Here is a 275769-nt window from a genome sequence, read left to right on the forward strand (position 1 = left end):
AGTGTTTGGTGCTGTAAGAGTAATTCTTGACAATAGGCATTGACATTTTGTCTTGCAAAGAAAAGCTATGCAGCTCTTTTAACTAAAGAAGGTCATGCTTTTTCTGTGCCCCAACTATACCTGTAAGTTTACTACATAGATTGTACTACTGAAAGTCATCTTTTGAATACAGAAACTGCACTAAACTCAGTCTGCTGCAGAGAAATCTTATTTCAGACCTGACCTAGTTACAGGCAGCTCTTCAGAAGACTGATTGTAGAATTCTTCCTTTGCATGGTAAATAAATACTGTGAGATTTGAGATCTTGAACACAGCTTTTGACCTGGATTTCTCTTCCACTGAAATAAATGTCTTGAGTCATCCCCTCATGAATAAGGTATACAGTGTGAACACAAGCATTAAGTTTAATTATGTTCTGATACTGCAGAAAAGCAAAATCTTTTACCTTCAAAACTATGCAAAATTTGTGTGTAGTGGCATCTGATGCAAAGACAAGGATTCTTAAATTTCTGTGAACCTGGTTTTGGGCCATGGATGAACAGTGTTTCTCCGAGTAGCAGTGGTGTGGTTCAGGTATGTTAAGTGTGGTTTAAATGTAGCATACTGACCAGCCTAAGCTGATTGTAACCTTGCTTCAAAATGTGTCTTTGCTATTTTACTATGAGACAAGTATTTTCATATAAAGACTGCATTTGATCAGTTTGTGTTTCTCTTTGAAGGACTCTGGATTCTCAATCGCTTGTTGCTTGCTTACATGTGTGCTGTCTGTTGCTGTATGAAGCCTCTTAAATTTGAGTGATAACCTATCAGTGTAAATGTTCCTTGGGCGTGTAAGGTATACTTCTTACGAAGCATGAGAGCCTACAAGTGATGGCTTCAACCTATGCACCATTAAAGTTGTTCTTGCTTTTGAACTAGGAGCTGGTTTAATTGCCTGGTGCCACAATAGTTAACTATCATGAAAGGCTTACTGTTTGACTTTCTCCTCTTGTGTACGTGTGTATATAGACATTGAAGCCTCTGACCAGTCTGAAAGTTTAAATGAAAACTGTTTTAATCAGTGTCCATCACTGGATAAGCGCTAATTTAATTCGTGATTGTTTACAAATTGGGAAAGAATAAACAAAAGGGAATATCCTGTTTGGGTTGGGGCTCTGAAGAGCCTGAGCATTATTTTTGTAAAGGGAAAAACAGCATTCTTTGTGCCATTTCATGTGCCTGTAAAGTAATTTTTTTATATTGTATTAACATCCTGGGAATGAGTGGGCTGACTTTGTTTTCTAGTCAAGTTTTCAAGCATTTTCCTCAATATCGGCATCTGAAAGTGAGACCTGCCTAAAAGACTGCCTTTTGGGACCAGTGAAAGCATTCTTGCATAGTTGTTAATTTGTGTTAAATGAAAGTATGTTTTGGGACAAGGATACAATTATTGCAGTGGGAAAGGTGGCCTTGTATTTCAGACAGTCTTCACTGTGTAAACTTTAAAACACAATATGTAATTTAAAGACCATGATCTTCAGGCAATAATATTAAGTGTAAGCTTTTAAAGTTTATTTTGGGGATCATAGCTTGTTTTATTTTTTTGTGCTATAAGATTAACAGTATTAAATGAATTATATTCTTAGAATATATGGAGTGTCTTTTCTTAAGATTAGTGCCTTTTTAATTTCTTACTCCACTTACTTCATAGAACTGGTCCCAACATCAAGCCACTGTTTGGTTTTTTTTTTTTTTTCCCAGTGCCCTGTTTGTACAGTCTAAATAAAACTTGGCTCAACTTAACAGTATTATTTGTTGTCTTTAGTCTTAAAATCTTGACAATATTAGCAAAGCATTTAAGTCCTTACTCTGTCATTATGATGCCCTGTTTTGTGGGTGAATGAGAGTGCCCACCCAAGTTTTCCAGAATCAAGGGAAGAACTGAGCAGGAGAAACTGCTGCTGCCAGGCTGAATGATACTGTCCTTTTCCGTCTTCCTGCCTCTTCTCAGGCTGTGCTGCTGTGCTCTGGAGGCTCACCTGAAAAAGATGCATCTCTGGTTATACAGATTATCACTGTCTCCTCCACCCCCACACCCAGCACTTCAGTGCTCTTCCTGTCACTGTATTTAACGCTGCTCTTTTGCCGAGGCTTTTAAAGGTCTCTGTAGAAACCGTGCCGCCCTTTTACTGTGATACCCTTGACTGTGCTTGTAAGAATGGCTGGTTTATGCATACAGTTTGAATTTAGCTTGGTACTCTTTGAGTGAATAAGGCGTAACCTGTGCAGGTACTGGAGAGTGGAATGGCTGGCATTCTAGCTGCTGTTAAAGGCGTCAGCATAACACGTCATAAAGATCTGCTTTTGCAAGTCAAAAACCAGGAGGTTGTCTTTTGCCTTTTTACAGTCAATCCAGGTCAAGACCAGCACTAACCAGAACTTAACGTTTTTTTAAATATTTGGGATCATTCAGTTAAATCGTTAAAAGTATGTTGAAAGTTGGGATGATCTTACGTAAGAGAAGAACTTCAGCGGAATGTCAGACTCGACTGCTGCAACGGAGAAGTCTAAAAAGCTTGCGTTGTTTCCCTGGACTCTTTGTTGGTATGTTCACAGCCTAGTGTTTGTCTTCTCTGGAGTACAGATTTCCATGCGATGTTAATAAACATTCATAGCCAACTCTGCATAGTGTCTTATCATCAAATATTCACATTTCAGAGAAAAAAACATTAGTATTTCAAATACACAAGCAAGAACAGGTAAGGTGTGTGCAGTAGGTGCCACAACCCTGTTTCAAACTATTCTGTAAGCCCTTAGCTTTCAAGCAGAAGCTGGAAGTGCTAGGTGGTTACCACAGCTGCTTCTTGTGACATCTCATGACTATTTATGTAGCAAAACCAAGTGTCCCCTGCTCTACCAGCAGTCTGCTTCCTGCAAACCGAATTACGACCATGGGTGCTGCAGCAGCCTCACTATTCCTGTCTGTGGTGAGGTGTGTACAATGAGAACGAACGTAGGGGCTGTGCATCCTTTCCAATGCAAGGGCAGGCCACAAACAGGGACTGCGTGAGACAGGGGCCTGGGCTTGGTTTTCTGGTAGCATCCAGGCTTCTCTGACACTAAACTGCAGCATCTACGTGTGCTTTTGTTAAGTGCCTTCATAGCCAGGGGCTTGGGGACATCTGAAATACAGTTCTGTACAGGACAAACTTCATTTGTGCCTCAAAATGCATCAGGTGGTGTCACCAAGTATAAATCTGCACTGCTTTGTGTTGATGTGAGGCCACAGCAAGGTCCATTCCCTTATTTCATTATGTATTTAGAAAGAACTCCTTTCTGCCACTTGAAATAGGAGTGGGGATGCTGGGTTGCTTTACTGTGGCACATTTCAATTATCAGAAGGGACAAATTCCATGGGCTGCAAGGGACTTTTCCAGCTGGGGACCACTGCTCTTAACGTTCAGCTTCTCCACAGGCTGGCACGGCTCTCCCCTTGCTGCAGTCAGGACGCGGGTTTTGTACCAGGAGTACCCAGCACAGCAGCAACCTAAAGCTCCAGCAACAGCCAACAGCCAAGTTTACTCAGCAAAAAGTCAAAGGTGGTGAGAAACACGCAGTAACTCAAGCTGGGTTTATTTCTGGCTTACCTGCATACAGACTTTCACTAAACTAGTTCAAACTTAAGTTAGTTAGGTCAGGCCAACAACAGACAGTATCAGCCTTAAGTTTTAGATGCAAGCTAGCTGGGATGAGTTGGGCTTACCAGTTTGTCACCCTCATTTAATGAAAAGGTTTTATTTCTAAACCAGTACAATAGGAAACAGCCTGTTAGATTCAACCAGATGTGTGCCTGCTTGAGCTTACACCAGTAGGAACTGTGCCTAAATACACTCATATAAAATGCTGTCACAGCAAATTAACACATTGCCTTGTAATTTTTTTTCCCATAATTTACAGTAGTGTGGATTATGCACGTAGGAAAGCTCTTGAGGTTTGTATTCACCAGCATCGGATTGCTCACCTTAGAGCAGCTGTAGCAGTTTCTGTCCCTTACACTGTCCCCTCTGCCTTTTTTTAGAGGGCAGATCAGCTGCTCTCGTAGCAGCTGTTGAACCACAAGTCACAGCTCAGTGTTGTAAGGTAAAGCAGTTCCAATTTCAGGTTACCTTAATAACCCGTGCTGCAAACTGTGGCAGTCACTGTGCAAACAGCTGAGCCCTCCTGCAGCAGGACTGGGAGTCCAAGAGGGACAGGCAGGTGGCAGAGAAAGAAACCATCACAGCTGTCCCAAAGCGAGCCTCCTGCTCCGAAATCTGAGCTCTAGGAGCTTGCCTACAGCCAAAGTTGCACCAATTATCATAACTCATTAACACAGACTGTTGTGTGCCCACCTTGAGCCAGGTTATCAGCGCACTGCTCCAGCTGGACCACCCTCCATGGGAGCCGCTGGGGAAACCCAGCGCCCACCTGTGATGGAGCCATCTTCGCTTCGCGGCGGCTCCAGCTCCACACCAGCACAACCTTTGGGAGCTAAACCAGCCGAGCTACCGCCGCGTTCAGCGGTGTGATGGCTGCTCACCGGGGGGACCCAGCAGCCCCTCGTGTGCTAGACACAGCCTCACCTGCGGAAGATGCCATCCTCGCTGCTTCCGAGGCGGGGGAATTAACACAGCGCTCTCCTCAGATAACCTTCCCAGCACCTGCTCGCTTCGTTCCAGGCACTTTGTAACTAGAACCCTCCCTGCACGAGTTATTAGTCTAACCCGCCGCTGGCGCACCAGACAATCGGGATCAGAGCTAAATCTGGGGGATCCGCAGGGAACCGGCTCCTGCTTTGTAAGTCCTGGCTGGTCCAACAAGGGCAGCTGAAAGTCAGTGCTGAAAAATCCTCCACTTGTAATCTTGCCTTTGGTCTAGAAATTAAGCTCTAAAGCACAATAGGAAGCGTGGATCCCTGGGACTGTTAACACCCCGCCACTGTACTGTGTTTCCTGCTCTGAGCTATCTAATGAATCCTCTCCAGACCCTGGGGCAGCAAGAGCTCTCGCTCGCTCTCACTTGCATGTCAAGAGGGCAGCGGGGGCAGAAAGGCCGTGCTGGACGTGCCGCTCTGCCGTCCCCATCTGCCCCTTCGGACTTCCCCAGCAGCCGAGATTCGGCTGACTGAGGGGGAGCGGTGAGTCACAGGAGAGGATGCTATTTTGAAAAGACAGAAGGGACTGACATAAGTGAACAACAGGAGCTGGTTTGAAACTCTTGGCACTCAACTCCCGTTCAGCCCACCACCGCTCGGCAGCCAAGCTGGGCAACGAGACCCTCAGGGATGCTCCTGACAGAAGTGACAAACGCAGCCAGGTCTCAGAGCACGGTGTCACTATCCTTAACTTGTTAATAAAAACATTGGAAAAAAAAAATCAAACGTGCACATTTTTTCATTACTGTGACGTACCCCAGGTAATTCACAGACTTACAGGGGCCCCATGTGTTTCTAGACTCTAATCCATGGGGTTTTTAAATGTATTTTATATTACTTTACTAATTTGATCTGGATTATGAGGTAGTTCAGGGGACTCTCACTGGGACTTCTACATGCTGAATCCATTTCTGTAATCTTGGACTGCTTCCTTTTTGCCCTCATCTTGTGACCAGTGATGTCATTAATCCACTGACCTTGAAGAGAAACAGCTTTTCTCTTTCCAGGTATTGCAGCTGGTGATCTGGCTCTGAGTCTGCAGTGACAACGGATACACACACAGCACTGGGCTGGCTTCCTGCTGAGCGTGCAGCCTAACCCACTGCATGGCACGAAGGAAATGTAATTCATCATCAGACTTGGACCTTTTAATGTAAGAAAGCCCAAATGCCTCCCACTGCCCCTGACTACCTGGAATAAATGTGGCTACTCAGCGCTTTGGAAAAGTAGATGTAAAATTAACAAAGACAATTTCTCTGCAAGAAATAGCACCTTGGCCTGGACATGGGACACATCAGGGGGAGTGTGAAATGGAAAGGCTAAAAGTGGCTCCCGTCTGGGATTCTGCTGAATGGGCTAACACAGGTCTGACCAACACATGCAGGATATCGGCACTACTGGAAACCTCTGGCTGAGATCATCCCAAACTGCAGGGCGCGCCCCAGGAGCAATACAAAGGTTACTTCCAGGACTCAGTAGCAGCTCCCACCTGTATGGGGCTGAGTGACCCACCTTCGCTGTCACTAGTGACCATCTGCTCGAGGCAGAGGTAGGTGATGGGATGGAAACAGCTCTCCAACTGGTGGGGCAAGGTGCTGGGTAACTGGCAAGGGTTTGTGCTGTACAGCAATGGTAGCCCACAGACCTCCACAGCAGTGTTTGTGGTATCAATGCTGGCCTCAATTTGAGTAAGACAAAAATAAAGACACGTTAGAGAGCAGCCTAGGAACAGAAAGCGTGCACAGTCCTTGACGGGGCAGTAAAGATGTAGGTAGAGATGTAGGACTTTCATCCGCCAAGCATGCAGGGCTCATGCCTCCCTTGCTGCAGTGCCCTGATTTCAGCCACACGTTGCAGTCCCACAGCCCAGCAGCAGCAGCGCATTGAAACAGCTATGGAAAAGAGGGGAGTGGAGAGAGGAGACGACGTACCTGGAGAAGGAGAGGCTGATTTAACACCCCTCCCTGCTGCCAAATGCTCTGTGGGCTCTGTAGTCATCACCCAAAATAGCCATCGTCTGTGCCTCCTCCAAGAGACAGTCCCTGCTGGAAACATGTTAGGGCATTGCTGGGGCAGTGATTTACAGCACAGGGAGCCACCTCAGGAGCTGCTGACACCGCACCCCACTGTACCTGGCTCCTTTCCCTTCCCCCCACCACTCAAGCTGCCTGTTGATGCTTGCTATAGCCTGGGAGCCTGACACAGGGCTCAACCCAGCGAGGAATGTAGGCAGGGTTTGGGCAGAAAGGAGGAAAGGTCCCACATTAACCTTGGGGTGCAAGTCAGAAAGCCACCGCACATGGCTGTCGTCTAATGCCCAAGACACCTTGACACAAGGGGTCCCTCCCAGTCCAGCCCCAGCCTGGCAGAGGCCGAGAGCTCCGAGGCAGCCCCTGCGGCAGCCTGGTCTCTCCAGAACTGGCCGTGCTGCCCTGGCAGCCCGCCTGCGCTTCCCGGCGCAGAGACACATCCTCCCCATGGAGAGCAGCTCATCCTGGGTAACCACCTCCTCCTTCACTTGTTTTGCTGCCAGGGTTCCTCCCAAAACGTGAGTTGCTTCAGCCTCAACTTGCCCTAGACTCAGCCTCCAGCAGCGCCTGAACAAGACCAGTCACGCGAAACCCCCGCTCCAGACACGCCGTGACAGCACGGGAGCTTCGCCCCTTGCGCGCTTTAATCACAAAGCAGCAATGCAGCTGGTTTCTTGGGTTCCCCCATATTCTCCGTCACCTTGGCACACCCTCGCTGGGGCTTCCAGGCCTCAAAACCTTTGCAGCAAACCCACTGCGGGCCGCCCCAGCTGTCCCCTGGCAGGTCACAGGCAGTCACTGGGTGGCACTGTGCCCCTGCCTGTGCAGCCGCCCGGCTCCGTCCCTGCCCTCCGCTCGGGCTGGCCGGGAGGAGCCCCCCGCTAGGGCGAGGGGCCAAGGCTCTCCTCGCCAAAGCGCACCCACGCGTGGCAGCCAGCCCTGCTCGGCCGCAGCCGCGCTGGAAGCAGATGGGGAACCCCCGGGAGCCCGCAGGGAGGTGACCCCCAGCTCCCAAACCACGGGCTCCCGCCGCCTTCCTACCAGGATTTCTTTCCCCACTACGGTTACATTTTCACTACCATGGTAAAAGGAGATCAACTCCATCTTTACAATATCCCCCTCCATAAAGCTAATAGGCCAGGCAATTGGTACGGCCCTGTGAAGTACTTTATAGTCTGGACTCGAGGACTCAGCGCCACAGCTCACGGGCCGTCCCAACCCCAAATCCCAGGAATCACAGCGTTATTTCTCCTCGCCGTCCCCCCTTTTGGGCTGGGAGCAGCGTGAGGATGAGCACGATGCCCCACCACCTGCCCACCTTCACTTGCACCTGGCTCCCGCCACCCGGAGCCCCACTCAACTCCAGCGGCACAAGGCTGCTAGGAGCATCCGTAGGGATCAGGCTTTCTTCTCTGCAGGGCACCGTGACACACTCTGCCCCGATTCCAGGAGCTTCTACACCATCAGGGTGAGTCAAAGGCCAAGATGATGGACCCAGCTCTGGGCCAGAGCAGAGGCCAGGGAGGTTTCTTTGTAAACCCTTTGCCGTTTGCTTCATTTGCAATTGAAAACCAGAGTCCAGGCTCACCCTCGGGAGGAGCAGACATCCCTTCTTGACATGACGATGGCAAAACCCGCTCAGCTCTGTAAAAGTCCCTCCCTCCACGCTGACAGCCCTGTGTTTGTTTGGGAAGTTGGAGGTGGCACATTTGGTGTAACCTGGAGCCCCATTTCAGAAGGTACCTGGCAGGTTTTGAGGGACTGGTTTTGCTTCGCACATCGCTGGGACCCAGCAGATCTCAGTGGTGCACTCCAAACGTACGTCAGCCTGAAACTGGTCCTGGCTCCAGCAGTGGCTGCAAGTACGACCTTGGGGAAAGCGATAACCAAACGGAGCAGTGGTTGCCTACCTTGCTTCTTCTTGATGCATAAAAGCAGCCTGAGAAAAGTTTCCTTTAATCACTTCCCCTACATTAGACCTTCCAGGGAAAATTAGCACAAATGCAACATCAGTGGCACCGAGGGAACGGATCCTGAACAACTCGGAAGGGGGTTAATTACTTTGTTGAAATCCTTCTCTCTTTAGTTGCCACCTATAGCTCCAAGACCTGACAAACAGTTGGGAAAAAGGATCTCTGCTGAAAATCAATGCTCGTTAGACTTAAGAGCTAAAGATCCTCCACGGAGTATACTGTTGGGAAATAAAGTGGAGGAGACTGTTCCTCTGTTATTAGGGTAGAAGACAAATGGGAGATGGGAAAGCAAAAGGTTTCCAGGTCTCCATAAAAGTCAGAGAGGAGACAAAGAGCCCATTTCTCCCTTCTGTGGCTTACTGTCTTTAATCTCTCTTTGCCTTAGTGTCCCCACCTACCCCGCAGGACAGAGTCACGTTTAGACGTGCTGAAAAGCTTAACTAGCATTTGCAAAAATGACTCAAGATCCCCAGATACCGACTGCCAGAGACATACAAAGCGTTACTGCTCGTCCCTTAGGAGGACGATCTGCTCCTCAGCGCTGGAGCTGCCGGCAGACAGGCTCTTCGCTCCCAGACGCGCCGAGCAGGTAACACGAGCGTGCTAGGTGGAGGGAACAACATCAGAAATCCCCACAGCTCCTTACAAACAGTTTCCCCCTTAGATTAACTTAGCATTAGACTGCATTTGCTCCAGAGAATTTTGTAAAACAACTCCCAGCCCACGTCTGCTACCTCCACCACCATTTTAGCGTTGTACCAGGGTGGGAGGGTTAAAACACAACGCTGCAGCTGAGTGACCGCCACGGGCAGCACTTTGCGACTAAAATTTCCTCGAGTACCTGGTTTTAAAGTTGGGACTAACTTAATTCAGACTCCACATCAGAACTCTGTGCTGCCCTGTGGGGGACAGAAGGGAACACAGCTCCAGCTCTGTAACCAAAAGTCTCCTCCTTTAATCCAAGGACAAGATTTCTTTGCTAGGCACATGATGAGCTGCCCTCCCTACCTTCTATACTGTCTGCTGACGTTTGTATTTCAAACTAATTGCCACTGCATCATCTGATCCTGCCCAGCTGTCTGAAAAAAACCCAACACCCTACGTACCGCTGGGACCTCTTTGTCAGAGGCTGTGAACTCATCTCCATCCAGCACCAGGAGGGATTGAACAAACTGAAGCGGTATTTTATTGCTGAAGCATAAAACATGGGAATAAACAAGCACCGAAGTGCTACTGATCATTAAAACCAGATGGGAGCCCATTTACTGCCTCCAACAGCGAGGTGCCACTGCTGCTCCGCTGAGGCCCCATTGAAATAGGAAACCCATCGCACCATCTGGGAGGTGCTGGACGGCAGCGGCTACACGCAGCTCCTGCAATTCAGGCCTGGATTTATCTGTACCGTCCTCTCACCACCACGCCAGGGATAACCAAGGAGTGACAGAGCTTTTAGTCCTGGCTCCAGAAATACAGTTGCTCCTGTAAGGTTGTGCCGACATGAAAATGCTCTAGTGGGGACACGCAGCCTGTCCAGGGCCAGTCCCACTGTCCAGGGGAGGTGGGATGGGAAGAATCACAGGCCAAATTGTCCACACACAAAGCAGGGACTCGGTTGCATTTCAACAGTATTTGTTCAAATATATGTCAGAGAACCATCACAGGTTCTGGTCACCCCTGCGCAGTTCAGCTCCTGCATGGTGGATTATCCAGGTCTGACCTGATTTCCTTACTGACCAGTGCTGTCTGACATGAGAAGCAAAGTACCACGGTGGGAAGAAGCCAGGGGCTATTTCCTCTCCTTCCTAATCAAGGCATCCACTGCAGATAAATGTGCAGTGAGAGCATTCCCAAAGTCTAGAGTACTGGAAACTGGCTTTCAGAAATAGCTTCATCCTGAGCACCCTGAGCTGCAAGCTGAGCTCAACCCCCTGCCTAGACTGAAGCTTTGCACCTTTGTCTTCAAGTCCCATCTTCCCGTGGCAGGGAGCCTTCTCAGCAGCCCGAAATCGGAGCACTGCATGGGGCCAGGGGTGGATTCCCTGGGCTGCCCCTGCAAGCCGGAGAGGAGATGCAAATGGAGCAGGAGACTGCTGGAGAAGCAGAGCCAGACAGATGCTTTTACACTTCAAAGGAAACAGGGCCCTGTAAGGCTTTCAGGAATACGCACAAATCGATAGACTCCTTTTAAACACCAAGCACATTTGCTCAAGTGTGAGGCAATTAGTCCCTGGGGATGGAGGCAGGACAGGGCCATTAACAGACATACGGACAGGATGAAGCAAGGGATGAGAAACATGCGGCATGGCTCCATGTGAGACTGCCAGCCCAGCCTGATGAGTTGGAAACCTTGCTGTCCTGGCCTAGCATTCTCGTCGTGATTTTCAAAATGCTCGTGTCCCCAGGGGCTCTACAGGGAGCACATTAGTACCATTTAGCCTGTATCAGTGCAATGTTCAGCACATCCCTTTGGTGAACAGGGAGGTTTTGATCATATCCCTTCCACTGCTCAATTGTTCACTGCTTTTATCCCTGGAGAATGATGACCAGGCATGCCCCGAAGGATGTGGAGGGCTGACTTGCACTTACTGGATCTGCAGCAATTCTCATTTCCCTCTCACCTGAATGCTGCTGCTGCTGCTGCTGGGTGCTGCCCAAGCTGCTCTGGACAGCTCTGTCTCCACAGAGTCCCTTCTAGATGGTAAAGCAGAGCCAAAACCAGACTGTGGGCGAGCAGAGGGCTGGCTGCTCAGCACGAACAGAGCCAGCGTGGGGATGGACCCCGCGGTGCAACAGAAATCAGGGCTGACTCATCCTCTTCTACTCTGCACCAGCATTTCCACGCAGATCTGCCCTTAACCCACTGACTCCCAGGTGCCGGTGCTTTGCAACCCCACAGACGGGAGCTGGAGGAGTGACGGTGCCAGCATGCAGGAAGTCTCTCCTGTGAACAGCTGCTGTGTTTTACATGTACAGCCTTATTTTTCAATGAGAGACAGAGATACCAAAACTGAGCAATGTTTTATGCCTGGCTGCGTGACTGACGGTGCGCCTGTCCTGTATTGCTAGCTATCCACTCCTGCTCCTGCTCTCCTTTATGGAGGTGCAAAATTTTCCCTCTTCAGTAAAAATAGGAGAGGAAGAAATAAGAATCTCAGCATGTCCCCAAAGAACTGTAGGAGATGGAAATTAAATCCATCCATTGCACTCACCAAGCAGGGCGCTGTCTGGGCAGGAACACTGTAGTTGTACACCTGCACATTCAAAGAAAAAAATGGAGTATTACAGAAGTGTCAGAGGCAATCCAGCACCCTACAGCAAAGTACTTCATGCCATAAAACAAGCTCACATGACTTGGAAAAACAAAAAAGGAACAACACTAAATCAAGCTGAGCAGCACTACTGTTCATCACGGCTGCAGCACCTCTCCTCACCTCCGCACTGAAGGGTTGTTTCACCCTTGGTTAAAATTTTGTCTGATGCTGCTGCTCAGGCCCAGGTCTTGAGAATGCCTCAGCATTTGTTCTGGGCAGCGCACACTGCGTGCTGCAGGGAGCATGGGCTGCAGAGGAGAAATGCTTTCACCACTTGCTTCACTTTGTCCTGTGAGCCTGGGTTTCTCCTGCTCAGATTTGCTGTGATGTCTAGAAGCCGCATTTAAACTTTACTACGTCTCTGCAAAGCACGGCAGTGAAACCAGCTTACCTGGAGTTGCCGTGAGCCAGGCCAGGAGCACGCCTGCTTCTCGCAGCTGGGGGAACTGAGAGTCGAGCCCTAGAGAAATAGGCAGAAACAGCCACCCCATACAGCCACAAAAGAACAGCAGCAAAGTTGTGCCTCCGAGCACTGCAGGAGACCAGCCTGGGTGGGCTTTGGGGCAGGCATCACTCAGGGCAGAGGGGGAAAGCATGACAGACCACCGCCTCCCCACGCTTTGGGGAAAACCCTTTGTCCTCCCTTCTTAGCTGGCCCTGGACAGTTTTACCCCTCTCTCTTTGCTCTTGGCCATTTACAACGTAAATTCAGGCTGAGGGCAGGGAAGCAGGTAAGTGAAGACACCTGCATCCCACACATTTGGCCACTGATGAGCAGGGAGAGGGGGGCTGGCAGCTGCCTGCCGCTCCCGGGCAGGAGATATTTGGCTTTGTGCCGGTCCAGCCCCGCACGGCGGGTGACGGCTGCTGTTTGTTGTTGTCAGCCAAATGCTGCATCTCCCCTGCTAAGAGGCTCCGTATGGGATCCCAACCGGGGGCTTGCGAATTAAGTGCCTTTTAAGCTCTGCAATAAAATACCATTTGACTTGAAGAATGTTATTATTCCTGGAAGGGGGTTTGCACTGCTTGCTTGGATTTGCTTAAGGTGACATAGTATATGTACTGTGACTAAGGAAATGCACTGCAGGAGTCTCCTGGGAGGCTCACCAAGGACCAAACAACAGACACCCCCATGCTGGGTAGTCAGGTCAACCCAGAAGGAAGCAAGGAGTCCGGCTCAGCCTGGTTGGCTGGCTACAAGGTGATTCAAGTGCCCCAGCCCACCTGGGCATGCAAACTCCACTCCCTAAGATGTCCCCATGCCTCTCCGCAGGCAAGGAGACTCACTGGCCCCCACTGAGCCCCTGTGGGGACAGGCAAACCCTGCCCCACACCGTGCACATGAGGACTCGCTGCTGACGCCAGGCACTGCAGAAGGTGCCGGCGAGCAGCGCTCTCTCCAGGCTCAGCCAGGCCAAGGAGGCAGATCTGATGGCACCAGACGGCAAGTTTGGTTTTCACCAGCTGAGCAAATCTCTTTCCCTCCAGCTCCTGGAAATCAGATAAGCTCCTACTGAAACCAGCTAGTAGCTTCTTCTGCAGAGCCAAAGTGGTGACCGAGTGGGTATAAGTGCAGAGACCACATCCTGGACCAGGCAACAGGGGACCCTGTACCCCTAGGAGGACTCGCCGTACCTTTTGCGAGGCGTGGGCACTTTGCTGTGCTGCAGGGAAGCACCGTCACAGGTGCCTCTCCTGAGCCTGCAGCCGCTCACCAGCATGCGGCTGCCTGTGGAAGAACTGCAGCGTTGGCAAGAAAGCATTTTTCTGCCATTCCCATCTGCAACTGAAGCAGTGTCAGACAAGGCTTAAGGCTGCAAAAACCAGTAGGAGAAACCAAAATAAATTAGGAGCTTTATTTCCCACAGGAAATTTACCTAGATCCCATTTATAGTCCATTTGCCCTCATCCTTATGTAACTCCTCCGCAGGAGAGGAGCAGAAAACCCAGAGAAAATAAACAATTTGCTGCAAAGAATTAGTGCAAGAGACTGAGTCACATCTAGCGATGCAAGCAGATAATCTGGGGCTCACTGAATACGCTGTGCAGAACAATGAACACCGAGATCAACAGCATGTGTCATGCATGTACAAACTGGCCCCAGGTAATATGACTAAAGTGGAGCCACTGGTGTGCCTGAAAGAGATGCACAAAAACCACACTTCAGAGTTTATTTTATTGCTCTTAATGGCCTGCCTTCCGCACGTCTCGTTTCCTTTTATTGAAGCTGTCAGAGAGGCATTACATTATCTCACATGCGTGCAAAAACAGCGTTTCAGTTGAACTCGTACAGAGTTTTAAATGCCACAGCTGAAGAAAACAAGACAGTGGGAACTGCAAAGGGAGGAGGCGGCAGCAGAGTCCAGAGCACACACCTACGGGCAAAGGCTTCACAAACCAGCCAAGCTGCAGCCTCTGGCCAGAGACAGGCGAGCGAGGAAAGTAAAGGTACTTTTCTAATAAGCTGGATGATTCACTGAAGAAGGGCAAGGAGTCCTGTTGCAACAGAAGGCTGATGCATAATTAATGGCTTGTCCTAGGCACAAGGCTGAGTCTTTTACCCCGGTGCAGAGCCGCCTGCCAAACAAGCTCTACCAACGAGCCCATGGGGCAGCAGCACTTGCAAAGCTATTCTGAAGGTTTGAAAAAAAGAACATCACACCCGTATTTGCACAGGGGTTTCCCTCTGCTGCCCAGTTCTCCATACTCACCGCAGCACGGTTTTCATCCTCATTAGCACCCTGTGACAGAGGGAAATACAACCCAACTTCAAAGATAAAGAAACGGATCTAACCAAGTAGCCTGTGGGGGGGTGCATTACTTTCTCTTTTCTTGTTAGCATGGCCCTGGCAGCAATCACGGCAGGGTACCAGGAGGACTGCCTCTGCTGCAGAGACTGTGCAGAAAGTACCACCCCCAGGGTACCTGCACACGGCGCTCAAGGCACCAAACTCTCTAGCCAGCTTTCTCATCTGATTTCCAAGATGTGGAAAACAGTGGTGGCAAAATCAACTACTAATGGTCAGAGACAGAATATTTTTCTCACCCACAGAGGACAGCTGACCTGCCTTCACACAGACGGCATTTGGACAACAGGAAATCACTGTATTCTGGGGTTAAAAACAATCTCCTCTACATTTTTTTTCCCCAACCAGATTTCTTTTTAGTGAGTTACTCACATCCGCATGCGTGTCATTCACAGCAGGTATAAATCGCTACTGGCCAGGATGCTATCAGAGGAGAGGCTAATAGCTATGTATTATGTACATACACTGTGGTGGAGTCTGACCTTTATTTAAACGCTGCACATCTCACATCTGTCCCGTGAAGCCGAGGGTACTTGGCTGCTCTGTACGTATCCTAATTGTGGTACAAAAGCAGTTAGCAATATACTATTTAAATAAGGAAGTAGTCATTGTAGTTGAGTTTCACAAATGTGTAGCGCTACTTTTCAAAGTAATTTTAACAATAATAAACACGGCTCAACACCTCTATGCTATGCACACGCACAGTGCTGACCTGGTACCCAAACAGACCAGCGCAAAGCCTTTCCCGGTGTACCTGCACACCGGTCCTGATGCACTGGTGGTCACAAACCCGCCCAGGTCTGCTCATAGACAACATCTTGCTACACATGCACGCATGCACGCACACACAGAGAAAACCATCTGGCATACACGCTAAATGACACACCTCATTGCCTACTGATGGCTACAGGCCACACAGCAGTTTATTTAAAGTGTTACAACAAAACATTCCCTAAATAACACCTAAGAACGTGTCTATACTCCCTGAGAAGCAAAGAGCCTGTCTCAAACAAGACCCCATTGCCAGGGCCATTCCACCACTTGGGCAATCAGGGATGCTTCCCCCTTCTAACACAAAGATAAAAAGAAATCCTCTTTGCAAGGCAGCACGCAGGCTGCTCACTGGCAGAACAGCTCCTCCCCACGATGGGACCACAGAGGTAAGGGAGGTGAAACTGCTCTGATAACTAAACATGGAAGCAGACCCCTACAGACTCCCAAACAGTGGCAAGATGACTTCGCCGACCAGCCTGGGAGGTGCTGAGCTCACCAGCATTGCAGCATGCAGCTCAGGGCCTACAGGGTATTAATTAAAGCATATGCCTGATGAGCAATGCCAGGCTGGTGAGAACCGTCTATTGACAAAGCTTGCTCAGAGTGTTGCACAGTAACCACTATAAATTATATTCTCCAGGGGTGGCGGGCGGTGGAAGAAGGAAGAAGTTCACAGTGAAAGATTTCCTTTCCCTTGAAAGGAAGAGGTTGGAGTGACGCAGACAGCACTGCTGTTTGTGGTCCTATTTCTGACAACCACAGGCCTTTGGAAACCCCCAGAGCAGCCCCTCACATTCTGTGAACAACCTTCCTCCACCACCAGCAGAAAGAAGAATGCTTCACTAACCTTGAATCTAGGGGTGACAGAAGAAGGGGGACATGCAGACAGAACACACAGCCTTGCTGCCACTTCTCCTGCATGGGACAGACTCTTCCCTGCCTGCATGACCCACCGCTGCAGCCCAGACATGCAGGCGTTGCTGCGTATTTTACTCTCATATGCTGCTGGAAGAAAGGCAAGACTCTAGCTTTAATTTGACTATACTAAGTGAGGAAACTGCTCAAGGGGGCACCAGTATTGCTTGCTTTGCTCATATTTGCAATAATTCTCAACAGTTTCTTGGCCACCTGGATGGCTTACTGAAACTCCTCAGCCCCTATCTCCTTGCATGCACGTCCTGGGAGGAAAGGATTTTGGAAACTGCCAAATGCGAGATGCAAACAGCCTGGGACTGAGAGTTCAGCAGCTCTTCAAATACTCCTCTTGCAGCTCCTGCAGTTTCCTACTCCTGCTGGGAAAAAAATCCACTACAGAACACATTGATTCAGCCAGACTCACACTGACATGGCTGGCACAGCCACCAGTGTAGCCACTGCTTGTGAAATACAGTGAGGGGGGTTGTGCAAGGAGACAAGGAAGCGAAGGTGTCCCATGCTACCGCTTGCAGCAATGCCTCTTTGCCTAGTGGTGACAAGGCTTCAAGATCAACACTCCAAGCAAATATTATCTCATTTACAATTTTCTTTCAGTCTTTTCACTGGGAAGGGTCTCCCCTGTTCACCAGCAGGCATATGGGAACAGAGGGTACTGGCTCCACTCTGCCATGGTCCCGTGGGCATGTCCTGGAGCCCCCTGTGTATTGTACTCTGTGGAGAAGGCCGAGTAGCTCATTGCCCTGTACTGGCTGTGGGAAGGCACCATCCACTGGCCAAGGCCTTGCTCGGTGCTATATGGACTGTACATGGGCGCTCGGGCCCCGGGTTTCCCAACAGAGTCTAGAGCCATGTTCACCACTCCTGTGTAGTCCTGGGGAGGAGGCAGAGGCGGGGGGAGCGGAGGCAGGTTGGTGAAACCCTCTGGGAGCTGTTTGGCGTCATGCTCAGGCACCGTGGCGAGGTCCAAGGGGTGGCACCTTGCCCGGAAATCATTCGAGGTTGCAGCATCACGCGTGGGAAGCTGCTGGCTGTCCCCAGCTTCGTGGAACCTGAGCCCCGAGGGCAGAGAGAAGAATGAGTCAAACCTACCACAGCGGAAAACCACTGAAAACCCACACAGACCCCCTGGGGGAAGACAGGGCAAGCTCTTAGCATGCCCTCTTCCCCTTGCCTACTGCTTCATCTTACTGTTAGTGTGGATTTTAGTCCAAGCTTCGCTGTCACTCATACAGAAAAACTAAATGCCTGAGAATGTAAACCCAGATTACTCTAGTTCTGGCTCAGTTCTAGTCTGGGCTCACTATAACTGATTCCTGAAATTGCAATGATAAGAATAAAGGCGGGGTGGGGTGTTGGAATCACTGGAGTTCTGCCACTCCTCCAACATGCTTCCTTCAAAGGACAGGCAAGCTCTGGGGTACACAGAGCTCGCTGGAAGAGCATTTCAAGACAGGGAAATAAACAGCACTACTAAGACATGAGTATGCTCAGAATCAGTGGGTTTGAAATAACACAGAAAGGCTTTGTTGTGGAGATATCTCCATGGTAATCTAGCACCTATCACCCAGGTGTGCTGTCCAAGAGAAAGGCATCCTTCCTCACTCCCACTGGCTGTTTTTCTTAGGAAATACCCAGGAGAAGAGGAGGAAACCCATCAGTTAAAGGGTGGCTTTAGACACGAGCACCGGGAGGTGGGACTCACCGATATGTCTGGTAGGACGGTGTAGGCACTTGCTGCTCTCTGGCCAGACCCTCCCTCTGGTCAGCTGGCACCGGCGATGCTGCAGGAAAGGCATGGCTGCCATTCTGCTCCGAGACCCAAAAGGGGTATCCACTGCTGACCACGATGGGGTTACTCTCTTCCTTCACATCTGCATTCTCATCTTTCTCAAAATCTGACTCACAGCGGGGAAAAGAGAGAATGGGAAAAAATGAGAAGTGGGAAGAGAGAGACAGAGCTCACAATGGTCTATTGACAGCTGGATCAATTGCAGGATGGTGGAAGGAAACACACTGATACCTCTTCTGTAGTCATACTGCCTTAAGGGACTAGCCCGTTGCAGCTTTTTTCTGCCCTTACACTGTGGTGTTCAGTCCTGCCCTGTCCTCTCTCCTTAGCTGTGCTACTGCAAGCAGCACTGTGAACTGGAGCAAGAAATGATCAAGTTTAAAAACAACCTAACAGAAAGAGTAAAGTTGTTTGGTTTTTTTTTTAATGGTATCAGTTGCCCCATCTCTACCACAACCCAGCTGCACAAACAGCATTGCTGGCACAACTGCACTGACGAGAACCAATAAGAAAGCAACGGGTGATAGTGCAAACTCGTATCACTATTGAAAAGAAAAGATTATGAAAGCATAGCCTACGATCACACGCGGTCACAAAGCACAGCTAGGCTGGGAGGCTGGCGAGAGAGCTGATGAGTAGTCAGTAACAAGTGACTTGTGAGCAGGCTCCTGTGTATCATCACCAGAAAGAGTGTTCTGGTTTTGGCTGGGTTAATTTTCTTCCTAGTAGCAGGCACAGTGCTGTGTTTTGGATTTAGTAGGAGAAGAATGTTGATAACACACTGATGTTTTAGTTGTTGCTAAGTACTGCTTATGCTAGTCAAGGACTTTTCAGCTTCCCATGCTCTGCCAGGTGCACAAGAAGCTGGGAGGGGGCACAGCCAGAATAGTTGATCCAAACTGACCAAAGGGCTATTCCATACCATATGACGTCATGCTCAGTATATAAACTGGGGGGAGTTGGCCGGGGGGCAGCGATCGCTGCTTGGGAATTAGAATCATAGAATCGTCTAGGTTGGAAAAGACCTTTAAGATCATCCAGTCCAACCCAATTGGCTGGGTATCGGTCAGCGGGTGGTGAGCAATTGCATTGTGCATCACTTGCTTTGTATATTATTATTACTATCATTATTATATTGTTATTACTACTACTACTATTTTACTTTTTTTTATTTCAATTATTAAACTGCTCTTATCTCAACGCAGGAGTGTTTCTCACTCTTACTCTTGCAATTCTCTCCCCCATCCCACTGGGGCAGGGGGAGTGAGCGAGCGGCTGCAAGGTGCTTAGTTGCTGGCTGGGGCTAAAGCACGACAAAGCGTCAGAGACTCAAAGCTATCAGAGCGAGAGCACCCTTTAGGGACTCCACCCAGGCCACTCTCCCCAGGCAGGAGACACAGGAGAGCTATGTCACCGTTTCTTTTCCTTCCTGTGGCCTGGGCACTGTTTGGAAATCATTCTCTGGGTTTGTTGTGATCAATTATTACCACGTTCCTCAGCACCAGACTCTTTTTCCTCAGGCAGCTTCCTCTTCTGGCCCTTGGCTGGACTAGGCTTCTGGCATTTGGCTCGTCCTTCCCTGGGAAAAAAACAAGACACGGTGATAGCTTGTATGTGAGTTTTTTGCCTAGATAAATACACAAGGGATGCTGGACAAGCCCTGGAAGACAAAAAGATGGGATGAACCTCTCTGACGTTCTGTGACTTACACCTTTCCTAGCAAGGCACCCCGACGGGCCCTTGGGGAATACTCTTGCCATAGTCAAATTACAGGGCTAGCCATGCTGCCTGCCATCTGCGTGCGCTTCCAGTGAGAGACCTCGCCCCACACAATACCAGGGATAAATCAGTAAAGGGACTGCCTGCTTCACGTTTGTACAAAAGGCACAATCAACACGGAAACTCAGCACTGGAGGTTTTGGCACTGAGTTTGTAAGTGTAGTCTGATGTTGGATATACATACTATACACACAGGTATGTGTATAGTAGGGTGGGTCTTTCACTTAAAAGCAGCTTTCTTCCTAAATGGAAAATGAGTCTATGCTTAGTCAGAAATGATCCTATTAGGAGGGGAAAGAAAATCTATTACATTTTCAAAGTTTAAGTAAAAAAGAGTCAGTTTTGGCCTTTTTCATCAGGAAATGAGATTTTTTTTTCAGGCATAAAATAACACAAAACAAAATCTCAGATATTTTCATAACATTTTCTACTTGGAAAAAAACCATTTTTTCCTTGTCTATTGACAATCTGTGGTTGCATTTAAGGTTTTTTTTTTCCCCCACCATCCACTGACTGCCCTCAGACCAGACAGAAGATCTCACACACATGGTATTGGTATCCATCTTCCCTCTTGCAGATAAAATCTCCTGTTGGAAGAGATGCTTTGCCGCACACAGGGAAAGGAGATGAGGGAGCCTCCAAAGTCAGAATCTAGCTGATCTCAAAGAGACACAGTGATCTACTGTGGACTCCTGTTATCACTGCTGTTCACATGTCAGACTCCAGTCTAGCTACAACTTGCAAGGGAATGCAGGTCTCAAATTTGTCACATCTCTCACATTTCTGTAGGAAATCCTGTATCTCCTCCCACTCCCCAAGTCTCTTGGGAGGAGGCTGCACAGGGGTACATCATTCCCAGATACAGGCAAATGCAGTTTGCACAACACAGTGGCTCTGTAGAGCTAGCTGGCATAGTTTTGCGCAATGGCCTTGGGTAAAATTCCCAAGTGAACTCCAGTTATAAATAAAGATGAAAAAACAGTTTACCTTCGAGTGTTCTTCCCATGCTCACGGAAACCTTTAGCAAATGGATTGTTGTCAATCTTGAGCTTTGTAATCTTGAAATAAAAAGAACAAGATTCAGTATCATGGTGACTGGTTGGGTTCTTTACTGTTTCAAGACCTTCACCTCAGTATTTATCACAACAGCTTGTCTGCGGGTTTTGGGCATGCCCTCGCCACAGTATCTGAGCACTCCCAGCAGCTCCTGTTATTGATTAGGAACTGACACACAGAAAGAAGTGACTTTGCCAGGGTCAGCAGGAATTTGTGTGGGATTCATCTGACTAGAGAAATACGCAGGGTAAGTATCTATATCTGGACTTTTGCCCATACTTTTTACTACGTTAAGGGTTCCTGTTAATCACTGACAGCACATTTAATACAATTAAGGTTCATGATTCATATCATCCGAGAGTAGAAGTTTTCCACAGGAACCATAATGTGCCTATTTCTTTCCACTGTCCGTCACAGGCACCCAGGGTGATTAGCTTGGAAGGAGACACCTTCCTCTACAAGATTTCTAAAGACAAACGTGTCCAAGGGCAGTACTTGCACACTGTACCTGCTCATTCTGGTAGGCAGTAACAGAAGTGAAGACAGTCTCAGGGAAGCTGAAGACTTGGAATATGCTCCAGCGGACACTAAAGAGGTCATCTGCCTGCACAATGTGGAAGCGGGGCTTGTAACGGTGCATGGAGTGGAGGATGATCTGGCACAGGGACAGACAAAGGAGAAAGTTTCTTATGTGCAACCACTGCAAACACACTGCGCAAAGTCTCCTCTGGAGACTCCCAGGACACCCATTTCAAACCAGGGATGCCTGCCTGGGACGGGTGTCTCCACCATGCCTCTGTAGTGGCAGTACAGAGTAAAGCCTTCCCTCACAGGTAGTTAAGAGAGCACCAGGGCTGGGCTGAGGAAGGAAGAGAGGGCACTTGGATACATTTTAATTTCCACATGATCTAATTTCTTACAGATCTCACTTACTTCCCTTAACATCCATCTGCAATGAATTCCATGAGAGCACAGCACAAAGGCCAGCTACAACCTACATGCCCATGTTGATCCAGAGTGTTGTTGGTGAGCTTCAGTTTTTGGAAGGAGACGGGTTCTTTCATCCAGTGGCTGCCAGGAGCTGGGGAATCTGGGTGGACATAGGTGCGACAAGGGAGCTGGGGCTCTGCTTTTCCAGCAACTTCCCACTGATCTTTATTCCACTGTGAAGGGAAAGACGGAAATCTAGAGCTTAAAATAATTACTTTCATTATAGCAAAACCCCAGCAACTTTGCTTCACTGTTGATTTAGTGGACCCTCTGAAGCACAGTCCTGACAAGAAGCAGATTCTCTCTTATAAGCCATGACCATGTTACCAAAACAGCTCCAAGTTTAGGCGTCATTTTTCCTCCCTTTCTCCCAATGGCTGTCAGAGAAGTCTGACATTAATCATGATTAAGACTGTACCACTTACAATGAAAATTAGTTACCTTTCCAGCTGCTCCCCAAGCAAAACTGACAAATAACTTCAGAGAGGCATAAAATCCACCAATCACTTCTGAACTTTGTCCAAAGACAAATTATTTATCAGCCTGGCCAGTGAAGCACAAAGATTAATCCATTTCAAATGAAGATGGAAGGACAGCATAACTTACTATTATTTAAAGTACCTACCTTGTACCTGAAGTTGTCCATTGGCACAAAATCTACCAGCATGAGGTACTTGGCATATGGGATTAAGCCGGAGACTTTGATTTTGCATTGTGGAAACATTCGTCTGAAGGAGAAATGAAATATACAGTATAAGGATTTCTCTATAAAGTGGATATTGTCTAATGATCAAGCAGCAGGTCATGTTTACTCACTATTTTGCAAAGTTCTGGTAGCAGTATTTCTAGAGGTCAGCTATTGAACATTTTTACCATTTTATTGATGTATTGTCTAATCCTATGGGTTTAGGTGGAATAGGCACTAACAGAGCAGCAGCAGTCACTGATGGCCTGACATTGTTACTGCTTTTGTTCTTCTGATTCCTGTAACACAACAGTAGGAAACTTAAAATATCTGGAATTTGCACATAGTTCCTAGCCTTCTGCAGCTGTCACAGACCTGAGGATAGATCAGAGCATTTTCTAGTGCAGATAGAAAACGTGCTCTCATCTAAGAGCACATCTAGCTTTCCGTTCCAGTACTCCCTGCCACCACTTTCATTTTCTGATTCTGCAAAAAAGCTCCGACACCTACCTCCCTACCCAAAGGGATTATTTCAGCTCACAGCAGCTTTGACATAATATATTACAAATTCACAATTTCGTATTCTTTCACTGCAAGCTCCACAATGCATGACTCATTTCAACTTTAGAGTAGTCTGCATGCACAGATCATTACTATTCTACGCCATGTTCTTCTCTGCAAATGGCAGACTCAAAACCAGGTATTTACTGCTCAACTGCTGCTGCCTATGACCGAGGCAAAGGGAACCCAGGGCACCTTCCAGAGCAACCTCGCAGCGACAGGAAGAACATCAGTGTTAAGTGCTGAGATAAGAGCCCAGAAGTTTTCTCAGCACATCAGCCCCACAGTGACCTTTTGCACTTCACAGTTCGGACTTCAACATCCTGAAAGTGCAATTCTTCTGCCAGGGGCAGAGAGATGTGCATAATCAGCCACAAAACTAGTTTAAGAGCCACCATTCAAAAAATGAGCACTCGGAGATTTTGCTAACAGCTTGGAGGGGTGTGGTGTGGGCGGCTGCCCTGCTCCCCTCACCTGCCGGATTTGGTGATGATCATCTCAGTTCCTATCTGATGAAACTTCATCCAGAGACCCATGTCCTCGAGGGTGACCACAATGGAGCTCTGCGGGTAGGGCTCCAGGCTGGGGGAAGGAAGTGCCTCACACGGCGCTTTCACGTCTACAGGGAGAGGGAGAAAACGGTAATTCAGACAGGCAGGAGGGCAGCTGGCATGAAGCAGCCCCTCCTGCTCAGAGACAGCGCCCTGAGATGCAGCACCCATGTCAGCCCTCCCAGTATCCTCCAGCGCCAGCTCCCTCCAGTACAGGGAGCTACCAAATTTCACACGCTGTTGTAACAGACAGGGTCCGTACATCTGGCCAGGGTACGTCTCAGCCCCAAACCACCGCGCAGTGCACAGCGCTGGTTCACCTCAGGGAGCTGAATGCCATGATTGCACCCATGAACGTCCCAGGTGCTGCCAAGAACTAGGAAGTCTGTGCCACAATAAACCTCTTAAAGAAAATCCGTTATTTTTCTTCAAAGGCTTTTTGTTACTTAGCAGGCTCAGTAGGCAGAAAGGCTTTTCCAACAGGTTTGTTTTTAGTTGATAAGTTCTTTTGTAAAGATTTGTGTGTTGTAAAAATTCAACCTGACTTCCTTTATTCCAAAACTCAGACTGGCAGGTAGCCACAATACACTTTTATTCCTGTTCTGGCATGATCAGGATTACACAAAACACTTTACCAAGAGAATAAAATGAAAGCTGAAAGGATTGGAAAGATTTTAAGTGTACCAGTGGGTAATGGGAGAAAACGACAGATAGGTGGTAGCAGAGGTGAAAAAACTCTCCACAGGACAAAGAAGGGACAGACAGCAGACCCAAATGTAAGTGAAGGCAAGAAAGGGAGGTGACAGAGCCAGACCATGGAATGTTCTGAAAAGAAGACAGCTGGTCTGAACCGGACTTGGAGATGGAGACCACCGAGGAGTGTGTGACAGCGGGGGAAGGTGCCTCTTCAGTAACACGCCATGGCACATCCGAGGAGCTGCCCGCAATATGCCTGCACTTTCTGTTACAGGCAGAGGACTAACTATGGTCCTGTGGAAGAGGAAAGGTGAAGTACTGGAGAAGCTGTCTCTGGTGTTGATGGTACCCACCTCCTCTGTAAAGCCGTTTAGATTAAAAACCTCCTTTAGGTGCTCTTAACTATACTGTAACACACGCAAGATTGCTGTTGCCATACTGAAAAGCCCAGGCCAAAAACCCCAACCAGATCCATTTTAGGACAAAACTTGACCTGGTATAGCTACTGGTGGACTGATTTCATACCCAATGAGGCTTTACTGATGCTGCCCTGCGGTCTGAATGAGGTATTGATAGGCCTGCTCAACTCGGGGGGCACTCACAGCAGCAGTGTGCCACTTCTGCTGGGTGACGCATTATCAGCCATGCACAGCTATTCATTTAAAAAGGAGATTTTTCTGCCTCTCAGCCTGATCAGATCGTATTCAGAGCAGATCAGAAATAAGGGAATTTTCGCCTTGTTGCAGCTCTCCTGAGTAATGTCTTCAAAAGAATAAGTATGAAAAGCAGACAACTATTTCTAGAGAAATCGGCTTTTCTCAGAAAGCAACATCTTTCCACAAAAACAACCCAATGCGAGTCTAAGGGGTTCTTCCCACAGTATTAGGAAGTAAAAACCATTTAAACGTAATTTTGTCAGTTTGTAAAGGTCTTTAGGCATTTTAAAAAAATATCCTCTACCCTTTTTTCTTCTTTGATCCAACATTAATGAACTGGCTAAGAAGTGACACCTAGTTTGCTCACTAAGATTAGCCTGTTAACATCTTCTTACTAAAGCTTCCCCCATATCCTCTTGCAAAGACATGAAAGCTGCCATGGGACGACGCATTCGGTAGCTCAGTGCAGCGCACGTATCAAAAGGAGTTACAATAAAATTGGGCTGATTTCCCACAGGAGTCATCCAGTCACAAATACATGCAAACAGATTTTGATTAGCCAGACAGATGCTCGCTCCTTCCCCAAATGAATTTTACAATTAACATTTTTGTAAGCAAATTCCAGTGCCATTAAATGAGACTACACAAGGCAGATCTCGGGAGTCGTTACTGAGGGGAGACTTCCAATGAAATCAAGACGAATTTAAGTGAAAGGAGTTCAGTACTGAATTAAAAATGAAAGGCAGATGTTATAACCTGTTTTTCACCAAAAAGAGTCCACAATGCACCTGTATGAGCGAGATGCTAGAGGAGACAAAGAGCTGCACACACAATAAACATCGCAGCAAAGATTTTTAAATGGAGTTACTGTCTTTCACCCTGCAGGTTTTTTTGTGCGCAGTCTGAAGCCGAGAAACAGGACATTAACAGTCTGCATGGGGATCCGGACTCCAGCAATGGTGTGAGCTTGCTAAGGGATCCACACAGCTGACTACACAGTCCTATGCAATCGGCTTCAGCGGGATTCTGCAGCGCTGGATCGGTCTGTAGGATCTGCTTCAGATTTTCTTTGCAGAGCCAAAGGCTGGCTTGCAAGGCACTCCAAATTCACTCCTGGTTTGTGCCTACATAACTAATGCCAAGACTCACACACACGTCCCCCACAAAGATGCCTGCGTGTTGGAACTACAGCACGAAGAGTTTTGTAGCAGGGTGTCCAAGCACTGAACTGAACATGTTAGATCTGTACTTCTATTGTTTCCTCTTCCATGTAACTTATTTTTTTATTTTAAGTATTATTTGAAAGAGATTTAAACATTTTCCAAGACTTTTAGTTCTAAGCTATTTTAAAAGTATTCATTATCATCATCATTGTGGTGGTAACACTGCATGTGGCACACTTTAAAACATATTCCTTATGCCAAGATTAGGTTGAAAAGGAAGATAGCTGCTGTGATAAAGGCACTGAAAATTAAGAGATCTCCAATCTATTTCATGCTTGATTTTAAAGTCCTTATCCAAATAAGAGCAGTTTGTCCTTCAAGTTTCTGCATCTAGAATAGGCTGTACATATCCCTTTTCCCATCTTGGAAAGGAGAGAAAGAGAAATGAGAGTCAATTCAGTAACACTTGGGGGGGGTGGGTTTAAGATCTTTGGATAGAAGATGCTAGAGTATAATCCACTCACCTAAAGCAGTCCCTCAATGAATTTAATTGTCAATTACTGAGACAATATTATGATGTCAGAAAATCTGTTGCAGACTTCCCACAAAGTATGGGATAGGGTTTGCAATACCGGGAAAACTCCAAGATAAAAGGATGCTTCTTACCTTCACTATAACCAGTTACATTTGTTGCTGTTAACTTCTCAATGAAGAAGTCCAACACTAACAGCTATCCAGTGTCCACAGGGAGGAAATGCACATCGATATATAAAGCTATCTGAGAAATTAAACTTGCCAACAACCAAAAAACCCGCATGTTCTCTGATCTTATAAATGTCAGTAGAAACACCCTAACCTTCTGGAGGGAACCTCATTTCTCAGAACCAGAAAGCTTTTTGGCAGTAATGAAAGTATGGTGTTTCTACAAATGAAATGGCTTCACCTCTCAAACGCACCCAGTCATGACCTTGAATATTTCTGCTGTGTGGGGTCATGCACCAGAAACAACTCAATAAGAAAATGAGGTGACTTCTGCAATAGTTAGAATCTTTAATGTGATAAAATATCGTAATACAGTCTGTGATTTTTTTGTTGTTGCTCTTTTGCTTTTAAAGTCAACATTCTCTTGAAGTGGCAGAAATCAGTATGAATCAGATCAACACAGTATGGACTGCTTTATAAAAAACCCAAAACAACAGCGAAGGTGGAAATTATCTGAGGCACTGCACATGTATTTTGGTTATGAATGAAACAAGACATTGCAGAGGTAGAGAAAGGAAGCTGAGAATACCCAGCCATCTGTAACATGTGTGTGAACTGCATACCTGAACTAGGTAAATAGTTGTTTCCTTCTGACACAGAGTAAAACCCAAGACTAGATTTGGGTTTCAGTTACTGACATGCAGTACCTCTGGACTGGCCCTTAGTTTCCCAATGCATATCCGTCATTGGGCCCAATCCAATCATGCCCCATGCAGAAGAGGTTAACAACATGCTGTAAGACAGACTGATGAAGAAAAACATAAATAAAACCCTAGGGAAATCACAAAAATCCTGTGTTTGGGCATGAACCTGGTAGAGGTGGGGTATGCCTGCTTGGGGTTTATACTTTCAAAGGGCAGAGAAAAAACAAAAGAAAAAACAGACAGTTTGTATCAGAACTATTATTAGCAATATAACAAATATTTCCAAAACTTCCGTGGCCTTCAACCTGGAGGAACTCAGGGTACTTTGCAGACGATATACAAATAACACTGCACAAGGTGATATGGATAAGGGAGTTTTGGGCACAATTGTGAGTAAACTTTTGCTACATTACAAAAGATCTTCCAAGGCTCACAAAGAACACTCAGAACCACAATTTCTCATCTATTCCTACCAAAAAAAAAAAATTTTTAGAAATCCTCTCCAGCTACACACACGCTACTATAAATGTGGTAACCCTTCAGGAGTACTTGTTCTCTTTCTAAAATGATTGTATGCTCTTCGCATAGGTCTAGCATCTTTCCGCGCAATAAGGAAAAGGAGGGAGTCCTTTACCTACCTGGTAAAGCTTGCATTTTTCCATGTACTGTGGAGTCTAGGAGGTCGCGCGGCTGAGAGAGCCACCAGAGTTCTTACAAGGGGAGCCAAAATAGTCCAGTTCAAAAGCAGGTCTGATTTCCTGGAGCAAGCAAAAGCCCTTCCTTCTGAGATCCAGTGTCAAGAGTGAGTGGGATGAGGATGGGACTCCAAGCACAGCTAGCCAAGGTGAGTTCCTGTTTTATGGAGGCTAATGAGCGGGGAGGAGCTTCTCACCAGGGCTGTCCCCTTGCAATCCTTTGATGTCCAAAGGGACAAAGAGAGGAAGGATCTGCCGCAATGGCTGGGGCTAAGGGAAGAAAATCAAAGAGAATTAACATGGCTTTGACATACAGGAAACCCTACAGGGGAAATGCACCTTGATTTACTGCTAACGCACTTTTAAACAAATAGAGACAAGACCAAAAACATCAGTCGAAGACCTACCTACAAAATAAAAAAAATCATTTAAACAGCAAGCAGGAAAATTTTCCTTCTGGCTACTCTAAGGACTTGATATAATTTTCATCTCCAGAGTACAGAATCATTTTACTCTTGATTTCTGGTATCAGAATCGGGACTGTATCAAGCTTGTTCCTTCCCAAGCGGGTGATTAACAGTCTGTGGTAAAGTTTGCTCTCACAACTGGGATGCTGCAGCAACACATTCATTCACCAACAGACGTCTTCTCCACTAACAGAAACACATTTGATGATGTAACGTTACTTACCTACCTGATCTCTCCGTTCACAGCCTTTAACCACATAGCTTATTTTCCTATTGCGCTGTTTTTCTGCAGCAGGGTCCTCACCATCGCATCAGATCTGTTCTGAAGCTCAGGACTGAGCCTGCTCTACAGGTAGTATCTTTTCAGCTGAGCTTCATGAGTAAAAGTTGCAATTGTTTAATGACACAGCCATGCTAGCATATAATTTTACTGGCACCAAACTTCTTCAGCTGGCACCTTCCAGGGTTAGTGCAAGTGATCGAAGAGTCTCGTGGTGGATCAGGCACTGGTTTTAGGCCTTGTTCGAGGCACTGCTCTTACTGAATGGAAAGGCTGAGCAGAAACTGAAGGACTTGAGCATTTTCCCTTAATTAGTTTATTCTGCAAGTGTGACCATTAGCTTTTGTACTTACAAGTGCTTACAAGTGCTAAGAGACAGCAATCAAGTCTCACGCTTCAGGGCACAAAACAGCCAGTACACCTCGGTGAAGAAGGGAGTTCTATGCATTCATGTACAGAAATTGCTATACTAACATTTAAAGGTCAAAGATGTTCAAAAAGAGGAGGTCAAAAGTAGGATATCAGTCTCAATGGGCCAGCGTTGGATCCTGCACAGCAAATTCAGGAGCTCTGTTCATTTCAAAGAGCATTGCTATTAGGCTGCAGCTGATCCATGGTCTAGTTTTGCTCCCAATAAAATAAACGTTTATTTTTTTATTTTGCTAGTGGTGTTATTGGGACATCTGATTTTTAGTCTGACATGCAAAACATATTCCGAATTTAGTCAGTTTCTATAACTGATCAACATCCTGTTAGTTCTGCTTTTACTGCCTTTTGGAGCAGGCAATGCAAGGACAAGCAAAGAGGACAAAGGAGGTTAACCAGAGGAGGGACAGGCTCTTTTTCAATAGTATATTGAATTTTAGGCATCCCATTACTAGGCAGGGAGAGAAAGGCCAATGCTTAGTGTGGCAAGGAAGAATGTTTAAAAGAAAGGGGTTGGAGAGTTTGAGAAGTCCCGAGGAGGATTTTATAGCAGGAGATGGTCCGTTGGATCCTGCCACCTTTGAAGGACCACATCCAGCCTTCCTGACATCCCCTTAAAACTACGGGGTAATACAGAAGACCACAGGCTCTTCTCCTTCAGCTGAGGATACCCAGAACTGGGGAGTCTCAGTACCACTGAGGAGAAGACTATCACGTGATGGAGCAACATCAACTTGTAGCTCAACTGGAGGTTATTTATTACATACATGGAAAAATAAATCAGAAGGGAAAAGATCAGCTGAAAATGGTATCAAGGTCAAATCTCCTCTGCTTGTACTTGCACAGCCACTACCAGACACAAACAAAACAGGATGCAGAAATGCTTTTCTGCTCTGCCACAAAAGGAAAGCCAGCATCAAACCTGCCCCCTCCATGTCCCGCTTTTCTAATGCTAGTATTTTAATTGTAGAAAGAGGAAGACAACCATAATCAGAATCTGAAAAGGAAAAATAGAACAAAAATTGGGTCAGATTCAAGCTAGCAGCGACATGGATCAACATCCCACACAGTATGAAACTGCACAACAGCAGCAGCAGCACTGGGAATTTCAGACTCTTCACCTGACAAGAGCGTGGGATGTGTATCATGACTTGCTGCTTCTTCCACGAAAGGGTATGAGATGGTCTCCTGCTGCCACTTCATTTGCACACTGCATATCAGCATGTCTAGAGAACACACATTTGCTACAAGTACTCAAATCCTTTTGTCTTTTCTCAGCTGATTGATGGGGAAGGTGGAGTCATTAATTACCCTTGACTAGTTAACAACTAGCTTTCTCCCAGCCATTCTAGTTGCACTGGAAAGGTTTTGAAGGTGGAGGGGGGGGGAAGTGAATTTGTACTATTGCTGGAAAGCGTGGCTAACAGGAGCAATCCCCATGAAATTCATCACCAGCAAAGGGGGAATTTAGCACATTACCCTCTTGTCTGTCTGTCCATGGAGCGCCCTCAGGCAGTTTGCTGGGAAGTCAGAGGTGAATGTGCTGGTGTCTAACAATTCACTGGCAAATTGAAGGCTGGGGGTGTGGAAAGGGATGGGAGAGATAGTGGGTCTGACATGTGTAAGTCAGTGACATACACAGCTCTGCTCCAAGCTCATTTACAGCAGCAGGTAAAAATCCTGCTGTGCCTAGCTCTAACAGTAGGCTCTCCTGCTATGCTGAAGGGGACGAGGTAGGGCAGCACAGAAGGGAGGGGATGTGTGATGACAAAAGCAGAGGCCAAGAGCTTTTGCTTTGCATCTCTTTGAGGAGGTGATTAGAAAGAAACATTCTCCTCTGGGTTTTGTAGTAAGGCAAATGTTTTCTGGCACTTCTCCTGCCTGAAGTGAAGCTTTAACCCTTAACACTCAACAGGACCCTGTAGGGAACTGGTTTGCACATATACCCTCCCCCATTCCTACCTTCTGAACTGGGAGCTCTCCCAGACAGGGTGATCATCTTGCCATCTCTGACTGGTGTCTGGGGCTCTCAGACCGCAGGAGAACAGACAACGCATGTCAGCTAGCAGGAGGCTTTGGCTGGCAGGATCTGAGCCTGCAAGTGGCTGTGCGGGATACACCACCTCAGTCTAGGCAGAACTTCCAGGACAGCATTCTGCCCTGAGAGCAAGCTCAAGTACGAGGCATGAAGTTACTGTCCAGGAGACTGCTGGAAAGCAACAGAAATCCAGATTAGTAATAATGATCTCTTGAAAGAGCCAGTCTTGGATCATTGCTCATCTGTATCAGCACTCGGGTGCAGTAGCCAGCAATCCAACCCCTGCAGATTTCCCTCTGCGTGCACAGTTGTGAGAAAGCGTTATCATATTAGCTTTAATAACACTGGGCTTAAGTGAAGCAGTGTTGTCTGCCTGAGTTTACACAAGTGAGAAAAAATAACATGGAGAAGTGCAAACTGCATTTAAGAGATACTCCCCTCTGAAACATGAAGATCGCCTTACTGGCATTTAAGAGATTCCCACCTGGCACACGCAGGCCACAGTCCCAGAGCATCTTGGCAACTCATTATGAAGGATACTCTGCCATCTGCACGGGATGAATACTGAAAACGTGGGAAGACAGCATGTCATTAACTGGACCCAAAATAAAATAAGTAGATAGCCCTACACTGACAGTTACTTAGCTTCATACTTAATTAAAAACATGAAGTGGCCTCAGACTCTCCAGACGGCTTCAGAATCCACGAACCTGCCCCTTAAACACAGGCTCAGCTCGCTGCCGAGCAAACAGGGCCTGATTATGCACACAGGGCCATGGGGAAAAGCTGTGTTTTTCCAGAGAAAAAGCCTGATGAAACTATTGCTCCTATGGCTGTGCCAGCCTCGAAACATGTGACTCCTTGTCCTTGTTAGTGACCGACATCTCATACAGAAAAAAAGGCAATACAAGTGCAATTCCTCAGACAGCACTGAGTTGACTGAGTGAACGGAGCAGGGTCGGTCACGACAGAGCGGCTGAGCTCTGATGGCATGGGCACAGTCTGAATTTGGGCAGCTTTATGAGCAAGTCTCTGTGGGCAGCTACAGGAATGGTAAAAGCTTGCAAAGTGTTTTGAGATCCTCTGAAGAAGTAGTATGTATAATTTCCTATCATGGGGTAGCCTAAGGAACAATTCCTACCCAGTTCCTTACAGCAGCTCACGTAACACAGCATTTTCTTCTGATGGTAGGACATGGCACCTTTCTCCCCATTTTTACAGCTGGGTTTGATTGCTTTTCCTGGGAAAAGTCTGGTGTCTTCAGGCATGTTAGATGTACATTGCCATGCAGCTGTTTTACCCTGGGACCTGTGCAAGGGGCCCCGCAGAAGGCAGACCTCTGTAGGGCTGAAAACCCCATGCTGAGCCCCAAATAGTATCACCCCCAAATCTTCCCTGTGCTCTCAGAAAGCAAAAATCACATTTGGCAAAACAAAACAGTTGGTTGGAGAGGGCCTGTTGGTAACAGCTCAATGCTAATTCACAACAGGCTCTCTGGACCGAGGTGCAGTGTGCTGGGGGGACTGGCCACATGCCTGTGCCCACCCTGACGGAGGCTGTGTTTCAGCAGTGACGGGGAACTGTTTTGGAAGGGAACGTGTGAAAGTGGCTCATGTAAATGAAAAGTTGTACATTATAAGTTTAACGCAAGGCTTTTCCTCTTGCAGGTTTGTGGATTGAGGTATCTGGCCACAAAGCTGTGCTCCTGAACTGAAGAAAAGAGGATGCTCTTCTGTCTCCCCTTTATCATATCCGCCTTCCCCAGCCCTCCTGGAATATGCACCCTTCTCCCAGCAGTTAGTTAGCATTGAGACAAGAAGGGAAATACTTAGCAGCCACTTAACACTCAAGGCTGAGCTTGGCCTCAAAGGCTGCAGTCCAGAGTCAAATGCAAAATATTTCTGTCTAGAGCTCTTTCAAGTTTTCACAGACTCCTGATGTTAGGTGCACTGTTTTCCTGTCAACCCATTGTGTTTCCCAGACACAGCTCAGCACTCTGTCCCACTCAAATCCACAAAAAGTACATACTGAAAGGACTTTACAGCAGCAGGAACAGCTTTGCAACACAGCACAGGAAAGGGCCACCAAGCACCGTGCTGCAAGCGCTGCCCTTCCTCTCCTGCATTGGGGAAGGCTCTCTTCCTCCCCGCACCTGGGGACACAGCAACCCTGCCAGAACCCACCGGTCTCCATCAGGAGCCATAAAGGATCAGCCTTAGAAAACAGGCAGCAAACAGCTCTGGCTTAAGATCCATACATAAATACTTTTATATTTATACACATGTGCACACACTCATATGCAGAGAGAAGCATTATGCAGAGCTTAAAAATTGCTGGCAGTTTACTTAACCCTGAACTGAGACCAGAAAAAAATCCTGAGCAAAACAGATTTTGCTGAATGAAAGCCCAGCTGACAATGCTGCAGCAATCTCAGTTAAAAAGCTGACTTTTTCAGGAAAAAGCAGCAGCCCAAACCCAGAAGCTTGTATCTAAACTTTTTGGACTTTCGAGACTGCAGATACACTGTCATGCTACTTTGGTTTCTGCAACAGATTATTTTTGTTGGTGGCAAGCATTTGTAAAGCCATGAAACCAACAGATAAGAAGCCAGACTTCAATCATGCAAGCTTGCAAGTTACTTTGTTTTGCCAACACAAATTTATTCTATCAGTTTCATAAAGAAGTTTCCATATACTGTTCATCACAGTAAGGTTCTAATCAAAACAGGAGATCAAGAAACTGTAATTGCCAATCAAAGGAGCTATTTTCAAAGAGCAAATGAAAATTGTTAAGATTTAAAGGTTTGGGAATTTTTAAATAAAAACTGTTGTGAGCTCTACAGAGCTGAGCAGAGCTCAGCTCCTCCAACATCACTGTTGACTCTAAAGAACTTTTTGAGGGAGATCATTAACATTACCAGAAAGCATGAGAGAAGAGAACAATTATACCATACGCAATAGATTTTGATTCAGAGCATTTTACGATACATCATGTTTCATTTTACTAAAATTTGATTACTGCTCTTTTTTCCCCTTTTAGAGTACTATTTATAATTTCTTTTAAAAGAACTATAAAAGAATTATATAGCCATAGGATACATACGACTGCATATACATCTCACAGGAAGAAGGGAACCGAACCCACAAGATGTCTAACTAACCTTTAGAGCCCGAGCTGAGCTATTTATAGGATCTCCCATAAAAAAAATGAATGCTAAGACAGATTCATGCAGTACAACCCACAAAACAGTTTCTGAAAGCTGACATAGAGCATTATGATGGGACATAAATAATCTGTAGGAAAGTTTGAAGTCAGTAACAAAGAGCAGGAAATATGTATTCGTTTTAAGCAGAAAGTCATTGGATAAACTCTGAGCTGTACTTTTCCTCACCCAACTTGTTCATCACCTTGTAGCAAAATGATACTGGTGTCCACAGTAACAATATTCAGGTAAGAATCCTTTGACATCACCAATAATAGAAAAAAAGCACCTGTCAGAGTTCATGGACTCCTCCAGTCTGCAGTGGGATGAGGCTGTCATAAACATACATGAATTGACACAATCAATCACAGCTACCACCTTTCCTGCAATCCCTAATCTGTCTAGATTTTTTCCTCCCTTTTCTCATATTGGCAAAGTCCTCATACTGTGTCGCAGTCATGGGCCAGGGTACAAACTCCAGGCAGGATCACAGACCCACAGCTCCCTCCCCCTACCCAGCAGATTGTGAAATGTTTATGACCGGGCTCTTATGGCTCTAGAGGTGCTGAATGGCCTTTTCCCCCCTCCAAGTCTCAGCTCCTGATGGGCAGCTACAGACCAACTTTTAGCCGGTTTGGTCCGTAGTTGTGGATTTTATTGCCCAGTTTGTCTCTTCAGCTCACATTTGTAAGCTCCAGAGTAGATTTTTCCCTGGGTAACACTCTGCAGCTCAAAGAACTCTTCTTGTTTTTATTACATCCTTAGTGATTAAAGGGATATTTAAACCTCACAATGCTCCCTGCTGTGAATATAAAAGCCTAGCATCATTTTGGATAGACGCGTTTAGAAAAATAAATTAAAAATTAGCCCTACTACAGTGGACAAATGCTTCTAAGTTGTTAAGAACACCAGGCACTTGAATTATTTAAATGTATTGGTTACAATTCCTTGAGAAACCAAGGGACGACCCATGGCTTTGAGCTATCTGAACAGTTATACACACAAATTCTACTTGGACAGAGGACAACAGAGGTGTGCAGTGACTGCATTATACTGAAAATACTGCATTTCATCTACTTAGGCATAAATTACTTGGATTTCTTCTCCTCTCTAACCCAGCGATCACTAACACACACATAATAGGTACCATTCTTAAAAACACAATCTTTGCTTTTGTGATGGCAAAACTGTTTTCAAATGACTGGCACTTTACAGCCTAATCTATGCCTGCCAACCAAATGCAGATACAAACAACAATATAATGTAAATTCAACAGAAATATTTAAATTCTGCTAAGAAGAGTGCTGGCAAGTGTGCAGGAGGAAATCGAAGTCACATTTGAGAGCAAGCATTACTTCTAAGCACAGATCAGATGGTTATCAATAATGATGTCACTGGTTTTGCACTCCCTAATAGTGCAGTTACTGGTTTAAGCTTCTGCAGGGAGCTACTGATGGGGTCAGATTCGGTGAGAGCTAAGTCTGCCTGCAATGCAGGTTTGGACTCACCGCCAAGGAGCTCATAGCACTCCTCCTCCTCACTGCCAGCTCGCGTTACTGCTCGGTGCTGCTCAGTTTCTTCCTCCTAATACAAAGTAAAAAACCAAACCAGCCAGATCATCACAGAGTGCAAAGAATACTCACACTTGGGCCATTACTACGACACGCACCTTGTAGCCCACCCTGAGACTCGACTGATGCTCTTCTCATGACTGTGGCATTTAAAAAGGAGCTTTCCTGTTTGGATTCTTGGTTGTCTACTATTATGTTAACTCACATTGCAGGCGTTGCCTCAGACAGAGCATTTTCAAGAAACCCACAGGACCTAACTTATCTGTGTGACTTCTACACTTCGGCCAAGTTGGGCTGAAACCAGGAGACTGGGTTAAAAAAATTATTAGGAGGGAAAAACAGGCAGCAAGATCAAGCAAGTCTTTAGATATGTTTCACATGCACTTGTGAAGGACTGGTTATGACAGGACAATTCAGCGTTTAATTTTCCTGCCTCTCCACAATGTTCCTGCCACATGAATTCTGGGTGATCAAGAGCTAACCTGAAGCAATCTCAGAAGAAGAAATGTTGAGAATACTCGGGCACTCTGGGGAATATCCCACTGCAATGGTCTGATGTTTCAAAGGCTACTACTGGACAAAGCTGTGGCAAAATTCCATTGCAGGATTCTAGGGGTTTTTATTATGTCTAGAGTAGGAAAAATTATCAGTTATACTAACTGTATACTGTATAACTACTCTACTTTAAATTAACTTCAATTGTATATACTCTAACTTAACAGCATTAGAGTCCAAAACTTCTGCCCGTCTCTCTCTCCCTTCTTATGCACATTTTGCATTGAGAGATGTTCCTTTATCACAGGCAAAGTCAAAGATGGATGGAGTGAAAAAAAGATGAAAATGGTCACCTTGGAATTGTGATAGGCTGTCACGGTCATAAAAATATTTTCTAGGAATGTAAAGGCAGCTATCACGCTCCAGGGTAACGTGTAGGTATCCATGCTGGTCAGCACCACAAGGAACCTGGGCTGGTATTTGTGCATTAAGTGCAAAATAATCTTGAGCCAAAGACAACATAAGCAATCAGGAGGACTGGACAATGGCATCAAACCTCCTTGCGTCCCTGCAGGCAGCTGTGGTTTTGGAAAAGTTGCTAGTGTTCTACCTCAGTTTTAAATAACTGCTTATGGACCAGAGGGAGCCTACCAGATTTAAAGAGCACTTGTGCTCTACAGGACAGAGTGGAGAAGTTATGACAGTTTGGGAGGACTGGTTTAGATTATCAGATACCTGAGGCAAAAATTTGAAATCTAAGCCCATTAGTGGTCCCCCATTATGTCTTTCTGACCTCTTTGTCTTGTATTTCCTCTCCAGGATGGAACTACTCCTTCTCCTCCCTTCACATCATATTGTCAAGGAGTTGTTCAAGGGAGGAACTGCTGACTTCTGCAGTTCCTCCCCCCCGCCTCCAGATTTTCCCCTAAGAGTTGCTTAGTATCACTTAAACATTTCATTTGAAGACAGTGATGTTCAGCCATATCCACCTATAAAAAAAGCCCACAATAATATTAAGGAGGCTACAATAGAGAGATAGTTTATATAGTTTTCTGCAGTAAGTGTGATGCTTTTGTTCCCAACAAGGAAACAAAAGCAGCCAAATATAACCACAGGATGCATATGTGAAAATAGCATATAGTTGAGCAGGGAAGTGTCAGGGCTTCTTTCTGTTAGTCTGCTGTAAAACGAACTGGTAAAACTACATGTAATTCTTATCACCTCATTATCAAAGCTACCGGGGAACTGGAGGGAGACTGGATGAACTGAACATCAGAAAACATCAGAAGAGCTGGTAAGTAAAACTTCATTGACTGATGGTTCTGTGCACAAAGATGAAATGAACATGTCTGCAGGGTATAAACATACAGATGACAGAGGAATTAATAATGCTACAAAGGGATATAATTATCTTCATTAGTAGGGATGAAAATGAGAGAGAAGCAATTTGAGTATCCAGGAAAAAACATATCAGCTGTGCAAGGGCAGCCTGTTCACAGAGTAATAGGCAAAGCCATTATTGTACTAGACTTTTAAATTATTTTTGCACAAACCAGTGGTATTGCAGAGAACAATCCTGCCTTCATATGATCAGCAAAGAAGGCTCTGAGATACCTGCTCATCTCTTATTCCTACGATTCTTTGAATGAATACTAAATGAATTCTGGGACCATGAAGAAGAATGTGTGTTCTACCGGCATATAAACAGACTGCTTCCCAGTGCAAGGTAACCCAGGTTTACTTATGGATTGTGGATTACAGCACTACACATCTGACATGGATTCAAGCAGAGGGGAGCGTCCAGGCTTCTCTTACAATGATCACACTGCTTCAGAGCTTTATTGGTAATCTTAATTCTCTGGAAGGAGACTGGTTCTTTCTTCCAGTGACTCCTAAGAGCTGCAGAATCTGGACGGAGTGTCTGGTGAAAGGGGGATCAGCCTTCTCAACAGCTTCTCACTTGTAGCAGGCATCGTCCAAAGGTATGATGTTCATCAGCATCAGGGAGACAGAGCAAGGGTCCGGGCATGAAGCCAGTAGTTGCAAGGAGAGAACATGTGCGTGCACAGCGGGAGAGAGCAGAACTGAGTGTTGTCACTTCAAGGTTGATACTAGAACTTAGCTTGTGCTCCACTAGAAGCAAAAAAGTGCAACTACCAACAGAACATGCCAGAAAGCTAAGACAACACATAAAGCCTTCCTCTTTACCCACTTCCTTCATCCTCATTTGTCTCATGGGACGGTAACTGCCCCTCCTCTGAGATAATTTGCTCACACCCTACACTGATACATTTCAAAGCTGCCCAAGTTTTTTAAGAGGGCTCCAGATCTAACAGGGTTAGATTAGGTTAATGCTAGGTTAATAGTTGGACTGGATGATCTTAAACGTCTTTTCCAACATAAACGATTCTATGATCTGAAACACTAATCATCCAGAAAGGAGTCAGAGCACAATTCAAGTGAATTTCAAAAAGGAAGAATCTTTCATGCTGAAGTTTGAACCTCAGCAACAACCCTGAACAGTGGTTAGGCCTGTCTTTTGTTCAGAATCTTGACAAGGGAGCCCTACTGTCAATTAACAGGAAATAAACTATGGCAATCATGCTGAATTTTCCCCACAGCGTTTTCTACTAGATGTTTAGGTCTCACAGTATATATACAACTACTTTACTACAGTCTGAGGTGACAAAAACGCGAGCATATTAGGTGACTCAGATGATGGACCACTTTCTCCTGCCTGGCATTGTCACTGGTGTTATTTGCCGTTGACTCCCAATGGAGGTGTGACTGCAATCTAAATGTCGCTGAGCCTGGTAGAGCACTCCTCTTCCCCACTCCTAGGCCCAGGCCAGAGTGATGGGAAAGGTGACAAATTATTGAGCTACTGGGTTTAATTTCCCAAGAAGTGCCTTTGAGTGACAGTGGAGATACATAAAGCCATCAGCCGGTCTTTTAGGGCTGACAAAAAATTGATCCATGGATGAAAGAAGCAGTTTCTCTGCAATTCTGAAGCACAAAGTTTACTAGCTGTTTTCCTCTCTGCTTTCAGGGAGCTTCAAACAGCCCTCAAGGGAGAAAAAGGACTTTAGTTTACACAAACCATATCCGCTTAGTATATTTAACTCATGCACAGCGTTGATGATTTACCAAGTAATTTTCCATGTCCTGACAAACTCCTGCCATGGGTAGCTCCTCCCATCACAACTTTCTTTTCTACCCGCTGTTACCCAAGAGCAGTCCAGAAACAGAACATCCTCTGTGCCAAAAAGTCTTCTCCTTTGAAGACTCCAAGCCAGGGCTGTACTTGCGACAAACAACTGGGATGGACAATACCTCCCTCTCTTCTGTTTCAGCTGTAATGTTCATGAAAGCGCCAGATTCAGCTTTGCAAACTCAAGTCCTTTTTTCCACAACTGCTTTAGCTCTGGTAGAGGCAGTGGGAGTGTCACATTGATTCTGGAGAGGGCTATGTCTGCCTTTGCCCAGTACCTGAGGTCAGTCAGTGAGACTGATCTCCCACCTTTCAGTACTGGGTTATAGTCTCTGACCAGTAAAAATGCAGCAGACCCATTGACTCACTGTTTAAAGGTGACTGCAGAGAATTGAAAGTCCCTAACAAGGGGTATTTAGGAAGGGAACTTGTCAGATAAAAAGTTCTGGTTTAGCACTTACGACCTGAATTTTTTCTTGCCTGAAGACAGATGAAAATACACTTGAAGAAATACAGGTTCTTTTTTCCATTTGCAACCAGGATCAGGAAGCTCATAATAAAGGAAATTTCATTACTGTTACCTGCATGTCCTAACTGACCAGCTCTGGCTTCTGTAGTGCAGCCATTGTCAATGGTTTTGTGACACAAGGAATTAAGAACAGTTTCTGTGCAACATCCACGTTAGTTATTTCTCTCTTACATTAGGTGAGGCAGTGACAATGAGCCTACAGTGGGATTATCACAGTTCAAAAGTTATCCGACTAGACTGGCCTCATGATGTATTTGCCATCCTCAAAACCAAAACTTGCATCTTACCAACATTTTACTCAGCAACATACCAAAAGTATTTAAGCCCCAGTCTATTTCTGGTTGCAGAGATGAAAGTTATGCTAATGGCTGAAGCTAGTGTGGGAGACAATTATTCTCCAGTAAACCTTCCCTTGGCTGAAGAATCCTGGGTTTCCTGAAGGCAGTTCTGCCCCAGCTTTTCCAGAAGGTCGTCTTCAGAAATGGAATTAAGCCATTAAAGGGACCTGTCATTTAAATGTATTTGCCAATAAGAGGTCATCTTAAATAAACCTCAACGTACTTGCGCTCTCGTTCCGTGTTTAGCCAAACAATGTCATAGATTTTCTTCAGCAAATAAACCAGAATTCAGCAAATATAAAAGCAGCAAAATCAACCTTTTTTTTTTTTTTTTTAACATCATCCTTCACCAGGCAAAATACTAAATCTACATCAGTATTTTGGCAGTAAGGAAATACTCTCAAAACAACAGTATTGCAGCAGTAACATCTTCTGCTTTGGAAATGTGTTACCTTGATGTTTATATAGCCACAGGAGACCATTCAACAATGGCAATGTGTTAATTCCATTGACATTATCGCTCAAATTCAGTCACAAGGGTTGGCGATTTCTTTTTTTACATGGCTCTTTCATCTAAAAGAGAATAAGGCAGGACATAATGGATGGTTAGTAACATACTGTTAAATGGCTACAAGACACAGGAAATTTCAACTGCGGAATGGGAAAAACGAAAAATCCAAGTAAGTCTTGATTAGAAAAAAAGACTTGGTTTTGCTGCACTGAATTATCCCAATTTCTCAGCAATCACAGCTAAGGACTCTCCAAAAAACTGAGCATCTTCTACACTTACATGAGCAGACACTTGTTAGTCTTCTCCAGAATTCAGTTCATGGGAAGCTCTGTGTTATTCACCATGACAAAAACTCAGGTGACTTTCTGTATTGCTCTTGTTTAACTCAACTATGGGAGCGGTTCCTAGTGGATATTAATATTCATTCATTCAAAATGAAAAAGCCATAGTTTTAACTTAAATTGGTTAGAAGATAAAATTATAAACAATTTAAGATATATAAAAATGTCCTAGCTTCAAATTCAGTGGCCATTTGGGGTGGGGTGGGGTTTTGTTTTTTTTTTTTTTCTTGGACAAGTAGTTTCCATTTTATGGAGACAGAAAATGGAAGATAAATGGTTAAGTGAAAAACTCATCAGCTAGTGGGAAAGCTCTGATGCACAATTCAGTTCTTTTGACTCCTGTGATTTAACCAATAAACCAATGGTGGTGTTATGAAATAGATGTGCAAAGTGAGCACTGACAGAGCTCAGACAGAGCACATACCAAGAATGAGCCAGTTTCTAGTCCATCACATTCAGTAAATATCACCAGCTCTGCTGCTGCTGTTCTGAAAGCCACCAGGATTTCTTTGCTGGAATAGTATCAACCACTGAGGATGGGGGAGAAAAGCTGTTAAAGAAAATTATATTCCTAATAAACACCCTGTCCCAGGGATCACATAAAGACAGGCACCACTAAATGGAACTTCATTTTATCATCTCCCTTCCTGGAACTTATGTAGATAACGTCAATTGCTCTCCAAAGTTCATCTATATGCCATGGCCATCATAATTTCAGGGAGAATGAAGTGGGGAATTTTGACTTCCCTACTGCTGCTCTCAAATTAATGTAGCACAATTTTAAAACTATAGTTTGTTCCTGTTTACTCCGATTGATTTGTTATCTAAACCTCACGTTACATTGTCATTTTATTTGCACACTCTACCATATCCAAGCCTATTCTTTATAGTCACTCAGTTTCCCACAAATTTCATTTGGGCTGAGACTTTTACCTGCAGAGATACTTCCACCTTTCTTTGGCCTTTTGTATTTTTCAGTGGTTAACTGTGAACTCTTGAGTTTGCAAGTCCTAAGGAAGTTAAGTTTATTTTAAAGCACCTGTTTCCAACTGAAATTGTAGTTGTAGAAATACTTTAGGTCACCGAAGAAATTGTATACGATGTAAACCTACGGTGAAATATAAGCTGATGATGCCCTTTGCTATCTTCATTGAAACCTACAGCAGTCATTTATATTTATATTTAGGTACCTTGTTGAATCAGCCCATACTTTAGAAGAAACATTGTCCTACTCCTCTCTCCCTCTTCCCCAGCAGACTCTGTACACTTGGAAGTAACATTTCCATATTTTCATATTCTTTACTGCTACTTTTCCATTTGTCTTCATAGTACCAGATAACATGACAGTTGCTGCACTGTGCTGTCTTTGTATCCGAATTCTCATTACTGAAACGTGACCATACACAGAACCTGGGCATTGTAACGGTAATGTAAATATTTCTGAGTTTCACTGAAATTGCAAGAAGCTCATCTTATTAAAAAAGCAAAAGCAGCAGGAGTGCATATAAGCACATACTATTTACTCTCTCTTATATTTTAATTCGATTATCAATTGTCTAAAAGTGAACTCAATTTAGATGGTAACATCTCCAGAGCAGTCATCTGAATTATGTGCAGTTGTTAAAGGACCTCGTGTCCGCCTCTTACCAGCTGCCAATACACACGTCCGAGGGGCTCAGCCCGGGGAGTTGTTCTGCTCCGGCCGCGGGAGGGGTACAGCGCTCAGAGCAGGCTGAGCACCTGCCATCCCAGCTCAGCAGGGACATATTTGTGGCCGAGAGGGAGGCAGGGGAAGACATCAAGGGATTAAGATGACCCTGAGGCTGCAGGCTTTCTAGCAATCGTGCGCTGCTTTCTCTTTTTTTTTTTTTTCTTACATTGAGAAAACCCGCTATATTAACAACTTTCAAAGAAAAGTACAGGCCTGGTAAAACTTGCCATTGTAGGAGAATCTTTGCTGAGTTCATTGGAAGATTGATTTTAGAGACAATTAAAAGCATCATGGTGTATCCAAGCGTGTACCAGTAAATGTACTCGGCTTGTTTGGCTTCTATAGAAAGACCCACCCACATCTCTGCCTTCTCACAATTAAAATGTGAACAGTCTGACACCACTGCCTAGATGCCAATGGCTAGTTCTAAATGCACTGGCAGAATTTAAAGGATTCTTCATGCTAGCAAAGCAAGGGGATCAACGGACCCAGGTTATCAACAAGAAACGCCTGCACTTCTTTTTGCAGCAATACTTTACAGTGTGCAATCCTGAGCTGTTACTATGTTCAAGAAAGCCAAACTGAAAAATCATCTTGTACCACCACTACTTGCTGAGAGACAACCCGTCAGACTCTTTATTTTGCTCCCAGGAAAGCCCATTTACTTATTAAGTATAGGAAGCGTTTCCAGCAGTGCTGTCTATTGAGAAGTCATAGCAGCACTGTTATTTTTTTGAACTTGCATTGATTACTCGAGGGCATAGCATTGCAAATTGATGTTGTAAGCTTGGTAACTTCCACTGTGAATTTCTAAACCTTAATTTTTTTTCCTAACCCACTCTAACTTAATGGAAATCTAATATACAGTCTAGACATTCCTAAGTGACAAATTACCATATTCAAACTACTGCTTTCTGACATTCATATAGCATGGTGGTTTTATATGTTGGCTCAATTAACAAGTTAATCTATTCTTTGAGAATACATCTAGTGCCATCTCTTAAGGGGAAAAGAAAATGATCATTGCAGTCTTATTGAAGGAGTTACATTTTATATATACTCATACATTTACAAGAGAAATATGTGACTCCATGCATTTTAGTGTGTAACTTAAGGAAATTAAGTCTCTGGTGTGACTTACATCACAAGGAATCAAAGAACATTTCTAACTTATGAAGCTTTTCTGCTCATACAACATTCTTTACTAATTATTACTGAACAGTATGTGTTCAGTGCTATATTAGATAATAGTTCATGCAATGGATGTTTGCAAATAAAACTCAGTTGCATATTATTTCTTGTGAGCAGCCCTCTGTATCTGTCAAAAACCTCAGAGAAGTAAGAAGAAGAGAATATGAATATAGACAGGTTCTTAAGCTAAATGTAGTTATACATAATAATTAAGCATTCACACAGGAAACACTATGTCTAAAATGCCTCTGGCCAGCTACATGGCCTTTCACTTGTAGTTAGAATAATATCACTCTAACTAAATATAAATGAATACCATTCCAATGTGGTTCTCATATTCTTATACCATATATGAACTTTGTTTATATTCCATTTATACTGGAATTCACTGTTGTTTGCAGGGTCTCTGAAAGAGAAAGGAGAGAAAAAAATAGGCTGAGAAATAAAAATTGAGGGGGGGATATCAGTGTATAATCTGAGAGCAAACACTACTTTTTACCATATATGTTGACTTGGTTTTAGATGGGCAGTTTCCTTCAACAAGACAATGTACTTAGAGAGACACTGCGAAGTGTTCCTCCCACTGGGATTATATAATTGAATGCTTTTGTACCAAGCTATATACACAATCATTTAACTGCGCAGATAAATCTTAAATGCAGGCAGAAGTGTGATTTTACGTTCCCCCTTGGTAGAAGTGACTTAGTTTTTCTGATTCTGCAGTCAGTTTGTGGCCTCAGCTCCACCTCACTATCCCATTTCATGTGCATTTCTGCAAGATGGCCACAGTACTTGATGTTAGCTTCTGGCTACTTTAGATAACACAGACTGTTATATAAGACTTTTTCCAAGCCTGAAAGCTACATATTTCTTCCATCATTTTCATACATTTTTGTCCTTAATTGGAATTTTACTTTAATGAATCTATCTCAAAACACTTTACAGATCCATGAGTTGCACGTTTATCACCTGCTCTTGTGCTCAGTTACACTGGTACAAACCCCATGCCACTGCAATGGACTAGGACTGAATTAATCAGGATTTACACTGATGAAGCTGGAAGCATTATTTGAGTTCTTTTGCACAAGATTAACTGTCAAAAGATACTCTTTCTCTCCCCCATTATAATATGCTGCACATTAAGAAAATGGAAAACACCTAGCAGGCTTTTTATAGGGGAATTAAAAAAAAAAAAAAGGAAGAATGTAGTTACGCGGCAAACAGATTTCATGTGAAAAGCAAGTATATAGTGGATCTGTTTTCCTGCTAAGTTGCAATATTAATGGTAACAAAGTGAGCTGGTTTTGTTTTGTTTTTTTTTTTTTTTTCTGTGGCCAGGAACACGGGACAGAATCCAGTAAACAGACTATGAGGATTCTCATTCCCTCTGCTTTGAATCAGACTATATATTATGAAAAGGACATACGGTACAGTAGCAGAATGCCCTTAGAAGTAAGTGAGGTCAAAACCAGCAATCTAATTTAGCCTTTCAGAAATTTAAAGATAGATCCTGGTCATCCATTTTAGGGTTTGGGATGGGAGTTGGGTTTTTTTCCTTCCCTCCCCCCCCCTTTTTTTTCCCTTTTTCTTCTCTGTCCTAGGGCCCCCTCTAGCGCTACCAGAGCAGACAGTGTAGCTCCCAAATGACACGGGATGAACTTTGGGCACATGGCTATACAGAGACGCACTCACAGCCTTGAGATTGCACTCCAGCCAGACCTGCCACCTACCTTGTTCTTATTCATACATGACATTTTGTTAGGGATAAATGCATCCATAGGATAGAAAATATTTTTGAGATAATATACAGAAAAGCCCCTTGTCATCCATAGCTACTGTGCTGTTACATCTGAGCACTGAAAGGTTGCAATCGGAGCCTGCATCAGAGCCACTGCAAGCATTCAACTCCTAAAGACACAGCAAACAGCTCATGTCCTTGGTATAGATGGCTTGTGGGTAGTATGGGCGGGGGGGAATCAACAAACATGCATGTTCCATATGTAGTCTCTAAGGCCCCAACTCTTTTTTAAGGGTCAGCTGTGGCCAAAAGAAATCCACAGGCAGCAAGATACTCACATTACGTGAACAAAGCTGCACAGAGGTCAGTGAGCTCTAAGACAGCTTTGAAGACTGTGGAACGGGTTCTGGATTTGGCTAACAAGCGCTCACTGATGGGGTGTCATCCTTATACATGCATTAGACAAACAGCAGCAGGAACAAGGAGAGATGAGTCTTTAAATCTCTGGTGAGATTTGCCTGGAGTCTCTAAGTATTAATGTGAGCCATTCAAGTGAAGATAGGTCGTCCTCCAAAAGCCAACAAACCTCACATGTTGGTCTGTTACCCTTCACAATGCTACCTGTTGCACTGTGCCCTGCAACAACAACAGCCGAGTCGCCCACAGGGAGGTTCTCACAAAGGCATAACTTGGGCTTGTACAGCCTCTGGCACAGTACCCCAAGGTTACTCCCAAAATCCTGACACGTGCTTCAAAGCTTAGCATCAGTGGATCCCTAGTCATCAGCCAGAAAAAAAGGAATGATGGCAATTATCACTCCACACCTACCCTGAAGTTCTTACCATCACCTTCGACTGTGAGAACAAAGCTTCTTCATCCTAGCTTTACATGACTAAGTAACAGATCATAAGATTTATGCCTGCTGCTTTTAATTCTGAGCATCCCAATTCATCTACCCTGCCACCTTTTTCCTTAAAAGAATATGACAAGCACCTGCAGGAGCAGAAATGAGCTTTGTGCAGTGTGCAACACTGCACATACAAGCTACATATGCTGTACGCAAAAGCTATGTACATGATGGATTTTTCAGCTTCACTGAAGTATCAACACCACTGCCAAAACCAGAATGTTGAATTTAACAACGGTGTGATCCCACCCTGGCTGGTAAGACTTAGTCTGTTCTCACCTGGCCCCTCTGTTTCCATTCAGTCCATTCTGTCTCATCAGCTTCAGCTGCCATGCCTTCCTCATCTTTTCCTGGTCCCTTTCTCCCTGACCATATGGTGTTTATTTTGGCTGCAAAAGACATTAATTTCATTATTCATGAGGAAATCTCATTCTAATTAAAAAAACAACCCAAAACAAGACAGCAACTGACAACCCCTAGTCCATGATAAAATTAAGGAAGATACTCGGTATCTTCCTTGATTCAATATTTTGGTTGTGGAGTGAAACATTATTAGCTTTTAAAGAACAGCATTTCTGAGACAGTGGGCAGAAGCCACTAATGACAGCTGTGCCCAACAAAATTAATTCTCGGTAAAACACTAGTTCTTGCCTCAGAGAGAGAAAATTCTCAGTGGTCTTAACTACACACAGATTACATAATCCTTGTACCAAGAAATCAAATTGCATTAAACACAGCCAAATCCCTGTACTATACATCTTAACAATGGTAATCAGTGAAAGGTATCTTAACCACATCTAAAAACAATGCCCAATAACAGCACAGGAAGTGTATTGACTATCCACAAATTACTCTCAAAATCCGATTCAAAATAATTTCTTTTCCCATTTGCTTTGGAACAAAAATGTTTTTGCTATTTGCCTGTAAATCTTAACAGTTTGGCTTTTCAGTAGCCAAAAAGGATTTGCTTTTTAATCAATTACGGGGCGGGGGGGAAGGAAGTAAAAGCCTCCTCCCCCACCCCACTTGGTCACAGACCTTACCCTTTAAGTTTACTTTAGGCACCAGACAATGCTGTCCCTATAGCTTTACAGGGAAAAACCAAAACAATACAGAAGCAATATACTTCAGTAGCTACCATTTATTTGGCCGACACATGGGAACACTGAGATTTCAGAAGCAACGGTTACCCAACAAATCCTGAAGATAGATGTTGTGTTTACATTTGATACGCAACTCTGAAAGGGGCGAGTTCATAAGTTTGACCTTGCCTATACTCAGATTTCAAGCTATTACAACTAGGATTGGACTGCAATCAAAGAAATTACTTAAACTAATAGCTAACTGCAGTTTTACCACAATCTTGTTTTCTTCAAAATTCCACAAAATTGTATTGCCAGGCTTCAGAAGATGCCACATTAAGTGAATACTTCTGTTCATAAGGATTTGAAGTTCTTGCTCCAAGTGCCTTTAGGGATGGTGATTCAGACAAACATTATATGTAAATGCATCCAGTGATCTTGGCATCTTCACTCCAGAATATGGTTCCTTGAACTGAAGAACTACATAAACTGTACTTACAGAGAGATGATTTCCCACATATAGAAGAATGGCTCCTTTAGCGTAAATCAGCAGTAATACCATTGTGGAAGATGGCCCACAGCTGAGCAACACACTTTTTAGTCATTAGCAGAAGGGCAGGATTTGAAGGAGGTAGCCTGTGTAGTTCAGTCTCAGTAACTTCTTGAGCTTGAGAAAAAGTCCTTGAGTTACCCGAAAGCACAATGTGAATAAAAGATCACAGATTTTAAAAAAAAAAAAAAAAAAAAAAAAAAAGGAAAACCAGGTAAGAGATTTGAATATAGGATAAAACAAGTTGCACAGCTGTGTAGTTTAAGATTAAAATTAGTTTAGAGCAGATCAGCAAAGTTCAGCTCTCTTTACTGATAGGAACAGTTTCACTTACTGTTCTAGCTTTCCTTAATCAGCAAAAAATTAAATCCTTCTCAAAAAGCAGGACTAGAAGTCAAAAGAAAGCTCCAGATCAGGCATTTTAGCAAGCTGTGGAGAAAGAAAAAAAAGCAAAATGCCTAATGCCAAGGAATCCTTAAGAATAATAAAGAAAAACAACCATTTTCAGTGACCAAATTCAATTAAGAAAATAAAATGCTCTGTCTTCATACATCAAACCCATGCTAGAAGCGCGGGCCTAAGAATTTAAACGTGATCTTAAAGTTAGTCATACATTTAAGAAGATACATTAGCCAAAAAGCCTATGTAGTCTACTCTATTTGGGTGAAAGAGCCCTATTTAGAACTACATCCTCTGAGTTGTGTTCCATTTCTCATAAGAAGCTGATTTCTTTTTTCCTGTGCTATCTTCTAAAAGAATAAAGATCATGCCTGATTATCTAAAGCTACCTTAGCCTATTACTAGTCAATGACTATATAGTATGCTATACACTGTATTTATAACTTACACCAAATTAAAGAGCAAACATTGAAAATATATTACTATTGAAAATATATTACTATTGAAAATATATTACTATTGAAAATACCCATTTGCTTTTACTGTTCAGTTACCTGATCTTTTCCACATCAGTTGCATCCAGCTCAGCTATCACTAGTAGTAAGCACACAGGTTACATGAACAGCTGCTAATACGCCCAAGATGGACATGCTCACTTGCTTACAAATTACATTTTGTTCAAAACAAATAACCCAGAATATGAGAACAAACTTGCAATACAAAGTTTGATGCCGCTTCTTTTTATCCAAGGTCCATTCACCATTCTTACAGTGAATGAGAGCAATCACTAATAGTGGATTAAATGCTAATTTGTACAGCCAAATATTCTATGTGATCCTGTTCACCATGTGTTGTCTTCCCTCTTACGATGTTCATCAGCATTCAAAGATACTCAGGTGATAAAGAATTCAGATCATGTCTCAGTGGGAAAGTGAACCTGTTGCAGGCAATCTTGGCAACACTGGCTGACCCGGGTTCTGGGTCACACAAGACCAAACCCATCTGAAGAGCTCTGGCAGTCTTCAGGAAAGGAAGAGGCTTTCCCCCACCCCCTTCCTCCACTACCTTCTTACCCAAGAAATAAAAGGAAGGGCGGAGTAGTACTTTTTCCAGAACCACGGCACCTTGCCCTCTCAGACAAACAGAGACAACAATACGTTTCAACTTTATTAGAAAAAACCAGAAGTTTATACAAAGCTCTGCACTTTACAGAAAACCACCTCCCCCAAACACAAAAGAAATCTGACATGGCAAGCTGTATGCATTTTCTTTTTTCATATACATACATATATATATGTACATACACATATATATACGTGTGTGGGTGCACGCGTGTGTATATATAGTGTGACAAGGGTTTTTTTTGCATGGTTTGCATTCATTATTTTACAAAGTTAACATTTAGTAGAAAAAAAAAAGGATCTTTGTTACCATTATTTTCTCATATAAATAACTGTGAGCAGTCCCTCTGCAGATAGATAAAAAACACCTTTTCGTGTCATTCTGTAAAAAACAGACATTACTGAAATGGTATTGAAATCTTTCAAGTTTTTTCAATACCACCATAAAAATATCATCTAGCCCCCAATTCAAAATGCTTGTCCAAGGCATTAGAAGAGAAAGGACTGTAAGACAATTCCGGAAAGATCAGTTCTGTAAGCCAACATTCAGGTAGATCTTTTTTGCTGGACCTCATACATTGGTGTGAAATGAGCACAAACAAGAGGCCAACCTCTCTGTCTGCCTGGAAAAGCTGGTTCTTTGCCTATTGTCACTGAGTCAAATTCCAGCAAAGCACCCAGCAGTGCTGAGGAGCTGACAGACTCTCAGCTCACCCTTCCTGCCCCACAACAAAGCCACAGAATTTCCTGATGAAATTAAAACCGCTCAGCAAATTTCTCCTACACCATTTACCTGAAAAAGAGCTGTTGGACTAAATCATGGCGTGGCATGGCTAGACAGACATTAGGTTGTTGACTTATTGGGAGAAAAACTTAACTAGTGGGGAAAATGCAAAAAGACAACTCAAAGGAAGAAAATGTTATAGAAAAGAGCTACTGGAGTGACTCCCAAGGCTCTGGTTTGAAGAAGCAGGAACAGTAGAGATGTGAATTGCAGCTCAAAAAATCCTTGCATTTACTGCAGTTAAAGGTGACAGCGTGGTCCAAATTAAATAACTGCCTGGTAAACAACTATTCTTTCCGTCAAGCACCATGATGGGGAGAATGGCAAAGATTTTGAAGGCAATACAAGTGGTAGTTGTGATAACAAAGGTAATGAAAGTGAAGAACACAATGATGCAGATTAAATGGAGAGTAATGCCAACGAAGATGTTTCAACTGCCAGAGATTCTGGCAACAAGAAGAATGGTTATATGGTTGGTGTTGATGATGACCAGAATTCATTCATATGTCCATGTAGTCATCATCTTCATCAGTATCACTTTCCAGTGAGGACTCCTGGCTTGAGGTCTCTAAGATTTCCAAAGCTGGCTGACAAAGGCTCTCCTTCTTTACATTCGCTGCAGACTGAGCAGACAAAATAGCAGACTGATCCCAAAAAGAGAGAGAGAGAATATATTGCTAAATAGTCAGGATAAACCCATGATCACAGGGATAAAAGCCAACTGGTTGCTATTCCTTCACATTCAATGGCTCTCTTACTTCTATAAAAGTTAATGGCAACCTAATGTGAAACATCATAACATTTACCAGTAGGCTTCCCCACAGTTAATATTCTGCTAGCTTCCACTAACCTAAGAATTGCAATGGCTGCACTAACTCCCTCACCCATTTCTGTAATTCTTTCTAATTCCTCAGAAAAGGGGTAAAGACTAGAATAGCTATGATTTCACCCATGGCCAGTATTTCACCAGTCCTTTAAAACTAGCTCCTGCTGATAACAGCTAGCATTTTCTTCCACTACTTATTCTATCTCTGGTTATGAACTGGGGACAGAAACTGTCGCTCCTTTCATACAAGTATTTTATTGAGGGGAGAATTCAGATAAAAACAATAATCTAAAAAATTACTGTTTCCCTTTTATTACCTTTAATTTTTGCTTGGTCTCTTCTGAAATGCTGCCCTTTGGAGAAAGGAGGGTGGGAGTGGGTGGAGTGACAGTGATCTCAGGTGGAAATTTGGTGACAGATGAAGGTATGAAAAGCTTTGGCATGTTGGGCAGAACGCGAGTTTTTACTCGGGTGCCATCTGTCTTGTTCTGCTGACTTCCCAAAGTCTGTGAACTGGAGCTGAGTTCAGGCTTGGAACTGGAGGCTAGACAGAAAATAATAAGAAAAAACATGTTAGGAAGCTATGTAGAATTTCAGATGTCAAAGAAGAGGGAACAGTGCGTTGTTAGACATACAGCTGGCTCAAAAGGCCTTTGTTCAAGCCTTGCTTTAATTAAGGCTCAGAAACAGAAGAAGAAAGTGCCTCAAGATTCTATAATGACAACTGGAAACCAGTAACAATTTAAAAAAACCTCGCACTGGACAGCAGAAACTCAGTCTGACCAAGCATGACAAGTGGTAGGGCAGCACTGACCCATTTACATCTAGTTAAAAGGCTACTACAAACACTATTTTCCCACTTGTTGTTTCAGATGCAATCATCTTATCTTTGCATCCTCTGCCTCTCCATTCTGTAATGCAACAAATAAAGCTACTTAGCTTCACTTATGAGTCTTAATTTCCTCCACCATAACATTGCCTCTTTAATTACTGAGATAGCAACTTCTCAACAATTTAAGAAAAATATATGGTAACACCCGTCAAAATTTCCTCATTACTCTCTTCAAATCCTGCCATAAAAACCTCCTAGTCTGCCACACTAGTTTCCACATACTTCCCAAGCGTCTCAGCTTGTGGTCCTTACGATGCAAACTTGCTCAGACAGGGCTCATCTCATGAAGTGAAGAGGGATCTGGGATAAAGCCCTTCCTTAGGCATTATCACATTACAAAATTATATATATACAACAATAACCAGTAGAAGACAATGCTTTCACATTAAAAACTAAGAATTTGTTAAAAGAGATTTCTTGGTTTATTATTAATAATGCTGCCTCATATGGAGTCAAAACTATTTTTTTTTAGTAAGTTATATGAATGAAAACACCAGTCTATCTCAGACGGATAACAATGACAGGTGTTCATATCCAGTTTTACAGATTCAGTCTTGTCAAATCCATCTCTTACAGATTTCTGGAACTGACATGGCCACTTAAATACAGCAAAATAAAATGCCAGCTTCCTGATGCTATCCTGAAAACAACCAGCAGCAGAACTAGCTACTAAGGGATGTAAAATTGAATTGTATGTTCTCAACTGTACACAAGAATGTAAGAACTGCCACAACAGATGAGGCATGGCTTTCCATCAAGGTCAGTGACCCATCTCCATGGGCAGCCAATCATTTCAGAGTAGAGTACCAGAAATGTTGCAGTAATCAGATACAGGATAATCTGCCTCTCACAAATAAGGAAAAACAAGATATCCCAACCATGAATTATGCCTGCCTGAAATACCAAGTTTTAAATTTTTTCAATTAAAACACCAACTCCTACTTCTCTTGGGAAGGAGGCAGAGGAGGGATAGAAAGCATTAAATGCTGTAATGCTGTTTTTTGTTTACTCAGACCGAGTGAGTCAGGTTTTGTGAAAAATGACTTCCTTTTGCTAAATACTCCAATAGTGTAATCCAAAGAATTGTCATATTGCCCCATATAAGATTTCAATTAAAAGAAAAATTCTACTTTAAAGGATGCACAAACTACATAGTATGATAGCCTGGTACTGGGAGGTTTTTTATTTGGCTTTGCTGTCATGATATTTAGCATATGAGTCATGCACCAAAAAGAATAACCATTAAGGGACGACAAGGCACTTTCCCAGGAAGCTGGGACATTGCCAGGAATGCCTCTAAACTTTGGAATACTTGACTGGAAGGCAGGCAGAGAAACTGAGGAATACACATCACAACTATCCAATCAATCAATCCCTACAGACTGATCTGCAGCTAACTACCCATTTTCAGAATTCTCTGAAGCACAGAAAGCTCCTACCTTGGGTACAAACATGTCCCGAATTTGTGCTCGTCACCGATTCCACTTGCCAGCAAACAGGCTCTGGCGATGGTGCAACAGTAGCCATTTTCATCTGCTGACAAAGCCGCGACTCCTGTTGCTGAAATCCAAGCCCCTCCAAAGGCACTTCAAGCTCTTCTTCCTCTTTATTAATGAAATATAATTCACAGATTAAGAGACATCCTGATCTCTCTCCTAAGCCTCATCCTTTTGCTGTCTGACAAACTGGTAGGAATTTTTTTTTTAACCCTTGCTCTATTTCTAAACCATAACATTTGGCAAGCTAAGATGGCAATACCAACTTTTTCACACTTGGTGCCATCAATTCGAACTCTAAACAGAAAAAAAGTAAATGTCATTTAAAAAGCGAAAGAAAAAAATCTTGTGTATGACATTTTGTTATCTCTGCACATCTGCAACAGAAACACATACAACTAACTGACCATTCTTCTTTGGAGATGTGAGGACTGAAGCACCTGCCACACATGCAGAGCAAAATCCATCACCCTTAATGATGAGCCAGCTGTGATTGATGGGTCCCTCTGATCTGCAACCACAGGTACATGCTACTCTGAAGTGCAGCCTGCTGGTAAGTAAGATTAATTACTGCGAACATCCAGTCATGGGGCCAAATCTCTTTTTCATGAAACCAATATCAAGTTATATTAAATGCCCACTTTTCACCGATACGTCCACTGTACCTCTGTAAATACCTCAGTCTGAAATTCCCACCTTCTGCTATTCCAGAACTTGGGATATTTATAACACAGAATCTGTGTGTGTGTGTGTGTGTGTGTGTATAATCTCTTTATTATGTACCAGCTGTATCTGCTTTTAAATTAATGCAGTGCTAAAGCAGTTTTCTTATACACTGAGCTGCATATTGTACATAACGAGCAATTTTCACTGAACTACTGAGAGCTACTGATGCCCTTTCTGGGAAGGGCAGACTGAAACAGCACCTAGCCTTTCAAGGCTATGGACACACACCAAGCTCTTATTCTCTGATAAAAATGAAGATATCCTTCAAAAACAAAGGGCTGTCTAGTCTAATTTGAATCACCTTATGCTTACACAGGCTAAGGTGTGCACAGGCACCTACCACAGACCAGCAAACGCAATGAATACTCACAGTCCAACTTGCTCTAGAATTCTTTGTATGTCCATGTTCTAAATTAATTTAGGATTTTGACAGTATGATGTCTTTAAAAAGAATATATATTTCAACCTTTCCTCATTGGAAAAACACTCCCACCCCCTCAAGTGTTGAAAACACTTCTCCGTCTTCATCAATGTAGATAAGAACTTGGAATTTACCATGGTAATACTCTCCTGTATGAGAGATCCCCTTGCAGAAAAATGTTTAAGACAACATTAAAGCTTAACACCTTGGTAAAGGTCAGATCAATGCAATTTGAAAGATGCAACTTTTTTAATGAATTAAATTTTCTAGGGTTCTTGAGTAATTTGTACAAAAAAAAAAAAAAGCTTACCAAAGCAGGCTGTAAGTTCTTTCATCCACTGATTTTCATTGGTAAAGGAAAGAACCCATCATCTAAACTTGTAGCTGATAACCAATATAAGCCTTAGGATAAATGAGTTTGCTTGTAGAGAACTCTCCAATAGTTCCCGAAAAGGAAAGGTCATACACTACAGCACAAATCACAGGCAGCTTCTGTTCTGTGATGTTCCACTATCAAGCATTAAATGGAAAGGTCTAATGCAGAAGTATGTAGTTCTCATTCTCAGCACTCTGTTGCAGATTTCTTTATGGATACTTTAAAATACAGCATTGGAAGTAGGAAAATAATACTTGCATCTATACATATATTGCATTATTAGACCAAATCAGATTAAAAACAACACAGAAGGAAGTAACTACAGGAATCTTGACTAGGAAAATCATAATTCATTGTTTCCCTGTTTAAGAAGCAGAGGATAGCTGAAGGATCATTTTGTGTATTTGCCTGCCCTTTATACCAGACCACATATGATTTAACGACATGCTGACAAAGTACAAGAGACTGTACAAAGAAGGATCAGCCCTAATGTGGCCTGAAGCCAATATATGCATATCCCATTACACTGCTAGCGTCTGATGATAAGCTGTAGTCTAAACCCAGAAGACTCCCACACTGAAATGGCTACAAGACACTTGATCAAAAGATAGAAAGGAACATTACATCAACATTTGAAGAAAAGCAAGATGAAAATGACGATTTCAGAAGATTACCCTACAAGACAGCTAAGAAGTCAACACCTTTTCAACTTACCTCCAACACTCCAAACTCACAGTCTTAAGTATCTAGGGTAAGTACTAACAGAATCTTTCTTATCCACTTAGAATACAAACCCAGTAATTAATTTAGCAGATGCAATACTATATGCAAATAAACCACAAGTCCTACAGCCTCAACTATACTGCTAACTGAGAACAGTTTTGTATGTACACAACTGCTAAATTACATTAGGGACTTATTAGTTCACCATTCAGAATAAGAGCTCTGATTTGCATTACTGTTTAATGACAAAACTCTACCTCTTATGCTGATTATAATCTTTGTTTAATTATAAGATATATCATTGCTTAAGCTGATTTGCTGTGCTTTATTTTAACTAAATTATGCCCCACTGACAAAAGCACTTTTGAGCAGCCTATTTCTAGGAAGATGCTACAAGACTGCTATCAGTCTATGTTCTTTTTTGAGCAATCAGCATACTCATAAGCATCTCCATCTTCCATATCATATTTGGTTTCGTTAGTTTTGAAGATCCAGTTTTGTAGTGTAGCAAAAGATTCAATTTTAGTAAAATTATGTGTCAGCCTTTTTCAGGTAGAAGGAATGGAAATGAAAGGGCAGGAGTCTGTCACACTAAGCGTGTATTTCTATCACTGCACTTCTGGAAACAACACTTGTTAATATTCTATTAGGCTGCGTCTTTCAGTACATGAGAAATCAAGAACCACTGTCTGGTAATCAATCCCTTGTTGTCAGAGGTGTTGAATACACAGTGACTGAATTCTATCACCTGACTGGGTCATACACTTTATTCTTTTAGGACTGTGCAATTTTATTTTTTTTTTTAAATAGTCACTTGAGTGGCATTATTTCTAAGTTAAAGTTAATGAACAAAGTATTTTTTAAAATTCTTGAAAATCACAAGAATTGGTTGTTTCAGGTGTATATATCATAATTTATACTATTTACACTTTAATATAGTACACAGATATTTATTATATTTTTTTCATTACAGATGAAAAGGGCAAAAGAGAGAAGGATAAGCAAGAAGAAACACACAGCTGGATCTCCTATTATTTGTCTAAAACAGAATTCTGAAGAGAATATCTTGGTATTTGTCTTGTGGAAGATGCTGTTATAGCCCTGAACATAATGTCCTAGTTTTTCTAATAAAAACTTTCCCCAGGGAGGTAAAGACTCCACTAACTCATGAGCCACAATATTCTGCACAAGTGCAAGAGCACAGGAATGTAAGCACAGCACATTCTGAAGGTGTTCAGAAGCTCAGATTTAATATCAGTTAACAAATCTGTTGGTAATACCCAGTACTTGTACTGTCCTGGCAGGTTTTCAAACATTAGCTCTACAAACCCAGTTTAAAATAAAATCAGTTTCTGAAGACGTAATATGCAACAGTCACTTGTCGCCAGGCTGAAGATGGGACAGGTACTGTACTCTGGAGATCCATTTAGCACTCTCATCTTACAACACAACACATAAAAATTAAGCACATAGAAAAAAACACAGATTTGCAAAGCATATTATTATTTATATTGAAAAGTTCATCTCCAATCGAGCTGAATTACAAGTATTTTTTTTTTTAGCCTTCCCTTTCCCAACAACTGTTTAACACATATAAAATAGTATACACATAGAAAGAGGGACATCATACCTTTCAACATCTCCCTGCCTTAGTGAGGAAGAAACAAGCTGAAAACAATTCAATGCAACAACCTACTCCAGCTTTCCTCTCCAACCTCTTTCCACTTGTTGCCAGGGTAACCAGTGTTTGCAGATGCCTATAGCGGGCGCCTGGGTTCATGACTTCATCACAGTTAATATTCTCTCTCTTGGTCTCTCTTTATACAGAGAATACACTGTATACATATATCCACACACTATAAACACACAGATTATACAACTCCTGCAACCGTTTTTATACTGAGACAATTTACTTTGCTATTCTGATGCGTATAAAATGAAAAATAACACTGTCAGAAATATTCACTTGGCAATTTGCAGATGTGGAGAAAGTTTAAAAGCAGTAGTACTGTAACCAGTAAACAGCTGCTCTGGTCTCTCTGCACTGCACTGCACACTTCATCATTTGATTTCGTCATGCTGTCAGGTATAAAAGACATTAACATTAGAGTGTTACAAAACATTTTATGTGGAATTTCAAAAAATCCTTTAGTCATGCACTAAACCTGTTACATGACAACTAAAAGACAAGCCCAGAAAATGTGACCTGCACCTGGAAAAATGTTTTCCAGTTTTTGATGGAAGCAGTTTGAAGTATTATAGCACAGGTATGTTAAAGGATACAAGCAACTCACAGTGCATGCACAAAACATCATTTCATCGTAGGAAAAAGGAAGGAGCTAAGCTTTGAACTCCAGGACAGAATACTAACATGATTTCAAAAGCAAATGCTTGGAGAAATGAACAGACAACAGCTTCAAGTGCTTAAATAAAGCACTTGCAGCACTTGCCTTCATCCCTCTGCAGAACACCTTCCCCAGCACTTCTGCATGTCAAGACAAAAAACCTGAAAATACGTTACTATGATTTAGCAAATCTGCACTACCTTGCCTTCCAACCACTTCAAAAGAGTAATGATTGAATTCTGCGTGCCTGCAAACACTAGGAAATACTTACTTTACTAGTCCCAGTAACAACTGGTTTACTTTGTATTTTAATGGCCACTCACAGCACATTCAACTGTCCACAGAACTGACTGTTACGTATTTACCATACAAGGTAGACACTATTATTCCATTTTTTTCATAGTGATGGAAATGGGTCTGATCCTTTGCTCCCTGACACAGCGGACTAAATATCTTACCACATTTCCAAAGAATAGTGCTAATGTAAAAACAATTAATTTTCTGTATTCCATCAGCCTCGCCCTCCAGAGTGCTGGGAATTAATACAGCTTTTTTCCCCATACAGGAATTGCAAAGGCCATGGAAAGCTTGAATTTGAAGGAGCTCAGAGTTTCCTCATACACTGTGCTACTAAGCCAATGGAAAGACTGCACTGGAACACAGGTTGGTTCAGCCGAACACAGCTTGGTAATGACGCTGACCTACAGAAATAACGGGGGCATTAGCCCTCAAATTGTATCTGCCATGAGGTACTACAGCACAGCAGGCAGTGTGACTATTTAGTTCATCATGGGATGTGGTAGGTATACTCGGTACCCTTTCCTTACACATTTTCTTTCTCTAAATTCATTCCAAATATCCTGCCATGGAATTTATTTCTAAAAAAACACTACCAAAGTCATAGCTGTAGAAATAAGTATTTTACTTGAAATGCCAAATTCAGGAAATTACATTCAAAGCTGACACACAAAGCCATGTGTTAAAAATTAAGCGTCAGAGTAATTTTGGAGGCGAAAAGCTGCAGAACACAACTTCTGTTGCCCCTGAAATGAAAGAGATTCAAGCAGTCTGGTGAACAAGTTTGCACTGTAGTAACATGGCACACTGCTATATTTATTGCAAGGGTCCTGAACAGAGAGTCTACTGTACAATTATATGAGACATACCCCAAACTGCTCCCTAATACCAAGGTCAGCTGTCACAGAACAACATTAATGTGAACAAAACTTGTAACAGGTGGCTGCTCTGAAAGTGCTTCCTGGAAATAGTCCCTGGCCCATACCAATTCCCAAGCTACCAGGTCCCTGTAATAGCCACGCTGGGGCCAGTCTAACAGCAGAGATAGTGGACTTCCCGTGTCCAAAAACATTTCCTGCCACTACCACGTTTCCTAGAGGTGCAGAAAGCTGGCATGCATGTTGGTAAAGAAAAGCCCTGAAGTTCAATACTAACTTTCTCTCTGTCTTTTTAAAACAAAACAAAACTTCAATTATAAAAAATGTACGGGCCCAGATCAAAAAGACAACAGTCTGATATTGAACCACATGAACTTTCAAATGGCGTTATCAAAACATAGCTAATTTACATTTGTGTTTTAATATCTGGCTCAGCAAGTACACATCATTTGGAGAGCATCACTTAGTAGCGCCTGTCGATAGTTAACAGTCACTCATTTACGGTCCACTGCTTCTCGATTTTGTGTACTAGTTATCTAATGAAAGCCTTAAGACCTTTCCTTCTCTGTCAGTATTTCATCCTTCTTTGGCCTGACAGCCAGCTAAGCACAATGCAAATTAGCAAAAGCAGCTGTTAGAAAAATCTCTTAAAAGAATATAATGACATCCCACAATTTTCTAAGAACTTCGTAAGTAACGTAATACCTGTGCAGCAGGCTTACAACTAGATCTCTCTTCAGTCTTCATTTGCGAGAATATATGTAAATTTTTTGCTGCTGGCAGTAATCCGAAACTAGTGAAACTGAAACATCCTGTAACAATATGGCATCATTACCATGTTCTTTTACAAATCTTTTTACAGAAGGTCTTCAGAAGATGTGTTCCATTAGTGTAAGATATACATGGGCCAGCGACTCCCCAGGATTTTCAGGGGGACCTAAGGGTGCCCGGGGCTAGAGAGCCTCTTGGACCACAAACCTGCCCAGCCTGCACTAAAGCCCTGGCTACGTACCTCACAGGCCACAGTTGGGAAGCTGCTGTTCCTGTCCTACTTTTCTTACTGATCTAACATGGGTACATAAAACAATGACAGTTTTATTTTCAAAGGATTTTCTGTACAGCGTTGGACTGAATAAAGAAAACTTAAGAAATCTGAAGGGTAAAGAACAGAAATAGACATTAAATGTACTGAAAAACTCTTCTGGAATTAATTTGTTGCAATGGCAAAGCAAATCGGTGTACTTCCAAAGGGAAGAGGAAAAGACACAACTGACTGGTACTGTCTGAGCACTAGGCAAAAGGGAATTAAGAAGTCATTCGCAAAGAGGAACCTCCCCGCTGACATTCAGCAGTGAAGTTGTTTTCAGAGTGCACCCACTGTGAAAAATAGAAGGCTTCATGAAAAGCAAGGATCAGACAAGGGGAAGGGAGAATACCAATGCCAAGGAGGCTGAAGCAGCAAGAGATCAGAGAGAGCAAATGCAGAGCTAGCTGAAGGCAGCCTCGCTGATTTCTATTAGAGACTCTGCAGTCACTAACAGGTGGACAGGAGCTTCTACCCTAGAATGGTACAACAGGCATGAGGTTACAAGTCCTTAAAGAGGAGTTTTTAAAGCCTTGGAGGAATTCAGCCTTGGGAACTGAGGAAGACAACTGCTGAAAACCAGGATAAGTCAACATGGGAAATGAAGGAGAAAGTAATGAAAGTAAGTTGCATACAAGTGACACAAGAAAACAAGAGTAGAAGAACACGTGCATTTAAGAGGGAACCCTCACATTAGGTAACTGCAACATGAAGAGGGCTCATATGAGACCACAGGTCCTTGGCCAGTATAACCTCTTCCGTGTTTCAACTTTTTTTTTAGCCATCTGTTGAGAACAACTCTGTGCTCTAAAGCATGATTTTGAATTCAGCAGAAAAAACAAGGTAAGACACTGACTGCAATTAAGAGGGTTGAACGTTACTACTTCCAGTTGTTTAAAGAGAACCTGAAAGTTTGAACTGAAATCCTTAGTTAAAATAAGGCATGGCCAACTGGGCCAAATACTTTGGGCATTTTGGGTAAGCAGAAAGTTTTCAGTACACTGAATTACAGGCTCTTAAAATATGTGTTTTGTCTTTAGAAATTTATGACAAGCAAACTCAGAAGACATTGAGATCAGTATGTGGCTAAACTCAACTAAAGATGACAACCTACAATCTCCATTATTTCACTCAGATAGAAACAGGGATTGTGGATGTCCACTGACATTTGGGTATCTAGAAACTGTGGGGAATCAAGGTGAACCCTTGTGCCATGCACTGTTTTAATATGAAGACAGATGCTGTCAATGCAAAATTGCAAAGTTGACAAATTCCTTGCAGTATTTCCCTCTCCCTTACATAAATTGCCTCAGTCTTCTGAGAACTCAGTATCAGCCTAAGGTCATGTATCAGTTGTTAAAACAAACTAAGCTGCACAGTTCTGGGAAAAGCTCTTTACACCTAAAAGTACTCTTATGACTCTGATGCCCAGTTAAAAGCCTACAGGATGAACTGCCATATTACAACATTGTTACTGAACTCTTAGGACTTACCACTTCAAAACCCTCTTTACTTTGAACACCTGGCCTTTAGGGAGTCTGCTGCTGCCTACACTCACTTGAACAATTTAACTTCATTGCTCACTATTACAATAGTGCTACTTACCTTTCCATGCAACTGTCCTCACTTGCATTTATTTCCTGTGCTTCTGAAAGTCTAGAAGTTCTACAGGTTGAAATACATTTACACTTCTACTTGCCCTGTTGTGCCTAGATAACAAACAACTGAAATTGTAGCAGGATATTCACATGGCTTATGGAGTGCAGCTTCCCTGCACACTACAGAAAAAACTGTCTTCCTTAGCTCTGAATTTCTAAGTTTGGACAGCTATATCATGACATTCTTGGTTTTATATTGAAATGCTTAGGCCTTAAATGGACACGAATTCAATGGGGGGGAGGGGGAGTGTTCCTCTTCTACTCCGATTTTGTATTCCAATTTGGTAAATAGCTGGTTTTAAGCAAAACACATTACTTTAAATAATGCCAAGTATAAAAACCTTCTCTTGGTATCAAAACTCAGATGTGAATGTTGTCCTGTCCATTCCTTAAAAGAATCATTATTAAAGACAGTGAAGAAGAAGAAAATGTCAAGATTTTTCAGCAATTTAGAACAATATAATACTGGAACAGTGTGACAGACTGGAAAGGGTTTATCTTAATTGTCCTATTTTAGTTTCCCCAGAGAAGATTTTAGGCTGAGCCACAAAGGCTAAGAGTCCCATGTACATTTATGCCTAAATGTAGGAAGCTCTTGCGCTGAAACTACCCCTACCATCACTTTGTTGCTGGACTTCATCACGCTGTATTCTGTACCAGTTAGTCATATACCTGACAAAACCCCACTAACATATTTACATGAGTGGCATAGCATCAACACTGCTTGGAAAGCCATTCCTTTTTCTGGGTGAAGTCACAGAACATGATAGCAGCTAATACTCTCTGATGTGGAATACCTTCACATGAACAAATAGATACAGGAGGAGGTGACAAGAGACAAAAAAGATAAAACAGATTACTCTAAAACGGGAAGGAGTTTTTACAGAAACAGAGCTGATGAAAAGCAGATGAAAAAGTGTTGTAACAGAATTATAAATAATTATTTTTAGAGGAGATGAATGCAGAAGTAAATGAAGATGAATGCAGGAGATGAATGCAGAATTAAAGAGAAAAGAAAAAAAAAAAAGGACGCAGCAGTAATTGGTGTCTCTCTCAGCTAGAGAAATGACCTGTCAGGTAGGTGTGAGAGCCAGAAAGCGAGATACAACGCAAGCATTCAGCACTGGAATGAGAGCTCTGCAGAGAGAGCCTCTTGATCTTCAGACACAGTTTCAGGGGTATAGCTTTGGCAGCTAACCCTTCCATCTCCCTCAACCAAGATGATGTATAGAAAGCATGAAAGAAGAAAGAACAACATGTAACTTTACAACCCTAACAAAGCCTAGGAAGTCAAAAGATTAAAATAAACGTTCCAATCACTGCAATGTAGCTTGGGAAACTGCAGAGAGGAAAGCACGTCAGAAATGCTCGTGAGTTTAGTTTGAAAACCAAAAGAATGCGTGAGTTCTTATCTGCATTGTCATTCCTACCAGTCTCCTTATTAAGTGTACAGCAACTTCACAGAGGATTCATTTTTTTTTGCCCCTGCTGTCTAGGCACAAACCTGAATTACTCCCTGTTGGAACAAGCCTGCCAAGATATTTTATGACACTATCCAACTCCATTCTTTAGCTTCATAAGGACAACAACAAACATGGTTTACACACTGACTAAGCCATTCCTTCCTTATCATTCCCCTTTCCTTTCCTTCCCTCCCAAGACAATCTCTCCCTGGATTTGTGAAAAAGGAAAATTAGAAGATTATAATGCAACTGCTAATATTCGATGTTAAATTTCAGTTTTGTCCTGTACTCGGAGATTAGCAAATTGGGAAAACTGATTTCTCCCTAATTTGCTCTTCGTTGCTGACGAATTCAGAAGATTATGTGCATTCAGATGCCAAGGGTGATTACATATGGAAAGAAATGAAATACCAAAAGTATACATACCAAAATTTCAGAAAGTCACAATACTAGATTAACAAAACATCCAGACTAGATCAGAGTCTACTAATTAATATTATGCACTGTTAAGTCTTACAAATCTGGGCACTATTTCCACTGTATCCTCATCTGTCACTTTTCACAATACCTGTATGTATATGGTTCATTCATAACTTTATCTGGGCTCCTACGAATTTGTCTATGGCATTTTGTGAGTTGTGTTAGGGCCCAAGCTCATGAACAGACGGAGTGAGCTAAAGCAGCAGCAGATGGTTTTTCAGACAGTGTTCCTGCTAAGGTTGCAAGAAAGTACAGGCTATGGCAGGTTCTCTGCCACCTTAACATGTGCGGTGTCCCACAAAGAAGCACAACAACCTCTTTTGGGCACCCAAAACAAGTCTGAAATTGGGTCCAATCTTACTTCATTCCCCAAAGCGGATCAGTACTGCCTTGCACAGTGATTTTGACTACTGCTAACAAGCCAGCTTGCCATGACAGCAGTAAAGAAAAAGACAGCATTCTCATTTAATTCTTTCCTCATCTAGACAAACTGTATACAAGCAAGTACATAACACAGTCCTAAACAAATCATGATTGTGCTATAGAATAAATAACATTTATTCTGTTTCTTCAATCCTTTTCTGTACTCTAACCTTGCACATAACCATGACAGGGCTATAAATAACATATTCCCAACATTCCAGTCCTGCCAGATGCTTATTTTCTCAAATGTGAAAAGTAACAGTGATGACACACTAACTTTGTGAACCATGTAGAAGCTTGGAATTTTCACAGTGTTATGTATCTCCACACGCATGTACAGGGCAGTGATAGCTATGCATCTGATTATGTTAATCAAGCACTTGTAAGTCAGATGTAGGCTGTCCACCAGTTTATTTCAATTGCAATCACTTCTACCTTTTTTAAAGATTTAAGGTATTTTAAAGAACTAGATCCTTACCTCTTTGAAGAAAATAAAACAAATGTTTTTATGCTACTAGAGACTTAAATTCTCTATTTAAAACATATGACTACTTTTAGGCTGCTATTCCATGATTTCACATGCAAGGTCCATAGACAGTGGTCACTTCTGAATCTATCCTAGTAATTAAAATATGTATTAATTATGTAGATGTGCCCAATTGAGGACCAAGACAAAAATCTGTTTGTGTAGCCTTTTGAATGTGGTCTAGTGATCAGAAAAAGGGCCAGAATCAGAACTCAGGCACTGACTCACCACGTGGCCTTGGCAAACCGATTAGAGAGGGCCAAAACATTCTGTCTCCCTGAGACTTACCACGTGCGAGATCACTCATGCTGGGACCAGTCTCTGCATTTTGACTCCGGAGATGCTCAGTGTCCCTGTGTGACTCCTGGGATGGAGGTACTGAAGATGCTGAGGAGGAGGAGGACGAAGAGGAAGAGGCTGGTTTGGATTTGGAATGCAGATCGTTCAGTCTCAGGAGATTTTCAGGAGTCACAGTGTCTGGATTCACTGGGGTAGGATGCAGCGTGGCTGGCGTGACTGGGAAGAAGCTCTCTCTGTTGTCCTTTGTATGCTTTGGGGTTGTGGGTGTTTCTCCTGTGGACTACATACAACAAAAAACGGCAGGCAGAGAGAGTGAGAAAATACGTGACAGTAATTCTGCATATGCTACCTGCTTCAGTGACAACTGCAGGCAGTACAACTTTTTGTAGACAGAAAATACTCTCTCTAAAGCAAATATAAAAATCAATCACTATTATAAAGAAATCTTTCTCCTTTACAGATTCTTTTTCTGTTCTTTACAGTCTATTTATCACTCTAGCACTTGAACATTTATTCATATTCACATTTACAATGCTTTAACAAATCCCTCACAACATAACATACTTTCCTGAACTCCATTATTAAGCGTGAATTACAAATTGTCAACAGACACATTTCTTTCATTTAAAAATATGTTGACAAACCCTTGACCTGAACAAACGGATCTGCAGTGGTTTAAGAGAATTTTTAAATTATTAAAAGAAATTATTCTTAGTGGATGATGTGAAAAGAAATTAAGAAAGCAGAAAAATGTATTTGCTTGCAAAATAAGTGATCAGCCTAACCCCAAATCATAAATTTCCAACAACTGCAGAACTGAGTAACGTTGGTGTCCAACTTGGAACAATGCTCTGGAAGATCTGTTGCCTTTGCAGCAGTAACGGTGGCACTAAGAGCGATGTTCTTCTCCAAAGCCAGAGCTAAGAATTTAATGCAGTGTCATTAATTATAAAGACAGAAGGTAGAAGGGTGACATAAATTCACCAAAGAAAGGAACAAAAGTACCCAAAAAATGAGTATCTTCTCTATAATTTTTACCAGCGACCGCATAAAGTATTCTTGCCTGTGAGGCCACAGAATGCATTTATTTCATGCTCTTTACAGTCTTCATTTAATGGAGACTTATTGGACCATAAAAGATATGGTTGAATGGAATTCTCAACTGTTTAATTATCTGTCTCATACCTCTACCATGAAGAAAAACTCATTTTAACCATGGTGATAGAGTATGAGCGTTTGAAATAGAAATAAAAAGTTCTGCCGTCACATGTAAAATCAAATTGGGCCCTAATGTCCTAGATAACCAAAGATTTATTACAATGCCAGGAAAGTCAGCAGAATCTCACTCAGAGAACAGAGTAAGTTTCAGCTGGAGAAATTACGTATTTAAAATTCAAAAGGTAGAAAGCACAGAAGTACGTTTTTTAAAAATAATCGGTGACATATATTTTTAAAGTTCCTGAACTTGATTAATCAATCTCTAAAAAGCACACAATTAAAACCTGCCAGATTCTACATGCATGCAAAAAATAAAATACAGCAGCTATATTCACAACAATTATCATATTGGATCAAAAAAGGTCTACTTTGCTTCTGAAAGCAGCAAGTTTTTGATGTTTAAAACATCGGTTCCAAAACTAAAGGTCTCAAGATCACACAAACCTGAGGGAAATTAAACCGCAGAAGAAAGCCTTAAGCCAGAAGTGAGATCACTAGAGGAAATGTTTTCAGCTGTGATTTAGAGGGAAAACCCTTCACACCCATGCACTTCATTAACTTACATAATATATTATGTAGAACCTGAAATTTCTGTGCTTGTATCGTATCCAAAATTTTTTCAGCAGAAATACATGAAGGTACTACTAGTTAGGTACATATTTGTTAAAAATGGATCTGCACCTCAAACTGTATTTCTATAAAAACGCACAGCTATTTCCATAGACAGAAGGAGGACATTTGGAAAGTAACTCAGCGGTATTTGGATGGCACTCAGAAGAAAAATGATTAGTGAGAGGAGCACAACATCATGGAGTAATTCGTGCTGGACAGGACCCCTCAAGGCCTCTAGTCCAACTTCCGGCTCAGAGCAGAGCTGACTTCAAAGTTAGATCAGCTCACTGAGGGCCCGTGTCCAGCCCAGTTCCAAATATCGCCAAGGACGGAGATTCCACAACCTCCCTGGGCCCCTGTTCTACTGCTTCACCACCTTCACAGTGTAATTTTTTTTCCTATCACTTCATCCACATTTCTCTTGCTGCAGCTTTAAATGGTCCCTCTTATCTGGTTCCTTCCTCTCTGCTGAAGATCGCAATTCCATACACCCACCCTCCATTAGTCTTCTGCTTTCCAGGATAAAGCAACTGAGCTCTCTATGACTTCATTGCCGTAAAGGCACACTGCTGACCTGTGTTCAACCTCCTGTCCAGGGCTCCAAACCTTTTTTGGCAGAGCTGTTTCCCAGCCAGTTACGTTGCACAGAGGTCATTCTGCACCAGGTATGGGACTTTTCTCTTTGCTGAGCCTTCAGGTAGCTCCTGTCAATGCAATCCTCCGGTCTACTGAAGCTCCTCTGAATGTCAGCCCTGCTCTACAGCACACGGGCCATGCCCTCCAAGTTGGTGGAGTCACTCAAACTCACTAAGGGTTCACCCCATCCCATCATCCAAGGCATTAGAGAGGATGATGCCTTGGTATAGTCTCTGAGGAATGCCATTGAGAACTGGCTGCCAGGTAGAATCCCAGTGGCTGGCCACAACACATTTAACTAGGAAATGGATGCAGTGACAAACATGGAAAAGACGAAGGCCGCCTTCTAAGTTGTAGATGATCAAGTGCATAGAGAAAAAAGGCTGAAAAGGCTGAAACTGAAACAACCTTTATTGGTATACACAGATGGAACGAAATTAAAATTTAATTTCTCTCAACATGAAGATGCCGAAGGGATAAGAAAAATAAACCAGTTTTTATTCTGAAGTGGCTCTTCCAAGTGAAGCTGTGGTTTGGGCAAGATTTTTTTTTTCCCCAGAGAATCAACCTGTCTCATAAAGAGAGTAATATTTTATTTGCGCAAAAGAATGAAGCTGAAACTAACATGATGTTTCTGTCTCAGTAAAACCATGACTAAAAATTCTAATGTGTAGTCAAAAAGTGCACCCTTATACAAAAGAATAGCAATGAAAGAAGATTTTCATATTTATGGCTTTGAAGGGAACCTTTCAGATGTGACCCAGTGAAGAGCTGTCTAAGGCTTCTACAAACAGGTTCTTTTGAACCCAATGAAAGAGAGACACCTTGAAAGGAGAAAAAAACCTCTCAATGACATTCTTTTCTCCAAAGAGGGGGTGAGGGTAGAAGAAAAAGGAGGACAAAGCTATCTTTAAAATAAGAGTCAAAGCATTAACCCCACCACCATCACCATTGGCTACTGTGTATTCTTCCACTCACATGGCCCGAAGAAAAGGGATTTAAACCTGGTCCATATGTTTTACTGGGCCCAGAAACTGAAGAAAACCCACAAGCTGTGAACAGAAAGCTAACAGGAGCACCACAGCAAAGCACACATTCTTTTCTCTAAAATATTTAGTTTTTAGCGTAAGGGCAAGAATTCCAGCACCTCTGACCAGTAAGTGATGCTATCCACAACACCCAGGTCAGGGCAATGTCACTAATTCTACTGCTGAACACTTTTGGGGCCCCGTTTTATCATCCTGCAGGTGACTGCCTCCAGGAAATCACTACTTTGTAACACCGCATTTGAGAAATAAACCCAGAAAAAAATCATTACAGGAAGTCTTGGATTTGCCAGAAGCTCTTTATGTTCTTCTATTTCTACTGCTATACCAGCAGTAAGGCACAATAAAGATTATTTTCCACAAACACGCAGTAAGAAACTGAGAAGCAGTGACAGTCCTTTACCAGTGTTTTATGTGGTTTCTCATTAGGAGATTTTTTTTTAGTTTTTACTTTGTTGTGGCACAAAGTCAAAACTACAGAAATTCTCCTTCCCCCCCTCCAATCCACCTCACCATGCTGAGTTTCTCTATTACCACCACTGCATTTGAAATACGGTAGCTTTATTACAAAGTGGCTTTAGTCACCAAGAGGAAATGAATCTTTTCTTACATTAATGAGGATGCTACTCATAGAACAAGTGCATATAGCTGAAATAAGATGAAAACTCGTTTATTTGCCATCTTCATATCTTTCATTGTAATTGCAGGTTCATCTAGTCAAGATCGGACTTCCTTCTGGACTTTTAAAAAGAAAATGAGGCACTGAAGAGCATGCAGTACTACTTTTGTCTTGACTACTATGCTATCAAAGTGGATGGAAGAAACGTTTAAGGCTTATTAACATCCAAACGACACATCACAGATGGCGAGAAAAATAGTCCATTACTTCCACAAATATCCACTATCTTATTTGCTCTTCTTTAAAATACTTAATAAAAATGTTCTTTCTTATGAAGTCTGTATAAAGCCAAAATTTAAATGAATCATTAGCACGCATGTTTGTGTGAACTATGACTATTTCTGACTTATACAGGGGTCCAAATCAGTCTCCCTATCTGCTAAAACCTTGGCTGTTTCAGCACACTCCTCAAAGAGATCATTCAGCTTTACGGAGGCTATGGATAAACCCTTTCCATGTTGAAAGATGACTTAAAAAAAAAAAGTAAAGAAAATGCAGGAAAGCCAGCACTGAGACAACCTTCCACCACGAAAAGTAGCAGCAGAATTGCAGAAGTTTTTCACAGATGTTAGTGGAAAAAATAGCTCCTTATAGTTTCCCAGTGAGGCGCTTCAGTAATGAGACGAGCAGCAGCAAAAAGAAATTGAGCATTAAGATAAAATACAAGAAAGTTTTACTTCATAGACTATCTGCGAAGTCATAAGCCAGGCAGCCTGATCAAGGGTTTATTTTTACCTTATTTATTGTTGTTTTCAAAACACATTTTGAAAAACAAAGAAATCCTACAGGAACCTTGCTGATACTACTTCTGGAACAGTTCAGTGCTCTGGGGCTGTGGGAAAAAGTAACGATCAAATGTTCCATGGAAAGGGAAAGTGACAGTCTTCCCACCAGAAGTTTCCTAATGAAAGATGCTGGCACTGCAACTGTTGCGTAACATTTTCTTGTTGATTTTTAAAATTATTTCCATGTCTGAGTTTAGCACCCTAGTGCTCTGAATTCACCTACAAAAAGAGGTGTGCCTTTTTAAAAGAATACCAATGCATCACCACAATAGCCTGGAAGCTGTCATACAAATTGGCTGAACAATATGTTGGCCACATTCCACAATATTACCATTCCAACTTCTGTTCAATATTGTGTTTTAATTAAACTATGCCTATTCATATTTTTTTCCTCAATCTCTCTGGAGCAATATTTGAAAGAAATCTCATTTGGAAGTTTTCTTCAAGGTACATTAGGACTAGCAGCAATATCCATGATCCAGAATCTGAAGAATCTTGTATTTCCTAAGATTACAGTTTTATATACAGAAAATAATTAAGGTTTATAGACATATGATTGAACTGCACTCTAGCCTAACAAAATCCTCCATTTACACAAATGCATGCAGGGGCTTAATGTCCTGCTCTACACAGGCAGCCATATTCCAGCAATGCTTCTATACCAAAACCATCATTATTGGACCAAGAGAGACAAGGTAGTAGAATGAAAAACATTGATAGACAAAGTAAAAGACAAAAAGTGACTTTTCTTTCCTTCATGTTCACTTAATGATCGCTTTCTGCAGGAGACAGAAGGAGGAGAGCTGTTAATTATACCAAGAATACACCTCCAGGATAGAGTAAGAGGGGGATGCCATGGCAACTGGCAAATGCAACAGTGAACAAAATGGTCACCCTTTGGTAGGAGTGAGACCATGAAAGAGCTCATCATTTTGTCCTCCCCATCTCCACCTCCTCCGTCCCCCTCCTTTCTTGTCATCTTTGCCACATTAATAAAGCATACAGACAACTCAGGAAAAACAACTTTCTCTGTAAGCAGTCTCTGACGTCCTGATGCACAGGAAGAAAAGACGAAAATTAGCAGCATGTGGGTGGAACAAAAAGGGGGGGAAAACACATGAGGTAGAACTAGAGATGATTATTTTCTAATTATTTAATATTTTACTTATCTCCTCCCGTCCCCAGCAAAGTGCCATTACAGAGGCTTTTAGCTGTTTCTTGAAGAGAACAGCTTGATGTTTTCTTGGTTTGTGTTTTGGGTTTTTTTTTTTTTAAGTGAGAATTCGAGAAGAAAATGCTCTAGACATTCAAGGCAGTTCAAACAAGTCACCCTCAAGTTTTCTCCTTGAAGAAAAAAAGCCTAAAAGACCACGTCACTGCAGTGCTGACTGCATTCCGCGGCAGAAGGGGAAAAAATCCACTGAGTGCCCTCTAGCTTCACTCATGGAAGACAATTTTTTCTGTTCCAAATAAAATATCACATTCACTGTAAGGTCCAACACAGAGACTGTAACATCACTAGAGTGATGCTCCAGAGTCAATCTGGGCACTTTGTGAGGTTGTGTGTGGTTCCAGCTGCGGACCGCGTACAGCGAGCCTATCACCTATGATCCCCTAAAATTCTTCAGTACGAGGCTGTGATTACCTATCACCATCATGGGGAAGATTTAAACACTGGTGAAAAGAAGAAAACAAGACCTCAGTTATCTGTTTTGGAACTAGAGTAGGGCAATAACAGCAGCACTAGAACAGTGCCTTTCCTCAACAAATACTGCTTTTATAGAAGCAGCAAAACTTTATAAAATCAGGGATCACGCTGGCAGCCCGCCAGGAGCCTGAAAGGCACAGCTGATTTGCATAACCTGATTGTGCCTTTGTGTTTATAATAAAATTTACTTGTTTTGATTCTGTGGCAGCTTATTCATGAAGCATCGCGTTTAATTAGATCTGACGCTGAAAGCTGCTGAAGAGTGTTGACGGCAGGTTTAGAAAGGGAAGCAAGGAGAGCACTCAGAGTTTGGCACCAGCCAGTGGGAGAAGGTGGTCATGGATGTATTACTTTGGAAGAGGCAAGTGAAGCCAAGGGTGAAAGGGAGGATTTGATCAGTCAGAACAGTGCAGGGAGAGCTCGAGGTTTGGCAGCTGGAGCAGGAAAGGGTGGTTGAAAATTTCTTTTCTCTCCCTCACTCTTCAGGGATGGAACTGGTCCCAGAGCAAGGATTTTTTGGCTAAGGCAGCAGTGAGTCTTAAATAACCCAGCAATGTTGAAATAGTCCCTTCTCATGACATTTAGATGATATACTATACTGCGAAGAGCCAATAGAAATTTCAGCTGCTACAACACTACCCGTTACTAGGACTTTCTACATACAGTCCCATATTCTCAAGGGTCACAACACAGGACTAGAGACTTAGTGGCATTCTGGAACTTTGCCTTTGAACACTGTTGTATTTTTAGCGATCTTAAATCAAGTCCTGTGTGCAATGTTGATGTCTGCAATGTTTTAAGCTATTTTTTTAAATATAAATTCAGTTCTCAGGATTGGCGGTACACAGTATACCCTAGCACACAACCGCAAAGTTCTTCCTGTCCTCTTTAAGCTACCTGTCGTAACAGTTTCAACACTAATGACAGCTGTAATTTTATTATTAAAGCATTCAATATTAAGTCCACAGTAATAAAAATACCTTTTCAAATTGCAAGCCAAGAAAAAAAGACGACAGATGCGTTCTTAGACTGAAGTATCTCCCCATGCATTAATGTAATATTCTGTGCACTATGAAGCTTCATCCTAGCTTGTGCTGCAATAACTTTCCCATGCCAAGACATCCTTAACAGTATTACAGACAGCATCATTATACATAAAATGAAGAATTTAATATGACCAATTTTAGGCAGTCAGTGGCAAGGCTTATTAGAAATTCTCTAATTATCTAGAAGCCTCACAACTGCTTTCTGCCAGCACATCCCCTCCTTGGTCCTTAGGATCACACATTTAAGCATAATGCTATGTCAAGGTCAAACTAGTCTGCCTCTCTTAATCTTTCATTCTCCCTCAGCCAGGCCTCCTTGGTATTCCATTTCCAGGGACCATTAATTTCATATGAAAATCATAGTAGGCAAGACTAAAAATATATCTTATAACTCAGAGCAATAGCTGACTGCTTTCAGGATCTCTGCAAATCTTTGATAATATTCTCAGAGAAAATCAAAGAAAAGAACAAGCATCCTTCAAAATGCTGCTTGACCACAAAGTGAATTAATCTCTAGTGTAACTTCAGTAACTTAACTACTAATGACACGGTGACCACTATGGGATAGCAATTTCAGCCTATTTGATACGTGTATATCAAAAAGTCTTGCTCACACTTAAGAACTTAAATGGAAAAGCCCAAAAAGAGGAACGACTTTCAGCCACACCTGTTCTCCAGTCTGGTGTGCTGCACGGCCATACAAATGCCTGTGCCAGCGCACAGGAACATATACCATGGCACAGGAAGGAGCAGCCACCATGGAAGCAGGCTTACTTCTAGCAGCAGTTCTCACTTTAAAGTGCTGATTTAACTGTGCCATGCTATGACTCACTATCATGTCTTCTAGAGGATGTTACTTTAAACAACAAAAAAATTCAGAAAACTGCAACACCATCACAATTCATTAGTGCACCCAGAACTACTTACTTTCTTCCCTCAGTTACAGAAAGCCCATCAGATGAGATGGGCTATTGCTCTCCTACCCTTTCCAGTTGCAGTCCAGTTCCAGGACTACTCACTTTGTAACTTTAAATACTAGCACAAATATTTAAATGTCTTTGGAGTCACAACCCCACTCCTGATGGGTCATTACTGGTGGTCATGACACTCTTCTTTGAAAGGTGCAATAGTCTGAACTAAATTTAAGTAGTCTCTGGAACTTTAGTCTCTTATTTCTAAAAACAGTACAGTAAGCTAAAGGGTCAATTGGCAATACTAGACAATGTGAATATTTGAGAAGATACTTTGTTAAATCCTCAGCATACACTAGTTTAGTCATATGATCAACTCAGCGACTTCAGCAAGAGCAGTTAAATGTGCAACAGTCAGCAAAACTAAACTCTCTGAAGGGCCGATGATTATACTGTTGTAACAGATAAAATGGTATTTATTTTCAATATCTTTGCTGGGCAGTCTTCTGTAATACTGAGAACCGATCAGACAATATTGCTCTTGTCCTCTTTAACTCTGAGGATATGGTAAGAAAGAAAACCAGCAGCATTAGTATCAGTGTTTAGGAATGCTGCATCACCACTCTTTAGATTTTGAACCAAAGTGTGCTGAAGTTGACAAATACATCACTTTTTTAAATTACTATTATTATTATTATTTTGGAATACTGAAAGAAATCTCCCAGCAACTTACATTGAATATATTTTTCTATCAATTACCGGAATCTTGTCTGTTTATGCTACTCTGTTCCAACACATCATAAAGGACTTTCCTTTTTAATAAAAACAAAAAAACTGCGCACATTTTAGTCTTCACCCCCATTTCACTTTCACATTAGATAGTGTTATAACCTCAGATTTTACTTCACTATTATGGTTTAACACTAAACACTTATTACAGTAACACTGAACCTAGCCTAATGCAAACACAGCACAAATTATTCATAAAGCTAAAATCCCCTCCCTCCCCCAATATGGTAATACACATGGATTAATTTATATTGTATCTACTATCAGCTTTTTCAAACACACAAGTCTCTCTTTGGTAGCCTCTTTAAATGACTGTTTCAGGTCTTCAGCTGCTTCTGCGTTAGACATTAAAAACTCAAAGCCCCCATTAGTAGGATTTGGTAAAACAAAATTGTGTTTGCCATGGGAAAACATCAATTACTCCTGAAAGTAAGAGTTGGATCCAATTAAGTTTGAGACGATGTTTAATTGGTAAGATGATGCTCAACTGATTTTGTTTAACTGGTAAGGTTCCTCACCACACCAGAGCGCTAATGCTATATAGCTTTTTATCCAAGTCTGTACTGAGTACACACAGGTACACCTTTCTGTTAAAGGTATTACAGTTCCAGCACAAACATATTGTTAAGCATCCTGTAAAGACGTTAAGCAACTCCTGAACTATGAATAGCAGCCATATATATGAAGGACCCCTTTCTGAAACACAATCTTCTGTCCCTGGCACAAGCAGGGTATGTCACAACCCTACGCAAGATCTCATGACAGAACATCTACACTAATTTCTTCCTTGATGTGTCAATAGAGATTTCAACAGAAAATACTTCAATTTCAGCTGTTCTCCAGGAGCACAGGAACTTATCGTGGCAAGGTTTTGAACCACCATCTTTTTCTGTCTTCTTCAAAGCTGGGAGCCAACCTTTCTAAGCCACTCCCCTATGTATTTAGCTGACCTTGTAGAAGATGGTGCTAGAGTCTCATTGGCTCAATACATGTTAACATTGCATCAGTCATCAGGACTACAGAGGATTTCTGAAATCAAGTGAAAAGGTCACAGTATTGCCAAGCTATTAAAAAGATTAGATCTCATCACAAAAGTATAACAACCCACTTTGTCAAATTCCATTTACTGATTGCTGTATTGTTTCCTGCTTATGCCTGAAGAGGCATATAAAAGATTTCAACTGAGTTGTTAAATATTTAGGTTAAAAACCCTGACTGGTCTAGAAGAAAGTTGAAAAGCTGTAATTCAAGTAACTCCTGATTTTAGTAGCAAGTGAAAACTTTCATAAAGAAACCATATACTGACTGGAACTCTAAAATACAACACCCAGCAGAGAAAGACATATTTCAAGGTGGGTTTTGTGTTCACTTTTTTTTTTTTTGTGTGGACTGTCAATTTCTTTGGGATAAGGGACTGAAGAACCACAGGCCCTATAAACCTACTCAAACTATCCAATAACAAAGCACTTCTCTGGGCTGCGGCAGCAATATACATGACATCATTTGTTTACAGAAGGCAAACGCTTGCCAATTTTAAATAAAACAGGATTCAGTCTGTTGAAAACAGACAGATGTCTACAAGAGTGGCTATTCCTGTGTCTCCACACTAATTCATAGTGTTATACTAGCAGTAGGGCAGCTTCACACAGCTTACAAGATCCTGCTAGAAACACACAAAAATGAGACTGCAGTATGTTACAATCTCATTAGCTGGAACCGCTTCCTAAGAGGGAACATTACAAGCTTCAAAGTGCATCACGTTAAGAGGGATGTTTTATTTCAAGTGATTTAACAGGAAATCTCATCACTTCCAATGCAGTTTAATACTAGCTCACCTACTGTATCTACTTTCCAGATTAGTTTGTGTGCAGGTTTTTCACCATTCTAATGTTTTGCCACATGCCTGAGTAACTGTTGACTTTGCTGGAAGAGCTGGAATAGCAATCGCATACCCAGAATCTTCAAGAAAGCCCAGTGAGGAACTTGGCCGATACATGCGAGTTTGTTGAGTAGTTTTTGAAAAGGTGAATACATCCAAAAAGCAAACAGTAACATTACTTTTTAAAGAAGCTTATTAGCAAATTCTTTTTATTTTGAAGTCATAAATCACAGTGTGATGACTCCTATTTTTTCCCCAAGATAAACTAAAAAAAGTCTTAGCATTCTGAGCCAAGATTTCTTTATTAAAAAAATAAAAATCTGTTAAATACCAGACTATGAGCAAAGAAACACTTCTACTAGAATACTCTCTTGACATTTCTGTAGTTCAGTGGAAAAACGTTACTGACTTCCTGAGGGGCACAAACTGGAGAAATTTACTTCCATGAAAATCTAATAACGAAAAACTCCCTTTACTCTTACATCCTCTCCTGTTACTCTGCTAGGATATGCACTGTACAAACGCACATTTTCACTAGATGCACTGTTAGATAATTTTTATCTCCATATTAACAACTGGAAACCTTTATGGATACTCAGGACTCAGACTTTCTACACAGCACATGGAAAAAACACAGATTGGCATGCCTCCTGACAACAAAAACCAAGACCATTTCAGGAAGAAATTCAGTGTGAAGGTAATGTTGTCTAGAACAAATGCTGCATAACAGAGTCTGCCCTGAGGGTCTGAACCTCCTCTACCCTCCTGGACAAGGTGATAATCACCAATAAAACAATATTCTTCAAAATGAGATGAAGAAAACAGGTACCCATAGATTCAAGAGAATAGTGCACGAAAACACAAGGTTCAAGTTCCATTGGAAGGCACGTATCTTAAATGGAAACAAAAAAATTCTAGAACCTTTCACAGAAGACACAGAAATATCTGCTCTTCCTGAAGTTGCACAGTAGACAGCACTAAACCTTGTTACAGTAGCTGACCTACAGCGTCAATTTTCTTCAGCTTCACTAGGCAGAAAAACCTAAAAGGAAGGCCTCTTAACTCTATGTAATACATAAGGTTCACCTTGTAAGTTCTTCTGCCTATTAACCAGCATCTCTAACACAGCTGCGCTTTAGTTCTGAGCAGCATTTGTCACATATGTTAACACACTGAAGGGAGGACCAGGCAATGTGCATTATTTGAGGTTAGGTTGAAAAGATCTAAAGAGCAGAGGCAGTCTTCTGGTGATAGATATTGAATTTGCTTCAGAAACTAGAAGAATTACCTGAAGGTTTAAGAAATGTATTTATTTTGAAAAACAGATGAGATAGATATTCAAATCCATTTCACATTAAGATGATATTCAACTTGCTAACATCAGAGATGTACCTCCTCAAAAGCTTATGGTTTTGCAAAGCAGATATGGCTGTATTTTACAGAAGAAAAGCCTCATCCAAATTTAGGGGATGAAGAGGAATTCTGAAAGACTTTTACTGTCCTTCCATTTCTATGAAAATTAGTGCCTAGGCAAAGGGAAAGAATCAAGTGATAGAGAAGCAAGCAATTCTCCCGCTCCCTGCAACCATAATACTCTTTTTCCGGTAACCGGCAAGTTGGAATGAAGTGTGTGGATATCTCTAGACTAGTCATAGCATGTGCTTCTCCTTGTACACTTCTGCTGGGTAAGACACATGACACGAAGATGTAGTTACAGGAGATGATGGGAAGATGAAGTAATAGGAGAAGAGATACTTGAGGGACAGAAGAGACAAACTGCAGAAAACCAGAATAAATTTCTGCAGCTCATAAAACAAGTTTGTTCAAGAAATTTCTGAAAGAGCTTGACTTTAAATCAGTACTGAACATGATTCAGCATATTCATATAGTTATCTACCTTTCTTGTGCAGAAAACCTTAGAGATGCTTCATGTTTTACACACTTAAGCATGACAGACCACCACTTGGAAACACTCCAAGACAACAGGTTTCTAAGTTGAACTCCAACAGATTTTTTCCAAATATTTTAGACAAATACTATTATAATTACTTTCTGAGAGCTAGCAATTGATTAACACAGACTACGTTTTCATAGAATAAAACATGCACAAACCTGTCCTGGTTTCAGCTGGGATAGAGTTAATTTTCTTCCTAGTAGCAGGCACAGTGCTGTGTTTTGGATTTAGTAGGAGAAGAATGTTGATAACACACTGATGTTTTAGTTGTTGCTAAGTACTCCTTATGCTAGTCAAAGACTTTTCAGCTTCCCATGCTCTGCCAGGTGCACAAGAAACTGGGAGGGGGCACAGCCAGAATAGTTGATCCAAACTGGCCAAAGGGCTATTCCATACCATATGATGTCATGCTCAGTATAGAAGCTGGGGGCAGCTGGCCGGGGAGCAGCGATTGCTGCTTGGGAACTGTCTGGGTATCGGTCGGTGGGTGGTGAGCAATTGCCCTGTGCATCACTTGCTTTGTATATTATTATCATCATTATTGTATTGCTATTATTATCATTACTATTTTACTTTATTTCAATTATTAAACTGTTCTTATCTCAACCCAGGAGTTTTCTCACTCTTATTCCTCTGATTCTCTCCCCCATCCCATCAGGGTAGGGGGAGTGAGCAAGCAGCTGCGTGGTGCTTAGTTGCCAGCTGGGGCTAAACCACGACAAAAGCCCTGAGCAGTATTAAAACACAGACTATTAACTAGGAACATAGATTTTTCTTCAAAACGTATTCTATCTTCCAGTCAAAATCTGCTGAGCAACTGCTTCATTGTGTGCTAGTGGCAAAAATTACAGAAAGTACAAAACTAGAAAACACTTTGGGGCTTTCAACTGATGGTTTGCTGGCAAAATGAATGACCGCTAAACATGTCATTCATCCAGCCATTCATCCAGCCATTCTTGGCTTTGAGTTCACATTAAGGACTGATAACCACCCCTTTAAAGGTCTATAATTGTTTGCGGGATAAACCCAGAAACTACAAGCTAAAACCAAACTGAGTAATATAACAGAGTTAAATATAGATTCTCAACCATGCAAGTTGAGAAAAAAGATATTGGGTATCTCTGGAGCAGAGTGCAATGTTAGCAAGGGAAGAGCTGATAAGATTGTTAGCCCTTACGGATCAGAGAGAAGTAATTACCATCCATGAAATGCTGAGGAATGATGTGGACATTAAGAAAATTGCAGTGTGCCATAACTATTTCAATTTGAAGATTGTTTGGGGTTTCCCCAAAAGCTTTTGGGCATGCAAACTGTCCTTCAAGCCTGACATAAACAGTCGCAATGACCCTAACAAAAGGGATGAGCTCCCTACACTAACGTGCCCCGACTTATCCTAGATGACAATGCTACAAGAAAAGTAGGTATTTCTAATTGCTGCAAACACTAAGCGACAGACTTGATTGTACAAAGTAATAACAGCTTGTTACAAGCAGCCAGGGACTTCACAGAGCTTACCTGTTTCTGTGCTGATGCTCCCATATGCACCTGGCAAAACTTGACTGCCTGTTCAAGTGCTGCTTCTTCATCCACCTGAACACAGAATCACAACTAATGAAGTCGTAATTACTTAGCTCATCTATAAATCTAATTAAATTCAGATGAAACGGGGATGTACAGCGTGGGAGTAAGGGGAAGCAGCAGTACTTCTGTGGCAGAACAGTGATGTTAGGTTATTCAGGAGTATATATTCAAAGATACACAACTCTCTCTCAACTCAAACTAACATTCAGCATGAACAAACCCCCACATAATTGCTATTATAGCTCTTAACTGATTTCAGAAATTTAGTTCCAAAACATGGAGGGTCCTACTTTCCCCCCGCCACTCTAGTAGTGGTCAAGAGAGTGGTTCTTTGGGAGATGTTTATCTCCCCAACTTTTGAACAGATATAGGGCCAATTTTATACTGCTTGGTTTGGCAACTATTGTTGTTCTATAATCACGTCTGAGGTCACATAGAGAAATTACAATTAATGACAAAATACTTTACCTGTTTAATCAGCATGTATGTTTCAGACATGATCTTCTCAATTTTACCCAGATCATAGGCCATAACTTTCTGACCTTGCTGCCATACTCGATAAGCATCGAGCAGAAGTGTTTTCCCAGACTCCACATCCTCAAGCAACTTCCTCTTCCTGCTTGATCTCTGGACAGGTTCTTCTGTAGGTACTGCTTGAACTATTCCTTTAGCTGTCTGCTGCTGATGCTTTGAGCTGATACTTAGCTCTTCCAAAGAAAGTTCTGGAGTCCGGCTCTCTGGTGCTCTCTCCTTTGAGTTCCTGCCAGACTGAAGACGGTCTGGCTCACTGCGTTTACATGAAGAATCCATTTTTTCAGGGTCATTAGAATATCCATCAAGATCCATAGGCTCAACTGAACCAGGCCCAGGGAGCTCTTTAATTTCCTTGTCATTCTTGTCTTCCTGTTCCAATATGTCCATAGCATTGGGAATTTGTCCCTGGGTCACTTCCTTTACTCCATTTTCAGTACTATGTACTACTCCATCCGATAAAACTGGCTTTTTGGGAAGGACATCTTTCCCCTCTTCAGCACCAGTTTTATTAGAGACGTCTGTTGTCATCCTTCCTGAAGAAAGGTTAGAAGACTTGGAACTCTGATCTTCTGACACCTTAATAAAAGAATTCTACTCTGTTATTACTGAAATCAGAAAGCATTTGAGCACAGCTATGACTACCATGAATATTGACAATGAGTACCTTTACATTACTGCCTCTGCTGAAGAAAATGCATTTATTCTATGTTCATTCTTATTTGTTCCTGAATATTAATTAATCCAAGCCACAAGTCTTAAAGTGTTTTAATTGGTGAAAACACCACAGAGAAATCAACAGCACAGGCCAAAAAGCTGCAACGTTCTCCCCCCCACCACCACTTCAGTCTATGCTATGGGATCCAACTAAATGAAATCCAAGGTTTTAATAGCACAAAATTTTCTTCTAATGTACTGAAATCAAAACTGAACCTGTTTCTTTTGGCAGCTGCAGATCAACTTCGAATTTAAGAATCTTCCCTTTGGTTGCTCTTACCTAACTTTCTTCTTGATAGTAGATCGAGAAGTATGCTAAACTCTGTTATAGTATCTTAATTTTTGTACCTTTATTTTGGTGATGGTCCAAAGGTTGAAAGAAGAGATGATGTACTGAGGTTTTCTAAAACTGCTAATGATACAATTCTTCCATCCAGATTCATGAACAAACTATTTCATACACAGAGTTCCAGCATTCTTAAGGATGTTTTCATTTCATTTGTTAAACGTATACTCTGTTAACTTGCAAAACCCTCAGAAACAAGTTCTTCTTGAATGCATTTACCCAATAAACTTCCAATTTCCAGTTACCTTAACCTGGAAACCGATTAGTCTCTATATGACTTTTTAAAGTTAAATCTAAATTACAGTTAGATATAATAGCTGGTGTGGTGCTGTCAAGGACTAGCAGTTAAAAATGGCTAGGCATGTAATATCTAGTTGTCTGGTTTTGTTTTGCAAGAGGAATCTTAGTTCATTTTGAAAGGAAGTTTCCAACAGACCCCACCTGAAAATGTAGTCGTCCTTATACTCCATGTAAATAACATCATTTGAAATTTAAGGGACAGTCAAACCAAACCTACTGCAGTCCATCCTGAACAACAGTATTTGTTACTGGATTTCAAAACCAAAACACAACAATGCTGGAAGAAAGTTTTCTGTGTAGTTGCATATAAACAAAAGATATCAGAAACAGGTGATAATAACGTAGTCCTTCAACCTCAGGAGATCTAAGGAACGATTAAACTGAACCTAGAAAAATCTAATTACTAAATCAATGACCATTAAATGCACTGCTGCCTTACCTGCGTCAAATCGTTGAGAGTGTCCTCCAACACTTTCACTGTAAGCACAAAGGCTTGTTGGGCCAGAACTTGGCGATCTGCATCACGCAAGTACTTCCTGTGCCACAGTAAGATAACAGAAATTAAAACTGTGGTGGTTTGACCCTGGCTGGATGCCAAGTGCCCACCTAAGCTGTTCTATCACTCCCCATCTCCACTGGACAGAAGAGAGAAAATATAATGAAAAAGCTTGTGGGTCAAGATAAGGACAGGGAGATCACTCAGCAATTACCATCACCAGCAAAGCAAACTCAACTTGGGGAAAATTAGTTTAATTTATTATCAATCAAAACCGAGTAGGAGAGAGGAGTGAGAACGTGTCTACGTAGGGTAATGAGGAATAAAACCAAATCTTAAAACACCTTCCCCCCACCCCTCCCTTCTTCCTGGGCTCAACTTCACTCCTGATTTTCTCTACCTCCTTCCCCCAAGTGGTGCAGGGGGACAGAGAATCGAGGTTGTGGTCAGCTCATCACACATCGTCGCTGCCGCCTCCTCCTCAGCAGAGGACTCCTCACGCTCTTCCCCTGCTCCACAGGAGACAGTCCTCCACAAACTTCTCCAATGTGGGTTCTTCCCACAGGCTACAGTTCTTCATGAACTGCTCCAGCATGGGTCCCTCCCATGGGGTGCAGTCCTTCAGGAGCAGACTGCTCCAGCGTGGGTCCCCCATGGGGTCACAACTCCTGCCAGCAAACCTGCTCCAGCGTGGGCTCCTCTCTCTCCACTGGTCCGCAGGTCCTGACAGGAGCCTGCTCCAGGGTGGGCTTCCCACAGGGTCACAGCCTCCTTGGGGCACATCCCCCTGCTCCGGCGTGAGGTCCTCCCCGGGCTGCAGGTGGATATCTGCTCCACCATTAACCTCCATGGGCTGCAGGGGCACAGCTGCCTCACCAGGGTCTGCACAAGGGGCTGCAGGGGAATGTCTGCTCCGGCACCTGCAGCACCTCCTCCCCTCCCTCTGCACTGACCTCAGTGTCTGCAGAGTTGTTCCTCTCACACATTCTCACTCCTCACTCCAGCTGCAGTTTGTGTCCTGTTGTTTTTCAGTGTCCCCCCCACTTCTTAAATATGTTATCACAGAGGCACTACCACCGTTGCTGATGGGCTCAGCCTTGGCCAACGGTGGGTCCATCTTGGAGCCAGCTGGCATTGGCTTTATTGGACATGGGGGAAGCTTCTAGCAGCTTCTCACAGAAGCCAGCCGTGTAGCCCCCCCCCGCTACCAAAACCTTGCCACACAAACCCAATACATAAGCTAACTGCCAAAAGCTTACAGGACTTTAAAGCAAGAACCAGGACATTAAAAAAAAAAAAAAACCCAAACCCCCAAAAATAAAAAAAAACCCACAAACACCAACACAACAATTTTAAAACAAGTTAGAAGAAAGCAAACAAAACATATACAGTTGCATATTGAAATATAACACTTTAGCTGTGTTTCCTTCCACTTCTCCCCTCCCCACAATCATCAAAGATGACATGCATGAAGCAAAGACAGTGCTATCTACAAACACAAGGAAGGGGAGAAATGAAAAACCCCATACCCAGTGCAAAACAGACAACCAGAATTGCAGTTTTCTTATATCAAGCCTTCTGCGCCCCTCAAATACCAGCTTTCTATTCAAAAGAAATATTCTTTTTCTTGAAAAAGAGTATTAGACACACAAAGCTATCTTGAACTGTCAGGTGATTTTCATGTTCTGGATAAACTGTGCATGTGAGATTAAGGACATCAGTAAATCCCTTCTTTTTGGTCTTATCAGTTGCCTTTGAATCTAGGTTTTTTAGAGCTAAAACACTGGTGTGCTAATACTTTTTTTCCTATTTAATATTATTAAAAAAAAAAATTGTATGTGTAGAACTTATTCACGCCATAGCTTCATTTAATTTACTAGAGCATGGTAACTTCAGTGTTTTCTGACACAATGCTTTAGTGCACTTTCAAGGAAAAGATTTCCAGTCATCAATTCCACCTAACTGAGTTTAATGGAAAACTGAATTTCTCTTTCAGAATTGGCTGGGTTTAATTAGAGGGCTAAAAAATCAAGTAAATAATTTCAAAGGGTACAATTTCAGTCAAAAAGCCAACATTTTAAATAAACATATTTTCTCTCTACAGTATTACATTAAACTGGTAATTTTATGGTTTGCTTTCCAGACAAAAGATACAAAGACCTGAGTCCTCATTAGTTCAGTAATAACTAAAGTTGAGCTAAAACCCGCCTATTTTTAAAAATACGGTTGTTACAGGCATATACCAGACACACACAGAATATTTGCATTTATAAGTTCCTGTAATGACTGCAGTTCACCATGGCTGGCACTGGCTGATCCAACATGTCAAATTACTTGTTTGTTAAATTCAGCCTAGACTTATAAATAACATAATATTTTTAGTACAACTGTGGGCTTGCTTAGGACAGAATTTAAACCTTCTATGGTCCAGTCCTTCTGATATGCTAAAAGTCAGAGTATTTTTGGCTTCAAGTTTGCTGAACATGTGGTGACATATTCCCAGACATACTACGATCTATGCAAATTCACATGGACTCACACTCAAAAACACATGAAGAAACCTTCAATGCCTCCAACTTATTGCCATCAATCATTCAGTTCAATTTCTCAAGCATTTGCCTGAGACTAATTTCAGCATTTCCCACTCGGCAAGCTACTAGAATTTTACCTCAATTGTTTCAATGTTTTCCTTAGATATTTATTTTGGTCTTCCCACTGATATGAATCTGTATACAGCTCATGTTAAATGGCTTCTTTTTTCTTAAATAAGGTTAATGCAATTAAAATTAGATCATCCCTGAATAGGATAAGCTTTTTAAATAGCATCAGCTGCCAATAGGCACATAACCATTGTTCAGTTAAGGATTACAGGAAGGCAGGATGCCTGGGCTGTGACCTCCCTCACTGGACACAGCAAGAGGCCAGCAGAAGGGTGCAGAAGTCACGATGCTCTGTCCCACCAGTGAATCCCTCCACATGACAGAAAGCCTCTGCAAGTCTGTTAAGGCAGCTGTATGGCTGCTCTGAGTTTCAAGAGAAATGCAGAGAAATTCTGGACTCTACTGTGGAATCGTAGTCCTGAGAAAAATTAACTACCATTCCACAATATTCCCAAGGAAATCTGTCTAAAGACTTTTTTCCTAAACTAAGGAAGTCTTTCAATAAAATAGTTACACCGTGAACAAAATATATTCAAAGTTTACAAAATAATGGATTAAAATATAAATATCATACTTTCCCTGATCAGGGGTCCTCTGTAGCATAGATGAGACTTTCAGCAAGGTGTTGTAATCCTTTAGTTGTGACAGCACATTTAGCAGTAAGACAATAGAGCGGTTCATATGAGATGCAAAACTGCCCGGGCGGTCGATCTCATCCACGGGGATGCGCCAGATTCCCTGCAGAGAAAAAAAAAGGGGAAACCTCTGAAGAGGGATCCAACCAAAAAGGACAGAAATCTTAAAATACGGGTCAGATTCCGCAGCATACTGAATTCCACTGAGGGTCAGGGGAATAATGGACAGACAAATGCTGCAGTCTGGAGAGATCTGGATTTAAAGTCAATTGATTCCTGCCAGTAGCAAAAGAAGGAGGCTTGCAGAAGCCACAGCACACCTTCTAAATATGCTTCTGAACTATTCCCAGAAAAAAGCAAGCAAAGCCTAAATTATATTGTGCATTTTTCTTAAATGTCCGTGAACACGCCTTCCCCAAGCCAAAGCTCAACTACCACAAAAACCAAGCAGTACCTTAAAATAAGTTTTCCTGGCCCGAAAGCTGCTACTCTTGTGCAGCCACAGCAAGTTTCTATCTTCAAATAATCTGTTACTAAATGTCTCAGGAACTTGGTTACTGCCTTGATATCATCAGTGTTCACCATGACACTAACCAGTCTAATAGGAAGAATCAGATTCCTCAGCAGTATCCATTTTCCAGTGGCAGATTCAAATACTTGTGCATACATCCTGAGCCTTCTAATTAAATTTCTGGGACAAGGGAATCTTTGGGGAGCAAGGCTGGAGACTGATAGAAAACATAATTTAATTATTGATAGTCAGCTCAGATTTTGCAATGTCTAGTAAGTCTAAGGAGATTTTTTTTTCAGGTGTTTAACATGGATGCTGTCAACACACTAGTCACCATATTTGAAAAAATGCAATGCAAATACTGCTATGCTTGCATGTTAGTATGTAACTTACATTATGACCATTCACAAAAACTGCCGTTACATAAATGCAAACCCTTCCCTCATATTTTATTCAGTTCTGAAACTTTTCCTGTAGCAGCTCTTTATGAAAATCCTCTGGTCATGTATACCATTTTGTGACAATGCAGGAAAGAATAGTCTCATTGATAGGAATACCTGACTGAAAATGACTATTGCTTTCCAAACCTATTCAAGGAGCAGGATATACAAATATTTACTCTTTTATCCATGTTTAAAGGTCTTGCTTTGATATTTTTAGCTTTACTTTCAGTGTGAGCAAAATTCCTGAGAACTTAATGCAAGGTGGAAGCAAAGAAAATAATTACTGCGATCAAATATTTGACCACAAAAGAAGCAGATATGTAACCAGCCCGGCTACAACTGACCCTCCCACTGCACGTCTTCAGAGAATCTGCAGTTCTACTCCATAGGACGTATAGGAACTTGGGAAAAAACAACACACAAATATCAGTGTTTTTAAATAGGAAACAATGACTTCAACTAGATATAATGCACACACTGTTCTGCCAAATTTTCTTACTCTTGCTTTTCCTCATGCTCTCTACTTTTACTCCCTAGTGATCACAGAGAAAGCCATTTTTCCTCTTTGATCCCTGGAGCTTTCTTTCAAACTTTTTTCTGTAGCTTCCCTTTTCCAGAAAGTACCTAAAACCATACCATGGCTGACCCCTGAGGCACAACTGTCACTTCCTCCTGTCCCCAACTACCAACACCTTCTGCGGCTTGGTGGCAAAGATCTTATCTGCTCATGCAGCTCAGTAGCTCTCAAGCATGTACAGATCTAGTAGATAGCAGTTCCGTAACACAGCACATACTTTATTTAAATAGAAAAGCCTTTTCTTCCCCCAAACTGTACGATGACTTTCCTTTCAGGCTACAGATAGAACACACACATTCTGGAGCTGGCATCTTTTTGCTTCTCTGCACGTATGTAAACTGGGTTTCTGCCAAATCCTAAAACAACTGAATGCCTCATAATGGCACCACATTGCAACAACCTACTTAGCCAATTTAACTATACAAAACAATTTATGGTCAACTTAGACGCATACTGTAGGAACGGAAGACAGCCAATGTGTAGGTTCCTGGGGTTTTCAGCATTACCTCACCCTTCATTTGAATTAGGTGTATCACTTAGAGGGAGCTTTCGGTTACCGTATCTAGAATCAATTGAAAATAATTTTGCAGCTCCTTCTCACGTCCTATGCATACATTTTAATGCTACCCCAGAAATTACAATAATGCAGTAAAACCTTTTGCAACAACAGAATATGCTAACTGCAGCTAGAAAGCCGTGAAAGTGACAAAGTCCATCTCATAGAAACAAAGTTGCGTATTTTGGGGAATGATGCTCTCCTTTCTACCACAGGGCACATTGGAAAAGCTTAAATTAAAACTCACATTAGAGGTGTTTCAGTTTACTTTATCATTGCAATTACAAAAGAAGGTCTGATTTTAAAAGGGAAGTCGCTAAAGTCTTCATGTGTTGACTTGCAGTTTTACAAATGAAAAGCAGCAATAAATAAGATTACTGTGCTATGTTACATACCTGCCTGTTTCAAACGCAGCCTCAAGCCAAAAGCAGAAGGAAACCTGCCATGAGGAGTCAGAACAATCTTCATTCCACCCACCACGATTTTATTAAGCAATATGCAAAACATTGATGTTAAAGTGAGTTTATCAGAATGTATTCCATGAGTGATGTTGAATTCTTTTTTAAAATTGCAATTTGAGTCAGAGACTAAAGAAACAAACAGTTCCATTAAAACCTCTCCCAAAGAGAAGTTTAACTAAGCCCATCAGGCATGAATTTTTCCTTCCTAAGTATCAGTAACCTTCAGGAAGAATATTTCTGAATTCAGATCATATACTGCAACTTTAAAAAAAAAAGAAATTGCCTAGCATTCAGCTTTTTAAACAAAACTTAAGAAAGATACAAATACAAAGCTTGTAATGAAACAGCTGGGGAGGAGACTGGAAAAACATTATTCAGTTTGACTAAAATTAAAGTTTTCATACCATCATTTGAAAACTCAGATTGGTTAGCAAGTACCTCCCTTGAAAGGTACACAGAGGAGTGCAGATCCTTGTGACAAACGTGCAGTTCTTTGAAAGGTTTTGTCACTGATCGTCACCACTCGGGCCACTTGACAAAATGTCTCTGGCTCTGGCCACCTAAAGGATTTTACATCCAACGCACTGCTCCTCTTTGCTGGCCACTGCTCCTGCAGCTGAAAGGCTCTCCTCCCTTCTGCAACAGCCAGCAAAGCTGTTTACATGAAACCAGAGGAAGGAGTGAGACGCTTCCAACAACTCCAAAATGCCTCTCAAGATCCAAACGTCAAGCTGCTCTCCATGCCTTCTTGGCTAAACAAACACTCTGTAAGAGCTGGGGGTGGGGGAATCAAGCCTGATATGCACTGCTAGAAAAAAATAAATCTGGGAGTATGAGAAAATTCTGTGGATAACTTAATACTGAATTTTACGTTGAATATGAAACTGAATAACAAAGTCAGTATACCATAATCCTGGTGACACTTTTAAAATTTTTTCAGCTTGAAACTTGCTGCACAACCTCCCCTTGCAGAATAATTGAAGACTCCAGGAGGAGGGCGAGGAAAAGACGACTATGCTACACAGGGTTTTGTGAGCATGAGCTACAGCAATCGTGGTTACTTTCTAGTTCAGTCACTGAAAATAGAAAGGAAGGAAGTGCTTATTATTCCTCCATGCTGCTTACTCCAGAACTTTACGGGAGGGGATTCCCTGGGGTTTAGGAATGCCTCTCCAAGGACTAAAGGCTGACAGTTCTCAACAAAACCCAAACTTCTCTGGGGATGGCTGCTGCTGACACTGCACAGCTTCAGAGTAAGCCATTTTCTAAGCAGAGATCAAACTTTACTCTCTCAATGCTCCATGATTTCTCTGCTTAATGAAATGGAGAAATACTAGTCATACTTCAGATGATCCAATTCACATATAACAAGCAAACACATAAAACAACTACTGCTACAAATAAAGACCCAGAATTACTTATGACTCAATTCCCTCTTTTTTTCCTTTTTCTTTTCTTCCAAGGGTCCCAGAATTGCAAGTTGCACCACATACAACAAACTCAATTCCACCGCTGCTTTCAAGCGTCCGAAGCAAAAACTAACACTTCGACCAATATTTGTCAATCTCAGTAATGTCCTATTAAGAGCCTTTACTAACACCAAATCTAATTTAAATATTAAAAATTGTTATAAAATATGACAAAACTAACAAACCAACTAATAAAGTGGCGCAGAGAAGCCACTGATTAATAATGCAAGAACCCACACCATATTTTAAAATCAGAATTTGAACTAAGCACAGTTGCATAATCCCTGGAAAGCTCACATTTTCCTAAACATTTTTATTTTTTTTACATCTGTGTTTTAATACAGGGTTAAGCACAACGTACTGAAGTACTACTAGCTTTACTCATGTCCTCTCTTCGCAGTTATCTAGGTCAACATAAGATCTTGCACTGAAAGCCTGAAAAGGAAAGGACTATGGTTCAAGCTGAATGGTTTCAACACAAGAGGATTCAAAATCTCACTCTGTTCAGCTAAAAAAGTACAGCACAGACCCTTGAATATCCCTATTCCTTTCTGAAAGCATCACTCTTGTTTGGTGTTCAACTCTGTAAGCGTGTGTTTGCTTGACTCACGACTTCCTGCTAGTTCTGAGTGTAACCATTAAGACCACTGCCCCTCCCCCATTTAGCAAATTACTAAAGCACCCTTTCTCACCCAATCTTAACATGCTCCCGTATCTTTTATTATTTTACACTGTCACCTGATTTTGGCTCTTCTCCTTTTCTACAGATAATTCTATTATTTTTCTTCCTCAATTCTTCATGTCATCCACACTGCTATTCAGTATGTCATGGAACAATTCCACCTCTGTAAACAGGAATGCGAGTGGGTACAAAAGTATTAAGAAATGAAAGCAACCATATACAGAATATTGAAGTTGTTGGCTGCAGGGACTTGTGCCATCAAGGAGAAAACAGCAGCCCCCGCTTTCTGGGAGTAACTTAGCCTATTTCAGAAAAATCTTATAAACTTTTTCAGAGTATTTAAGCAGCACTCGTCTGCTGTTAGTGTTGCTCATGTTGTACAGTAACAGAATATCAAAAATAGTATGGTAATAAATAAATTACATTTTATCAGCCTGGAAAAGGAAACAGAAATAAGACAAAACTGCAGCAACTTCCTTTTAATAAGTCAAAACCAAGCAGGATTACAATTCCTGGTCTACAACAAAAATATTATCTATTTCTTTTTTTCTTCTTTTTTAAATATGCACACACTTGGAAGTGCATAAACAGCATGTGTGCTTTCTGGAAGAACTGTGGAATTCTGCAGCATTATTTTAGCAAGAGAGCAGCATGAAAAATATTGACAAATGAAAATGCTCCACATGCTCCAATTATCATATGCTGATAAAGAAACATAATGGACAATTTTCACCTCTTATTTCTCTCCTCAAAACACAACGTATTTTCAGAGTCTTAAATTTAAGATATTTCAATTTCTAGAACAATAATTTTACAGTTGACATGACATTAAATTGGGTTTAACCCTATGAAAAGAACACCCAAGCCATACCCACTTGGAGTGACTATTATGTGTGAGCATGAGTCAGGGGCATACACACAGGAGGCAGGGAAAAGGAGTAATTTCCTCACTGCATAAGCAATTATATAAAACCAGAAATGCCTTGTTAAGATGATGAGTTACAAGTTCAGGTGGAATTAGTGAAACAGAAACTGAGGTCTACAGATAGCCTTTGCAAAACATTGGGTTTGGCCATTTGCCAGGCAGAATCTAGAGGGTTTTGTTCACTCGGGCAGGAGGCTTTAAGAGTTTTTACTCAGATGGTTCCCATGTACCATGTGATTTCACAACGCTGTCAATAGAAAGTCACATTGTCTCTTTTTAAAGGGAAATGGCTAACTAGACTATAAAAAAGGAAATAAAGAATCCATTCTACTCCACTGCTACAACGGAAAGAAAAAGAAGAAAGCAAGATGGAGTGACATGCCGTTCTCTTAAAACCTGTTTTGAAGCTGCAATCCTGTTCAAGCAATGACACAGCTGTGTTCCCTCCAGAGCTCTGCAACCGTGTGCCTCAGGCAGACATCACCCACTTGAAAATCCAGGAGACACAGGAGGTGTGTGCATAATGCATCATCCCCTGGATGAAGAAGATTGCTCCCCGCATGACTTTCTCGGGTTAACTCCAACAGCGCTGGTGGAGTATCCTTCCCCAGAGTACTCTAAGAAACAGTCCTTAGATTCCCTCTTGTCTAGCCCCTCATTTCTCTACTCTGCAAATCTGAGGTGCTAAAGCAAGGTGGATTTGAAGATATAGCTGTAGAACACTGATTTTTTGTTTGTTTTGTTTTTCTGTTGCCAACATGAAAAAAGGTTCCCTTTTGGACAGCTGGACAACTCCTCAAGCTGGAAGGTCAGAGACTTTTCAACAAATTACTTAAGTACATTTATTGTCTTTCCTCCACAAGGTGCTCCCTTTTACCAGCTGCATGTTAGGAAAGAGAGAAAAATGGATTGGTTAGGAAAGAAATTAAATTATCAGCAGTAAGTTTATTCACTGTGTCTTGCAGCCAATCCAGGGTTTAAAATGGAGAGAAAGAGGTTTGCCAAAGGGATGGAGAAGAGAAAGCATCCAGAGATTTAGTCAGGCACTTCTATCTACCCACCCATGTTGGAATTTCTGGTTATGCCTTTGTTACTTCAATATCTTTTTTTGGGGTATGTCCTGTCCCTGTCTGAAAGAGCCTGGAATTCATTCTTTGGGAGGATACAGAGTACAGAAATCCAAAGAGTACAGAATGCTTCTAGATCTTCTAATAAGCAAATAACTTGATGCAGAAACCTAACGAAAGAATACGAAACTCTCGACAGGAAAACTCTTTTTACATTTCTTCAGGCATTCTCAGGGGCCAGACGCAGGAAGATTTCTTTACCACCAAAATAAGTAGTTAGCAGGGCACATCTAGAGAGTGGCAGGGGTTCTGGTTTTGGCTAACAGACAGCCTTTCGTTGTTTTAAGAGGATTTTTCTGCTTAGATCTTTTCTGCGTATCTGCTACAACCAGACCGCCTGGCATCAGACGCAAATTGTACTCAAAGCTAATGAAACAACCTTGGTACAGTCCATCCATCTGCCTGGAAGTGGGCAGGCCCCCCCAGGCATTAGCCCCCTGCAGACATTAGCAAACTCTCATTTTGACAACACGTGGGATTCATTTAATCTAACTCCACATGTCTACGATATAGACACACACATTTAATGATATCACCTAGAAACCTTTTACAGAGAGAAGAAGGTGTTTAGGGGATGTGGCTTACCTGAGCTATTATAGGCTCCACCTTAGGATGAGATGAGCTACATGCTAGAAATGACTGTCTCCCCTGAATGCAAAGGATGATGAGTAAGTCATAAAAGATGACAAATGTTAGGGGAGATAAATGCCAACTGGCAAGTCTGCAGGCAGTTCTGGTCTCTATCAGTGGCATGCCAAGGTCAAGCCCCACTACTCATTCTTATTCCTAAAGCAAATGCTGCAGAACCAGAAAGAGAACTGGGGCTGACACAAAGCTGGGAGAAGCCATCGGTTCCCAGAGAAGGGTAAGTTTCAGGATTGTGAGATGTTTTTTACCTAGACCCCTACACTTCTGTCACTAGCATGACTGTCCCCATCTTCCCAGATGTGACGAACAGCTAGTAGCGTACATGCACTATAAGCGGTATTAGATTCTATTTGGCAGAGGGAGGGTTACCTCAGCCTAATTTTAAGAAAATCAAAAATTGCTTCAGAACAGAGAACTATCAGCTATCATCTTTGCCTACATCTGGTTAACACCCAAAAATAGTGAACCTGGCACAGTGTATTACTAATGTTATTCCGACAACACTCCTGCCTTAAATGAATACGAGGGTATTACAGCATAACAAAGCCTAGGTATGAAGAAGAGAGATTAGAAGTACCTAGCAATCTAATGCAGGGACAGAAGAGTTAAAGTCTGGAAATAAGTCTCAATTGTCTCGCTCTCCAAAAGGTAGCCTTTCCACTCCTCTGAGAATAACAACAGGGCAATGCTTAAATGGAGAAGTTAAACTAAGACAGACGTTCAAAAGGGTGTGCAGAATGATACAACCTGTGGAACGTCCAAATGGGCCAAGGGCAAGGCAGCTGCTACAAGCAAAAGATCACAGATTTTTCACACAAATGTCAGCTGATTTTCAAGTTGGGTGGATGACTGCAGCAAAGGAAAAATGCTAAATCTTACCTACCTGCCTGCCTTAAGGGTACCTAAAGTTCTCTATCTCCAAACAGCTTACACTGATTCACCTCCATCATCTAGCGTAGTATACATGATACTAGAAAGAAAAGGAGGACAAGAACTTCGTAACATTAAGAGGTATGCTAATTATTGAGATTCAGCACATTGTTAATGTAGAATTATGAGTTGTTCGGAGATTCTATGTGCTGAAACACTGCAGTCTCCTTCTAGTACAGGATGCCACCTTTTACTATTTCAGTAGGCTTGAAGGATTTCACAGGATTTGAAGAAACACATTTTCACCTACTTAAATATCCAAGTTCTAGATGTAACTTACTGATTACCCAATACATAAAATATAAGTGATTATCCTTTTAACAGCAAGACAGTCTCCACATAAAAGACAACTGATTTTGAGTATTTTCAACTAGGCTGTTGAACTGCTAAACAGTTCTTTTACCAAAATATTCAAATTTTTATGCCAGCAAAACCTGCTCTTCAATCCTGCATCCCTTACTTTTAAGCAAAATGCTTAACTGCCCACTCCCACCCCACAGCTGACATCTAGCATCCCTGCACTGACAGCACGGAATGTCTCTCAGCTTTTAGAGTCTCTTCTGCATGACACACACGCTAAAATATCAAAATGAGAAACTATAAAATCCCAGTGTTTGCAAAACATTTCAGTATATTCATACAATGCTTAGAAAACAACACCTACCTGTATGTTTTACAAATAATATCACCAAGTTTGACTCAAAGTCTCAGAAAATACCAAAAGCTAGAGGGTCTCAGGTTAGATCAGTAGTGCAGAGGAAAACACTGTCATTTCAGAAAACAACACTGATCAAGCACTCAATGTTCTTCCTTGTCAGCACCAAATCGCTAAAATACATGGCATTAGGAGATCCTACTGAAACAGATCTTTGAGCCCGCAGGAACATAAAGCAAAAGGTTCAGAGAACACTTGCTACTAGTTACCATCACAGTTGTTTGAAAGATAAAACCCTCTAAAGCAGTATCACATGACAGCTCATAAAACACAATCAAGTGATAATCTTTAAAACTACTGGAGAAGAGCCTTCAGCTTAATTTCATCTCGATATAAAATTTCATCTTCATATAAAATTACCTAGAAACATTCTTCTTACAATACCTTTTGGCTAAGATGCATCCTTCAGACACATGAGTTTCTGTTATCTCAGAGCATTATGAGTGATCATGCAGCCACATCATCTAACTTTGGGGGACCACATAAGGACTTTTCAAAAGAGTACCTTCTTCCTTAGCGACCTGTTGGGCATAGCTTCTCTCGACTGACCTGGTAAGTATGAAGAAGTAAGTAGGTTCAAGGTGATGCAACAAAACCAAACAGATCTGTGTACTGTACATACTGCAGCTCGGTCAGGAAAGAGCCACATCGTCACCAGGAGGTGACGTATCAATACGTAGTTTCAACGACTATATCTGGTTGGGTACTGGCAATGTTTCATCAAATTTTCGTTAGAACTGTTATGACCCGAGACTCACGTTTAGTAGCTTACGAGCCACAGCCTTCAAAATATACACAGGCAGGGTATGTTGCAGCTTATTTAGGAACAAATCGAGATTATGGAAAAAGCTGTAGTAAATTTCACGGAATAGGCTGTGAAGTTATTTACAAAAGTTAAGAGAGCTGCGTATCAGAATGTAATGAAGAACTGCCAATATTTTTAATAGCATGAATATAAACAAGTACTACCAACCAGGAGAAAATATAAAATGCCATACATACCAGGAATGGTACTAAAAAATTATACTCAACTGTTCACTATTAGCCATCAAATTCTAAAAGCCTTTTGGAAAGCAACAAGAATGGCATGTTCTGTTACCGGCTAGTATTTCGGTATGCACACACAATCTGGAAGCATAGAGAAATACCTGCATCTTTCATCAATGTTGAGAAGAACAAAAGCAACGGAGAGCTGAACTGACAAAAATTTAAACTCCTCTAATGTTCTGACAGAGGTAAAATGACAGCAGGAGCCAGTGGAAAAGCCGTTTAATCTCAAATCAGAATCCTGTAAGATCTGACTAGAGTTCCCTATTCCTTTTTTTTAATGCCAGTTTTATAAATATGTGTTTGCAAATACATGACTTAGTTCCTATTTGAAGGTCACAGTTCTGCCTGAGGTTTCATACTGGCTTAGGAATGACAGAAGTACACATCCTGGATTTCACACTGTTGTTCAGCTGAAGTTGAGGGCAGGAAGTAGATTACTGAAAATAGGTAATAAGAAACAAATATCCCATATTAGCGGTTATGAACCAAAAAAAAAGACATATACAGTGGTAAGAAGGAGTCAAGCCTTGAAGAAGACATACTCCTTTCAAACAACTAAAGCTCTATGTGAGTTTGCACATCTCATCCTCACCAATTAAGACCTTCAAATTAGGTTATTAGGAGCTGACAGATAACTCATTTCATTACCTCTTCTCCCCCCACTACAGCAGCATCCATAGAACACTTCTCTGTCCAGCAAGTGGAGGCCCTGAACGAGTCCTGACTGCTATAAAAGGCAAAAAAATCTCTTACTGTTATACACCCCATAGCTAACCTCAGAATATCTTTTCTCCTCTGATACAGGAATTCATGCAGCAAAAAAGAATTTCATTAACTCTGTTATTCAAGTATTTTACCTTTTTCTTTGGGGGCAGGGAGGAGGGAAGTATGTTAACACCTAATGCTGTCTTGCTTTCAGAGACACCCAGGGCTTCCTCAGCAATACAGGGTTTAAAACCAAACAGAAGTAGTACTTTATCCAATTATAAGAGTTAGTGGAAACGTCTAATTCAGGTAAGCATTTAGGCAGCAGCCTGCCTAGCACCCCAACTAAAGTTGACTGATCTTTGATAACACCAGAGAAACAAGACATTGCAGAGAAGCTATAATTCAATTACCCTATTTACAGTAATGTAAATCACAGTATACACAGGGGATCTTCAATATTCAACCAGCAGCAATACTACAACAGCTTAATCTAGCACAAGGCATGGCAGTGACTCAGTTAGCTAGGCAGAAGACAGGGTACAGTCTGCTGGTATTTGATTTCAGGGATATTGCAAGATAGGAATTACTTGTTTGAGAACAACCAGAGTAATTATTGAGAGGGAGGAATAGCGAGGAAGGCCTCAACATTTAGAGTATTTCAGACTCCGATAAAGATGCTAAAACCACACAAAGGTCCTATTATTGAAAACAACCAGAACAGTATCTGGGTATTCCAAGATGTAGACCTGAATATGCTCCAATAAAAAAAAAGACACATCCTGCAGCTTCCTGGGTAATAAAAACCTCCACAGCATATGCTTTAATTCCTAGATCTGCTTCATGCAAAATACCCACAGCACACACAAAAATCTGCTGTTGCACAAATAAACACATGCTGCAGTAAATTAAAAAAACAGAAACATGAAGCTGCCACAGCCAATGCCGCAAACAGCATGTGGCACTTGCTTTATGCACAACACCAGAATTTACTGCAATTAAGACATACGTTCTAAAATTATAAACATGTGACCACACAAAGCTGACTGTTTTTAACAAACTGCTAATTAAATTGGAATCCTCTTATCCTCTCTTTCTCTTTAGCTGAATGAAGCAGCAACTGCTACAGCATAGTAGCTCATGCAAAATAGATACTGAACAACAGGATTTTCTGTTAGGTCACCGTTAAGAAGGGGAATCTCCAGCGTGAGCCTGACTGTCGTAGGCAGAACAGCAGAGTGCACACCAGAGATCACAGCTGGGCTGCTCTGTGCCAGACATGATTTTTACAGATCTACCGTCTCTTTTTGATTCTAGACATGAAAGCCTCCCCTTGCAAGCTTTAGGGCTGAATTGAAAACGAGAGTGCTAAATAATTCATCCCACTAAGGGGGTGGAAGAAGGAGACTGAGAAATCCCAAACAATACAGACAGAAGAAAACAAAAATCCCTCACCCTTTCGTCCCCCCTTCCAAACTTCTCTCGACTCCTCCGTTTCCCATCGCGCTCAGGATTTTCCTCTGTGCAGCGAAGCAGATCTGTTACAGCCTCTAACCGAAGGCGAACCGAACTAATGAAATAAGTATTTCCCAACCACGGCGGCAAATGTCATCAGAGCACATCCCCTGCCTGCCGGCTGCCTGCTCGGCGCTGTGGGTGAACCCTGCGGGCGCCCGGAGCCCGCCCAGCCCCCAGCCCAGCCCAGCCCAGCCCAGCCCAGCCCCGGGGAAGGGATTCCCCGCGGCGGCCGCGGGTAACGACCAGCTGCTCGGGGAAGGGCTTTAACACCCGGGGGCAAGCCGAACGGGAAGGGCAAGGGCACGCCACACCGAGAAACGCCCTACGGCGCAGGGAAGCCGGCAGCTATTCGTGCCTGCGGTGGCAGAGAGCGAGCAAACTTACTACAACACCGCATCTGTGCCCGCCGGAGCGGCGGGGAGGGCCCCGCGCCGCGCCCCCCGCCAGCGCCCGGCTCCCCCCGGGGCATCCCCCCGCCCGCCCAGCGCCCTGGCTGCAGCCAGCAGCGCCGGCACGTTTTCTCCGCCGAGCGGGAGGCGAGGTTCCCTCCTGCCCGCCGGCCCCGGCCTCCCCGCGGGGCGGGGAGCGGAGCTGGGGGGGGGGGGGGGAAGTTTCCCTCGAGCCTCCCCGCCCGCCCCGCGCGGGGCGGCCGCTTCCCACGGCCGCGGGGCCGCCCCCCGCACTCACCATTACCGAGGCGGCGGGGCTGGCTCCGCCGGAGTTCCCCGGCGGCCCGCGGAGCCGGAGCGCGCCCGCCCCCGCCCGGGCCCCCGCTCAGCTCCGCGCCGCCCCCGCGCCCCCACCTGACGGCGCGGGCCGAGCCCCGCCGCGCCGCCGGCTGCGCCCCCGCCCCAGCTCGGCTCGGCTCGGCTCGGCTCGCACTTCCTCTCGCACCGGAGTTCGCCCGACCTCTGGAAACCGCATACCTTAGATTTCCTGCCGCCGCGGCTATTTTTCTTTTTTTTTTTTTTTTTTTCCCTCCCCCCCTCTTTCTTTGCAGCCGGGGGCGGGGGGCGGCGTGCAGGGCTGGCGCTGCTCGCTCGCTCTGCTGCCGGGGGCCGGTCTCGTTTGACAGAGGCTGTTGGTCCCAATTACTGCCCAGCCTGGCCCGGAGCCATCCCGCTTAGGGCGAGTGAGTAAACAGCTGCTCCTGTCGGTTTGCAGGCATTAATGAAAAACAGTTATCTGCTCCCACCTGTCCACCAAACCTTCCCAAAATATTCCCTGACCCAGTTTAACCCCGCTGGTGCCGCTTCATCGCCCTTCCCCTCGCCACCACCGAAGGCCCATCCGTGACCTATTTTCCTCAAGCGTGGCCGGTTCCCTGCTCCCCCCGCAGCGCCGAGCCGGCCGAGCGCGCCGGGCTGCTGGGAGCAGAGGGCAGCGGCAGAGGCCTCCCGCCGCCCCCGGCACCTGCCGCCATGGCCGCCCGCGGCCTGCGGCACGCTCCCCTCCATGTCGCCGACACACCTTCCACCAAACGGCAGGACAATCCTCTCACACGATTTCCTTGTGTTTATACTGTCAAATCGTCCCCTCCCCCAGCCCCAGTGTGTTTTAACTGATCTCCAGCTTCTGCGATACCAGGGGGTGCTGGTGGCACATTTCTTTTACCAGTCCTTCGCCACCCCTTTCATTACATCCTTCTCCGCTTTTCAAACTATTGGAAGGGGAAAACAAAGGTCTACCCTTGTCCTTTCCCCTAATACTTCCCTCGCCGTACTTTCGACCGTTTCAGTCAACCCCATATTGAGAGACCCAAACCCTGTGCCCGTCCACCGCCGTCAGGCCATCTAATCCTGCCTCACAAACCGCCTCATACGCCTTTCTCAACGTGAGCTTAGCACAGCTGAACTTATCTTACCTCTCAAGGTCCCTTCCAACCCAAAGCATCCTATGATTCTATGATGATCTTCTTTTCCCAGCCACTCATCTGGGCTCTGCTCCCAACTACCTTCATCACAAAAGTTTAAACATTTTCTCTTCACTTGTTCCTTCTCTCACTTTTGCAAGCGGGGCAATTGCTTTGACTTCCTCCTTGCCTTCCTAAGCATTGCAGGGGTTTGTTTTGGTCTGGTTTTTTCCCTCCTGATTCTAGGATTATTCGGAAGTGCTCAAAATCTATCCTGTTTGCTAACGCCTCAGGTTTAATAGCCCGCTCCGTAACTGCGATAGTCCCCACATGCTATGCAGGAGTCAGTTGCTAAATTTTCTTTCCCATCATTTTAGCCACTTTTTACCTTTCTTTTAATTTCTTCATGTTCCTCTTTTCTTACCACATCAGTTTTAGGCTTCTCACACTGAAAGCCCCATATACTTTGCCCCTTCCTCCTTATTTGCATGCTTTATACACATTTATGCTTAACAGCATCTTTAAAAAAAAGCTGAAGAATAATTTAGCTATCCTATTTATCTTTTCTAAAATTACTTTAATCAACAATATCCTGTGCCTATCTCTCCACTTAAACTGTAAGAGTCAGCTTTTTTGTTTTAAAGCTAAGCTTTCACTATGGGCATTACCACTCTTTAACCAATGTCTTCATCGCTACATCTTGCTACCAAAGGCAATAAGCCATTCTATACTTACTAACAATGCAGTTTTGGCACTACCACTTCAAAAATCCATTAACCTTTAATTGTTTGACTGCATAACATGGGTTTATGTTTTAAATACAGAACTCAAATGAACACTTACTTTCTGTGTATTCATGCAAATAGGCTTCTTTTTGACCTGCCCTTTTTAATTTAGGCACTGTTAGCAGCAGAGCCTGTATCTCCTCTATTGCACTGGAGTTTTTTTCCTATGTATTATCATTTATTTATGCAAATTAAATAGTTGTTGTACCTGGAATTAAATACATTGTAAAATGTTTAAAGTTAATAGCCCAAAGACTGGATGTTCACTAGATTGGAAATTATGTCATATAAAAGTTCTGCACAACTAAATACCTTTAAGCCATAAGCATGGCAATGTAAGGATTTTGTTTTCTAATTAATACCTCTTAGCTGTTACAATGAACAGTCATGGTACCATAAAAAGCAGCAAGAACACAGGCATCTTTAAATGACAGTAAAAGGCAAGCAGGAATTACAATAATACTTAGTTACTAGATTTCAAACTGCTTCACAAACAAGCAAAATTAAAAAATATCACTAATTGGAATATTTACTACACGTCTGATTCATTAGTGCTTTAGTATAGAAACATTATTTGGTAAAGGTCCATTACTAACTCAATTAAGGAAACAAATTTGTCTCTTCAGAGTTTAAAAGGATATGGTTTTCACCATGGACTATCTTAAATTCTGTCCAATTCCAAAAGTTTCTTATGTTCTCTCTCAATCAGCAATTTATTAATCACTGTCAAATTTTGCAGGCTTACATTGCGGACTCCTACACAACACGTTATTCAGTTGTCTGAACCATCACAAACAGAATGAAGTTTGCACTATTTGCACATGTAAGTGTTCATAAGTTATGTTGCCACTGAGCAAGAACATTCCAGTTTACCTAAGGTAAACAATACAGAGGCTCAGTGAAATGTAAGTGGCATCCCCTGCACCTGTGGGAACCAGAAACGTATCACGGGACTTCCACATTCTGGATATGGAAGATAGACGCCCTAAATCCAGTAGCACTGTGGCAAAATGTGGATAAAACTATTTACTTGGTGTTCGCAAAAAGGGAATAAATGTTCAGCGCTCATGTCAGAATTAACCTCGAGTTATTCACCTGCACCCATAAGCACACCTCTAAAGTACACCTCTGGCTTAGGCAGTCCTACTTCCATTGCCACCTGCTCCAGGCTCGCTGGTGAAATGGCTGCTGCAGAAGATGGCTGGCACCATTACGCCCACATTCTTGGTTCAGACAAAGCACTATGTAATATCAAAGGCCTTTTCATTAATTATTTTTACACAGTGCAGTATTTGGGACACTCTATTCAAGTCTTCTGGCTGATTAGGTGTAAAAGATGATATAGTATTTTCTTAATTGTTTAATTAGTTGGAGACACTGCGCAAATGAGGGCTGTAGAAACAGCTAACATCTACTGCTTTTTAAGCTTGATTTAGGTGATACAGGAATAAAACAGTGCGACTTTATGCATTTTGGCAAGGAAGGATGGATGGGAAAGAGACTGACAGAGAAATTACAGGGAACTTGAAACATGCCCAGAGTCAACAAGATGATGTAAGGTTTGTCCTTTTAGAAATAAATACTCATAATGAATACTTTCAGTTCAGTAAACTATCTCTGAGAAAGAATAATAGTTACCCTAGGTGCAACTGTTAATCCTCAAAGACTGTATCATATACTTGTTGTTTAGTTATTTATGATGGGAAAGGAGGATGGCAAAGCACTATTCCAGACCATTAAAAAGTGGCAAATTTATATTTCACTCCATGTTTCCTTCTTTAAGAGGCTCATTTCATCAATGTTTTTTAAAAATCTTTTATATCTTTACATCAATAACAACCAGAGAAAGTTTGAGGAACATCTCAGTCAGAATCACCTATGGGATGTGACCTCTAGCACATGCTTTCCAGTGCTGCAATACTAGGAGCCAGATGGAAGTGATTTTACATTTTTAAGCACTTTCAACTTTCACACACTAGGATTTCTTGATTAAATGTTCTGGGGTGAATAACGAATGTTCAGAAAGATTCCAGACCTCTCTGCAATGTCGAGATAAGGGTGCTAGTTTTCCTTGCAAACACAGCAATATGAGTTTATATGAGTCAATATATTTGAAATTCTGTTCCACTTTCAAATTATTTTCTTCAGAGGATACACATTGTAAATTCTAGCATGAACTCTTATTTCCACTTAGGAAGAGGAGATGTCATCTTTTGTTTTTAAGGAAGTAGGATATTGTTTTCACTTATAGATGGCTTTTTTAATTTCTTGTAGAGATAGAAGTAATCTCAAGCTTCCAGTGCAATGGAAGTCCTGCAGGAACAAGAAAGTATTCTTCCTTCAGCAGCAGTATTTGCTTCCTTTAACTTCGATATTTTTAATCTTCTTGCAAACAGTCAGATAACAATAGCTACCAGATCAGAATATTTGCCTAGAAAACCCAGTCTAATCCAGAGTAGCAAATGTGTCTTATGCAAGTATTTTCCAGGCCAGTTTCTCTTCTCCCTCAGTGCTGGGACTACTGTAAGGAGACCACTAATGCTGAGCAGCAGAATTGGCTGCCACCACTAAAACCAACAACATACCTGCACTGAAGTTAAACCCACACAGTGGTCAGTAGGTAACAGAAAAAGAGGTTAAGGAGAATAAAGAGGAAGGAGGGGAGAAAAATATATTTCACATTTCACATATTCACCAATTTTGTTATCTGAAGATGATATCCTGTTTATATACAGGTTTATATTTCTTGTTTATTAAGAGGTAATTTTATTCCCTTTGAATTTCAAAGAGAAACACAAATCAGCAAGTGCCAAATCTGGACCTTCAGAGGCCTTGTTTCTTTTCAAAACCTGTCTCTCTCCAATATTCAACAAGTAAGGATAATTCACTGCTTTCTGACACTATTTTGCTTGAAAACCACAACTTTAATTGTAAAAGAGTATTTTAACCAATTCAATATCATTTTATACCCGACTCTTAAAAACAGGAATTTCTATGGATAAAGCTATTATTTTGGGAATTTCATATGGCCCATATGCTGTCTTTGTCTAGAGACAAACAAACGTAAAATAATACCGCATTATTTGTCCACACACTACATTTAAGTTGCTGTTCTTAAAAGGGCAAATGGAAGAAGAAAGAATAAATGCAAATGGAAAAATAGGAGAGGAATACGTCAAAAGGTAGCAACAGGAATAAGAGAAACCAACAGGAGATCTGGAACAGAAAACTGTGGTATATCATCTTGCTGCCTTCACCTTGCTGCCCACGTACTTAAAGGACTTCAAACTCAGACTCATCTCCTGGTGGGCCTTTCATTTTGTCAGCTTCAGTCTGCCGCTGGAGACAGCTCTCAGACAGAAGTTTTCAGGAAGAAAGACACTTTGCTTTGCTTTACCTTATCGATTTGAGAACATACAGAGGCAGGAAATTTTATTCTGGCTCAATTTTTCACAAAAAGCAAGCAAAGACTTGTCAGATTTTGAAGGGAGAAAAGTGACATATTGAAAAGACAGTGACAAAATAACCCAGAAAATAGGCCTACATGTGAATGGTTTACCTGCCTACATTGTCACAGTAATGCTGTGCCCAGAATACACTGTCTATGATTTCTAACAAAGATTTCAGAAAGAGAGCAATACTTACTGATTGTTAATTTACAAAGAAGAAACCCTCCCTCCTGCTTAAAATTATTCTCCCCTTTTCTCCCATACTTTGTCAGCAGGGTCACATCAACTGATTGTCTAAATCCTAGGCTGAGAACTCTCTGGGCATGAAATGTGTAAGGCAGTTAAGTCTCACCAACTCTCTTCTCCTTTCTTCCCCAATACAAATCTTTTTGCTTCCTAAGTGCCAGGTGGCACAAGCTGAAATCATAACTTTTATGACACAGTAGTTGATATTTCTGAATTTCAGCATGGAAACTGACTTTCCAGAATTTCTCAGCCAGATACTGATGATCTCCAAAGCAGTCAAGACTGTTTTTTGGAAATGTCTTCACTTGAAATTCTGTAACGCAACCTAGCAATGCTGAGAACCCAAGCACATTTCCTGATCAAGAGGCAGTACACTTCTTCCAGTTCAAACACTCTCGCTGTGCAGTCCCTCATCAGTGAAGTACAGCGAATGCATCTTGAAGCTAATTTCCACTCTTTTCTTTGAGACTGGAAATAGCTGCAACTGCACTCAGAAGTATTATTTTATTCTTTTTAGCTTTCATACTTCTGCAAGACATTTGAATAAACTAACAATACACTTGAAGAAAGTGCATCAGTATCTCACTGTGCTACTGTCTTCTCACCAAAATCTTAATTTTGGAATTCAGTCAGTCGCAGGAGTAGGACTCAGTCCTCTAGCCAGGTAGCTACTGTTTAAGATAACATTTCTTTCCTATTAAGTCTAGTTTTATTGCCTAATGTGTTTTAAAATAATAGTTCTTTCATTTTTTCCCTGCCTTAAAATGTCTTTGTTCTTCAACATTGTAACTGTTCTTTCTCTTAAAATACACATAAACACACACACATGCATGCATACAGAGTAAAACTCAGAAAATCCTTTTACTGTTGCTCCTGTTTAGTCCCTGCAAGACAAGAATTCACTGCCTGCAGGACCTGTTTTACTGATGACAATGCATTCAGGATGCATTTTCCTATGTGTTTCCCCCCTGCCAACGGAGAAAACTGTATTTCCTTTCTGGGATACGTATACGGATCCATTGTGCTTCAAGGACTGCAGCCCAGTTATGAAATAGTGAAAAATTTCTTGTTTCTTTCTATACTATTGTTTTGGGGGGTTACTGTTGCAAGGTTAAGAGGAAAAAAACACCAAAAAACCCCTTCATACAACAGTGGCCACAAGAACTACGGCAGGCAAAGTCTGAAGAGTAACTCCTGTGTATGGCACTTAACTGGTGAATTCTCATTTACTTGAAGTGAAAAAATTATTCACAAATAATTTTTATTGCTTTGCTGTTCTTGCAAAGCAGCAAGAACATCTCATTATAAAAGATATGGAAGAGATGCAGTATGTTTACTTGAAGATTTGTGCAAAGGAAGAACTAATAAGGAATAAATGTGCCAATCAAACACTAATTATTTAGTTCTTCATTCTCATCAACTCTGATACAAAAACCAAGACTAGCTATCGTTAATTTCAATTTTCATCAGTTTCTAATACTTTTATACCTTAGTGTTTTATACAAACTATATGGAATATTGCTCATTTGCTGATGCAATTTTAAAAAAAAAAGTATTTTTAAAAAAACATTTGGTAAATGCTTAAGCTTCCAAAATCTCAGTCTTTGTTTTGAATTAGCTTAACTTTCAAAAAATTAGTCTGTATACGTAGTTGCACATTTTACTTCCAATGCTAAAAAAATGTAGTCTTATTTTTTTTTGGTCCTGAAAGCAACAGTCACTTTAGTAGAATTAATTCAGAAAAATACTTTTGCTTTCTTGTTTATTGGAAAGAAAATGACAATGAAAATATCCTGACCTAAAACCTGTTGGGAAGTCATTTTCAGTGAGACCTTTAGTACAGAGCTGTCAGACTAAGGGCAAACAAAGCAAGCCAGATGTTTTTCTTTTGAGCCTGCTGGAACAACTACTTCACTACAGGCATGAAAACATCACCTTTATGTGTCACCAAATATAATTTTTAAAGATTAAGTTTATCCCGTTGTCAGTATTGCAGCTTACAAAGTAATTGCATTTCATTTCAACACTTGCATTCCTATTACGAGTATTTTCTCTTACGCTACAAAGAAAATGCTTTTGAAATCATTGCACTGCATTCACATCAAAAGTCCCACCTTCATTATACAACTATACTGGCCTGTACTCCCTACTTACTTTGAAAATCTGATTTATGATTCTATTAAAGTTTTTTAACAATCTGCCACTAGCTGTGATACACACATGGATTATAAACATAAAATATGTACTCTGTATTAGGCAGATCAGTCATGATAGAAGACAGTATTAAAGTGTCACAGAGTTTAGGATGGCTACACGCTTCTCCATGGACGAGTTAAACAGACATAAAAGCCTGGCCTATCTTCAGGTTTGTCCAAATTTTTCCCACTGGAAATACTTCAGTCACTTCAGAATCAGTATCACTGGAACAAGTGGAGCTCAGTGACCCTGAAATATTGTAATTGATAGTTATACCATTAATTAAGAAAAAACAAGCCACAAACCCCAACACATACTCTTAAACCCTTACTGTAGTCTGTCAGGAGGAACAAACTAGGTATGTGTAAACAATTCATTTTAGCTGTTATATCAAGCCCATTAAATTATCTCAAACATCTGAATCCTTAAGAAAACACCATTATATTAATGACTCACACTAGTTCCAGTCTACTAAGCAGGAGATCACAGTATAAGTGCTGATACACTTTGAATATACACACAGGGAGCAGCTCTGAAGAGGTAAGATTTAAATAGAAAATGACCTGGTAGAAGTTTTCAATTCTGATTTTTATTCTGTCTCAGCAAACCAAATAGCCAGCAAAATTCATAATTCATTCTGAGTAATTGTTAGGAAGTGCTTCAAGTGAAAAGGTCTGTGTTTTTTCTGATTTTGCTTCCTCTAACCTATAGAAAAATTAAACAACTTCATAAAAGCCAAATTTGTGAAACTGTTTATTGACAGGAGGTGAGTAGGCAAACCAGTGCAGATGAAGTGTAGGCAGCTGAAATGAACAAAGGTCATAAAGTTCCTGGAAATAAGCCGTTTTTCACTCAAGCTCTTATAGAAACTTCCCTTGTTGGATCACAGTAACACATCTGAGTGTTCAGAGGAGCAAGCTAAAATACTGACCACTACCGACTTCATTACTTTTGCTCACCCACTCAGTCATATTTTGTTTTAATTCCTTTCAGGAGACTGAGAAAGTCACCTTGTTTAAGTGGTCAACCCTTGCTGTTTCACATAGTAGCTATCACGCAAACTCCAAAAGTGTTCATATTATGCCAGGAAATCCTACCTCCTCCACAGGAGCCAAACAGTCTGGAACAATAATACACTATACAATATTCAACATTTTTACTCTTCTAACTTTAGGAATTTTGCCAAAGATGGAATACTATTACTCAGAGAACTCCTGCTTCAGGATCTTCATCTAAGCTCCACACAGCAATACTGCAGTCAGCTAGCAAACCATTCATCACACACTAGTTACTGCACAACAACAAAATATGTTCCTACCTATTATCATCTGCCATCTTATCTTCTCCATCTTAACCTTTTTAATTTGGCCAATTATATCCTGCTGTAGCCATTAAATTAAAAATATTTATCTATAAATGCTATCCACTTGCACAGATGCACACACAGACTTGTACCATGCTGCTCTCATCCCACGTTCTTCTGTTTTCGTTTTTACACTAAGGCAATGTATACCCACGAAAAATACTTAGATCCTTCTGCTGAGAACTGTAATTCCAGGAATATTTCTCATGAAATGCTGCTTTAATAAAATAAAGTTAATTTCACCATTAATTTTCTTCTTCTATAAGGATGAAAGTTATAATAAATCACCATAATGCTGGGTAAATTAAAGCCATCACAGGTGCAGAATGAGATTGTCACATGGTTTCAGAAAGGTAGTATGAGCTGTTTGTCTGATGGTAACTGGTTTTGTATTCATTTACTGCCATTTGGCTCCTTTAACCTTCAGAGTGAGATTGGTATTTTTACACAGACAAGATACAGGAATGAAAAAAATTGTCATACGGGGAATATGGAACAGCCAAGTGCTGTACTGAGCAAGATCAGATACAGGCTGATAACTACCTCAAAAGCAGTCCTGGAAATATCTACAAAATTAAATATATAGAAGAGGACACTGCCTTGATTAATGTCACAGAATCCTCTTAACATACAACTGGTAGAAACAGCGCCCATCGAGAAAAAACATACTTCATCTTGGTTATATCACACATAGTTTCACCTAATAAAGAAGTGCTGAAGAAAATTGCTCTGAGAATGTCTTGATTCGGGCTATACATCCATTAAATTTATGTTCCTCAGAGTAATGCTATCAGTTTTAGAACAAAAGGAGAGGATATTTAAAGACAAGATACGACTTCAGATACACACACACTACTTGCCTGTTCAACACTCTTGTGTGAACTCTACACGTTGATACTAAAAGGAGTTATATCAAAGCATTCAGTCAGAGGCTATAGGAATTTGTAGGGGAAAGGAAAATGCTAATGCCAGCCAACTAAAAAGTTTCAATTTTATGTCTTAGATTTACTTCTAAGATTCAAAATTTACTATTTTCTGGTTTTGTTTGCTTTGTTTTGTTTATGCAGCAGTCTACAGTAACGCAACCATTCTTGCATTTATTTCTATGCTAAAACTAGGATAAATAACTCATAGTAAGAAGCTGCAAAAACTAGTCTGATAATCAGATAGCAGACATATAATATAAAAACATGTATTTCAAAGACCTTTCATGGATCATCACCTTTAAAACTCTGCTCTCCTACTGTATTTAAAAATCTATTTAGTTTTTAAAAAAATCCTATTTCCATTTTTTTTAAAATGAAAGAACCTAACCTAAGTTTAAAACTAACCCCATTAAGTGTCTAAAGGTAGCTCTCCCATCCATATCTGATACACAGCTGGCAGACGGAAAAATCAAATTATGGATTTATTCATTACACATTTGTGAAAGGACACTCATCAGTCAGTATTCCAGCAAGCCTGCACCTTTCAAATACTGTTTAGAGTAGGTGAAACAGTTGCTGTTAAACTTTTAAGATCCAGCTTTATAAAACTAACTGCTTTATGTCCTGTAACGCACTACAACCTCCATGACAGTCTCTCTTCTACAAAGCCACATCTTCATTTATTTCAGGGTTATTTGTTCCCTAGCTTACCTTTGACTAGAAATTACTCTACTCAACAAAGGAAGAAACTTTTCCTAGGGAAACAGAATGGAAAAAAATAGCTGTTAATATCCACTGGCACAAACAACAGTTCAAAACCCCATGCTTGTATCTCCAGGGATTTAGATTTATTGGCATCTTTACTAGCTGGGTCTTGGAAGCCTGCAAAGTTAGCCAGAAAGAACAGCATGCATATATCGAGACAGAAAACTCTGTGAACGACAGACATTTTTCACTGATGAGTTCTGTTTTTCCAAGAGGATGGAGTGCAGAACTGTAAATAACATGTTGGGCAGAGGTTGAAAAAGTTATCTAGCTTTTTATAGGCAACTTCATTGCTTACTGGGTTTCTGGTCTTAATCCAATCACTATGAATGTTTCACTTGCACAGTTAACTCCTTGTTTACCTTTGTTTTCAGAGTTGGTATTAAGATTGCATAAGAGAGTGAGCACACATGAGAGCAAGCGAGAGAGAACGAGAGAACAAACTCCTTCGTACCTACTAAAAGCATTCTTCCAATTGAAACGTTACAAAATTTGGGCAGATGTATGAATAGAATTACAGCAACTTTACAAGTGGAAAGAAAAGGGGCAAAGAAGGAAAACAGCTTGCTACTGGCAAAAGAACAACTGTCAGGGGTAAAGTCAGAAAAGAAATAATGAAATTTTAACTCTTATTGTAGGGGCAACTAGTATCACAATTTCCTGCTTCCCCTTCCCCCAATGGAAGCCATTTGCCATGCTAGACAAGAAAAACAATGGAAATTAATATGCTTACTTGACTAAAATATGTGCATTCTCAAAAAGCTACCTTTTTCCACATAGAAAATGTCTGCCTGTTTCAAACATAGACATTAGTATCAGTAAATTTAATGGAGTCAGATAAAATACTTAATTCTCTTCCATACATTCACTTTTATAAAATTGACTTTCAGTCATGGTTTGAGAGAAGGGCCAGGCTATCACCTCATTGTGCATTTTAATGAACCAATTTATCCAACAATTAAGCGTTCATTAAAAAAAGTTTCTAGACTTGATGCAAAAATAACCCTGTATATATTAATTATATTTAATCAATGCAAATATGCCTTCCTGAATCTGCAGGCAAGTGAGGCAATGATTTTTTCAGTACGAGTTCCTCTATCCTGTGGCTCAATGGACATTCAATGATGGGTGCTGGGAGCACCGTGCCTGTGACATGGTGTTGCTCCACAGAAGATACAGTGAAGGGAAATTGAGAAAATTAACAGATATCAAAAAGGAAGAAAACAAGGAACAGAAGATGGGAAGACACTGATTTGGTTTCACTCTTCAATCTTCCTAACTTTAGCTTACACTGTAACCATAAAATAACTGCCATTTATACAGCTGACTATATTTACAAATTAAGGCATAGGATTATACAATCATTTGGCTCAGAAGGGACTCCTGGGGGTGTTTTTATTTATTCCTCAGCAGCTTTCCACACAAGTATCTCTTCACCACACCAGAAATGGTTTCCTCACAGAGATGAAGAACAATAGCTTTATAATGACATTATTCAGGAACGTAGGAAAAGCGATGAAATACTTGTTAAAATTACTGAGGAAGCAAGCCAGGCAGGCAGCATGTTAGTTCAAACTTATCCCCAATGCAGAACAGCAAGGTCTCTGTTATCTTTTCTTAAGGAGAGGTACTGGATGACCCGTACAGCCTTGACTCACAGAAGCGCCTCTGCAGCAAAGATTCCCTGCAGCATAGTGCCTCCTAACAGCACACCAGCGCACCACTGACAGTCCTAGTTTCTGAATTGTCAAACCATTTCATAAAGTACTTTGCTCTTCCTAGCCCATGAAGAAACTATGTAGCAGGGCGATGTCTTTTACTTAACACCTGAAAACTTCATAGGCAGTAGAAAGCTGGCAGTAAGAATCTGCATTTACTGAACAGCAGTTTTACAAAGCAGAAAGCTCGCTGTTCAGGGCCTATTTCCTGCACAGTGAAAACACAGATATTTCATGGCTACAATATGGCTATCTTCTGAAAAGATTAAAGACAAGTCTGTCTTTTAAAGTAGGTAGGGATTTAACCATCCTCTAACCAGATGCCTACCGTAAGCATAAAAAAGAAAAAGCATAAAAATATTAGACTATTAACCTGTTGTCATTATGGTATCATTATTATTTTGTTTTATGCAACTACACAGAAGGTCAGTGTTAATGGTGGAGGTCACCTTTTCTAGACACTTTCTTTGTATACCACCTATTAAATGGTACTAAGTCTAATAACTTGTTTCAAGCATTATCTAGCTGCTGGAATAATAATAAAAAACATTTAAAATGATTCTGTTATGGTTTCTTTTCCATTGTGGTTGCATAAAAATGGCATCCAAAACACTCAGAAGCAAGAAGGGCAAAATTGAATAACTAAGCCCTTGTGATTTCTGGGATGTCACTTGTGATTTTAATTTTTTTTTTTTAAACTCGAGTTGGCATCCTCTCATACGCATTTTCACATAAAGTGTTAGAAGCACTAAAAAGGCCAACATTTTTTAAAGAGTTGCAACCAATCATGATCAAGCAAAAACAACCATTAATGATCTTAGAGCCCTCATACATGATTAAGCTCAAACTCTCACCATGCTGAGACACAATCTCAACTCACATGTATGCACAGTAACTTTCTTCAAGTTCTTTCCCTCTTCCCCTAATCTGATTCAAATGGCACTATTTTTCTCAGAAGACTCATGTTCCACATAGCATATGTCTAGAAGCTGGAAGCACATTTGCCAAATGAAGAGACACACACCAACTATGAGCAGGAGGAGAGTAACCCAGATCTATCACCAGCCAAGGACAGGAAGGAAAGAGGAGCAGTAAAAGTTCTAGGAAAGTGATTTTAGTCTGCTGTTGCCTCCAGTTTCAGGCTTTTCCAGTACATGGTAGGAAACAGTGAGCCTGAGGCTTCAGTCAAGTTGCCACAATCAGCCTTGAAGTGCTGCCCTTGGCCCTGCGTGGTATTTGGGGGTTCTTCAGGTCAACATTAGTAGCAACCTCAGACTGGGCAGAACAAATGTCTAGAATAGGTTCTGACTACCCTAATGGATTTCCCTCTTCCCTTAGATGATAACTGGTTATCTCTAACAGAGACATGAAATTCTGTAACAAATGTTTCATTTTAATTCAAGTCATGGGAATCATTAATGCTGAGATTACGCTTCATGAACTGGGAAACAAAAGAAGGCTGTATCAAATCAAAAGAAAATATCATATACTCATTCAGTGCCATGTTTCTGACAGTGACCAGTAATGTATGTCTAAGGGAAGGTATAAAAACAATTGAGGCATATAATGAAACTTCCTTGATGTAACTTCCCAGCTTCCGGGAAAGCTGAGGCATGTTGCCTTTTTTCCCCCTCAACAGTCCAAATGAACTTTTCCTCCATGATTTTATATTAGGGACTTCATAACAGCCTTCTTTCCTACATCTCAAAGTCACCTGTATGGCTCTGGTTGTACAGAATCCCAAAACAGAGTCAGCCTTTGCACCTTTCTCTCCTTTTCAGAATCAACTTTCTTCTGGTAAGACAGAGAGATGTAACTCTCAACCTGAAACACAACTAGGGAAGGAACCTGCCAAACAGGGAGAGTAACAGAGAAAGTGTCCACTGGTTATCACCATGCTACCATAGTACCACCTCTAGAAACTTGCAGCACCAAACTTAGACTTTATTCTTCAACTGCCCAGTGTCCAGAACTTGCAGTTTTGCATAGCAGAGGTCTCCTGCCAGTGCCCAGTCACACCTGCTATGAACAATGGCAAATTAAAGTGAAATCACTGCTATCTCTCAGCTTCTGGCTCCCAGTGGATGCTGCTACCTTAAACTGACCCGGCTTACTCAGACCACAGAATGAAGAGCTTCAGGGATACAGCAGAGAATAAACACACTGTGTTTCTTTTGGAATTAAAAATAGAACAATTATCCTTAACAGTTCACAGCAAGACTTCATGCACATAAATATCTGCATTACAGTATATTGTGTGCACGCACAGCTTTCATATGTGGAGAACAATTACCAAAGATGCACATCAAGATCTTTATTACAACAGATTATTATTACCACAGAAGATGTGCCAGGAAAATACAAATACTGTATATTAAACCATATAGAGAAATTACTGGTACACTGAGCTCAACCATCAAAACGCTTCTTCCACAACCACCACCCACCCACAGACTGATGAATACCCATCATCTGTGCACAAAGTTTGACTTTGTTTTATTAATGGTGGCATGAAATCTGAATATATAAAAAAAGTGGTCTACTATATAAAGCAATGTTTTGGGATTTTTCCTTCTCCTCGTGAATTAATTTCTAATTTAGTTACTATAGAAACCATCCTGGAGCCCTCTTTTTTTTTAAAAAAAAAAAAAGTCTCTCTATATATTTACACGCACACAGAGATAAAGAAGAGAAAAGCTAGACTGTACCTGTACATGCAGGTTATACAGAAACGTGTAACTGGCCACACAAAAAAGACTTGGTATTTATTTACAGGAACACAGCTAAAACTCCTGTAAGTCTAACTGCAATAATCATTCATACAGTGTTTGCCATCACTAGCAGGGCCTTGAATGTGCAAAAACCTCTGGTCCTAGAAAATCAGGGCCATTCTCTTCTGCCTGGGAAACAAATAGGTACAATAATGCAGTAAGCAGTTTTCTTCTTAGAACTGAAAAAGGGAAGCTCTGTGCATCCTGACATTATTCTAATATGTCAAATGAGAAGAAATCAGGGCTAAGTGAACATGCCTTTTTTGCTCATTCTGAAAACAGTAAAAAAATGAATTCAAAGAGATTTCAGTCGCAGCTGAGTGACAGCTAACAAATTAGACAACAGACCGTGACACACAGATTCAGACCAGCAGTTCTGCAGTAAAATTTAACAGGAGACAGCTTTACCCGGGTTTATTTCTTTTCATACACTGCTGTCATAAACATTTCATAAATAATTCTACTTGGAGTATGCATGATTTATAAAATGTCTGGGAAGAGCAGGCTGGCAGTCCCTACTTGTCTTTGAGCTGCTAGCTTTCTCTCTTGCACACTGTTGTTTGTACTTATAAAATTGAGTCAGCTGTAATTTCAACAACCCTGAATCTTCTGTACAAGAGATTAAAAACCCTAAGGCTACTTGCTCCATAAGAAAAAGGGTTTTCAGTAGTAAAGTATCTACAGAAAGCCACTTAGACATTCATTTAACTCTTCTGTATCACAAAGGCCAAACAGTTCTCAAAAATACAACCAAATGCGTTTCATGGAAGCAAATAAACACTTTAGGCAGTGTTTCTGTTGAAAATAACCCTGGAAGACATTAAAAAGCTTAGCAAATCTTAAGGTTGGCCATTTAATTTCTAAGATTAGATGTGACTACTTACTTTTGTAGAGCTCTTTAATTCTGTTTTATCACCCGACTCTATGTGAAGACACTAGCTGGGACAGTGGGCTGTAACACCATCTGTATGCAATGGATGACACACAAGTCTGTATTCTGAGCACTGACCCAGATGGTGCAGTATGTTTGCTTACCCACTGCCTGGCTAGGAGCTTTGCATGAGAACTAACTAGTTGAGGTTTAACCCACACAAGGTCAACGCAGTGTTGAGAGATTTTTTTCCCAAGTTGTTCACAGATGTAGGTTTGTCCAATTCTGGAATGTCAGATGACACCAACAGCTTTTTTTCATGGGCACTTGTAGCCCTTTCTCTCTCGGATCTGGATTTTCTCACTGTGCTATGTCTGTGTCATCTGTACTGGATTATTGCCACATGTTCCATACAGAGTGTTACTTGAAGAGGATTTTGAAAATATAGCTGGGTGGAAAATGAGACCACCAAAATATTTTATCATGCTAAACTCATAATGTATGCGGTACCTGTTAACAGGAAGACTAACCTACATGTGTGCAGGAATAAGTGAAAATGTTAGCACTGATTCACAATGGCCTCAACAAGTTGTTTTGCTGTTTGAGGCACTCCATGCGCTAGTTACACTATCACCACAGCTGAGACACACTGAAGTTGAGTCCCCAAACTGAAATTTTTCAAGCCTGGAGGCCGCGGTCTGCATAGAGGACTCTAGACTAACATTGTCTTCATCTGTTGGCAGACCCAAGTTCAAGCCGAGAACATCATTTTCACAGATCTTCTCTCTTTTCTAACAGTATTGCTGATATAGTGCACTGGGCTAGCATATACCTTTTGTTGAAGGTTGTCTTTTATTTCAAAGTGTATTTAATTTCTTATTAAAGAAAATAAGTAATAATAAATTATGGGAATTAAGTTTTTGTTGATTTACAAAATAGAATTATTATACAGTTGGCTATATCTATACTAGCACTTTTCATCCTTCAGAGTATAAAAAGATCAATATGCAGAATAAGGAATGATTCTTATGTGAAATAATGCTGGAAACATATGCCTAGGGATACAATGGAATCTATCTTTAAATTAAAGCATTAGCATTCAAAAACTAGACATGATTTAGGTCAACCACTGATCTCTCTTAATGTGGTAATTCACATTTTCAAGTAGAAACACTCCCTTATACGCACTGCTCAGTTGCCTACTGCTCATCTTCCTCATACATGAAAACATACAATACTCTTGACACTTAACCCTGCAATGATGAACAAGTCAGCCTGGATCATGCAAAGTTCACACTTGACTTGAAACATGTTGATTAATTTCATTAACTTTGAGAATACTTGCATTATCTGGATCTGAGCCAAAGTATTCACCAGCTTGAAGAGTTAATCACACTGCAGGATACTTGTAGTGAAAGCAGGCAGATATTGCAGGGAAATAACCAGAACAAAGCCATGTAGTCCTCAATCAGGTCACAACTGTTTGGTCTACACCCTATCAGGCTGACAGTATTTGTTAATCAAAACTTCTATCCAGAAAGATGCAATGACATAGAAGCTCTTTTTGCAAACTGATCCATGACACAATTTTGAACCACTGTCAGTATTCCTCAGTTGTTCAACCCATCTGAGGGATTATAATCAGAGAAGACCACTTACCTTAACATAAGTTTGCACAGAGGTGCTCATTAACACAACATACAGCAAAAATGAAGATAGATGATAAGAGATATAAAATGGAAATCAATGTCACAAAATATTAAAACAGAAGCACTGGATGGGAAAGCAGGGACATAAAATTCTGTCACTGCAATCACAGGCAAGCATATACCAGATGTCCAGAAAGACAAACAGAACATCTCCAGGTCCTTGCCACACACTGCAAGCCACAAAGCAGCTACAGAATCCTATCACAAAAGAGCAGAAGGCACAAAAACCTAGAACATACCACAGAAAAGCCAGAGATACTGAAGGCAACAGTAATGTGTTAAGTCACAATCACAACAGGGAATTTGACAGATAAATGCTCATGTAAGTCTCAGAAGTATTCTGTGTCCCATGTCACTGAGAGGCACAGACACCCCTATGGACTAGAAGATATCACAGACACAGGGACAGTCTATACGACAGCGCTGCTGCTACACTGTGGGACTTGGAAATACTCTTTCTGCTGAGCCATGCTACAAAAGCTGAACACAAGAAAGCTCCTTCCAATTCTGGAGATTTCTTAGAGCAACTAGCACTATTTTTTTTGTCATGAGAAGTGCAAGTCTAGTTGAGAAACAGTAAACGAGGATAATTAAGATGAACAGAATTAGAATTTTTATAGAGGGCTCAACCATCAAGTATATGGTAAATGATGCATAACTGAGAAACGTTGGTGCTTCTCTCCCCACTTTTCCAAGCTCATCAGAAATAATCCTTCTAATCCGGTTCCCTTCAAGAGAGCAAAATCCCAGTAAATATCTCTATAATACAATTCTGCCTTTCCTTTAGCCGCTCATGGCTTGTTTAATGCGCCTTTACTGAACTTCACATTACTGTCCCTTAACAAACCTTTCAAATGAGAAACAGGTGTTAAAATGATGGCTGAGAAAGTACGGGTGTGTTTATCAGCTGTATAAACTTACGTTGAAGAAATTCGTCTTGTTCCTCTCGCAGAAGAGGCCCTGTGCAGGCATGTGCTTCAGCTGCTGCCAGGGGACCCCGCTGCCCAGCAGCACGTCGCGGGCCCACTGCAGATTCTGTGAACGAAATGGGGCAGGTGAGTTGCAGGCAGGGGACGGAAATGCCACCACAGGTGGACATACAAAGCGTTTGCTTGCTTTTATTTATTAATCTGCATTGTCATTTCTCATTTTCCACGTAGCTGCTGTTCTGACAGTATTTGTAGAGGTATGTGATTTGGAGAAGGCATCCCTCAAGAAAGAGAAGCCAGCTTGCTGCTTAGAGCAAGCATCCAGACTGATCAGCCCCAGCAGACTAGTTAGTCCCCTGCAGCTGCTGAATCCAGCCTCATATCATCAAGTTTTGCTTTCTTGTGTTTTTTTTTTTTTTAAACCTGTCTTCATTTCATTGAGATCCACCCTCCATCTCCTATCACCTACAGAAACCTGAACTATAGCTGTATTTAAAACACCTTAATTTTTTTGTTAAAAGCTGCATTTTAATGCTCAGTATAAAATAATTTTTATATAAAAATATAAAGTTTCTTGGCAAACAGTGGAACTCACTGTCCTGGGTATCCCGCAGCCTTCCTCTGCACGCACCAGGCCCCTCACTGGCCCCTCAGTCCCTCCAGTTTCCCCACACGCAGACTCCGGCAGCCACCTCGGCTCTTCCCTAGGGCTAACAACCTGCGAGGCAAACATGCCAGCACCCAGGCCTAACAAAAAGAGGCAACCTTTAGGGTTAAACTTCTTTCAGTGGGGTGGAGAGTTCAGGCTGTTTACCTCTACCCAGCCACTGCCCTCCACGTAATTTCACTTAACCTCTCTGGTAAATTCCATGCCTGTCATCAAATTTGGTTAATAGTGCTCAGTGAGTTAACAAGAAAGTATCAGTAGGAAACTAAATGATAGACAACAATCAAAAATTCATAAAAGCACCACCCCTCTAAGAGTTCAATGCATGAACATCTCTTGTGTACTTGAGAACTAGGGACAGCTGTGGGCTCCAGGCAAAACATTACTAACAGATGGGACAATTATTAATTGTAAGGTTTCATTGACGGAAGTTTTGCTTTACTTCATTTTTAATTTCAGTATTAGAAAATAGCATTAAAGTCACATTAGACTGGCTTTTTTAGAGACAACTTCACTCCAAGGCAGATAAAAGAAAGAGGAAGATGTTTGCTTCATAGAGACAAACGAGAATGTGGAATTCTGATTTGTGTTCTGTGGGCTGGAAATACGCTTCTGTGAATCTTCAATTTGATTAAATCATGTCCGTCCAAGAAGTATATTCCAGCTGTAATATCTTTTTCTTTTCTTTTCTTCTTTTTTTTTTTTTTTGGGGGGGGGGGGGGCGTATTACAGTTCTTATCCTGTATTCCAGATTCTTTTCTTTATAAGACTCTGGTGAAACAGTAAAAGCCCTGCTCAATCATCACTGTCATTTTGTCCTAATGACAGTAATCATGCAGAAATCTCCAACGTCTTAGCAGAATTGGAGCATCCCCTCTAGCAAAATGCTGATTATGGATTCATGTGCAAGAGAGCTGAACACTGGAAATACTGACCAGGTATTTATGGATGTCAAAAATCCTTCATTCAGAGAGCTGATATAGGTACTTATATAGGACCTTCATGAGTATAGTGTACAACAGTCAAGGGGATTTGGATAGCTTTCTCTTGGTATGGAACAAATACATGTTTACTCATAAACATCACAAGGTACTTTCTGGCTAGTCAGGGAAACCAGTAAATTTAATTATTATCACTAAATGTCAAATTTAATTGAGAATGAAGAAAGCAAAGTGTGTAAACTTAACTGTATACTAACTTTTCCCTACGGTACTTCTTTTGCATGTATTTGTATGTATTTCTGTAATCCTATTAACCTAAGCCTGCAAAATACTTTGAAATACATACAGAAGAAAATGCAACACAGAAAAGAACCTACAAAAATCTGGTCTTCTGTGAAAGCCATCCTGTTTTGAATAAAATCAGAATCCAGAAAAAATAAGCCTATCATAACATCCAAGATCCAGGCACATAAATGCTTTATTTTATGCCAGTCATAGTCATCAGAAACATAAGTAAATTCCAAGTGTGAAAATGAAGTAAAAAATTCACCTAATGTGTGGCAATCTGCATATTACAGTTGAAACTATCACAAAAAAATTAAAGGAAAACAAAACCCTAAGAAAGCTACCACCACAAAGCTTAAATATAAAATTTCAGTCTGAACAAATTTTAGCTACGGATGTATTCCTGAATCTAAGTTTTATGATGAAAATGTTAAGAGATCATTAGGTGTAGCATCATGCTCTGGTGATCTGCTGTGCACATTACACTGACCATCCACAGGCATGTACTTGGGACATATAATTCATAGGCTTTTATTGAACAAGATAATGACAGTAACCTAGCTAGGAGGAAAAAAGATCATTCAGACAAATGGGGCAATTACACGGTAACTTCACACAATCAAAACTAATAGGAATAAAAGATGTAGTTACAGATTTTCCACTACCCTTCTCCTTAAATCAGCATGATCGGTTATTCCCAGTAAATATGCCTGAGCAAGTCTCAACTCATTAGATTTCACAGTCTGCTCTGCTTAGTTTTTAGCTGATGAAGTTATTAGGAGTGGGTGAAGGGATCCAGGACATAGTAAAAAGGATTTATTCTTCTTGGCACACTGCTTGCCAGTCTGAAAAGCTGGATTTAGCTGTCTGACTCAGGGCAATTATGAAGTACTCTTTCCAGTTCAGCTGTTGCCTCCCACATCTTCATCACCCCAAGATTCAAAGACAAGATGACTGACAGGGTACAATAACTTGCAAAAAAGTTAACCAGCATTGCTAAAGTGGAAAAGAAAAATCTTTTATGGTCAACCAAGTGGAAATCTGAGTCACCTGAGATGGATACCCCTTAACTCAATGATGTCAGAAGCCACCTTTACCTAACTTGGAAACTCCATGAAGTGTTGCTGAGAGGTGTACAAAACATCCTACCACACCTTAATCCCCCCTTCTGTTTTCTTTTATAGTCTGTTAGAAGGCTTTGTCTCAGAAAAACCCCCTAGTGCTACTGCATGAAATAAAAGCAAAATAAAGACTATTGACCTTGAAGCGTAGCCTTTTGAATGAACTGTTACTACGAAACTGTTGCTACTTGAAACGCTTACATCTATTATGCTTACAAATTATGCCTGTCTCTAAGTATATATTAAACCTACATATATATAATCTTGTAATTTTTACATGCACATATTATGCCTACTTTGACTAAATTGTCATGCTACTGACATTATGTTATACCTGACATTAATTTCCCCATTAAGGGCTCTGTTAATAATGGACACAATAGAAGACATTAACTTAAAAAACCTAAGTCATACAAATAATATCTCTGTGCAGAATCTTCCAGGATTTACCGAGTATTATTTCCAGCATGTAAGTATAAGCATGTATAAAAAAACCACATAAATAACTATTTTTATTTCCTGACAATCTGCTGCTTGCAGAGCATTAGACCAGTTCTACATACTGATCGGTAAGGACCATAAGGCAAATACTTTTCCCAAAACTTTTTAGTTATACTCACAAACAGCATCTTGCCAAGTCCTCTCTTCTCCTTCCAAACTGTGCCAACACTCATTTTGGAGGTAAAAATCACAAAGGATGAAGACTTTACTTCAAGACACATACAAGGTGAATGGGAAACTAAAACCACTACCCAAACTGGTAATGAAGTAACTTCTGAAAATTAATCCTTACTTTCCTGCACGTTTATTCCAACAAAAAACAGCTATGTACAAATTTGTTCTGATAACAGAATAAAACAAAGAGAGATAGCCTCCATATAGTAAGCAGAATTTTTCAGGGGAAAACAACCCAGAACACATAGCCAAACAAAATGTTGAAATATTTTGAAAAGGATGTTAAAAAAAGCACTCAACAACTATTTTTACTAATCACGCAACAGCAAAACCGGTAATACTTTAAAATGGGAGAAAACAGATTGCATATGGAAAACTTGTTTTTCTATGCACTATGGAGACCTGCCAATCCTCTCCTTTCCCAGCCAACCATGAATTTTGGCCATCAGTCTAAATTCTTCACACAAATTCCTGGTGCTGGTACATAAATGCTGAATTTTCCAAGATGGTTATATGCATTTCAAAATTAATTTCAGCTTTCTAAAATTTACCAGGAATCAACTCTGCCCCCACAGGAACTCAACCTGATGTAATTTATCTCACTTTTAAAATCAGGCTTATCATCAGTATATCTAAGCATACCTCTTACTGCAGTTATTGCTGAAAATGCATAGATGCATTTTGTGTTTGAAGTTTTTTCAGGAGTATAACTCCCACTAAAGACATATCGGTGTACCATTAAAACACAGACATTTGACATTACTCTACAAAAGAATCTGAATGAGTCATCAAAGAAAGAAAATTACAACCTCATGAAAGTATGTAGTATACATATATCAGTAGGAGATTTTTTTTTTCCCCAGTGTTGAGTAGTTGTTTGTTATGCAGAGAATAAAAAAGGACAGTAAAACCCAACAATGCTAGTTGAAGCCAACCTGGTAACTACTAGGCTTAAACATGCAGGATTCAATTTTTCCGAGTTCCAAGAGCAGACAGATTTAGACAACAATGTGTATTTCATACCGAAAAACATTACAAATCACTAAGCTGATGTTTATATAGGGAGAGAGAGATACAAAAAGCGAAAGAGAAGGCTTCATTAAGAAAAAAAAATAGAAGAAAATATTTTGCAAGTAGTTCCTCAGGCAAGGACATGCTATTTGAACCAATAAATTGAAAACAGGCAGCCTTTTTTGTTGAATGTTGATACAAAATCATTTGTCAGCAATGGTAATGACAGATTGCAGGAATCTATGGCTCCCATTAATGATTAGCTCCATGGAAAAATTAACAACTGTCACATACAAACAGCATAAGAATGTTTTCAAAACAAGCTATCTTTAAAAAAAATGGTAATATTTTTCTGGATAATCACTGTACAGCCAAATGGAATATTCATCATCTTTCAGTAGACTGCTAAGGCATGCTACTGCTCAATTCACAGCAGTACTGTTAATGTTTTCTACTGTGAGGCAAGGGGTATGATTTGTTTCCATTACCTTCCCTTCGCTATTATTCACACAAGCTTCAGTACTGGTGGGGAAGAGAATTCAGGAAGCCATGCAGTGCAGCATATGACATAACGCAAGACTTCCAAATACAAACTCTGTGAGCTCAAAGCTTGATTATGACAATTAATGAAATAATTCTGATCATTTCATAGAATCACAGAATCGTTTAGGTTGGAAAAGACCTTTAAGATCATCCAGTCCAACCATCAACCTAACACTACCAAGTCCACCACTAAACCAATTAAGGGTAGAGTACTACTATTCATACACATTTTACTAACTGATACTTCAGAAAGAGAAAGGATTATAATAACAGAAGTATGCAGAAGTAAAATAAAGAATGACATTATTTTAAAACCAAAACAATGATAATTCATAGCAGAAGACTTTTGGAATTAATTTTATTATGAAGAACATGCAAGGGTCATGCTGGAGGAAGCAAGTTATTTTGCCCTCACCTCAAATAGGAACTGATACTATTACAGTCACCAAGACATTGTTATTCCTGTTTAATCCAAAATCACTGGCTCATGAGCAGTAGGATCTCTGACAGAGTTTCACTCAGTGACTTCTAAACTGCAAATAATTTTGTCTTACTCAAGATGCCTCTATGCTCTGACAGTAGGAAAACATTCATTCTACAAAGACCCAAGATACCTAGAAAGTTTGTCACATGTGTTTACACCAATACTGATCAGTAAAATAAATAATTGCTGTCATTTTTATGAGAACATTATGTGACATATCTAAAAGGTAATTCTGTACTGATTGACAAAAAATTACTTAGTTCAGTAATAAAAAAAGAAATTTTCAACTCAACTGGTCTCACACACGAGTCGGACAATCTAGGATCTGAAAACTTCCCAAAGCGTAGTTCCAATCCAAACTGCATTAGACAAACTTGTCTGCTGTATCCTAACACTGAGACTTCTGAATTAGTACAAATGACAATACAGTTTGTTTACCTGGGCAATAAACACAGCATCAGCTACTGTATCAGTGGTCTGCTCACCTTGTGTGTTTTGCTGTATGTGTACAGGTACGCCAATCTGTAGAGGCTCTTGTAGTGTTGGGGAAAGCGGCTGAGACACAAACAGAAGGAGGCAATACACTGCTCTGTCAGGAACTTCCGCTGTTCCTCAAGGTCTGCTGGAAGACCATGAGGAAATTCAGATGCATCTCCACAAGGTTCGGCTTTCTTTTTGCAGTCCCACTGTGAGGGTGGGGGGATTGCAGCTTTGACAGGATTGCCAGAAGCAGACAGAGGATCCACCAGAATTTTTTGGCCAATAGGCTCACCAGGTTGGTAAGATTCTGAGCTCTCCAGCAGATCTTCTGACTTTCCTGCAACTGAAACATTAAGGGAAGACAAAAGTGACAATAAAAATTACAAAATGGCAAATGAAATATACAAAAAGACAAAAATTAAATACAACAAATGGTAATCCTTTTCTTCGCTAAAGCACAGACAGAATTATTGAGTGGTTCCTGAAAAAACCGTAACTATTCCTGATGTTTAATAAGTAATCTTCAGCTCATTAACAGAGCCACACACTGACCTCTACATCTGTGTTTTTCTCTGAGCGATAGTAAGAATTCAGCACACCTTACACAATGCAGGATTTTATATACTGTTAGACAACGGGGAGAGGGCAGGACATGACAAAATAAAAGTGTAAATTCAATAAAATTCTATTGCAAAGAAAGGAAGAAGGAACAGAAAATTAAAGCCATCCTGCCAAGTGAAATGTATTATTCTTAACAATCTACCTAGAACAACACAATTCCAGAATACAATTTAGGCTTGGACAGAATGATTAGCAGCAGCTAGCCTGGCCGCCTGGATAATATAGGACCTACAGTTCCATCCAAGTATTTTTTGCAATTGACTTGATAACTCCCAGTTCAGTTGACCTATCTTTTCTTGAAGGATACCAAATCTTACTTCAGAAAACATCTGTGACAGTGGGAGGTTCCATGTTTCCTGTTAGGTAGTCATTATTGCTGAAAACATGCATGCTACATGCAGATTAGTTTTTTTAACTTTGATTTTCAGTCATGGAAGTTTAGTGTGTCTTTGTCTCTGCTAGGATAAAGAGCCTCTTACTGTAGATTTTATCTCCTAGCAGGCTAGAGGTATACTAAAGTATACTTCATCCTCAAGTATGAAGCTGCTCCTTAACTTTTTCTCTGATAAGGCTGAACTTGGAGTCAAACATGTTTTCCAGAACAGAAATTTTTCAAAATTTGCTTGGACAATCTAGGTATCAATTATAATTTTACTCTACAGATAGCTTTATGGAAAAATACAACATTTGTTCTAATAAAGGTCAATAATGTACAACATTCCGGTTCCACAACCGAAAAAGGTAGGCAAAATTTATAAATTGGTCTTGTTTGTCTTTCCCTACTGAATTCTAGCCTCTCTATCTACTCTATCTACTGCCACATGCAACTGTACAAACATCAGACAAAGGGAAATTCCAGCTAATGGATTTTGAAACAATTTTTCCAGTGGAATACAGAACACTTAGTACTATTACATATGGAAAAGTCTGATAGAGAGCAATTCCAATTCTCCACTGAAATGAAGTATCCAATGGAATAAAACATCTAATACCACTACTTGTGCTCTTCTATGTACTGAATATCAAGCTGCTACTGGGCCAGAACAAAAAGGGCATCTATACCTGGGGCAAAGAAAAAAGGTTTTGTTTGAGATTATCTTCAAAGATTATTTAGAGATTTGAAACATTCAAGAAAGTAAATAATAACCTAGAGGAAGGCAAGCCAGTCAAAGGGCCACCACAGACAGCAGTTTATCATTATTCTTTTCTTTGTAAGGTTTAACAGGTAGTACAAATTGGGATGATGGCCACATAAGCAAAGCACAGTTCCAATTTTAAGCTACAAACATACATGCCGCAATAATGCCTAGTTAAAATTCTCAGTCACAGTGCGACATATTTCAGTGCTTCTGCATGCCAGAAGAAACATTTTAATGAGAATATACCAGCTGACATTATCTATTAAATCAGGCATACTCTTTTCCTCTGTAGATCCCAGGGTCTCTTTGCTGGGCATCAGTGAATCAGCACAGGTAGTAGAAATCCTCTTCTCTGTGTAAGTCTTCCTCAGGCTGTCTTGAGAACTGGCAGGCTCATTAAACATATCCTGAGTAGAACTGGAGTCAGACAGCACCGCTGCAGTGCTATCCTGACTCCTCTCTGCAAAAGAGATAAAGCAGGAATGCACCATTTCATACTCATCAAGCTGGTACTTGCATCTTGGTAACAGCAACATAAAACTGCAGCCACTCTGCAAACCTCTTACAAGTGCAATACAGGATCCTTAACAACGACCAATTCTGTTGTCTAAAAGGTATTTATTTTCTTTTAAGGTGTCTACTTCAACTTATAATTTTCATCTCACCTCTTGGGCTAAGAAATTAAAACCCCAGTCCTCTTTCACCAGGTATTATTTAACACTTATGTAATAGAGTGCTCCCTGCCCACCACATTTCTTCCTAGAATATAATCCTGGAATTTGATTCAAAAGCAATGATGCTCAACTTTGAAAAGCAGTTAGGCTGAGGATGCAATATTTCAGCTACATGGTCCTATAAAATTTCCCAGGTTTACTGTGCCATTTACCCTGAAAAACACCCAGTATAATTTTGAGTCTGACACAAGCAAAGCTCAATTGACAAGAGAAAACCATGAACAGCAATACTGGTAAAAATTACTCGTGAAGGACAGAAAAATCAGTACCATCAGAGGGCAAAGACTTACAGGAGTGATCACTGATGCCATCTATCCTGCAGGTGTTAGATGCTGTTCACCAAATGTTCTGAAAGGTGATTTGATATAGCAAATAGACCTAGTTCTTTGATGGATTGTTTAAGATAGACAGGAAATCTCTTGGACTTCAAGGCAGCAGACAGAAGAATAGAAGAAGTGACTTTGCCTTGACAGAGTGGAGTAGTGTACGTTGGCTGCTGACTACATTACAGACACAACTAAGTTGTTAATCTGCTGATAGCAGTTACAGCACAGGAAGAGTTGTACAGGATTGTGACTTTATCACAGGGGATAAAATTCACACCTCAGAACAAACAGGCAAATGAAAACCTTCGACCATGTCTGAAATCTGCCTGATATAACCCAAGTTCTTCTACATCAAGGGTTATCAGAGGCGACCCTGCATGATGAAGAAACGCAGCTTAGTATCTCCAACAGAAAGATGCATACATATTCCCACTGAGATGGGAAATTGGCATTTTTCTGTAATACTGTGCCAACATAATTCAGTGTCCAGCACAAAATTCCGATACAGGCAACTGTCTCTAAATCTCTAGCCCAAAAGATTCATTTCCAGCTTCTATTTAAGATACAGGAATAGGTTAACCAAGAGGCATGTTACATCCATTGTCTAGGTAGTTCCACTGCATTCTTATTCATTAATTTTCTTGATAAGATCAAGAAAGAAAATTAAAAAAGCAAAAGTCCTTGCTTTGAGATGAGCTGATAATTTAATTAAATTTCTTCTGTTCCATCCGAATTGCACTTGTTCAGGAGAGAGCCAAGGGCCTCCTATGAATTTATTTCATCAAGATAAATCCCTCTGCAGACCTTCAGTTTGCAGATCAGGTTCTGCTTATTAGGATTCCAACAAATTTAAACCAAATTTGATGCACTCTGTAGGCTTTTCACTACCACACAAAGAAAATCTTCCCTTTCAGTGAACAGATCTTAATAAAAATGTATCTTGAAAAAGAATGGGGGAATGGTAGTTGCTTCCTAATTGGAAGTTATATAGTTGGTTAATGATGACAAGTTTTATACAGAAAGAATATAAAGAATGTGAAGAGAAGGATTCTGAAGAGAGGTCAGTCAAGCTTTAAATGACTCATTTATAAAGCTTTAATAACCTTCTGTGGTACAAATGGATACTACTGACCTCCCAGTTGGCATCAGAAAAACATTTACAGTAGGTCCTTTGGTTTTTTTTTTAAAGGAAGTTTCTGTATCTGTGGCAAAGAGGCTGAATTACTCATCTAGGGAAGAAAAAAAAAATTGCAAATTTCCAAATGTTGCCATAAGCCTGGAGGTCAGTTCTGATGTGTGGGTTATGACAGATGAAGCATTAGGATGTAAATCAAGAACTGCTAGACTGCTAATATATGAGAGTGGTATCAGATCACTAGGAAATTGCACTAACTTCTCCGCTTGCAAAGACAGACAATGATTTAGCATGTTATATTTCAAATGTATGCATGACAGGGAAGCTTTTCCCAGCAGGGAACGAATGTAAATACCTCCTTACAATTAGGTAGCTATTTTGATTTGAAATTTCTACTAAAATGAGTGTAGGTCTAGGTATGTATGTTTATTCTCCTTTTCTTACAATACGTTAACTATATAAAAAAAAAAATCTTAATGATACTAACATTGGGCTCCTTAATCACTGAAAAACAGAGGAAGGCTACTATTGAGACAACTTCCTATTATTTTAGGTACTTCTTGAATGCAGTAGATGCTTTCAAACTAAGCGGGCCGGATGAAAAACACTGGAGTATTTCAGAAATTAGCAGCAGCCACCAGTTATTAGTATTAATTTCTCAGAAGTCACAGAGAATGGGTAAAGTTCCAGGGAATGGAAAACAAAATGTAGTACCTATCTTTACAAAGGATAAAAGGTCAAAGCTATCAGCCAGCTGGCCTTCATTTTCCACAGAATTATTTGAGCATAAATAAATAAATAAATCTGTCTATAAGCACCTAAAAGATAACAAGATCAGTGGTTGAAAATAGGTGTGTACATTCACATGCACCTGTAAAGAATCAGTAATTCTCAAACCAGAAATGGCCAAAATGTCATGCTGTTGTAAAAGCAATTCAGCAAACTATCACACTTGAATGTATAATCAGTAACTTCTCAGAAAAAAATACATAAGAGTCTTCCTGTTCTACTGAGCACTAATGAAAATTAAGCTTAATTACAGTGTCTGTATTTGGGACCCGCATTTTAAAAAATACACTGAATAACTAGAATGAATTCAGAGGAGAGGAGAAAAAATGATGAGACATTAATAAGATGGCATATAAGAAAAACATGGGGAGAATTGGACTTATTTATCTTCAAAAAGATGAGGGAGAATTTCCAAATACATACAATTAACCAAAATAAAAATTCAATAATTGCTCTTCATATTCACTCAGTACAGAGCAAGAGGCAATAGGTTTTAATTGCAGCAAGAAAATTGCCTTTTTTTTTTTCCTAATCTCTAGCTTAACTGTTACATACCATTAAAAAATTTCAGAGAACCTATGGAATTGCTGGAGGTTTTCAAGGACAGGTAGACAAATAGCTATCACTTGTTAGGTTACCCAAGATGTACCTTAAAATAATAAACAACTCTGTCAATTCCTAAATGCTGCACTATGCAATGCAGAACTCATGGCAATTGGACTGAGGCACATCCTAAGCCTGCTGTTTTAAAAAAATCTATGTATTTTTTGCAAGAAAGTACTATGCTCTTCTAGCCTAACTCACAAATGTCTTTTATATATACACTAAACAGACACACAACATGTATTTTTACACTCATTGTGTTATGAAGCTTTTCCTTCATCTGATAAGAGCTGACTGTAGTTGAGAGTATTAGTGTTACTCAACCCACATGCCAAAGACCACTGCAGTCTGTGAGACATGAGAATTAATTCCAAATTCCTAATTGCTATTGATACCTGTCCTTTTGAAAGATGCAAATCCAAGGAGAACATCAGTGCTTTTAAATAATTTCTGCTATAATTAAAGACAATTTAATGCAACCCAGTGTAATTTAAGAGTTAAAAAATTACTGGGTTTAATAGTTTGTTTACCTAAGGTATTTTCTTAGTTCCCCCACCTGGCAATAGCAGTAAGGCAAGCTTTTCCAAAAAGCTAAGGTGATCCCTCAGTTATAAGCAAATGATAAATCAAGGACTAAACATTCTTTTGAGGTCCCTTCCTGTAAAGTTTCCTGTTATTTCAAAAGCTACGATAAAAATACAACTGGGTATTAATGTCCCAAAATTATTATATGTAGTGGAAATGAATAGAATAAGGAAGAAGGTCTACTAAATTGTGCAAAGACAACTGCAACAAAATTCCTATTAAAAATGTGTCCTGACACCAGATTGTCTCTTTGACGTATTACCTTTTGTTTCATTACTTTGTTGCATCACTCCTAAGTTTTAGTAAGATTTCAAACAACCTGACAAACTGGAATCTCTATTTGATATAAAGTTAAGTATTTCATGTTTATTTCTAAAGATTAAGGAAATGGCACTTGAGAGAATTATATATTTTTTTCAACTCATTCGTCATAATATATTCAACTTGTGATATTTCAGTGATTTCTATGTCAGGTTATATCACCTACTCTATCAACAGGTGAAAAAGAGGAGCTCAGGACAGAAGATGTGAAAAGGTCAAAAGGAAGAATCTTGTTAACTTTCCGAGAGATTAGTAAAAAAATATTGATTATTATTGGAAAGATTTCACTGGGAAAAAACAACTTGTATGTTCATCCATACTGCCAAGAGCTTTACTGTATCACAGTGAGATCCTGACAGTCACTTGGATAACTAAGTAGCTATCACTACTGAAACACATCTGTCTTAGATATTAGAAGAAATATCTGTAGCCTATTTGACTTAATTGTATGCTTAACAGCATTTTAAGATTAATATTATCCTGAATTAAATAGGTTTACTGGGTTGATTCCACGCTTCCCTATTCCACACTTTTCCTCCATACCAGAAAAGCCTTTGTCACTTTGCTCCATTAGCATTCAGACATAACACCTGCATGCCTACAAATTAACAGTAAAATGCTGTGTTACACTTCGGGGAATCTAAATTGAGTATTTAATTTAAAAATGCAACAGGAAAAAAAGGCTCAGTACTGCACTAGCCATTACCCTGTGCCAGCATTCTCCCACATGCACCATAAGCCCTGCGGACCACGCGCCGTAAGCCTTGTTACCTAAGCTGTGTCCACTCACAGGGCTGAAGGAGGGAAGACATGAGACAGTGATGTCTTGAAGTGTGACCTGAACTAACAGACATACAATCCCAATGACAGAGCTCTTACTGCTAAGTATGCTGACCAGGTAACATCTCTCATGGTACAAGCTTACATAATTTATTCTCCGGGGAGCTGAAGTACAGCTTCATGGTGCCAATACAAATGCGGTATTCTGCCTTTGTCAATTAATTACTATGCAGCCCAGTAATCATGTTGTCTGCCCTCCATCCTTTGAAACTTTTTGGAAATTAAAAGGAGGAGGGAAAAGACCTCTGAAACACCTGCATGTTGGGGTAGGTAACAGGCTTACAAAGCCATCAGGGTATAACTCACTTTTTCTAAATAATAACTTTTTCTGTCTTAAATATCTGAAGGAAAATGTATGCCCAGTTATCCCAAGAAGTTATGTGAAATGTGATAAACAATCAGCTACAAGTCAAAAATCAGAAACAAATGGCACAGAAAGCTTTTCTAAAGAGCTACATACATATGCTAACTCAATTTACAGTAAATAAAAATCCTGCTGCACAGTTCAGAGCTTACGAATAACTAACTGTATATTATTAAACAAAATAATCGTCTCATGCAATAAAGGTGGGCCATTCACAGGCTGTGGATGTACAGACTCTCTCTCTTTGTCCTGCCTGCCTGGCACCGTATCTCCCTTCTTCTCCTTACTTGTATGTATGAGCATTTTTCTTTATTGGTCTGTAGTCAGAAACATGATGTATCACACAATTATCATTCTTGAAACAGATTCCACCCATAATGGAAGACAACATTCAGCTCTGTATCAAAAGGCACTTGCACATTATTAAAAACAAAATAATCGCAGAGATTTGCATGGGAGCAGATAAATTTCTTGAGGACAGCAAGTCCTCTGAATGTTTAAAGGGAGCTCTCTTATAACATGAGTCAAAGAAGAGAGTCTATGTTTTGCCTGGCTGCACTGAACGCTGATTTAGTGTTTCGGTAACTTGCAGTCCTATATTGCTGTTCTTCTGTCCTCAAGTGCAGAGCAACAGAGTATCTCATCAATGTTCCATTTATTTAGTCAAGTCCTTTTTACATCTCACACTAAACGTCAGTGTGATACTTTTACTAATCAGAGAGAGGTTGAATTGGGGAAATGGAGCATACTGCAATAAACTGGATCTGATTCATTATTCATGTAGTCCAGTATGCAGTCCCCATGAACATCCAGTACCATGTGCCAGAAAACGATATGTACTGCAGACCGAAAAATTTCATTTTAAACTGCTGGAGAGAGAGACAATTTTGAAGGGTAAGATTTTAATGTTCTAAAATGCAATGTGGACGTTCTTTTATATGCCCAGAAATATCCACTTCATCTTAGAAGCTCATTTAGTTTGGCATGAGTGACAACCTGGTGCAAAAAGTTTCTCAGAGATCACCTTTGTCTCATCAGGATGTTGAGGACACCCATTTGCAAAAAACTGTGCATCTTCATAACATTCGCAGAATTACAGACCAACAAACTATGAAGTGAGACTTCTCCCACAGCATGATGCAAGTAGCCTTTCCCAGTGAGTTTATCATGCAGGTTTTGCCAGTTATTAAAAGCAAGCCGTGACAGGTAAAAGCAGGAAGAGAATGCCTGGGGAACAGAGATTTGTATAAAGGTTAGAGGCAGCACGGGCAATATTGCTTGCAAAAGCAACTAGGCAGACAAACACAAAAAAGGACGATTACATCTAACTACACAAAACGTACTACATGACATGAATGAAGACTTAAACAATAAGACATTTTAACACTGCAATAGCAATGGATACTGAATACATCATCTGCATACCACCACAGTAATACGGAACTGAAAATCAACACAACAAAGGCTTATTACAGCAAAAAAGACCTCACAACAACCTCCCAGTCCACTTTTTGGGAAACAGATTTCTCATTCAGATTTTTTTTTTTTTTTGATTTTAATACTTTTACTGCTTTCTGAACTATAATGCTTATCAGAAAATTTAGGTACATTTAAACTGTTTGAAGTCTGTACTACGACTGTGCTTTAATAACTACATACATCCATCCTGTATAAAGGAGGACAATGAGTACGTCTGTTTTGGTATATAACACTGGCCTATTAGCTGTGTAAATATGCTGACATCCCAGGTAATGATTGTCTTGGTACTTGCTGAGTTCCTGTTTTTTCTTGTTTCCTACTTTGCTCTTGGAAAATAAAGAGAGTCTAAACCTCAGACTTCTACTATCAAATGCAAGTTTTCATTTCGGAGGGGTATAAAACAGCAACAGGCAGGGGTGATGACAGGCAAGACAGGATTAACAGGAGGAAGGAAAAGACGCTGCTGAATGGAAGAACAAGAAAAGAGAAAGGAAGTTGCCTTTTTTACATACATGACAGCAGCTAGCCAGCCAGCAAATAACAGCTGCCTCTCAGCAATACTTCTGTCTCCTTGAGGGAGATAGATGCTAGCAGCTGCCACGAGGAAAAAGAAGTTTAGCTGTATTTACTGGTTCCTTTCTCCCATTGCCATTAAATATATGACTTAAAACTGGTATCACCAGCATTCACTGGATATAAAGCTTTTCAGTGCTCTCAACTTTAACAGTGATTTCTGCATATCCTGGTCTTCTTTTTCCACCAGCAAAACATGCTGGAGATCTACAGGACTATAATAACACATTTAAATATAATGTATCTGAAATAAGTGTGCCCTCACAACTTTACCTATCTACAGATGAATATTTGAAGATCAGAACCACAATATTTTCAAGAAAAGATGTTTGGCTGTGCAGTAATTTCTCTCCTGCTTGTAAGGAGATAATTTGCTGCACCTGAAGGAACATTATTGGATCTCTTGTTAAAAAAAAGATAAAAAAAAGAAACAAACCAAAACCCCCACAAACAACATAAAATTAATAGAAAAAATAGAGCTTGGAAGGAACTGCAAGACTTCATCTTGGCCAGTCCTTTTTCCATCAGGATAAATTACATCTCCATCATTCCTGGCAGATGGCTGTATTGCCACTTTCTAAAGACTTCCAGTGCTGAAGTGTTGCAGTGTTATACTATGCCCAAGAAAACATTATAGTGTTTCACTTTTTTTTTTTTTTTGCTAAATAGTATTTCCTAATACTACTCTAACACTATTTTCTAATCTCCAGATTGAAAATGCAATTTTAGTCTATTTAAGTCTAGTATTGTCTATTCTGTCTCCCATGGACATGGAAATCCTGGGGTTTTGCCTCTAACTCTTTGTACAGCCTTCAACACTATTTAGGTTACACAGGTGTCATGTCTCCCCCTAATCTTCTCTTCCCTAGACAAACCATCCAAATTCCTTCTCTCTTTCCTCACGGGTTATGTTTTCTTGAAGCACAGCACACAAAAATGGCCAAAAGAGGTCTTGCAGGTCATCAATGACATGGATCCCAACTAGCATGTTTGCTTGGGGTAACATATGAAAACTTTGTACGTAAGACTCCGTATAATGCTCTTATTTTGTTTGTGTCATATATGATCAACAGTATCAATACAAGAATAAGAGTAAATAAGAGTATTGTCAGACCTCAGAAAATAAATATCTAGGCTGAATTTAGGCCAAACCATTCTATGAACAACAATGCAGACAGTGTCGCTTGCTGTCAGAATGGTAAAAAAAAAAAAAAAATCTAAAGAATAGTCAAATGATGGATATTGTCTTGCTATTTTTAGGAATGGTACAATGGAAATGCAGGCACCAGTTTTCTTCAGTGATGTGATTACGTGTAAGATGCCAAGAGCATTTTACTTCAAAAGTATATATTTTAATACAAGTAAAATGCAAATGCATGCAGAGGAGCACAGTGTATGTAATAATAGAGAAGCGGAAGACTTCTGAGCATTGCCCAGCCTGTTAGCTCTCCTTCCATCTGTAACAGCCCCAAGGCAAATATTTCAGTTTCCTGGGGCTCTTCAGTATGCTGTATCCAGAGTTTAGTTGTGCCAGCAACTTACAAAACGTTATGAATGATGCAGTATTTTGCAATTCTACTTGTCATGGTTACACACAGACTTCCTAAAGACCACCCTAACTCTGCTTATTTCAGTAGCTGACATTTTTAATTGCTCTGACAGCAGCAAAGCTTAGTCCTAGCTAGGCTAAGCTAGCAGACCCAAGAATTGCTGCTTCAGCCCTGGCAGAGGAAGATGTCCCTTAGCTTGCACCTTCAGGCTTTGCTAAGCAGCCAACTTTGCTCCCATTGGGCAATTAGCACGCCACAGTCCATAATATCTTACTTTTAGTGAATGGACTAATGACACATATTGGAATATTTATCTAACTTATGTATCTCCTGGGAACATTTCAACAGTCTTCAGGACCTAAGCAGATGTAGTCTTAGGCAGAACTGTTTCTCACAGGGAATATTATTTAGGAAATATTTAAGTATTTGCTCCCTTCTGTGTTTGCTGTGTCAAAAGACATCAAAAGGCTAATATAAGAGCCTGATGAGTACATAATCCATTCCCACTAACACACTACATATGATATCAAAAAAGTCCAATAAATTACTCCTGATTGAAATGTAAGCAGGAATAAAATGAACAATTTCTCTCTTCAATTTAGTAAAAGAGATGAAGTATCTTCTGTCAGTTTCACCAAAAATTATGTGTTGGGGAAAAGGAATAAATTCACCTTGAAGAGTTCCAAGGCATATGAACATTTGTTTCAAAACTATGTCAAAGCAAGTTATTTACAAATTCCCATTCTTCAGAAAATGACGATAGGAAGCAGCCCACCCTCCAGAAATAAATTCATATCAAGCAGAGCATTTCTGTGGGGCCTGCCACATTCTACCAACACTAAGCTATACGTTGCAGATGTTTTACTCCTTCTTGAGTGCTGATACTCATAGATCCAGATGGATAAACAAATGGCAGGAAGAGTAGAATCAGAATAAAATTCCTAGCCAAATAATAATGTCAGGTTACTTTTACTTAAATAGTAACTTAATTTCTACTATATATGTATATTGCAAAATCTTCAGTAACACTGTGATACCACCCTACCTTCTGCATTTATAAGCCAATTATTTATTATATCACTTTGTATTCTATAGAGATGAGCTGCTAACCAGTCATTGTAAATGATAAACAAAAAATAAAAGATGAAGTCTACTGGACTGTCATGCAAATCACTTCGTGCTGATACACAATATATTCAAAATAGTTGCCACCTGCCTCCTTCAAAAAAGGATAATACTGTTTTGCTTTGCCTTTTTAACAATTTGTCTTGTTTCAGCCACAGTTCAGATTTTCACCTGGTCATTTCACACAGGCACTGAAACAGTGTCCAGTCTTCTAAAGACTGAACCCACATCTTTTCTAATAAGCTCAGACAGACATTTAGCTCTGCGGGGGGGGGGGGGGGAATCACTGAAAATTCAGTCAGCTACATAGTCCTCCTATCAACACTGCCATTTCAACTAAGTGACAGGTGCCAATGGTGGCAGGTGACAACTTTGAATTTTGTATTTAAAGCTCTGACTGTACATTGATTCTATTTAAAGCACTGAATTTATAAAGGTAATGAGCTTCAATATTGCCCGTGTTACCACAGACCCATCACCCTCCTTGAAATGAGCAGTTTGATCATTCCTGGTCAAACCCCCCATGATTAGAGCACCTCCCTGTGCTGCCAGTATTGAGAACAGGGACTGTACCGTCCGGCGTTGCCTGCTGACGGGGTTTTTTACATTTGACGTAATCGTGGTCAACTGGAGTGGCTGTGTAAGGTGGGGATGTCAGACCTGGACCGGAGGATGAGGGGAGGGAAGTCCCAGGGCCTGGCACTGTTCCGGCTGAAGAGTGAGAGTCTTCATCAATCATGCAAGCTTTTTCCCTTGAGGGGGAAGAAAAAAAAATTAAAGTGTTAACGTACTAGGGACATATACAAAGAACAAAAGGAGACTACATGTTCTTACTACATTTCCAATACAGTCACCAAATCTTACTAATAAATTCTAAATGATGGATTTTCAGTACAGGTTATATTCCTCCCTTGTGACTGCTCAACAGCAAAGCATTCTTTATTTTGTAGTTGTTAGTGAGACAAATTATGAGGACTAAAGTCTCTTATCCTTTAAAATAAAGGCATTTGCTTTTGCATTTTTAACAGTTGATAAAAAAATTAATTTTATTAATAAATAAAACCAGTGGCTTCAAAATAGATCATGGCATCAAAATAGTTTTATTTTGTTCCCTTCCCATCTACACTGTGCCAATTCTTGAGAAGATCCCAGAGTAGTGTATAAACTTACTGCTCATGATACCTGAAAACTGCAAACATCAGAATTAATTCTGATCACTTTGTTTTGTCTATATTTCATTCAGCTTCATTTTAATGGCTTATTTACAGTAGTTTGTAAGTATATTTTCAGAGGACACTTCTGGAAATTAGCACTCACTTTTCTGCAACTTTTGGGGTGTTCTTCTCCTCACCCCTGGCAAATGGTCCCTCAGAAGCTTCTTTCATGAAACTAACTAGTATCTCTGCATCTACTCCGGAGTCTGGTTTCCCCACAAGTTTCAAAATAGAAGCATGAAGTCGAAAGTATACCTAGAAAACACCAAAGTCCATTTGGTCAGTACAGAATTCATAGCTCTGCAACCTATTACAAATAGTCTCTGTAGAAACTGCAGGAGTTAGTACATACAGTCATCTGCTACCTGAACTTACCTGAACAGGATTTTTCCAGCCTTTGAAAGCTGCTTGTAAATTACAAGATCTGAACGCTGTAAAAATTTTATAACTGCAACCTATGGAATACAACAATGAAAGCAGACCTGATCTCCTTGGAAGCAAGTCACCACTGGGTATGCTCTAGATCCACTACCTTACCAGACAACACAGTGAAAGCAAAGGTGCTATGACTACTATTCCATAACTCATGCATGAGCTTATGCTTTCATAGGTATGAGATGCTTGTGAAACCCATCCACGTTTGATTCTGATAAAAAATTATTACTGAACTGTGTGCAGCAAAATCTGGAATTGGAATTTCTGCCTGTCTGTCCAATACTGAAACTTCATACATAAACTGTCTTTAAACAAAACCAGCCTGAATAGCAGGCTCCATTTTATTCTCCAAGTTGGTCTCGTAAGTGTTCCCAGATGCAGAGCACCACATACATATGCCTAATAATATAAAATAATAATAACTGGTATTCCATTATCTGTAGAGAACAAGGTTTTCAAGCCTACATATTTAACTTTCTTTTACCTCCAACGCTTCCATGGCAAGTTCTGGTGGATTATGGTAGTGAATCTTCTTTGGATATCGGGCAGCCTCCTCATGCAAGTAATGACCTGCCTGTTTGTAATGAAGCAGATAGACAACAGGAGGCTGTTTCTGCTTCTCTGCAATCTTTCCCAGCATGTAGTGAATAAGCCACTCCTCTTCATCGCCATCTCCCTCACAGCGAGATGCTGACGTAAAACACAATTTGGCTGTCTCCAACATACTGTCTCGACGCTCCTCCATCTGTGATCGAATGAAGTGTTGAGAATACATGAATTCACTGTGGCTGGGACAAAGAAGTCTAAAAATACACTCCTGCATATAAAAGTGCATAAACGAGGTACATCATTTAAGACATTTTCAACCTAAAAGACCCAGAACATATCCAAGTGATCGAATACATCCTGACAGCCCACAAAATGTGTTTATGGATAGGCTTTTGTTCATTCCAGTAACTGCTGACAAATAACCAGAACAAAACAGTAAGCCAGAAGTGTAAACATATGCATATAAATATAAATCTGAAAAATAACAAACCAATATACATGCCTACAAAAAGCAATTTTACCACTTTTTCAGAGCTGTAATTATCTTAACTCTTCAAAGAAAAAAAAATTATTTGTTTTGTTCTGCAACTAAAGTGTGCTAGAGCCACTATGGACCACTATCATTTGTGAAGAAATGTATTTTATCTTCCTTGCAATGCATGTAATTTTGAGCTGAATATGGCAATAATACTTCCCCCCACCCCCGAAGAAATTAAAACCAGCAACATAAATTAAGGTTAGCTGCCAATAAAGTCACATAAAAAATAGGTCAAGAGATGCATTAATGTAATTTTCTCTCTTTGAAAAAGAAGTTTATAAATTTAAATTGTTGGGCTATAACAGTACCCTAAGCACTTGTTGCACTTCAAGAACTACAACATAGCCTTTTCTTTCCTAAATGTTTTGTAAGGAGAAGAGAATAATAAGGTTTTTATGTATGAGAAACACGTTCCTCAAGAGATATATCCCTGGAAGGGAGATTATATTGTTCTAATTTATCTTTTATTATAATAGAGCTTTTCTTAGTAAGTGATGCCATTTTAATATATTCACTTGAAAAAAGGAATATTCAAGTAGTCCTAAATAAACATTCTGATTTAATCCACAACTTAACATGGCTGTTCTGTATTGTACCTTTTATCTGATAATACGAAATAACTCCAGCATTATCCCTGGAATTCTTCAGCAAGTCGCTCACAGCCAAGAGGCCACAAGACAGTAAGACCAAACTTTTTATAGATCAAAGGCATAAAATGTAATAATTTAATTTTCTGAGTAGTTAGTTTTGGAACTCTTGGATGTAATAACCCTCAGAAAGAAAAGTCTGTTGTTAGCTGTTATTTCAAACATACTATTTAATAAACCATTTCTTCTCCTTTAATACGCATGCTTACATTGTCTTTCTTCTTATAGGGTCAATTGCTGTGTAAGTGTCTATGGGAAGTACAATGTTAATATAGTTATATAGGCAACTCAGATGCAAGACCCATCACTTTCCTGTAAATATGTTCTCCTGGAAACAAAGGATGTTCCCAATACCAATCTCTACAGTTCAAACACTAAAAGTTATTACAAATTACAGCAGATGCTCAGGAGCGGCACTTCTTTTTGTTTTATTCTGCTTCCAGTTGTGGACTACATAATATTTGTAAGTCAGAATAGTTAAATCAGAAATAGAGTTTACTGGTCCAAAAAGACAGACAAAACATTTCCCCTAGCAACTCTTATCACTGTCAGAGAGTATTCAGAATTGCTCATTTTGGCTTAGTAATAAACTTCATAATAATGCTAACTTTTTCATCATCATCACGCATACAGAGCTAATGAATTTATAACAACTTTTTCTACAAAAACTCTATCAATCTCCTCATTTTGATCTTTTGTTTAAGTAAATAGACCAAAAACATAGAAAAGGGGGAAGATGTCTTTAGATACAAGAGATGACATATGGACACAGTTATCAGAGTAATTCCTGATCTTTTCACTATTTAAATATGTATACATTTCACCTTCTCCTGGAGACATTGTATGACATTTACAGAAAGATAAGGTAAATATAATTCCCCTTTCCAGAAGGTTACAATAATTTTGTGTCACCTTCGAAAGATAATTCAAAGATCAAGCTCAAACTAATTTTGCACAGGAAAAGAAGAAAAAAAACCTTTAAATATTGCTTGACACCAGGAGCTTATATTAATGAATATTAGAATTTCCAATGTTACTAAGTAACCATACAGTCTAATATGTGGTATACAGCATGTAAATATTTAATTTAAAAAGTTACTATGTTTAAAAAGTTAATTTAAAATATGTAAAATTTCATACTGCTCTCAGTTAGATCCCACCTGCTGCACAACTTCAGGGGGGAGTTCTGATTTCCACTGCTTAAGTTGTCGAGATGCAAAAGAATGTAGGGCATAGGAAATGGTGCCGTATTCTATCCACAAGGAGAGATTAGAGCTGTCAATCTCTAGGGCTCGCTTGAAGCAATTCAAGACGGGAGTAGAGTGCTTCCAGATTGGGCCATCACTTTTCAATTCATTAGAGTTCAACTTGTCTTGAATACGACTTGCTCGAGCCAGAGCCATGCCAGCCCATGAATCAAACCTATGCAAGCAAGAACATAGCACATGAACAATTTTCCCCCTAAACATTACACTGAATAGCATAGACAAGATCCATTTTGTTGTATCTGCAACTTTCTCATCCTTTCATCATACGCTCTCTGAAAACAGATTTCTGCATCTCGTCCTCCCTTCATAGTGGAACAGAGGCTGTATAGCCCAAATCATACTGATTTTATTAAAAATGGTTTCCTAATAAAGCACTGTCCCCAATAATTGTGACACATGAAAAACAGATGAAACAGGGTTTACTTGCCATGCAAAAATACCGCATCTATACTTCTAATGGCAGCACTCCCATTGCTTTCTTTTCCCAGTAACCACGCTGTCCTGTCCAAACATTGTCACCTCTTATTTCTGTAAGCCAGCAGACAGCCATTATGACATTTTGTATTGTTGGACTGAACTGTGAATGGTCTTTATCACCATCATCATCATTTTCCAACATAAAAATTACAAAAACCAAAATGCATTCGCATAGGAAAATTCTGATGAACAATATAGATTGCTTACTGAGGGGACTGTTCCGGATCTAGTCCTGTGTTTACTAGATCATTGACAATACAGTCTGAAGAGTAGTTTCCATATTCCATAATCTCACATTAACATCTGGGGTCAACTGCTCTGGAATTTTTCAATTTTACCATGATTCTAACACCAAAGGAATAATCATAATGTTCTCACAATTTGCTTATTTCTTGCTGATTTCAACTGAAAACCCGCTTCTGGGTCAAGTGACCTCAATAGTCAGATTCCTGAGTGGAATGGAAGGGGGACTGTAATACAGACATTTGAAGAAGTAACATCTCATATGACTGTGGTAAAAATACAATGCTACCACATAAAGCATCTTTTGAGCAACAAAATGTCACACATTAAAGTAAAAATGCATTCCACTCATTTATTTATGAATTAAGGTTTTAAAGTATCAGAACTACAGAAAAATGGGGCAGTGTGGCAATTTCTTTATCAGGCTTCAAACAAGAGTTTTAGCAATGTGCTAATCACAGTTCCCAGACTACAAGATTCAATAACATTAAACCACAGCTATTGCCTCTGCAGATTTCACATGTAAAATTGCTCTGTGCCTTCACCTTCCCTTGTCTCTGTTATGTGACTGGACTTAGAAATAGTTTTCCTGTCTCAAATCTATCAAACTAGGGTTTTTGTCACTGACCCTGATCTATCAACTTCAAGGAGAATTAAAATGATAGCTAACATCTAACATACAAACCCCATATTTAATCAGTAAATTTAAAGATGATTTAGTTTCATTTTAGAAGACTTATTCAAAACATGCTTTATTTTTAAGATGAGAGAGCTTAATCTTGGTGGTATTTCAGTAAGTTGTTAATTATCAAGAAACAAGTTTTAGTTTAAACATCACTTAAAAACTTTGCTTGAGCTTGTATTCTCTGAGTAGCTTTCTAGCAGCAAGATCAATACTCAGAAAGAGGTCAGCCTAAACAGTTAATCCACTGAAGAATGCTATTTGTGCTATAGCTATGCTATTAAACAGTGACATTTTTCATTCCTTGTCAAGTATGAACATGCCAAAACAAAGAAAAAACGGTGTAGAAGAGGGATACTGATTCGGTTCTTGCCTTTCCCAGTTATTCTTGATTTTAATTTAGCTCCCCCCCCTCTTTTTTTTGTTTTCATTCCAAAACAATCAAATATTTAACGCTAGCTTTTGGGTTTTTTGTTTGTTGGGTTGTTTTAGAGATATTTATTTAGATATTTATACAATTGACCTATGATAATGGATTGCAGGTGGGGTTTTTAGGTTGGTTTTTTTTTTTTTTTCTTTAAACTCCTGAAACCAAAATAAGTATCTTTTGTTGTCTGCTTTTCAGTACTGAAAGAAGTGAGAAGAATGAATGATGTGCAGCAGGATTCAATAATACTGACCTGTTTGGACAAATACAAATGTCGTGCATGTAAAATTTAATGGCCTTAGACTGTTCTTTATTCTTGAAATGATAGTCTGCCAGAAGATAGTACAACTCGGTCACCACTGGTGGAGAATAGTCTGCACCATCCGGGAGAGATGGTGCCTGAAAATAAAAAAAGTAAAGGTTCATATTAAATAAAATGTTCATACTAAATGAACTGCACACTTGCTTCTTCCTTGTAGTGAAAGTAGCCTTTTCATCACAGAATATGAACGTATTGAATATGAAGACAGTGAAAGCATTCCACAGATACACAGAGCATTTACAAACATCTCATATTGACTCCATATTAATGTATATTACAACTCGCCATTCCAAGACTAAAAGCTTTGGTGGTGTCATTCTTACTTCATTTAAATGCAATTACTTGAGGAAATCCAGCATCATGGAATAAATCATTCCCCTAACTACCTCAAAGTCAACATAAAAATAACAACAATAATTTTTACTCCTTTGTATTTTTTTTTAAAAGCAATTATTTATACCTTGCTGCATGTTCCTTCAATATAGGCAGATACAGTATCTAGGCTCAGCATAGGCTTATCTGTTCGAGGAACAATTGTAGCAGTCTTCTTCAAAAGGTTGGCCAAATCGGCAGACACAGTACTGGTTTTGTAACTATCAAATTCCGGAAGAGTTTTAGGCTTAAAATATTCAAACATGAACAAAGCATCTTCCCATGTTAGATCAACCTGAAGAGGGAGGTAGATGAGATGGGAAAAAAATTATCTCAAATTCCAAAAATCAAAAGTCTACTAACGATGAGTTTCAATGGCTTTTCTAGTTCATAAGAATATAAATATTACTCCAGCAGGAAACAAATTAAACCTCCCAAGAACAGAACAACTAAAGGTGCCATTAATTTATGTTGCTCACAAATACAGCATACTGCTCACTGATTAAAAAGACTAAGGTACTGGGCTGTAACTTAGTGTATGTCACTGAAAAATAAAGTCATTCTACTTGCCTAGAAGAGTTGCTCAGAAAAGTTGTCTACAAGCGAGAATCAACTGCAAGCATCCTTAGTGACACTGAGATCATGGGTAAGATACAGAGGAGAAAAGCTCTACACCTTCAATTTCAAACTCAAGTAAGAATACATGTGGATAATCTACTTATACTTCCCTTTCTTCTTAGTTATTCCCATTTTCTCATTATCTTAATTTTCCAAGAGGTTAAGTTTAAGAGATAGAATTCACAAATATTCAATGAGTAATAACATAACAGTATTTGTGTATTTAAAAAGGTATGTTTAAAGGACCCAGACAATTGTTTTGCTTGTATGAAACTGTTTTTCATTTATAATTCTATGACCACTTGCATTTGGTAAATGCAAAAATCATCTGAGGTTTTTGAACAAAATCAATGATGTTTCAAGGCAGAGGACTGCTGCTTTTTCTGTCCTTTCGTTAATACTACAACCCTCTTCCCAAGGCACTCTGTAGTAGTTGTTCTCCAAACTCAACTTCACACATTTCTCATAAACAGCTACCAGATATTTACCATCATACATTTCAAAATAAACTATAATTTACTTGCATAATTAACAGTGACATTTTTCACATTCATAAATTGCAAGGTTGGCTGCTAAAGTTTTCTTCTCTCAAGCTTTTTTCCTCTCTAATTTTCCTCAAACTTCTCTGTTAAAAACAGGAAAGTCATGGCTCAATAAAATCAATTTGTCAATAGTTTCAAAATGGCAGACTACTGTGAATAAGACCATACTATCATTTCATTTCAAATATCTGGCCCTTTATACTCATAAAGGCTTCCACATTTTTTTAAATGAGTTTATTTTCTACAATATGTAAAATGCATAAATTTCACAAGGAAATAGAAGTAATCTTTCTCCAAAATACATTAAGGTGCATTAAAACCAATCAAAGGTGTATCTTTCATGACTTCAGGATATTCCATTGACATTAAATAATACATATCTTACCTGCTGTACTGAATGTTCTTCTAGGTACCTTGCTTTGCTTTTTTTGCTAGGGAAACCATATAAACAATAAAAACACTGTTCCAAGGCTGTTTCCAGCTCTTCTTTGTATGGGTGAGTATCTTCAGAAGTGGATGCTGCGAGCTCTTTTTGTAGTACCTGAACCTACAACACCACAAATATCAATGAAAAAGTCATCTGCAAGCTGAAGATTGATTGCATTAAGTTACCTAGCTGTCTGAAGGCAGATGATGAAAATCACATTAAGAAACTATGCATATTTTTCCCCAATTACAACCAACTACTACCCATATTTCTGTAAACATGTCTCATACAAGTAATTTAAATAGCACTGTAACTGCTAATAAAGCGTTTTTTTCTTTTTCCTATGCTAATTCATGAACTCGTCTTTAATCAACGAGACTAGATTCAGCTTCAAGTTTCAGCCTTAAGATCATTCAAAGTTTTCTACTATGCACCAAGTTGCTTCTGTGAATATAAACACTACAGTTTGTCAACCCTGTGGATAAGGAAAAGGCACAGAAGAATTTCTGCTCTAACACACAAACATCAATTTCCTCTGTATGGAAAAACAGGTTGGAGAGGACTTTGTGGAAAAAGAAGGGACAGCTAATGAAAATCCGGCTAAAAGGGATATAGAATTGCACAGTATGAATACTATCATACAGATGGCTAGACACCAAGGAAAGTGGCTGGATTGATCCCAAATGACTAAACACTGTAGCAAGTTGCTATCTTTAACTTCAACATTACAAGAAAAAGTACCCATCAGCAGCATATTTTGGAAGATGTTATTCCTCTAAAACATTCATTAAAGAAAACTGCAACTGCATGCCAAAAGACAAAACGTAATTCTTTGAAAATTTTCACTAAGCTTCCTTAAAAAGCAAACCAAACAGGAAGACACTTCAAAGCCAATAGAAACATGTTCACCAAGAATAAACTGTGTAGCACAATTTTGGATCTTTATTTCAAAACCAAAACAAAACCCACACGTAATCACTGAGGTTTAAGAATCAATTCCAACAGGTTTCACTATGAAATTTAAGTTTAAAAATGAAATGTGTAAGTAGAAATTACATTCATAATATCTTACACATCCAACAGCAATGTCACATGTGTGTCCCCAATGTCAGAGCGCACCTGTTATGTCTAAAGAAAACTCATTTGAGATGGCAGAAGTGAAATGCTTCTACTGTAATTGTCATTTGGGAGACTGAAGGGTACAGAAAAATACCACGTTCTCCACTGTCATTTGCCTCTAAAGTTTTAGGAAGCTGTATACTCCCAGGAGTGTTCTGTTAACTGGTAAGTAACTTCCTTTACCATTTTTCCTCTGATAGAAAGCATCAATTTTCATTTATTCATTTTAGTAAGTTCTGACTTCAAACCAGCCACACCCATTCCTCAACATACTGGTTAACTTAGGAGTTTGCTCAACTGAAATTTTGTAATCATAAATTGAAAATGCAAAGCATTCACCTATTTGCAATTCATATAAAAGCTCACCATATTACTTTTACAGTACTTCAGCTGCCTGTTTATCACCACTTATCATTTTTCAACATCTAGGATTGTAAACTCAATTATTTATGCATATGATGCATGCTACAAGAACCTTCTCATCATGACTGGCTTTCCTGATGCTACAAAAACTGCACATCATCACAAGGCAAAATTCTGTCCTCTACATGTAAGAAGCTCATCTGTAAATGCCAGGATCAACTATAAGATGTTAATTCTCTTCTGCTTAAAAGATCTGAGCTAAGAACAAGGTACCATTTATTAAGAGCCAAACCCCTGAAAAATAAGAGTAAAGACAATTCTTAGAAGGCATTTCAATAAAATTTTGAGTCACAGCAATCATCTTTGAGTCACGGCAAACACCTTATTTCCAGTACTTTTCCTGTAAGAATTTATGAACATTTGAAATTTACAAAAAGTGTAGATAAATAAGTTGAAAGGAAGATATAAGTATCACAGGATACTGTAACAAAAGCATGATACTCCCACTGCTGCAAACAAAATCATATCTAATGTCAGTAACAGAATTCTCACTCAAACAGTGTTCAAAACAATCTCCTGTGTTCTTATTCATCTTTTATATTCTTAGCAGTAACGCAGAATTGTTCTTAACAATTCAGACTTTGACTATTGCTAGAAGACTTAACTACATATTAACATCTTCTCTTGCACATCACCTTCAGCCACAAGCAACACAATGTACTTGAGCAGAGAGTTCACCTACAGAAGGTGATCATTTGATACTAGTGCATAAAGCACACTTTTAACATTCTTGAAGCTGCCTTTCTCTTCAAATAATTAATCCCATTTTATCTTTGTCTTTCCTTACCCTTTTCAACACCCTCTTGTCTCTGAAAACTAAATACTTCTGCTGAATAATACCATATTATATTCTAAGAATTAGGCAATTCTGTGACTGAAAACTGAAGATTTTGTTCAAAGTACCTGATGCAAAGATCTAGCTGTAAATACATTCACAGCTCTCAATTATCTGTAGTTTATCCAGGTTCATAGGGCATGCTATCAGACTCCCCAGGTTGTGGATACAGGCACACCACACAGACACAATTCAGATTCATCACTTAGGAGCACTGCATCTGAGAGCAAGCTCGAGTCTGCAAACAGGCCATCTATTTTCATGAAGCACAGTGCCTGAGCTAATAAGCCCTCTGGACCTCAGGCAGATCCATGCAGAGGCAACTCAGGTGTATCAGCATTATGCTCCTAATACCAGGGAGACTGAGAGTAGGATGCAGAGATAATCTAATAGTCCTATACTGAATCAGCCTCAGTTCAAACACTGTTCATTAGCTCCAGCTCTACCAGGGCGAGACGACTCCTGCAGAACCCCTCAGGCTCGCCGCACCATCCTTCCTAGCTGTCTAAATTACTGCCCTGGACACACTGCTGCTCAAATGCAGAGGTAGATGGGGTCTGGCACTGAGCTGTGGCTAATAAGCTCCAGGGAGTGCTGAGAAGGGAAATCAAGAAATTCCTGAGTAGCTCTATGCAGAACTAATCATGATTTTCTCTTGGCTGACGGTAATAAACCTCAATGAAGTCAAGCTGAATCTGTAAAGAGCCACTGAAATATCCCTGTAGAGCACTGCCCAATGAATGCCACAGTACCACATTACCTGGGTTTTGCCAAAAACCAGGCTATCCCAGACTGCCAGTACAGTGAAAAGCTGACTGCGCTTCAATTTCTAAGCTAAGAATTAAGTGAGGAAACAGCAATACACATAGAAATATTCTCCTTCGACCATGGGAAATTTCTTTTCTGGTGTAACAACTAGACTTCAAGAAATAATCTTAAAAAGGTCAACAATGAGTAGGTAACTCCTTTCATCTAATAATGCTACAGCATTACTGCCCAGATACCCATTTCTGGAGCATAATTAGATCTTCTAACACCCCCATCTGAACAAAAGAGCAAAGAACAGCCTTCAGACACAGGGAAGGAAGGACTGAAGTAATTCTTCATTCTCATAATCTTTGTTCAATAGATGAACTCTAGATGTATATTTGAAGTTATATATAGTTAATAATACGAAAACAATAGAATTATTCTTTTTTTTCAGTCTGTGGTACAAAAATGAATGCAGGTATAATCAAATTAGTCAAATTTATCAAGAGCAGAACAGCCAAATACATCACAGCTTCAGGACCAAATCCAGGTAATACCATACAGTCTGTGAGTGATCAATAGTATTCCAGATGCGTAACTAAGGACAGACGATGGCCTGCAGATCTTCACTCTTGTGATTTGGAAGAAACAAAGAACCAAGTTTAACTCCAAAATTCAAAACTGAATTTTCCTGGGTGAAAGTTAAATATACTCTTTTTTACATGTTATCTAGTGTTTACCTATACTGAAAATGTGCAAACTTTATGTAACACTTGACAAATTCAGTTCTGTGAAGTGAGCAACTTATTTAGAATCACTAAGCAAGACGAATATGGAATCCCACGGGGTTATTTTAGCAGCAATTTTAAAGAAGTAACACTACTGTTTTTTTCAGCTTGTGAATAATGTACAGTACTATCAGACTACTTGATATTCCTACTTTGCTTTCAAATCTTAGGAACAAAATAAAATACTAGTGCAAGAAGCAAAACAGAGGGGAAAAAGCAGAAGAAAACAATTATTCTTCTCAGTGAGATAAGTCCACAGAACAATGGGAATTATGACAGGAAATAAACTGTTCTCAGGTTTATCTTCCTTTTTATATCAAGACTCAAAAGTTCACATCTATTACTTGGCAGATTTTAGAAAACTGGCTTCCAAACAGAGAACATAACTTTTTATTCTAATACTTAGGTATGCTGTCATCCTTCTTATATTCACTAGTCTTAATTTTTCTTTTCTTTAACATAAGAGTTCTCAGAATTAAAGACATTCGAATATAATTTTGATTACTGAACATAAATGAGCATAATTCTTGACCTCGTCTTTCTGAGAAGAAATCACCCTTCAATGTATTTTTAAAAGCAAAGACTACACCCCCATTCTTCCACTTAAAGGTCACTAATACTTGAAACTTGGTCTCACAGTCTGTGATGACAGAAAAATGTCCTTAAAATTTAATTTTGCTTTATACAAATTTAAAACACTTCAAGGTTCATCTGAAAGCAATAGTTACAGTATTTTTGGTAAAAAAAAAAGTCCATGTACTGAGTCACTCAGTTTTGCTGCCAGCTATCCACATCCCTACTAACTATCCACATAGGACAATTGGTTGAAGGATTGGGAGCACAGGTAGTGTTTTCCTCAATCCCATCAGTGGCAGGGAAGAATACTGAAAGCAACAGGAAAGCCCAGCCAATTAACAAGTGGCTCAGAGGCTGCTGCCATCGGTGGAATTTTGGTTTTTTTGACCATGGGGAGGTTTACATGGCACCAGGCCTGCAGCTCTCTCCAAGGGAGAAAGGGATTCTCGCTCATGAGTTGGCGGGGCTCATCAAGAGGTCTGTAAACTAGGTTTGAAGGGGGAAGGGGATATAACCAGGCCCACGAGAGAGGAGCCCAAGGGTGGCATGGCAACGTTGGGGGTGAAATGGATAGCCCAGCTCAAGTGCATCTACACCAATGCACGCAGCATGGGCAACAAATAGGAGGAGCTGGAAGCCATTGTGCAGCAGAACAGCTATGACTTAGTCGCCATCACAGAAACGTGGTGGGATGACTTTCATGACTGGAGTGCTGCATTGGATGGCTATAAGCTCTTCAGAAGGGACAGGCAAGGAAGGAGAGGCGGTGGGGTGGCTCTGTATGTTAGGGAGTGTTTCGATTGTATAGAGCTCAACAGCTGTAATGATAAGGTTGAGTGTTTATGGGTAAGGATGAGGGGGAAGGCCAACACAGCAGACGTCCTGCTGGGAGTCTGCTACAGACCACCCAACCAGGATAAAGAGGTAGATGAAGCATTCTGTAAGAGGGCTGGCAGAAGTCTCACAATCACTAGCCCTTGTTCTCATGGGGGACTTCAACTTGCCAGACATCTGCTGGAAATACAACACAGCAGAAAGAACAGTCTTGGAGGTTCCTGGAGTGTGTGGAAGATAACTTCCTGACACAGCTGGTAAGTGAGCCTACCAAGGAAGGTGCCTTTCTTGACCTGCTGTTTACAAACAGAGAAGGACTCGTGGGAGATGTCATGGTCGGAGGCCGCCTTGGGCTTGGCGACCATGATACCATAGTTTTCAATTCTTGGCAAAGTAAGGAGGAGGGCCAGCAAAACCACTACCATGGACTTCTGGAGGGCAGACTTTGGCCTGTTCAGGACACTGGTTGGGAAAGTCCCTTGGGAGACAGTCCTGAAGGGCAAAGGGGTCCAGGAAGGCTGGGCGTTCTTCAATAAGGAAGTCTTAAAGGCACAGGAGGAGGCTGTCCCCATGTGCCATAAGATGAACTGGCGGGGAAGACAACCGGCCTGGCTGAACAGGGTGCTTTTGCTGGGACTCAGGGAAAAAAAGGAGAGTTTACTATTTTTGGAAGAAGGGGCAGGCAACTCAAGAAGAGTACAGGGAACTCATTACGTCATGCAGAGACAGAATTAGAAAAGCAAAAGCCCAGCTAGAACTCAATCTGGCCACTGTTGCAAGAGATAATAAAAAATGTTTCTACCAATACATTACAACTACATTACAACCAATACATTACAACAACATTACATTACCAATACATTACAACTACCTGAAAGGAGGTTGTAGTGAGGTGGGTGTTGGTCTCTTCTCCCAAGTAGCTAGCGATAGGACAAGAGGAAATGGGCTTAAGCTGCGCCAGGGGAGGTTTAGACTGGAAATTAGGAAAAATTTCTTTACGGAAAGGGTGGTCAGGCATTGGAACAGGCTGCCCAGAGAGGTGGTGGAGTCACCATCCCTGGAGGCGTTTAAAAAACAGGTAGATGTGGCACTTCGGGATATGGTTTAGTCTGGTCTACCCTTGATTAGTCTAGAGTGGGCTTGGTAGTGTAGGTTAATGGTTGGACTGGATGATCTTGGAGGTCTTTTCCAACCTGGATGATTCTATGATTCTATGATTAACAACAAAAAGAAAGCCAAGGAGAATCTCCATCCTTTGTTGGATGTGGGGGGGAACATTGCCACCTAGGATGAGGAAAAGGCTGAGGTACTTAATGCCTTCTTTGCCTCAGTCTTTAATAGCCACACCAGTTATCGCCAGGGCATTCAGCCCCCTGAGCTGGAAGACAGGGACAGGGAGCAGAATGAAGCCCCCATAATCCAGGAAGAAGCAGTTAATGACATGCTACACCACCTGGACACTGACAAGTCTATGGGGCCAGATGGGATCCACCCAAGAGTACTGAGGGAGCTGGCAGAGGACCTTGCCAAGCCACTCTCCATCATCTATCAGCAGTCCTGGTTAACAGGGGAGGTCCCAGACAACTGGAGGTTTGCCAATGTGACACCCATCTACAAGAAGGGCCGTAAAGAGGATCTGGGGAACTACAGGCCTGTCAGCCTGACTTCGGTGCCGGGGAAGATTATGGAGCGGTTCATCTTGAGTATGCTCAACAGGCATGTGCAGGTCAATCAGGGGATCAGGCCCAGCCAGCACGGGTTCATGAAAGGCAGGTCCTGCTTGACCAGGACCTGGGGGTGTTGGTTGACAGCTGGCAGAACATGAGCCAGCAGTGTGCCCAGGTGGCCAAGAAGACCAACAGCATCCTGGCTTTTATCAGGAACAGTGTGGTCGGCAGGAGCACAGAAGTAATCGTGCCCCTGTACTCAGCACTGGTGAGGCCACACCTCGAATACTGTGTCCACTTTTGGGCCCCTCAGTACAAGACAGACATTGAGGTGCTGGAGCGTGTTCAGAGAAAGGCAACGAAGCTGGTGAAGGGTCTAGAGAACAAGTCTTAAGAGGAGCTGCTGAGGGAAGTGGGATTGTTTGGCCTGGAGAAGAGGAGGCTGAGGGGAGACCTTATTGCTCTCTACAACTACCTGAAAGGAGGTTGTAGTGAGGTGGGTGTTGGTCTCTTCTCCCAAGTAGTTAGCAATAGGATGAGAGGAAATGGCCTCAAGTTGTGTCAGGGGAGGTTTGGATTGGATATTAGGAAAAATTTCTTCATGGGAAATGAAGCATTTCAAGCATTGGACCAGGCTGCCCAGAGAGGTGGTGGAGTCACCATCTCTGGAGGTGTTGAAAAAAATGGGTAGATGTGGCACTCTGGGACATGGTTTAGTGGGCATGGTGGTGCTGAGTTGATGGTTGGACTGATGATCTTAGAGATCCTTTCCAACCTTAACAATTCCTAGTTTTTACTCTCATTAAAAAATAATCCAGCCACCAAGCCAGGAAACATGAAATTAATTATTACTCTACCCTTAACTGGTTTAGTGGTGGACTTGGTAGTGTTAGGTTAATGGTTGGACTGGATGATCTTAAAGGTCTTTTCCAACCCAAACAATTCTATGATTCTATGATTCCATGGTCTCTGCTACATCCATTTTTATATTTAACATCTTTGACAACATGATAAGGTATGTCAAGGATAATCACTCCACCCCTTTCAGCAAAAATAAGACTTCTACCCAAGTTCTTTCTGTATCTTGCAATAGCAACATTTGTATTCTGGAGAAAAACAAAACAAAAATAACAACCTATGAAAAACCCTACAATGAACAAAGTAAGTTATTCAATGCTTTACAAAAGCTTTGAAAAAAGTCTTTTTTTAATTTTTATTTCATATGAATGATTAGATTATCCTTCAAAGCACAAGATGATTATCTTTAGCAGTATCTAAATTCTGCATATCTTCAGAGGTACTATACCTTATAATGAATTCATGATGAACTCGGCACACACCTCTTGCCCCAAGATTGCCATTTCTATCCTGCCTTACTTACTTCCTGGTTGGGGGACAAAAGCCATGGTGACTGATGGAATATTGAGGCAGGAAGCATGCTCCATCCATACAGACAGCTCACCTTCCAGCAAGACATTTGAGAGATAAGCAGGAAAGATGAGATACTCTGTTTTGTCTGTTATTTTTCCTGACATTGCTCATGTTCCCGCCCCTGCCCCCCCACCCAGCTAGTAGACTTGGGGTGATTTTCACCTTCAACAGCTGTGAATTTAGAATTGTTACTCTTAATTCTCAGAGGACAGCTGAAAATTAAGAGTTATTACCAAGTAAAATGTGATTTGAATATCTAAAATAAAATTTTTCATTTAAATCAGAGTAAACCGTGCTGCAAGCAGGGCAGGAGTGTGGCTGAGCTACCAGACACAGCAGAAGATAAAACTGGATAGATTCAGTATTCAGGTATTCCCTTTCCACAGGTCACAAGCTGCAAGCAGTTTTATACGTTCATTACCAAAAATAAAACCCGAACAACCTCTGACTTTACCACAGGAAAAAATATACAACAATGACAAATTACATATTACCGGTCATCTGGATGAGTGCTGATAAGCGCCAGAAATTTTTATTAGCTTCAAACATTACCTCTGTTTATTTTTAAAGAGTAGAAGATGCATCTTCCGAAGCTAAGCACCACAAAATTCAAGTCATTCAACTGACGTTTTATCATGATCACTGATACAGTGGCTGATACAGGCCCACATTTCTCCTAAGTACTCAGAATAATCACTTAACACTTCTCCAGTGCTTTCTCTTTCAGGGCAAAGTAGATCATTTACTAATTCCCATTTAAGATGTTTTTATAGTACAGAGTTGGTTATCCAAAGGCATCTCTTGTCTGACAGAAAGTCCTGTTTAGAAAGCATAGCGATGGACAGGGGTCTGGAATAACAAGCCTTTGCTATTCAGATTAAACTGACCAAAACGTTCATGTGTTTGTCTGGGAGAAAAAGGAAAGTGGATTTAAAAGTGTATTTTTAACATGACAAGGCAATAAACGATCTAATATAACTTTGAAGTTGTTCCCTGCTTTGAGATAGGGGTTAGGCAGATGACTTTCAGAGGTCCCTTCCAACCAATTATTCTACAATGCTAACACTTACATAGAACTTGAGAAGAGCACCATCTGAATTGCAACACCAGGATCTTCTTCCCAAATACTCATGAGCAGTATTCAGCAGCATGAGCGAAGAAGGCAACATAGGAGTATCAGGACTCACTGGAAGAAAGAAATTGGTAAATATTTAAGTAGCACAGAACTGAGTTAAATCCAACTAGCCAGTGCTTCGTGTCGTAAAAAGAAATTTCCTCAGTGATAAGAAAGTGATGTTTGCATACCTCTCTACTCCCTTCAGCCAACAAGATAAGATGACAAACAAGTATTTTCTTATTTATAGTCCAGAGCTAGATGGTAAGGAGCTCAGTTCCATACGTAAAAGTGAATCATTTACTCACCTTCTTCTCCTTGGTTCTGTTGTTGCTGCTGCTGGCAGCAAAGGGATCGAAAAGAATCTTCCTCATGCTGGATGATCCTGTGCAGGATAATCCATGGAAGCACTGAGGAAACGTATGGTTCTTTTGGTTCTTCCTGGACTGCCATGCTGCAGTCTATGATCTAATAAAGAAGCAGACATTATACAAAGTGATATGAAATAAAGTTAGGCGTGAATCCTTTCGAACAACCCAAAGTTGGTAATGCATTTTATTCTAAGGAAATAATCTAAAGCTGAGTCTCAGCTTCTCACAATGAGTGGCGGTAAAAGTCCTACAAATAACATCAGCTGGTATGGGGAAGGGTAGAAGGTCATTTCCCCTACCCTGACAGTCCTCTTGCATTGTCGTTTTCCAACTAGTTACTTCTCTGTTAATACCATATACAAACAATTCAAAGTAAGAAAACGTGCAGCATAAATTCTTAGTGTTAGTAGGCCTCATTACTGTACAAGAAATTTATCTACAGCCCAGCAAGGAAGAGGAACTTAGTTAAAAGACTTCCTGAATTCTTTGCCAGGTCTTACAACTGTTAAAGACCAACTAGGATCATTAACTGATGTTATATAAATTATGTAACTGAATAAATTCTGAGCAACACAATGCTGTGTCATGGAACTGTTGTCCTAGCATTTCTCAACCGCCCATTTTATTGCCACAGTGACAGCAATTTCTGGCACTGTGGCAATAAATAGAAGTCCTACAATAGTTGGATTTAACTCAGTTCTGTGCTACTTAAATATTTACCAACTCCTTTCTTCCAGTGAGTCCCAATAATCCTATGCTGCCTTCTTCACTCACGGCAATAAATTGAAGTCCTACACTTTTCTCATGTTCTTTCACACATACAATAGTGCTTCTATTGGTATTTATGTATATAAAGAATCATATTTATTATTACTACAGAAACCGTTTAGGATATTACAATGAATACTCTGTTCTCCTAATTCCATTACATTCCATAACATAGTGACACACATACAACTTTACACAATAAGAGTATGATTTTATGAGCAGCGAAGGTCCTTGCCTTTTACTGAAGTAAATGGAGATTTGAGAGTTGCAAGCACACTGAATTTTGACATTAACTAGACTAGCTTCTTAACAGAACTGAGAGTCTGCCATTTGTTACCTGAACTGAAAAATACTCATTCAGTAGTTTTAAGGTTTGAAAGTACCTTCTTTAGAAGGCTAAAATTAGCTGTATTCGTAATCCTAGAAACAGTCCACACATCACTTTTTCCTGCCCTCGTCTCATTACCCTCTGTTTTTACTGGAAAAAACCCTTAGCTTGGCCAGCACTTGCAAGCAACTCTACCATGTTCGTAAGGCTTACAGGATCTTGTCTTCTAGCCCAAAGCACATACAGCCAAGATCAGTGCCGTAACTTACAAACTGCACCAGCCATTTCAAGTCTTCTCATTATCACCATTTCAAACAGCGTAACAAAATAGCGTTGTTCCTTGGGTTACCTTACTACCATTCTTTGATTATTTTTGGCAGCTTGGTGTTTGAAGGTACCTGCTGTTACTGATTCTAGCACAGGTGTGCTCAGTGCACCTCTAATACTGAAATGAAAATGAAGACTATGAAGGTAATGCTTATCTTCCCTCGACCTTCCCGCAACAAAAATGTAACCCAAAACATCACTGCGAGTGGGTGGCAATTCAGACAGCAGCTGTGTCATGTCTGAAGGTCTGTAGCACACAACACCTCTTTCCTAGTGCAAGCAAACAGGTTACCTGAATCAGGTTGTTTGTTAATCGAACAAGGCTTGGTGTTACAGAAGACTCTTTCAGGATGCTGCTGACTGACGATAATGAAGTATCTATTCCTATGAGCAGTTGTGTTACCGTAGCAACCCACTCTTCTTTAGCAGAGGCTGCTGTCATATTAATCATCTGCTGAATTGCTTCATTCAAGGCAACTTCTGAGCGTTCAAAGCATTGCTTGTAATCTTTCAGTTTAAGCAGGGAGTCCTAGGGAATGTAAATATGAAAAAAATCTATTGTAAGGGTGCAGTTTATTTTAAACCATGAATGCACAGCAGGGCAAAGCAATACACTATATACAGTTAATGTGGTTACTTTAATGGAACAATAATGGAACACCTTTAAATATGACATTAAAAAAGGACAATAGGAGGTGCATGGACCCTGGATGACAAATGTACAAGTAGGATCTAAATTTCAAAAAAATCATCACTGAATCTTTCTGCTTTAATAAAAGATGCATGAAAAAGTACTCAGGAGAGCGATGCCTGTAGGTCTAAAATTCTAATGACATGCAGTTTAATAGAGGCCCTACAGAAACAAGGTTTGGATCTTTATGATCTTGCGCTACCATTTTATTACTTCATAAATAACAAAACAGCAACTATAAGGCTAGCACTACAGCAACATCCTCCTGCTTCTTTCTACGCTGCCAAGTTTGGGTCACAAGATGGCATGAAGGCTGGAGGATTTGGCTCAGTCCAGTTAAAAGAGCATCAGCCTTTTTTTGTGCAACCCTTTTTTTTTTCCCAGAGAACCTGATAGGGTCAAATTGTTCCTATAGCTGACCTCATTTGTACACTTATTTTCATAGCGCCAAATGGACTAAATCTATAGCAATTATACTGAATGTATCTATCAATGGTTTGTCGTTCATGCAGGAAAGATACACTACATCATAAAAATCATTCATATACTAGATAACTTTTAAGTTTCAGGATGGTTGTAAATCACCATATAGTCAACATCAGCAAAAGCAGGAAGCATTCACAGCAGATGCAGAGAGCATGAATCCATCCATAAGATGTGTCTGCAAATGATTCCAGTTTATTTGAATTTACAATTTTTCTGGCCATTTCATGTAGGCCTCAGACATCTATCTTTAGCCACATTCTCAGTTAGCAAAAGTTGGCATATTGCTAATGATGTCAATAAAGCTATGCTGTTCAAACCATTTACAGATTTGGTTCCATGTTTTGCTTTGTAAATAAGACTTGTTAACCATTAACACCTGCTCTAGAAATCCTTTCATCCTGTTTTCAGAAATAAGTCTTAATCCCTTACTAAAAAAGATTTTTTTAAGAAACAAAACAAACCTGTAGAAGAAGCAGCTGTGCTGGTCTCTCTGGTATGGATGTTACAAATTCCAGATGTTTTGCTCTGCCATAACCATTAAAGCATAATGTTGGACGAAGCAGATGCACCACTGCATTATAATCCCCTGCCTCATACAGTCGCTGGATCTCTTCCAAAGACTGGCATCTCTCCAGAGATTTTAGGTTCTTTTCAATCTGCAAACATCACAGATGGCACAATCCAACTTTCATTTTGTCTTCACATACATTTGACTACCGACATTTCTCCTAGCAGTTTAGCTGTAAAGCTATGTGAACTGTACAGCTACATCCAGGAATATAAACCAGGAAGAAAACACCTACTATGTAACACTTCACCCATTCCACAGATTTTTAATTATTACATAGTGTATGACTTTAGTGCTATAATGGTTTTAAACTTTTTTGCCTCAAATGCCAAAATCACACATTTCTACACTGCAAGAATACATCCATCAGATGGACTTCAGAGTGAAGACAGCATCTCCTATGTTGGACTTCATCCCCCAAAACAGCAATACAAAGAATAGAAGATGGACATCCCTTTGTTTAGAAGTGTACGCAAATAGTTATGTGGAAAACAGACTGCTGAAGTAAAGAGCTCATTTAAGCAAAGGTGAAATATATGTTCAAGAACAGAAAATAAAACACTAATCTAATAAACTACTGTTCTACATGCAGCTGCTCTTCTAATATTTTTATTTTACATACATAAAAGCAATGTTAAGTTGTATAGGACCAACAGATCCAAAAGGTGTCTTTCTGAAAAGGAGATGATGGCCTTGACATCATCACTGAACTATGAACCTGTCCTTTCACTCTTAGAAAAATTCTAGGATGGATATGGTAAACTTCCATCACAAAAGAGCTAATTCATAGATGACCTTTGACTGGGAGAGATGGAGTGGGTAGAATACCCCTGCAAATTAGTTCTTACCTCTTCTAAAGAAACAACAGAATCAACATGTAGATTAGGTAACCGTATCACAATGCTGCATTCATTGCCAGCTTTAGCTTGCATTGTAGTGGAGCTCTGTAGCATTTCAGTGCAAATATCATAGTTTTCAAGTGCCTGTTCCATGTCTCCCTACAGAAACAGTACAGAGGAAAAAAAAAAAAAAAGAAAAAAACCCTGGAGTTCTGTCTGCAGCAAGGGTTTCTAAAGCACATAGAAAAAGTTTAAATCCAATGTAAGCACTGTCAGTGTGATTACTGCACATCCTCCCAAATAAAAAACAAATCCAATTGACAATCTCAAAGTTAGGGGGGAAAAAAAAAAAAAAGCGGTATATCTTACCAGTGACTTTAATAACAGGTAAAACAAATCAGAGAAATAGAATTCAGCTTGCATAAATCTGAAAGATTAATTTGGATTGCTAAATCCCTTTCCTTTAAAACCATGGAAGAGTAAAACAGTAGAAATAACTCTTTCATTTGTGAAAATAAAAACACTGAGTCAAGAAACATTCTTATATTCTGCAAAGTGAACGCATTCTACTTGCTCTGTCCAACTGAAGTAGATACTGAAGTTGAGTGGTCAGGAGAGGAATGCAAACTGCACAGGCAAAATGTAACTCTGTATATCTAAAGAAAAAATGGCAGTAGCCTTATAGGAACTCTCATTTTTCCTCAAGTAAGTTTATAAAAAGGAATCTTTAGATTGGAAAGAAAAAAAAAGGAAGGAACTGGTTAGTTCACAGTTAAGAAACTGGCTGACATCATTAGTTGACAATTGACTTAAACATAATTGATGCATAAACAAACTCTTTGATGTCCTGAGAAAGCAATGCTTGGAGGGAAAAAAAATGTCTGGGATCAAACAACATTTCTTTCAAATGATTCCCTTAGTGATAGGTTTAAAACCCTCTGTTTCAAAATCTGCATATTAAATTAAACATCTCCAAAAGAAGAATCATGCTACCTTGAAAAAGCAGAGGGGAGAGTAATTAAACATACAGTCTGCTTCAGTTGAAAGCTGCATTTTGGACTGCCTGGGACTCTGATATCATCCACTAGTCCAGGTCCAAAAACCCACATATTCTGCAGCTATGCAATACTACCCCAAATAACTTTGGTCCAAATATGTTTTTTCAAGCTGAACATGAGCTAATTTAAACAAAGACTTACATATTAAACATATCTGAATATTAGCTTTGCATGTGAGACCTCCTACTTCATTTCCACCTCTATCCTTAGGGATAGCTAATTATATTAAAAAGCAAAATGAAATCACTATGTTTTGAGATTATTGTATCTGCATGCTTAAATGAGCTGAGATTCCCAAATCAGCTGTAGCGTCTCTGAACAACATTGATTTTAATTTGGGAAAAGTTTTATTTGTTAAATGAAAAGTAAAACAAACCTGCAGTGCTAGAAAACGAGCTTTCAGCCAATACACCCGAGTGACAAACTCCATCCAGCCTTCCTCAAATAAATCTCGTTGTGAGGATGCAAATGACAGCTGCAACAGGTCTCCCAAGAAATGAGTTCCTGGGAAGTCAGGACCAAACTTTCCATTCACAGAGGCAGCAGGGCAATTTCGTGGAGAAACTGCAAATTAATTAATTACATTTTATCATAAAGTTACTAGCGTCCCATGAAAAAACTCCCGCCTACTAGTACTTCAAAAGCACTGATCTACTTTAAGGCAAACAATTGAAAGCCCAATAAAATACAGATCTGAAACACATTCATTAAGAAAAAATAGCTCTAAAATCCAATGAATTCCTGGAAACATTTCTTAATAGACCTTGAGTGTTTTTAGAGTCTGAAGAAAGTAACATCCAGTTCTCACCTGTAGAGCTCTTCCCTTTCGTCAGCAGCCACTGATCTAACTGTAGTTCCATGCAAGAAAGGCTCATCAACATCATATCCTTCAGAGAAATATGGACATATCAAAAAAGAGTATACAGGAAGAAATACATTAAAAGAAGAAGGTTTTTAAAGTTTTTTAAAAAAAACACCACTAAATTTGCAATTTACTTCAAAGAAAGTGCAATTTACTTGGGATTTCTATTCCCAAGCTATAACTACTTCTTCCTCTGTCTAAAGGTGTATAATAGCATTTACAAATCAACAGGTACAAAACAAAACAATACTTAGAAGGAACATTAAAACAAAAATAAAAATCTCAGCTCACAAAAGAAGGTAGTCAGTAGAAAAAAGTGACATCTTTATTTTTGTATCTGGCTGAAATAAAACTGTATTAAATTGTTAAATCATGCTAAAAGCATGCTTCCAGAATACAGTAGAAGTACTGATATTTGAGAAATAAAAAGTTTATATCCTATAATTTTTTCAGTATTTATCTCCATGAGACTGAGTATGTACTCTAGTCTTATCAGCTTTTTAATGCTTGCTGGATAAAGTTTAGCAGTATTTTAAAAATCATGTCACCATGGATCTCTGCCAGGTATTTTTGTGCAGTGAAGAACATACTATTTTCTGATTAAATTCATAGGAATAAGGGCTACAAGTCCAGCTGTAAAAGCCAGGTGCTTGTGAGAAGGTTCAGAAGTCCATCCATGTTACCAGAATAGCCCTTTACAATCTTAAAAACCCGAATCTATTACACTCAGGATAGCTTGCACAAATTTAAAATAAATTCAAGGATGAAAAAGAATAGACAAGCATGAGGACAGTGATTTTTAATAGTACAGCTGCAGAGTCTTGAGTTTTTAAATTTTACATCCAGGCAAGCAGTTATGCAGGCATAATGAGAACCAAGGGAATACATTTATAAATATATTTACATTTGTTTTAAAAAGGGTATGTATATATGAAAAATATATAGAAATACAAAAGTCACAGGATGTATAAAATATTTTACATCTGCTACACAGCAATACTTTTGTTTATTTTGTAAACTAAGTCAATGGAACATAGTTTTCAGAATTCATTTTTCATTTGCAAAAAAGTAGCAACACTGTTGATCTGAAAAAAAAAAAATTTCAAACTGCAGTCATACCAAAGGCAAATAACTTTCCAAATAAATACATATTGCTAGCACTGAAAAGGTAACACAGGCAGGCTCAGTGGACAAGAAGCATCAGTACTGGTTTTATAATGCAAGATGTATCATCTTGTGTCACTAAGCCAGTTTAACATTAATTTAATGAACTTACCGTTTTTTCTATTTGCATTTGTGAAATCTACAGATTTATTAAAGGTAATAAAACGGTGATACTGGGGGGGTGGGGTTGGTTTTGATTTGGTTTTTTGTTTTGGGGTTTTTTTTTTACTGTAAATTGCAGGTTATTTTAAAACTAAACTGAGGAGCTCAAGAACAGTTATGTGAGCTGCAGTATACCACAGTTATGAAATATGCAACAGCTAGCACAAACAGCTCCCCAGACAGAGCTAAGCAAAACCTGTGTCTAATTGCTGGATTTCAGTTCGGTACTTTTGGTACACATAGAGCAACACAGCAGCAAATAGAAGTATAAGGAAAAGTGTTTCATTACCTTGATATGCTGATTACTTGAGTCCCTCAGTAATGGATTGGGAAGACTACTACTATGCTTTCTCCAGCTATTATAGATACTAAGGACCACCTCACATAAGCCAGGAGGCCATTTCACTAGGAACTTTTGGCTGATAACTTTTAGATATCTCATCATCAGCTCCAAGATCCCACCATTGTTCAGGTTATCCAGCAGGAATTCATGAACATCCTGTTTCTCTAAAAAGCAGATAAACACGAAGCCGTATGTGTTTAAGGTCAAGGCAGACCATAACTTGACACAAGTACGTTTCAATAGTGTTTTATGCACTAATCTTGCAGCAGTTCTCCTGTGCTGCATACATGCAGAATTAAGTTATTGTATTCCAATCAGTTTAAATGGGAAACTCCACACAATAGAGCTCTTCCACACAGTAATTAAGCAGTCCCCAAGACCTAAAAAATCACACCTGTTACCAACTGAAAGATTTCTATGCCATAAAATGATACTATTTAAAATAACATATACTTCTCTATCTTCTAGATATGATAGGAAAATACAGAAAAGAAAGCATATGTGGTGGTTTGACCCTGGCTGGATGCCAAGTGCCCACCTAAGCTGTTCTATCACTCCCCATCTCCACTGGACAGAAGAGAGAAAATATAATGAAAAAGCTTGTGGGTCAAGATAAGGACAGGGAGATCACTCAGCAATTACCATCACCAGCAAAGCAAACTCAACTTGGGGAAAATTAGTTTAATTTATTATCAATCAAACCCGAGTAGGAGAGAGGAGTGAGAACATGTCTACGTAGGTTAATGAGGAATAAAACCAAATCTTAAAACACCTTCCCTCCACCCCTCCCTTCTTCCCAGGTTCAATTTCACTCCCGATTTTCTCTACCTCCTTCCCCCGAGTAGCACAGGGGGACAGGGTTGTGGTCAGCTCATGACACGTTGTCTCTGCTGCTGCTTCCTCCTCAGCAGAAGACTCCTCACACTCTTCCCCTGCTCCAGCGTGGGGTCCCTCACACGGGAGACAGTCCTCCATGAACTTCTCCAATGTGAGTCGTTCCCACAGGCTACATACAGTTCACAAACTGCTCCAGCATGGGTCCCTCCCACGGGGTGCAGTCCTTCAGGAGCAGCCCGCTCCAGCGTGGATACCCCATGGGGTCACAACTCCTGCCAGCAAACCTGCTCCAGCACGGGCTCCTCTCTCTCCACTGGTCCACAGGTCCTGACAGGAGCCTGCTCCAGGGTGGGCTTCCCACAGGGTCACAGCCTCCTTGGGGCACATCCCCCTGCTCCGGCGTGAGGTCCTCCCCGGGCTGCAGGTGGATATCTGCTCCACCATTAACCTCCATGGGCTGCAGGGGCACAGCTGCCTCACCAGGGTCTGCACAAGGGGCTGCAGGGGAATGTCTGCTCCGGCACCTGCAGCACCTCCTCCCCTCCCTCTGCACTGACCTTGGTGTCTGCAGAGTTGTTCCTCTCACATATTCTCACTCCTCACTCCAGCTGCAGTTTGTGTCCTGGGTTGTTTTGTTTCCCGCCCCCTCCCCCTTCTTAAATGTGTTATCACAGAGGCACTAACACTGTCACTGATGGGCTCGGCCTTGGCCAGCAGTGGGTCCATCTTTGAGCTGGCTGGCATTGGCTCTATCGGACACAGAGGAAGCTTCTAGCAGCTTCTCACAGAAGCCACACCTCTAGCCCCCCTGCTACGAAAACCTTGCCACGCAAACCCAAGACAGCATACAGTATGGAAGAAACAACAGAGAAAGAGTGGGGGTTATAATGAAATCCTTACCAGATTCCATAAATGTTGTAGAATCAAATGACATTCTGTGTGGTCCAACATGCTGGAAATTCTCTTCTTTGATCTCTGACTGCACCTCATAGTTATTGAAAGGGTCCTCCTCCTCCTCTGGATCTAATTTCCTTAACCTGTGTGAAAGGGGGGCAAAAACCACAATATCAACAAAATCCTCATTCCCTTTTTCACTAGTAAGTGAAACATAAACATGGCACGTTGTGCATATTTTAACAGTGGAAGTATATTAACTGGAGTGAATTCAAAGATTTACATCCAGTTCCCAAGCTTTGTCCAAACCAAGATTACCTACGTGTTTTATCCATTTTGACATCTGCATCGTCTTCTAATTCAGTTTCACATTAATAAAAGCTTTCTTATTTTTCAATTAGTTTTTAGTAATTTTCACTAAAAACAGTTTTATTAAATTTCTGAGAAGACAATGCATCACATCTGCTTCAAAAAATAACATTGGTCTAGTGGTTTTAAGGTTGGGGCATATCAATCAAACAAAACCCCCAACAGCTTCCTCTACTTAGCTCTTGATACTCTCGTAATGAAAGTTACTGCTGTACAGTACCTGGAAGGAAGGAATTTCACCAACAGCTCTTGAAAGTCAACCTTCTCCTCTTTTTTACACTTGGTGTTCCGGACTCTAGCAGATCTCCTTTTTGCTGTTTCACCACTATCTTCTGTAATTCTCCTTCGCTTCACACTTTTCTTAGATTTATCACCTGCAGATATGTCACCTGGAAACAGAATTGGGGGGGGGGGGGGGGGGAGAAGATACTGACAGGTTAAATTGCCAAACAAAAAGTGGATAGTCTTTTTTATTTTTTAAAAAAAAAGTTATTTGTGGCTGCCACTTTATTTTATTCTACAGCAACACTTGAGATTCACTGGTTTCCTTCTGAAGCCAGAGCCAAAAATTTAAAAATAATTAAAAAAAACCCCGAAAACTTTAATATAAACTGGCTATGGCATTTTACATAAAAATGCTGGTCCAAGGCAAGAAGGAGACTTACTGAAAAGTCTGCATTTCACTATTCATTAGAATTCATTATTTTATTTTAGTCTTCAAGAAGTTTCTGAAATGGAAATCAGAGGAGTCTACCTTTAACTCCAGAAACACTTATAAATTCCCATGAATATCAACAAAATACTGGTAACTCCTTGATAGTTTTAGATATGTAAATACATATACAGCTAAAGTATAAAATATTCAAACCTCTTGCTACAGATTTCAAATAAAAATAGCTGACAGCTTGGTTTTCTCAGGTTCTTAAAGTTAAACATGAGCAGAATAATCAACCAGTCATCATCTTCTGTAACAGCTCATTCATTCTAAGGAGCTCAAGACTCTTCCTTGACATACATCACTGCTGGAAGAGAGTCATGATTCTTCTAATCTTAGAGACTGAAAAACTGAAGTATGAGCCAACAGCACAAAACCAGAAGATGTCAGCTACTCCTGCACTGGAGTAACAATTAAGAACAACAGATCAGCCCAACTCTCATTTCCATTAGATAGGAAAGCAAGTCCACTGTCCTGAACACTGGTCCTATGTCTTAGTCAGGAATCAATGATTTTCAGGCAGTTTAGGTGGCCTTCCTTTTCTAATGTGAAGGGTCAACATAACTTAATTTTATAGAGCTCAACTTCACTTCTTCTACCAGATGTTACACATATGCTGAAAAGGTTCTGAATCCACCAACATGAAGTTTAAAGACAGCATTTCCCAGTGAATTCTGTATTGCTTTTAATACTCAGATAAGCAGGAAAGATATCTTGAATCTTAGACTCAAGTACCTTGCTCACCTACAGTAGCTCCTGGTTCCAATGAATTCTGACTGTGACTTGGAAAGTTGGGTGTTGTTGGAGTGTAAGGTAATACAGGATCTGGCATTGTCACCACAAGATTAGTGCTGACTGGAGTTGGCTGAATAACACTGACAGGAGTAGAGGTAGGAGAAAGAATCAAATGTTGAACTGGGTCTCGGTATTCTGAGAGATCAATTCTCTTTCCCAGACTGGGTCGAGGAGGATCACATGTTGTGAGGTGGTGATACATGGCAAGTAAAGCTTCTCCTAAACACTTCCACCTGCATGTGGAAACACAATAGCATCACAACTTCATCAATTCTTGTCCCATTATTTTCTAAATTATATTTGCAAACCTAACAGCATTCAACATCGGTTTTCTCCAATAGCCTAGAGGTAGGAACAGCAGCTTTTTAGTGGGAGAGGAATACACATTTGAGTGTCAAAATCTGTCCCACGACTAGAAAAGCTGGAGAATAATTTTCTGTATTTCCTGTTATATGGACCGTTGACAATTTCAGGCCTGGAACAGAGGTCCTTAGGAGCTTCCCTTCTAGAATACACTACTTAGAAAAACAAGAACAAAATGTGGCAGCAGGCAAATGTTTTCAGAGGAAACTGGTGAGTTGGCTGCAGTAGGAAGGAAATGGGAGTCAATAATGTGCCTAATCTCAAAAAATGTCTCTAACAAAAAAAGGTGTATGCAGTAGTTCCTGAGGAAATGACTCTATACTGAACCCTAAAAAAAGTAGTGTCAAAGGAACCATTTTCAGGTTCTGCATTCAGTCAACAACAATAAAAACATCTCACCCTTATCCACAAGTAGAAGCAACTTCTCTGCACTAGGACCTACGTGCAGAGTCCATTAATATTCCAGAAAAATACGTGCAATAAAAAAAGCAAGCCAAAACCCAATCCTTTATGCCTTAATAAAGACATACATAACAACTTATTAGTATCCTTATATCTGGCTGCAAATAAAGAACTGTAATTGGTTTCTGTGTTTCCATTATCCCAATAGTAAAAACATTTTTAAAAAAGCTAAGCTTACTTTGAAGTTCATATACAAACTAGTCATATATGAAAAATCCAATAATACAGTTGGAATGGCTGCCAAATCATTCTTAGTTTGGTTTTTTTTTTGTTACATCACTGGTTTTAATTCAAAGGTTGAAAACTGAAAGATATGGGGTTTATGCTAAACTCGTAAGCACACCAAACCAACCTATAAACTCTTAAAATATGAAAACACATTTGTTGTTTGTTTACAAGAAAAAAAGAGTGTTCTGAAGACATCTGAAGTACAACACAGTTGTCAGCCTAAGTGGCTTCAGAGAAATCTTTTAAAAAGAGAAAAATTTAAAGACATACGTGAAAAAGGGAATTGGCTGGACCAGTCTGAGGTCTGGTTCTCTGTCACGCACTAGCAAAGCTTGTCTTTTCTTACGTAGCTCCAGTGCTTCATCTATGATTCTTCCCGTTTCAGCTGCACTCACATTTACATTATGGATAGACATGTCACTAAGAAATAATAAGAAATGAAGACAAGTTCAAGTTTTCATTTGTCATTTGTTTTTTTGTCGTTGTTTGGGGTTTTTTTTAAAGCCTGGGGAGATATATTTGATATCTTCCTACAATGTAACAAAAATAAACAAGTGTTAAAACAAGCATTCAAATAACATTATTGTACAAATTTTATAGCGTGCACATAGAAGCACCATCCGAAACCTTTGTTCTGCCTTAAAAATTAAGATAAAGGGAGATTGTCCTATTCTGTTTTCCAAACACTGAGAAATTAAAGGAAAGCAGGAGGTTTTCTTTCTGAGACAGAAGTTTTTGGTTCACAAAAAAACTGTATGGCTGAGAAACTCCTTTCATTCCAAAGTGCTATTTTGAGGAATTCATGCTGTCACAAATAAAATTTGGAGCTGAAAATTGTCTTGTATAGTCTGAGTCTAGGAATGAATTTTTAAAAGTGAAAAATAACCCACTTCTTCAGAGATATCACAATCCAGAAACAAACAAAAAAAAAAAGTGGCTAAAAGCCCTGGCTTAATTCAGCATGTAACTCATTTTAAGATCCAGACCTAAGGCAGCTTAATAAATCAGGATCTCTGTAACGAAACAGGACTTTCTGTTAAAGGTCTACTGCTATACATAGAATCCTAGAGCCTTAAAATTTAAGTTATCCTTTCTCTTCTCTATCTTCTAAATACTCTGTATTTTCACATTTTAGATCTTAGAGTACAGTTGTCTAAAATGTTAAATGTGTTTTTGATTGATTTATTGCATAAGTTAAGGATGCATGCTAGTATGCATGTTCCACTTCCATTTACCATGTATATAGGGTACTGATGTTATCTACACATGCAGCGATTACTATATTCAGTGAGACTGAACTATAATTAAACTGAAAACTTAACTTCTTTCTTGAATTCTGCTGACCATCACAGCAACATATTACAGTATCAGAAGCAGCTCTGATGCTGAATGGTCAGTAACTTAGACAGGTCCTGTAAATTTTACAGGCCTCTACTTTCTTTTTCCACTTTCCTCTTACCCACTCATACTATAAAATCCACACAGAAATAGACATTTGCAGAGCTATATGACACTAAACTTTTAGTAAAAGTTTTGCATACTGCAATAAAAAAGTAATAATAAAGGACTAAAACCTCCAACATAATATTGCAAAATATCTTCAGAGTTGCAGTGGTCTGAAAGGTTAATAAACTAAGAATTTCTGCACCTCAGGTACTAATGAAACATACAAAGTCTTCTGACTGTACTCATTTGTCAAGAAAAATCAGTAAGACTCCCTGAAACCTACTGATACGAGAAAATTGTATCAAGTCCCAAATCTGTGACTGCTTAGAAAAGCAGTAACATGTGTGGGTTTTCGGTTTTTTGGGAGGAGGGGTTGTTTGTTGTGTTTTGGTTTTTTAATTACAAAAAGAAAACCAAAATGAATGCTGCAGATATCAGCTGCAAACAGGTAAAATAAAACAAAGGAAGATGATTACAAGAGATCTAGGTATGAACATAAGTGAGCAGCAGCAGCAAATGGATTTTCTGGCTCTTTCTACCTCCCTCCAAAAGTAATTACTGAAGAACATTCTGTCAGCAGCACCAACACTTAACATTGATTTATTATTTAGAAGGCAGGTCAGCAAGATATTGTTATAGCTTAAAGCACTGCATCTCACCAGCTTTTCTGAACTACCCCAAACCCAAAATTTACACTCCAAATGCAGTATATACTATAAGAGGATATTCACCATTTGAGGAACATCCTTAAGGAATCTTTCCGGAGGCAAGGCTGCTCCTCAAAGATCTTCTCCTTCAGAACCAATCCTTTGCTATATAGACAGTCTTTTTCTAGAGCTTTGCAGATAAAGTACAAACATGCTGACAGAGAAATAGAAATTGAATGGTCAATCGCTGCTTTGGTTCACTCAAAAGCTCCCATATCTGGGCTTCATATACACCACTGAATTCCAACTAAATATGACATTTACATAAATTAGACCAATAGCTTTGTAACATATCAAATAACTACATGCATACAGTTAAAATAACCTATTCTGTCTTCCCAAGTATTATATCCAGAAAAACAATATCGTTAATTTTGCCTAAACAATTTTTGCAGTACATCTTTTACTTACTTTCAAGACTCCATTCCTGCACAAAAGTAATTAGAATCATAAAGGAGAATCACAATCATTTACCATTTTCAAGTTCTCAAATGTCTTAACTGCAGATTCCACTAGTGTAACAAGCAGTGTATCCCACCAGGTTTTTGCTTGCGTGGGCAGTTATGTGAAGAGAATTAGGACCATTCCAGTAGGACAAACCTAAAGGATCAGATTCAACGTTTCTGCCATCTTGCAATTTCTCTCTAAACTGCCTTTGAATCAGTTAATCCACTGGATATTACTCAAATGTAAAATCTTAGGGTTAGTTGCATCAACTACAATTAATCATACTAGGCTATGAACTGGACTGTAGTTTTATACCCAAATCCTGCTATGGAGCTGGAAATTACTAGAAAGACAGTATCAGCATATGTCAAAAGGCAAGAGAACAGTCTACAGGAAAATTCTTGCAGAGGCTCTGATCTAAGAGACCCCAGGCATTTATTTTTAAGGTAACCAGAATTGATACAAACCATCATACGTTACCACAAAATAAAAAAAAACTGTCATGAAGTAAAAGTCTCTACCATACCCTAATGTACTGCTTACGCAAGATACACTTTCTCCTATATGACTGCATCGTTACAATTTTTTATTGGTATGTAAAATTACACATATGTTGAGAATTTTTTTGGTGTACTGTACTTACTTGTGTAGTCACTGAGTGTGTACAAGATTGTGATAAGGTTATCTAAACAAGGCCAGTGATCAGGATTACACCTGAGACCTTCTTCAAAAGCATGACGAGCCAAAGGTAGGCGGATTAGTTTTATTGCCACACGACCAATTTTATACCATAGGTTGACATCAGTAGAGTCTAGCATTACAGCCTACAAAGCATAACAAACACCATTATTCACATTTCAGACATGCAAATCCACTTGTCTACAGGGACTGGCACTGCTTTAGTTTTCAGCAGGGTCACTACTGATTTGGGGACTGAATGGTGGACCAGTTATATCACATATAATGTCAGAAAGTACACAGAATTCAGACATACATTCAAATGATGTATGCTGAAAGGTGTACGTCTATATTTTGGCAAGTTTTTGCAAACATTGAGGCTCCAGTGTTTTACTTCAGCTATACTGTACCTCCAAATAAAACTCCATGGCTGTCTCTAAGTCATCCCGTTGTGCTGCCAGTTGTGCTAGGTTTTTATAGGTGGAATATTTTAACATCAAGCCTGGATGTTTCAGCCCTTCTTTCTCATCACCAGAAAGAACTGCCTAGAAATGATAAAATAAATCCAACGCAGGCATTAGGAATTAGACAAGTAAAAAGAACAGCAAACAACTCGCCAATTGATGACACTGACATTTCTAATTAGCCAATAAGAAATTAAGTAATTCAAAATCTAATAAAAATAGTTTCTAGAGTTTCATTCTCTAAAGGTCACTGACCTCTCGCAGAAGACGAATCTCAAGCAGCTCATGATAAGCTTTAGCAGACTCTTCAAATCGGTCATGTTTCTGAAGGTCCAAAGCTTTGTGGTACAAAGCAAAAGCTTCTGCTTCCTGTGGTTTAAAAAATTAGAACCTATTTTGCAGGGCAACTTTATTAAATATACTTATTACAATATCCTTATATTTATTATGAATATCAGTGGTTTCACACTTTTAATGCTTTCTGCTGTATAGCAGTCCAGATTCAGACTGTATAGCAGAACATTAGCCTTACTGACCTAATATAACTCATTTGAGTGAAGTTTTAGCTTGCTAAAGGAGGGTTCAAGAGATAAGACAATAACACAACTTTCTTAAACCCAAAAAATTATGGTTGAACAATCCCTGCAACAAGAGAGGACAAAAATCCCATCAAGACAAATCTTCATTACGAAAATTGTGGGTTTACTTACTTGAGCTTCTTTTGTCTGTGTCTTATGACTTTTGAAGGTACCTTCATAGTCATCTTCAATTGTGGAGCTTGCATTCAGCGCTGCGATTCGAATCTAGAATGACAATCAAGATACAACAAGAAATGTTACATCTGCATGTGTCCCAGTTTCCGTTGCAAAATGGATTTTTCTTATTTTTTTACTTTACTTGGTAAATGGACAATACTGAGGGATCTCTACATAAAGTTACAAGAACTGTAATGAATTTAGTCATCACTAATTGCAAATAATAAAATATCAAAACAATTCCACCCCCAAATCAGCTGAAAAAACAAAATTTCAAGTGTCTTGCAAGCAACAGCTTCACTTGAACAGATGTGTGCATTTCAGTGATTTTTTTTCAAATTCTTAAATTTACCAATAACTACAATCACTCCAAAAACAATGTTCTCATTATGCCAATTTATTCTTAGTTTATTTCTCATCTCAATAAGCCATCTCAAAAACCATCTCAATAAGCCCTTACCATGTTCACAGCTATTCACACTTTCTCGAGGATTAGGAGCAAGGGCCTAACACAAACAGGTCTGGAAAGCAAACAGGATTAGAATATTTATTCTGTCCATAAAGAAAGCATTCAGAAGTAAAGGACAGGCTGGGAATACTTTAATCAATAACCAGTTAACTGTCCTATGTCACCACCACCCCATGCCAAGAGATAAATTGCCCTACACATAGGAACAATAACATTAAAGTGAATTTTAAGTACAGAGAATAAAATGCAATGTTAAGCACACTCATTACTTCAGGATGGCTTTCAAGACTCTAGTCCTGGCAGTGAGGCAGGGGTGGAGGTATTGGCAATGTAACTACAACTATGTTATTCAGCTACTGTATAATATTTAATGAACATACATTATATATTGACAACATTACATGAATCCCTTTAATAACAAAAGCTAAAACCAAAAAAGCTTCTTTAATACTCTGAGATTTTATGAGTATGAATCATTATAGCTTATGTGTTTATCTTCAGTTACTTCAAAAAAAATTTATGGAAGTTTTCCTGCACTTCTTATCTACAGCACAAACCAGAGTGCTCTCTCATGTCTCAAAACCACAGCACTTATGGGTATTTACAGAACAGGAAAGGGAAAAAAAAAAAAAAAAGGAAGGTTAACTGTGTCAGGTTGACTTTGCAGCAGGCCATAGTGGCTAGTCAACCCACTGCTCCAAATACTGTCTGCACCTGGAAATTCCTCTGATTAAAAACGTTTTCATTACTGCTATCCCTGCTAGAACAGAACCAGTGTTTATAACACAGTTGTCTTTTCTGAGTATGCTGACCAACTTCTACAGACCACCTCTAATGCAAAAGCAAGTTATAGCTACTGCACACACACTTAGATCTACTAATTTATGCAAACAAAAGAAAGTGAACTTTTACTAACTAGTATTTCTTCATTCTGAAGAAAGGATACTAATATTTCCAGTCTTTTTACCACTGATAAAAAGGTTAAAGGGAACAATACATACTTATAATCTGTAAGTCATTTTTCCTCATAAGTAAACCCATCATTTATGTTCTATTAACTGCTTGAAACATTATGTTAGTAAAGGCAAAAAACATGAGAGTTCTGTGCTGCTTTTTTAGAAAAGCTTCACTGCTACGTGATAAAACCTTCCCATCAACTCAAACAAAAAGATGACACATGCAAGCCAGGCTAAAAACAGTCTTTAATATTGGAGACCACATTAATAGAAGAGTAAGTCCAGAATTAACCACAGCAGGAAGCCGTAGGAGTTTTGAACTATAAGCTGAATTAACTTGTACATCATCATGATTAATTCTGCATGTAGAAAAAATAATGCTTTGACAAGAATTGCATTCACTCAGCAATGATATTTTGCTTGCCCATGCACCACTTACTTTCCTCGCTTGCAGCTAAATCAGACTGACAACTGCACAGCAATAAAGCATTTTTCTCTTTCACCAAATAAACATTAATAAAACCTCAAATCTCTTTCAAGACATGGATTCCTTGTCTACTTTGCATATGGAGAACACACATGTATAGAGATTAATGGTTATCTCTTTCAGAAATATTGAACGCCCCAGGTTTTGACAGACTGCAGATGCTTATAACATCTAAATAAATAAGATTGTATGATCCCAAATCAATTACATATTTAAATTAAGTGGGTTTAAGTTCATTTACAAATATGCCTACATTCAGAAATATGCTTAAGTCTTCTGCTGAATCCACATCATCTTGCTCAAGGTGGCAGAGGAAGTCAACAGGAGAGACCACAGTCAAGAGTTTACTTTGGTGGTTAGACTGTCAGTGAAACTGCAACTACAGAAAAAGTGGGGAAACAATTTTAATTCTAGTTTTTATTTATACAGAAAGTTTGTAATAAAGACTTAGCACCTCTCCTCTCTAGTGTTCACAAGTTGAGAGGGCATAACAAAACAGAACAGTGTAATGCTTCTGAAAAACAGGACAAGAATATTGCCTCCACACAGCTTTCACAGTGGTGTGTCAGCCGGGGTGGGGTGGGGTGGGGTGGTTTTGTTCGGTGTTTTTTCTAAACCAGGCACTGTACATGGTTGCAAACCTAACTGTGGACCAAGTTACAACAGTGTCTTAACATCCAGGAATTAAGTATGTCACTACAAGCACTTTCAAAGGAACATAGCTATATTAATTAGGTAGGAAAGAAATAATTGGTCTTTATAAAAAGTATGACAAACAGGTTTGATTTTTTTCAGTTACGAGAGTGTCTCAGCTATAAATCCGTGGCTATGACAGGTAAGCACATCCTCAAAAGGCAACAATACCTCTCTGAAGCCTTTTGCCTTCAAAATCTTATCTCCTTTTACCTTAGTAGTTTAAAACTTAAGTAAAAATTTCAAACGTCCCCAGAGCTCTGTTCCCAGAGCTTGTGTGATTCTCAACTTAAAAATAAGAAACAAAGGGAGTGACTTGGGCTTTCCTGGCTTTTGTTGTTGTTGCTACACTCAGTATCTGTACACTGCAAATACACATTTGTTTAAAACCACTTCACTGTTGTTTTGGTTTGGGTTTTTGTTTTTAACATTGCAAAGATCACCTCCGCCGCATTTTAGCAAAAGCCCTTTTTACCGAAATACGGTAACTTTCCGCAAAGAGGAGCGGGGACGCCTCTCGCGCTGCTTGCCAGGCTCCACTTCCCGGAGGGCGGCACAAAGGGCCGGGAGGAGGCGGGGGAGGGAGGCAGCCCACGTTTGCCTCTGACCATGGCTCCGTGGAGGGGAGCAGGCGAGGCCCCGCCGCGTCGGGCCGGCCTCTCGCAGCCTCACCGGCGGGCTGCGCAGAGGCAGGGCCAAAGCCCCGGCAGCCCCTCAGGCCCCTCCGCGGGGCTGGGGCGGACGGGACACTCACCTCGCAGGGCCGCCCCCGGGGTGCCGGCGCTGCTCCCGGCCGGCGGGGCGCGGCCGCCGCGGGGCTCCCGGAGCTGCTCCCTCGGGCGAGCGGCGACTCCCCGGAGACGCGGCCTCAGCGGCGGCAACCTCCTCCGAGCCCCCGGAGCCCTGCGCCCCAGTAAAGAGCTTGCTCATTGGCCGAGCAGCCGTTCCTTAGACAGCCAATCGAAACGCTGGGGACAAGGAGGTGGGGAGGGGCGGGCGGCGCCGCAGGTAGAGCTGGGGCTGAGGCGGCCCAGGACCTCTCCCTGCGCGGCGTCTGCGTGCAGAAACTTAAATAAATTCCGGATACCCTTTCCAATGGGTTAGGAAATCATCCCGGAGTTACTGGTTTTCCCTAAAGCTTGCCGTGGTGCTAGCTGGAGATGGGAACGTGCTTTTATGCCCCTGGGAGGTGGAGGAGGTGTTTCTGTGTGATGGTGGCAGGAGGATGTGAGGCACTGACCCAAACAGTAACTGTGACAGCTCCTGGTGGAAATAATTTTATTTAAATATAAGGTGATAATATCGCAGCGAGACTTAAGGAAGAGGTGTGCCATCTGCAGCCCTATGCAAGCCCTCCTGCTGCAGGCACCGTGTCAGGACAGCCCCTGAGCAGACACAGACTGACAAGGGCACGCTCGGGCCTTGGCCCATCGGTGGGATATAAATGTTTAAAGCCACCTCGTTACAACGGGTCACATCACACTCATGAAGTTAAGCTTGTGCTCAAGCCTTTCACTGAACCAGCATTTAGCACTATAATGAGTCCTCTTCATCCCAAATGTATGAACTCCAGGGTCCCGTTTGTGGGAGAAGATCATATAATGCCCATCTTTCCATCATGACAAACTACGAACAGGGTTGCCGTGAACAGCAGCATCACAGTGTTGTGCTTGGAGAAAAACTTCCAAAGCTACTGTGATTCTGTCATACTCTCCTGTCAGTAGTGCCCTTCAGCAACCACAGGGCCTCACTGGTCCTCTCTTGTGTAAATACACAGCAAGATTGTCCTCAGCTGAAAGGTTTGAAGCTAGGAAATGGTTACACAGTGTTCAACATTGGGTTGTTACCTTTGAATTTGCAAACATGCCTACACAGAGTTCTCAAACAAACCAGCAGAGGCCAATTCTGGGAGCAGAAATATTAGTCAACCTTAGGAGGTTAAGCCTGGGAGGTGACAGGGTCAGTACAATGATAAAAAGATCTACCATAGCTGGGAGATATTAAATCCAGATGGCAGGCAGGCTCCATCCCATGGAAGAGGGACAATCTGCACATACCATTCAAAGGAAACGGATTTTATAACATTATTGCTGAGCCCTAGATAGGGGTGGTATATCTAATTTTCTCCAGCTAGGAAACATAAGCAAGAGAGATGTGAGAAAATGTTTCCTGCTTCTGTTGGTTTCTGTGTGCATGCTCTAGGGCAGGCTTCAGGGGGCTGCATAGCCCCTTTGCAGGGTATCCTTCTCGAGCCCTAACATATTGCATGAACCTACTCTAACATTAGGTCAGTGCAGGAAAAATAGGCCATCTCTTCAGATCAATGTGATCATAAAATTATATTCAGCACCAGCAGTTTGTGAAGGAAAACAGCCAGCCGCAAGCTCATAGGACTCTCAGAATCTTTCTGTGCTGATAGACCCCAGCACCAAAAAAGCACCAATTGGCTCAAACAATTCATAACCACATGATCCTTTGATTAATATTTTAACTGCTCTTATAAAAAATGCTCAAAGTCCATGAACCATAAAATTCTCAGGATGGTCCTTCACCCAGGGCTTTCTCCATGATTTTGCATTATTCTAGGACGTTTTGTCAGATAACGCCACAATGCAGACACAACACAGAAACAGCTGGGAACATCACACCGAGGACCAATTTTATTCAGACATCTTTGCATGGCACACTCTTTTCTAAGCTTTCCCTCTCCTTCCTTATCTCTTCCTGCTCAGCTCTGCAATGCTGGGAAAGTTGCTCCCAGGCAAGAGCCCACACAGGGAGCAGCCAAGGGTGAGAGGAAGGCACAGAGCCTGCGGCAGTGCCTAACAGTGGCCGACGGCCCGAAAAAGGAGAGCAGGAGCACAGGGCAGAGCAGGGTTTCTCTAAAGGAAACAAAGGCTTTGGCAAGAGTTTGTGCTTGTTCCTTCACAAGGTAGAAGGACCTTCAGGAAATGAGCTGTCTGCAGATCAGAATTAAAGCGACATTATTTTCTGCATTTCAGAGTATTCATCTTCAAGTCAGTCAAGCCCTTTTACAAAGCCAGGGCTGTTCACCCTCTTCCCTGCACCAGAGTACTCCTGAGTTACACGTGTGTCTGAGACTCAGTTCACCTACCTGTTCATTACCTGAGTTTCAAAACTTTTAACTGAAAAGACCTCCTGAGAAAGTGCATGTTCCTGGGCAGCCATGATACCTGACTCCAAGCACGGAGCGCTAAAAAACCCCAAAGTTGCAAACCAATAAACTGACACCTACCAAAAGAGGCTTTGCTACATTTTATTAACCAGATAAGGTGTAGCCCCCCTAGCCTGATACACAAATTTGTGTTTGGTATTACAGTCCTGACAGATTTTGCAAACATAGAAAAGATGTTTATGCTGCACAGGGAACAACCAACATCAAATGGTAATTAGAAGGAATATTTTCAACTTGAGACCTCAAGTCATAAACAAATAAAACTCCAATCAGAATAACAAAGGAGCAGAGAAGTGCCCTTCAGCCTTGCATTCCCACGGACCTCCATGTCCCACGTCTGCACACTCACAGATCCTCTGAGCAATCTGCAATCTGACCAAGTCACAAAGTGGAAAGAAAACTGATAAATGTTATCCTTATCAGTGGAAGGCAGAGATAACATCACACATAAAAAGTGCCGTGCTTTTGTTTTAATAAAATGCCATGTGTATTCCAGTTATAAAGTGAGGGAACATATGGGGCCTAAAAAACCAAAACACTTTCCTGCAGGGACAGGGAGCTGAAACCACCACCCACAGAACACAGCGATATGCTGTATCACCCCAAAACTCCCTGTAACAGCGGGGTGAAGAAAAGTATTTCGAACAACTGGGTGAATGACAGGAATTAAAGCTGGCAGTAGCAGAATCTTCAAAATATTTTCCTGTGGCACAGTGCAATTCTTCACAAGTGACTCCCTCCTCTACACGCTGCCAGCAGCACACAGACACTCAGCCGTGAAAATCTTGCAGACAAGTAACACTTTGCAGGAACAGCCACCGTGGGTAGCAATGGTAAAGCACAGAGCACAAGATCTGACACGAGCCTTAACTAAACAATGATATAAATGCATAAACTCCCCTCCCAATAATCACCTTGCATTCCAGAAAGGGATTTTGGGGAGCCTGAAAAGAGAAGAATTTGACTCCCAGGTCTCAGCCAGCCTGGGACCCTTCTGCTGCCACAGAGAAGCAGAAAGAAACAGAAAGATCTTTCTGCCTTGCAAAGTATGAGGAAATCTGGATGAACCCGAGAACCTCTCTGGTCCTCAATAAAGCCAAATGGGTTCTGGAATTAAACTTTTTGCTGCTACAAAAGAGCTTTTTCTAGGCCCACATATGGCCATCGCCAGACTGTAACGGCTTAGCCACAGGCACCAGGAGAGCCTTTGGGATGAGACAGGCTTGAGACAAAGACCTTGAACTATTTTACTAAAATCAGTACAGCTGATTGCCCCACTATTGAGCTTTGTGTGCATGGGATGCAAAGACAAAAGTGAGTCATACAGGTGAATGTGCAGAGCTACACAGATTTGATCATAAGAGGAAACAAATAGATGGAACTGGTCATCTCTGGGTTGTCTTCATCATTGCTTTGTTCCAACCAGCTGCTCGAGAGATCACAGGAAAGTCATGACTGTCCTGTTCTTGCCGATCTGCCAGGGCTCCAGTGGGTAAAAGCGGATGACAATCCTTTTTGGATATAAGAGCAAAAACACAGTGGACAGGAAACGTTATTATTTTACGATTAAATATTATCACTGCCCAGTTTGCAACAAGGTAGAAAATCTGCACTAAGCTCTCGCTGGCTCACACTTTGCAGTGTTAATTTAACAGAAGCAAAAATAAGCTGCATACAGGCAGGGTACAAACAGGTGCCAGACTTCATCCACACAAACTGAAAAGCAGACTGAATTTCAACACTGTTTATATGAGATACTTGTCCATTTCAAAAGGACCCAAGCAGCTCATAATCCTGTCAGGTATTTACCCTGACAGCACCCAAGAGGCAGGGAAATGCTATTACTACTCTCCTTGGGGAGATGGGGAAGAAGGGCAGAGAGGGACATACCTTACCTTCAGGAACAGCCTTGTTCTGGCATTTGGCATGGCGACCCCACTGCAAAGCTCTAGCGATTCCCACCAGGTTTTGTACCGATTACACCAACTGGAACTACTCATCTTCAGAGAACAGTATTTCCCAGACTGTTCAATGAGTGCAAACCAGTCCATGGTTTTATGTGGACCTAAACCGTGTGTCTGGGACTCAGCATCCAAGAGCACTTAATGTTTGTGATCCAGTCTTGGATCTATATTACACCTTAATCTCATGGACAACCTGGAAACCTACATCATCATCACTTTGAACATCTTGGAACAGGCTTCCCAGACAGGTGGTGGAGTCACCATCCCTGGAGGTGTTGAAAAAAATGGGTAGACGTGGCACTTTGGGACATGGTTTAATGGGCATGGTGGTGTTGGGTTGATGGTTGGACTGATGATCTTGGAGGTCCTTTCCAACCTTAATGATTCCTAGTTTTTACCTTCATTAAAAAATAATCCAGCCACCAAGCCAGGAAACATGAAATTAATTATTACTCTACCCTTAATTGGTTTAGTGGTGGACTTGGTAGCACTAGGTTAATGGTTGGACTGGATGATCTTAAAGGTCTTTTCCAACCTAAACGACTCTATGATTCCATGATTCAGTGACCCTTCCTGTACTTTTGTTTGCTGTGTTTCACATATTCCTACACCGCATGGACCTGACAGGAGAGGTGCTCTCCCCCTCCCTGCCCCCAGGGGTAGGCACGGTGTCCTCGCCCCTCCGGGCCCAGGGGGGCCGAGGCAGAGACCCCCCGGGCCGGGCCCGCACTCACCGCTCGGGGAGGAGGTTCAGGTGCGCCGCCAGGAAGTCGAAGAAGCGGGCGCTGTGCCGCTGGTTCTGCTCCGCCGAGCCCACCACGCCGATGGAGGAGACGAGCAGCTGAGCGCAGGGCTCGTCCGAGCCCGCCAGCACCATGGGCAGCCCGCTCCGCACCGTCACGTTCACCCGCTGCCGGCACAGGCACCGTCAGGCACCGTCAGGCCCCGCCGCCCCGGCCCCGCCGCCCCGGCCCCGCGCTCACCTCCGCCGGCTTGTCCAAGATGGCGGCGGCAGCGGTGCAGAGCTCCTGGGCCAGGCTGGGCGGCAGCCGGCCGGCCGGCAGGCTGGTGTCCAGCTCCAGGAACGGCATGGCTCCGCCACCCAGCGCAGCGCAGCCCCGCACTGCCTCCGCCTGCCCGGCGCGGACAGGCCTCCGCTCCGCCCCGGGAGTGGCCCGGGCAGCGGAGCCCTGGCGGGGGCGGGAGCCAGCAGCTGGGCTCAGGCACCTTCCCCGCAGCTCCCGGGCTGAGCACCGTGAGCGTCTCGCTGTGCCCCTCGCCCTGTGCCAGCCCCAGGCAGGGCTTTGGCTTTCCCCCGTTTTACCGCAATTGCATCAGCTGGCTTTCGCGCCTTTTGCTTTTTACAGTGTGCGTTGCTGCGGTATGTGTTAGAGACTGAGAGCGCAAAAAAAATCACATCTCACTGACGGATGGGTAAAATGAGTTTTGTGATGGTCCTTACTGCGGGTGGGAAGACATTTCGGGTCACCGTAACGGAAACCTCCACGCTTGTCTGTGCAGGGAGGGTTAAGAATGGAAGAGCAGTGATTTCTCAGAACAGCCAGCACTACAAGAAATTAAAAGGCAAGCAGAGAGGTTTACTTTTTTATCCAATATATATACTTACCGAACTAGCTTCTGCAATTAGGACTTTGAGCTCCAAAGTTGATAAAAGTGACCCCAGCAGGCTGGCTCACGGGGACAGTCTAATCTACAGATCAAAGGGGTCCAATCGAGGCATCAGAGGTTTCTCAGAAGCCGAGCTACTGTCCAGTGGGGGTTACACGTGCTCATTTACAGCAAAAGGTTATGAACCAGCCAGATTAAAAGGTCATCTTGTTTAAAGCATAGTGCTGTTGTGAAAATTGGCCCTGTATAATGTGACTTTTTGGTTTCTACAGTTCTAGACAATCCTAATGAGAACTGATGCAATTACTCATTTTTTTTCTGGGGGAATTGCTTGGCCTTCACTGCTGCTAATGAAGACAATACTGGCACACAGAGCAGTGTGTATAAACCAGCCAGCAATAAGGCTGGAAAAAGATTTCTAGGAGACAGATTGTGAAGAGAGACCCAACTGGAGAGGGGACGGGGCACGGCAGGCTGGCAGGGGAGAGGACTGCTAGTGGTGGTAAGTGGCAATACAAACGCTCCCTTCAAATCCAAGAAAGCAGCGTAAGAAATAACCCAGGAAAACTGTTAGATTCCAGGGTAAATTTACAGAAAGATATAATCTTGTAAATAGAAGAGATGATCCCGAGTTTGTCACTGAAATGAAGGCAGTGGGGGTATTTAGCCACCTTGCAAACCCCAGGTGCAAGCCCACTACCTGCCTGATTGCTGGGAGTCATTGCCTCCAGGTAAGATACCATTTAGGATCCACTTTTCTATTTCTCTTTCATTCCTTCAAATACTAAAAATCTCTTCCAATTCCAAGGCCAAAAAAACCCACATGAGAAGAAACCAGCATATCAGAAGGCCTCCAAAAGGAAAAGAGACGGTTCAAGTACAAGATGTCAGCAATTACAACAGGATGTGGGGCTGTCACAAACATTTTTAATGATATGCGTTGTCCTTCGCTCTTGATGGTTCACCATATGAACGGCAGATTGTTCACGGCCTCCCAGAGTTTTTAAACTAAAGACATTTATTTTATTGTTTCTGTCTTGGAGCGGGTGATTAAAATGCTTGTAGGGGGATGAACATACAACCAAGAGAGGACAGCACAGCAGCAAGTACTCTCAAACATGCTCAACCTTTGGAAAATCACAGTAGTTGTTTTCCCTCCTGCAGACATTTGCACATGTCATCATCCACTTAGCAATTCCACTCTCAAAATTAACCAAAAAAAAATCAACCGCTTCCGATTTAACTCAGTTGTAGACAATATTTTGTGAATAAAACATCAATAAAAACATACTATTCAGCTACTATTTGGGAAGAAAAGAAAGGAAAGGTGGGAATAAACATGTGCCTGTTTGTAATATTTTTGGTTCATGAAAAGAGAGGGCCTTCAGTCAGTCTCTTGTCTTTATAGAGAACATCATCACAAAACAAAATTTCCTGCTAAGGCAAGCTGAAGTATATAATGGAAATCTCTTTCCAGAGATTTGAATTCCAGGGAATTTACTTAGGCTCTGGACTAAATCAGTAGTATCTAGAACTGAAACCTTAGTGAAAAACATCACCTGAACACATCAGGTTTTATAGAACTTACCAGCAGAAACGTCACTAGCCAAGACATGGTAGTACTGGAAAGAAAAGAAGCTATTTGATTAATGAGAGAAACCATTCCTGAATTATTTACTCATTTTGTCTTATTCCTTACAGGAAGTGTTCTTGGGCAAGGATTTCAGGGTAAGGGTCAAGGGCAACAACTACTTATGAACAGAAATATGCAGAGATCTATATTCCACCAGTTTCTGCATCCTTTACAATTTGCTATTGTCAACTGAAGAAACTAGAAATGGTTGGATTCTCTCAGTTTTACCTCATAAATTGTGCTGCAGTATAGAAGGGCTTTGTATTTGAGCTACAGCTAACCAGAAATAAACACAGCCAAGAAAAAGAGCCCAAAAGCTCCACAATAACTCTCTGCCCTTTTATTGCGATGCATATGTTGCTCAATGCCACAAAAATCTCTCTTATTACTTCAGCTGCACAGGGTGACTTACTTGGTGAACTTCCATCCAAAACAGTCTCAGAAGAGCATGTCTAGATTTATTCCCCCTCTGCATTTTCTAGGAGAAATGTGGATTGCTATTACAGTATCACTGCAGAAAAAAACCAATTTGATTGCTGTCATATTTCAAGAAATCACTGTGAATGCATTCTTTCAGTGTATTCCCTATATAATATCAACAGACAGGTACGTAGGCAGTTATTCGAAGGCTGTGGCCACCCTCAGCTTTTTGAAGTTGCTTGGTCTTCACTGCACGAATCTCCAAGAACAGCCCCTGCCATGTGTGTACTGGCAGACCAAGCACCAATGAAACCCAGGCTTTCAGAAATTGAGTAGTGATTAAACTGAAGAATATGAAGATTCACAGTTGTAGATGAGTATGAAGAAACTTCTCACAGGAATCTAAAGGCAAATAGAAGTGTGGAATGTACATGGACAGCCAAGCAAGATGCCTCAGCAATAAGAAACTTTAAAATTAAAAAAAAAAAAAAAAAAAATCAATGTCTTTTTTCACGTTTGTGACTGCCTGTAGTTTTGTGCTGTACTAATCTGTGCAGACATGTGCTGGGAAGGTGAGGATCAGGCACGGTTTGCAGTGCTTGCCACTTGAGAAGGAGCTGCAAATGTTAAACACACATGAAAACAACGCTCATCCTGTACAGTTCTCTAATGTTCCCAGTTTGCAGGCTGGCTCGAATTTTGTCAGGAAATACCGTTTGTGTCTCTACCATCTCTGAGAAGACTGACAGTGAAATAAAACCCAGATGCACATGTTAAGTGACCTGTAGGGCCTCAGCCTTTTGTATAAATTTAAGGTTTCAGGTCTTAAATCTTCCCCAGCTTCCACCCCCAAAGATACAGGAAAGGCCTGTAGGGGGGGAAATATTCTGTAATTTCTGTGTTTGAATTACAGTGCTCTTTTCCAGTTACATGTGGAACTGGAGGTCAGAGAAGGTAAAAAAAGAGGGCAGGAAAAATGGTAAGATAGGTTAATTCATTTCAACATCTTCATCAACACAGGTGCCAGATGCTCTTTCAGCTGTGGATCAACTTGAATGTTGCTCAGTTCTTTAATATTGAGGATCATCTCATGGGCTTGGAAGAAAAGCTCTTTCCCCACAGCATCCTCCACCCGCCTGCGCCACTCCATCAGCCTTGGTCTGTCTTCAAAGATGTCGCAACCAACTCCAACAGGCTGCAGAAAGGGGGGGAGAGCAACAGTAAGGCATTGGGCAGTCACTTCTTCACCAAGAAAACAGGCACCAAAAGTGTACCTGCAGGTACAGGTTGAGGAAAAAAAAATGAAGAAGAGCTCATAGAGGAGCACTAGGAAGGAGGGAAGTCTCCTCTGGTCAGGTGTGTCTATCCGGGGGACACAGAAGCTAGCCTAAATTTTAAAGGGCATTTACAAGTCAATTCCTGAGTGCTGGAGCAGCTGTTATGTGTAGCAGAGATGGCTAACACTTATTGTGAGTGATTTTTAGCTACAGCATTAAAGACATGGTGGGCTGACAATTCCAGGGACAACTGCACAGTCCACAGTATGGAGTGCTATATTACATAGCAAAACCACAGCACAAAACGCTAAGCGTTTAATTGAACTGATGTCTTAGTTGAGATCATCTACCCTCCTTCTACATTCTGCCTGTGCCGCTCTCTGGAACACAATGCTGTAGAGAAGCAGAACTGCTACTTTTCAGTCTCTGGGATGCAGAACTGGGAGAAAGAATCACTTCTGGGCTGCAGGATCCAGGCCCTGATGGTCTGGCAAAGAACAACCAGTTTGAGAACAACCAGTTTTTAACAGAGTTAGTTTGATTGCCTCTGTCTGAGATTCAGTCTTGCATCTTCCAGACATGGCATGGGCAAGTACCATCTGAAGAATGAAGAATATAAAAATATCCCTATATAATTTTCTTATTTCATCATACCTGCCTGCTATTGCTTCTCACTTTTATATATTACCTCCTTCTCTGGAGGTTCAAAATAAAGTCTCAATAAAGGATGAAGGAGAAGTATTGTTAGAGAAGAGAAACAAAAGAGATCTGTTGCAGCCAGCTTTTTCTAACTGGTTTTCTGAACCCAATCCCATATTGTCCTCATTGTCTTAGGCCAGTTCTGTTGAGATATACCCTCACTCCTCTTTCCAGTGAAGTGTTACCACATGCTGCACCCCTCCCTGCCCAGCAGCATCTGTTTTCCCTTGTGCTGAGACCTCCTTACCACACTCCAGCACTCACTTGCATCAGCTCCACAATGGCCACAAGATCCGCCAGAGAGATCTCGCTCCCGATGATAAAAGCCTTGTCCTGCAGAAACCTCTCCTCAAACTGCTTCAGGGAAGTAGACAGCCCCTCCATAACCTCCTGGAGCTTCTCGGAGGGCAATGGCTGCCCTGTGAAGAGGGGAATCAGCACCTGAGGAGAGAAGGGACTTAAGAGTACAGTCAGCCATCTTCTCATGGATCTGGTGGTAGTCATTTAAGCTACATCCCATGAACTACTTATGATCGTCAGTGATCCTGCAGCAAAGCCGCAGGAGGGGATGATCCTAGAGCTTCATAGACTGCTGCAGTTCCAAGCAGCTCATGGACAGAGAGCACACAAGCAGTACTAAGCAGCTGATCTACTGCGACAGTAACCTCCAGCTAATGGGCAGCAATGAGCAGAACGAAGCCAAGGATTCAGCTCGTTTTGTGCCTGGCAGTCGTGCCCTCCCACTCCACCTCAGTGGGTTCCAAAAGAAAAACACGCAACAGCTCCGGGGAAGACAAATCTCTGCCACAGTCACCCCTGCTATGTTCTCTGTTTCAACAGCCTGCCTAGATGGGTCAGCAGGCTGCCTGCCCACCAGCCACCCCTGCTATCCACCCTGCTGTGTAACTAACCGGGTGCTGGAGGCAGGCAGATGGGAAGGCAGCTGCCTGTCCTGCAGGGTGATGGAAAGGAGGGCATGGCTGTGGCAGGGAGCGTAGGAGGGACTGGAATGCATCAACACTGCTGGAGAGGCAGGAAATGGCTTCCTCTGCACGACAGCAGCCAGTGAGGCTGGGAGTGGGTAAGCATCGCTTTTACACCAGCCTTTCTGTGGCCTCCCAAGCATCATTCTTTAAACCACTAGAAATTTTTCCAGAGCAATCATGTAAGTGTGGTCCTTGTCTCCACGGACTTGCTGGTACAGGGGATAGCTGCCTTTCCATGAGATTTTTCACCATTCACAAAGGTGTATGCACCATTGGAGCTCGCAGTGTTTCAACTATGCTGCCTCCACCTACCACAGCTAAAGAAATATAGTTTATTTAGAGAAGCAAAATGAAAGACACAAATTTCAATCGGTGGGAGTGGACTGAATTTCTACTTACTGCTAGTATATTCAACAACTCAAGTTGGGATTGCTTAATCCAAGCCAGGATTTTTGCCAAATACATGTGGAATCTATTTAATCAGAAAATTCATGGCCAGTTCTCTTCCTAAGTGGTTCCAATTATGCATGATGGGATCTCTGGGTATAATCACTTGAAACAGCACCTTCTTCCTTTTCTGTATCTCAGGGCAGTCTATCTTCTCCCATGTCTAGCTAACATGCCTTCTGTTATATGGTGGCTTTATATGTTTCCCTATTTGCAATTATTCTGAGGACCATTTCTGCATCTGGGTTATCTAATCAGCATCAGCAATTAGCTGGATTTCTTTCCCTTGCAATAACAGCCTGCAGAGACCGGAAGAAACTGCTTCTTGTACGAATCTGACTCATATTTGAATTGCTTCTCTGTGTTCTCTACTCAAAAATTGAAACATCAATAAATCAAAAAGCTAAATGAGTACTGATATGTTTCGTTAGGCACAAACAAGGGCAAACTTGACACAGGAAAAGTGAAGTTCTTACCTCTTTACTGGCAACCCTGATTTCATCTGAAATTCCATACCACAGCTGTACTTGCAGGGCTGTATTTGCACCTGTGCCTCTCTAAGGATAGTTGCATTAACTGTCTGGTGAGTTGGCTGGGAGTAGGTGTCCAGCAGAATCATCTGATACTAAATGATTTTCTGCCTCAGGGTGATTCTGTTAATTTTGCCTAAATGTAAATGGATCTGACTACACTGAATAAAGAAATTCTGCCATTCTCTCTGTGTCTCTATTCCGTCTACCCCTGAGCCCATTGCAGAGAAGTACCTAAGTGTGCTGGAAGCAGAAGGCTCCTTCTGGATTTCCACCCTGATGGGGCTGCAGGGACTTGTTATATGAAGAATGCAAGCCTCTCTGCTTCCAGCAACAAAGCACACGCTCGCCAAAGCAGCAAAACTTCTGCCTATATGCACACTCTGCACAGCTGTGCAGTGAGGGGGTGGCTCTTGGAGGCAATATCCAATCTGTTATATCTTCGTTCACAATTCCAGGGACAATGGAAGTCTGTTGGGCTTTGAGACCTTCTGTACCACACCTACTTTAAGGAAAAAAACAAAAGGGCCAAAGCTGCTTTTGCCAGATCCTGACGTTGAGCAATTAGGAACGGTGCCCTCTCTGACAGCTCCTCTCAGCTAGGAATGGCCTAGGTTTGTTATTGCAGCGTGACAAACTCTCTCCGAATTGGGGCTGTTCAAATGCTCAGTATTCCGCCAGGAAAACATCACTTTACTTGCATGTTAATGTTCAGTCTCCTTACCTTGATCCACATGGTCTTAGGAGCATTAGCCCGGATGTTAGCATGATGCCATGAGAGGTATTCATCTACCTGGGCCCGTTTTTGTATGTCTGATGGGTACCAGTGGTCAGGAGTGTTGTACTTTCGACTCAGATACAGCAGAATGGCAGTGCTGCTCGGACAGTCACAAGAGACAAGAACGGGGTCAGGGAGTTACGATGCAGAATGCTTTTGCCTATGCTCCCTCTCCTGCCCGCTCTGAACTTGCTGCTTCCTCTAAAAAGCATTCAGATCAGGATTTCCGATGGAGTCTAGGGACTGTATGTAGGCATCTAATTCATGGTGACATCAGAGATGGCCCTATAGTGTATCAGCATAGTAGGAGGGTCTGCATTTTCTTCCGTTTTGTCAGCACAGGGTTTTCTGTGGCATCTCTTTTTGTAGTAACAGTCTACATACTGTTGCAGATGACTAAGATATTTTTCCATCTGACTTCTCCAGCCAGTTAGTGGAAGTATAAACATCTGGACAAACACAATCCTTAGTTCCCATGAAAACTTTAACCTGCTGGAAAATCACAGCACTGTTACATGGTGCAGAGTACCGCTGGACAGTACTGGGGTAAACAAAGAATAAACCTCCATAATCATCTATCAGCAATGTTAACCCCACTTGTTCCTCGACTGTTCTAACCCATCTCTCTGAGAACTGTGCATGTTTGCGTGCTCGTGTACTAAATGAAACTCTCTAATGGGTTATGTTGCCTTTTCATCAGATCTATCTCTAGCCTGCAGCTTCCACTTAAGACAGTGGAAGTCCCAGCAAGGAGAGCCTACGGAATCTTTTTGTGTTTGTCCCAATGTTTATACTTTCCCTAATTGGCAGGAGAAGTCAGATGGAAAAATATCTTAGTCATCTGCAACAATACGTAGGCTGTTACTACAAAAAGAGATGCCACAGAAAATCCTGTGCTGACAAAACAGAAGGAAATGCAGACCCTCCTACTATGCTGATACTACTGCAGTTCAATTATTTCAGTATTTGGACACCATTAACCAGTCTCCATAGTAATCTTATAATGTAAAACCTAAAATTTATCTCTGTAGGTGTCCACTTGGCCTTTATAACTAATTCAGATAAACAGATTTTTTTCCTAGTGTAAAAGGGATTTTTGTAAGCTTTAAACATTTCCCAGAAATGTTTATAATCCCATTTTGAGGTAAGCGCATTCAGGGTAAGATCAAGAAGTTGTCAGCTGATCTGTTTACTTTCTGAAAGATAATTCAAACAGAAAATGGAAACAGAGCAAATGAGGTTATACTATTAAAAATAACCAATGTGCTCATAAATTCCGTGATCCTTAATCATTCAGCGGGAATGACATGTAAATGCTGCACAGATTACAGGTACCTAAGGAAGCCTAAGGACTGAGTTCTTACCATTCTGCTAGGGTGAAGTCTCCATCCTTTAGCGCTGGTACTTTCTTCAAGAGGCTGACTTTGCCAGCTCCTTCACTATTTGATGGCCCTAAGAACATGAACAGACAAGTCAGAGGTTAGCAGTGTATCTGCCAGTGAATGATAAATGAAACACCTGTAGCCAACTGGACAATCAGTGAACTGTGTTAGGTTTTCCCTGTATGGTCATATTTCACAATTAAAAGGTAATGAAATTGAAGAGTCAGTGTAAAAGCTATCTGCAGAGGGCAGTTGGCTCAGGCTGTGGCATGGAGCAGTTCACATTTCTATACAGGAATACCATTGCGTGGCTCTGGTACCAGTAATACTGGTACTTGCAAAACATCCTGAAAAAACACTCAATAGGAGGCATTTAGATACCACGCTGAAGGTGCTGGTATTGAAAACACTGTTGCAGATAACCAGGGACTGCTAACTGACTTGAGAACAATGTGTCCTATGGCTTTAGAGACAGCGCGGAACAAGACAGAAGTTAGGAGGAAGACAACTGAGCAGCTAAAAAATACTTAATGTTTGCCAAGGAAACAGGGTCTGGAAAAGTTGAGTTTGCATGCAGAGCATCCTAAGGAGGGCAGATTGTTGCTACTACTGCTCCTGTTCCCATAGGCAACACCAAAACAAAGTAATTTTCCTACAGTTTGTAAATGTGGCCGACTTCAGCTAGGATGGAGTCATGATGGAAAGCAACTGAAAAGCCTTCTGCCCACAGAGATCGCTGCAGTGGCTAATTAATCAAAGACAACCCAGCTGGCTTACAGACACACGGAGCAAAATCTTTTCCTGTTTGCCTCTGAAGAGCAGAGGGAACTGAGCATTTACAAAGAAAGCAAATGCTGTCAACAGAGCTGATCCCTCGGCAGACACGCAGCTGAGGACGTTTCCAGAGTTTTTGCTGGGATAGGAAAAACATTAATGTCAGCAATACAACAGCAGATTCATGAATTAATTCATTCTGCCACAGTGGACATTCGCTAGGGGCAGGGAAGCTCACAAACCTCTACCCTGCATTACTCCTGGCTCTGCATGTCAAACCTACCTCTGTCAGGAAAATGCAGGAGGAAGACACCATCTCACGAAAGAGTTTAAACTCCACAGTCCCTTGGAGTTTGGAGGCATTAACAGCGGACTATCTAATCAGGTTTTCAGTTTCCCACTGCAGGCACTGGACTTGCCAGTCAGCAGTTAAATGCTAGGGACTTGTACAAAAGTCCAGGAACACCTACGTAAGAAAAGGTATGAGGAGTTTGTTTGCTTTGCTTGTTTTAAGTGCCCTCTATAAGGAAACATGATGTTCCAGGGTGCAAATCCTGATCAAATCAGCATGACCAGCAGGAGGTCTTGTACAAAAATCCCTTTGTTAAAAAAAAAAAAAAAAAGGGCCATTAACTAACAGACAGTGATCTACATCCCCAAGAACGACTTGCCCCCATTCAGGAGGCAGTGGCACTGTCTGCTTTCCTGGACAAAAATGCAGTGGGAAATAGTCTCCAAGGAATAAAACCAGCCTTTGCACTATCAAGTTTATTTGCAGTTGGCTTTGCGACGGGGTAGAATAAAGGAAGGTTGCTGCGTTACAAATTACAGACTACTTTTCCAGTCCTGATTTCACATAATGAGACAAATCAAGCAGACCAAACATTACCACCCTCTTCTCCTTTCTAGCTGACTAGCCTCTGTTGCTTCTTCCCCGAGAAGTGCTTTTTAAAATGCTGGTGTAAGTAGTTTCATGGGAGATTAAGGTTCACATCTATCTGCTGACTGAGGGGACTCAAACCCCCATCTCCCATCTCACTGGGAAATGTCTCTGGCTACCTGCGGTGACAGCGGCCTCCAGCTTAGCTGGGTAAGAGGTTCTACATACACAGCAGAACCAGACAGCGTTGTCACGAGAGGTAGGAAGAAAGGGCTTCTTAAGAATAAGAGCCAGACAGAACGTGCAAATTAAGCCTAATAATTGAGAAACTTGAATATAAAAAAAAAAAAAAAATCCCCCAAAATCAAGCCAGCAGGCAAAGTACAAGGACAAGGTGCCTTATGCCCATGATTTATATCACAAAAGAGTGAGGCAGATTTGTGTAAATCCACTGCTATGCAAGGAGTTGCTCTGGGAAGGTGCTTGGCCCTGTGCTTTTAGACAGGTTCCAAAGGCCAGTGGTTATCACACACCCAGCTCTGGCGAGAACTGTAGAGTTCAGGTGGTGTTTGGAAAAATGCAGCAGAAAGTTGCAAGTCAATAATACTTACAACTAATGAGCAGTCAATTCTCAGACCTAGTTGTCTGGTTGTTCTGCTGTCTGTGTTTATCACCCAAGGTAGCAGGCGACTGAGGAACGATGATATGAGAAGCAGCGGGTGAGGGCAGCCTGAATCAGATTTCAGCCTGCTTTCATCGTATAGCAGTCCTAGCAGGAATACTGAACATAGTAGTCCCCTGATGGGACTAACATGTCGCTACAGCAGGCTGGACATTAGGTCAGTGTCCGCTACACAGACTGCACCACAGCCCAGAGATGGCACCTTATTTGCTTTGGCTCATACAGGGTCTTTGTGTACAGCCACAAAAGACCTGTGCCGAGGCTCTGCCACTGAGCTGCAAACTGACAAAAGCCTTGGTATGAACACTGACTCCAGGATGCTTCAGTGGGACCGACTGCTTATTGTATTAAAATAGAGACCAATATTTGTATTTGCCATTTAGCAGAGTTTAAGCTTGTGTCTCTCTTCCAGCAAGCAGAGCTAGCCTTTTTGTTGAGGGCTATGAGGTGGCTCATCTTTATCATTCCTGTGATGTTGACTTGACTTACAATGCTGTTTAACGTCAGTTGCATCTGGTGTAATTAGTTCTTGATGTCCCCCAAGGATGTACATACACGCACTGTGTGTACTGCTGGGCTTTGAGGAATAACTGTAATACGCAGAGTACATACTGTCAAAAAGCAGGGCAGGCTGCACACAGAAAGAATTCTTAAGCGTAAGTCATAGTGCAGGGAAGGAGATTCACTGGTGGGTAAAAAGAGCAGTGGACAAGATTTTACAGAAGTAGAAAGGACAAAAAAAATCAGTCTATTTGCCAGTCACGTCCCTGCCTAATCATCTCCTCAGCCAAGGATTCCCAAGTACTATGCTTTGCCGTAGGCAAAAAAATAACAATTTACCAGGAAAATGCAATATGTAAATGGGTACTAGTCATCTTATACACTTGGACAAGACTGAACAGCTGGCTGTTTCTGCTAAGTACACCATTCCCAGAGCACTCCTCGGCTGTCACTGTGACTAATTTGCTAGAAATGGCTGGAGGAACATTCCTGGGGGATCCACAAAAATAGATGCAGCACAGCTATGAGACCGCTCTGGGAATAAGAGCTGCAAGGGCAACCATTGTATTCAGGCCCCTCAGCAGAGCACGTATGTAAAACTGCTCAGGTTACCTGAGGAGCGAGTCCTTTCCTCCCAATCGGCCAAGCAGAGCTTCCAGGGGCTGGGAGCAGATTCAGCGCTGGAGCGCAAGTCTGGGCAGGCTTGATGGGACCCTGTCTTGACAGGACACCGGGGTGACACCACAGATAAGCCTCCTCGGAGCTCTGCACCTCCGCATCCCTCTCATAAATGGGTGACCTCCCGCCTCCGCTAGCTCCAGCGTTTTGCCACCTCCCTGGGTTCAAGCGTTTCCTCCTTCGGCTGAGAATGAGCCTCCCCAAACACGGGCTGACGTTGCCTCAGCTGGGAGAGGACCCCTTGCATCGCTGTTGATCTGGAACGAACCGAAGTTCCCTACGGGAACAGCCCAAGCCGGCTCAACAGCTGGCCAGTTCCCGGAGCGGCGGCAGCTCAGGACCGGGGAGGGCACGGAGGCGGCGGGACGCTGCTCAGAGCCCAGCTGCGGGGGCGGCGGCCGGGCAGGGGGACGCGCTTCTGCCCCGCTGTCGGGGAGGCGACGGGGCCGTGAGAGCAAACCCCGCCGCGGGCTGCGCGATGCGGGGCCGCGGCCGTGGGCCCTTCTGCCCAAAGGTCGCGGCCGGGGCCCAGCGCGGCGCTCGGCCCTGCCCAGCGCCCGGGGGCTCAGCCCGGCCCCGGCAGCCGCCGCCGCCGCCCGGGGATCGCGTTAGAGCCGCCCGTGCCCCGCCTTCGCCCGCGGGGCCGCCGCCAGGCACCCAGCCCGCCCGGAACGGGCCCGGCCCGACAGGACGGACGCCCGGCGGGGAGCAGGGGCCGGTGCCCGCTGCGGGGGGGACACCCCCCCGTCACCTCCCCGCACCTCCTCTCACCTGCGCGGGGCTGCTCCGCGCCGCTCCCCGCCGCCGGCTTCTTCCCCAGCACCGAGTCTGCCAAGAGCCAAGAGAGGGGCGCTGAGCCCGCGGCCCGCGGCGGGCTGCGGCCCGCCCCGGCCCCGCCGCCCGCCACCGCCTCCGGGGCAGCTCGGCGGCGGGCGGGCGGCCGTGCCCGTCCCACCTTTGAAGAGCTCCACGTGCTTGAACTCGAAGGGGATGTTGTTGCTCCGGGCGAAGATGTAGATGGAGCGGCAGGGCTGCGAGAGCAGGTCCAGGTACAGCTCCAGCCCCATCCTGCTGCCGCCCGGCCCGGCACGGCCTGGCACGGCCCGCGGGGAGGCTGCCGCGGCTGTCGCCGGCCGCCCGGGGCCGCCCCGCGTGGGCAGGCGGGGGCCGAGCCGTGCGGGGGCGGGCGGTGCCCTCCCCCGGGCGGCGGCTGCGCGGGGCGCGGAGCGGCGCTGCGGCCCGGCCGGGAGCGAGCGGGCAGCGGGGCCTGCGCCTTGCGGGGGCGGGGGGGGCAAAAGTCTGCTGCGGGGCGAGGACGGGAAAATGCCGGGGGAGCCTTCCCCGTCAGGGGCAGCGAGGCACGGCCGGAGTCTGAGACGGGGACGGGGACGGGGACGGGGCTCCCCGTCCCACAAGGTTTGGCAGCCCTGGCCGCGCTGGGGCTGGCACTGTGCCTATCGGCCGGCTTCAGGAAAAGAAGGTTAGCGCACGAGTGATGGTGAATTACGACCCTCAAAAGAGAGGCTGGTGTTAAGCACTGAGGGAGCGGGCGCTGTCATTCCCCTCCGCAGCCTTGGCTGACGCTGCCAGGGGCTCGGCAGCCTGCTCTCGCCCGCAGCATCGCGCCGCGGGTCTCACAAGGTAAAAGCTTGTTTTCGGAACGCGTCCCTGCAGGGGTGTGCCGCGCTGCAAACAGGGCCCTTGCGCGACATCTCGAAGCCAGTGTCAATCTCGCACCGCTAGATCTCGGTATGGTTTTCAGCTCTGAAGATCATTCTTTAGTCCTGTAGTCTCTGCCCAGCACTGCAAGGTGACGCCTGAATGGCAGCGAAGCACGGAGGACTTCTCTGCGGGCGTTACCTCTGCATACTCGCAGTCAAGTGACTTTTCTCTCTCCCTGGTATTTGTCATTTCCGTTCTCCTCTGCTTGCATGGAAATCTGAAGAAGCTGAGAATTCAAGCCCTTGCGCAGAGCCCACAGAGTTTCACAGCAGTGTGACTGGGGGAAGGTGACGTGCTGGTTGAGTACAGGGACTTCTGGGACTCTGGAAGATAGCGCGGCTGAACCACTCAGAGCAAAGTCACCCCCAGTCAAACCCACCTCGGCTCAGCTGACACCTTTTTATCAGTGCTGTGCCAGAGAGCTTGCACGTCACACACAAATCCTTGGAAAGAGCCACAGGAACCTCAGGGAGAGGGAACTGGAGGATCAGTGGCTCTTCCACTTGTGTAAAGGATCATTAGAAAGGGTGGTGAAAAGGCTTCGATACTGATCCAGGAGCTCATTGACTGGATAAATTACCACAGGAACACTTTGATGTGTTTCCTTTTATACCACCTTGTCAAGACTTCTGCTCTGAGAACTCCTGAGGAGCGGGGATTACTGTTAGACTGGCCAGTCTGCCAGAGTCTGGTGAAGAAGCTGCATCTCAACATGAAGTATTGAGTTCACTGCACCACACACCTATTTTCAGAGTCACTGTTCAGATTTAGAAACTGCACAATAAGATTTTTTTCAGTTTCTTGCCCAGAATAGGGAGAGGGACTATGTGCACACACACTTCAGCTCTCCTGCAGTACAGTTTAGCCTCTAGAGCACCTGCACACAACATCAACCCGCCAGAGATGAAGTCTCATAGAGTATTGTGGCAGGTGCTTTAGTTCATGTCAAACTCCTTCAGTGCAAAGAAATCTTAAATGTTAAGGGAGTGGGGAAAAGGAGCGTGAATGCAGCTCTGCACAGGTAATAGTCCGAGAAGTCTTTGTGCTTCAAAATGGTTGCACGTCCCTAGTCTGAGATATCCCTGAGAAGAGTTCATTGATCTCAGTGGTGGCTAGCAAGATTAACAGCGTGGATTCACTTTGCTCCTTTATTTATGGTTCAATTGATCCATTAGTCCTGTCTGGACTTCAAAGATCTTTTCATGTGCCTCCTGGAAGTGTTCCTTCCTTAAGTTTTCTCCAATTTGCTGACTGCACTGCACAGCCCACACAACCAAAGAGATATTTTTATCTGTTTGTGTTCTATGTCATTGGTTGCATTATTTCTGGCTCCAGGCTAGTGCTTCTAGCACTGTATTTTCATTTGGCTCCATCACCTCAAAGGCCATTTTTCCTCCCTGTACTTTGTCTGTCAGGTTTTTGGAAACAGGAGCAACACAGAAAAAGCGCTCACCTATTTCCAAATAGCCCCTGGCAAGAATTGAGGAAATTGAATCAGAACAGCACATTAAACTGTCACTGGAGGTGTAACCCCTCTCCTTCAGGTGAAAGGGGAGTGGACACGAACCAGACCTTGCACTGAGGCAGGCAAAACTCTTGCACAACCTGTTGGGTTTTGGCAGGCAGTTCTTGGGGCTCTCAGTCTAGGAGCTGGAACCAGCCAAGATCAAATAACACAAATGAACAAAATAGGGGAGGTGGAGGGACAGCAAAAGGCAAAGTACAAGGACGAGATGCCTTATCTCCATGATTTACAGTGAAAAAACCAGCCAGACAGATTTATCTGCTGTACAGCTCTATTGCCATGCAAGGAGTTACTCTGGGGAGGTGCTTTGTCCTGCATGCATAGAAGGGCCCAAAAGGTCACTGCACACAGCTTCCTTGGGAGAGTGAACCCACAGTTCAGATGGGCTTAGAGCAGATGGAGAAGACCATGGGGAAACCAATTTAAAATCTCCTCCTGTCACCATGACCATGCTGGAGCGAGGCAGTAGCCGATCTGTGTTTATCCTTTGTGACACTGGCAGTGGAGGAGCACCAGACAGTGAGCTCTGAGCATAGTTCCAACTTTGTATAGAAGGCAGTCTTCCTTGGAAGAGTACACAATGGGTGACGTTTAAGGAACTTGTGCCTTATTCAAACAAGCAGAAAATTGGGTCAAGACTGTCTTAAATGGAGCTCTTGTGCTGCAAGTATCATAAAAAAAACCCGACACTTTATTTGCTTTGGCTCATGCAATGGTTTTGCATGCACAGCAGCCCTATCTCGAGACTCTGCAGGGGGGTGTGTATCAAGAGGGAGTCTGCTACCAAGCCCAGTTTGAGGTCTGTCACTTGGTTTTGATGGTTTCTCTGCTCTGCTTCTACTTGAACAGAAGCTGCATGAGGAATTTATTGTGCTGTAAGGAGGAGGTTTGCTCTCTACAAAAAAGGGAGAAGTTGGAGGTCAGGAATCTGGAAGTTAGGCAAAGTACAAACGTGCTAACAGGAGAAAGGGCAGCGAGGTTGGGCAGCTTCGGTGAGGTAGCAAAAAAGGACCCATTAGTAAAATGGTGCGCAGCGGTGCGCAGAAGCCCAGCTGGTGGCTGTGGTAAGCTGCAGGTTATAGAGTAAAGGAAGTGGTTGGCGGTACAGTGTAACAGGCCATTTTCTTTAGGCTTAGCACTGCAGGCAAGCTGCTACAGCAGAGCAGCAGTGCAGTCCCTACAGTGGTTGCTGCTCAGGCACCAACCATGCAAGCACTCTCAGGGTGAGAAGAAGGCTGCCGTCACTAACTTTGCCAACTGGAGTGCAACAGGCTCTCCTCAACAAATTTACCAATAAAAAAATCAGGGAAGAAGACAAATATCCTCTGCCTGTGTCAGCTTCGAAACTGAAAGAATTTTGGGGCAAGTCTGCTTTTTCACTGCTGACATTTAGGATTTCCTGCAGGTTGGAGGATCAGAAAGTAAAAGGGACTGGCCTGCTTGGCTCCTTTAGCTCAGCCCGCAGGGACGTGCATTGCAAACTGTGGTTCCTGGTGCCCTTTTGAACTGAAGGGCAGGTTTACTCAGGAAACAAATGCAGAAGAAGCAGCTGGCTCATTCCCCAAAACCAGGAGGTCCAGCTGAAAGGATGCGCGAGACTGGTTTGAACAGCTACTTTCACCTTTTCTGAGCACTGTAATAACGACTTGCATTAAGATGTCTGACATCTCACACTGTACTATGCAGCCATCTCTGTGGATGGTGTAACCAGCCAGCAGAGACAAACGGACTTCCAGGTACAATGAGAGCTTAACAGGAAGGGAAAAACACAGTTCTGCAAACTGGAACCCTCCTCATGGCTTGTACCTGGAAATGGAAGGTCACAGGGACAGGAGGACAGGAAGGCAGCAAGGGTACAAAGGGACACAGGCAAGAGGTTGTGAAGGGTGCTGCACAGGTGTGGAGGATGAATCAGTGGCCATTTCCTTCCAAATCCTGTTTACAAATCCAAACAGAGCTACAACACATGGCAAGTGTAACCATTAACTTTACTGGAGAATCTGATGTGACAGAAGAGTAGTGGAACATTAACTGTATTTGGGGCGTTACTCAGCTCATATACGGCACGCTCTGCTCACCCTGGGCCCGGCCAGCACAGCTCCCTCTGCCACCAGTGCTGGCCCAGCCATGGCAGCACTCATCAGTGGAGAGATCCTGGCTTGAATGGCTTCCATCGAGCTGACAAAGCTGCTCTGGGGAAAGGACAAGAGCACCGATATGGTTTGCAGAGGGAGACCGTGTGGTTGGCAGCAGCTTCACCTAGAAAAACAGCTTTTCTCAACTACGCAGGCTGTTCTTTGTAAAGTATGGCGTGAGTCTATGGTTGAGGATCTTTATTCACGGGACTAACCCTGTCCTTCCCAGAAGCTGGAGGCCTCACTTGGGTATCTGCACAGCCCCCCTGCTCCTAGGTGCTGTGTCCCTTTGGTCCCACAGGTGATGCAGCAGCCTCCAGTGGCCAGGTGCTCTAAGAGCCCTGGCAGGGTCCCCACCAAGGGCTGGGTCCTGACCTGTCTCTTTATTAAAGAGCAAAATCTTCTAACTGTGTTGCAAAGTGAAAGCCATTTTCAATGATACTTCCTTGTTTCAGACAGATCTGCTCTGCCATACCCTCAGGAAAACTTTGCCCCGTCCATAGAATCATTTAGGTTGGAAAAGACCTTTAAGATCATAAAGTTCATCAAGTCTATGGATCTGTGACGTGGAAAACTCAAAGCAGGGATGGAAAGGGCAGTTCTTCCTGGTCCCAGTTCCCACATGGGCCAAACTGCCTCTGTCCTCAAGCAGATCCAGTGGTGTTGGAGCAAGAAAGAAAAGCCTATAGGGCTACAGCTCACATACTTGTAGTGGACAAGAGGAGAAAGCAGCTCACTGCAGTCTGTTTAAGATGTACTTCTTCCCTTCTAAGTTGCAGAAAGGCTGTGATTGAAGTGCATTTTGTGGAATGGTGTTTCTGTATGATTTTTAGAAGAAATGCTGAAATACTACAAAAAGCCTGCACAAAATAATGCATTTTACTTGGAGTATAGCCCCCTAATTCTGGCTGGCCTGCTTTAGGAGCTGGTGCTTGAAATGCTCCAGCAGTTCAGGTGCAACCTTATCAGCGGTCAAGTTCTTGGCATTCAAGATCCCTTCATGGGCTTCCTGGAAGAGCTGCTTCCCCACCGCTTCTTCCACCCGCCTGCGCCACTCTGCTAACTTCGGCCTCTCCTCAAAGAGGTCGTAGCCAGCACCTACAGGCTGCAGAGAGAGAGCAAGAGAACCCGGGAGTGAGTCAAACAATGCATTTACCAGGGATGGGACCAGCATGAAGCGTGGATGTAGTTTTGGTTCAAGGCAGCAAACGGTCATCACATTAGGCGGAGTTCATCTCTGGTTCTTAGCTAGTAGGAAGCAAGTGTTGTCATCCTCAGCAGCTGCTGTCCCCTGGGATGTGCAGTGAAAGAGCACTGCCATGGCTACCCCAAGAACCATCTAATGCAGAACACACTGGTCCATGCAGACCAACACATCTTTTCAAAATATCTGTACTTTCTCTGCCTAGTTTGTAGTTATCTTTTTTTCTCAGGAATTTTGTCCACACTTCCATAGAGAGAACCGTCTCAAAGTAGGTGTTCTCTGGCAAACTCACTTATGGTCAAAGTCAAAAAGGAACAAGATTTAACTCCACTAAGGAGTAAACCGCAGGGAGAAAGATCTGCCATCAAAGAGGTGGTGGTGCTGCAGCCACACCTTGGCCTGGTTGCCCGCAACCCAGCTTGCATATCCAACAGCATTGGGGTTGATGCTCACCTGCATGAGCTCCACCAGTGCTACAAGGTCTGCCAGGGAGATCTCACTTCCTGCAATGAAGGGCTTGTCCTGCAAGAACTTCTCCTCAAACTGCTTCAGGACAATGTTCAGCTCTTCAGTAACACCTTCCAGTTTCTCTGGAGGAAGTGGCTGGCCTGTGAGGAGAGGCAGCACCACCTGGCAGGGAGAAGAAACAAGTTGCTTTTTACGCATTTCTCTCCAAACTTAGTCCACACCCTCCCACTGCCTTCTTCTAAGGGTCCCTTACCAGCCATGCACGACAACAGCTGGCACTGCTAATCTCCTTTGGCAGATTAACATTAATGTCAGTCATTAATTCCTGCCTGTCCTTGTCTCCTCCCTAGAAAGTCTGAAATTTCAGCCACGAGAGTCTCCTCTCAAGGGAAGGCTGCATCATCTGCAAGCAACTGCATTTTGTTTTCCAATGGGAGGTTCATTTTTTCCATGAAGCTGGGCAGAAGGCAGTGAGCTGTGTCTGGTGTTAGCTGCTCACCCGGGACAAATTTGCTCTGGATCTCAGTGCATGCACAGAGCTGTGGCTGCAGCATGAAGTATTGGGGCCACTTCAGTTAGGCTCGGCTGAGCAGCCAAGTCAATTCCAGATCTACTTTTGTTCTTATCTGTCACCTGGTTTGTACATTTGCTTAGAAAGGCCCTGCACGCAGGAGGTACTTCCCGGGCCACTGCACTCACAGCTCTTAGCACTTAGTTTTTGGTATATAACGGTCTTACCTTAGTTAAGAACAGCTTGCTCCCCTTCCCACGAATATTGACGTGCTGCCATGAGAGGTACTCATCAACCCTAGCCCTTTTCTGCAGGTCAGATGGGTACCAGTGATCAGGAGTCTTGAATTTCCGGGCCAGGTACAGGAGGATTGCAATGCTGCCCAGAGAGCAAGGCAGACCGGTGAGCTGATCGTCTGAGATTAAAGCACCTCATCCTTTCTTCTTCCCCCAAATTTTGTACTCCTGGACCAGGGCTCTCCTGCCCTACCTGTACATGGGGAGCCATCGGCAATACAAACCTGATCTGAGTCAGGCAGAAGTGCAGGACACACAATTGCCGGCTAGGCACAGCACATGAGAGAGTTTGCGCTGGCTTGACCGGCTGCTGTGGACAGCAATTACGTGATACATCAGCCCAGCGAGACAGATGTGGCCTGCTGGTGCAGTTACCCCATCAACATTTTTGAGCAAATATGAGCCACAGAACAAGTTTATACCAAATCAGAGCTTTGTATAGCCTGGCTATCCAGCAGTGGGTGCCTTGCATCAGATTTACTGCATTGACCTACAGCCTCCAGCTGAAGGCAGAAAGCAGGAGGACACATGGACAGGTATTTTGGCTTAGAAACATTGCCTACATGCAAGCTAGCTCCAAACAGCAGCTCATGGATTTTTCCACAATCAGTGCTGTTTGAGTTGCTTGCATGAGAAAGCTTCTCCTGAAACAAGCTGGAACAGATAGGGAGGAGGCAAACACTGACCTGGGCTGGAGTCCCAGTAGAGACCAAACAGTGCACTTACAGAATCCAAGCATTAGGATAAACAATACTGCAGTAAGGGTTTGAGCTTATTTGAGCCTCACCTCTCTGCTAAGGTGAAAGAACCATCCCTTAGCGCAGGCACCTTCATCAGGACGTTCACCTTCCGGAACTCCTCTGTCCTGTGCTGCCCTGAGGAAGGAAATGAGAAGTTTTATTTGGCAGTCATGCTCAGGACCTGTCTGCAAACACCTGAGGAGCCTGTGGGGACCATCTGGCCTCAAATTCCTGGTTTTGATTGCACAAATACAGTCCTGTTTAAGTTTATAAGCAATCAAAAGGCGCTGCAGGGTGAATATGGGGTTTGCCTTATGATGTCAGCTTACTTGCTTGTTGCCTGCAGACCAGAACAACCTCTCGACAAAGGTCAGAATGGTTAAGAGTCCTTTCATACCAACAGTGCTTGTCAGCTCAGGGCTCTATCAGCTCTAGGTTTGTGCCTGGAGGTACCTGTCCTGGACAAACCCAGAGTGATCACCAGGCACCTTGGAGGAAAGGGATCTCAGAATCAGAAACACGAACCACAAGGACAGTGAGAAAGCAAGGGATTTTTTTTTTTTTTTTGCTGGAAGAGAATGTAATTTATATTCAACTCTCTTTTTAGTCCTCAGATGAAAATAGATTTTTTGTGATTCCATATAAAGCCGTGGGTACTTTATTACAGATCTATCAATCAGCTCTTTATGTGGGTTTTGCATATCTGTTATCAGAGCAAATACAGACTTGGGTTTGCTTTTAAGCTATCTTTCAGCCCCCCCTGAATGGCAGGCAGAGTGATCCTGACAGAAGATGCTTTGTTCATCTGAGGTCTCAGTGTGCTCCATTGCGTTTGAACCCAGTCCCAGGAACCTTGTTTTATGTGAGTTGTTCGTGCCAGCCTTTTCCAGCCCCTGGCTTCAGTCATACATACATACCTCTGCATTCAAGTTTCTCTAATGTCTAACCCCGTGCCACGTCCTGCCATATGAGTCACCTGAGCATCTGTGCCAGAGGAGATGCTCTGGAAATGGTTTTAGTTTTTCCAGTACTTGGCAAACCTGATTTGTGACTATTCCCCCGTCACTTGGCTCACAGCCCGTCTCCCCCACCCCCTTTCAAAGAGACTGGGATTTCCTACACGTGGCGTGAATATTCCAGGTCCTTGGGTGTCCCTGGAGTGTCATGTGATTTCTATCTGTTCTCACTCTTTCTACCCATTTCCTTGAGACCTACCCTACCGGGTGCCCAAGAGCTTTTCTGGGGGGACAGATTTAACCTGCCAGCTCAGATCTGAGTATATGTTCCCTCACCTGGTCCTTACATACCGTGCAGTGATGGGTACTAGTGCAGCAAGGCCAGCTGCACCATATCCCCACGTGAGTGCTCATTCGGGAGCCAGTGTGCCCATAGCTGTCTGCCGAGCAGCTGGATCCTGAGCTAACCCAGCTGCAGGTACCAGGAATGCTGCCCCACAGTGTGGGAGGTGCACACACTGCAGGAATGGGACGCACCTCTAGCATTCCCAGAAGCCAAATTACCCATCTTAAATCCACTGATCCAAAGCAAATGCTGATGCCACAGGGCACAGATCACTGGGAGACTGTGATTTAATTCACTTTCCTTCTTCTCAGTTCCCCAATACCTGTATTTCAGTCGTTCATTCTCCCCAGTGCTCTCATCACTTGCCTGCCAGTCTCCTCTCCTTTGCACCAGTGTCTCACCACAACAGTTCATTTATTGGGAAGGAAGGGGCAGGACACTAGATGGGCCTGCCCCCAGCTACAAGCAATAGCAAGAATTTTTCCTACTGAGACAGGTCACAGGAAAGCCGCAGTAAGGTACGATCAATGCACAGCTAAGGTGTGCAGGGGAACACCCAGAGACTAAACCACAACACGCCTGAGGTTTCTTTGAGTCACAGGCTGGAGCCTCTTTTGTTCCTTTATCAGTTTCAGCCCCAGGAACTTTCTCGTCTTTCATTATTTTTAAGCATTACTTACCAAGGCATTTTTATGCCAAATACATTACCTTAATTTAAAATCCAGCAGAGGTCTGGAAAGGTTGAAGGATAGCTTTTAGCAGCTTCTGTTACAAAGAACAACAGATCTTTGGGCATCCTTTGGTGAAAACACATGATACCTCTTGGGCAGGCTCCTACCAATTATCATTTGGTGTTAATACAAACTAAACCGCCTTCCTTTCTTCATTTCTAGCATTCAGATCCCTGGTGGCTGCGCCGTCTCACTCCACTGCCTTCACTGTTTTTGAGAGGGTTGAGGACAGCCTTGCAAAATAACTTGACCACAAACAGCGTGACCCGATGGAACACCCAAAGGGGCGGCTGGCTGTCCTGCCCTACCTGTACATGAGGAGCCATTGGCAAGCTCTGTGCATGAGGATCTATCCCAAGAGGCTGCTAAGAGGAGAAGAAAAGCTGCTTTGCAGCAACAGCTGCTGCTTACCGGAGCGCAAAGTTTTCTAAGGAAGTTGAATTAGAGAGCGAGAACCGCACACCTCGGCTGGCCTCGCCCATACGTGAACGTCCCGTCTCTGTTGCTTTTTGTTTCCCACCTAAACGGGGAATGGCCTCAGGCCTAGCACATCCTGAGCGTTTCTTCTCAGAAGAGCGTTCCTTCTCAGAAGAGGGTTCCTTTTTTTTGGAGACCCATTTTCTGCTGGGGTGGGGCCAATGTAAAAGATACTGCACACCTCCGCAGAGTCGCGTTTGTTGCAGAGGAGTGCAGGCACCGAGACTGCCACTTAAATAAATCAGTGTTTCTTTAGAAAATGCAATTCCTGTTTTCGTCTTGGTATCAGGAGCCCTCTGCAGCTGGAGGGCCACCCCACCCTCTGGCAGCATCTCGCACTGACGGGGATGATTGAGTAACCCGGTCCCACCCGCGGCGCGGCTCTGCGAGGGGACGGGCGGGTAACGGGGAGCGCCGAGGGGAGCCCGGGGTCCCAGCGCGGCCGGGCGCCCGGCTAACCGGGGCTGGGGGCCGCCGCGGCGGGCAGAGGACCCCCCCGGCCCCGGCCCCGCCACCCGCCGGCCCCGCTCACCCTTCATCAGCTCCACCTGCTTGAACTCGAAGGGGATGTTGTTGCTCCGGGCGAAGATGTAGAGCGCCCGGCAGGGCTGCGAGAGCAGGTCCAGGTACAGCTCCAGCCCCATCCCGCCGCCGCCGCCGCCGCTGTCGCCGGTCCCGTCCCGTCCCGTCCCGCCAGCCCCGCGCTCCCCGGGCGGGGCGGGGCAGCGCCGAGCCCACCCTCGGGGGCGGAGCGCGGGGCTCCCGCCCTCCCCGTAACCGGCTTCGGCCGAGAGCGGCTCTGCTCGGGCCCCGGGGGTACGGGGCGGGCAGAGCTGTGCCTGGTAGTTTCAAAGGACGGGGGCGATGGCAGCTTTTCAGGGCACCAGGCTCTGCCACCCTGTATTTGAACCCGGGCTTGTCTTAATAACTGCCCTTAATTGCTTAATGAAAAGAAAAGCAAAAGCTAGGCTGACGGGAGGTAGGTGCACAAGAGGTAGATCCTTGCTTTGCTCACGGGAGCTCACGGCTCTTGCCTAAGAGGACTTTCCATTTCTGCTAGTCTGACACCAGCCCAGGCACCCGTGCTATGCAAAAACCGCTTGAGGGAGAGAAAGTAGTCACACAGTAGGACACACGCTGCTTCGCTGCAGTAAAACAACCCCACACTGCTCCCGTCTTTACAAGATGCAACCACCCCTCCTCACTCACACCCCTCGCCACCACGATTCCCAGCCCCTCATTTTGCCCCAATAATGTATTGCTAATGCTGGTGTGCATTTATTTTGTTTTACAAAATCATAAGCCAGAGCTTCCTGCTGAAGGTCATAGAAGGTAGCTGCAGGCTGCAGCTACATAGTAGCTCTAAGCTTTCTGCCAGGGGCAGCTAAAAATATCAGTGGCATGTGTCAAATACAGATTGATGGCTTGCAGTGATACTAGCTGAGTCCAGTATATTCATACTAGACACCAGACATTTTAGTCTGCATTAAAACCAACCTAACACTTAATAATAATACCTGCTCTTAGCCCTGGTACTGAATGTTGGAAGGAAACAACATAGGCAAGAAAATTACAAGAAAGGCACAAGACTATCAAAGTGAAAAATCCCTCCCACACTAACTCCATCCCTGTACCCAAGAATCTTTATTAGAAAGTTTGAAAAATATATGTAGCATTTATTTAAGAGTTGCGGTCACTTCAGCCTAGAGCAGCTCTTCAAACATGCTTCTGCTATAGGCACTATAGGTGTTTATGTATTTGCAGATACAACTGCTTGTGCAGTAAGACAGAACCATTAGTTGTCCCAGTTCAGAGGCAAGAAGGGCACAGCCCTCACCTTTGGAGACCAGCAGTTCCATCAGGCCCATGCTCAAGAGCTGTATAATAGCTCTTCTCTTCACCGGTGGTAGTTTTACATGTGCCAGTAGGGTATGATACAGTTGTCTTAAAGAGGACTTTGCATCTCAAAATTATTATTTTTTTTTTTTTTAAAACAGTAACTGAACTCTGTTGACATTGTCCTTGAAAGAGGAACGAGGCCTGCAACAGCTGACTTCAGATACGATAAGGTTGAGGAACCAACCGTTCAGCTCCATTCAGGGACCACATCTCATTGTTACTGTGCTGGGTAGCAGTCCATGACCTATCCTGCTCAGCAGCTTCAGTGCTATGAAACACGACCTTCTTGACTTCCATTCATTCAGGCTCGTTTCTGTGCTCGCTCGTTCTGTTCAAAATTAAAGTCGAGAAGGTGACTGAAGATGCCCCTGTCTCACACAGAAGGGACTTCAGGGAGCAATGGGACAATTTAGTAATCCTTTCTGCCCCAGTTCTCAAACATTCCTAGTCTACAATTCAAACCCATCATTTTTCAAGGACAGATGTTTACCAGGAGTCCTCAAATTAGACAGCAGAACACTTGCCCAAATCATAGCACAGAAAGTCTATTATGGATCCCTAGTCTACCCATCTGGCAAGTTAAATGCTACCCTGTTCTTGTCTGAAAGCTCTCAAACCTTCCCACTGGTGTATAGAGGGCCTGCAGAAAATGCTTTCCTAGCTTGGAATACCCAACTTCTAGTAAGCACAGTTGTAAATTACAGTCTTAAAACTGTAATGATGAAAGGTTTAGTCTCTGCGTTCTGTTTGCCTTCCTCTGGGTAGATGCCAACATCCCAGCTCCAGAGGTAAAGAGAAAGGCAGAATAGAAAAGGAAACACCACAAACCATAGAATCATTTAGGTTGGAAAAGACCCATAAGATCATCAAGTCCAACTGTAAACCTAACACTGCCAAGTCCACCACTAAACCATGTCCCTAAGCGCCACGTCTACATGTCTTTTAAATACCACCAGGGATGCTGCCTACCTTTCTTTTGACAGAAACCCTCTTTCTCCCCTCCCCACCCTTTTCGAGTCCTTCATAATGATGCACCCACAAATACTGCCTTCACACTGAAATGGAAATGTCTCGGTTAAAGGAAAGGACCCTGGACACTAATACTTGTCCTAGTCATGAGTTGCAATAAACGGTGCAAGTTGTAGTTTGATTTTTTAAATTTTCTTCCCTGTTTCAATTACCTTGACTGTCTTCTCAAGCTTACACAGAGCTCCCTCATATTGCTGCACCAAAGGCTTTAATGAGTTGCCCTTCACTGGGTGCTTCTTTATGTCTTGGATGCCGGCATCCTTCAACATCCGCAGAAACCTACGTTCCTGCGTAACAAAACAGATGCAGGAGATGAGACACCCCACTGCCTGTCAGCTAGAAAATGAGCACATTTTGGAACATGCTGCCTAGTCAGGAAATAGTTGAAGCTTCCAAGTACAAAGCTCAGCTGACTGGAAAAGGTGGGAAGTAGTATGAACTTTATCTTCCTTATGCCCCTGGTATGCATCCTTATCAAGTGATCCCATTCCAACAACATACCTGAATTCTAAGGACCAAGCTGAAAGCGACACCCGCTTTTCCTGCACGAGCCGTTCTTCCAACTCTGAAAACAGAAAAAGTAACGTCGAGTCAGTTTAGCCATGTAGTCACTGCCATTATCAGCTCCAAGTGTCTGATTCTGAAATTCTCCAGATTTAAGACAGTCTGATGAGTTTTTTGAGGTTAGCAGAGCAGGATGAGCCATATGTTACAAAGGATGAACATTTCCAGGGCTCATTCACAGCTGCTGAGCCGCTGCAGTTTTCTGAACATCTAGAAACCCAATACTCGATGCTGTCCAGGACAGCATTTCTAGGTCCTGTAAAATACATTTTCTGTAATAGGGTGCTAGTCCTCTGTGTCAATACTGCAATTACTCTGGTGATGCTACAGGCTTAATTTTGATTAGAAAGCTATCTGCATATTAAAGCAAAAAAAAAATCCAAAGTTAAAAACCCTTTTAAGTGCAGGTCACCTTTGCTGAATATTTCAAAGTAAACAAAGCTCAGGCATCTTCCTTTTGTTCCTGGTTGTCTTACCGGTGAACGTATGTCCTGATGAACTGAGGCGCATCGTAGTTTATTACATAATTCACTCCTTTAACGTCAATCCCTCGTGCCGTGGCATCTGTGCTGATTAACCTGGTTTTAAATGTATGTATGGTAATTTTCAGGTAACATCTCTTGCACTACACACACAAGTGAACGCAGCACAACTCTTGCTAATCTCTGTTCAAAGCGGGCAGCCAGCCTCTGACCTCTGAGCACGGCAACAACACTGTAAGTCACTCCTTATTGTCACTGGCATTATTAGCCTCCCACAGACCTCCAAGCATGGCTACAGGCTTGTCACCTACTGTTGTGCATAAAGTTATCGGGTGTTTCCAGGTTCTCCAAGCACGCAACACTAAGCCAGGCGGCTCCCACCACATTGGAGGTTACAAGCCTATAAGCTATCTGAACGTTCCATAAAGGCAGTGAACGCAAATAGCAAGGTGCAAAATTCCAGTAGTCAAGGATGAATTTAAACACAGCGTTTGGATACAAAGAAAAATCCAGACAATAAATATTTACCTTCCTCTCAGAGACATTCCACAGGTGCAATCACATATAACTACCAAAATCACAAAGCAAATCAAACACATGGATAGAAGTAAATCTGTATGCGAGTCTGATCAGGGTTTTCTTCGGTAGGAAGCCCTAATACTACATATAGTTCTAGCACCAACATCCATTTTCTTCCAAAAAGCACCAGACCCCAAGCACAGACATCAAACTTAAGATTCTCAGAACTGCATATGTTTTTGGCAACTATACGAACAAGCAGTTACATTTACTGCTTGTTATAAAATAACACACAGAAATTCAGATTACAGCTACATTAGAATGGGCCAAGTTACATGCACGGGCAACAATTCAAAAGTCAGACGCCCAAGTCTCACGCCCATTCAGTAAGTCGGTTCCCACACGCTGTTTTACAGAGGACCCCATTTAACTGTGTTCTTGGTTCTACCTAGCTTTTCACACTGGAAATAGCCTATGTTGTAAGACATGCAGGAAGCTCATTTGAGATGCTCACAGTTGTATTTTTCCTTGTTCAAATTCCTTCATGGTTCTCCGTCTCTCATTTGGAGGTAACCGAGAAGAAAATTCAGCCACAGTGACACCACCAAAGGCTTGAACCAGCAGGAACAATCTGTAGGTAAATGGGATAGAAAGCCACTTCATCATCTCCCTAACAGTACTTGACAGATATCTACTATAGTGATCTCATTAATATACTCACCTGTGAGAAGCTTCCCTGGAGTTGGTAAAGCACAACACGCGGGTAAATTTCATTGTCAGCATGAAATGCAAGAGGAGCAAAGGCTTGGAATTCAGGTCACAAGGCACATAACATTGCTGCAGTCGACAGGAAAGAAGTGCAGAGAGAAAAATTACTTCTTGCCAAGGCTATCTTCTCTGAAACCCACTACCTGTCCGTGACCTGCATAGGCTTGGGTGTTTTGCAACTGACTAATAGCAGCAAAACCACACTCTGCAGCGCTACTCCCTTTAGAATAAGTCACAGCCACAGGCTGGGAAGATACAACACAAGGTGGAGACAGGAGACCTGTGTGGGTCCAATGTTCTCACTTCTCCACAAGTAACAACATGCACTGCTGTCTTATGTACAAGGTGACCTGTAGCTACATGCCTTGAAATGCATGTTATACATAAGTGCTAACACATTATTATTGCTTTATACCTCCACTCCCCATTGCTTGTAAACTTAATTCTGCATGAAGAGAGTTTAATTTGAAAAAAAAAAAATCCAGTCTTAACCAAATGAACACTAAGGAATGAGAAAACAAATGCACAAAGGTAGAGCTCTCTGGATCATAAATACTCCCAAAGCCACTTTCTCCCAGCACCTCTGTAATGCAAGGAATTATAGGAAAGACATATTTGTTTATAGAGTAAAAACATAACTAGATAATCCAGAGTTTAACAAATCTTCAAGTATAATTTATTCCAGAGAATTAACGTCATACCGATAGCCCCTCAGGGAGTGTGTATTTCCTATTAGTATCTTGTTCAGTCTCTGCTGCACCTCCGAGTGTTTTTTTCTCGGAATAGACAGACGTGAAGAGGCGAGGCTGGAATAAGTCCAGCTGCTGCAGTTTCTCTGGGTCCTGGGTCAGTGTGGCTGAAAACAGCAGTTTCTGCAAGGGTATCTGAGGATAGCAGGAGCTGAAATATACAGCACAAGGAAACTGAGCTTTGAGGACAAGGAACAAGAGTTTCTCCACAAATGCCTTCAGATGATGTTATGAGGGACGCAATTAACTCTTTTTGATGCTCTTTTCCTGCTCTGGGCCTTTCCCGTAGGTTCTTTTCCACCCTTGTTTTATGGTGCAGTTCACACACAGTTCAGTGCTCTCAACCAACTGCACGACCCACTTCCGTTACCCCTGAACACATCCTTACCCATGTCCTCACTCTAGTTGCTTCCTTCCTTGGTCACTAATCTGTTTCCAACACATCTCTACCATGCTGCATGAAAACAGCAGCTGCAGACAGATAATTCCAAGAGCCTTCCATCAAATCCATTACTCAGCCTGCCAGAGGGTATTACTGTGCAAATGAATCACAGACCTGCAATATTTGTGCATTCTTTGATGCTCCTTTAGTCTAGTTCAGGAAAGCCTGGAGAATACAATACTTAGGCTTCAGTCTAAAAGACATCCTCTAGTATTAGCTGTTCACTGCCTGCTTATTCAAGCTTTGAAAAAGCAGCTGCCTTACTTTGGCAGACATTTCTCAGAGTAAGCAAGCTTTAGCAGTGCCTGTGGGGGAGTACTGTGAAGCAGGGCAGTGGCATCTAGGTGCTGGTGTCCATGCTACCACTTCAGAGAAACACATTTGGCAACTTACCTGGCTGCTGTTATAGGTCCTGGTTTGGTCCTCTGAAAAAGCATGTTGGAGCCAGAGTCATTTTCTACTTGGAATGCAGCTTTGACAATTTGGTTCAGACAGTTCTGGTGCATGTCATCGATCATACGGTCAGCTTCATCTACAATCTGAATTCACAAGGACGAAAACCACTACTTATTAAATACTGTCTAGCATTAGGCAGCTTTTATTTTCCTTTTGTAATACTATCATTATCAAATGAAGGCAGAAGTTTCTACCCTAAAACTGAATTTTGCTTTTATATCAGTGACTCAGCAGCCAGCCTGATATTCAAATTACACACACGTTCACCTGCACATAAATCCAATCCATGTCTCTGAATAGGACATAAAAATCTCCATATACTAAATAAGATTTCAACTATGTCTCTGGACAGACTCCCATATGGTGGAAGCTACTACAGTCTGATCATCTACCCTGACCTTGACCAATAAGGCTTTACTCTCAGTTTGTGTTTGCAAGAGGCTAAGAGAGAAGGGGAAGTAGGTGGATGCTTGGGTGTCACGAGTTGGAATAAAATATCTCATCTTGAGACCACTGCCTGAGCAATCTGGAGCATAGATCAGGCCCGTACAACAGTTCCAACAGAGATGGATTTATGTACCATGCAAGAATAAAGCAGGAATTACAGCTGTAATGGACCCTGGCACTAAGATGGGAGACCTGTGGAGTTGACTCACCAGGAAGCGAAGCTGTGTCAGGCTGAACCCCGGGGTCTGGCTAATGTGATCTGTGAGCCGCCCTGGTGTAGCCACAATAATATCAGCCAGGCTGCAGTAGCCTGTCACTCTGAAAGAACAAGCAGCTTATCAGTAAGTTTCTCCCTACACCATAAAGCAAGTAACAGAGATCCTTGGTCAGCAGACCTTAAGATTTTCCTACTATTCACTTAACTGAGAAATAATAAAATTCAAATATGCACTTTACTTTGGAAAGCATGCAAAGACAGTGCTGGATGCTAAACTTTTAAACAAAAAATGTCATACTTCATTGCTCTTAAAAAAAAAAAAAGCGGCCAAATGCCGTAACAATCATTTGTACCTGTGGGTATAAGGTAAACATTTGCATTCTACTCAGCTGGCGAAGAACCCCAAAAATCTAGTAAAACATAACAATCACAAAAAAGGGTAGTAGCAGGCACTTTGACAAACACAGAACCACCATCTAGCATATAAACCCATTATCCGAAATCATTATTGCATGATGGTGTGATGCAATAGCCTATATTTTGTCCTCTGCTTACTGAGATTAAATAGTTCACAATCTCTATAAACCTCATCAAAAGACCTTTTAACCTACTTTTTCTGGACAAGCATCTCCTGCTCCTTTGCAAAAGATTTCTGGCCAGTAATCAAAACGACCTTCAGACCTGTCCCATCAGTGTAAATGTTGAACACTTTACTCACCTGCAGAGAGATGGGTTTGTTAGCCACAACGAAGTAATTTAAGGTAATACTTTCCATTATGCTAACATCAAACCCACTGACAGGGTCTTCAGCCTGCTTCACAGAACATCCAAGCAAAGTACAGACTGCACCAGCTTTTCCCCTGGCCCAGTTCTGCTCAGGAAGAAGGTGAAGAGCCACATACCTGTTGTGCCAGTTCTTTGGTGGGCAGAACAACCAGAGCGCGTACCTGGCAAACTACTCGATCTAGCAGAACCTGCCAAAACAAAGGCCAAATGAGTCCCTGAAAGCAGTGGGGATTAGAAAAGGGTTCTTGTATCTAACCTAGTGAGAAGATATGGGCTTGACATATCCTCATGGAGTTTTACATTTCCATTTTACTCCCCTCCACCCTCCCAACTCCTCATGCTGTGTTTGTTGTCTGAGAAAAGGAGTCCAATGCTGAGATGAGGGGGACTCATACAGCTCCCTGAGACAGCTCTGAGCTAAAAATCTGCTGCTCTGCAGCCACAAATTCCTTGGCTTTTTGATCTACTTCTAAGTTCAGGTTTCGTTTGGACAAAAGCAACCCCAGCATTTTCCCTACAGATATTTCACTGGGGGTAAACTCACCTGTACTATGGGTATGACAAAAGACAGGGTTTTACCACTGCCAGTAGGTGCCGAGACGCAGATGTCTTTGGGACGGTATCCTCCCTGCCCCATCAAATACCCATTGGATGCACTCTGTAGAATAGCAGGAATCACCTCTGCCTGAACTGAACAAAAATGGAAACAAACAGTAACTACAGAGTTAACTGGGCTAAACCAGTGTATCTAAAAAAGGAGTTATATACAATGAATCTGCTTCCACATCTGTGCTGTTGTTCCTACAGACATAAGAGAGAAAGAAATCAAAACCAGTTGTTAATAGAGATGCTATCTGGTCTTAACTGGTTCTTGTTCACTCATGGGAGCTTAGCACTGAATACAGAGATTTCCCTCTCCAAGAATTCAGCTATTTCTAGTGCTCAGCTGGGATGTTACTGTGTTAAATATTGTTTTCAACTCTATTTGTCTTCTCTTTCTCATGTTAGGATGGCACTGGGCATATTTGTCTGTAATCAACCTTTCTCTGAAGTACAAACTACTCTTACATAAACGCAGAATATGCAACACGCAGCCTTATCTGCCAAGGAGCAAAATGCACAATTCCTCTAGGCTTTGGAGTCATTCAAGTTCACTGCAGGAGAGTACACAAGGACCAAAGCAAACAGTCCTGTACAAACAACAGCTCTGGCTGTCATGCATGAACTCTCTCCTTTCCCTGTCCCATGACAAGCCCTGGCCAACTTCAGTTTATCCATGATGTTTAGCAGCCAGGGAATCTAGCTCTGTGACAAGACCATACTCAGTGACGCATACGATGTATGACTTTAGTGGACACCACCACTACCAGACAGAGCATGACACTGCTTGATTTATCTATTACCAAGTGCCATAAGCTAGACTTGATTTATGAGAAAACACAAGAAGTTGCTATCAGCAACCTGTTAAGAACAAGAAAAGCAGTAACATTTACATTCAAATGTCATGTAACAGCATACTTAAAAAGAGAAGACACATGCTGGCTTTCCAACATAATCTTGATGAGTTTCTAGTAAGACTCCAGGCTCAGCTGGACCAAGTAATTAGCTGAAGGTCAAAGATCCCACCTTCTTCCCTTCTCTCCCTCTCCTTATCCCTGCTTCTAGCTGTGTTTTCTACTTACTTAGGAGCTGACATTTATTGTACTTGTCTGCAAAACCAGTAAAATAGTGGAAAACCAACAGCACTGTTTTGCTTGAACAGTTTTCTGCTGCTTTAACGAGCTGAAGAGGTTCCCAGAGAGGTCTGATGAGAAGCAGAGATGGTAGAAGGTAAGGAACTCAAGCACAAGCCTAGCATAAGGGGAAAAGATGGGAGGACACAAGTAAGGCCTCCCTTTTTTGGCAGCTGTGAACTATTACTTCAAGCCACCATATTTTGTGGAGCTGCACTGATGACTAGGTAACAGATTTCAATTAGTCTAGATAAAGACTTGAAAGTGAAAGGTTAAAACTGATACAATCCCTTTGATGCATTAAACTTGTTTTTGTTCTGTATTTTACTTCACTGACTACACAAAATATACAGCAACACACTGCAGGAACCACATAAGTCAATTCAGAAAGACACAAAAGCACTATCAAGGTACCTGGAAAAAATGACTCTATCCCATTCATTTGTAGCTTTTTCAACAGCTTGGGATGAATTCCTGGGACGTCTCTGATTGGAACCAGATTATCTTTGATACGTTTTTGCACTAGTTTGGGTTGAGCAAGCCACTGTGGTAAGAAGGGCTGAACCTGAGGTGAGGGAAAGGAGAATAACAAAGCGTTTCTGCCGTCAAACAGGCAATGCCATACATAAAATAAGACAATAAGGATGCCTGTTCCTTCCTGACCATCATCAAAATTTAGGCAAGCTAGTTACCTTCTGCACTGGCTTTCTGTCATAGTCTCCAAGAACCAAACTGGAGGGTGGAGGATTTGCCTCTTCCTCCGAGGCTGCTAAGGACAGCTCCTCTTTTGTGCTTTGATTTACTTCAGCTCTTTCACTGTTCTCTTTCTTCCTTGTTTCAGCTCCCTCTGTTTCCTCATCCCTCTTCTTCCTTTTAGACTTATTTCTAAGGTTGCTTCTGTTTTCCTGTTGTTTGATGTCTTCTTCAGAATCTGGAATTTGGATAACAGGAGTACAAAGCTACAGGTCAGAACAGGCTACAGAAAAGGGACATAGGAAACATTTCACGACATAGGACTTAAGCAACAACTTGCAAGCTCCTCTTTCTTCCTAAATCCAAGTGCAAAAGCCAAACATCCCTTCACTGGTATGGATGCAACTGAAGACTGAGTTGACATGCTTCCCTCCTTCCCTTACACTAAACCGATCCTCAAAGTGTGCAATATGGGGCTTTCCCCTAAAAAAGGAATTACTTGAGGAACATATTAAGCAGAGGAAAACAAAATTTATCTTCAGGTAAATTCAGCAAGTTACTCAAAGAGCAACTTGCACCTACTTCTCTTTTAAGAACTGTCGACCAAAATGAGCCCAGTTTATCATTACCTGCTTCAGTCCTCTCTTGAGGCACTTTCGATTTTCTTCTATTTTCTTTCTTCTTCGATGGAGTGCTGCCATCTGCTGCCTCCTCAGTATCCGCCCTTTCTTCAGAAGAGCTGCGAGGCTGTTGTTTCTTCCTTCGCTTCTTCTGTCCTTGCGCACAGGACTGCTCTTCACTCTTCCTCTTCCCACCCCCGGGGCTCAGCCCCGCGCCCCCTGGGACAGCTCCTCGGGACGGCTCGCCTTCCCCTCCCTCGGGCAGCGCCTCCCGCTGCTTCTTCAGCTGCCGGGCCTTCGCCTGCTGGCGCAGCCGCTCCAGCAGGACCCGAGCCCGCTCCTCCGCCTCGGCCCCCTCCTCCTCCCGCTCCTCCTCCCCGCCGTACCTGAAAGAGCCCAGACAAAACCTCTTCAGGCATAGCCGCCCGCCCCCACCAGGCCCATCCGGCCGAGTCCCTACCGCGGGGGGGGACGCGGGGACCCAGCTCCCGCAGCCAACCCGAGCCGGGGCCGGGGCCGGGGCCGAGGGCCGGGCAGCGCCCGGGGCAGGCAGTACCTGTTGATGCAGAAGAGCGCCATGGCCGGGCCGCGCCGCGCCGCCTGGGCGCACGGAGATGACGTCAGCGGAGCCCGCGTGGCGCGAGGCGGCGGCGGAAGGCTCCAGAAGGCGCGGGGGCGGGCGCGCGCCGCCTGCCAGCTGGGGAGGGGCGGCACCGCGCGCGCCCTGAGGGTGGGACGGCTGAGGCGGGAGGGAGGGGGAGCGCCGGGGGAGGAAGGGCGGGAACGGGGCGGGGGACAAGGCTGAGGGGAGAAGAGCGCCGCAGCCGCGGCGCCCAGCCCGCCAGCCCCGCACGGCGGGAGCCCCGCCCCGGGACACGGAAGCCCAGGAGAGCACAGCACCGCTGCGGGGACAGGCCGGCAGCCGGTAGGGGCTCACCCCGGCCGCACCGCGGCTCCCACAGCTCTGGCTGCAACCCCTGCCTGCCTGAAGGGAGCCCGCGTAAGCAGTATGGGTAGCAGCATTTGGACTCAGGGAGTAAAAGCACTCCTTTCTTGCTTGGCCCCACATGGCTGGCATGTTGTTAGAGGAAAGCCTCCCTGAAGCAGCAGGCAGAGGGCTGGCCCAAGGACTGCTTCTGCTGTGGCAGTGGAGGACACAGCCAAAACACCCAACAAACTCAAAACCCCAATCTCAGAGCAACAAGAAGCCCTGAAGGCACCTTACAGCCTCTGGAGCCCAGCAAGGTAAAAATCACCCTGGAGTGCTGTCAGGCACCTGCCGCTCAGTCTAACTGTACTGTGAAATACCACATCTGAGAAATAGAAGCAAACTCAAAGCATTCCTTTTGTTTGCTTTAGCTATCAGAGTGAAACAGATACCTTGGATACCTTGCTGATTGCCCAACTCCATCCCCAACCTACCAAAGCCTACACCAGACAGCTTACTTCTAAATCTTTATTTGCCTTCTACACAGAGAAAACAGAGGAATGTTGAAGCAGCAATATTTAAACACACTATCAGGGAGCCATCGATCTGTGAGAGCGCACAAAATGCGACACAGGGCCATTTGTGCGGTGGTCTCTGCTAAGGGGCAGGATGAGGGTAGGTCCAGGAGCAGCCTCTTCAGACAGACGGGAGAGCTCTACGCAAAGGTGGAGCCATTCCAGCCCACATTGGCAGCGTTCATGTCGAAGTAGTTGATGTACACCCTGCAGAAGAGGCACAGGAAGACACAAACAATGACCTTACTAACTCATTTATATAAGTAATGAGCGAGACAGGAAAACAGGACAGGGGATGGTGCTTCCCATTCCTCAGAAGAAGTTTCAAGCTTTGTTTTTACTGAAATTTAGCTAACTTCTCTAGTAGAGCCTCCAAACAGTCAATATTCCTCAGAGTCCCTGGAACTGTACTTTTTTTTTTAATTTTTAAAATACAAACTCTTCTTCAGTCAGGGACTGTCCAGACACCAGACTGCTTTTGGTTAGTAGCCTGTCAAGAATTTCCAGAGATCAAACCCTTTTGTTTCCGAGCCCTGCAGTCCACCACACATGTCAAACAGACAGGCAGCCTTGCGAAAGCCAAGCAGGCCCTCAGGGCCGGCTCTGCACTTCTCCCTTCCAAGGCCAGCATGTCAGTGGCAGCAGGTTCTCCCCATCCTTCACCGCTGCACGGTGACGCTCTCCCAAGGCTCCGCAGCCTGCAAGGGAGCTGTTCACAGCCTGCTGGTTTCTACTTTGCCTGTCAGCTCCAGCCCATTACTGCTCCTCCCTTGTGCTTTCGGCCTCCCATCGCCAGAGGACATCACACCTCAGCGGCAAAACCCCACGCTGTGCAACTTGTGAATCCTCTGGGATTTTTCCCTACTCTGAGAACAGGAAGCCACATAACAGAGGACTCTCAAGGGAAAGATGCAGGCCTCAAGCTCTTAACTGGACATGGAAACACTGCAAGTGATCACTTTGTATTTTCTCAAATACCTAGACTTATCCCTGGCTTTTTGTATTTGTAAATTAACTTTTCAAAACAGTTTCAGAGACCCCGATAAACGACGTTAATAACATCACGTCTCAGCCTTACCTGTCTGCAGATACATGCAAGTGCTTAGAGATCAGATCACACAGGAGCTTGGTGTAAGTCTTGTTCTGCTGCCCTCCTATTTTGCCAATGCTGTAAAGGCTGCAGAGCGCGCAGGGATCGGTGGAGCCCCCAAAGGACATCATCTGATCAGGTATGATGTGCACAGCGATGTACTGCGGTAAAAGAACAAACAGTTACAGGACATCTCACCTTCCCTTTCCTGACACAAACTTTCTTTAGGTACTAACTTTAAACAGCGCAATTGTGTGCTGCATCATGGCCGAGGCAGCTCACCCCACTGCCCTCTGCACCCTTCCGAGGGTCGGGCACTGCAGCCCGCATGGGGGGCACAGCACAGGATGCTGCGGGGATCCCCCCGAGCCTGGCTCTCAGCTTGAGGAACGAAGGTTGTGTTTGCGCAAAGCGGGAGACACTGCACAAAACCGTCACTGCATGGGGCCAAGAGCACGTGGCTAGAGATAAAGGCCTTAAAACTGTGTTTGCGTGCCAGAATTCACACCCCCAAATCACTGACTGAGCCACTGGCCTAAGAGCAATGGTCTGCAGTTCAGCCCTGTCAGGCTTTGACTTCTCAGGCTGCAGCGGTCTGGCCCAAGAGGGGCTGTATCCCATCCCGGGATAGCCGGGAGCAGCCCGGCTCGGTACCCGTTATTTCGCTTTGCCACAGACTCGCTGGCCGGGCAGATAATAGCCCCTTCCCCAAAAACGGGCCGCTGGCACAGCGCCGCGGCCGAAATCCCGACTGCTGGGCACAAGGGCAGACAAAGCTCCGGCGCTGTCGCTGTTCGAGCCCCAGGCCTCCCCCAGGCCAGGCCACCGCTCCGGGGGGCCGGGCCGATGCTCGCCGGGAGCCGCACGGCCCCGGGCCGGGCTGCGGCGCAGACAGGCCTGCCGCCGCGCCGCGGCTCCCGCGGAGGCCGGAACGGGCGCAGGCCCTTTCCCCCGAGGCAGCGCGGCCCGCAGTCACGCTGTACCCGCACAGCTCCGCCTCGGCGCCTCGGCCCCGGGTGGGCGGGCGAGCGAGCGGGCGCGGCCCCGCGGCTGCCCCCGCTCCGAGCGCCGGGCCCGCCGACCCTCCGCCGGGGCCGCGCATCTGCTCGCCCCGCTCCCAGCCCGGCCCCGCCGACCCCATCCCGGGGCGGCCCCCGCTCCCGCCGGGCCGCGGCCCCCCGCCTCCGGCAGCGCCGGCCCCGCCGCCCGCCCTCACCTGCGCGGGCTTGCCGGTGGCCTTGGCCAGCTGCTGGGTGAGGTCGCCCATCAGGCTGTCGGGCACGGCGTCCTTGCAGACGTTGGTCTGGATGGCGAACATGGGCATGGTGGCGGTAGCGGGGGGGCGGCGGGGCCGACGGCGGGAACGGAGCGGAGCGGCGGCAGCGGCAGAGTGGAGCGGGGCGGCGGCGGCAGCGCTTTAGTACGCGCGGGGCCGCGCCGGCCTTAAAGGGGCCGCGCCCGGCGGGGCGGGGGAGAGAGCGGATGGGGGAGGCTGCCTCCCCAATCTGCTGCGGCTTACGGCTTCCCTCCCGCGGCAGCGTGCCGGCCAGAAGTTTCCCCCGTTTCCGCCGTTATTCGTTTGCTTTGTTACTACTACTGAGCATTTTTTGCGGGTACTTTGTAGGCTCCTCCCTGGAGCTGAGTCTGCCGCGCCAGGCATTCATGCATAATCCGGTATCAGCACATGTGATACTACAGCTGTCGCGCTCCCGCTGGCTTTTGCAGGATCAGGGCCCAAAAGGGCTAGAGGGCCTAGCTTGGCAGTTGCAAAAAGTGATACTAGCCCTGGCTCCGAAGAGATTTTTTTTTCTTTTGCAAAAAAAAAAGGCACATTTGTACGCTTTGTGTTTTAACTGTGTGTAGCTTTAACACGATGTACGCAGAAACATGTGACTTGCTGGCATGTTAATTATTCTCTAATGTTTTTCAGTCAAATTGAAAGCGATCTATTACTCCTTAGTATCCTCATTTTCACATCATGTTTTTCTACTGGAAAAAGGCAGAAGTGATCTTGGGGTTTTTTTGCTTAGAAATGAAATGATGCTTGTCTATTCGGAGGTGAGAGGTAGCTTGAGAGATGCTGGGCTGTGTGATGGGATGCACGTAGGCTGCAGAGGGCACAGCTCCCCACCCTGCCTCTTGCGCTGCCGTGACTGCAGCTCAGCGCTCTGCTCAGCTGCCTGAAATGACTCACGGGAAGGCTAAAGAGGATCAGGCCCAGAGCCTGCTCCACACAGGCATTTTACACACAGGAATCGAGCATGTGTTCATTTTTAACAAAGTCCCAGCACTGCTGCTGCTAGAAAGCTTGACCATACATACGCATTACACATGTGAACACACATAGCCCCAAATGAAGAATAAGGGGTGGTATTGTATAGGAACGCTTTGGAGTGGCACAGGCTATAACTGAGAACTGGCAGGACTGGAGCACTCATTTTTTTAGTGATTAACAGAGCTATTAAGAACTAATATCAGTTCCCTGCTATTGCATAGTGCCACTTATTCCTCCCACCTTCCTGCCTCCCAGAGTTGTTGCATGGATGTAGGGTGGGAATTCTGGCGGTGCAGGAAGAAAAACTCGAGACCAATGTCACCACCGGTGTTCTTGCCCTGTGGCCTGCCAGACCCAAAGCAACAGACCCTGGCCATGCTGCCGCACAATGGAAAGACATCCACAGTTTCATTCTCTTTTGCCCCTTTGACTAAGGAAGAAGCAGCGCGTACATTTTCATAGCTTCTAAAGATGCATTTTTAGAAGTTAACCAAATACCGGTGTGTATGTACGCACCCATCCCTCATATGATTGCTGCACAGTCATGCGTTCATAATACATTTCCTAGATACAGAGCATGTGCTTTAGAACACAATTGCTTGTGATTAAACTAAGAACAACGAATATATATGTCTAAGAGCAAAAAACCTGAAAGGGAAAATGTTTTACAGAAATATACCAAAGAGCATTCTAAGGACATGACAGAGACAGAGGTAAAGAAAGCTTTTACATTCCCTATTAGAGAGTATAAGGATTATTAGCAAGTAGAGGTGGTCTTAATTGTACTTGTGCCATGAGGTACCTTAGGAACACACGTGTTTGGATGCTCTGAGAGCAAGTCTAAAAGCATCTCACATAGAAAGGCTTCAGAAGATATGTGGGGCAGGCTGAAGCCATTCCCGGAGGCTGACTGCAAATAGCAGGGCTGGGGCATTCACAGGCTGCAGTTGTGCATACCCACCTGCATCACAGTCAAAATCTGAGCACAGAGCAAGTGGACCAGGAGCCAGGACAACATCAGAGAATGCTGGTGCTGTGGCTGCAAAACAGGCAGAAGCAGCATTCTTTGAGCAGGTGGCTTTAAGAAGGCAGCAGATATATTTCCGGAGGAGGAAACTGCCTCCCCATGGAAGGTCCTGCTGTGTTTAGGGGCTTCATAGCCATTCTCCACAGGCAATTCTGCCAAAAGACTACCTACCTGTATTGGGTTTGTGTGGAAAGGTCTTTTGATTCACCAGAGCAGCTTTCCTTTGTTATCTCAACAAAGCATTTTTGCAGGTTGAGGTACAGGCTTATATTTAAAGACTGTGGCTGCAAAGCAAAGCTGTGATAGGGACAAAATGGGATGTTCACAATAGAGCTCAGAACAGGGGTGAGATGGCTTTGTTCTTCCAGAAAAAAAAAAAAAGTCACAATACACCTAATTTCAGAGATTCAGGGAACAGAGCTGTACTCAATCTTTGTGTTTTACTTTGGAAGCAAATGCTCTTATTTGACCTAGGGCTTGAATAATAAATATTTACATGGAAATCTTCCTTTTGTAATTAATTCATTACTTTGGCCTCTGGGAATGGCTCACTCTGCCTCATTTTGAGCTGTGCTCTAATCTTCACTGTCACTGCAAATTGTTCAATGGATGAAAAGGGGAGGGCAGAAGAGTGAACAGTGGGTTTTTCCACTTAACTCCCTCTGCCTCTCTTGAGCCCTGGGAGACTCTTGCAGCACCATTTTTTCTGCTAAGCAGCTAGAGGTCCATGTAGTGTTAAGATCCAAGGGGGACCTGGTCTGCAATCCATCCCTTTTAAATAAGAGATCGTCATGTCTTTCCTCCTTTTGAAGGGAGGGCCGTATGCCACGTTGATAGCTTACACATATTTTGAAATCAGATCAAGATAGTTCTGTTTAAATTTGGCCAGGCTGTTGAGCATGAACAGGGCAAAGGCATATCCAAATGCAGTGTTCATCTCCACACACAAGACTAAACTCTTTTAAAAAAAGAAAAGCTTCTGTTAAGAATATTTTGAGAAAGCACCTTCCATCTTAACCACAGGCCTTTCCAGAACAACAAGACGGTCTCAGTCGTAAGGCTTCTGCTGGATTTTTACTTTTATTAAGCAGCAGACGAGATGTTAAAACAGCATTCGGTAGCAGCAACTAAGACACCGCTGACTTTTACATTTGTGCCAAATACATGCCAACATGACTAGAAAGAACTGCAGTGTTCAAAAACCACTGTGAGGGTTCAGGAATAAGCTGTTACCACCTGAGGGCACCTCAAGCAAAGGTGGTGTTGTTCCAGCCTACGTTGCCAGCACTGATGTCAAAGAATCTGACATAGATTCTGAAAGGGAAGCCAGACCTCATTAGCTGCTGAGAGCAGAGTGCTGCAGGCCGGCCAAGGTGTTCCTACAGCAGGACACACACAGCCATGCCGTAGACTGTCCCCCAGGGCTTTACACTTCTCAGGCCTGTACTGTATCTCAGCAAATTACACATTTCCTTTTGCAAGTTCTGGCAGGCATGTTCAAATGTTGCATATTCCACACACACCCCCTCCCACCTTTTAATGCCTTGTCTACTTGTGTCCTGGAGTTCCTGGTGTTTTTCTACTTCTTGTTTTAAGGAGATCTCAGGATGCTGTGTTTTCTTTACAGTCATTTCTGGAGCAGATTGGTGTACCTTCAGGTGAAGGACTAGAAATACTAGTGTGTAAGTGGAAGCTTTTATAATAGACCTCCACTTGTACCTCACAGGCAGTAGGGAAGTGTTGGTACATGTTACTCAAGTTATCAATTTAATAACATCAGGTTATTGTGTCTGTACCTGGCCTTTTGCACATATGAGATCTGTGGGTACATGCAGTGCCCAAGCCTCCATCATTTTACCTAAGAGATATTTTACAGCTTCTGGGAATTGGCATTGCAGTACCTGCAATCACTCCTTTCCAATGGAGACTTGCTCTATTGACTTGGCATTTAGCCTCTTCCAGCCTCTTAACAGCAAAACAGCAAAGGACAAGTCTGGGATTAATAGTTTTAACAATCTGTGGAGAGTCATGTTGGACAAGTTGCTGTATGAGCTCACCTGTCAAATGGTATTTTCAACTGTTTGTTCAGCAGGTCACAAAGCAATTTGGAGTAGACCTTGTTCTCCTGCTCCCCTATCTTGCCAATGCTGTAGAGAAAGCACATAACTCAGGGGTCTGTGGAGCCACCAAAGGACATCAGCTGGTCAGGAGAGATCTGTATTGCTAGATACTGTTGGAAAAAGAAGAAAGGAATATTATTTTCCTTTGCTATGTTAGGAAAAGTTTTGAAAATCCAGGAAGGTATTTGTGTACCTAAACTGCAGTGAAAATAGGTGCATGCCTATTAGTTATGCTTTTGCAATTCTGCATGTACTGCATTGCACTTCCAGACTTCCTAAATGTTTTCCTGCAAGTCACAAAGATGAGGTATGAAATAGAACGACATTGCCATGACATACCATTTGGGAACAGGCACTGCTATCACAATTCTTTCATCTGTTGCAGAATGGCTCTATTCTTAACTAAAGGTACTAGCAACACATAAAATTAAAAAAAAAAAAAATAAATAAAAGCAGCCCCAGGCACTCAGAGATGCTTTTCACCACTTACTAAAATGCAAATAGTTTCACTCTTGTTCTTAAGTTACTCTGTGGCAAAGAACCTTCCCTGCCTGCTGTCTTGCAACCGTCAACCCCAGTGTGCCCAATTACCTGCTGAAAGATGGGTTCTGGATGCTCAGCCCAGGTACACTGTTGGAAGGAGGACCCTGCAGTATCATCTTTATTGACTTTGAATTTTGGGTAGAAAGTTCAGCTGCTCCAAGAGCTCAGTGACCTGCAATACCTCCAGAAGCTCCTCTGAGCCACTGGGCTCTCCCCGCCTGTGCGGGAAGGCCGGGCATGAGTGGGGGGTGTGCAGTTGCATTGCTGCTGCCCTACGTTCCAGCGAGATTTTGCACTTCACTGGCTCCTGCTGCAGTCTTCCCTGCTGAGGTAAATGTGAACTGACACAGCGGAGGTCTAAATCAACAACCCCTTCATTAACAAAATACAGCCTAATCCTACTTTTGTTCCTGATAACAGGAAAAATAGAAGAAAGTATCTATGTTTAATATTAATGACCAGCCTGCAATTTTCCCTGCTGCTAATACAGAGTGTCAGATCCACACATGGGGGAATCCAGGGATCAGTTCTTTTGGCATCCATCTGGCTTCTGTTCTTACCCACGTTTATTAGCAGCACATCATTGGAACTCAGCAGCAATTAACCCTCTTGGTAAAACAAGCTAGCCTGAGTACCAGGAGTTGTCTGGGTAATTAGCCTTGGCCATCATTTACAGCTTGTTTGGGTGCAATGTGCATCAGACCACAGCAGTACAGGATAAGACAAGGAGATCCTGCTGAGGTACAACTTGCTTGGCCCTGTTCTCCCCTGGCTGGATACCCTGTGCTCTCAACTTTATGCCAAATGTAGGTACATATATGCCTTTAACATCTACCCTGAAAGCAGATTATTAAAAAAGAAAAATCAAGATGAAGTGTTAATCAGCATTATTTTCTTCTTAGAGCAGTTTGAAAACGTTTGAAACAGTTTTTCCAGTAGAAAAAAACCCATCTGATTAAAAATAAAAGAAAAAAAATCAGTATTTTTTTCAAGTGATACCATTTCCTGTGAGAGGAAAGCTCTGCATTCCAGCCCACCCTAATCCTTTCCTTCTTTCTGTGTTATAACTAAGAGACTCTCCCTTGCCTATTGCCTCCTTTGTCACGAAGAGCTTGCATGTCCTCTTCAAAACATCTCTTTGTTGTTCCCTGTATATTTCTAAGTCCCATTACATATCCCTTCCACAGTGCTGCACAAACCTGTTCCAGCTGCATCCCAGCCCTGGCCTCTAGCTTTATATTCAGGAGCTGTTATGCAAGAACCACCAGCTGACCGCCCGCCCCCCCTGCCCAGCAAGTACTTGTTTGCTAGACTGATAAAAATAAATGTTTTTTGAGGAGAGATAGAACATGTTAGTTTTACATAAGAATTTCATTATAATACTGCATGTGTTGGGGAAAAAAAAAGTAATCTTACTCCCATTTACAGTTAAGCCTGCTTTCTGTGGAGACAAGGCTTATACAAGCCTAAAACATGCTTCTGACTATTCCCTGAGATAACTACCTTTGGTCAAGTTTGGCAGAGATTGAATTACTACATGTTTACTAATTACTAAATGTTTAATGAGACTGGTTGATTGCATAGAACTCCATTACTGTCCCTAGAGGAAGAGGGGCCCCTTTATCAGACATCAAACAATCTGCCTGGAAGAGACACAGTAGAACCAAGCTTCTCCAGGTCGATTGTCTTTTTAACTTGGCATCAAATCAATTTGATGAGAACATCCAACCACATGTACCTGCCTTTCAAAGTCTACAGCCATACAATAAAAGATAGAAATATTCTAATTATCAGTGCTGAACCGAGAATTTCTAATTGGTCAAAGAAATGTCAGTACTCTTAACTATCCCACCACTGGTGGGATCCATGGTGCAAGTCCAATGCAGAATCTGAGTAGAAGTCACAGAAACTTTTAAAATTTTCCTCCAAGAACTAGCTGAAATCTTGCTGCAAGTTAAGCTGGCTGTTTTCTGCCATATACCACTGAGAAAGAAAAAGAAAAATGTTCCCCATCTCTTCCATAACAGCCTCCCTCTTCAGCCTTCTCTCCTAGAAGAGCCAGAATGTCTGTTGATCCTTGCATTATCTTATTTCTTTAGTGTTTTTCCTTTGGTGCATCTCTAATCTGTCTACCTCTTTCTTAAAGTAAAGGGCCTGAGACTGGATGGAGGAGTACTGCTGAGGCTCGCTTCTACCTTGTGCGCAACAGAAGTGAAATTCCCCTGCTCCGAAGCATTGTCTTAACTCCTATTCATGTTGTAACCCATAACAGCTCCCCAAATCCTTTCTTCTTTAATGAATTATTCTTTGTCTTTTGTGCAATTTGAGTTATTAATCAGCTATTGAAAGAAAGCTGCTTGACTTGAGAAGCTATCTCTTACTATCTTCTTGAATTCTTACTGTGTCTTGTGCATACGTGCACATCTCAGTCCCCTGAGTCATTACTGGAAGTGTTGACTAGATCTGAGCATAAGACACTACCGTGGGACTGTTTAAAATGTTCCTGATTTTGACAAAACTATGCCAGCTGCTCACAATTTTCTTCTTACCATTTTTAAGACATTCCAAAGTTTGTTCTAATATTTTCAGTTATCCCACTTGGTTTTTAATTTGGGGTCCATTTCTCCCTCTTCTTCCCTTCTCAGGACACTTCCACCTGTGGCAGTTATCAAACTGATTGCTAAGGGGTTCAGAGATCTCTGTTGCCATCTTAAGTAGTCCAGGGTGACTACCATTTCAGAGCACTTTGTTCCCATGAGGAACAAAGGTCTGCTCAAGAACTTCAGGTGTGCCGGTGGGCAGAAAAAGGTTTGCTAGGGAGCCCTCAGAATCCTTTCCGTAGGCACCAGAACTTCATTCTTTCTAGGGTTTCAAAGCATCACTCCCAAAGTAAAATAAGAAACATTTTCTGAAAACACTCATTTGCTCATGAATATGTAGAAAGGGTACTTCACCAAGCTGCTAAAGATCTGTAGCCAATCTTCACTTAAGTTACTGCTGCTACAGCAACTGAGGAGCAGATCATGTTATAAAGCTTACAGCTCTATAGAGAGGGTTTCACTTTGTTTTTCATATTCATCAACAGTCTTCAGTAAACAACTGATACAGTGAATAGTGACCTTTCAGGATTAATTAAGAAAATAAAAGCCATATAAGACCTTGTGAGACCCTTAATGACACTATTTCAGTACTTCACCTCAGTAGCATATTGCCATGAGGTTTGGCAGGTAAAAATCCCTCAGTTTGGTAATGAAACCAGCAGGCAGATTTTACTCTGCTGTTTTGACTACAAGTAGCAGGATGTCACATGGGTATTTTTGCTAGATGTCCAAGCAAGCCAAATACCTTATTTTTTTCTTCAGCTGTAACCACTAGGCTACAGGCAATTTGGTGGCAGCTAACAAAGATGTATTCAGTAGTACTCTGCAAGGAAGTTAGAGGGTGAGGCTTGGTTTTGGTCAGCTAGATTCTTGAGAGGTATTCACAGAGATACCTGCATATACATACCCACACACATCCAGTGTCTTGGCCTACGTGGAATATCATCATATACAAAGCTAGTTTAAATACTTCAAGTGTTTTAAGAGCTCAGCAGATCTAAGTTACAGCAAACAAGTATTTGACATTTGTACAGAGAGAAGACTAAATACTGGTGACTCATTAGGCATACTAGTTTATAGAGGCTATCACTGAGAAATAGCTCATTACATAGGCACAGCTGCCTAAATAAAGAAAACATTTGAGCATCTGGACTTACTTGTGCTGGTTTGCCCATTGCTTTTGATAACTGCTGGGTGAGCTCCCCCATGAAAGACTCTGGAACTTTATCCTTGCTTATATTTGTGTTAACAATGAACTTCAGCATCTTCAGATTGCAAGAGGGTTTTCTTTCAGCTCACCTTGTTCACAGCTTTGTTTCTAACTCACCTGTAAGATGACTTATCCCACTGTGCTAGTGAGCACCTCAGGAGCCTTTAAATAGTCAGTGGTACCTTCCTCAGGTGTGCCTGGAGGGGTGGGAGTGCCTCGGGGGAGACGCGGCTGCCTGTGCCATCTGCGGGCTGCTAACACAGGTAGGCAATGTACAGCCTTCCTAGGAGGGAAAGCTGGCTTTTTGTGCTCTGGAAATCAAAGCATCCAAAATGATGCTTCATATTTGGATACAGCCTGATTGTGAAAACCTGTGAAGAAGCAAGTGTTCTGGGGACTGTTTGAAAGTGGGGGAGTTATAACATGCCTCTTTATGCAAGTGTTATAATTATTTAAAGAATTTAGATAGATGCCTCAATTATGAGGTCCGGAACTCTTTCTGTGGAATAGACCATAACAGAAAAACCCCAGTAGCACATGTTGTGGAGACCTTTCCTGAACTGTGACTAAGTCATGACAAAGATGCCTTAAAATCAGGCTCTTGATTTCCCACTGTGGTGAGCACTGGATTCTACATACTTAGAGGAGGCTTGTTTTCAACTCACTCCTTTGTTGTGCAAATAGTCCCGTTACAGTCAACAGGATCTCCTGAGAGATAGGAAATCCACAGGCTTTCTAAAATGAACGGGTTTTATCCAGAGTCGAGTATGTGGCAGAGCTGGAATCAGTTCTCTCTGCTGCCTAGTAGAGTCTTAGATGAGAGGTGATTTAGTGGGGTCATATGGCATTTGGTAGGGGGTGTTTGCAGTGCGATGTGTGTGGGGAAAGCAGGTTGAAAGTGCTGATGGGGATAAAATAAATGGTTTGTTAATCTCTCCATGTTAAAGATGATGGATGTCTTTATGCCCAGCAGTTTCTGTGAGTTAAGGGCTTTTCTACTCACTCCATTCCGCAGCCTGCGGAATAGAGGGAGAGCTTTCTATAGCTTGCGCTAGAAGCTTGTACTGCAACGGTGTAATTCAAAGAAATACTTTTAATTGGTGAAACCTCTGTATAAACATGCTTAAGTTGATTGTGTGGTGTATGTTGACTTTAAGTCAGTTCCTTCCCTGTAGCACCCTTGCTGTAAAAAGCCAGCAAATAAAAACTCAGGAGATGAATCACTATGTGCCAGTGTTCATCTACAGCCCATGTTGGTGAATTGCGTCTCTTCTATCCAAAGCATTCTGAAAATAATGAAAATCCTGAAAAAAAGTCCAGAAATAAAGTCTGTTTGTACAAGCAGAATTTTCAGGGCATGTTTCCTATGTCAAAGCATTAAAAACAGACTCAAGTGATGGCTCCATCCATAAGGAGAGGAACTGCTGTTTGTAGTATTGATGAATCTTTTCTTCAGTGATTAGTTGAAAGCAGGTGGCATGATCCAAAGCATTTAGTCACAAATCAGACTATAGTTGTTAGTGGTGACTTGGAAAAACTTAGACTGTATTTCCAATGAGCTTCACAACCTATTTTTTCTGTTGGGTATAATAACCACTAGTGATTCGCAGCTTGCTTACATAACAAGAAAGAAAAACGTTTCCAAAACAAACTCTTTCTTCTCTGAAAACATCTGATGTAATTCCCAGAAGCTTATGTACCAGATTGGAAATCAGATCCTTAGACACCACAGATGCTCTTGGTAGTGTGCTTTATTTTAAAGGAGCCATTTTACTTCTTTTGCGTACAATAATAACTCTGTTTGGCAGGTCCTTCTCCCTGCCGAGAGTTACTATGATGTTCTCCATTGAGATTTCCATTACATCTTGTCGTGGTTTAGCCCCAGCCAGCAACTCAGCACCACGCAGCCGCTCGCTCACTCCCCCTACCCCGATGGGATGGGGGAGAGAATCGGAGGAGTAAGAGTGAGAAGCACTCCTGGGTTGAGATAAGAACAGTTTAATAATTGAAATAAAGTAAAATAGTAGTGATAATAATAACAATATAATAATGATTATAATAATAATAATATAGAAAGCAAGTGATGCACAATGCAATTGCTCACCACCCACCGACCGATACCCAGACAGTTCCCGAGCAGCGATCGCTGCTCCCCGGCCACCCCCACCCCCCACCCCCCCCCAGTTTCTATACTGAGCATGACATCATATGGTATGGAGTAGCCCTTTGGTCAGTTTGGATCAACTATTCTGGCTGTGCCCCCTCCCAGTTTCTTGTGCACCTGGCAGAGCATGGGAAGCTGAGAAGTCCTTGACTAGCATAAGCAGTACTTAGCAACAACTAAAACATCAGTGTGTTATCAACATTCTTCTCCTACTAAATCCAAAACACAGCACTGTGCCTGCTACTAGGAAGAAAATTAACTCTATCCCAGCTGAAACCAGGACACATCTCCAGAAGGATTGTTTCACAGTACAATTTCACTTTCAATATTTTTTTCTTATTACCACAGCTGGAACCTTTTTTCCTAATTTACTGTGCTAAGTTTTGAACCCATATCGCTAAACCATGTATCTAGCTTTTCCTCTATCAGCCTGCTAGGCAAATATTTTAGACTTCTGTGTTTCCCCAGCCTCATGACTGATGATCATTTAGCCTTCTTAATCATTCCTTCCCTTTGTTTGTCATCTTAAATTATTTCACTTGTTCCTTCATATTTCTGATATTCCTCAGAGTATCAGAAATATGTTCAGAGGAACTATTTGTCAGCAGTTTCCTGATTCTGAGGTGCTTAGAGCTAGTAAGGTCTTGTTTAGGAAAGCTCAATAACAAACTGTTCAGGTACCTGTGGCATTGGACAGGTCTCCTGGGAACAAGAGAGACCAACTGCGGCCCAGGGTTGTGGGTCCAGAGCTGTGAGCAGAACCTGTATGTATGTTTTTATAGCAGGATTTGGGACCTATGGAGTGTTACCAAAATATTTTAAAACTTCATAAGGTAGACTAGCATAAGAGGGGTTGTTTTTTAGAAGAAATCTCCTTATATCCAGTAGATCTTAAAACTGAGTGATGAAATTTCCTGTGAAAATATTTAGATAACAGCAAGAAATAAAACCTTAGCATAATGAAGTTTGTACCAATATTAAAAAATAAAAGAAAAAAAGAGTAAGACACCGAAGAGCTTGCAGTCTGTTTTTAATGTTTCCTGTTTAGTTCTATTGCAACATTGTTTCCTGTCTTTTCTAAGAGATGGAAATTTCCCCTCTGAACTTTCAGAGTTTCGTGCAGAACAACTGTTCCTTAGGAAAGTTATTTTCAGTAACTGAGGTTTCTTTTTTTCCAAAATTCAGCTTGTTGAACTCTGCTTTTATTTCCATGATTGACTTTCCCTTGGTCTCAGGGAGATACAGGTAGATGAAAACTGCTGATAAAGCAAGGATTCCCAAAAAGATAAGGAAGCAGAAGGGCCCAAGGTTATCCTGCAAGCAGAAATGGGAGACACTGTAAGGAAAATACGATTCTTATTTCTATTTCCCAGCCCTTGGGTGCAAGTCTGTGTCAGTAATTAAAATTCAAAGGTGTGCTCAATACACAAACCAGGATGGGTATCAAACCAGGAGTTTCCACTGGCCACGTTTGACCTGAGTCCAATTGCTGCTCCTCTGACAGGCCTGGGGGATTCCTGAGCAGGTTTGGTGTTTGGACAGAGCTCTAAGCTTTGCATGTCATTGCAATTTATTGCTATGATTTTGCTCCCTGTCAGCATTCAGAAGTGGATTAGCCTGGAGAGACGGATCTAGTTAGAGTTACTTACAACAATCAATGGAAAAATCATCCCAAGTACAAACAGTCCCATCCAGTTGATGCAGCCAACAATCAGAAAGGCTGATGGTCTGAATGACTGGCTGAAGATTTCAACCATGATAGATATAGAGGCTCCAGCTGAAAAAGAAAAGCAAAACGCAAACCAGGTATACTTGTTTCCTTGCTCCTGACGAAGGTCCTCACAATGGCAGTGGTGGAAAATGGCAGACAGGCAGAACAGGTGGCCTGCTGGCAGGTGGCCTATGCTGTGATGAAAGACCTTGATTCCAGAAAGGGACTACAGCTGTTGAATTAGGACTTCAGCTGTTAATTTAGGTTGCTTTCATATATACTGGAATCCTTTTTCTGGTGCCAGTGGATCTGTGCAGTTCCATATTGTGCTGGTAGCCATTATTAGTGCAGCAATTTATAAAACTAACTCCTGTTTTGGCTCCTGTGGTCAGTTCCATCTGAAGCATGTTGGTAGGCATGAAGTTTAACTTGCTAAGTTAATGAAGATGATTACTATAATATACCTGGCAATGCCTAGAATCCTGTTTTTAGCTGAGTATTTTAAAAATTGTTCTGAAACTTCTGTCTCAAACCCTCTGGAGAAGATGATACTATATTTTAAATTATTTAGATCCTGTGATCAGTAATAACATTCAAGGTGTCTGTATCCTTTTCCTGTCTCCCACTTGTACATATCTGCCCTTCCCTCCTTAATTTCCAGAACTTTTTACCATGGGACTAGTCTGTTCTTCCTCTGCCAGTTCTCACCAACCAATATGATACAAAATTTCCTCCCAATGTTGCCATTGATGATGTACTCACATGGTCCAATTCCATAGAAGATAACGAATAGGAAGATCAAGATAACACTGAAGTAATGCATCCAGAAAAACTGATGCTAAAAGTGAGAAACCAGTGATATCAAACCATTAGATACATGACAGAATAGCTGAGCTCTGTATTTTCTGCCACTGACTCAAGTTTTTGTACATATCCTGTGAGGCAAGATCAGAAGGGTGGGCTGATGCTGGGTAAGTAGCCAGAAGGCTGCTGCCTCTTTACCTGCAGTGACAAGGTCATGGTAAGGAGCGCTAGCACAGAACACATCAGTGCATATCCTCCCCATAGCAGCACCTTCCTCCCAAATCTGTCTATAAGGGTGCTCTGAAAAGCAGAAAACATAAATCATAATTCAACTTCTGAAATAATTCCTCCCCTCTCCATGTATTCTTCGCAGAAGACTTATCTGAATAATAGCCACAAATCAATGTCATTTGAGAGTCTCTTAATTCCTAATGAATTTGATCAGCTTCTTCAAAGCTAATTCATTATTAATTAACCTGTGTTTATTAGTCAGCCCTAGGCTGTTGTTAGTTCCCTTTCTCGGGTGCTGGTATGTATCGAATTGTGCACACATCTAATCCAGAACATCAGAAAATTGTTTTGCAGAATAAAAAGTCTGAAGACATACAGTCATGCAAATAATTTGGGAAAAGAGCTGCCTTTTATCCTGCATGTGGCTTTGCAGAAGCCAGAAGATGTGTCTTAGGTTATGCAAATCTTCCCTGAGCCCAGTTATAAGTAAGGAAAAGTACAATTGTTGACCACATTAAATTTCTCCTTCAAACTCAAGTCTGAAAAGACTTACACACAGTATAGAGGATAAGCATTCACACAACCCAACTCCCAGGGACACATATGGGATAAGGTATTCTTCAAACTTGGCTGTGTGGAATACTTCAAAAGAATAGAAGTATATCTGAAAAATGCAGAGAGGAAATGCACCTGTGAAAAAAGTGTTGCAATTGTGATGCAGTTCTAAGCTGATGTAACAGCCAGTAACTTAGTGGGGTTTGTAACGCTGCCTAGAGTCATCTCTTGTTCTGGGGATAAAGAGAGCACTCAACTGCATTGATTCCACAGAGCTGCAAGGTGGTCATGACAGTCATCAAGATGTAAAGTTGCCAGCGCAAAGATCGCTCTTTTATTACTTCAAGGACACGCAAGGTTTTCGTGCTCGTCATTGCAACTTTCTCCTTCATAATGTCATCAATTTCTGCTTGATGGTCTCCTTCCCCCCAGAGCTTCCTGATGGCTGTTGGGGAGAAAGAAGGGAGTGGATTATTCTACCAGTATAGCTCCATCACGAGTGGTTATGTTAAACCCTTTAGTCTGCCTGTCCATTTGCATAGGTGGTGGTGTTGGTGCTGTCTGCTTCTGCCATCTGGTTGGGTCTGGGGCAGCAGGCAAACAGAAGAATTTTGTTTCTCTGGCTGTCAATATAGCATACCTTTCTAATGTTGAGTTGACTTAATTGTAAACAAAGTAAACATTTAAGTACATTTTATTTCATAAAAAATGAACTGCCTAAATAATTTTCTTTAAAGAAATAAAATTTCCCACCAAAGTGGGAAAGGTTCAACTTGCTAATATATATCTATCTTTCTTGTCTTAACTGATTAAGTTTGACTGCGTGAGGCCCCAGGTTAATACAGATGTATTGCTGTAGGTACCTCAGCTGTTTTATTTAGAACTGCCTCTGCTGTTACTCCATGGCACTGCACTGTGCTGCACAGCTCTGCCCTGCTTTCTTGTCTTCTACAGAGGCTGTCACTCTAACATATCAAATGAAGTGAAGTCCGTGAGGAAAGTAGACACTCTACCTTTCTTGCAGGCTTCCTCATTACCCTTCTGTATCAGGAGGTAGGATGGTGAATCAGGGAAAAATGGGAGGGTAACCAGTTGAACCACTGCTGACAGTCCACTAGATGCTAACAACCATGGCCACAAAGCTTCACTTCCTAAAATCTCCCTGGAAAGTGTATGTGAAACAAAATTATGTTGAAATAATGGACTGAATGTTCAGAAAGTTTTTGGGAGTGATGAGGATTGCTCAGATTCCATTCAAGGGTGCAGTGGAGCAAACACCTGAATTGATAATTCATCAGATTTCACAAATTTGGCTATTTCTATTTCTGACAATTTTAAAGAAATTATTTGGCATTTTGAAAAACTTTCTAAAGATCATTAGGATCCAATATAATGTCTAGAGAGCTGATGAGACTGATTTGACCACTGTTTGACCACAGGACCAAAACATCTTGCTAAGACTTTTCATGTAAGTACAGTGAATTTTGAAGGGGAAGTCACCTAGTAGAAAGGGTATGGAAATAAGAAGAAATCAGATTATGAGTAATTAATTTTTTATTTCTCCTATATTTAAAACTATATGTTTGCCTCAAAAAACATAGAGAAAAGAAAACTTTTCTTCTGGCATAAGGCCTGTTTTGGGGAAGACGAGAGGGTTTCTTAGTCACTGACTAGGTGAGAGGCTAAGGTTATAGAAAGATTTCTACTACTTTTAGTGTAACTTGGTAGAAAGATTGAAGGATTTACCGTAGTCCGATAACCTGTCCTGCGAGTTTTCCCAGTGTCAGAAAAACAGCAACTGTGGAGTTGGTAAATCCACGCAGCTTCTTGGGTGAAATCTCTCCTACATACTGAGGATGTATATTGAGAGAAAAACCTTTAACACAGAAGAGGATAGATAACTGTTAAAATACTGAGAAAAGCTTAACTTTCTGACTCCGTCCTCTCTTGTATTGTTTCCGTTCACTCTGGTATTTGGATTAAAATTTCTTGCAAAAGGGATGATGTTGTTCACTTTTAATAAGTGTCTAGTATATTTGCTTTAAAAATTATTCTCCAGAAATGGCAATACCTGTAGAGAAAATCCTGGGACAGCAAGGATGCTTGTCCTCCACAGTGGCATGAGCACATACCTGTACCAATGCCATAGAGAAAGCGTCCGACCAGAATCATCTCGAAGGATTTGGCTGTTTTACTGAAGGCCATGAAAAGTGCAGCTACCAGCATGATCAGGTTGGTGCACATTTGGCACTTTTTTCTGAAAAAAAAAAAAAAAAAGCCCATGAGAATTTAGTGTGAAATGAGAACATCTTGTGCTCTTTTGATTAACCTTGCTGTGACAGGAAGCATGGGACAGTGATTCCTGCTGTATTGAGGAATGGCTGAAATAATTTTGACTTTGGCTAGTCAAAGTGATTCTTTAAAATTTCAGGATCCTTTAGATTTGAATTAATTTCTTAGCTTAGAATTTAAACAGTTGGAACACCTCATCAGCATTTCCACAGTACAAGTGGGGAAAGAGCTCAAAGAACTGGCCCAGGTAGTCACCAAGATTTTTAAATGGCTAGAATTCCTCATAAAACATCAGGTTGTTCCCCAGAAATAATCTGAGTCCATCGCTCCCACTCTAGAATGGCTCATATTAAAGACACTCTTGGCTAAATGGATGTGATCTGAGATAGCAGAAAGATTTTTTAGAGGCATATTTCAAAAGACACTCAGTGTGAATCATGGGCTGATATGTTCATAACCGTGATGTCTCAGGCTCAGATCAAAGTCTTTTGCACTCAGTTGTTTTGCCATGATGCTTGCTAGACAAGAGTCCTCTTGTACACAGTAAGGATTCACAGAGATACTCTATTTAGAAGGCTGTGATTCAGCGGTTAGGTTATCATGTGTTAAATAACCCATGGGAGAAGTGTGTGATCTTGTTTCCTGTCTTGGGAGACCCTCTGAGTGTGGGATGAGGCAGTGTCCCACAAGAAATTTCTTGGGGGCACTTACCTGATAGGAAAGAACACAATTGCAGGCAGGCTAAGATGGTTTGTTGAGACCCATATGAGGGGCCTCTGGATCAGTGGGTTGTGGAGCAGATCTTTAAGTGGGTCACACCAAGTAGATATGTTTGCCAATTTCTCTGCAAATGAAATTAGTGGTGTTACACACAAGGTACTGAGAACAGACCAGATGGGTGACGAATCCTTTCTCCATCCAGAGGGAAAGAAATTTTGGAACTGACTTTCAGTAAAATGGATTGCCAAGGACAGAAATGTCTCTTGGATAATTCGTTTGGTGCTGATTGTATCTTTACAGTGTAGTTAAAGGGCAATTTATTTTTTTCTATTCTGTTCACATTTTCATTAGACTAGATCTGAATATTTCATATAACATCATCACCCCATAATGAGTGTATTTAAATGGAAACCTGGCTCTTCTTTGACACTTAAGGATATCTTCCACACAGTGGTTTCCAGGTGGTTAGAGTATCTGCATATAACACGCTACAATACAAGACACATGGCTCCTTTTTGGTGGTTTGTAGAGCTGGGGAGATCTTTATGAGAGCCATAGGGGATCTTGAAGAGAACACGAGGCAAGTACACTATCCTGCTACTCCCAGTGGCACTGATCTGGTGGTGTGGTGATGAATGCATCCTTTACAGAAACACAGTTCAGTGGGGAGAGCAGATAAACAAGATAAAAGACTGCTTGCTACTTGAAAGAGGTGGATGTGCTAGCAAACCAAATCAGTCTTCAGTCAGACTGCTTCAACCAAGAAGAGGTTTATTTGTTCACCTTGGTATTTCCCTGTACTTTCTGACTATTGAGCTGTTAGAAGAAACACTTACTTCCTGTATTTTGTAGTCAGGTAGCCACAGCAGAGGCTCCCCAGGAATCCTCCTATCCCATAAACAGACACAATGAAGGACCACAACAGCATGATTGTCTCAGGATGGAGGGGGGAACCATGTCGCTCTATCCAGGTTTCATTAATAAACCTCCTGATGTGCTGAAAAATAAAATGAGATTTGACTGGACAATGGGTATAATATTGCTTCGTATTACTTGGCTGTTGTACTTGAGATCTAGTCTGTGGTTCTAATATTAGACTTCTTTTGAGACTAACTTTCCTAGTAAATCAAATTAGCTGAGATCACACTGCAAAATCTTCAAGTTTGTATCAGTCAGTAAGCTTCCTGAGGAAGCATGCTAAAAGCACATTTTCTGCCTTCCTTTGGAGGCTTGTATACTATGTGGTAACAATTTATTTAAAACAGAAAGTACCATCCTGTTCTTTAAAGGAGAAAAAGTGCTCTACACTTTTGTTGTTACTGTTAGCCAAAGAAAAGGCATAGGTGTATCAGCTGAATGCTCAGTACATTTGAAACCTATGGGGGAATGGGGAGCTCAGGCTCTACATTTTGTGTTTTCAGCCTTAGGGAGATGGCTACTTACCACAGAAGGATAGTTGATGACAGAAATGTGAAATCCATATGGGAAACTACCACCAATTCCTAGCACTAAAATCATTTGAAATAGTCCCCGGAACTGAACCTGCAAAGCAAAAATAAAATGCTCCATCAGCTTCTCATTAATCTAGTTTTGTGCAGTCTTGGTGGCCACACTTGTCCTTCCCCTCTGGAAACCTGCATTGTCTGCTTCAAAACCTCTTGGCCTGAAACATTTTTCCAAAATCCTTCTAACCTACTGCCAAAGTACAATCATCAGCCACAGTGCCATAGCAAGTCTAAGTGGTAGTATAAGAGTGATAATCCACCACTTTGCAAGATGCAAGAAGGAGAAGGAGTTTTAAAAGATGTTCCTGATGGTACAGTTCTCACTATATGCCTGCAGTATCGGACAGGTTGGCTGGATAAAGGTGTCAGTCCTGGACAGATAAAGGTGTCAGTCCTGGACGTGGGGAAGAAGGAATCAGTTTCCTTGTCTTCAATCTGCAGTAACCTATGTACGCCAAACCATGAAGTTATGCCACAGAGGTGCAGCATTAAAATTCAACATTTTATTGTACTCTCTCCTTTCATTTCTGACTGTGTTGTATCTTTAAGCATAATAAAGAAAAGATCCTTTTAACATTCAACTTTTTCAGGAAGTCATAGACCAGAAGGAGGAAATAATAATTGCATTAAAACAAAAATCTTCCTGATTTTGATTTTCTCAATGTTTTATTTTTTCTACTTATTTAACCATGAAAGTATGTGCTTATGTATTGAAGGGCTTGGCATCTTCCAGGCTAGGGAGATACTGTCCATCTATAATTTCCTTGGTCAAGGATTAGGGACTGAGATATGCTGACTACTTTGGTGAATGGAATAATTTTAACTGTAAATAAGGAAAAACAGAATATGTAACTACTCAGACCTTTTTGAGGTAAGTGATACCACTGGTCATCAATCCTGTTTCCAAGTGCCTGCAAGGCTAGATGGAGCTGTCCTCAAACAGCTTAGACTGTACCTAGCAGACCAAACCTAAGACAATTGTGATTTTAGCCCTATCAGGATCTGTTCAAGGTCCTTTGGGGTTTAACTGCCTCTCCCTTTTTATTCAGCACATCACAGACCAGGACAGTAATACCATCTCTGTATAGAGGACACTGTGCTCTGTGTTCTTTTCATGTCAGATATGAACTTAATGGGCTCACAGTTTTTTGGAGATCAGTGCCTGGATGAAGAGAAGGTGGTAGAAAATGCAATCAGGCAGGAACAAAGTAATGCAAGTGTAAATAATGCTGGACCGGGAGATACTTAGAAGCATGCTCCTTTTTATGGTTCTTAGGTCCACCTTTCAGGAGTTTGTTACTTAATTAGTCCACAGCTGGATTTCCCAAGTTATCACATGACAAGAACCAAGAAGCTATGGACCAGAGGACTCTCAATTTCCTTAAAAATCCTGTCTCAAATTAAATGGATTTGCTAATTGGCGAAAGCATTCAAACAAATTAAGAACTCACCTTCTCACTCTTCCTTTTTTTTGCAACAGACTTACAAATTAACAATTTTAGTACTTGAAAAGGAAAGCAAAATAGTTTCTTGCCAGCAGTTGAGAAATGGAGCTAGAAATACTTATCACTTCTTCCCTGTTTAAGACTATGAAAACTCTTGATGGATAATGCTAATTATCTTTGGGTGAAATGAGGGAAGTTATTTATTTTAAAGCTTATATCATGAATTTCTTAGCCTTTTGCAGTACAGTTAATCTATTCATTACTTTGGGAAGTAATTAGAGTGCTTAATAATTTGTATTGTTTTCACTAATTCAGAAGACAAAAATATAGTAGCATTGTCAGTGGTGGAACTGCCAGAACTTTTGTTGTTTCTTATTTTATTTTATGTTATATTTATCTTATCTTATCTTATCTTATCTTATCTTATCTTATCTTATCTTCTTATCTTATCTTATCTTATCTTATCTTATCTTATTGCATGGAAAAGACCATGCAACATGATTTTCATGGCCCCAAGCCCCATTGTTCTTGGTGATGTTTAAAAGCAGAAGAGAAAGATGGTCTCTGTCCTAAAAGAGCTTACAATCTTTAAGGAATCTGGATCTTTAGTATTATGTTAGCTTTGTCCTTTATGAGTCAGAGCCCTGAGAAAAAGTAACCAGATACTCACCAGGTCAGAGAAGAAGGTAGCCATCTCCTATCAAAGAGCCAATTCCTGTTGCTTACTGTCTAGTACCTGCCAAAAGAACCAAATGCTCACATTATGCAATAGCAGTGTCAGTGAACTAGTCCCATGTTATCCAAGTTAAATTTTACTTCAAAGGTTTTTGAGTTAATTACACATATTTCAGCTGTTGTACAAAGTTTAGAATTGTTGGATTAAATATTTCAACCAATGGTTGTTTCTAGCCCACATAAACAAGATGGTCCCCCTTACAGAGAACCTGTATACTTCATGAACTCCGTCTTGTGCTAGGGGGATAGGGAACTGAGAAATCAATTTTAAACATTATTCCAATAATCATACCTTGCTTACTTTTCAGTATAAGCTGAGAAACATAAAGACAAAGCTATCTGTTGGGAATCTTAGATGGGACTTGGACAGTGAACTATAGGACTTTGACATATAATAGGAAAGAGCTATTCTCTCTTCATGTGACGGCAACTGGAGCACATCGTAACTTAATGATTACTTAAAGGAATTGAAATGTTCCATCATTTTGGAATGGGGTATAAACTTAATTATTCTGCAGTGGCACACCAGGTTTGACCAGCTAAATATTTAATAGTAGCTGATTTCCCTTTGCTGGGAAAGGAAGGTTTAACGTCATGCACAGTTTTGTCTGGCATTTGCCATTAGTCAGTATATTTATTTTTGTGTCTGTGAGAAAAAAAGATGTCTTTGAAACTGTCCTGTAACCTCCATAGCTGGAGTGCTGTCTCTTCCTTCAGACAGAAAATTCTCAGGGTTTAACTTCATTTATTTTGTAGTTAAGAGGGTTTTGTATATATAAAGTTGGTAAATGGTTTAAATGTCATTTGCCATTTACACTTCAGTTAAAGAAGGCGAGGATGAAAAAATCGTAATGGGCTTATTGGATGCAAGTAGTCATATTTACTAGAAAACACATCACATGCAAGAATACTTACAGTATCTCTAGCTAATGTCTGAAACGTAGCAGGTAGCACCACCCGGCCATTCTCCTGTCCTTATGTGGTCCTCATCGTGTAGTGTACTTCGTCGTTGATGTGTGCTGAGAGTTCATGATGGGTTTTTTTCCAGATTAGGTTCTTCAGCAGATAAGCTGTTGTTAGAGCACAAGTGAGACTGTCCCTTTGATGCTAAGAATTAATTTCCTTTTCTGTAAAGTCGTACAAAGTTGAAACAACATAATGTGCATCTGACAAAAAAAATGTTAGCTGCTAGTATCTGCCTCGCTTAGATGATATTGGGGGAAGACACAAGCAGGCAATAATATGTAGCTGCCAGCGTGGGGCATTCCTTCTCAAATGCAGCCTGTTGCATGTGTTATGTTCTGCTTCACCCACTTCTATTTAGTATACTGTATACATATGGTAACTTTTACTCCTTGCACTTGTACTTTAATTTAGGATTCGTACTTTTGGTAGGTTAAGGGTCTTCTTCCTGTAATGCCCTTAATGGGTAATGTGTTTTGCATTTATGTTGATTAGTTACTGTACTGCTTCTCTGCTCTTATTATTTACACTGTGCTGAGGCCCCCTTTATTAGATGTGCAGTTTCATGATTAGTGCTAAGTTAGCAGATCTCTTACAGATATCCTTTAGTCATAATTGTGATCAGGGCGGTAAATCTCACAACATCAGGTCACATGTGACACACATATGCCAAGCTGTGCTAAGCCTTCCTTAATAAAGGACAGCTAGACCAGATCTATGTTTTTTGTGTCTAGCTGACAGCAATTCACTGATCCAGTGCTTAAGTGTTTATATTTGCCTCAGTAGGAGTCAGTATTCGAGACATATCTTACCTATCAGGTGATGTCTCTGGAAGAAAATGTACATGTAGTGTTCCTGAAACTTCTGAATGACTGTCCTCTTTGTCTCTGTCACCTCTCATGTATATTTGGACCATATCTTTTTGCTGTTTCACCCCTTGACCAGACTGTTACCAGAATACAGCTCTTGCTCCACTGAGCACAAGCAAAGGTTGACCTGTGCTCCAAATAGCTGTTCTGCTTTGTTGTCACGTTAATGTTCCACAGGGCATCCGCTCACTTCCTGGTGAGGATCTTATGGGGGAGGCTTTCCTAATAACATCTAATGAATAACTGAGATCAGAGAAGTGGCTCCCTAGAAAGTCACTCCAGCAATGCTACACAATGCCACTCTGCTTACTTTTCCAAAGACTTCAAGTATTGTCAGGAATGAAGGATGTTTTCAGAGTGACTGGTTAGGAAAAGAGAATTCTGTTTTGCAAAAAGTTGAGATTTCCTTTCTATATTGGTAGTTGTCTCTAAATGACTGGTAGTTTTTAATCATGTTACATGTATATGGAACACTACAAAATTATCGAGCTTTTCTGACTTTCAGGACACTTCATGTTTCATAGATTATCTTTTAGTGAGAAGTCTTAAGTGTCCCTCAATAATAAAGACAGGACTAATGAAAAACCCCAGTCATGGAAAGGTATGCGCACTGATAATTATTTTTCTAGTTAGCTGTCCCTAAGGGAGATCCTGATGTTGGGAAAGAAACATTTGTGGAGGCCAGAAGTTTTATTACAAAGCAATCTGCCATTTTTATTACATTTCACATTTCCAAATAAAAATAAGCAGCAGTTAAGATGAACAATTGAATTCATATTTTGAATAGCCTTATTTGAGTTGAAGTAAATATACCAGTCAAAGTAATATCAGAGATAAAACACTTATTTTACTGTGCAAGTCTAGAGTTTAGATTTTAATTTGTACAGTGTGCTCTGCTGAGAGCCTTAGATTTTTTTCATGTTCTTGCTAATAGTATTGCTTTGCTACTAGGACTGTGTGAGCCTCTCATTAAGGGAAACGTGCAGAAAATTAGACACTTTCTAAAGAAAAGAAAAGTCCCATGAGTTTGCATATGTCAAAAAAAGTTTCTGGTGAAATTAATCCCTGTGGTACTTTACAAGATCACACTATCCTGTAAGGCTCACAAACTCTTTTTACCTTTGACTATGCATAGCAGGAAGAAGAATTAGGAAGTCAGTATCAGATTGCCTTGAAGATCATTCACAGTTTGAAAGCCTGCAGAATGTGAACATACTGCACAGATGTTGATTATAGATCAGTGTAGAAAATTATATTGCATCCATTCCTACAACAGAGATCATTGGGAATGGTATATCACACTAAATTTGGAAGTTAGAAAACTTGCATATGATATGTTTTAATATATTTTCTCACTTTGTTTCCTTATCTTTGTGTACACTACACGCTTATAAAAATTGGCAAATCTCCTGTGAGAGACTGTAAATTAAACCACAAATTGTTGTTGGAAATGCTTAAATGAACATCTTAGAAGTTCCTTATGTTAGAATTACATTTCCCACTTCTACTGTAAATGAGTGACAAAATATTCAAGGCATAAAATATTTACAGTTATCTCTACAGCTGTCAATCAGTATCTATACTTGCAGTGAGCAATAACTGAAGAGTCTGTACTGATTGCACATCCCTGAAATATGAGGATATGTGATTACTTTTTAGTCATGGTAGAGAAATACACCCTAGGAAGGAGCCCTGCATGTGTCCAAGAGCTCGAGGACATGACTGAACTTTTGCTGACAGTATGCTGCACATACAGCAAGGTACTGTACAGTTGTTTTTAGGAGAAACTGTAAAGCAACAGGTACCCTGTTACAGCCAGGAGTAGTCTGGCAGTCTGGGGCAGTTCTTCTGGGGTAAACTGGGCCCAGGTAGCCAAAAGTCACACAAAGCAAAGTAGCAACTAAATTTCTATGGGATTCATAGCCCATGAGATATCTGAGGGAACTCTGATCCTGGAAGAGGAGCTAGAGACTCGAGATGGTGACGGTAATGGGAAAGATAGGACAGAGTATCTGAAATGACTCTAGGTGCTTGTGTTTTATGGTGACTGGATTCCACCCATGAGTCCCTTAGCTGTATTGCCACTGAAAGGCACTATTCCTTGAGAATAGTTATATACAAACTTTTCCCCCATACTTTATCATGGACAAGTCTGAGCTTAGAATCAAATGGTTGAATTTTTTTTAGCAAAAAATGAAATATAAGTCAAACCAAGCAGGGTTGCTGACATGGAAAACTTCAATCCAAAAGGGCTGAAGTCTGCCAAACTAGATACAACAGAAGGACAACATGGCGTTGTGCATGAGAACCTGGCAAGGTTTGACTATTCAGCTGAGTCTAGAGAAACAAAGAATTTCTCTCCTGCTCCACTAAATTTTTTCTTTAATCTGTTATGGATTGAAGCCTAGCCAGAGATAGCAAGCCAAGAACTTCACTATTCCCATTTCAGGGTTGTAAAAACACTCAGAAATCAGAGAGAGAGAGGGGATCACAGGTCTTCCCTTTCTCCGTGGTCAGCAGTGTTTATAGATTCTACATGTAGTTTCAGTGTGTATTAGTTGCTCTGTTCTAGAAGAGATTTACACATCAGCAAGTTAAGCCAAAATACTCATGATTCATATGAGTCTATCCTGTTAATGTCAGCCATCATCCCTCTTCTAATCTGCCCAGAGCGGAGTGCTTGAGAAAGGTGCTGGTTTGGCAAAATGGGAACCTTGAAAGTGACAGATATGAAAGCTGACGGTCCATTTGGACTAGTCAGAAAATGGCAAATGTCTTTTTTTGCCTCCTTTTAAGAAAGCCTGACTCCCCCTAACAGTGGGTCAAAGCCTGGTGCAGAAGGTGTAATCCTCTGTGACATGATTTGGAGTTGCTGGAACATGCTTCTTTTTAAAGTTTAGCTTATTGAATTCTTCTGTGATTTCCATGATTGATTTCCCTTTTGTTTCAGGAAGGAACAGGTGGATAATTATCCCTGAAGTGAAAAGCACCCCCATAAAGATGAGGAAGCAGAAGTGCTTGAGTCTTTCCTGCAGGGAAGAGCAAAGTGAGAACAAGAGCAAGATGAGCAGATCTTTTCTTTTGTCACTTTCTTGGCACAGTTTTTGTATTTGGGTGTGAAAGTACTTTGAATTTGATAAGGAGTTCTTTGCATTTTGATCTTTGACAAATATTTCAGTCCAAATAAGTATCTTGGGCAAATCAGAGCCCTTCAGCTGCAAAAGTGGACTTGGGAGAGCAGGTGCCAAGGCCACTCTAGACTGACATGGCATTGTCATCTCCTGCTGCTCTTCTTCCTGCTCCCATGGCCGAATTGAGCTTAGTGCCCCTTGGGAGTGTCCCAGGGAAAGTCACTCACCACAATGAATGGGAAGGTTGTTCCAATCACAAAGACGCCCAGCCAGTTGAGAACCGCGCTGATCACAAAGGTGGGTGGTCTGCATGAGAGCTTGAAAATTTCAACCCTAAGGGAAATTGTGGCGCCAGCTGAAAGGAAAGCAGAATAAGAATTGTTACTTGGTGATGTGTTTGATTTGAATATTTGGGTTGAGTGTCACCATTACAGTCAGCAAATAGATGCTACTATCATGGACTGGCATTCAAAAGAATTGAGTACGTCACTGTTTTTTAGAAAAGAAGATGCTTGTGTCATCTTATAAACTGCTAGTCATCAGCTTATTAAAATGGTAAATTATTCAAATACATTTATTAGGGAGATTCAAGAATTAAGTAGTTAACACTTGAGAAAGTCTGACATCTCATGAAAGAAGCTGTGTAAGGGTGGAATAACAATTATTATTACTAACAAGAATTCCCAGCATGATACTGCTAGATCACCAATGAGTGATCTTCCCAGATTCACTTCCTGGCCATCTAAGTTATGTTTTGAAGTCAGAGACTTCAACAGTTAGGAAAAAAACCTCAGCCCTGCCATATGGGAAGGGAAATATTTTAAAAATGCATAAGCTTTAAAAAAAAAAAAATTAAAAGGAGCAGGTAGTGTATGCTAGGAAAAGAATTACTCCAAAGTCAGTATTCTGCACTGCTGTCCATGTGGGATAAGATGTAACATTATACAACACTGAATTTAAAAAAACTCTTGCTTGTCTTTTTCTTTCTTTTTTTTCTCAGTATTTTAATAAAAATCTTTTGCCCATCTGCTTTTGCTCTATTTTTGCTGTATTTTTCCAGTGAGTACTTTTTGCTCTCTTCCTTTCCTCTCATTAGCAAAACCCAAACCTGGTGGCATTGAAGTTTTTGGCCAATGATTGGACCCACAATGTTTAAATGACTACAAGATTAGGTTAAATGATTTTACTTACACTAAATGTTATGCAGTGTTATGCAGTATTTTCTGAGACATATTAATAAGCTCACATGATTCAATTCCTTTATTTCTTTTGAATGAAGTACTCACCTGGCCCAACTCCAAAGACAACTACAAACAAGATAATCAGACAAAGGCTGCAGTATGGCATCCAGAAATACCAGTCCTGGGGGAAAAAAAAAATGTAACAAACTTCTGGGTGAAATCTGTTGATAACCATAGGTAAGAAATGCTGCACTGTCACCTCAAGAAAAAATACACACTGTGGGGGAACTGGCAGAGAAATGTGCGTGCTTTCTGCTGTTGGTGGAGCAGTGAGGTTTTTGTTAGTTGAGCAGAGAAGCAGGTTTGCTAGCAGCTTCAATTAAAGGAGGCCTGAATAGTACTTTTCCACCCTGTCCTCCTTTCTTCTTGACCCCACGGCGCTTCCCCCAACCCTTAGAGATATGGGAAGGCCAAATCATATAATTCTTCACTTTTGTTAAATGATGGGTTCAATAACTGGTACTGAAAAGGAACTTTCCTAGATCTTAGTAAAGAAGATATGAGACTTGCTTTGGGAAAAAAGATTTCTCTCTCCTATGTTTGAGATCCTTCATGAATGAACCAAAACTAGAGGTCTACTGCCACCTTGCTTCAAGACTAATTTTACAGTAATATCTATAAAGTAGCTCTTGGATGAATACTGGTAATCCAGGAGACTTGCTTTTGAAGAAGCTACAGCAATGACACAGTGCTATAGAGGTGAACTGGTCTCCGGTCTCTGGTCTGTGAACAGATATGTGCCTTCCCAGTATCTTCTGCAGCAAAGTTAAATTTCAAATTAACTGATGCAAAGAGTCTGTTTTTTTTATTGTTACTTGTTAAAAACTGGATGAATAGAAAGGGCCATTTTCCTAGGACCGTCTTTTGATCTAAGCTGGCCAGTGTTCGGTCCTTGCAGTCTGAAGAAATCAGGAATCAGTGCTAGTCTTCCAGTGTTTTATGTGCTCCTTGCTGAGCTTATGGGATCATGTTGAAAGGAAGGCAGGAGTACAAGAGAGTACTTGCTGAAAGAGGGTTTAATCCTATGTATAGACAAGCTTGATCTTTAGGATATTTCCCTCCCAGTGGGTAAGCTGTTAACACAGCAGTTATTTTGGCACTTCTAAGCCTCACTTTCCTTTCTCAGTAGCATGATCCTGCCTGTGAGCAGAGGTTAGAAATAGAATAGATAATGGAAAGATCTGCCACGAGAAGAGTTTCCTTACCTGTAGGGAGAGAGTCACAGTGATACCAGCTAGCAGTGAACCCATGATCCAAAAGCCTCCTCTTAGGAGCACTTTCCTGCCCAGTCGCTCAATGATGGAGCTCTGAAGGATAGAAATCACACTGGTGTAAGTGCCAGAAGAGCAAATTGTGACCCATTCTTGTAGTAATGTGACTTACACAGACTACAGTAGCTACAAGTTCAGAGAGTCCAATACAGAGGGTCATATAGGAGATCATTCTTTCGTCAAAGCCAGCTGCCTGGAGGACTTCAAAAGTATAAAAATAAATCTGGAAAAAAACCCATAAAACAGTAAGAGAAGACAATAATTGATTTCTTACCCATACCTGTTTGTCACTGCCCTCCCTGGATAGGAGCTGCTAACCAAGGAGCATGCAGCTCAGCTTTGGAGCGAGCTAGAATTCTGCACTCTTTTTGGTAGTATTCACTTTATTGGTAGGCAAAAACATTATAAAATGTAATTAATTAATTAATTTGGTAAAAGAGAAAATGCTGGGATAAAAGGACCTCCAGCTGCTGCAGTGTAATTAGGTTTGCAGGGTCCTGATTTAGGTGTTTTCAGAAACAGCCAGGTATATCATCTCTTCTGGAGCCCATCCAAAAACATAATTGTAGGATATTCTCAAGAAAGAAGAGCATGCGTTATGGAGTCATGAAGGGGTAAAACAAGCATCTTTTCAAGTATCTCTGCTACTGTTTGGAGATATGTTGAGATGGTAAAGATTCCAGTTTAAGCTGGGTTAGACTCAGCTGTGTATTTGCTTTACAGATGTTGCTGCATCTTGACGTTAGAGGTAGAAGAATCATGCAGGCAATTGCAAAGCTGTGGCTTCAAAACATTCCCAGAAAAGTGCTGCTGCGAGGAAGAGGGGGAGAACTACAGAAGCTGCCAGAACAGTGAGCATGGTCATTGATTAGCTTTAAAGGCAGAGCGAGCATACTGCCATTCCAACATCTTAGGATGATAAGAGCCGGGGGGCAAGTAGCAGCAGTTGCAGGGAGCAGTAACATAAAGCTACACTGCAGATTTTGTCAATGTAGGGTGGGCTTGTTTGTAAGAGTGGGTTCTGGGGCCTTCTAACAGCTTCCAAAAATGGCTGTTAAATAAGACTAACTAGCAAGGAAGGTAACTCCAGCAAGGACCAGGAGCTGGGCAAAGGGATGTCACATGAAGAACCTGGCCGATCTTTGCAGACTGCTGCTGCTGCCCTGTAGGAGGGCTGGCAGACAGCAAGTTGTGGCCTGAGAAGCCTCAGAAAAATGGAGGGAACTCCTGGGACCCATGATGTCTCCTTTAAGGTTGTCAATAAGTGTTTTGAGACTTTAAGGTGGAAATACACTCAACTGCATTGATGCCACATAGCTGAACTGTGGCAGTCAGAATAACTATCATGTACAGCTGCCAACGGAAAGCTTGTTCTTTCATTAGCTCCATGACACTCAAGATCTTGGTGTTTTTCATTGTTGCCTTCTCTTTCATGATGTCATCAATCTCTGCTTGGTGATGGCCTTCACCCCAAAGCTGCCTTATGGCTGTGGAGGAGAAGGAGAGCAAGACCTGCCATGTTAATTTGTCTCTGTTGTTTGTTGCCTAAGGAGTTTGTTGAGTAGGTGATGCATGTGTCTGGCAGCACAGCATGCATGGGCTGTGGCTGTGGTGTGAGGCAGAGATGTCTTATAGGGTGTTCCAGAGCCCTGGTCCCCTCCAGCACAGAAGGACCTGTTCTGACAGAGGGGCCTAGTGGGGTGTACAATGACTCCCTCCTGCCCACGGGTCCTACTTTTCTCCCTTCCTCCTTCTCTCAGGGTATGAGCAGGGTACACAGCCAGAAACCAGACCTAAGGGGTGCCCTGTGGAGCCCTGCAGTGCAAACAGTAATTGATCATTTATCATTTATCATTTATCATCTATCATCTATCATTTATCATCAGACTGACAGCGCAGGTGGTGTCAGCTGAATGCAAGAGGTTTTGTAATACAGAACTATAGAGAGAAGTAGTTTCATGTTCTATGTGGGGACTACAACAAAAATATACTTAGTAGGTATTCACAGAGTCATCTTGGAAATGAGCAGGGAGAAACTTTGTCCTGTTTATTTTTTTCCATATGGGGAGAGCAAACATCACAAAATGACTGAAAGTCAAGTGAGGAACAGAAACCTGGAGCCCTCAATTACCTTTTTTGCAGCCTTCCTGGTCTCCTTTATGCACGAGGAGATATGGTGGGGACTCAGGGAAGAAGGGCAGAGTGACCAGCTGGACCAGTGCTGGAAGTCCACAGGAGGCCATCAGCATGGGCCACAGGGACTGGCTGCCCAGCACCTCCCTGGCAGGAGTAAAAGATGTGTGTAGAATAAAAGTTCATTACATTGATTTTGAGCAGACAAAGGAATGGATGGAAAAGCAAAGGAAGAAGCAAAATGAGGAGGGGATCCAGAAAATGATTGGGTGGGAAATCAATGGTATTATACCTTTGTCCTGAAATTTGCCCTACGGCTTTTCCCAGTGACCAAAAGAAAGAAGAAGTAGAGTTTGCAAATCCACGTAGCTTCCTAGGGGAAATTTCTCCAACATATTGATGATGTAGAGGAACACAAAGACCTTGAGGTGAGGAGAAAATTATGGGAGAGAAGAAAGAAGACGTTCATAAACATTGGAAATAAAATCGCATGTAAATAATTAAGCATTACAGAATATAGCGCTCTCATGCACCGAATCACTTCTTATACCTCAACCCATGTATGAGATTTTTCAGTACTAGATTTTCTAACCCTTTCTACAAAAGTGTTTGGTCTGTTTTTCATAGTGCAGTTTTCTGATCTTAGGAAAGGTACAGTTTTCCCTTTGGGGTGTAGCCTCATCATAGTATCTCCTGTGAACCTTAGCATATTTTAAAGGACACAGAGCATGCAAGTGCTGAATAACTAAACACGCTGTAGTAATATTTAATATGCTTGTAGTTAACCCACATAATCTCAACCTTTTCTGATGTAATGCTACAGAAAAGCTATATGGCAGATCCATAGCAGATTAAAATATACAGTGCTATATTCAGTGTTGATTTGTACACAATTCAGGGGGAGACACAAGTATTTCTCTTCCACTGTCCAGAAATAATTTTGATGATTTCAGGCAGAATTGATGTTTCCAGCTATATGTGAAGTACTTAATAACTCAGACATGCTGAAAACTACTCTGGGGACAAGAGCTTTTTCCTGATATGGTGGTCACAGCCCCTTTTATCTGTTTTGAAAGCAACATGTTCTTTTCCTGGCTTTGTGTGGTGGCAAAGGAATGCAGATATGCAATCTCTTTAACAAAAATTGGGTCTTTGCATGAGGCGTGGTACAGGTTCTAGACCACAGCAGGGCCCCTGTGGGTGAGTAGTTCTCAAAATACAACTGTAGTTCTTCAATACAACTGTATGTCAGAGAAGCAATGTACAAAATCTGGTTATTTGAAAAATAGACATTAATTTCTAATGAAATAAGTTAAAATAGGCATCCCTGTAAGTATCCAAACTGAATGGGAAAGCAACGTTTTGTGTAGGAGACAAATACAAGGCATGCTGATACCAGCACAGGATGTTTTTGCTGCATGTGGTCTACCTGCCAGGAGTGATTTTGCTTGATTATGCCCAGCTCTTTGAACTAACCCCAAGGACTTACTGCTTTGAAGCAGGTTGAATACCCTTGTAGAACACTCCTGAAATATGTTCAGAGTCAAAATTAAATGGTCATGGCCTTGAACAGTCTGGTTCTCTGGAGCCCTATGAAAATACTAGCTTTAAACCATGTACCATATAATTTCCAGTACTGTTAACCAAAATTAAGATAATATTAGACATATTTTTCCATCAGAAAAAAAACCTTGTTTCATATTGTATCAAAACATTCCTGACAGCTCTGAATATTTATGCACTTGGCAAAGCTGAATTTCATTTTGTATCAGCGAAATTAGTAGCAATTATGCTCTTTATTGCTGGTTATTATAGAAGATCTTCTGACTTTAATATTTTATTTTCTTAGTGGAGGGTTATTATTTACTTTGAATAAAGACATAAAATTCTGGGAGAGCTGCTGACCTGTGGGAGAAATCACTTACCTACACTTACTCCACACATGAAGCGTCCAATTAGAATCATCTCAAAGGACTGGGCTATTTTACTGCAGCCCATGATGGATGCTGCCACTATCATGAGCAGATTGTTGCACAGGAGACATTTCTTTCTGTAAGTGCAAGAAAGTAAAAAGATTTTTTGTAAATCAGAAGGGAAATGGCACTTAAGATCCTGGCATGTAGGATGTCTTGGGTGAAGTTGTCTCTAGCTTTGTGAAATTATACATACGTGGTCCAGGACAAAATAAGCCCTTCCACACTGTTGGCACTGGATACTCTGGACTCACAGTGTGCCTTGGCACATGACTAGACCTGGGAATTTGGGAACACTTCTGGCTTTTGCAGTGGAGAAAAGTCTTAAAACTTTTCTGCACTTGAAAATCCATCATGAAACACATTGGTGTAGCACTTAGGAGCATCTCAATACTGCGATATTTTGAGTAGTGCCTCCAAGAAACCCATTCTGTCTTCACCTGGGCAGCTGCCTTGCCGAGACTAACCCAACCTGAGTAACTGCATCTGGTGTGACAGGCTGGCAGCACAGTTGATTAACCTGTGCCACAGGACAAGGGCAAGAAGCAGCACAATCTGTTGACACCACCACTAAGCTGGCTGTATTACAGCCATGACTAAGCCTAAAGATCTATCTCACATTTAAAATCTCAACTGTCATTTCCTTAAGCTAAGATTCAGTTGACAAATTGTCTTTAAACATACATACTTGCCATACTTGACAGTCAGGTATCTACTTCCTGAAGAACCCAAGAGACCTCCTATACCAAAGATGGACACAGTGATAGACCATAGGAACAAGAGGTTGTCCTGATGGATGGGGTAGCCGTATCGCTCCAGCCAAGTTTCATTAATGAAAGCCTTAACATGCTGAGACAGAAAAATGAATTTTCATTAACAATAACTGTGACTCCAGTGCATGTATTTTATTGTATTTAGAACACAATTTTGTTGCTTCAGCTAAAGTCACTATTTCATGAAGACTCTAAAAGCATGCATTAGCTAATAGACATAGTGTAATAGAGTATGGCGTGTTTATTTTGCCATTAAAAGGAGTTCATTCTTTGTTTTTTTGTCCTTGAAATCTGAGGAACTGAGTCACAGATGTGTAGTGAAGAATAGTGTCAAATGAGACCACTGAAGTAGGTATATGTGCTGTAGGTTTATAGGGGAGACAGATGCCACCCCAGCCAGTGTGCATCTTCTGAGGAACAGTTCTGTAAAAAACAACTTGCAGGTCTCTCTCTTTTCTTCTATTTTCAACACACTGACATGTTCTGCTTTACATGATAGCATAGTAATGGGAAAGAATTGTGAGAGGAGAATACTGTGATTAAACCCTTGCTAACTGCCAGAGGAGCATCCTCAAGCAGGTATGTAGACTGTGCCACCGTTAACCAGTGTGCCATGTGCATCTTCGCCTACCTGAGACATGTAGGTGATTGTAGAAATTTGAAAGCCAATTTGGAATGTTCCACCAATCCCCAGGACAGTGATAATTTGAAAGAGCCCCCGGTACTGTACCTGCAGAGGTAGAACAAAATCTTCTTAAGCTTGTAGCCACAGCAGGCTGTTCTTGGAATGTGTCTTTCATTCTCCAGAAATATCTCATTTGTTCAAGGGATTTGCAGATAGGCATGGTCCCTCTGCTTGCCCTGGTGTGAAGTTTACATCCTCCTGTGATCTCCCTACATCCAACTCAAGGAAACGCAGCCTTTAGCTATGGAAACCATTACATTTCCCTCCCCTTCTCGATAATTAGTCAACAGAGTAGCAAGCTGAAGGTCATTCCACGCTCCAGGGCTAAAACATGTGAGAGTGTTTTTGGGGAGGGAGGTCTTACTTTCCTCTCTGCTATCTGGACAGTGGCCAGGCTACCTGCATCTCAGACCTGTGCCCACGGTAGTGACCAGGCTTTCTGTACCCAGACCTTTCCTATCTTACCTGAGAGAGCAGCTGCTGTGCTAGCTACTCTCCAGGCCCTCGAATAGTGGGCAGTGATCCCTCAACTCAAGTTTTGTGGCAAAGCCTCCTGAAATCACCCACAGCAGCTAAAAATTTAAAAAAGAAGTCTGAAATGGGGAAAAAAACCCCAGACTGGTGTTGTCTGTAGCATGTTTTTCCACTCAGATTCCTATCAGTGTGGCAGCCCTTGGAAATCCACAGTTTTTTACCCAGATGGAGAGGAGGAAACAGGAAGGAAAGGTTTTGGGACAGAAGTTCCCTTCTGCAATGGTTCTGCTCAAGATGTGCTGTAGGAGGAAACTGTCGTTTCTAGCTCTTGTTACCATCATCAGTTCTGAACTCCTGCCCCACCTGCCTGTCTCAAGCAGCATGGTCATCTTAATTTCTTGGGAGCTTTGAAAACAGGCATCCCACTTTGACATTTTTTCTAATTTTTTTCTGGTTGATTACAGATCTGAAAATGCACAACCAGCACTTAGGTTTACTCTACAGCAGCCTTTGCAGCAGAATATAGTGAATATGCCGTGAATCAATGAAAAATCAGCAGTCTTTCAGAGGTGCCCTACCGTATTCCTCTTTCCTGGATGAGAGATAAGTGTGCCTAGCAGGAGCTGAGAGCTCTTTGTCAAAGAGGCTTTGTCTTAATTGGAGGTGCCTCACTCATTTGTGAGGGTTCAAGGCTTGCCCATAGCCCAGATATAAATGCTGCAGGCTCCCACAAACATCCCTGTCAAGATGCCACAGCTGCCAACATCCAGTCCTGTTCCCTGCCTTTCAAAACCTCTGCCTGCCATCTCTTGCACTAAATAATTTGTGATATATTTAACAAAACTCTTGTTTCAGAGGTAAGCAAAGCAAATTATGTTTGAAGGTAAGTAAGTATTTTCCAGTAAATGAAAACATTTAAGAAATGTTAACGTATTGATAAAAATATAACAAAGATGGATGGCAGAGCATATGAAGTGCAGACATCTGTAATACCTTAAAATGGTGGGCAGAACCACTTCCAAGATGCTTTTAGTGAATAGGAGCCGCCTTGTTTTCACTGAGATACTAATTTTGTTTTCTTTGAAACACTAGTAGTATACAAAAATATCACAGATGTAAATACCCCACCAAGTACTTACCAGGTCTGATAGGAAGCCGGTCATCTCTGACTGGGGGCTGGTTGTCCAGTCTGTGATGTGTCTTTGTCATCCCAGGCTTCTGTGTCTCTGTCTTCTGCCTGCTGGTATGGCAGTGGGCATTTGGCTTCAGGGACCAGAGTTAAATTTTTACTATTTCGTCTTCACTCACTTATATTTACTTCAACTGGCCAAAGTTAACACTGCCGGATTAAATATTTCAGGAAATAATTGCATCTAGTCCAGTCCACAGGGGGAAAGTTTCAAAGCAGAGGAAGTTTGCAGCTGGGCGGGTAGCGATGGCTTTGGAAAGGGAAAGAAGAGCAGTTCAGGCAAAAAAATCTAAACAGTTTTCCAGGAACAGTAAAATACTTTACTTCTATGACACAAACTGAGGAGTACCTCTGTGATAATCCACACAAAGCAAAGAGCAGCTGGTATGAGGTTTAGGTACTGTTATTTATTATTAAGTAAAGTATGTGGTGTGCTGTTTCAGATTCATTGACATAGTAAATACAGTTTATTAGATGAAAAATGGGCAAATTTCAAAGCCTAATTCTGCTGTTCTGGCTTTATATATCAGTTAGACTCTACCTGACTGGTGTTTATGGGGATGTTTGTTAGCCAGGCAGTGGTGAAAAGGCAGTAAGAGATACTGTGCCCTGGTAGAGGCTTTTGGAATAGAGCATCTAGTCCTGAAGGCTCCGCTTGAAACAGCCAGTAACTGTAAGACCCGCTTACTCATGAGAGTAATCGAAGAAGGTAAAAATTCCCTAATGATTTAGGGTGGGACAACTGGGATCTTAATTCTTCAGGTTTCAGCTTTGACACAAAACAACTCCAAAATCAGTGTTGCAGCCATTGAAAAGTCAGCTTTGGTTCCCAGAGGCTCCTCTCTTGTGAGGTGAAGCCCGAACTGTAGCTCTACATGTCTTGAGACAGCACTTGGAAGAAAGAGGTTTAGCCTGGGGCTTTCATCTGTGGTTGATGCCCTGCGCTGTTCCTGCTTTCAAAGTCTGCTTGCTCTTACTCATGCCAGGGGACTTTCCCCCACCCCCAAGGCTTGGGATGGGGGCAGATAGAGCATTGTGGTTGTACTGAAGCCCTCAGTAAATGCCCAAGCTCACCCTCGGGACTTGTACTTTCAGTTCATAAAACACAGAATGCAATTATTTACAGAGGGGTTTACTGCAAATACTGTGACTCTAAAGAAATGAGAAAAAAATACATGTTAATAATAAAACCTTGGTTACTTGTGTAATTGTATTGCCTATATAACTGCACAGCAAATGCTGTTTATTCTGGCTTACGATAGCATTTAGAATAATTTGGCATTTTTGTAAGTATTTTCTCTTGAACACCAACAATTGTAACATTTTTATTGTACAAAAACACAAGTTGCATAGCTGCTGACTATTGTTTCAAAATGTTAATTCTTCCTTTTTATTACATAGTTTTTCTCAAATTGTATCAAAGTGTAGGGGGGGTTATGTCATAAGGATTCTTACACTCCTTGAAAATAATTACTGAGGATCTCAAAGAGAAGCAAATTCCACCAGCCACAGTGAAATTTCTCTTACATTTTTAGGGATTTCTGGTGATTCTGAGCTGCACATGGCTGTATAGCATGGTACTGTTTCACCTTATCAGCAATTTTAGGAGGATTTTATCCTAGGAGTTTACCTCTTGTTTTTTGTCAAGTCAATGGAATTGACTGTTTCTGTTGAAAATTTCACTATATTCTAGAAAAAGCTCTGTTACACTATGAAAGTTGTGCATGGTTTCATGTTTAAGGAATTATTACAGAATTAAGGAGATCTTTTAATTTGTTCTATATAGAGATGTAAGAAGTGCTTGCTGTGAAATGGACAAACACATGAAACTCACTTTCATGAGGTGTGTCACATAAATTTGTCTAAAAAGCTGAAAGCTGGGCTTGGTTCTAAGCCAGCTTGATCTAGACTGTATTGCTTATTGTGTGTGTGGATGACTGAAGGCATCTGAAGTTTAATTTCACACTGAAAGGAACTCAGTGGCTTCTTCTAGTTTTGATTTGAGACTTTGGGTTTGTTACAATCCAAAACTCAAAATGAAATTCTGAAGAGCAAAATCACAGAGACTGGAACTAAAGAAGACATTTAGGCACAAAACATTGCCTAAGTGAAATCTGTAAGTTTAGCATAGCACATATGTTATGATGACTTATTGATTATTGACTGCTCTCAGGTTTTTAAGGTGATATGAGAGGCCTGTGTGAACCTCATGAGGTTCAACAAGGCCAAGGGCAAGGTCCTGCACCTGGGACGGGGCGACCCCCAATATCAGTGCAGGTTGGGGGATGAAGGGATTGAGAGCAGTCCTGCGGAGAAGGACTTGGTGGATGAAAAGCTGGACATGAGCCAACAATGTGCGCTTGCAGCCCAGAAAGCCAGCCGTATCCTGGGCTGCATCAAAAGAAGCGTGGCCAGCAGGTCGAGGGAGGTGATTCTGCCCCTCTGCTCTGCTCTGGTGAGCACTGCAACCAGCTCTGGAGCCCTCAGCGCAAGAAGGACATGGACCTGTTGGAGCGGGTCCAGAGGAGGGCCACAAAAATGATGAGAGGGCTGGAGCACCTCTCCTACGAGGACAGGCTGAGAGAGTTGTGGTTGTTCAGCCTAGAGAAGAGAAGGCTGCAGGGAGACCTCATTGCAGCCTTTCAGTACTTAAAGGGGGCCTACAGGAAGGATGGGGACAATCTTTTTAGCAAGGCCTGTTGTGACAGGACAAGGAGTAATGGTTTTAAACTAAAGAAGAATAGATTTAGATTAGACATAAGGAAGAAATTTTTTACAGTGAGGGTGGTCAAGCACTGGAACAGGTTGCCCAGAGACGTAGTGGAGACTCCATCCCTAGAAACATTTAAGGTCAGGTGGGACAGGGCTCTGAGCAACCTGATCTGGTTAAAGCTGTCCCTGCTCACTGCAGGGGGGTTGGGCTAGGTAACCTCTAAAGGTCCCTTCCAACCCAAAGCGTTCTATGGTTCTATGATTCTATGACTTTCATTCATGAAGATTCCACTTGCGCCTATGAAGGAATATTAGTATCTTTTTCAATAATAGAAAACAAAAAATTTGCCTTTGTTTTGTTTTGCAGTCTGCAAGTGTCAAGGTCCTTTATGACCTTACTTAATATATGGTCCTTCTGCTGACCAGCTAGAAGCTAGTGTAGGTGATATGTTCCTCAAAAGTAGTGCTTCCTGTAATGAGATCTCTTCCTAAAATGTAAAGCACCGAATTCTTTGGTTATTTCTATAACCAAGTTCCCCTTTGTCTCTGGAAGGAAGAGGTAGATGAAGATGCCTGAGCTGATGAGGATCACAGTAAAGATAAACAAACAGAAAGAGATGAGGTTTTCCTGGAAATAAACCAGAGAAAGATAATTCTTTTTTTTTTTTTTCTTTTTCCTTCTCCTTTTACAGCACCTTGAACATGATAACAAAATGATGACAATGATGGCAAAGTTTCACTTTGTAGCTGTGCACATCCAGTTTGTTTTGTCGTTGTGACATGAAACATGCCAGTCTTCATGTGTAAAACAGCAATGGGAATAAAATAGTTAAAAATTTCTTCTTACCTGAAGGGAGAGAGTAACTGTGAGGACAGACAGTGCCAAGGCCATGAAAGCATAGCCCTTGCACAGCAGTGTCTTCCTGCCAAACTGCTCAATGGTAAAAGTCTGGAAGGGCAGGAAAAGCACTCCCTTCACTGTAAGCACAGCTAAAGCCTGAGTAACACCCTGATACAGTGCCCCTTACGCACAGCGGAGTGGAAAGGAACACACAGAGACCAACCCCTAGTGATACATATGGAATAAGGCCTTCTTTAAATCCAGCTGTGCGCAGCACCTCAAAAGTGCAGAAATAGACTTAGAAAACACAATGGAAGAAAAAACTTGCATCGGAAACAATGGATTGCATGTGATGTTTGGTCTCATGCTGTTCTTATTTTCAAACAGGTGACACAGTTGTTAGAAATTCCACTTTACAACATTGTTAGGGAAGCTGCAAGCTGTATAGAAGCACTGCCACAGAGAGGATGGGGGAAGAGGGCATGGTGGCAAAAAGAAGCATAAGCTTTCATCCTGGATGCAGGCAGTACCTTGTTAGTTTTTTTTGGAATCAATGAGGTGTGGGGGCACAGGAGCTGTTGTGGGCAGTTTAACATACACAAGCCAGTCTGCCCCCAGCGTTATTGCAGAATAAGTGTATATAATTCAAAACTTCTCAAATAACATGATGCATTTATATAGCACTTTGCCAGCTCAGTGAAGTGCTCTCTTTTTCTGTTAGGTAGATAGTGTATGCCAGTTTTTCAAATAAAGAGTGGTAGATGGATGGGCAAAAACATCCAAAGCCAAATCATCAGCCAGCTGGTGGCCAGGAGTAAATCTCATGACTGCTTGACTCCCACACAGATACAACTTCTTTTATAGTTTCTGCAAGCTTAAACTGCAGAATTTTCTTATGGACACCTAAGAGTTGCTTTAGTGTGTGGAGAGGGGAAGATACCCAACTGCATTAATGCCAGAGAATTGCAGAGTTATGATCACAATCACCAAAATGCACAGCTGCCAGTGCAGAGTTTGGTCTTCCATCACTTCCAGCACACTAAGGATTTTGATGTTTTCCATCATTGTTTTTTGGTTTTGCAGGTCATCCACTTCTGCCTGGTGCTCTCCCTCACCCCACAGTTCCTTCATAGCTGTGCAGAACAACAAGGAAAGCTTGATACAACTGTACTATTCCTGCATCATAGTATTTGTACATGCAGATTTATTTAGATTATTAATTAGTTATTCCCCTAACATTTCAGACATCATGGTATTAACCAGCATGGTATGAGAACACCAGTGACATATGTTTATATCCTGTGTTCACACTCTTGCAGAAAATAAGATCCTATCTCACAGTTGTTAGTATATAAACCTTCATTAATGCTATACAGTTGTCAAAACATCCATATAGTCTCTGATCTCTCTCTTCCCCCGTCTGATCACATGGCTCTTGTTACAGTACCTTGGAAGTACCTTCCTTGAACCTGAGCAGAGAAACTGTGGTCACAATCACTGGCAGCTCTTTGCACTGATAACGTAGCATATTGATTCATTAAAGGGCTTTGTGTTTGTATGCATGTGTGTTTTCATGTAGAATTACAAAGACATGCTATATCTGGACAGATTTGTTGGAAAGAATTTGTAGGAAATTGATGAGGTAATTTGTGCAGTTTGCTGACAAGATCAGCTGGTTTTGCTGACAAATTTGCTGACAAATCCCAATAGGCTGTCTGCTATTTCAGTTAGGTGGTTGTGGTACCAAATTACCTCATTTAAAATTACCTTACATGACATCTTTTGAAAATTTTGACTGCCCATGTTAATGTCTGTTAAGTGGAGAGACTGATGTGTTTGTTACCTGGGCATGCCCACTCAAAGGCAGCTATAGTCTAGCTCTTATTCTTTTGTTCTGCAGAGAAGGGTGGGTGGAAAAAGCTGGGACTAGAAAGTCAATGGAAACAATCTGCAACTTATTTTGGGAAGCAACCTTTACATTTTGACCCCACTACCAATGACTCCTGAAGATGCTGTATCTGCTTAAAGCTTTTCTTACCATGGCTGAGTAGTTGATCATAGAGATTTGAAAGCCAGTTTTGAGGGAGCCACCAATTCCCAACACAAAGAGTATTACAAACAACCACTGGTACTGAAACAGCAAGGAGTAGTACAAGCTCATCACAAAAGAAACTGGCAATATCATAGTGCCTACATTTCTAGGATATCAACTTATTTGGTGATGCTTAAATAATCTTAGCAGAACATGCAAAGCATCAATGCAAAAAGGATCAGCCAGATAAAGTTTCTGGATTATCAGTTTTGTTACTCTTCTTCACATTAATTAATTAACCAATCCACAAAAACTTTATTTTCAAATGATACTTCATATCACTATCAGACTACTAGCTAGGAAAGCTTAGTAGTATCACAGTTATGCATGGGAAGGTGTGGGAGCAGGTAAAAACACTATGGAAATGCCCCACCATTTAAGTACTAGAGGACTTCTTAACCTTTTTTAAAAAAATCAGTTTCTCTACCCAGCTAGAACTTCCTTCAAAGTTTCTGTGATGATTTAGTCCAGAAAGTTCATTGTGTCTTTTGATTTTTTTTATTTTAAATATTAGCTCTAATTTTTATAGTAACAAAATTAGAAGGATTATTTAAAGAGCATCCACTGTCTACCCTATAATTTTGAAAATAGTTTGGTACATGTGTATTGTATTTTCTTTAGGAATGGTAATTGCAACAGATAACCTCTCAATTCTTCTGACAGCTTAATATTAACAGCCAATACTGGCAGCTGTAGTACTCACCACTTCTGAAAGGAGCTTGTCCATCTTATATCAAAAGTATGGCCAATGCCAGGCAGACAGAACTCCATTAGACTGAGGAAGTGTTTTCTCTCATGCCCTTTCTGCACCTTCGGCTTGAGTAATCATCTGACCCTGAGACTGAGGTTAATGTTTACTTCATATGATTTCTGTTGATTGATGTTTTTTGCAGCAACTGGACAGCATTTAGAATGCATGGATTGAATATTTCAATGACTCAACAGGAGACGTCCCTCTGAATGGGAATATTTTGTAGCATGAATGCTCCCTATTTTGATACAGGGAGTAAAACCAGTTTGAATATAAAATCTAACCCAGGTTTCAGTTGCTGGAACACATACTGGTGCTTTAATATCAGAGCTTCTTCTGTGGCTATTCCTTTAGAAGTAGGAAGCTCCTTATTTGAAATTTTTAAATAGAAAGCTCCCTAAAACTCAACACTGATTCAGCGCTCCAGCACAATGATAGTCAATATGAATGGTTGAACCGCAGAAAGATAGGACTTAGAGTCCTATTGAACAGGAGGCATGGTATACTATTTGTAACTGTGACAGAAAATGGAAAAATAATTGTTCATCCTATATGAAGGTAGAAGAGTTCGGGGAGGGAAGTGATTAAATGCTGCAGTGGTCAGCAAGATAAAGAACTCTTGAATGGCAGCAGTACATGAGTGCTGTGGAGCATAGCAGTAGTATGCTGATGTGCACCAGTAGAGTGCAATGTGTCCTAGGCCAGTACACAGCTAGCAGACGTTTGCTATCACAGCTTCTGCTTTTTTTTGGAGCAGTTAATTATTTATAAACTGGGCTGAATTTTCAAAGTGTCTACTCTCTTAGTACTCTCTCAAAGTGTCTTACTCCCCATCTCACTCCAGGGCTCTGGTCCTCTAGCTCTCAGCACTACTTGTATGTTTGTTAACCCTTGTGCCATCCATGAGGTACCCAGAATAAGGCTGAGAGCATTGCTCACACTAGAAAAAATTGCTCCAGATTTTGCTACAACTGATATGCATGGAGGGTGCAGTCACTTTGCTCCAGAGGATGCAGGTGAGAGTTCTTCTGTACTAATTGCCCAGGCATCGGGGCTGATCCCTGACAGTCATTGCAGAGACAATCAGGATGTACAGTTACTTGATGTCAGCTCAAGAAAATAGAACAGAATTGAGTTCTCTTTGTTATTCTACCTGGTATTTGTTCATGTGCAGTGTTCATGATCAATATTAGATCCTTTACAGTGTGATATCATAAAGAGATGACATGAAAATTGTTTGCGAGAACTATGTTTATGTTTCATCCTCTCTTCATCCTGCTCTTAATCCTGAGCAGATCTTTCTTATAAAGCAACAAACATAGAGACAAATCCTGCTTCTTTAAAATGACAGCAAAGGAGAAAGACTTGAAATAAAATCGATGTGTTATGCCTGAAAATTTTTTCCATGTGCCAGTTCTGAGAAGTGTCTGTAGTTTCTAATGTCTTCCTGCTACAGAGCTGTTCTAGGAAGGAGCCATTTGCTCTCAGCACGAAAAGCAAAGATTAATATAAAATAGGAGTACTTGTATTAATGACAAGCTATCTGTGGATTACTTTTTGGATTACATTTTATTGAGAAAAGTCCATGTTAAGGTTTAGCTTTCAGTTCAATTTTGAGACACAGCGTTTTGTCAGTGGAAGTTGCTTATAGTGGCCTATCAGAGCCTGGTGCAGAATGTCTTTCCTTCAGTAGCATTTTTCTCCACAGTCTGACGATGTTTCTTCTTAAATTGTCGTGTTTTGAATTCTTCTGTGATTTCGGAGGTTGACTTCCCTTTTGTTTCTGGGAGGAACATGTAGATGAGAACCGCTGAAATGACCAGGACAGCAATAAAGATGAGGAAGCAAAAAGGACCAAGAAGCATCTGGAAATAAAAATACAGTAAGATGAGTAATTTCCTCGACAACACTTGCTCCTATAGATTCTTGAAAATTGTTGATTTGTCCCTGTGAAATGAGGAATAAGTCAATTTTACAGAAGGAATATTTATTTATCTTTTCAATCTATTCTTGAGGCAGCAGAGGATGTCTGAAGTTTAGGGAAGTGTTTTACATAAACGGCCTCCCTATGCCAGTAGCAATAAGGGATTCACAGCTTTAATCATCTACAAGGCATTTCATCCTACTCCCTGTCCAGACCAGCCTAGAAAACCAGTTTGAATTGATGGAGTCAACGAGAAGATTTGAATCAAATTACATACGACAGCAAAGGGGAAAATCATTCCAGTGAAAGTGAGGCCTAGCCAAATGACGATTCCACCAATTACAAAAGCGGAGGACCTTGTTGAAAGGGTGAAGATTTCATTCATGACAGATGTAACGGCTCCAGCTGAGGAAAAAACATAAAAAAGCAATAAAACCACTGTTGTAGTTAACCATATTCCTCAAAGTAAGTGAACTGATGTCAGTGGTCAAACACAGCCCCAGTAAGTCACGTTACTGTGAGATCATGTATATTTGGGCAGCACAGCCATCTCTATCTGAATTTCCCTACAGACTTCTCTTACAGTCCATGGAGATGGACACCCCTGAAGTGCAGTTTCTATCCACCTAATATGTATAAAATATGGAGATGAATGGCCCTAATGGCCTATTTCTCTCCATTGCCCATAGGAGACACCTGGGTTCTGCTACTGTGGGCATTCTGTTAGGTTTTCAAGACATCCATCATCCTCATATACAGTCCTTACAATAATAAAGGCTGCCATTTGAATTTGGAGACTGTAATAACTAAAAGCAGTGTTTAGTCAGGGAACTTTCAGAGTAAATTTTGGTCTTAGGTGAGCATGGTCCTAAATAGAGAGCTGTAAGTTTGGTTCTGGCATTACCAATGTAGGTGATTCAGAGTGACATTAAGAGAGGATGAGAAAGGACAGAGCAATGCTAAGAGACAGACTATGCTTGCTATCAGGTATCAGGATTTTACAGGTGAGTTGAGAAAACTCTGATATTTTAGAAGAGGCTACCTCTGCCCTTAGGCAAAGACAGAGATGGACCTGTTGAGCCTGTATGCACTGAACAGCATTCACACCCTCCAAAACAAGTCTTAGTGAATTGATTAACAAGTATTTTTTTGGCTTGACCCTGTAATCCAGTGAGAGGAAACAGGGTCCTGATTCATCAGGGTCTGAGTAATTTCAAATAATTTGTTAAAGAAATTGTTTCTTGGGTTGTTAATTCATCAAAAATTGGGAGTCCCCTGATTTCAGTCCAAACTGAGCTGTTGATTTTCAAAGATATATTCACACAGTCTAGTTCTACTTCCATACATCCATGGCCTGTGCTTCTCCATGTGGTCCAAGGATTCCTGTTGTTGCTTTTGTTATCGTACTCACCTGGTCCTATTCCATAGGCAATGATGAATAAAAAGATGAGAATAACACTGCAGTAACGCATCCAGAGGAACTGATCCTAGACAAAGGTGAAAGGAGGGAAGAGAATGAAAATTATTTTATAGCTGTAGCATGGCTGATCCAAACATGTAGGAGAAGCAATATTTACGAAAAAGCCCATGACACTGGGCTCTATAGTAGGTGCTCACTAGAACTACTTATCTCTCTGTACTGAATAGAGTGGAAAGCCAAAAGTAGCCTGCAGTGTCATATCTACAGAGGTGATCTGAACTGCACCCAGCTCTGAAAAACAGGTAACAAATTACAAGCTAATTATAGCATGGAGAAAATTGTTACTGATTTAACCTAATTATCTTATTGAATTAGACAACTTCAGAGAAATGTTTAAATCTCTTGTGAACCAGAAGATACCTGTGAAACAGAAAGAAGCTGAAAGTTTATGGGCTTAGACCAAGATTTCAATGGAGTGCAAAACACTGGCACTACTGAAGCCATGACACTGGGTTCCTCACTACTTTCCACCATCCTGGCTGGAAGTAGCTAGAGAGCTGTACTATATAGCTGGATCACTTGTATCAAGGATGGAAGTTGGCGGTTGTCGGAAAGGTCAGTACGCACTCCTTCTGCTGCAGGAGACATGGGATAGCAAATGGGAAAGGTGACAGCAGGGACGCTCATCTAGGGATTTAAAGGACAGCAGACAAGACACAGGTGAGGTTTGGAGAGGTCAGGCAGGCAGAGAGTTGGAGGAAAGCTATGGCAAGCCAATGGTTTCACAAAATGTTTTTCAGTGACTATTCGAAAGCCTGATTAAAGAAGATGAACTACAGGGCAGAACAAAAAAAGCCTTTCAGAGGAGCTGTGAGTTTGTATTCAGACGATAGTCTGACCTACTATTTTGGACATGAAAGCTAAGGCTGACTATCTGCCATCCTGCACAAAGAATTCTTTAAAGGTCCACCCCAGAGAGACATTTACTTACGCTCAGTAGAAGGCTTGTTTCAAGCAACACCAGTATCAGTGCCATCAGCAAATAACCACCCCACAGGAGTATCCGGCGTCCAAAACGATCGATAATGGAGCTCTGAAGAATAGGAAAAAATTGCATATCACTGGAAGCATGTAAATCCAGCTGTCAGCTGTCTAACAAATGAAGCATTCTTCTTGAGTTCTTTTTAGAGAACACAAATCATATTGGTACCAAGTTTGGTATTTTATTGAGTTCCTTTTAGCCTCTCTAATGCTGTGAGTTACCATTGCTGCCCAGCATTGCAGCTACTTTTTCATAAACACTGTAACCAATAGAAGCATGCTATGATTCCATCTTAATATATATTTATATACAAATATATCGAAATAAGTATACATATTTATGTTTGAATGACATTTCATTTATATCTCTATGAAAAAGAGAGGGAATTTTATAAGAAATTGTGGATAATGAAGATGGGAAGGAAGATGTAAAAGGTGGGACAAAATCTGGAGGGGATCGTAACAACCACTTTACAGATTTATGCAGTGCCACAGAAAAATTCTGTAGCTCACAAAGAGAAGATTAATTTTCTTTGAGGAAGAATAGACTCAACTCACATGTACTTTAACTCTTAAAGCCCCAGAAAGATTTGACTTACACAGAATATGATAGAGATGAGCTCAGAGATTGCAACTCCTAGAGATACATACGGGATTATGCTTTCGTGCAGGCTGGCTGTCTGAAAAATTTCTGAGGTATAAAAGGTGATCTGGGAAATAAGAAACATTTTTAAAATGAAGCATAGTCCTAGATGTGATGTGTGCTTATCCAGCATCATTTTGAATTAGGTTTGTCATCACTGCAAAAGCCACAGTACATTACTGGGGTTTAGTGGAGGTGACATACCTGCTTGAGATGTGAAAAATCAGAAGATTAATGGAGATTAAAAAAAGGGATTTGAAAGCCCAGAAAAAAAAAGCAGTTGAAAGGAGCATACTACCTGTAAGACATGAAAAAAGATGTTGTTTTGGCAAAGAGGAAGAGGAAAGGGACAAGACGGAGTGAGGAAAAAGAAAAGCAGACCTCAGTCATAGCAGATCATACATCATCATACAGTTGATTCTGTTGCCCTTTTCCAGTTGCTAAGCAGAAGCTGCTCATCTGCAAGGTCCCTGATGGACTGGGCACCATTTCCCTGTCAGCAGAGTGCCTTTTCTGCCCACATTGCTGGGAACTGTAATGAACAAGCTCCAACAGAGTGCACAGCTTTAAGCAAGGCTTATGGAGAGAGACCCACAGGCAAGTGATAAAAATGACACCCAGGGGAATGACTGTTAGCTTGGGCTGTATTGGGCTCAGCCACTTTGTATGCGGAAACAACTGGAATGAAATGGCTTAATGGATAAATCTCCATTATCAAATGGAATGAAAGTTGGATGGCAATGGCTGGCCACCTGCTACTGCAGAAGTCAAAGAAAGTGGAGATGGAAGTCTAGATAAATAGATCTCTGGGTTGTAGCAAGCCTTAAGGTATTTATAACCCTACAGAGTCTTTGGTAATACCAGCAGGGGAATGAAAGCAACAGTGCCCTTGCAGGAACTTCTGCTGGGCTGAATCTCTTGTATTCCCATCCCAGAAGTTCCCTTAAAGGTATGAAGAATACTAGTGGTGATACCACAGAGCTTCACAGGCAGTGGGGTCTGTGTGAGAAGGAATAATGTAGATCCAGAAGAAAGTGACAAGTTGGAATTGTGGCGCTTCCATTACTTAATAGTAGGTCTAAGCATGGAAATAGGGTATACTCAACTGCACTTAGGCCACAGAGCTGTAGACTCAGTAAAAGGAGGAGCATGATACTCAGCTGTGGATATACAGATGGTTCTTTCAGCACCTCTAGGACATTCATGATTTTAGTGCCTTTTGTTACAGCCTTTTCTTTCATCATGTCATCAAACTCTGTGTGATAATTCCCTTCTCCCCAGAGTTGCTTCATGGCTACAGAAAAGACAGAATGAAGCATACTCCTCCATCATCTGATCCACTCAGTTCTGTGTTTTTCAACTTTTAATGACATTTGCGACATTTGCAGTTCAGTCCATGCTTTGATTCATCAGTCACTGAGCAAAGAACTAGAACATGGCTTACTGGAACATGCTGAAGCTGCCCTGGAAAATGGCTTTCAACTTGCTGTAGAGGTAGATCTTAAATATTTCTGATGACTCCTTTTAGTCTGGAGTAATATAATTCAATGCTATGATCTTTACAAGATCTTTAATCACGTAATTATCAAGAAATCTGCAGTTGGCTAATAGAAAAGCCAATCCCCTCTATTAGTGTTACTTTCCCAAGAGGTATGGTTTAACAAATTAAGGATCTAAAGTTTTATTTTACCTTTCAAGCAACCAGCTTTGTCTCCTTTTTGCAGCAAGAGATAGGGAGGGGACTCAGGAAAGAATGGCAAAAAGAGCAGTTGAATCAATGCCACCAACCCAGAGAAGGACAATAGCACATTCCACATGTCTTCAGTTCCTAAAAGATCTCTATGAAAGCATGTTAGAGTGTATTTATAGTCCAGTACAATAACAGTCTATAACTAGTTTGGTATTTTCTAGATCCTAGACTAGCTAAAGAGACACAATATACATACAGACCTTGAAAAGATAAATTGAAATAGAAGATGTTTAGGACAGGGAAAGGAAAATAGACCAATATTTTATTTCTACTGCAAGACTGAGATTTTTCTTGTAATTTGAATATTTTCTAAAGATCAGTGGAGTTTGAATATTCCCACAACAGCTCTCTGAACCAATACTGCAATTCTACATGTTACAAGAAATTAGCAGACATTTCAGATCTCAGAAGTTTTCTAAGAGAGTTTACATACAATCTTTTCTTATTAACTTCAGCAGAGAGACCACACCTCCAGAGATGGATTCATACTTTCTCAAGAGAAGGGTCTTTCCTCAGTGAATGACAAGGGAACCTCAATGACTGGTATGGAGTAGATGCTTCCTTTTTGACAGCTGTAGTTAAGCAAAGTAAAGCCCCCATCCTTAGCGTATGTCCATTTCTAGGACTGGAAGAACAACACTTTCCTGCCCTATAGAAGACAAATAAATAGAAAATAGGATAAGAAGGAGTAGCACAAGTACCGTAATCCAAGAATTCTTGCTACTGCTTTTCCTAGTGCAAGAAACACAGAGGAGGTCACATTTACAAATCCACGCAACTTCTTAGGTGAGATCTCTCCAGCATACTGAACATGTGCAGTCATATGTATTCCTAAAGTGAGGAAGAGATGAGAGAGCTAAAACTATAGAAAGCAAGAGAGAGGGTCCCTTTTCATTTCACCTACAGCCAAAGGTAGCTCTCTCCTCTCTCTGAACTGTTTGCTATATATCCTCCACAATAATAAGCTGAAAATGTACCTTTTACTTTAAGCAAGATTTTTATCTAATCCATCAGCTCTCTCTCTCAACAAGACCTCTTGAAGGCAAAGGACAGCTCATCTTACCTTTCCCCAATCTGTTCCTTGTTCCACTGGGGTTACTGTGCATGCCCAGGAAGATTTCTGTATCCACCCCAAAGAAGTCACATTAACATGGAGTAGTGGGGAGTCCTACCAGCACCGATGCCCTCGAGGAAACGCCCAATCAGGATCATCTCAAAGGATTTGGCTCTCCTACTGAAGCCAGTATGCAGTGTGGCTACTATTAGGACCACATCGTTGAACAGCAGACATTTCTTCCTGCAACAGGAAACAACGCGTGGGTATGAACCATGGTTTACTTTTTGATCTTTAACTAACATCTCTCTGTTCTCCTCTGGATCTACAGACCAAGCCATGGCCATGTTTAAATCCATGGCTTATAGGACAACCATATCTGATTATGAAAAGACATGAGGTCTTTGCAGGGGAGTGGAAAGGGAGAAGCTGCATTCCTCTTTTCCATGCTAATATGTAAGCACATCATGAAGCTGAAGGAAATTCCTGCAGGATAAATACTGATAAGGAATGGTCTTTTTCACTTCTTTCCTGTGGGTGAGGCTCCCATCTCAAACATCCATGTGTCTCCAGAACAAGGCAAATCCTACTTCAGTGAGAACGTTCTTCACTGCCCATGTCAAGCTGGAGAGTTCTGGCTTTGTCCTTTATGGCCACCCTCAGAGAGATGGTTCTGAATGTGGCCTGAGGGACTTCTGCTTATCTTTGATGAAACTCTGAGGAATCAAGCTGCACAATTTTTTTAAAGGTTGTGATCAATTAAAAAAAAAAAAAAAAAAAAGCTTTTGCCTACAGAATATCTATCCCCTGCACTACTGCAGTGTTGTTGGGCTCCCTAGGGCATTACTGCCCAATAAAGAAATTTCAGAGATTTATTTGTTACTAAATTTTCATCAAAAATACAGGAATCTTATGGCTCAAAAAACTGTGACAAGGGAATCAGAAATAGTTGCATATTCTTGTCTGTCTAATATACCTAGCTGTAGTTATACATGCTGAGTAAATTCTGCACCAGAAGGGGGCAGTGAGAATTCTGACAGCCATTATATCAGGTGAGTAATATTAACTGCTCCCCTTGTTGCAGCCCTGGTTAGTGAGCTGTTGAGGAATATACTTACTTTCCATATTTTGCAGTCAGGTACCCACTACACAGGCACCCTATCATTCCACCTACACAGTACATAGACACGATGAAGGACCACAATAATGTGAGCGTGTCCTGATGCAGCACAGAACCATATCGCTCCAGCCAGGTTTCGTTGATAAACTTCTGAATGTACTGGGACAGAAAAAGAGATTTTCATTCCACTGAGGCACTAATCACAATAGTTCTTCACTGTGTTTATAACTTAAAAAAAAATTAGATTAATAGCAATTCTAAAAGCATGGCTATGGGACGCTTGTTTGCAAATTAGGATTGATATCTCCTCTCATACAGCCTAATAGTGTAACAGAACCTTTCAAAAATTAATTATGCTCTTTAGTCTGTTGAATCCTGGCTCTCCTACACCAAAATATTGGGACCTTTTCTTGATTCTTGTGAAGCGCAAATGTTCTTGAGTGCAAGCAGAAGATGGAAAAAGAAAAGAGCTGAACTGAAGGTTGAGACTCAATCAGCTAGTTTTTAACCTTTTTCTCCATGGCACATTCTTTAAGGAGGGTGCTTCAATATATTGTTGCCACACATTGTTCATTTTTAATTTTAGAGATTTTAGAGAGGTTTTATAAAAGAAAAAAATAATAGTTTAAGGAGCCACTGAAACTTCCATTGTCCCTCCATTCAGCTATAGACCACAGCAGGAATATTATTGCTTTTCCATTTTTTTCAGCCTTTCTGGTATTCTGTAGGAAGTTGTCTTTGGAGTACAGCTCCTAACATTCATGCAAACTTGTTTGACAGTATGGGACCAAAAAGAGGTGGGAATAAACTCACATAGCAACACCTAACAGATTTTTAGAGCATCTTCAAAGTGTAAGGCCTACTCCCATGAAGAGCAGTTACAGATGTGATTTTATGAAGGCTTTGCTTACCGGAGAAGCATAATTGATCACAGACATTTGAAAACCAGATAGGTGAGTTCCACCAATTCCTAGCACCATAATCATTAGCAATAGCTTCCAGTATTGAACCTGCCGAAGATGATGAAACACATCCTAAGTTCATGATACCAGCATGGCGGTTAATTTATGAGATCTTATATCTTCACATTTCTATGATTAAGACACCTTTAAAATGCAGAAACCCATTTTGAATTTTTCAATAATTAAGCAAAATTGCTGGGAAATTGTTAAGATGCAAATCTGCACATTCTTTATGTTCCTCTCCTGGTTATTAGCAGCCTGAAAAGATGCAGTTTCTAATTCTGTTAATTCTGCTAGCCACAGAAATAATAATAAAAAAATCATAAAAGCCTTATCCAGATTGTTTGTGTTTGCTTTTGTACTAGGAAGAAGCTACAGCTTTCTTGAATCCCTTTTTTCCTTCAACTTTGCCTCCTCAGAGACTGGTCACCGGTTTCCAGAGATTAATAGTCTGTCCTCTTAAAACTTATTTTGTTTGCATTTTGCTTTTATTATCCCCATAGAAAACTGCATCTTTAGAGCCCCTACTTGAATGACCTCTACTTGAAACGCTGTGTTTCCATGAGGTACACTGGATTTAGAGCACTCTTCACAAGCACATGTTTTCAGACATTTAGTCAGGTCACACTCTAAACAGATGAGTATCCTCAAATATCCTTGAGAGTGCAGGGCAGTAGAGTGGGAGGGGTTTTTCTGTTTTATCTTTTTTGTTGCTACTATTTTCTCTGTCTTCCTCAAAATGCCTATTCTTTCCTGCTTTCCCAGGTCCTCTTTTAAACCTCTCACTCTTTTGTATTTCTAATATATTTTCTGGAGATGCCATGTAGTCAGCCTTATTGCTGAATCAGTGTTATCCGCAGCATGTGCTCTGTTGCTCATTTTTATTACAAGAAAGACTGTTTGATTCCCTTTGCTGTAATCTTTAAAGATCATGCTGCTGTTAGTGACTAGGGCTAGAAGACAAGAATTTGGATACTCACCAGGTCTGAAAGGAAACCAGCCATTTCCCCTTGAAAACCTGCCTGCTCTGAGAGCCCCTGTCAAGTCTGTCAGATGAGAGATATGTTTTCTACACTTAGATTATAAGAAGTTGGGATCATAGCACAGAAGTTAAATTCTAACTATGTGGCCTTTAGTGAATTGTGTCCTCCTCCAACACTGGCCAGGGACTCTTCTTGCTGGTTTAATTATTGTAAGACCCAGATATGCCAAGCTGATTATAACATTGGTAAATGTTTATCCTTGTATTGGGAGCATTCCCCCCTACTTGCACTGCTAAAATGACTGTGTGTTCCTGTTGTGTGAGGAGCAGGTGGTGCTACCATCTTTCCTTCAGGGGAGCAGAGTCCCTCTTCACCTCTCTGGCATGCCTCTGCTTAAGTAGAGTGTGTTTTCCTTCTCTCCAGTCTACTAGAGAGATAAGCCACTTCATGTTGCAGCTGAGCTGTAATGCCTGTCTTCTTGCACGCTATACAACTTTTGGTTGCTTGAAGTGATTTGAACAATTTCCCAGTTGCAGGACATGAAGTATCTGAATATGGGCATGGAGAAGGAGCCTGGTCCTTGCTAACACCTAGTTTTTATAGAGGGTCACGCTGTTTCCAGAACCACTCAGAAGCCTCACTATTACCTCTCTATAACAATGGAGATGGCCCAGTGTGTGCCAGAGACGGATGCTCATTCTGTTCTGGCTTGAGAGTTGATTTTAAGAAGTATTTTCACCTTAAAAAAATTGATTTTGAATCAACTAAAGACTTGACTATTTACAAAGAGTGTAAGTTAATTCTTGTTTCTTTCAGGCTTCTATATATTACACATAACATTTTGTACTACACTGAGTACAACATAGTTCACTCTATGCTACAAAGATTTAACTGCCTATGCTTAGTGCCAAAAGGGGAGGTGGGAAGGTGGAGTTATGGTTCTGAAGGCAGCAGAAACTTTGCTCAGGAGCACGGTGGAAGGACTGACATTTCTCCTACAGTTTCCTTTTCACGTTACAGTGACTGACAACAGCCCCATGCTGTCCCCTGGGCCATGTGCTGTGCAGCACAGGGCAAGCTTGCTGAGTCACACCTTGACCTTCCTCCTCATTATGTCCCAGTAACACTCTCTCTCCAAACCCTCTGCCCGGGTGTCTTGTTGCACATCAGTACAGTGAAATAATTCAAGGAATTCTTCCTTCCACTCATTCAGTTTTCATTGTTCCTGAAATCTTCAGCACCTCCACATCAGCTATGGTTGTGTATTTAATTTCTTCCCCGCTCAACATAGACTCCTCAAATGTTATCACTTCATCTTCTAAAACACCCCAGAATCTGCCTTTCTCTTCAATCACTACTGCAAAAATCCCTGTCTTTGTTTAGGTTTTCTCTTGCTTCTTTACAAATTCCTCCTCTCAGTCTCTAGTCACTTCAACATTGGCCACTGCCCTCCCCTCAGCCAAGGATTTTGCTGTCACAGAGAAGAGAGCAGCCAGATTGTACAGCTGTCCCCTGTCCTCTCTTACCACCACCACCTACTTTATCTTCTAGGATCAGACCAGAACTGTGTCCAGCACAGTATCCCAGAGCTGTCAGTCGCAAATAGCAGTTGTAGGCAAAGCATAAGAACTGAGCAAGTGTGCAGTGATGCTTTCCCTGTGCGTCTTCCAGGCCCCAGTGATGCGCAACCCTGAGACTTTGTCGGTCAGGATGGTGTCTTTATATTTGCTTCTTCCACGCATTTACTGAGGTCCTCCTTGAAATCTTGTAAACTTTTGTTGTTCCCAACTCCTGTGGCGGAAAGGTCTAATGAGATACTTGAACAATCCAGTGTTGCTCCTTGCTTTCTGTCAGGACACACTAAAAGCTACTTTTGAAATAATTACCCCTCTCTTTTGCTGTTTCTCTCATTTTATCTTTACTTTACTTTTAACTTCTTCTGCTTTCTGCACCAAATTTGTATGTCATATCTCTGTTTCCAGACCAGACCTTTTCATGCTGTACTGTCCCTTGCAAGTCCATTTTTATTTTTCTTTTCCGTCTCAAAGGGGTTCTGCCAGACTAACGGCAAACCATTTTTCTAGACTCAGACAGCTGGGTTCAGGCACCTTAGAGTGGGGCCATGGGCAGGGAGCAGATGAGCCTGAATGAACTAGAGGGGAAAGGAGGATTTGTTCTTTGAGCTGACGATGGAAAGCTTGGCTGCTGGAAGGAAGGACACACATGGCAGCTCTGGGTCTTTCTGGAGGGGCTTTTAAACACTCTGTCTGTGGCCAGATTTTAACATCTTGTTGATCAAACAGTCCCTGTAGAGCCCTGTTCCTCTTCCTCCTGCTGTCTGTGTTTCTCCCAGAATACTAATACTGCTGTCTCATTCCTACCTGGCCTCACACTTTTGTTCAGTGCTGTAATATGGAAAAACCAAGATTTTAATGCCTAGTATAGTTCTTATTTTCCTAAAGAAGAGGACAGGACGATTCTTTCCACCTAGGATTTGAACACTACAAGAAATGTGCTTATTCCAGACCCAGTACTTAGCTCACCCAACACCCTTGGCTTGGAGGCATTTCATTTTCAAAGATGCCATGTGTTGCGCTTGTGTGATCCTGGAAATCAAATAGATACACTGCAGATTAACATGTACTTCTTTAACCTTTATTCCCAATCCATGTTAGTTTACGGCAGTGTTAATGATTTACCACTCTTTCCCTCTTGCAGACAATATTTACTAGTAGGAGGGAAGAAGGGAAGAAGTCAGGCATGCTGGACAAGATCACTCTGTAGAAAGACATGTATAAGGAAATGAGATTTTAGTGTCTTGTAAGACATTAAAAACTTCCTCACTGGGAACCAGTAAGGTTGAGAAAGACCATATCAAATAAAGACTTCTAAAATAATCAAGGTCTTACCTAATCCTTTCTTTTCAAAATACTTTAAATTATTCTTCTTTCCCCCCCCCCCCCTGCATTTTTGACCAGAAGAAGGAATATATGTTGGTTCTTGCTGTGGTATTGTGCAATCCATGACCTCCGGCCTTGAAACTATAAACTTTGTCTAGCTTTTTTTGTAATATAATGATTGTCATAGGAA

The 275769-nt window shown here is 41.9% G+C and overlaps 10 protein-coding genes and 1 pseudogene across 15 annotated transcripts; all 11 read right to left on the reverse strand.

Annotated features, from left to right (window-relative positions):
* Positions 1-17125: 17125 nt before the first annotated feature.
* LOC104033138 (T-box-containing protein TBX6L) lies at positions 17126-28489 on the reverse strand. Its single transcript, XM_075719040.1, has 9 exons — positions 28474-28489; positions 23838-23982; positions 22743-22845; positions 22126-22290; positions 21636-21782; positions 21059-21129; positions 19780-19871; positions 18206-18398; positions 17126-17552 (listed from the first exon to the last, which is right to left on the reverse strand). Exons 1-9 carry the CDS (start codon positions 28487-28489, stop codon positions 17126-17128), a joined length of 1359 nt encoding a protein of 452 aa, XP_075575155.1.
* A 22233-nt stretch (positions 28490-50722) lies between these two features.
* On the reverse strand, positions 50723-175689 carry CABIN1 (calcineurin binding protein 1). 4 transcript variants are annotated; one of them, XM_075718187.1, is made up of 38 exons: positions 175659-175689; positions 174744-174869; positions 173039-173099; positions 172534-172626; positions 172079-172192; positions 171770-171904; positions 171325-171505; positions 170259-170388; positions 168352-168501; positions 166978-167261; positions 165739-165907; positions 165156-165292; positions 163365-163582; positions 161696-161774; positions 161264-161451; positions 159839-159988; positions 158884-159078; positions 157538-157774; positions 155760-155919; positions 155408-155523; positions 145873-146034; positions 144416-144622; positions 143887-144032; positions 141697-141958; positions 139287-139547; positions 138471-138622; positions 137727-137905; positions 127007-127189; positions 124975-125312; positions 118755-118868; positions 86805-86968; positions 83514-83610; positions 81649-82290; positions 81115-81189; positions 66325-66616; positions 54580-54744; positions 52566-52792; positions 50723-52066 (listed from the first exon to the last, which is right to left on the reverse strand). In XM_075718187.1, exons 3-38 carry the CDS (start codon positions 173039-173041, stop codon positions 51923-51925), a joined length of 6549 nt encoding a protein of 2182 aa, XP_075574302.1. In that variant the 5' UTR covers positions 173042-173099; positions 174744-174869; positions 175659-175689; the 3' UTR covers positions 50723-51922. The 4 variants fall into 4 exon arrangements, with proteins under 4 accessions (XP_075574302.1, XP_075574303.1, XP_075574301.1 ...); XM_075718188.1 differs by having other exon boundaries at positions 137814-137905; positions 166969-167261; XM_075718186.1 differs by having other exon boundaries at positions 166969-167261.
* A 2945-nt stretch (positions 175690-178634) lies between these two features.
* On the reverse strand, positions 178635-181434 carry LOC142594555 (D-dopachrome decarboxylase-like). Its single transcript, XM_075718888.1, has 3 exons — positions 181327-181434; positions 181078-181253; positions 178635-179890 (listed from the first exon to the last, which is right to left on the reverse strand). The coding sequence occupies exons 1-3, from the start codon at positions 181432-181434 to the stop codon at positions 179818-179820; spliced, it is 357 nt and encodes a 118-aa protein (XP_075575003.1). The 3' UTR covers positions 178635-179817.
* Positions 181435-185019: 3585 nt separating this feature from the next.
* Positions 185020-194706, reverse strand: LOC104025439 (glutathione S-transferase theta-1). Of its 3 annotated transcripts, XM_075718635.1 has the most exons (8): positions 194595-194706; positions 194391-194467; positions 192644-192662; positions 190548-190556; positions 190107-190194; positions 188689-188839; positions 186266-186442; positions 185020-185220 (listed from the first exon to the last, which is right to left on the reverse strand). In XM_075718635.1, the coding sequence occupies exons 1-8, from the start codon at positions 194704-194706 to the stop codon at positions 185020-185022; spliced, it is 834 nt and encodes a 277-aa protein (XP_075574750.1). The 3 variants fall into 3 exon arrangements, with proteins under 3 accessions (XP_075574750.1, XP_075574752.1, XP_075574753.1); XM_075718637.1 differs by lacking the exons at positions 190548-190556; positions 192644-192662 and having other exon boundaries at positions 194411-194467; XM_075718638.1 differs by lacking the exons at positions 190548-190556; positions 192644-192662; positions 194391-194467.
* A 5213-nt stretch (positions 194707-199919) lies between these two features.
* LOC104025793 (glutathione S-transferase theta-1) lies at positions 199920-205394 on the reverse strand. The gene is made up of 5 exons (XM_075718626.1): positions 205283-205394; positions 202288-202375; positions 201432-201582; positions 200679-200855; positions 199920-200126 (listed from the first exon to the last, which is right to left on the reverse strand). Exons 1-5 carry the CDS (start codon positions 205392-205394, stop codon positions 199920-199922), a joined length of 735 nt encoding a protein of 244 aa, XP_075574741.1.
* Positions 205395-206430: 1036 nt separating this feature from the next.
* On the reverse strand, positions 206431-216733 carry DDX51 (DEAD-box helicase 51). Its single transcript, XM_075718370.1, has 16 exons — positions 216711-216733; positions 216164-216540; positions 215534-215772; positions 215256-215406; positions 213653-213798; positions 213225-213296; positions 212934-213040; positions 212315-212423; positions 211596-211741; positions 210713-210911; positions 209965-210080; positions 209758-209874; positions 208719-208820; positions 208180-208243; positions 207831-207965; positions 206431-206977 (listed from the first exon to the last, which is right to left on the reverse strand). The coding sequence occupies exons 1-16, from the start codon at positions 216731-216733 to the stop codon at positions 206951-206953; spliced, it is 2130 nt and encodes a 709-aa protein (XP_075574485.1). The 3' UTR covers positions 206431-206950.
* A 1014-nt stretch (positions 216734-217747) lies between these two features.
* LOC104026519 (macrophage migration inhibitory factor) lies at positions 217748-220071 on the reverse strand. Its single transcript, XM_075718878.1, has 3 exons — positions 219964-220071; positions 218736-218908; positions 217748-217864 (listed from the first exon to the last, which is right to left on the reverse strand). Exons 1-3 carry the CDS (start codon positions 220069-220071, stop codon positions 217798-217800), a joined length of 348 nt encoding a protein of 115 aa, XP_075574993.1. The 3' UTR covers positions 217748-217797.
* A 3225-nt stretch (positions 220072-223296) lies between these two features.
* LOC104036780 (macrophage migration inhibitory factor-like) lies at positions 223297-228577 on the reverse strand (annotated as a pseudogene).
* A 3216-nt stretch (positions 228578-231793) lies between these two features.
* Positions 231794-240643, reverse strand: LOC104033229 (solute carrier family 2, facilitated glucose transporter member 11). The gene is made up of 12 exons (XM_009485811.2): positions 240620-240643; positions 238443-238541; positions 237836-237996; positions 236120-236244; positions 235734-235863; positions 235001-235149; positions 234245-234432; positions 233986-234096; positions 233400-233501; positions 233160-233235; positions 232336-232463; positions 231794-232000 (listed from the first exon to the last, which is right to left on the reverse strand). The coding sequence occupies exons 1-12, from the start codon at positions 240641-240643 to the stop codon at positions 231794-231796; spliced, it is 1500 nt and encodes a 499-aa protein (XP_009484086.2).
* Positions 240644-245338: 4695 nt separating this feature from the next.
* Positions 245339-255360, reverse strand: LOC104033231 (solute carrier family 2, facilitated glucose transporter member 11). Its single transcript, XM_009485814.2, has 12 exons — positions 255337-255360; positions 253670-253768; positions 252954-253114; positions 252218-252342; positions 250585-250714; positions 250291-250439; positions 249459-249646; positions 248272-248382; positions 248094-248195; positions 246934-247009; positions 245875-246002; positions 245339-245545 (listed from the first exon to the last, which is right to left on the reverse strand). Exons 1-12 carry the CDS (start codon positions 255358-255360, stop codon positions 245339-245341), a joined length of 1500 nt encoding a protein of 499 aa, XP_009484089.2.
* An 8080-nt stretch (positions 255361-263440) lies between these two features.
* LOC104033230 (solute carrier family 2, facilitated glucose transporter member 11) lies at positions 263441-272700 on the reverse strand. The gene is made up of 12 exons (XM_009485813.2): positions 272677-272700; positions 271646-271744; positions 270733-270893; positions 269733-269857; positions 269262-269391; positions 268501-268649; positions 267917-268104; positions 266767-266877; positions 266118-266219; positions 265118-265193; positions 263984-264111; positions 263441-263647 (listed from the first exon to the last, which is right to left on the reverse strand). Exons 1-12 carry the CDS (start codon positions 272698-272700, stop codon positions 263441-263443), a joined length of 1500 nt encoding a protein of 499 aa, XP_009484088.1.
* Between the last annotated feature and the right edge of the window lie 3069 nt (positions 272701-275769).

This window comes from Pelecanus crispus, chromosome 11 (genome assembly GCF_030463565.1).
Source record: "Pelecanus crispus isolate bPelCri1 chromosome 11, bPelCri1.pri, whole genome shotgun sequence".
Classification (NCBI taxonomy): Eukaryota; Metazoa; Chordata; class Aves; order Pelecaniformes; family Pelecanidae; genus Pelecanus; species Pelecanus crispus.

Bases quoted from the DNA above. Each gene is read 5' to 3' on its own strand.
- LOC104033138 (XM_075719040.1), bottom strand. The intron at 22,291-22,742 runs GTAGGTACTTTA...TTCCCTTCACAG, and splicing joins TGGACAACTTCAGGTACAAG to TGGAATAAAGATCAGTGGGA. The intron at 21,130-21,635 runs GTACAGTGTGCA...TTTTATTTCAAG, and splicing joins CTGCCTACCAGAATGAGCAG to ATTACAAAGCTCAAGATTGA.
- LOC104025793 (XM_075718626.1), bottom strand. From the start codon at position 205,394: ATGGGGCTGGAGCTGTACCTGGACCTGCTCTCGCAGCCCTGCCGGGCG. The intron at 200,856-201,431 runs GTAAGACCGTTA...TCTCCCTGCCAG, and splicing joins GCAAGCTGTTCTTAACTAAG to GTGGTGCTGCCTCTCCTCAC. The intron at 200,127-200,678 runs GTGAGCATCAAC...CTCTCTCTGCAG, and splicing joins CACTGGTGGAGCTCATGCAG to CCTGTAGGTGCTGGCTACGA.
- LOC104033230 (XM_009485813.2), bottom strand. From the start codon at position 272,700: ATGGCTGGTTTCCTTTCAGACCTG. The intron at 269,858-270,732 runs GTAAGTATATTC...TTCCTGTTGCAG, and splicing joins CTGACTGCAAAATATGGAAA to GAAGAAATGTCTGCTGTTCA. The intron at 264,112-265,117 runs GTGAGTACGATA...TTTTTTCCTCAG, and splicing joins TGCCTATGGAATAGGACCAG to CTGGAGCCGTTACATCTGTC.
- LOC142594555 (XM_075718888.1), bottom strand. From the start codon at position 181,434: ATGCCGTTCCTGGAGCTGGACACCAGCCTGCCGGCCGGCCGGCTGCCG. The intron at 181,254-181,326 runs GTGAGCGCGGGG...CTGTGCCGGCAG, and splicing joins TCTTGGACAAGCCGGCGGAG to CGGGTGAACGTGACGGTGCG. The intron at 179,891-181,077 runs GTGAGTGCGGGC...ATATCCAAAAAG, and splicing joins CTGAACCTCCTCCCCGAGCG to GATTGTCATCCGCTTTTACC.
- LOC104033229 (XM_009485811.2), bottom strand. From the start codon at position 240,643: ATGGCTACCTTCTTCTCTGACCTG. The intron at 236,245-237,835 runs GTAAGTGTTTCT...TTTTTTTTTCAG, and splicing joins CTGACTACAAAATACAGGAA to AAAAAAGTGCCAAATGTGCA. The intron at 234,433-235,000 runs GTAGAGTGTCTA...TCTCCCCAACAG, and splicing joins TGAGGAAGCCTGCAAGAAAG to CCATCAGGAAGCTCTGGGGG.
- LOC104033231 (XM_009485814.2), bottom strand. From the start codon at position 255,360: ATGACCGGCTTCCTATCAGACCTG. The intron at 248,196-248,271 runs GTAAGTCACATT...TCTATCCTTCAG, and splicing joins TTGTAGCTACTGTAGTCTGT to AGCTCCATCATTGAGCGACT. The intron at 247,010-248,093 runs GTAAGGAAACTC...TTTTTCCCCCAG, and splicing joins CTGTGACTCTCTCCCTACAG to GACTGGTATTTCTGGATGCC.
- LOC104026519 (XM_075718878.1), bottom strand. From the start codon at position 220,071: ATGCCCATGTTCGCCATCCAGACCAACGTCTGCAAGGACGCCGTGCCC. The intron at 218,909-219,963 runs GTGAGGGCGGGC...CTTTTACCGCAG, and splicing joins CCACCGGCAAGCCCGCGCAG to TACATCGCTGTGCACATCAT. The intron at 217,865-218,735 runs GTAAGGCTGAGA...CCTCTTCTGCAG, and splicing joins TTGCATGTATCTGCAGACAG to GGTGTACATCAACTACTTCG.
- LOC104025439 (XM_075718635.1), bottom strand. From the start codon at position 194,706: ATGGGGCTGGAGCTGTACCTGGACCTGCTCTCGCAGCCCTGCCGCTCC. The intron at 186,443-188,688 runs GTAAGGAGACTG...TTCTCTCCTCAG, and splicing joins CTAAGACCATGTGGATCAAG to GTGCTGATTCCCCTCTTCAC. The intron at 185,221-186,265 runs GTGAGTGCTGGA...CCCTTTCTGCAG, and splicing joins CCATTGTGGAGCTGATGCAA to CCTGTTGGAGTTGGTTGCGA.
- DDX51 (XM_075718370.1), bottom strand. From the start codon at position 216,733: ATGGCGCTCTTCTGCATCAACAG. The intron at 216,541-216,710 runs GTACTGCCTGCC...GGGCTCTTTCAG, and splicing joins GCGCTCTTCTGCATCAACAG to GTACGGCGGGGAGGAGGAGC. The intron at 215,407-215,533 runs GTAACTAGCTTG...CCCTCACCTCAG, and splicing joins ACAGAAAGCCAGTGCAGAAG to GTTCAGCCCTTCTTACCACA.
- CABIN1 (XM_075718186.1), bottom strand. The intron at 138,623-139,286 runs GTAAAAGAAAGT...GGTGTTTTCTAG, and splicing joins TTGCCATGGAAGCGTTGGAG to GTATACTTTCGACTTCATGC. The intron at 66,617-81,114 runs GTAAGCTCTGTG...TGTTGTATGTAG, and splicing joins GAGCATCAGCACAGAAACAG to TCCACAGGAGAAACACCCAC.